Source organism: Heterodontus francisci, chromosome 5 (genome assembly GCF_036365525.1).
Source record: "Heterodontus francisci isolate sHetFra1 chromosome 5, sHetFra1.hap1, whole genome shotgun sequence".
NCBI classification, from domain to species: domain Eukaryota; kingdom Metazoa; phylum Chordata; class Chondrichthyes; order Heterodontiformes; family Heterodontidae; genus Heterodontus; species Heterodontus francisci.
The window spans coordinates 200,282,619-200,570,976 of NC_090375.1; the positions used below are offsets into that span (position 1 = coordinate 200,282,619).

Genomic DNA, 288,358 nt, shown 5'->3' on the forward strand with positions numbered 1-288,358 from the left:
TTAACTGCAGCAGCAGTAAGACCCAGAAAAAAAACTGCTGTTGGTGCAGGAAAATTCAATAGGATCCCTGAAGGTTATCAGGATTTTGTGTCTAAAGGGAGAGTAACCCCATACCCCTTGAGTGGGGCAAACAAGTCCATAGTAATCCTTAGGGATACAGGCCACCAGATCCCTTTTGCTGGCAAAGGGCCTGATCGTTTCCCCAGTGAGTGCAGCAAATGCTAGAATGGTGGTGAATGGTACTGGAGGGCAGTGTACGCCCATAGCTTTACACCGGGTGCACTTGAAATGCGACCTAGCTTCAGGACCGGTGACCATAGGGATTGTCCTTAGTTTGCCTCTTTGTGGACATGGAGATGAGGAGAACTGTTTTTTCTCGAAAGGTCATTAGTCTGTGGAATTCTCTTCCCCAGAAAGCAGTGGAGGCTGGGTCATTAAATTTATTCAAGGCTGAGTTCGATAGATTTTTCATAGACAAGAGAGTCAAGGGTTATGGGGGGCAGACAGGAAAGTGGAGTTAAGTCCACAATCAGATCAGCCATGATCTTATCGAATGGCGGAGCAGGATCGATGGGCCGAATAGCCTACTCCTGCTCCTATGTTCCTATGTATAAATACATAGCAGAGAGGTCAATAATCAGAGGGCATAGATTTAAAATAATAGTAGAAGGATTATAGGGGAGTTGAGTAATCTTTTTATCCAGAGGATGATGGGTGTCTGGACTCTGCCTGAATGACTGGTAGAGGCAGAAACCGTCATTGCATTTAAAATGTACCTTGATATGCACTTGAAGTGCCGTAAACTAAAGGCCTGCCACCCAACCCGAACCCAATGGGACCTGACGACATGTGTCGGGTTTGGGTTGGGTCGGGCCGCCCTTCCGGGTCTGGCCTTCGGGGTCGGGCCGGGTCCAGGTCAGGCTGGACACACACAGCAAGTTGCACAATTGTAGGTAAGTGTTAAAAACTTACCTGAGCTGCGATTCCGGGACAGCAAAGAAGGAAACTCTGAGTCTGCGCTGTGAGCGTGTGAGCGTGTCTATGACGTCATCACGCTCATACTGCAGCTTCCTTCAGATTGGGAGTCGGAAGGTAAGCAAAAGGAACATTCCGGTGGTCGCGTTGGGCTCGGGTCGGGTCAGGCACGGGGGGAAAATGGAGAGACTTGGGCCGGGTTGGGCTCGGGTCCAATGTGGTTCCATTGGGTTTGGGTCGGGTTTTTTTGTGTGACTTGAGTAAGCCTTTACCGTAAACTACAAGTTTACAGACCAAGAACTGGAAAGTGGGATTTAGCTGGATAACTCTTTTTCAGCTGGCATAGACACAATGGGTCAAATGGCCTCCTGTTCCATAGTTTCTGTAGCTCAGTTTGAGTTCTGCTAGGACCACTTGGCTCCAAACGTGGACATAGGAACATAACAAATAGGAGCAGCAGTAGGTCATTTGGCCCCTCGGGCCCGCTCCGCCATTCAACTGGATCATGGTTGATCTCCCTCAATGCCATTCTCCCACACTATCCCCATATCCCTTGATATCTTTAATGTCTAGAAATCTATCGATCTCTGTCCTGAACATACTCAATGACTGAGCCTCCACAGCCCTCTGGGGTGGAGCATTACAAAGATTCACCAGCCTCTGAGTGAAGAAATTCCTCCTCATCTCAGTCCTAAATGGGCTACCCCTTATTCTGAGACTGTATCCTCTGGTTCTAGACACCCCAGACAGGGGAAACATCCTTTCTGTATCTACCCTGTCGAGCCCTGTAAGAATTTTGTATGCTTCAATGAGATCAACTCTCATTCCTCTCAACTCGAGAGAATACAGGCCCAGACTCCTCAATCTCTCCTCATAGGACAATCCTGCCATCCCAGGAATCCATCTGGTGAACCTTTGTTGCACTCCCTCTGTAGTAAGTATATCCTTCCTTTGTTAAGTAGACAACTGTACACAATACTCCAAGTGCAGTCTCACCAAGGTTCTATACATTGCAGCGAGATTTCTTTACTCGTGTATTCAAATCCTCTTGCACTAAAGGCCAATTGCCTTCCTAATTGTTTGCTGTATCTGCATGTTAGCTTTCAGTGACTTATGAACAAGGACACCCAGTTCCCTTTGGACATCAACACTTCCCAATCTCTCACCATTTAAGAAATACACTGCATTTCTGTTTTTATTGCCAAGGTGGATAACTTCACATTTTTCCTCATTATATTCCATCTGCCAGGTTCTTGCCCACTCACCTAGCCTTTCTAAATCCAATTGAAGCCTCTTTGCATCCTCCTCACAACTCACATTCCTACCTAGTTTTGTGTCATAGCAAATTTGGAAATATTACAGTCGGTCTCCACATCAAAATCATTGATATAGATTGTGAATAGCTGGGACCCAAGCACATATCCTTGTGGTATCCCATTAGTCACAGCCTGCCAACATGAGAATGACCTGTTTATTCCTACTCTCTGTTTTCTGTCCGCTAATGAATTCTCAACCATACCAGGACATTATCACCAATTCCATGTGCTCTAATTTTGTTTACTAACCTCCTGTGTGGGACCGTATCAAAGCGTCTGAAAATCCAAATACACCACATCCACTGGTTCTCCTTTATCTATGCTGCAAGTAACATCCTCAAAAAACTCCCAACGGGTTTGTCAAACATGATTTCCATTTCATAAATCCATGTTGACTCTGCTCAATCATATCATTATTTTCTTAGCGCCTAGTTATCATATGCTTTAGAATAGTGTCATGCAGACCCCGACCTGCCAAGAATGAGGCATATTAATTTTGTCATATGAACACTGATTTTAAACTGTAGCTGGAGTGAAGCTGGGGCGGCACAGTGGCGCAGTGGTTAGCACCGCAGCCTCACAGCTCCAGGGACCCGGGTTCGATTCTGGGTACTGCCTGTGCGGAGTTTGCAAGTTCTCCCTGTGTCTGTGTGGGTTTCATCCGGGTGCTCCGGTTTCCTCCCATGCCAAAGACTTGCAGGTTGATAGGTTAATTGGCCATTATAAATTGCCCCTAATATAGGTAGGTGGTAGGGAAATATATAGGGACAGGTGGGGATGTGATAGGAATATGGGATTAGTGTAAGATTAGTATAAATGGGTGGTTGATGGTCGGCACAGACTCGGTGGGCCGAAGGGCCTGTTTCAGTGCTGTATCTCTAAACTAAATCTAAACTAAACTAAATGACTTGTTTGAAGATCACCAGACACTGGGCTGGAAGGACATTGCATACTAAGAGATGCTGCTCAATTAACCCAAATGGATTTTGATCACTAGATATTGAAGGTGTAAGGAAGCGCATTCCAGAGACTGCTAAGGTAATACAATTCACAGACCTCACAGGAGAGACTGTTCCAAATAAGGAGCTAGTCACATGACTAACCTGCTGGGCACCCTGGGGGTTTTTGAATTGTGCCACACAGAAAGGAACAGAAGGCAGTTTTGCAAATGAAGCTGGAACAAGGAAGCCGTGCTCTCTCTCTTACTTTCTCCCAAGCTACCGGACCCACGGAAGATATGTCAACCTCAAGAGAGAAAAGACTCCAACATCAAAACAAGTTGAAGCGTGAACTGAACCCCAATGAATTGCAAGATGTATCGGCAACCAAAGACTCCACATTGAACTTAAAGGACAGTATATACCTGACAGATATTGGCTCGAACTGTTCTCCTTCGTTGTTTCTACTTTTTCTGTCTCTATCTGCGCGTGTGTTTATCCCGTATGCATGCTAGCATGGTCGTGCCGCATATCCGTAGTCGTTAACCGGATTAGAGTTTAAGATTAATAAACTTCTACATTTCTTGTTTAAATCTAAGGAAACCTGCCCAATTTCTTTGCCTTACAATTGGAGAAGTGAACAAGGATTCACTGAGGGGAGCTAAAAACATGGTGTTTTAAAATTAAACCCTGTTATGGTTAAACCAGACAAAGGCTGAGAGGGAACCCCTGGACCCCTTCTCACCTGGTCGTAACAATAGGTTCTAACATTTTCCCTATTACTGATGTCAAACTAACAGATCTGTAGTTCCCTGCTTTCTCTCTCCCTCCTTTCTTAAATAGTAAGGTTGCATTTACTACTTTCCAGTCTGCAGGAACCTTTCCAGAATCTATAGAATTTTGAAAGATAGCCACCAATGCAGCCACTTTCTCTATAGCTACCTCCTTCAACACTCTGGCCCAAGGGATTTATCAATCTTCAATCCAGCTAATTTTTCAAGTACTAATTCTTTAATACTAATTTCTTTCACAAGTCCCTTGGTTCCCTAGTATTTACAGTCTTCTTCTTTGGCCTCCTTGTCTCGAGAGACAATGGGTAAGCGCCTGGAGGTGGTCAGTGGTGTGTGGAGCAGTGCCTGGAGTGGCTATAAAGGCCAATTCTAGAATGACAGATTCTTCCACAGATGCTGCAGATAAAATTGGTTGTCGGGGCTGTTACACAGTTGGCTCTCTCCTTGCACTTCTGTCTTTTTTCCTGCCAACTGCTAAGTCTCTTTGACTCGCCACTCTTTAGCCCCGCCTTTATGGCTGTCCGCCAGATCTGGTGATCACCGGCAACTGACTTGCACGACTTGTGGTCAATGTCACAGGACCTCATGTTGCGTTTGCAGACGTCTTTAAAGCGCAGACATGGACAACCGGTGGGTCTGATACCAGTGACGAGCTCGCTGTACAATGCGTCCTTGGGGATCCTGCCATCTTCCATGCGGCTCACATGGCCAAGGCATCTTAAGTGCCGCTGGCTCAGTAGGGTGTATATGCTGGGGATGTTGGCCGCCTCGAGGACTTCTGCGTTGGAGACATGGTCCTGCCACCTGATGCCAAAGAATCTCCAGAGGCGGCGAAGGTGGAATGAGTTGAGACGTCGCTCTTGGCTGACATATGTTGTCCAGGCCTCGCTGGGGACACAGGCTTGAAACACTCAGACTTTTGTGTTCTGTGTCAGTGCGCCATTTCCCCACACTCTCTCGGCCAGTCTGGACATAGCAGCGGACGCCTTTCCCCTGCGCTTGTGGATTTCTGCATCGAGAAACAGGTTACTGGTGATAGTTAAGCTTAGGCAGGTGAACTCTTGAACCACTTCCAGAGCGTGGTCGCTGATATTGATGGATGGAGCATTTCTGACGTCCTGTCCCATGACGTTCGTTTTCTTGAGGCCGATGGTTAGGCCAAATTTGTTGCAGGCAGCCGCAATCCTGTCAATGAGTCTCTGCAGACACTCTTCTGTGTGGGATGTTAATGCAGCATCGTCAGCAAAGAGGAGTTCCCTGATGAGGACCTTCTGTACTTTGGTCTTCGCTGTTAGACGGGCAGTTGAACAACCTGCCATCTGATCTTATGTGGAGGAAAATTCCTTCTTCTGAAGACTTGAATGCATGTGAGAGCAGCAGGGAGAAGAAGATCCCAAACAGTGTAGACAGAGTCATTTATGACATAGAAGGAGGCCATTTGGCCTATTGAGTCCATGCTGGCTCTCCACGGAGCAATCCAATCAGCCCCATTCCCCCACTTGATACCTGTAGCCCTGCAAGTTTATTTCCTTCAAGTTTCTAGTTTCCTTTAGAAATCATTGATTGTCTCCGCTTCCACCCCCCTCATGGGCAGCGACTTCCAGGTATTTACCACTCATGTAAAAATGTTTTTCCTCACATCCTCCCTGCATCTCTTGCCCAAAACCTTCAATCTGTGCCCCTAGTCCTTGTACCATCAGTTAATGGGAACAGTGTTTCCTTGTCTAACTTATCTAAGCTTGTCATTATCTTGTACACCTCTATTAAATCTTCCCTCGATCTTCTTTGCTCCAGGGAGAACAACCCCAGCTTTTCCAACCTAACCTTGTAACTAAAATCCCCCATCCCTGGAACCATTCTTGGAAATCTCCTTTCCACCCTCTCAAGGACCCTCACATCCTTCCTAAAGTGTGGTGACCGGAACTAGACACAATACTCCAATTGGGGCCTAACCAGAGCTTTATAAAGGTTCAGCATAACTTCCCTGCTTTTGTACTCAATACCTCTATTTATGAAGCCCAAGATCCCATATGCTTTGCTAACCATTCTCTCAAATATGTCCTGCCACCTTCAAAGATCGATGCACCAGGTCCCTCTGTTCCTGCACACTCTTTAGAACCGTGCCAGTAAGTCTACATTGCCTCACCCTATCCCTGCTGCCAAAATGCATCACCTCACACTTGTCTGTATTAAATTTCATCTGCCACTTGTCTGCCCATTCTACTAATCTATCTATGTCCTGTTGCAGGCAATTTGTATCATCCTCACTGTTTGCCACTCCTCCAAGTTTGGTGTCATCGGAAAATTTTGAAATTCTATCTGTATTCCAAGATCCAAGTCATTTTTGTATAGCAAAAAAGCAGTGGTCCCAGCACTGACTCTTGGGGAACATCACTGTCTACCATCCTCCAGTTCAAAAGACAACCATTTAACAGGACTCGCATTTTCTGTCCTTAAGTCAATTTTTTAATCCAATTGGATACTGACCATCCTATTCCATAAGCCTCAATTTTGTTATCCAGCCTTTTATGCGGTACTTTATCAAACACTTTCTTAAAATCCATACTGACAACATGCACTGCATTCCCTTCATCAACCTTCTCTGTTACTTCACAAAATATTCAATTGGATGATCCGCCTTTTCAAATCTGTGCTGGCTATTCTTATTTAACTCAAACCTCTCCAAGTGCCTGTTGATCTTTTCCCTAATTATTGTTTCTAAAATCTTACCCACCACTGATGTTACACTAACTGGCCTGGCAACTAAGTTGCTAGGATTGTCTTTACACTGTTTCTTGCCACTCTCCATTGAGTCCTGCATCGAGCTCAACAAAATAATTCTCAGGCTGCACTGACCCTGTGACTATAACATTGATAAAAAGTGGTTTTACTGCATACCAGTACTAAAGCTGTAGTATAAAACTGGACTCTTGCCCTGGCCTGACCCTAGTATGACACTCCTTTAAGGAGATAGTTTACAACACTGTACTAACACTAAGAAGCTAAATATCTTTGTGCAGATGTTACAGGTCTACTGTAAGTGCAACCTCAGAAATACATGAGTTTCATGCATTAAACTTAATTAGAATATTTCTGGGATATTTTCTATATCTTCCTTCATGAAGACAGATACAAGGGAATTGTTTTGTTTCTCTGCTATTTCCCTATTCTCCATTATAAATTCTCCTGTCTCCGCCTGTAATGGACCCACATTTGTCCTTGCTAATCTTTTCCTTTTCACATGGGGCGGCGCAGTAGTTAGCACCGCAGCCTAACAGCTCCAGCGACCCGGGTTCAATTCTGGGTACTGCCTGTGTGGAGTTTGCAAGTTCTCCCTGTGTCTGCGTGGGTTTCCTCCGGGTGCTCCGGTTTCCAGGTTGATAGGTAAATTGGCCATTATAAATTGCCTCTAGTATAGGTAGGTGGTAGGGAAATATAGGGACAGGTGGGGATGTGGTAGGAATATGGAATTAGTGTAGGATTTGTTTTAATGGGTGGTTGATGGTCAGCACAGACTCGGTGGGCCGAAGGGCCTGTTTCAGTGCTGTATCTCTAAACAAAAAATAAATAAATAAAAATAAATAGATACATACCTAAAGAAGGTTTTACAGTCCGCCTTTATGTTTCTCACTAGCTTGCATTCATATTCTCTTTTCCCTTTCTTTATCAGTTTCTTGGTCATCCTTTGCTGGATTCTAAATTGCTCCCAGTCCTCAGGTTTACCACTTATTCTGGCAACTTTATAAGCCACTTTCTTTGATCTAATGCAATCTTTAATTTCTTTTGTTAGCCACGGTTGATTCATCTTTTCTGTTGGGTTTTTGAGTCTTTGAGGAATGTATATTTGTTGTAGACCATGTAATACTTCTTTAAATACTAGCTATTGCCTGTCTACTGTCAAATCTTTTAGTGTATTTTCCCAATCCACCATAGCCAACTTGTCCCTCATATCTTCATAGCTTTCTTTGTTCAGATTAAGTTTCAGAATGAACTATATCACTTTAAAACTTAATGTAAAATTCTATCATATTATGGCCACTATTTCCTAAAGGATCCTTTGTAGCAAAGTTATTAATTAGCCCATTCTCATTACATAATACTTAATCTAAAATAGCCCGATCCTTAGTTGTTCTTCAACGTACTACTCCAGAAACTCATCTCATACACGCTCCAGGAATTCATCTTCCATAATATTAGTGCTGATTAGGTTTACCCAGTCTATATGTAAATTGAAGTCACCCATTATTACTGTATTACCCATGTTACATGCACCTCTAATTTCCTGATTTATACCGTGCCCAACATTTTCACTATTGTTTGGTGGCCGAAAACAACTGCCACCAATGTTTGCTGCCCCTTGCTGTTTCTTAGCTCCACCCAAATTGATTCTATATCTTGATCCTTCGATCTAAGATACTCTCTCATGAATGTACTGATCTCGCCCCTTATTAAGAGGGATACCCTAACTCCTTTTCCTTTTTGCCTACCTTTCCCAAATGACAAATATTCTTGAATATTCAGTCCCAGTATTGGTCACCCTGTAACCACATCTCTGCAATGGCAATTAAATTATACCCATTTACCTCTATTTGTGCCTTATAGAATCATAGAGTCATAGAAAGTTTAAGGCACAGGAAGAGGCCACTTGGCCCATCGTGTCTGTGCCGGCCAAAAAATGATCCACTTATTCTAATTCCACCTTCTAGCAGATTACAGCACTCGAGGTACATATCCTTTTGAATGGGCAGAGAGTTTCTGCCTCAACTATCCTTTAGGTCAGTGAGTTCCAGACCCCCCCACCCTCTGGGTGAAAAGGTTTTTCCTCACCTCCCCTCTAATTTTTCAACAATCACTTTAAATCTATGCCCCAAGTCACTGACCTCTCTGCTAAAATGAATAGGCCCTTCACCTTCACTCTATCCAGGCCCCTCAAAACTTTGTACATTTCAATCAGATCTCCCCTCAGCCTTCTCTGTTCCAAGGAGAACAACCCCAGCCTATCCAATCTTTCCTCATAGCTGCATTTTTCCAGTCCTGGCAACATCCTCGTAAATCTCCTCTGTAATCTCTCTAGTGCAATTACATCCTTTCTGTAATGAGGTGACCAGAACTGCACGCAGTACTCAAGTTGTGGCCTAACCAATGAGTTATACAGTTCCAGCATAACCTCCCTGCTCTCATATTCTATACTTTGGCTAATAAAGGAAAGGATTCCATATGCCTTCTTCACCATCTTATCAACCTGTCCTGCTACCTTCAGGGATCTGTGGACATTCACTCCAAGGTATTTTCCCATTAATCGTGTATTCCTTTGCCTTGTTTGACCTCCCCAAATGCATCATCTCATACTTCTCCAGGTTGAATTCCATTTGCCACTTTTCTGCCCATTTGATCGGACCATCAATATCTTCCTGCAGCCTACAGCTATCCTCCTCCCTATCTACCACACAGCCAATCTTTGTGTTATCTGCAAACTTCTTGATCATGCCCCCAACATTTACATCCAAATCGTTAATATACACCACAAAAAGCAGGGGACCCAGTACTGAGCCCTGCAGAATGCCACTGTAAACAACCTTCCAGTCGCAAAAACACCCGTCAACAATTACTCTTTGTTTCCTGCTACTGAACCAATTTTGTATACACCTTGCTGCAATCCCATGGGATTCTATTTTTTAACCAGACTGCCATGTGGGACCTTGTCAAAAGCCTTGCTAAAATCCATGTAGACCACATCAACTGCACTACTTTCATCTATCTTCCTTGTTACTTCTTCAAAACATTCGATCAAGTTGGTCAAACAAGATCTTCCCTTAACAAATTCATGCTGACTATCATTGATTAATCCGTGCCTTTCTAAGTGACAGTTTATCCTATCTCTCAGAATAGATTCCAATAATTTGCCCACTATTGAGGTTAGACTGTCTAGCCTGTAATTATTTGGTCTATTCCTCGCTCCCTTTTTAAACAGAGGTACAAAGTTAGCAGTTCTCCAATCCTCTGATACCACACCTGTATCCAGTGAGGACTGGAAAATGATGGTCAGACTTTTTGCTATTTCCTCTCTTGCTTCTTTTAACAGCCTAGGGTACTTTTCATCTGGCCATAGTGATTTATCAACTTTCAAGGATGCTAATCCCATTAATACTTTCTCTCTCCCTCTGTTTATCACATCCAATACCTAACACTCCTCCCCTTTAACTACAATATCTGCATCGTCCCCTTCTTTTGTGAAGACATATGCAAAGTATTCATTAAGAACCATACCAACAGCTTCCGCCCCTACACATAGGTTACCTTTTTGGTCTTTTATGGGTGCTACTCTCTCCTTAGTTATCCCCTTACTCTTAATGTATTGATAAAACATCTTTGGGTTCACCTTGATTTTGCGTGCCAATATTCTTTCATGCCCTCTCTTTGCTTTCCTAATTTCCTTTTTGATTTCAGCCCTCCACTTTCTATACTCCTTTCGGCTTTCTGTAGTATTGAGTTCTCGGTGTTGGACATAAGATTTCCTTTTCTGCCTTATCTTATCCTGTAAGTTCCTTGGCATCCATGGGGCACTAGATTTGGCCATCTCATCCTTTTTCTTTGTGGGAACATGTTTATTCTGACCCCCTTGAATCTCCCCTTTGAATGCCTCCCACTTTTCTGACACTGATTTACCTTCAAATAGCTGTTTCCAGTCCACTTTCACTAAATCTCTCCTCAGTTTAGTAAAATTGGCCTTGCTCCAATTGAGAACTCGAACTCCTGTTCTTTCTCTGTCCTTTTCCGTAATTATATTAAAACTGACTGAATTATGATCACTACCACCAAAATGTTCTCCCATTGCCACTCCTTTCACCTGCCCATCTTCAATTCCTAAAACTAAGTCTGAAACTGCCCCCTCTCATGGTGGACTTGCAACATACTGGCCATATAAGCTCTCCTGAATGCACCTCAAGAATTCTGCTCCCTCAATTCCTTTCACACTAAAACTATCCCAGTTAATATTGGGTAATTAAAATCCCCTACTATTACTGGCCTATTGTTCTTGTACTTCTTAGAGATTTGCCTACATATCTGCTCTTCTATCTCCCTCTGACTATTTGGGTGTCTATAGTACACTCCCAGAACTGTGATTTCCCCTTTTCTGTTCCTTAGTTTAATCCATATGGCCTCATTTGATGAACCTTCCAACATATCATCCCGCCTCACAGCTGTAATAATTTCCTTGACCAAAATTGCCACTCCCTCTCCTTTCTTATCTCCCTCCCTATCGTGTCTGAAAATCCTGTAACCAGGAACATTGAGCTGCCATTCCAGTCCCTCCTTAAGCCATGTTTCTGTAATAGCTATGATATAATACTGCCATGTGTCTATCTGTGCCCTCAGCTCATCTGCTTTATTTGCTCTACTCCTGGCATTGAAATAGATACCCTTGAGCACTGCCAAACTCTTTAAAAAAATTTTCTCACCTCTGTTTCCTCTGTCTTCCAGACTCATCCATTAATTTTCTGCCTTCCATTTTCATTTCTGATTGTCCCAACTGAGTCTACTCTCAGGTCCCCATCCCCCTGCCAAACAAGTTTAATCCCTCGCCAACAGCACTAGCAAAATGTCCTCCAAGGAGATCAGTCCCGGCTCTGTTCAGGTGCAACCCGTCCAGTCTGTACAGCTCCTATCTACCCCAGAGCTGGTCCCAATGTCCCAGCAATCTAAAACCCTCCCTCCTGCACCATCTTTCCAGCCATGCAATCATCTGCCTTATCCTTCTATTTCTAAACTCATTTGCGCATGGCACAGGGAGTAATCCTGAGATTACTACTTTTGAGGTCTTGTTTGCTAATTTCTTACCTAGCTCCCTAAATTATGACTGCAAGACCACATCCCTCTTTCTACCTATGTCGTCGGTTCCGATATGGACCACGACTGCTGGCTGTTCACCCTACCTCTTTAGGATGCTCTGCAGCCACTCAGTGACATCCTTGATTCTGGCGCCAGGGAGGCAACACACCATCCTTGATTCGCGTTTGCAGCCACAGAAACATCTGCCTGTTCCCCTGACTATTGAATCAGCTATCACCATGGCTCTTCCGGTCTTCCCTGTACCCCACTGTGCAGCTGAGCCATCCATGGTGCTATGGACTTGGTCTGGCTGCACCCCTTAGCATCATTTTCCTCAGTATTCAGAACTGAATACCTGTTGGAGAGTGAGATGCACTCAGGGGTCTTCTGCACTACCTGCCTGATTCTTTTTGACTGCCTGATTCCCTCTCTCCCTGTATACTCTTAAGCTGTGGGGTGACCACATCTATAAACATAGCTATCATCCTCATGAATGCATTGCGATGTCGCCAGCTGCCGCTCAAGTTCCAAAATCTGGAGATCAAGCTTCCGCAATTGACAACGCTTCCTGCAAAAATGGTTCTCCAGGAAACGGGAAGCATCCTGGAGCTCCCACATAGCACAGGAGGTGTACTTTTGAGGTTGAAGCACCCCTGCCATTCCTTTATTTATTAGTTGACCCTTTCAACTGCTAAAAAAAACCTTACCAATACTACAACAGCTTAGAATTATTAATAAAACTTTACTAGTACTGATAAATCCTACTAAACATCAACACAGTTCACTCGTTAAAACAAACTTTACTCAAAAAAATACTTACCAGCTACTCACTTGTTCCTTATTATTAATACTTAATTTTTTACTCTTTATTAGTCTGCCAATTGTTGAGACGCTATAACCCAGCTATTTACACGCGCACTCTAACAGTAGAGTACTAAGCCAGTTATTTACTGATACTTCCTAGTAGCAGTTACTCACCAACCAATCATCTTGCAGCTTTCCTGTCATGTGACCGTTCACTTTGTTTTCAAACTCTGGCACGCCTGCACTCCTCTCCACTGCTCTCCCGGAAGGTAAATGCTGTAAGCCGCGATCCTCAGGCTGTATTTAACTGCTCCCCGCTCTGTGTTCTTCCTGCAGGTCTGCTCTTCTCCGTTGCTATCCTGCGACAGGTTTTCTTGTAGGTTTTATAAAACAGAAAATCAATTGTTTATTGATCAATATGCCTTATACTGAAATTGTCACAACCACATCCACTCACGTATTTGCTCACACACACGCACACACACACGAGGAAACAGATAGAGAAGGGAAAAAGGAAGGTGACTTTTAGTGGGGGAAATTTGACAATAAACCTGTCGAATTCTCTTGGAAATCAAGATCTCGATGGATGCAGGCCTGAGCTGAGTGTCGATTTCTCTCTTGATTGAAAACAGTGGGTTACTTGCAGCTGTCACTGCTGTATCATGTAGATGGTGGATTCGGCAGCAGAGGCATATGTTTTATGGCTTGGTTGAAACACATGCTGTTAGGATGTTGCTTCTCTCTCTCTGGCTGTCTTTTTTTTTAAAGGTAAAACTGTTATCTCTCACCTCCTGTTAGGAGATGCTCTGGTCTCTTCCCCATGATAATTGCACAATGGCCCAGGATGTGGTTACATCACACCTTCTTTGTTTCAGAAGAAGACATTCAATTCTGGAATGTTTTAGGATAGGTGTAGGATGGGTTCAATTGACACCTCTTAGCTTTGAAGATATGTCCTTTGTCTTTGTCAGACAGTTGGATACACAAAAGGCTAATTCCCTTTTCTTCGGTGGCTATTTAGGACCATTGTTCACTTTTTAAAATGAAGGTTCATTTTTTAAAGACAATGTCCATTTTACATGACTCTTCAAAGTTAGTCCATGATGGTTGTGTCATTGCAGTTCCGGTGTGTGTGACACAAGTCAGGATGGTGTGTGACTTGGAGGGGAACTAGCAGGTGCTGGTGTTCCCACACATCTGCTCTCCTTGTCCTTCTTGGTGGTTGAAGTCACGGGTTTCAAATGTGCTGTCCAAGAAGCCTTGGTGAGTTGCTACAGTGCATCTTGTAGATGGTACACACTGCGATTAAGCGAGCCGCTTTGTCCTTGAGGGTGTTGAGCTTCTTGAGCGTTGTTGTAGCTGCAGTCATCCAGGCAAATTGGGAGTATTCCATCACACTCCTGAATTGCGCCTTGTAGTTGGTGAACAGGCTTTGTGGAGTCAGGAGGTGAGTTACTTGCCCCAGAATCCCCAGCCTCTGCCCTGCTCTTTCAGCCACTGTATTCATTTGGCTGATTCAGTTAAGTTTCTGGTTAGTGGTAAGCCTCAGGTTGTTGGTGGTGGATTCAGTGATGGTAATGCCATTGAACATCGTAGGGAAATGGTTAGATTCTCTCTTGCTGGAGTTAGTCATTGCCTGGCACTTGTGTAGTGAGAAAGGTACTTGCTGCTTATCAGCCCAATATTGACCCCTCTACAGACTAAGTGGTGGACCTTAAACTCAGCAAATGAGGAGGCTATCGCTTGGCTCCGGGGATTTACATTCGCTCAATAATAAAAAAAAAAGCCCAAGCCTGGATGTAGGCTGTGTGATATCACTTTAACTGCTTGAGTATAGTATGTATCATCACAGGAAGTGATGTCAACCAACATGTTGGAGTACTGTTAGTCTACAGCCAACATGTGCATTATAGAGCTCTCTTCCAAATCTGTTACTTTGCAATAAAGAAACCTTCATTCAACTTACCATTCAGTCTTCGATTCTTTGGTACTTTTGTGTTGAGAAAACCACAATACCAGAGGTCAAATTTCATGTGAGTTGTATTTCAGGAGGTAATGTGTACTTTAGGAGTGAAGCAGCTCAAGTCGTCTGCGTATCACCCACGGTCACAAGGGGCGGCACAGTGGCACAGTGGTTAGCACCGCAGCCTCACAGCTCCAGAGACCCGGGTTCGATTCTGGGTACTGCCTGTGCGGAGTTTGCAAGTTCTCCCTGTGTCTGCGTGGGTTTCCTCCGGGTGCTCCGGTTTCCTCCCACATGCCAAAGACTTGCAGGTTGATAGGTTAATTGGCCATTATAAATTGCCCCTAGTATAGGTAGGTGGTAGGGAAATATATAGGGAAGGTGGGGATGTGATAGGAATATGGGATTAGTGTAGGATTAGTATAAATGGGTGGTTGATGGTCGGCACAGACTCGGTGGGCCGAAGGGCCTGTTTCAGTGCTGTATCTCTAAACTAAACTCTGAAGTGCATGATTAGGGCCTATTGCTTTGAGTATCTCCATGATTGGAATAAAGGGATATAATTTTTGTTGTTTGCAACGAGGGACATACCAAATGAGTCTACTAGTTTCGATGCCTTCAAATTGACCTATGGGCATGAAGTTAAGGGGTCCTCGTAAAGTTACTAAGGAAATTTTTGGCACAGAAGGAGGAACCCACTCTCCTAGATTATGTGTCAGAGTTTTGAGACTCTCAAAAGCTTGTACGACGGCTAGGGAATGTCTCAGGATTTCTCAGTTGGTGACGAGAATCACGAAGGCATGTAGTTTTCAACCCAGAGATAAGGTGCTAGTTTTGCTTGTCTTTGCCTGATTAATCTTGAAAGCTAGGTTTGGTGGACCTTACTGTATCAAAAGAAACTCAGTGAGGTGAACTATTTGGTTAGTACCCCAGAAAGGTGGAAAAGTCAAAGGGTGTGTCGTGTGAACATACTGAAGAGATACTATGACTGTGAGCATAGTCAGCCAGTAGGTGTAGCATAGTTGGTAGAGAATGTAGATGGTGATACTGGTGTCCATGATAAACCAGAGGATAAGCCTGAGATTGAGAGTTCTCAGATTGAGCCTCCTGTGGTGAAGCTGGCGAATACAGAGGTGTTAGAGAATCTGGATGAGGCGCTACAACACCTACCTGAGCACCAGAGGAAAAACATAACTCACTTATTGAGGGAATATAAGCCAGTATGTGCAGATAATCCAGGTTGTATTTCTCTCGAGATTCATGAGGTTGAGGTAGGAGAAGCTAAACCAATGAAACAAAACCCCTACAGGCTCAATCCCAGTAAATTGGCCAAAGTCAGGGAGGCGGTTCAATACATGTTACGTAATGATATAATGGAACCCAGTCAAAGTAGTTTGAGTTCTTCCCTTACTTTAGTACCAAAACCAGACAGTTCACAAAGATTCTGTATAGATTACGGAAGGGTTAATGCCATAACTAAGGCAAACTTCTATCCGATCCCAAGGCTCGAAGATTGCATTGATAGGGTGGGGAACTCGGCCTTTGTTAGGAAGATTGATTTGCTTAAAGGATATTGGCAAGTCTATTTGTCTGACCAAGCTAAAGAAATATCTGCTTTTGTGACACTGGATGGTTTGTTCCAGCGTAAAGTCATGCCATTTAGTATGAAAAATGCACCAGCCGCACTTCAAAGATTAATCAATCAAGTGATTGCCAAATTGAATTGTATTGTGTAAATCAATGACCTTTTTGTGTACTGCGACACTTGCAGTGATCATGTCAGATATTTGAGAGCTCTATCTGACAGGCTGGCCAAAGGCATCCGTGTCATAAACCTGGCAAAGAGCGAGTTTGCCAAAGCCAAAGTCACTTATTTAGGACATATCGTGGGTTAAGGTCATGTGCTACCATGAGAGGTGAAGGTTCAGGCGATAATAGATTTTCTTGTACCCAAGCCAAGGAAAGAAGTGTTACGGTTTCTGGGTATGTGTGGGTTCTACAGGAAATTTATCCCTAATTTCAGCACAGTAGTCACCCCATTGACTAATTAAAGAATAATGTGAAGTTCGAATGGTCAGAGTCATGCCAAACAGCATTTGAGAAGTTAAAGGCCACTTTAGTAGAAGAACCAGTTCTTGCAGTCCCAGAATTTAATAAACCATTCAAAGTGGCTATTTATGCTGGTGACGTAGGGGCAAGAGCGGTGCTGCTCCAACATGATGATGCTGGCATGGAACGGTCCGATAGCTACTTCTCTAAGGAGCTCAACAAACATCAAACAAAGTACTCGACCCTTGAGAAAGAGGCTTTAAGTCTTGTTCTGGCTTTACAACGGTTTGAGGTATATGTAAACAACAGTCAGGGAGAAATATTGGTTTACACAGATCACAATCCACTTGTGTTTCTAGAAAAATTCTGAACAAAGCAACTCTGGCTGTTTTGTTGGAGTTTGATGTTACATCTATTTATATTGAAATTTGTGCATGTTGCAAAGAAAAACAATGTAATTGCTGATGCTTTATCCGAAGTTTAAAGAAAGGGTGTAAAGTGAAGGAAAGCTCTGAGTTATGATTATTCTATGAAGCTTGTATCCTAATTGTCACATTTACTTGGGTTTTGTTATCAGTTAACCCCATCATGATTTTGTAAATGTGAAATGTATAATTGTGAAATATGAAAATGTTACCTGTACAGTATACAATAAGCTATTTGTTAAAATATGTTTGATGTTAAGAACTTGCAGTATTTCTAAACTATTATAAAGAAAACTTTACATTGGGAATGCTTTTTTTCCCCAAGGAGGGGGGCGGGGGGCAAGTGTGATGAAATCAGTGGTTGCAAAGCTTTTTTTTTTGAGACAGACCCTAACTTAAAGGGAAACTAAAACTGAAACAGAAACCAAAACTGAAAAAAAGTCAAGTTTCCGAGACAGAGTCCTCCCCAGATTAGGCAGCTCAGGCAGGAGTGGAGTGCCAGAAAGCTAAAGAAAGTGAAGACTGAAGCCAGGAGCTGTTTCTGTTACTTAAAGTAGCCAACTAACCAGACCATACAACGCACGGGTTGTCACTGAAAAACATGGATAAAAGGAAGGCTGGTAAATCCATGTTATCAAGACTGTTGTGAGCAGAGGGCGGCACAGTGGCGCAGTGGTTAGCACTGCAGCCTCATAGCTGCAGGGACCCGGGTTCAATTCTGGGTACTGCCTGTGTGGAGTTTGCAAGTTCTCCCTGTGTCTGTGTGGGTTTTCTCCCGGTGCTCCGGTTTCCTCCCACAAGCCAAAAGACTTGCAGGTTGGTAGGTAAATTGGCCATTATAAATTGTCACTAGTATAGGTAGGTGGTAGGGAAATATAGGGACAGGTGGGGATGTTTGGTAGGAATATAGGATTAGTATAAATGGGTGGTTGATGGTCGGCACAGACTCGGTGGGCTGAAGGGCCTGTTTCAGTGCTGTATATCTAATCTAATCAGAGCTGAGGAGGTTCGGGGGAAGTGTGGAGTTCGGATTGAGAGGGAACTGCTGTTGGAAGAAGAACAGCAGCTAAATCCTTGAAGGAGCTGAAAATCTACCTGAGGAACTGAGAGTTGTGAAGAATTGTGCAACGATAGTTTTTTTTATTCATTCATGGGATGTGGGCATCGCTGGCCAGGCCAGCATTTATTGCCAATCCCAGTTGTTGCCATATATGCTGGATGGACTGCCTAGTGAAACCATGAGACCCATGTCTGTTATATCTGATAGTTAAGGTGTAATTTGTAATATATATATTGACTATGATCGATCGGTTGCTCCAGGACTTCAGATGTTCAAGAAGGCAGCTCACCACCACCTTCACAAGGGCAATTAGGATAATAAATGCTGGCCGAGCCAGCGACACCCACATCCCATGAAGGAGTAAAAGAAATGTTTAATTTATGTTGGTTTTGGTTTGAGTACTGAAGTAAAATTTATAAAAGTGAAATCTTGTCCGTTTGCTTTGGTTTCCTAAATTGGGGTCAATCGGTGGATTTGATTCTTTTTGTTTGTTGGTGGTCTCCACAGGGATGAGTTACACCGACTACCTAAAGAACAGTTGTAATTGGGCAGGATGATTCTCAAGTGTTCTTCCATAAATTGCTGCTCGAATACTGGAATGTATTTAATCTCACTTACACTTGAATCGTAACTGTGACTAAATTGGAGTCAGCTCCCAAGCTTTTAAAGGACCTTTCTAAGGGATTTCTAATTTTTTCCTACAGCTTCAAATATGGACTCTTCCTTAAAAATGCCTCCACCTTCATCACTGAAGTAGTTTACTGAGGATATCACCTGAAGCAATGTGATAAATACAGGAACATCAACAGCACCATCCCCCACCTCAGAGTCACCACTGGCGCCGCTTACCGCCAGTTCCCGGGCTGGCGCCTCCTGCGGGCACGCGTCCGCCCGGCGTCAGTGTGCGCGCTGCGCGCTCCGGGCGGCCATTGAGGCGGAGCGATGGGGACCTCCCCACGCGCATCGGCGTCATGACGTTACCGCGTTCCGGCGGCGTGACGCGGCCAACGGCTGTCGGGCCTGTGATGGCGGTGAGCCCGGGGCTTTAGTGCCGGTTGTCTGTCGCACGGACTGAGCGTTAATGCGGGGGACACGTTTCACGGGTAGCGGAATCTTTATGGAGGTCGGGGGAAAGTTTGTGATTTGTCTCGTACTAAGGTAGGCCCGTCGGCGGACTGGGTTAGCGCGACCGCCGGGAGATAGACAACTCCGCCCGGTTGGGAGCGGCCGGTCAGCCCCGGGGCCAGAGCCCCAGTTGCAGCCCCCACATGGCGCCTCCGGAGCTGCTTGGTGTCCAGTTGCTGGAGAGGTGGTGACTGGCCTGCGCTGTGAAGCCTGAGCGGGCAGGCAGTGGGTGGGTAAGCGGGGCCCGGGGAGTTGCTCCACTTCACTCCCTGCGCGGCAGGAAGTTGTGTTGCGGCCATTTCCCGCTTTTCTGAAGCGGGGTCTCTGAGCGGCCTGAGGATGGAATCTGGGCCTCGGGACATCGGGCTTGGAGGGGGTGAGCCTGCCTGTTGGGTCGTCTCCCGATTCAGAGGATGGAAATAGTTCACCTGTGTTCTCATACACGAGAAAATCAGGAAAACTGCAGGGTCCATCAGGGAAATATAGGGACAGGTGGGGATGTGATAGGAATACGGGATTAGTGTAGGATTAGTATAAATGGGTGGTTGATGGTCGGCACAGACTCGGTGGGCCGAAGGGCCTGTTAAAGTGCTGTATCTCTAAACTAAACTAAACATTTAAGTCAAAGTGAATCTGATTTTTCCCCTGTGCCTATCAGTGAGAAGAAACGTCCCAACTTTATTTGTGATGGTTATGGTTAAAAAGCAGTAAGTGTGATTATAGTGTGAGAGTACCAGGAACATTGCTGTGAAATGTAAATTTGTTAATTTAACTTCAGCCAGAAACTTGGAAGTATTGTGAACTGTGAGGAGGATAGTGATAAACGTCAAGAGGACAGAGGCTGGTGGAATTTAATGCAGAGAAGTGTGAAGTTGGTACCTTCTGGTAGAAATAATGAGATGAGGCAATATAAATTCAAGAGTACAATTTTAAAAGGAGATGCAGGAGCAAAGGGACCGTGTATCGTATATCATTGAAGGTGGCATGGCAGTTTGAGGAATTGGTTAAGGCATTGGAGATCCAGGGCTATATAAATAGAGGCATAATGTACAAAGGCAAGAAAGTTATGTTGAACCTTTATAAAACACTGGTTTGGCCTCAACTGGAGTTTTGTGTTCAATTCTTGGTGAGATAAGATAATAAATATGTGCAGGAGTAGGCCATTCGTTCCCTCAAGCCTGCTGTGCCATTCAACGTCTGATTTGAATGTGGCTATAACTATACTTTCCTGCCTGCCCGCATAACCGTTGACTCTCTTGTAGGTTGAGCACGTTGGAGTTTTGAAGAATGAGAGGTGATATTATTGAAACATATAAGATTCTGACGGGGCTTGATAGGGTAGATGCTGAGAGGATGTTTCCCTTCATGGGGGAATCTAGAAATAAGGGGCACAGTTTCAAAATACTTGTCTTTGAATATATAAAATGACCCAGCCTCCAGTGCTGTCTGGAGAAGAGAATTCCAAAGATTAATGACCCTCCGAGAAAAAAATCCTCCTCATTGTCATCTTAAATGAAAGACCCCTTATTTTGAAACTGTCCCCTAGTTCTGGATTTCCCCATGAGGAGGAGCATCCTCTCAGCATCAACTCTGTCAAGCCTACTCAGAATCTTACATGTTTCAATAAGATAACCTCTCATTCTTCTAAACTCCAACTTGCTCGACCTTTCCTAATAAGACAGCCCCTTCATCCCAGCCTAATGCACCTTCTCTGAACTGCATCCAATGCAAGTATATCCCTCCTTTGGTAAGGAGACCAAATCTACATGCAGTACTCTAGATGTGGGCTTACCAATACCCTGTACAGTTGTAGCAAGACTTCCCTACATTTATACTCCATCCCCCTTGCAATAAATGCCAACATTCCATTTACCTTCCAGATTACTAGCAGTATCTGAATGCTAACTTTTTGTGATTCATGTACAAGGAGACTCCGATCCTTCTGTACCACAGCATTCTGCAGTCTCTCTCCAGTTACATCATTTTCTATTCTTCCTGCCAAAGTGTACAACCTCACATTTTCCCACATTATACTCCATCTGCCAATTTTATGCCCATTCACTTCACCTATCTATATCTCTTTGTGTCCTCATCACAACTTGCTTTCCTATCTATCTTTGTATCCTCTGCAAATTTGGCTATGATACACTTGGTCCCTTCATCCAAGTTATTAATATAGATCTATAGGTCGTAAATAGTTGAGGCTCCAGCACTGATCCCTATGGCACTCCACTAGTTAGTTTGCCAACCTAAAAATGCCCCATTTATCCTGACTCTTCGTTTCCTGTTAGTTAACCAAACCCCTACCCATACTAATATATTACCCCCAACACCATGAGCTCTTACGTAGTAGCCTTTTGTGTGGCACCTTATTGAATGCCTTTTGGAAATCCAAATACGCTACATCTACAGTTTCCCCTTTATCTGCCCTGCTTGTTACATCCTCAAACAACTCCAATGAGTTTGTCAAACATGATTTACCTTTCACAAAATCATGTTCACTTTGCCTGATTGATTTTCTTAATGTCCTGCTACTACTTCCTTAATGGATTCTAGCATTTTCCCAATGACAAATGTTAGACTAACTGCCTATCGTTTCCTGCTTTCTCTCTCCTACACCCCCCCCCCCCCCCCCCGCCACTCTCTTGAATAGAGGTGTTACATTTGCAGTTTTCCAATCCGCTTGTACATTTCCAGAATCTAGGGAATTTTGGACGATAGCATCCATTATCTCAGCAGCCACTTCTTTTAAGTCCTGAGGATGCAAGCCATCAGGTCCAGAGGACTTGTTAGCCTTTAGTCCCTTTAGTTTTCCTGGTACTTTTTTTTCTCATGATAGTGATTGTTTTAAGTTCCCCCTTTTGCCTCCAGACAGATACAGAATACTTGTTCAAAGTCTCTACCATTTCCTTGTTTCCCATTATTAATTCCCCAGTCTCATCCTCTCAAGGACCAGTGCTTACTTTAGCTACTCTCATATATTTATAGATGCTTTTACTGGTTTTAAAAAATATTTCTTGCCAATTTATTCACACTCATTTTTTTTTTTTAGTCATCCTCTGCTGGTTTCTAAAATTTTCCCGATCTTCTGGCCTGCCACTAATCTTTGCAGCAATGTATGCCTTTTCATTCAATTTGATACCATCCTTAAGTTAGTTAGCCATGGATGGTGCATGTCTTTTTTTCCTCAATGGAATATATCTTTGTTGAGAATTATGAACTATCTCCTTAAATTTCTGCCATTGCTTCTCTACTGTCTTACGTTTTAACTTATTTTCCCAGTCCATTTTAGCCAACTCTGTCTCCATACCCTTGTAATTGCCTTTATTTAAGTTTAAGCCACTAGTTTTGGACCCAAACTTCTTGCCCTCAAACTGAATGTGCAATTCATGTTATGATCACTCTTGCCTAGAGGATCCTTTATTATGAGGTAATGTATGAATCCTGTCTCATTATACATTACCGGGTCTAAAATAGCCTGCTCTCTGGTTGGTTCCAGAATGTATTGTTCTAAGAAACTCTCCCTAATGCACTCTATGAACTCATCCTCCAGGCTCCCTTTGCCAATTTGATTGGTCCGATTTATACGAAGATTAAAATCGCCCACGATTATTGCAGTACCTTTCCTGCAGGCCCCCCATTAATTGGCAAAAGAAGCATAAACGACATGAGGGAAAAAGTTTTCACATAATGGGTGGTTAAGGTCTGGAACACACTGCCTGAGAGAGTGGTGCAGGCAGGTTCAATTGAGGCATTCAGTAGTGAATTAGACTGTTCTCTAAAAAGGAAGGATGTGCAGGGTTATGGGGCGAAGGCAGAGGAATGGCACTAGGTGAATTGCTCATTCGGAGAGCTGGTGCGGACATGGTGGGCCGAATGGCCGCCTCCAGTGCTGTAATGATTTTGTGATTATTTCTTGATTTATATTCTGTCCTACAGTGTAATTGCTCCCACCAGTGACTTCCTTCCTTTGCTATTTGTCTCCACCCAAATTGATTCTACATCTTGATCTTCTGAGCCATCATTTCTTGCTACAGTACTGATGTCATCCTTTATTAACAGAGCTACCCCACCTCCTTTTCCTTTCTTCCTAAATGTCAAATGTACTTAAATATTCAGTTCTCAGCCTTAATAATCTTGCAACCAGGTCTCTGTAATGGCTATTGTATCATACCCATTTATTTCTATTCTATAAATTCATCTTTCTTGTTCTGTATACTGCATGCATTCAGATAAAGAGGCTTTAATTCTGTCTTTTTACCATTTTTCCCTACTCTGACCCTATTTGTGGGTGCACTCGTATTTTTGTATGTTCTGTCCCTTCCTATCACACTCTAGTTGCCATTACCCATACCCTGTGCTATTAATTGTCCTTTTTCGTTAACTTTCTAAATTTACCTTCATCTGAACTCTTTTTTTTTTCCCCCTCACTATTTAGTTTAAAGCCTTTTCTACAACCCTTGTTATAAGACTTGCCAGGACACTGGTCCCAGCGCGGTTCAGGTGAAGACTGTCCCAACGCTACAGCTCCCTCTTTCCCCAGTACTGGTGCCGTGCCCCATGAATCGAAACCCATTTCTCTCACACCAATCTTTGAGTCATGCATACAACTCTCTGGTCTTCTTTACCCAATGCCAATTTGCTCGTGGTTTAGGGAGTAATCCAGAGATTACTACTTTTGTGGTTCTGCTTTTTAATTTAGCCCCTAGCTGCTCATACTCAGCAGAACCTCTTAATCCCACCTATGTCGTTGGCATCCACATGGACCATGACAACTGAGTCCTTCCCCTCCCACTCGAGATTCCTCTCCAGTCCCGAGATGATGTCCTTAATCCTGGCATCAGGCAGGCAACACAGCCTTTTGGGACTCTTGCTCTCAGCTGCAGAGAACCTTATCCTCCTAACTATGCTGTCCCCTACTACTACATTCCTATTTACTCTCCCCACTTGATTGGCCCCCTCCACCACAGTGTTGTGGTCAGTTTGCTCATCCTCTGCACTCCCTGCTCTTGCCTACACAAGCTGCAAGAACCTGAAACCTGTTGGACAAGTGCAGTGGCTGAGGCTGTTCCATTGCTACCTGCTGGATCCCTGTGCCTGTCTCACTCGTACTCACACCCTTCTTTCCCTGATCATGGATCAAATCTGAAGTACCTAGCTTAAGGGGTGTGACTACCTCCTGGAACAAAATGTCCAGGTAACTTCCCCCTCCACGATGCATTGCAGTATCAGAATCTCGGACTCCAGCTCATCAGCTCTGAGCTGAAGTTCTTTGAGCTGCAGACACTCACTGCAGTTGTGGTTGCAGTGGATCAGACTGGTATCCACCAGCTCCGACATGTTACAGCTGCAACACATCGCATGCCCTGCCATCTTTGTTGTGTTTTATTTAACTAATTAGGTTTCAAGTATAGAAATATCACTGATATCTTGTAGTTATATTTATTTTAAGTAGTTAAGCTACATATTTAATACAATATTTACATCTGCCCGATACTGGTTTAAACTACTCCAGTTTAGAAAGAAAAAAACCTTAAAACTCACCAACCAGTTATCTTCTTGCTCCCTAATTAATGCCGCTGGGCTTCAGCTCTCGGGGTCTCCGTCTCCATTCCCTCTCTTGGATCACTGCTTGTTCTGTGAAAGAACAGTACCTCGACTCTCACTACACCGAATTCCCGCACTTAGCCAACTTCCCGAGTTAAGCACTCTGTCTCGCAGTCACTCAGTCAAGCAGAACTTAGTGCTACTCCAATACATTTTAGGAAGAATGTGAAGGCGTTAGAGATGGTGCAGAAATGATTTATGAGAATTGTTGCAGGGATGAGGAACTTCAGTTACATGGATAGATTGGAGTTGCTGGGGCTATTCTCAAGAGAAGGTTAAGAGGAGATTTGATAGAGGTGTTCAAAATCGTGAGTGGTCTGGACAGAGTAGATTTGGAGAAACTATTCCTGTTTGCAGAAGGTTCGAGAACCAGAGGGTACCAATTTCAGGTGAATGACAAACAACCAAAGGTGATGTGATGATTTTTTTTTTACATAGTGAATGGTTAGGATCTGGAATGCAGTGCCTGAGAGTGTGGTGAAGGCAGTTTCAATCGTGGATTTTAAAAGGGAATTGGATAATTATCAGAAGTGAAAAAATTTGCAGAGTTACTGGGAAAAGGCAAGGGAGTGGGACTAGCAGAGTTGCTCTTGCTCAGAGCTGGCCAGGCCCAATGGGCCAAATGGCCTCATGCGCTTTAACCATTCTATTATTCTGTGAAATGTGCTTTTCAGGAAATGGGGCTTGGCTTATGTGAAATAATATCCACCCTCCTCCACCTTAGAAACTTAGGCCACTCAGCCCCTCGAGCCTGCTCCACCATTCAGTTTGATTATGCCAGATCTGCAGCTCAACTTTTTTTATCTGCCTTGGTTCTGAAACCCTTAATATCCTTACCCAACAAATCCAGCAATCTGTTTTGAAATGTTCAATTAACCCGCAGTCTCGACACTTTTTTGGAGAGCAAGTTTGAGTTTTTCACTACCCTTTGACATCACCCCTGAACGGCCTAGATCTAATTTTGTTCTGTACTCCCCTGCTAGAGGGAAAAGTTTCTCTTTATTATCTCCTATAAATTCTTTTAATCATAAACATGTCTACTAGATTAGCCATTAATCTTCTATATTTAATTAGATATAAACCTAGTCTATGCAACCTGTTCTCAAATGTAACTCTTTTAGTCCTGATATGATTCTGGTGAATCTTTGCTGCACCCCCTCCAAGGCCAGTATTTCCTTCCTGAAATGCTGCCCAAAACTGAATGGGGTAGGCGGTGGCGTAGTGGTATTATCACTGGACTAGTAACCTAGAGACCCAGGGTATTACTCTGGGGACATGGGTTCGAGTCCCACCACAGCAGAAGGTGGAATTTGAATTTAATTAATCGGGGCAGCACAGTGGTGCAGTGGTTAGCTCCGCAGCCTCATAGCTCCAGCGGTTCGATTCTGGGTACTGCCTATGTGGAGTTTGCAAGTTTTCCCTGTGACTGCGTGGGTTTTCGCCGGGTGCTCCGGTTTCCTCCCACAGCCAAAGACTTGCAGGAGATAGGTAAATTGGCCATTATAAATTGCCCTAGTATAGCTAGGTGGTAGGGGAATTGAGGGAATGTGGGGATGTGGTAGGGAATATGTGATTAATGTAGGATTAGTATAAATTGGTGGTTGATGGTCGGCACAGACTCGGTGGGCCGAAGGGCCTGTTTCAGGCTGTATCTCTTAAAAAAAAAATGACGTCTAACCAGAGCTCTCTGCAGCTTTAACATAACTTCCACACTTTGTATTCCTGTAGAGATCCCTGGGGAACAGCACTAGTCGTGGTAATTTGATACATACCCTGGTATCCCTATTCTCTATCAACTGCCCCTAACCAATTCCCTATCCAAACCAATAGGTCGCCTCTAATTCCATGTGTGCTTATCTTTGTTAAGTCTCTTGTGTGGAATCTTGTCACATGCCTTCTGGAAGTCCACATAAGTACCATCCATAGAAACTCCCTTATCTACTACATTTGTTAGCTCAAAAAAAAATTCAGTTAGTTTTATTAGACATCACTTACCGTTTACAAATTCTTGGCGTTCTCTGATGGTTCATTTGTTCAGGGGCTCAGTCACTTTTCCCCTAATAACAGATTTTAGTAACTTCCCACAGCTGATGTTAGACAATTTAAATTTCTCTCTCAACAATAACTTTTTATATAGCACCTTTAATGTAATAAAATGTCCCAAGGTGCTTCACAGTAGCATTACAAAACAAAGTTTGACACTGAGCCACGTAAGACAACATCAGGGTGGATGGTCAAAAGCTTGGTCAGAGGTAGATTTTAAGGAGCGTCTTAAAGGAGAGAGAGTGAGTCAGAGAGGTTTCGGGAGGGAGTTCCAGAGCTTGGGGCCTAGGTAGCTGAAGGCACAGCCACCCATAGTGGAGCAATTAAAATTGTGGATGTTCTAAAGGCCTGAATTAATTGATTGCAAATATCTCAGAAGGTTGTGGGGCTGGAGGACATTAGAGTTGGGGAGCAGCAAGGCCATGGTGGGATTTGAAAACAAGGGTGAGAATTTTAAAATCAAGTCATTGCTTGGTTGGGAGCCAGTGTGGCATAGGTCAGCGAGTACAGGGGTGATAGGTGAATGGGATTTAGTCCTAGTTAAGATCCGGGCAACAGTGTTCTGGATGACTGCAAGTTTATGGAGGGTAGAACATGGGTGACCAGCCAGTAGTAGTGCATTGGACTAGTGAAAAGCAGCAATGAGGGTTTCAGCAGCAGATGAGCTGAGGCAAAGGCAACGGAAGTGGAAATAGGCAGCCTTAATGATGGCACAGATATGCGGTTGGAAGCTTATCTGAGTCAAATATGATACCAGGTTGTGAACAGTTTAGTTTATTCTCCGACAGTTACCAGGGAGAGAGATGGAGTCGGTAACTAGGGAACGGAGTTTGGAGCAGGCACCGAAGATGATGGCTTCAGTCTCCCCAATTTAGAGGAAATATCTGCTCATCCATATTAGATGTCAGACAAGAAGTCTTGATAGTTTAGCAACAGTTGAAGATTCCATGATCGTGGAATGACATTGGCAATTTTCCAAAGGGGACAGTTCCCGAGACGAGTGTTTTGGAAGACCATAACTAATAACATCAGCAATTTCCTCACGTACTTTTAATACCCCGAGGTGGAAACCATTGAGTTCTGGAAATTTGTCAATCCTTAATATTATTAGTTTGTCCATCACCAATTATTTTATTTATATTGAATCTAGTTAGTTCCACCCTTTGATTTATTTATAGTTTTCCTTCTGTCCCTGGTTCTTTATCCTCATCTACTGTAATGACAATACAAAGTAGCTAGTGAAGTCTGTCATTTTCTGATTTCCAATTGCAGTAGCACCTGTGTTTCTCATTAAGGGGCCCATATTACTTTTAGCCACGCTCTTTCTCATACATTTGTAAAAACCTTTAGTGGTTTCCTTGATATCCCTCTCAATCTTTGTCTCGTATTCCATTTTTGCAGCTCTAAATATTTACTTTGTATTCCTTTGCTGTTCTTTTCTATGGGATCTCCACTGTTCTTTGCCTTCGTATAAGCCCTTTCTTTCAGTTTTATATTATCTCTCTCTTTCCTTGTTGACCAAGGTTGTTTAATTACACAAATAGAGCTCTTGCTGAGGGGTATATACAAGTCCTATATTCCTCCAGATACATTTTTTGAACACTTCCACTGTTCACCCATAGTTTTATTTGTGAAGGCTGGTTCTGCCCAGTCTATTGTGGTCAATTCATGCCTCATCTCTTCAAGGTTAGTTTTACCTAAATTTAAAGTCTTGGTTTATGATTCATCCTTCTCCTCCTCTAATCCTCTATTGAATTCAGTCATGTTGTGGTCACTGTTAGCTCAGTCTTTCCTTACTGTTAGATTACTGACTCATTCTGGCTCATTACTCATCACTATCTCTGAGATGGCTTGTTCTCTTGTTGGTCACACTTTCCCTGAAAACTCTCTTGACTATGTTCAAGAAACCTCTTGCCTTTGTGTCTTAAGCTGTTCTGTTTCCACCAATTTATGAAAATTGAAGTCTCATTATAACTACTCTTTTTGCAACAAGTGTCTCTAATGTACATGTTTGTGTTGCACTACTTCACTGTTATCTGAAAGTCTATAAACAACTCCCACCAAAGGTTTGCATCCTTTTACATTCTCCAATTCTACCCAGAGTTTGTATAGCCTGCTCAACTTTACTAATGCCTTCTGTTACTTTGTTATATGGTGAGCACTAAAGTTTTGATCAGCTCTCAATGGTAGTTTTGCTGGAATCGATAATTCCTTCTTATCACTAGTCTTAAAAAACATTTTTCTTTTAATACTTTGCTTCAAAGCAAGGTGCTAATTAAGATGGGGCACGCTTAGCTATATGTTTGCAGCATTTTCTAAACTTATCCTTACTGTTAACTTTACTTTGGAATAGAAAGAAAGCATAGAAGTATTTAAGTAAAGAATGTAACACGCAAGCAAACCCCTTTATTTCATTATAAATACTGTTCTGGCCATCTAATTATGGGTGTATTATTGGGCCATTGTAATCAAGCTTGAGCTCTGAGCAGAGCCATATTTTCAGCAGTGGAGTGTGTGGGATAATGAATGGATCAGTGAATGCAAGTATCAACATTCTTCTATCCTCAGCATTCTTGGGGATTTTTATAATCAATTTCCAGCATATTAACATCTGTATATAAGGTATAAGTATGTACTGCTTGTTTTCCATAGCTTTTTTGTGGAACAGTAACTTTTGGTTCTCCAGCTTTGATATTTGAATCTTATTCCATACAGCTGAAGTTGAATGTTTGTTTCACACTGGAATATTTAATTAACTACTTTGGACAATATCTCCAACCCTACATGATTGCAAGGTGTACAGTTGATCACAGCTATAGGTGCAAGAATATTCAAACTTTCTGTTGTCCCCTTGAGTTTGTCAGAATTGCCATTAATTTTCAGTTTCTAAGATTTGAATATCTATCCACTAATAAAGCTACAGTATTAAAGATATGCCCATTCCAAGTCTCCAGACTCTCAAAATTCTAACAGTAAAGAATATAAGGTAAATTCACTGATCTCAAGATTCCAACTGGGAACTGTGCTCAGTGGATGTGGGTCAGAAAATTAGGGCTACAACATTAATTTAAATTTCTCTAGGTGCTGCCCTCTCATGTTTCTCCTTCATAACAATGGTCTTCACTTATCATTCAACTTATCTACTATTTTGGCTGATGATCCCACTCAAAATTCATTTCAATATACAAATGACTACAGTCATGCCTTTTATTGAGGAAATGAAAATATTTCTTTAACTTTTCTGTTTCTTGCAAGTCAAATTGCCATTTCTTCCGTTGACTCCATGCTTCCTACTTCATTGATCAAAATTCTCGCCTTGTCATTTTCCTATGGCCTCAACTGGAAGCCCTAAATTTCCTCTTAACTATAAGCTGCTAACAAGAAGCTGAGCTTTTATGCCAAGCATTTTTATCTACAACTCTCTTGAATACTACTGATACAAGAAACATTTTTATTGCCCGCTTGCACAGAATATGAGAAAAGGCTAAGATTGAACACTGTTTGGAGTAGTAGGTGTGTTATGTGACTTTGAGGGGTGCAGAACTCATTGCATGACCATCAGTGTTGGTTTTATGAGCTATGAATATTTGTCACCAGTGATTGATCTCTTTCTATGTTAATGCTTAGTTTAATTCTGATTATGATCCTTGTTATTTTAGCTCATGCCTCAACCACGTCAACCTAGAATGTCTATATTACCACTACCTCGAATGGCTATACTAAATTCCTGTTTTTCAGCTCAGCAGTGACGATGGGGCCAAATGAATTCATTCCATCATTGTTGGTGTTGAGCTAGCCTGGCCGCTTCAGTAACCTGTATCCCTTTCTATGTCGTCACTCTTGACATTGTCCACCCACGCTTCTCTTAGCTTCTTGCTCCATGTACCTCTGTGCTGGGCCATGAAAGATATTCTAGCTATCTCCATTCTGGAAATGTGCCCAAACTATCAGATGAGAAATGTGATTGACCAATGTGTCGCAATTCTAAGACATTTATCGCTGTTTGGCCACTACATCAACCCAGACTTGACTTATCACTTGATACCCTGAGGCCGCTCTGAGCTTGTTTCTGAAAAATCAGGACCAAGAATCTCCGTCATGTAGAAAACATGCTGGGAGGATCATCAGGTGACCCTGTGGAGGAGCAATGTATCTCTTGACAGCAATTTATGAATTTCTACATTTAGTTGTGCATGTACGTGCTCCAGAAGTAATTATCAGGTTTTCTCTATTAGCTGATAGCCTCATCATTATTCTCAATGCAAATTCTGGGCCATTGTCTTTCAGACATTAGGACTGGGATTGCTGGCTATGCCAGTGTTTGCCTAGGGTTTCCTAGAGAAAAGTTTGAAAATAACAAATACAGAACAGTTGCATTTCAAACATGATCGGTTGGTGTGGAGCAAAGCTGTATAGATAATGCTGTTATTGGGTTGGAGTGATTAGAATACATGTCTTATTTGGGCAGTTTATGGTGTCTGTTGTGAGTATTTTCTTTCAAACAGTGCCACCCAGCTTCAGTTCTCACCTTCAGGGTTATAGCATGTCCTGTGATTGGCATCACTGGGGTGTAATTTCAGCACCTCTTTTACCTCTGCATGGTTTCTACTTTGATAGATTATGAATCCTTTTATGTAAGGTGAAAGCCTTGCATCTGTTGAATGTTGCATTGCACCTTACAATGGTGATGCATCTGAAAGTGTGAGCATTTGCACCTCAAACATGTCATGTCTTCAATACATCATACATCTGTAGAATTTTTTTATTCTTTCATGGGATGTGTGCATCACTGGCAGGCTAGCATTTGTTGTCCATCCCTAATTGCGCTTGAACTGAGTGGCTTGCTAGGCCATTTCAGAGGGCAGTTAAGAGTCAACCACCTTGCTGTGGGTCTGGAATCACATGGAGGCCAGACCAGGTAAAGATGGCAGATTTCTTTCTCTAAAGGACATGACTGAACCGGATATGTTTTTACAACAGTTGATAGTAATGGTGCCATGAAACTGAGACTAGTTTTCAATTCCAGCTTTTTTCATCAATTAGCAAAATTTAAATTCCACAGGATTTAACCCTGTGCCTCCAAGGCATTAGCCTGGGCCTCTGGATTACTCATCCAGTGACATTCCACTATGCCACTGTCCCCCCTCTTTAATAACTAAATAATAAATAGAATAGCTAAATAATTGCTTATCAAGTTGTCAATAACATATCAAATGCCAAAATGTGAGTATTAAAAAGTACCAATGATTGAATAACCAGAAGAAAATGGAGAAATTACATCCCAAAGTCTCAAACCTGCAAGTGCCATGAAACCAGCCAATCAAATTGCTTCAATTTACTTTCCCACATGGTTTTCAGTTGCTTTGCTCTCCTTTGCTCAGACCAATTTACACCTACATTTAGAAAGAACTTGGCATTTAAATTATGCTTTTCACTTCCTCTGATTGTCCTGGCCTTTAAGGGATTTGGATTAAATGGAGTTGAGATACAGATCAGCCAGTTAAATGGTAGAGCGGGCTAGAGGGCTGAATGGCCTACTCCTGTTGTAATTTCCTATGTTAAATGTTTTTTTTTCAGTTTATGTGCACCATTGCTAGTTTTGGCTAGAGGAGAAAGGTCATGAAGTGATAGCATGATGGCAACATGTTTAAGAATGGACTGCAATTTTAGCCCTCCTAATGTATTGGGGTAATTAAAAATCTGATTTCCCCTTTTGCAATATGGAGACATGTTTGGATTACTTATCTGTGTTTTGTCTGCATGTTCAACACTCCTAAAATTGGTTAAGTAATGTCCACTGCCTCTGTTTGTCTAATTAAAGAATAGTAAGGTGTACCTAGGGTAGGTTCAGCTTAGGAAACATTGTTGGGCAAGTCATCCATTTGTGCAGTGACGTATGATGCTTGATGAAATTTTTGGAAGAATGTGTTAATTTTCTGAATAAGAAGGTGATAAAGACTGTGGCATGTAAAATGAAGCCTTCCAAACTACTGGAATCCGCAGCAGTTGTTTCTTGCTCATCTATGTAACAATTTGCTTTAAATTACTACGATAAGGATATAAGGATATAAAATAAATAAAATAAATAATTGCAATAGGAAAAGTTCTGCAACAATTACAATAGTTTGTGAATATGGGAGAACTGTAATCAATTGATCATGTTGTAAAAAAAAAACTTGTCTGTTTAAAATGAGTGCCCCTAATTGAGTTATACTTCAGATGCAACCAGATGTGTACATGTTCCTGCATGTCCTCTACATCGGAGTATCTCTAATGTCACGATGCTTTTGGAAAGAGATGGATTTTATCAGCTAACATCTCATTTTTTTAAGTTCTTACAGTTGCCACCTATAGCTTTAAGGTTAAAGAATAAAAACAAAGTGCTGGAAATACTCAGCAGATCTGGCAGCATCTGTGAAGAGAGAAGAGGAGTTAACGTTTCAGGTCTGTGACCTTTCATCAGAACAGATGAAAGGTCACAGACCTGAAATGTTAACACAGATGCTGTCTGACCTACTGAGTATTTCCAGCACTTTGTTTTTATTTCAGATTTTCAGCATCTGCAGTATTTTGCTTTTTTAAGGTTAAAGAAGGTTTTGCAATATATTTTCCAAGAGTATAAATGATGGGCACGATACAATAAGAAGTCTTCAGTTTCTGTAGAGGCTATTGCATTGCAAGCCCCTCAGCAAACAGGCTTTTCAAGAATAGCAGAACCATTTAGTACCCTGTACAAAATGTTAAAACATTTTATTTATAACATGTTGGAGATTGTACTTCTGTTGAGCAATAATTGTGTGTGGATTTTAAGTGGCAGATCCATTCAGTATTTTTCACTTTTATAGATCTTATGTTCCAGGAAGTTTGTTTATTTAAAATGTGAGTAACGCTTTGTATTTGTAAACAGAGTAGCTGTGATCAAGGAGAACTATAAATATATTTTTGTTGGTAATGCTGCTTGAAAATATTCAATATTTTAAAATATTCCAGTTATGGCTCGGTGGTAGCACTCTTGCTTCTGAGTCAAATATTCCAAATCATCTTTGTATAATTTGCAAAATATATAAACTTTTAATTTTGGTTGAAGATTACTCGACAAATGTTCTACTCCACTGGAGCTGATCTTCATTCAGTCTTACATTTATTTACAAAGTTAAACCATACAAGCGTACACCTCCTAACTCAACTGCAGTTTCCGTAAGTGTCACCTTATATGTGCTCAAGTGAAACACCAATTAATGCCCACCACCCGTACGCAACCTAAGTAATATATAATTAATAACAAATGTGTATACTGAACTAAGCAATTTTATGTAACTCTAATCTTTTGTTTTCTTTTTATTCCAGGCACTGATACTGTCTAGCACCGGGATTCCTTGTGTGCCCACAAAATCTATGCTACCTCAAAGTTAGTCATGTACTGTGACACAATTTGTCTCAACGGAAATGCTGCAACTCGACACAAAAATCATCTGGAGTACAAATTTTGATATTGTATGAAATGATCCTGGGCTGTTTCAAAGTGGAGTATTCTGCTGTCACAAGTTTATTAGGATTGTATTACAACTTTCAACAGTAATATATAAATCAGTGCTCATTACTTATTTTAACAGAAATAACAGTTTTTGACGTGTGTTGCAGAGCTTTCATCAAACTGGGTGAAGGTTCCCATTGATGGAATGCAATCATGTCCAATAAGGAAGAGAAGCAGATCAATACTGAATATGCTGTATCTTTATTGGAGCAGCTAAAATGTTTCTATGACCAGCAGCTGTTGACTGACATAGTTTTAATTGCAGAGAGCACTGAATTCCCTTGCCATAAGATGGTTCTTGCTACATGTAGCTCCTATTTCAGGTAAACTGCAGTATTTGTATTTTCTCACCACCTTTTTAAAATTAAATGAATTGATTAAGGGATAATTTTATCTGATTTCAAGCTAATTTTGAATTGGTATGAGTTTTATTTTTAAATATCTGTTTAACTCCCAACTTTATACAATGTTGAGTTTTCTGAATTTTAGCTTCTGAACACTTTGAGCACTAAACTTTTAAATACTCCTTTTTGGAGAAAATGCCTGTATTAGTTTGAATTACTGTGAACTGTCAATTGGTTTTAAACAGAAATGGCTGCGTGATTTTGTTTTAAAGTTTTAAAACTGCAAATTTGCATCAGACCTATGATGACCATTCCTCTTCGTCCATGTATACAAGTCTTAGATTGCAGAAAGTAGAATTGACATGGGGATAGATCCAACTACGTTTGAAGAAAAACATGGAGGATAGTGTCTGTCCTTTGAAAACAATAAAAATTAAATAGGCATTTTAAAACTCTCTTGTTTGGCACTGATATTCAAGATTGAAGGAACTCCACTCCTTTCGACACTTGCAATCAACGCAATTAAACCACTCATGAATTCAAATTCCTTTTGAAGATGAATGGACCATTTGATATCCCTTCTGTCCCCTCTGCCCAGCAATCTCAGGACATGGCACCAAAATTCTTTTTGAGTTTGCTGCCGCATTGAGTATATAAATTTTTTCCTTGTTATTCTGTACAAGACATTGTTCTAGAAGTTTGAAAAAACTTCTCTTTCACCTTTCTGCAGCAGCTGTTAGCATACCAGGAAAATATTGTCATAAATATTTTATGCACATTTGCAAATTAGTTTTTGCTATGTTATCGTCTTGGACTTCTAACTATATTTGAAAAGCTCTTTGGAATTTTTTCACTGTGAATTTCTGGCCATGAACTGATTTTTGCATTTCATTTGTATCTGCGCTTTAAAATGGAAAATTAATATTACTCCTGTCATTGTTGATAGATTAATTGCAAGTGGATTGTCCTCTGCCTGGGCATTCAATCCCAATGTTTAGTTTCAAGATATGCTTAGTTTGGCAAGACATCCTAATGTTCTGTGACATCGGGCAATTTTTAGTCTGTTCGGGTCAAATGTTGGACTATGTACATTTGATTTGCTGGACGGAGATTTTCAGGGTAAGGTGGATTCAATCAATTAGACCTGTTCCCAGCCACAGTCTGAAATGATCAGCACGCACCATAGTTGCTCGAACACCTTTTTCTAATTTTACTACCACTGTTCATTTGGCTTGAATGGTCAAGGGAAATGTACTGATAGTGCCAGAGACTACAATCACTCGTTTACTGAAACATGTCTACTAGTTAAGAAATAAAAACAGAAAATTCTGGAAATACTCGGCAGGTCTGGCAGCATCTGTGGAGAGAGAAACAGTTAATGTTACAGTTCTGTGACCTTTCCTGAAAGGTTATTGACCTGAAACGTTAACTCTGTTTCTCTCTCCACAGATGCCAGACCTGCCGAACATTTCCAGCGTATTCTGTTTATATTTCAGATTTCCAGCATCTGCAGTTTTGCTTTTCTACCTGTTGAGTTTTGTTTTTGGCATTTTAATTGGTTCAATCTCAAAGCAGTCTGGGTAGCAATGTTTTTCAGAGGATGTCTCCAGTAAGTTTGGTTAGGGTCTGGAAGAAAATGTTGTGTAGTGCGCATAAACAAGGAGGACTTGGTCTGGCATCCTTAGTCTCTGTTGTATGAACCTGGCATTGTTATTACAACCTCTGCCCCGGGTTCAGAATGTCTCAACTGCTATCAGCAGAGATGAAGTTCAACATGGAGACAACACTTTCACGGTAATCCCATACCCTGAGATGTATTTCCTGGCAACCCAACAAAAGTTAGGTTGTTGGGATTTGGTGGCTACAATCAAAAAAGCTGAATTGAATTTGATTGCTTGTCAATTTGCTGGAACAAAAGGTTTTCCTAATTTCCTATTTCCTTTTGTGTTCCTTGGATATCATATCTCTACTAGGCAGAGGGATGTTTTGCTGAGATAAAAAGTTATTTTGACCATTTCACCGTAACCCCTCAGATCTATAATCTGGATCTACCAATTGTACCAGATGTGGCACAGTGCTTACTGGAGACTCCAGTTCTTGGTACAGCATGCAAGAGGGCAAGCTTAATCAGTGTTTTTATATTCTATGGTTGAAGCATTCCTAGTTTCTTGCATTAGCCTTGGCTCAGTGAGTGAACTCTTGCCTTTGAGCCAGATGGCTGTAGACTTGGAGGCCCATTCCAAGAATCAAGTGCATAATTCATGTTGATACTTCAGTACTGCGCTGTCGGTGTCCTTCGGATAAGATGCCAAACTGGCCCTCACAGTTTACCACAAAAGATCCCATGGTACTATGCAATATACATTACATTTTTGATTGCAATTCAAAAATACTTTATTAATTGTGAAGCACTTTAGGATGTCCCGTGATTGTGAAAGGCACTATATGAATAAAAGCCCTTCCTTCCTTTGGAAAACTTAAACCATGGGGAGACTTGTAATACCAAGCTGAAGATCCCAACTGTAAACCACAGCGATGTAGCATTGTAAGTGCACATTTAGGTGACTGGCAGCAATATATGCTTACCAGCACCATTGATGGAAAATCCAGTTGTTGCCCAGATTTTCTCTCTCCTTCACTCAGACCTCCCTGGGATTTGAATTTGCATCAGAGCAAACTGACATTTAGACCATTAAAAAAAATTGTTTGATATTGAGTGCCTTTCAGGTATAACTGTTAACCTGGTGGTTAGCCCTTACTGTTGACAGGTCCAATATATCTTAGTAAGCCATGGATAAAGCATCTTACAGTTTCATCATGGCACAGGGTTACAATGACTTTAGCAATGCAATATGACATGACTGAAACATACAGGTCTTCAAAGGTTTACTGCCAATGTCTGTACTATTTGGTTTCTTTGATTTATGAAGGGACAAGGAAGAATTTGGAATGTTTGCCATTGAGATTGCTTACAAAATTGCAAAACCACTCAATGCTCTCTCACTTTGGAGCAGTTTTTATGTTTATATTGCATTATTAGTATTCCTTAAGAGATATGTTCCTTGGTTATATTATCCTGCAATTAATTGTATGGAAGTTTTGTCTTTCAAAGAATAACCTGATCTATAGTTACTCGCTTGATGGTACAGAACTTGAGTATTGCGAAAGAAGAGACATGCTGTTGAATCTTTTCATCATGCCACTCACAGGACAGGCGCAAGAATGCCAAATTTCAAGGGGAGCAACAATTTATGTTTCCTGAGAAAAGGATGCTGATTGGTTGGAATGTTGAATCTGGTCGAGGCGTTGCCATGGAAAATGCACCAGGGAACTATTGTTTTCCCCTCCCCCCATGCTTTGATTTAATTCAAAAAAGGCGCAAAGCTTGGATGTGTTCCCTTTGCATGCAGCGGGCAGGTCCCTGCGTATGAATATATGTAGCTTCTAGCAAGCGTAAATGAGCCACATTGTGAGCCCAGTTGATCTTAAATTGGTTGTTGGTGTAATTCTTAGCACCTTGGGATTGTTCAAGTGCTGTCCAATTGTGGAATCATATCTAACATGAGACATTATGTTCTGAGTTTTGCAAGCACTGGTTGGTTGAGTACGGTCAGTACTCTTCCTATTGCGAACAGCTGAAGGGATGAGCTATTTGATACGATTCGCCAGTGGTACAAGCTTGATGCTGAAATAGGGCGCCTGAAAGCTACCCTGTGGGATAATGACTACCCCGATCAGATTATTGCTCGCTGTGTATCGCGCACACTTGCGAATGGGCTTAAGGCTACCACTTTTGGACCTGAAAAGTGCACAGTCTACTACTTCAAATTATCTTGGAAGGGTAAGTATCTCAAAAATTTGAGCAACAGGTGAAGCTAGCCATTTCACGCTGCTACTATGTAGTAGCAACACGAGTGGTGTTTTCCACTAACTGGATGCTGCCGTCAAGCCAAAAAGACTTTTTGCCTACCACACAAATGAGTAATGTGGCATATGAATTCCAGTGCCGGTATGATGCCAGGTACACCCCACCGACTGGCAGATCGTATCAAACAGCATGTCCCTTTGGCTGTTCGCAATAGGCAGAGTACTGATTGTACTCAATCATCCAGTGCTTGCAAAACTCAGGAGACATAATGTCTAATGTTAGATGTGATTCCGTGATAGGACAGTGCTTACTGAACAACCTTAGTGTGTTCAGAGTTATGCTACAACCAATTTAAGATTATCAGTCAGGTTCGCAATTTGGCTCACTGTAGCTTGCTCGAAACTGCAGGGTCCTGTCCTCTGCAGGCAAAAGGAACATGTCCAGGCTTTGCACCTTGTTTGAATTAAAAAGCTTGTGGGGGGACAGTAGTTCCCTGGTTCATTCTCCATGGCAACGCCTCGATCAATCGGCATCCTCTTCTCATGCATTATAAATTGTTGCTCCCTTTTGAAATTTGGCCTTCTTGCATCTGTCCTGATGAGTGCAAGATGGAAAGTTTCGACAGCATGGCTCTTTCAGCGATATCTAAAATTGCTAATTTGACATTGCCTTTTGTTGGTGTGGTCTTCCTTTTGCTTATTTAAACTGAAACCAGGCTTCCTTTATTACACGCACTTCAGTTCTTCTGACTTGATCTCATTGGAGCATTCTTTGGAGAAAAAAACACGTAATTGAAGTAACCCGAGAATTCAAAACTTAGAAGTTTGATCTAGTTTGTTGAATTATAAAATCTGAACTGTCTTAATTTTTGCAGCATCTGTCGAGAGAAACTCTTTCTATTTTGATAAGTCTTGTCAGGCTGTACTTTCAATTTTCTGCACAATCTTCTTTTAGTCAAGAAGTTTCTTTCTCTCTTGGACCTGTTGGCAATCGAAGGATTAATTTTATGCTACCCACAGATTCTTGAGCAAAAACGTCTATTTAAATATGAGCATGTAACCCTTAGCCATCTTTAAAAAAAAAACAATTTAAGGACTTTTAGAAAGCATTACATGCAAAATGGATGCACTTAATTGATTTTTTTTTGGAGTTGTAATTTAAAGTGTATAACAAGTTTAAAGTTATCTTGCTTCTAAAGGTGGCCAAAATAAGAGTGCATGAATGCAGGGGGGATGGGTTAACCAAATGATAACTTTTAAGTTTGCTCTTTTTTGCAATCTGTTTATTTTAAAAATCATTAGAACAAGTTTGTTTTTTGAGCTGTACAACAATGCTTGGGTTAATTAAATAAGTATTCTTAATTATCTTGTTTTCTAAGAATATTTTAGTAAACATCTGTAATTTGTCTTAATCATTCTAACCTGGTATATAAATATTTTAATCTAAACCTGTGTCTTAACATAAATTCAAGTGTTTTAAACAGTGAGAGGAACAACTAGATTCTGGGATGCTGGAGTCTATTATTAACAAAGTCTTAACCATGCACTTAGAAAATCACAGTATGATTAGAACAAGTCAGTATGGTTTTGCTAAAGGGAAATCCTGTTTGACAAATTTATTAGGGTTTTTTGAGGGTGTAACTAGTAAGGTAGATAAAGGGGAACCAGTAGATGTAGTACACCTGGATTTCCAAAAGGCATTTGATAAGGTTCCACACAAAAGGTTAATAGGCAAGTTAAGGGCTCATGGTGTTTGGGATAATATATTACCATGGATAGAGAATTGGTTAACGGACAGGAAGCAAAGATTGGGCATAATGGGGTATTTTCAAGTTGGCAGGCAGTAAATAGTAGAGTGCTGCAAGGATTAGAGCTGCGGCCTCAGCTGTTTACAATCTATATTAATGGCTTAGATTGAAGAGATAGAGAGTAATGTATGTAAGTTTGCTGATGATACAAAGGTAGGTGGAAAAGTAAGCTGTGGGGAGGACATAGAGCGTCTGCAAAGAGATATAGACAGGTTAAGTGAGTAGACAACAAGATGGGAGATGGAGTACAATGTATGGAAGTATGAAGTTATTCACTTTGGTCATATAGACCAATAGAATAGAAAAGCAGATTATGTTTAAAAGATGTGAAACTTATAAGTGTTGATGTTCAAAGAGACTTGGGTGTGCTTGTACAAGGAATGTTAGCATGCAGGTATAGCAAACAATTAGGAAGGCAAATGATATGTTGGCATTTGTTGCAAGGGGATTGGAGTACAAGAATAAAAAAAGTCTTGCTACAGTGAGACCACATCTGGGTTGCCAGTTTTGGTCTCCATGCTTTAGAAAGGATGTACTTGCATTGGAGGTGGTACAGCGAAGGTTCACTAGATTGGTCCTAGGGATGAGGGGGTTGTCCTATGATAGGCTAAGTAAATTGGGTCTGTATTCTCTGGAGTTTAGAAGAATGAGAGGTGATCTCATTGAAACATACAAGATTCTGAAGGGATAAAAGTGGAATTAGTCGCGGATAAAATGAAGATTCTGAAGGGGCTGGATAGGGTAGACGCTGAGAAATTGCTTCTGCTGGTTGAGGAATGTAAAACACTGTCTCGGGATAAAGGGCCGATCATTTTGGACTGAGATGAGGAGAAATTACTTCACTCAAAGGGTTGTGAATTGTTGGAATTCCGTACCCCAGAGGGTTGTGGATGCTCCACCATTGAGTACATTTAAGACTGGAATAGACAGATTTTTGGTGTTTCAGGGAATCGAGGGATATGGCGAGCGGGCGGGAAAGTGGAGTTGAGGTCTAAGATCAGCCATGATTGTATTGAATGATGGAGCAAGCCCGATGGGCCATATGGTCTACTCCTGCTCCTATTTCTTGTGTTCTTTATCAGGCTAATCACACCACACACTTTGGAAATAAAAAAATCCTGGGGAAGGGCATTATAAGATCAAAGCTTAAAATTTTCTCTTGGTATTTTAAATTCTAACCAACTCCAGCGTAGAGGTGTGTAAAAGAAATCCGACCCAAGTCTGAATGCTGGACCCGGAAGCCCGACCCGACCCGAACCCGACGACATGGGTCGGGTGGGGTCAGACTTCTGGGTTTGGAATCCGTGCTCGTGTCTGGTTTCCTTTGCACACCTCTACTCCAGGAATGTGTTTACCAGATGTCATGGCATTTTAAATGACTGATTTTCTAAATGCCTAACTAGCTCAGTATGTAACTTGAAATAAAAACAAGAAATGCTGGAACCATTCAGCAGGTCAGATTTCCAGCATCCGCAGTATTTTGCTTTTATTTCAGTATGTAACTTGTTGACCATTTTTTCAATTTGCAGTAAACTGTTCAATATTTGAAGCTACTACACCCTTCTCCTTTCCTGGGTCACTCAGTTGGTAAAGCAGTATGCAGCTGGGCTATACCAACACCCCTTGCTTCTAGTCTTAGTCTGTGCTGAGTTAGATGTTAGCAGTCAGGGTAGCTGCAAATGGTGTCAGTGCTCCAGACTAATGACAGAGAAAAACTGTCAGGATTCCCTCTTTTTATCACTATCAGTTACTGGAAAAGTGCACATTGAGGTTCTGTAATTTCCTTTTGTGACTGAGACCCTGCTGATGTCTACTTGGGTGAAGTATCAGAGGGTACCCATGGTACTATAACCCCACACCCCAACTGTACTCAGTGCCTTCAGGAGAGGAAGGGAGAAAATTTGGAGGGGTGTTTAGATATTTAGCTATATTATAAAACAAAACCAGCTTGGGCATTCGTCAGAAATGCCATAATCGGCAGTATATATTCACATCCAATTATTTAAGTTCTGCCCCAGTGTGCAAAATCCAAACTAATATTCACTTGGGATTTATTTTAATTGAGAAAATGAACTGATGATCTAAAGCCGAAGTGTAAGGTGCCGTCATGATTGAAGAAAGTAAAAGAAAAATTATGGTAAATCAGGAGCAAATCGGGAATTCAGTGACGCCAAGGTTATGTTTTAAACAGATGAAGGGAAAACCAAGGAAGGGAACATTATTGAATTAAAAATGAATACAAGTTATAAGAAGAAATTGTATCTATTGTTGGCTCAATAATTGCCTTTTATCTCATGGTGTTTAAAGCCAGTGACTTATGTTGGATTTTTCTTCAGGGCCATGTTTATGGGTGGACTGAGTGAAAGCAAGCAGACACATGTTCACTTGCAGACTGTGGATGCGCCCACGCTTCAGATAATCATTAGATATGCATACACGGGTAACCTGGCAATAAATGACAGCACTGTGGAACAGCTGTATGAGACATCATCGTTTCTGCAGGTAGGAGTAATAAATTAACTGAAGCTAGTTTGTACTCTAAAGCATATGCTAAAAAGATCCAACTACCTCTTTTTGGGGGCTGAGCTGTTGCTTGCATGAAAGTTTAGTTAACTTGGAAAAAAGTGTTTAAATACTGGAAGGACCATTGCAAGAGCGCGGACCACCATCAGAGTGACCCAAGCATTTAAACAGAAGCGTGGCAGAGCAGTAGCAGAGAGCCGGGAGCAAGCAAAACATCTGAGTAAATATGTGAAAGTGACGTTAGTAATTGGAGTAAAGGGCCCAGTCCAAGCTAAATGACATTGTGGTGAGCATGAAGGAGCAGCTCTGAAGGTGAATAAAGGGCAAGTAATTTCTCTTTTTAACAAAAGCAGTCTACCTAATTTTAATTCAGGTCATCAATAAAAAGACGAGATGGCAGCACAGGCAATGTGTCGGAACTGTAATATGAGAGTCTGTGGACAGCGAGTCTGTTCTGAATTCCCACATCTGCAGGAAAAGTCTCCATCTTTAGTCACTCTGGATTGGAGTGATTGAGCTGGAGTATGCGTGAGAGATACCCTGAAACATAAGGGAGGCAGAGGAATTTCTGGATAGTTTTATCCAGAACAAAATCACACTACAGAGGAAAGCGCAAGTTCAGGATGTGTAGGGTATGATTGTCAGGGAGCTGGGTGGCAACTTAGAGTTTGAGAAGGAGGTTCTGCAGACAATGATCCTGTCCATCCGGTGCAGTGTACCTGCGAGGACGAGGAGAAAGACTTGCAAGGAATACAACCACATTGCAGACCGAGGCACCATGGCTCAGAAGGCTGCTCAAGGAGGGTAATGCTCAGTTTGGGTTCCGCCTGCGCCACTCAGTTCCTGACCATATTACAGCTTTTGTTCAAACATGGACAAAGGAGCTGATATCCAGAAGTGAAGTGAGAGTGACTGCCCTTGACGTCAAGGCAGCATTTGACCGAGTATGGCATCAAGGAGCCCGAGCAAAACTGGAGTCAGTGGGAATTGGGGAAAACTCTCCACTGGTTGGAGTCATAACCTGGCACAATGGAAAATGGTTGTGGTTGTTGGAGGTCAGTCATATCAGTCCCAGGGCATCACTGCAGGAGTTCCTCAGGGTAGTGTCCTAGGCCCAACCATCTTCAGCTGCTTCATCAATGACCTTCCCTCCATCATAAGGTCAGAAATGGGGATTGCACAATGTTCACCATTCGCGACTCCTTAGATAATGAAGCAGCCTGTGTCCAGATGCAGCAAGACCTGGACAACATTCAGACTTGGGCTGATAAGTGGCAAGTAACATTCCTGCCACACAAGTGCCAGGCAATGACCATCTCCAACAAGAGAGAATCTAACCATCTCCCCTTGATGTTCATTGGCATTACAATCGCTGATTCCCCCCACTATCAAAATCCTGGGGGTTACCATTAACCAGACACTGAACTGTACCTGCCACACACATACTGTGGCTACAAGAGCAGGTCAGAAGCTGCGAATTCTGTGGCGAGTAACTCGCCTGACTCCCCAAAGCCTATCCACCATCTACAAGGCACAAGTCAGGAGTGTGATGGAATACTCTCCACTTGCCTGGATGTGTGCTCAACATCTGAAGAAGCTCAACATCATCCAGGACAAAGCAGCCCACTTGATTGGTGCCCCATCCACCACCTTCAACATTCACTTCCTTCACTGGTGCACAGTGACAGCAGTGTGTACTGTCTACAAGATGCACTGCAGCACCTGACCAAGGCTCCTTCGACAGCACCTTCCAAACCTATGACCGCTACCACCTAGCAGGACAAGAGCAGCAGATGCATGGGAACACCACCACTTGCAAGTTCCCCTCCAAGCCACACACCGTTCTAACTTGGAACTATATTGCCCTTCCTTCACTGTCGCTGGGTCAAAATCCTGGAACTCCCTTCCTAACAGCACTGTGGGTGTGCCTATGTCCCAAGGAATGCAGTGGTTCAAGGAGGCAGCTCCCCACCACCTTCTCAAGGACAATTAGGGATGCGCAATAAGTGCTGGCCTAGCCAGCGATGCCCTCATCCCATGAACAAATAAAAAAAGAATCCCCTTTCACTATTGCTTTCCTGTCTTCTCCTCCCTTGCTGCACAGCTGAGCCACCCATGGAGCTCTGGTCATGACTCTCACTGCACTTTCCAGAGAAGCCCTCTCTCCCATCGGTACTCAGAACTGAATACTGGTGAGAAAGTGGGATGCCCTCTGGGGACCTCTGCACTACCTGCCTTGTCCTCCTTGTTTGTCTGGCAGCCACCTGGTCCCTCTCTGCCTGCGTTCTCTTAAGCTGCGGGGTAACCAATCCTGAAACTTGCTATCCACGTATGTCTCATCTTCGCAAATGCACCTCAGAGACACCAACTGCTCCTCGAGTTCTAAGATTCGGCGCTAGAGTTTTTGCATTTGATGGCACTTTCTGCACAAGTTGTCCAGGACATGGGTAGGGTCCTGGACTCCCCATGTAGCACAGGACGTGCATTTGATGGATGTTAGCAGCCCATGCCTCAGATTGCAAGGGCTGAGGCTGCTCCACTCATACCTTTTTGATTCCTTTACCTGACTGACTCGCAGTGACACCCTCCTGTCCCTGACTACTGACAAAAGTAGACAACCCTATCCTAAGGGGTGTGACTGCCTTCTGGAACAAAGTGTCCAGGTAACCTTCCCCCTTCCTGACGCATCGTTATGTCAGCAGCTCGGCTTCCGGCTCATCTGCTCTGAGCCAAAACTCCTCAATGCACAGACACTTGCTACTGACACGGTTGTTATGGATTGCCGTGGTATCCAGGAGCTCCCACATATTGCAGCCGTGACAAATCACCTGTCTTGCTATCTGTTAATTAAATATATTTTTCTTAATTTATAGTTCCCCTCTTCACTGAACTCTCTCTCACCCACCAAACTCCCTTCTTCACACTCTGTGCATTCAAGCAGCACTCGGAGACCCTGAATTTATACTCTCTGAAAAACAATGAGTCAGCTTTGCTGGAGCTCAGAAACCAGTTTAAGCCAGCTACCTAATTAACTAGCTGCAGCTACACCGAGTTTGTATATCCCTGTTTATAACTGTAAGAAACAACTTGCCTCTTAACTTAAACAGTAATTTTAGTTAATTGTTAAATGTAAACAAAAAGCAGACTTTAGAGAGATTGACCCTTAATATCTTGTCACTTACCAAACTCCCTTCTTCACACTCTGCGCAGGTATGTCCTGTCCACAAAAAGCAGGACAAATCCAACCAGGCCAATTACCGCCCTATCAGTCTACCCTCAATCATCAGCAAATTGATGGAAGGGGGCTCAGTTTGGATTCCGTCAGGACCACTCATATTCTGACCTCATTACAGCCTGGACAAAAGAGCTGAACTCCAGAGGTGAGATGTGAGTGACTGCCCTTGACATCAAGGCAGCATTTGACCGAGTATGGCATCAAGTAGCCCAAGCAAAACGTGTCAATGGGAATCGGGGAAAACTCTCCAGTGGCTGGAGTCATATCTAGCAGAAACAAAGATGTTTGTGTTTGTTGGAGGTCAATCTCAGTCCCCGGGCATCACTGCAGGAGTTCCTCAGGGCAGTGTCCTAGGCCCAACCATCTTCCGCTGCTTTATCGATACCTTCTGTCCATCATAAGGTCAGAAGTGGGGATGTTCGCTGATGATTGCACAATGTTCAGCACCATTCACACCTCAGATACTAAAGCAGCCCGTGTCCAGATGCAGCAAGACCTCGACAACTTCAGGTTTGGGGTTGATAAGTGGCAAGCAACATTTGGGCCACAAAAGTACCAGGCACTGACGATCTCCAACGAGAGAGAATCTAACCATCTACTCTTGATTTTCAGTGGCATTCCCATCACTGAATTCCCCTATCATCAACATCCTGGGGATGTTGACCAGAAACTTAACTGGACCAGTCATATAATACTGTGGTTACAAGAGCAGGTCAGAAGCTGGGAATTCTGCAGTAACTCACCAGCTGATTCCCCAAAGCTTGTCTGCCATATACAAGGCACAAAGTCAGGAGTGTGATGGAATACTCTCCACTTGCCTGGATGACTGCAGTTCCAACAACACTCGAGAAGCTCGACACCATGCCGGACAAAGCAGCCTACTTGATAGGCGCTCCATCCACCACCTTAAACGTTCACTCCCTCGCGTCACCGGCGCACAGTGGCTGCAGTGTGTACCATCTACTAGATGCACTGCAGCAACTTGCCAAGGCTCCTTCAACAGCACCTTCCAAACCTGCGCCCTTTACCACCTAGCAGGCCAAGAACAGCAGATGCAGGGGAACACCACTACCTGCAAGTTTCCCTTCAACTCTCACGCCATCCTGATTTGTAAATATATAGGTGCTCCTTCATTGTTGCTGGATCAAAATCCTGGACTTCCCTTCCGAACAGCACTGCGAGTGTACCTACTTCATATGGACTACATGGTTCAAGGCGGCTCACCACCACCTCAAGGACAATTAGGGATGAGCAATAAATGCTGTCCTTGTCAGCTGCGCTCATCACTTGAATGAATTAAAAAAAAAGCGAACAATTGTTCAGACAGGAAGGAAGTGTGCAGTGGTGTTCCCGAGGGGACTGTATTAGTACCACTGTTGTTTTTGATAATGACCTTTGGTATACAGGGCATAATTTCAAAGTTTGCAGATAATATGTAACTCAAAACTACTAAACAGTGAGAAGGATAGTAATAGACTTCAGAAGGACAGAGACTAATGACAGATGAAATTTGTGTGCGTGAAATTATTCATTTTGCTCTGATGAATGACAGGCAATATAAATTAATTGGTACATTTTTAAAGGTGTGTAGGAGCAGACACCTGGAGGTGTATGCAGATACATTTCTGACAGTGGCAGGGCAAGTTGAGAAGGCTGTTTAAAAAAGATGGGATCCTTGGCTTTATATAGGCATAGAATAGAAAAGCAAGAAAGTTATTCCAAATCTTCAGAAAGCACTGGTTAGGCCCCAGCTGGAGTAATATGTTCAAATCTGGGCACCACCCTTCAGGAAGGATGCTGAGTCCTTAGAGTGAAAAGCAAGTTTACTAGAATGGTACCAGGGATGAAAGACTTCAGACACAGACTTGAGAAGTTGGAGTTTTCTCCTTGGAGCAGAGAAGGTTGAGGGGAGATTTGAGAGAGGTGTTCTACGTCATGAAAGGTTTTGATAAGAGTAAATAAGTCAAAACTGTTCGCAGCGGGAGAAGGATCGGTAATCAGATTTAAGAAAACTGGCAAAAGAACCAGAGGATTGTTTTATGCAGCAAGGAATGTACTGTCTGAAAGGTTGATGGATGCAGATTCAATAATAACTTTCAAAACGGAATTGGATAAATACTTGATTTATATGACTGAGAAAAGAACAGGGGAGTGAGAGTAATTGTGTAGCTCTTTTAAGGAGCTATGATAGGCTGAATGATGGCTTCCTGTATTGTATCCTTCAATGATTAAAACTGCAAAAAGGAGGGTCACTTCAGTATTTAATTCTTATAAAACTGAAGAATGAATGTTGAAGCTGTCATCCCAGTCAGTAGGGGTGTATCCTGACAAACTCAGCTTGTGGGATAAGGCTTAGTATGGAGAAAGTCTAAGCAAGCTCTCTGTATTAAGAGGCTTCAGAAGGCTGACCCTTCATTGGGTGGACAACCTGATGTTAAAGGTAAACCACAGGAAAAATATACAGTATCCATAATACCAGGTATTTTGTTTAGCACAATAGTGTCCAAACTGGATCAGTTTGAGTTCCCATTATACATGTCAACTGTGTCTACTTTAATGCTCTTTTGGAAGCACCCCGTTATTTAAATGTTTCTACTGGAAAATTCAATTAACCTTCAAAACCATTGTCAGAATTAGGCCACAGTCCAGTTACAAGCAAACTTGTGTAACCCTGCCTGTGTTTTTTCCATGGGGCATTTTGTGTATTTGACTCTGGTAGCTATCATTTCTCTCCCCTCCCATTAGTAGTGGCAGGTAGTCATACTGAATTTAAAAAAAAAACTTGAAATCATTTCTATGATTACTTTGCTGTGAAACTGTAATTTAGTCATGTTGCCCAACCCTTACATAGTGCAATGGGAAACCGCTTGCTCAGCCCAACCAATCCATCTATATCCTCCAATTGAGCATTATTCCTAATCCCATGTGTGTGCCCTTTACCACAGTAGTGTTGTGAATCTTTAATGCCAGCACAAGAAGTAGATGGAGCCTCTGCCTAGCATTCTATGTGAAGGGCAGAATCTCTGACAATGCAGTATTCTGTCAGCACAAGTCCTGGGGTGGAGCTTGAAAGTGCTAACTTCCAGCTTGGGGTGAAGAGTGCTACCCAACCAGCTAACGATCTTTATGCAGTTGTGATCTGTTTGCTTAAATCTCCTTTTCTTCCCCTTCCCACCCCAGCACTTTGATTTCAACACAAAGCTGAAATGAGACACTGTATGCAACTGCTGGGGTGAATCACTCTGACCCAGTACAGTGAACTTGTGCCATTAATGGAGAGCAGCCACTTTTGCTAATTATAAGATCATACTAGAAAAATACTAGTAAAGTCTGATTTGAAGTCCATAAATACAAATAGGAAGTATATCTTATATCTCAACGTTAATTTATATGTGCTTGTTTACTGGTTCACCTGGTGGACTCAAAGCTTATTCAGTGCACTCATATTCTACAGAGTTTAGGGTGGAGTTAAGATCTGTGCTGATTTAAATGATCTCCCTCCTCTTGCAGGTGGAAAGCGTATCTCAGCGTTGTCGAGAATATTTAATAAAGAAAATTAATGCTGAGAACTGCGTCCGATTACTGAGCTTTGCAGACTTGTACAGCTGTGAAGAGCTGAAAGTAAGTGCAAAGCGAATGGTAGAGCACAAATTCACTGCTGTTTACCATCAAGATGCTTTTTTGCAGCTGTCACATGATCTACTGATAGATATCCTCAGCAGTGACAATTTAAATGTGGAGAAGGAAGAGACAGTCCGTGAAGCTGCTATGGTGTGGCTTGAATATGACACCGAATCACGATCCCAGTATCTATCTTCAGTCCTTGGCCAAATAAGAATTGATGCACTTTCTGAGGTAACACAGAGGGCCTGGTTCCAAGGCTTACCGCCTAATGATAAGTCTGTGGTGGTGCAAGGACTGTACAAATCCATGCCAAAATTTTTCAAACCAAGACTTGGTATGACTAAAGAAGAGATGCTAATATTCACTGAAGCCTCTAGTGAAAGTCCTCGTTCTTCCTTTTGTGCTGTTTGCTACAGCCCTCAGGCAGAGAAAGTGTACAAACTCTGTAACCTACCTGGAGATTTGCAGAGAGTAGGGACACTTGTTACTCCCGATAATGACATTTACATTGCAGGTGGGCAGGTACCGTTAAAAACATCTATCACCAATAATAGTAAGGCGAGTAAACTTCAGGCTGCATATAGACCTGTGAATTGTTTCTACCTGTTTGATGCTCAACAGAACACATGGGTGCCAAAGACTCCAATGTTGTGTGCTCGCAACCGACCTTCATTGGTTTGCTGTGAAGGATATATCTATGCAATTGGAGGGGACAATGTTGGTGGGGAATTGAACAAACGGACCGTGGAAAGGTATGATTGTGAAACAGATGAGTGGACTTTGGTGAATCCCTTGCCTTGTGCTTGGCAGTGGAATGCAGCAGTAGCAGTGGAAGACTACATTTATGTTATGGCACACAATCTAACATTTTGCTACTGCCCACGTACTGATTCATGGGTTGAAATGGCTGCACGCCAAACAAGCAGGTGTTTTGCCTCAGCTGCAGCTTTTGGAGACAAAATCTTCTACATTGGTGGTTTGCATATTGGAAATAACTCAGGCATCCGAATACCTTCAAGCACTGTTGATGGTTCCTCTGTAACTGTTGAAGTATATGATGTGATCAAAAATGAGTGGAAGATCGCAATGAATATCCCTGCAAAGCGTTACTCTGACCCCTGTGTAAGAGCGGTGGTGGTCTTGAATTGTCTGTGTGTGTTCATGAGAGACACGCACATGAATGAAAAACCCAAGTATGCAATCTATCAGTACAACGTGGAGCTGGACCAATGGATCCTGCGCCAGTCTATTTCAGAACGAGTCCTCTGGGACCTTGGCAAAGATTTTCGGTGTACTATGGGGAAACTTTACCCCTCGTGTCTGGAAGAATCTTCGTGGAAGCCTCCATCATCTCTATTCTCACAAGATGGAGAAGATGAGTTTGAGTTGGATGGAGAGATGGTTACTTTGCCCTTAAATAGTTAGCCGATATGGGCACAGATGCTATGGATTCCTAAGACACACATAGCACAGCAAGGTGTATGTCACAAGCTTCCAGATCATGACAGGGTTTATTTTAACAGATTAAGCAGTAACTGTGTTCAGCACAGCATGTCACTAAGTTTGCATAGTATTGTGTAAATAACTGAGAATCCAGTTGTGTTGTATCTTCTACTACTCCTAGATACCATGTGTTCTGCTAAAGAGATTATTGTATTATTGTTACAATGTGACTAATTTACAAAAGAAACATTGTTTTACTTACGCAGTTATCCCTGGATTGTGCATGAAGATATGAAATCATGTAGATCTTCCCAGTTAAAAAAAAATAGGCTGAGCAAGGTGGCTGACTGCAGGTTCAGTCAAAGGTTGTATTTGTTCAATGCACGTACTCCAGTTTCCATAAAATATTCCCATTTATTCCAGGTTGCAGGTCTACCAAGCAGCTGGTAGTTTACCAGGTGTATTAGTGGGGCTGTGCAATAACTGCCAGCCTCTTGTAGTGCGGGTCTATGTGGAGCTACAATCACTTAATGTCTCTCCACGTTGCAAGTAACATAGGCTCATTCATTTTACAAGTTTTAGTGAGTAACAACCAGGTCTTTATTTTGTATTTCATTAATTTAAGGCAACCGTTACTGTAGTGTGATTGTGTATAGGTATCCTAGCTGTTAGGTTTTTCATCCAGTTGTTTTGAATGAAATGTTTCAAGAATGAACTGTATCCTGCGTGCAGGAGAGCAGAATATACCCAGCACTGCTCTGGCATAACTCCTAGGAACCACTAGCAGTTGCTGGACTCTCCATTCTAACATGAGCACAGGTGCTTCATGAAATCCCTACTCGCATGTTCGGCTGCATTGTGTTCCTTTGGCACTGTATTTTGAATTAAATTAATTTATTAAAAGCCTTCACAAGTAAATGTTTGTTTTCCTTTTGTGATGTATAACTTGGAGAAGTTAGCATTGTAGAGGCAGACATTTTGGAAAAGTCTATCGATGGATAAACCACAAATTGGTATTACAACTGGACTTGGTCTGATTGGTGCAATACACCAGTTCATATTATAGAATTTATTACTTATTCTTTATGTTGATGTTCACTAGCTACTGCAGCATACTTAGCTGGTAGTGGCTTTTCAGGGATAACCTCCCAGCTCGAATTGAAATCAGTTGGTAGCCCTAGGCTGAGTATCTTCTGTCTTGGCAGGCTATGTCTCTACGCGTTACCAATGCAGCTGTAAAATAGTATATTTCTTTAAGCCTACAATTGAACTGCAGAATCAATAGCATTTCCTGGACCGAGATGGCAAGAATTCTTTAAACCGAACCAACTTTACTCTCCTTGTCTTGAAGCTTTTAAGTGTGTTTTAAAAGCTGGAGTGGGAAGAGAACATTTTCACTTCAGCATTGTAAACTCTACACTTAAATCTACTGGAGGTTGGTCAAATACCTGAACTGATTTTATGTAGGGGTTTTAAACAGCCCAACTACCCATGGAATTCAGCATAAATGTAAACAATTTGGGGATACCATATTTATGCTGTATAGTGTTCACTTAAAAAAAAAAACTTAGTAATTTTTTCTGTCTCACACTGTTGCAGTGCTGAGGCATGAACAGGTTAATGAATGTGTACTGAACCTCAGCCTGTCCTTGCCAACCATGATATGCCTGTAGGTTCAAAACACAACAGCAAAGAGCTCAAATGTTGGCCAGTGGGTGGGTTAAAAACTCTTTCCATTAAACAGACTGGCCACTGGAGTTGGAAGCATTAAACATGTCCAGTAGGACCTGGACAGCAACTGCTTACATGGAAAGGTTGATATTAATTGGCTGTGAAGTGCTACATGAAGGCCCTTTTGTTCTAAATGGAATAAATGATTTTTTTTAAATGTCAAAAGCTTTAATCATTGCTTTGCCTGATGCATCTATAAAAACTTATTCTGAACTCGCACCTTCAGTTGGAGAAATCAGTTTTATACTAAATGTAACTTTACAGCTGTGCAAAAATCCCAGAAACAGCAAAAACATTTTCAATGACATAATTACAAGACTGATTTTCAGTACATAACATGTTTATATATCAAAGTTCAGTGTTTGAGTAAATGGAAATGTAATGATAAAACATTTGCAAAGCTATAATTTCTATTGAATGATGCATCAAAACTATAGTATACATCTCAGCAGTTTCACATTTAAAATATTTTGAATAAAATATATAATTAATTGGGATAAAACCATTACAAAGATCTTTTGTGAAACAATATTTTTCGCATTTTATCAATATTACCCAGTCACAACTTGATTCTGCATTCAGAAAAAAGCTTATTTCAATGACAGATCAAATGTAGTTAGAAAATGAAAGGAGCTTGCACAGGAAAAGGACTCTCTGGACCCAGTTGAAACTAGTTATAATCTCCAGTCACTTAATCTAAAGATATTATACCCCAGTATGAAAAATTCAAGTTGTGTACTTTAAACACTACCTTAAGACAGACCAGTGTTTTTAATTCTCTTCACCCCCACCAAAAAAAAACTAACAGAACAGGAATAACCACTATACTTTTATTTATTAAAGGTGGCAAGTTGGGCAACCAGCTGTGGAACTTGGCATTTCATTAGTTCTTCTAAGTATCTTTTAATAAAGGACCTTCTGGACACTTTCTGAATGACATAGTGTCAGCCAAATTTGCTATTCTGGTATCAGAACACAGAGCACACTGGTCTGGTACTTACTGTACTTCAAGACTCCCTTTCACAATTGCCAACCAACTTCACATTAGAAACAGGAAAATAACATGTTCAGAATAGTTATTGACAAGAGTCAATGAACATTACAAGCACAAAGATGGATTAAAAATCTTGGTGTTCAGTTTTCATGATTGAATATGTTGCTTTTTAAGTATATGAAGGTAACTATTCTTGGGCTGCAGGGGGTGGTGTGGTTGAACCAGAATAATTGCTGTTTTTACTTTGTCGTCTTTTAATGCAACCTTTTCATATTGAGATGCATGAAGCGTAGTGTTCCTTGCACAAACATTGCAATATTTTATTAGTTGCTTAAAAATATATAAATCTATCTAGGCAATGTTCTCCTTTATGACAAAGTGAGCTAAGTCCAGAAATGGGTTCTAATTAAAAAGAGCTACTTATTTTAGTAATTATGGTTATTACACCATAACTGGCAGAGTCTGCCACTAGTTTGTTCCAAAGTTGAATGAAAACATTTAAACATAAATAGGTTAAACAGTTTACATTTAACAAGCCCAATCAAAAATTGTTAGGAAAACTATGAATACCATGACAATTAGGCAATGACTGCAGTGGAGCAACTTGAATTTTCCAAAACACGCTTTCTACATTTAATCAGTAAGTATTCAATAGTGAAAACTCAATTGGTCTTAGTTTGGGACTAATTACATGAAATAAACAAACACTGATCCATCTCATCTTCCTTACAAGGTACTGGAAATAGGACACAGAGTTTGATTAATAGAAGGAATGGTTATTGATGAGTCCCAGCTCACTACACAGAATAACAGAGTACCCAGTGCATGCAATAAATGTTACACCTCTGATGTGATCAGTGTTTCCCAGTTTGTCTCTCAGAGCAGGATGCTGTGGGCTGTTGATTGAAGGTCGAAAACCAAGATGTCATGGCCGACTTGGCGCTTGTGAGTGCCCCTCCTACTGACTGACCTGAATCAAGAAACATCAAAAGAAAATATGATCATTGAGTCAGTCACACTCCCCCACTCGGTCCCCATTCAATTTTCTTTTGCAATCACTGTCTCCGCTTCCAACACCCACATGGGCAGCAAGTTCCACATCATTACCACTCCCTACATAAAGTTCTTTCTCCCATTCTCCCTGCATCCCTTAGTCCTTGTACCATCAGTTAATGGGAACAATTTTTCCTGGTCTAAGCCTGTCATAATCTTGTACACCTCTATCAAATCACCCTTCAATCTTCTTGGCTCCAGAGAGAACAACCCCAGCTTTTCCAATCTATCATGATAAGTAAAATCCCCAAACCTTGGAACCATTCTGCTAAGTCTCCTATGCACCCTCACATCCTTCCTAAATTATGGTGACCAGAATGGGACGCAATACTCCAGTTGGGGCCTAACCAGAGCTTTAGAAAGGTTCAGCATAACTCTTATGCCTCTATTTATGAAGCCCAAGATTTCATACGCTTTGCTAATCACACACTCAATTTGTCCTACCACCTTCAAAGATCAAACGTATATACACCCCCAGGACCATCTGTTCCTGCACACTCTTTAGAACTGTGCCATTAAGTCTATATTGCCTCTCCCTATCCTGCCAAAATGCATCACCTCACATTTGTCAGCATTAAATTCCATCTGCCACTTCTCTGCCCATTCTGCTAGGCTATCCATGTCCTGTTGCAGGCGGTTCATATCGTCCTCACTGTTTGCCACTCCTCCAACTGTGGCATTATCGGCAAATTTTGAAATTCTACTTTCTATTCCAATATCCATGTCATTTATATATAAGCAAAAAAAAAGGTCCTAGCACTGACCGTTGGGGAACATCACTATCTACCTTTCTCCAGTCTGAAAAGCTATTTACTACGACTTGCTATTTTTTGTCCTTAAGCCAAGTTTTTTTTTTCCAATTGGTTACTGACCCTCCTATTCAGTGAATCTCAATTTTGCTAACCAGCCTTTTATGTGGTACCTTATCAAATGCTTTCTTAAAATCCACATAGACAACATCCACTGCTATCCTTTATTACGAGAGGAATTGAAAATAAAAGTAAGGATGTTATGCTTCAGTTATACAGGGCATTGGCGAGACCACATCTCAAATACTGTGTGCAGTTTTGGTCTCATTTAAGGAAGGATGTAAATGCATTGGAGGCGGTTCAGAGGAGGTTTACTAGATTGATACCTGGTATGAGCGGGTTGTCTTGGACAGACTGGGCTTGTTTACAGTGGAGTGTAGAAGAGTGAGGGGAGACTTGATTGAAGTTTATAAGAGCCTGAACGGCCTTGACAAGGTGGATGTAGAAAGGATGTTTCCTCTTGTGGGTAGGTGAAGGTGGTGGAGGCGGAGGTAGATAGATTCTTGTTAGGCAAGGGAATCAAAGGTTATTGAGGGATAGATGGGAGTGTGAAATTCGAGACACAATGACATCAGCCATGATCTTATTGAATAGTGGAGCAGGCTCAAGGGGCTGAATGGCCTACTTTTGCTCCTAATTCGTATGCTCTGTTACTTCAAATAATTCAATTAGATTAGTCAAGCATGATCTACCTTCTATAAATCTGTGCTGGCTATCCTTAATTAACTCAAACCTCTCCAAGTGCCTGTTGATTTTTTTTTCCTGATTATTGTTTCTAAATAAAACCTTACCCAGCACTGATGTTAAACTAACTGGCCTGTAGTTGCTGGGATTGTCCTTACACCCTTTCTTGAATAAGGGTGTCACATTTGCCACTCTCCAATACTCTGGCATCCCCCACAAAATCTAGGAAAGATTATGGCAAGCCCTTCCATTATCTCCACCCCCACTTCCTTTAGCATAATCAGCCTTTCTAGTACCTCCTCTCAATTTTTATCCTGTCCATTACCTCTACTCTTTCCACTTCTATCGATATTTTGTCAGATTCCTCTTCTTTAGTAAACACTGATACAAAGTATTCAATCGGTATTCTGGCCTTGCCTGTGCCTTTAAGCATATGTTACCCTCTTCGTCCCAAATAGGCTCCATTCCATCTCTTGTATTTATATGCCGGTAGCAGATTTTTAGGTTCTCTTTTCTGTTGACTGGCAAAGAGAGAATGAGAATAGAATGGCAGTCTTATTTTCCTCTTTACCTCCCCTCTCACCTTATTGTATATGGCCTGGTTCTCATTTGAAGAATTCACCTAACATGCAACATATACCCTCTTTTTTTGTTTCATCATAATCTCTCCGTCATCATCCAAGGAGCGTTGCTTTTTGTTCCCCTACCTTCTGCCCTTGATGGAATGTACCCAGCCTGTACACGAAGCATCTCTTCCTTAAAGATCAACCATTGTTCTGTTACCGTTTTTCCTGTCAGTCTTTGGTTTCATTTTATCCTGGCTAGAATCCTTCTCCCAATCTAGCCTTTCTACCTTATACTGTTCCTTGCTTTTCTGCATTACGAGTCTAAACCTTATGATACAATGATCACTCTTAATCAAGTGCTCTCCCACAGACACTTGGATCAGAAAATATAATTTTTTTACAGGTCTGATCTTTATCCAGTTCAAATACTCGGGACACGCTTGACTTGTTTATGCCTTTTATGCCAATTACAGAAATTTAAACAAATTATTTCTCAATTAAAGGTACAAGAAATAAAACCAGAAATTAGAACATAGAACAGTACAGGCCCTTCGGCCCACGATGTTGTGCCGACCCTTTAACCTACTCTAAGATGGTTTCACAGGTCGGCGCAACATGGAGGGCCGAAGGGCCTGTACTGTGCTGCAATGTTCTATGTTCTAAGATCAAACTACCTACATACCCTTCATTCTACCATCATCCATGTATCATCCAAGAGTCGCTTAAATGTCCCTAATGTATCTGCTTCTACTACCACCGCTGGCAGTGCATTCCAAGCACCCACCACTCTCTGTGTAAAGAACCTACCTCTGACATCTCCCCGAAACCTTCCTCCAATCACCTTAAAATTATGCCCCCTGGTGATAGCCCTTTCCACCCTGGGAAAAAGTCTCTGGCTATCCACTCTATGCCTCTCATCATCTTGTACACCTCTATCAAGTCACCTCTCATCCTTCTTCGCTCCAATGAGAAAAGCCCTAGCTCCCTCAACCTTTCTTCGTAGGACATGCCCTCCAGTCCAGGCAGCATCCTGGTAAATCTCCTCTGCACCCTCTCTAAAGCTTCCACATCCTTCCTATAATGAGGCGACCAGAACTGAACACAATATTCCAAGTGTGGTCTAACCAGGGCTTTATTGAGCTGCAGCATAACCTCGCGGCTCTTAAACTCAATCCCCCTGTTAATGAAAGCCAACACACCATACGCCTTCTTAACAACCCTATCAACTTTGAGGGATCTATGGACGTGGACCCCAAGATCCCTCTGTTCCTCCACACTGCCAAGAATCCTGTCTTTAAGCCTGTATTCTGCATTCAAATTCGACCTTCCAAAATGAATCACCACACTTTTCCAGGTTGAACTCCATCTGCCATTTCTCAGCCCAGCTCTGCATCCTGTCAATGTCCCGTTGCAACCTACAACAGCCTTCCACACTATCCACAACTCCAGCAACCTTAGTGTCATCGGCAAACTTGCTAACTCAGCCTTCCACTTCCTCATCCAAGTCATTTATAAAAATCACAAAGAGCAAAGGTCCCAGAACAGATCCCTGCGGAACACCACTGGTCACCGAGCTCCAGGCTCAATACTTTCCATCTACTACCACCCTCTGTCTTCTATGGGCCAGCCAATTCTGTATCCAGACAGCCAAATTTCCCTGTATCCCATGCCTCCTTACTTTCTGAATGAGCCTACCATGAGGAACCTCATCAAACGCCTTGCTAAAATCCATATACACCACATCCACTGCTCTTCTTTCATCAATGTGTTTTGCCACATCCTCAAAGAATTCAATAAGGCTTGTGAGGCATGACCTGCCCCTCACAAAGCTATGCTGACTATCTCTAATCAAACTATGCTTTTCCAAATAATCATAAATCCTGTCTCTCAGAATCCTCTCCAATAATTTGCCCACCACCGACGCAAGACTGACTGGTCTGTAATTCCCAGGGTTATCCCTATTCCCTTTCTTGAACAAGGGAATAACATTTGCCGCCCTCCAATCATCCGGTACTACTCCAGTGGACAGTGAGGACGCAAAGATCATCGCCAAAGGCGCGGCAATCTCTTCCCTCGCTTCCCGTAATAACCTTGGGTAGATCCCGTCTGGCCCCGGGGACTTATCTGTCCTCGTGTCTTTCAAAATATCCAGCACATCCTCCTCCTTATCAACCTGTTTGAGCATATCAGCCTGTTTCACGCTATCCTCACAAACGTCCAGGTCCCTCTCACTAGTGAATACTGAAGCAAAGTATTCATTAAGGACCTCCCCTACCTCCTCCGACTCCAGGCACAAGTTCCCTCCACTATCCCTGATCGGCCCTACCCTCACTCTGGCCATCCTCTTGTTCCTCACATAAGTGTAGAACGCCTTGGGATTTTCCTTAATCCTACCCGCCAAGACTTTTTCATATCCCCTTCTAGCTCTCCTAAGTCCATTCTTCAGTTCCTTCCTGGCTACCTTGTAACCCTCTAGAGCCCTGTCTGATCCTTGCTTCCTCAACCTTAAGTAAGCTTCCTTCTTCCTCTTGACTAGCTGCTCCACATCTCTTGTCATCCAAGGTTCCTTCACCCTACCATCCCTTCCTTGCCTCATTGGGACAAACCTATCCAGCAGTCGCAGCAAGTGCTCCCTAAACAACCTCCACATTTCTGTTGTGCATTTCCCTGAGAACATCTGTTCCCAATTTAAGCTCCCCAGTTCCTGCCTAATAGCATTGTAATTCACCCTCCCCCAATTAAATATTTTCCCATCCCGTCTGCTCCTGTCCCTCTCCATGACTATAGTAAAGGTCAGAGAGTTGTGATCATTATCACCAAAATGCTCTCCCACCGAGAGATCTGTTTAAATGCACAGCAAAGTAAGGCAGCATCTTTAAAAAAAAAAGCAAATTATGTCTACTCTTGGTACTAATGAAAGGTGCACACCCAAAACATTGTAACCCTTTCTTGCCCCTTTACCTGCTACATGTTGCAAGCATCTGTAGTTTTTTCCCTTTTTATTCAAGATATGCAAGACCTGAAAGACAGCTGATCTTACAGTCAACCCTCTAATCCAGAGCTAGGAAGAGCTAAGGGATATTATTCAGTTATGTGATTTTTCTTTTCTTGCGCTGACAATATGCTCAACTGTTTGTTAGACAAGCCACATTCATACTTGGGAAGTTGGAGAACACACTTGACAACTTGCGTCTACTTACACAAACTAAAACTCAAACCTCATGTCTACTGAAAGGGATTAAATACTCCTATTGCATCAATTATTCTATGGTTAAATAGTCTTTTAGCATGAGTGGTGGCAATTTCTTGGGCACAGATCACGTACCAAAATGGCAGTATAAAATAGTTACATGTACAAATGTCACCTTTGATAACGTAGGATCTACTGTAAAAGCACTTCCTGTGAAGCTGCTTGAAAAAAAATGTAAAAGTTAAAGACAAACTTGATGTGCATACCACCATCCCAATTCAATGACTGCAAGAATCTATTAAAAATTGCACGTGCTTGGGAGGCCAATGATCACTCACTAAATCTGAATAAGCAATGCACTTCTTAACGTTATAAGAACGGAAATGTTGCTCCCTTCTTTCACATCTTTCCTTTCATGGATGCATTTAAGGGGAAGCTGGATAAGTACATGAAAGAGAAAGGAAAAGGTTATGTTGCCAAGGTTAGATAAAAATGTGGGAGGAGCTTGTGTGGAGCATCAACACTGGCAATAAACTAGTTGCTGTTTCTGTGCTGGAAAATCTATGTAATATCCCTCTTTACAGCTTACCTGGTTGTAGGATTCACTGGTACCATTCATCATCTCTCAACCACAGATCTCTGTTCCCACATTGCACTATACGTGAAAGCATTGTTTCAGTTTTAACAATTAACAATTGATCTAGCATCAATTGACATTCTGCCACCCTTCGCAATGAAGAAGTGTTTCCTAATTTCACTACTGAAAGGTCTGGCTCTAATTTTTTTTTGAAGATGCTCCCTAGTCTAAGACTCCCCAGCCAGGGAAAATACTTTCTCCCAATCCATCCTATCTGCTCCCCTCAATACCTTGAAAACTTCAATCAAAAATCACCCCTTAACCTTCTAAATTCCATGGAATACAACCCTAGTATATTTAATTTCCCCTCGTAGCTTAACCCTGGCGAGTCCAGGTATCATTCTAGTAGATCAACGACGGACTTCCTCCAAGGCCAACATAGCCTTATGAAGCTGTGGTGACCAGAATTGTTCACAGTATTCTAGGTGTGGTCTAACTAGATGTGGTTTGTATGGCTGGAACATGACTTCTACCCCCTTGTATTCTATTCCTCTAGATGTAAAGGTCAGCATTTCCATTAGCTTTTCTGATTATTTGCAACACCTCTTCATGACATTTTAATGATCTGTGTATCTGGATCCCCACGTTTGTACACATCCACTATTTCTAGCTTTTCACCATTTAAAAAGTATCCTGTTATACCCTTTTTAGGTTCAAAGTGGATGACTTCATATTTGCCTACATAGAAATCCATTTTACCGTTTTGCCAATTCACAATCTATCAATATCTCCTTGTAATTTTACTGTTCCATCTGCTTAGAATATCACCTATCTTTATGTGGCTTTCTATTCCATCATCTAAATCATGAATGAAACAGTGAATAGCTGAGGCCACAATACAGATTCTGTGGGACACAAGTCATATCCTGCCAATTAGAGTACCTGACCATTATCCCTTCCTTCTCTGTCTCCTTCCACTCACACAATTTCCTAACTGTTCACATAATTTCCCTTCAATGGTCCCTTATGAGGGACTTTATCAAATACCTACTGGAAGTCCATATAAATAACATCCGGAGACATTCCCCTGTCCACTACTTTAGTTAAGTCTTCAAAGGTTCAATCAGATTTGTCAGGCATGACCTACTCTTTATAAATTCATGCTAGCTCTCTGATCAGCTGAAAACTTTTAAGATGTTCAGTCACCCTACCCTGAATTATAGTCTCTAGCAATTTTCCAACAGATGTAGGCTAACTAGTCTATAATTCTCTGGTTTTCCTCTCTCACCTTTAAATAGTGAGCGACATGAGCAATTTTCCAATTTAAAGAAACGATTCCTGAATCGAGAGAACTGCAATGTTCTCACCTACCTCCTTTGAAACTCGGATGGAAACCATTTGATCCTGGGAATCTGTCACTCTTTAGTGCCATTAATTTCTCCATTACTGTTATTTTGTTGGGTCCCTGTCCCAGATTCAATACTTTTCCTTGGGATGTCTGGCATGCTCACCTCTTCCTCTACTGAAAACACTAATGCAAAGTAATTATTCAGCCTTTCCATCATTCCCTTAATTTCATTGCCTATCACATCAGTTTTCAAGTGGCCCACATTACTTCTGACCACCGTCTTTTTAGTGTTGATTTTGATATCCCTTGCAAGTTTCTTTTCATACTCCTTTTTGTAGCTCTTACTATCTGCTTTGTCACCCTTTGCAGCTCATATCTTTCCCATTCCCCCAGATTTGTGCTATTTTTTGCATGCTTTTTCTTTTAATTTTTTGTTGTCTCTTACCTCTTTAGTTGTCCATGACTGTCTTTTTTGGCAAGTAGAACTCTTGCCCTCTAGAAGTATAAACTGGTTGTGTCTCACATTAAATTATTTTTGAACACCTCCTCTGATCTTTTGTCATTTTACCCATCAACAGATTTGCCCAGTGGACTGTCTGCCTCATTCCAGTGAAGTCAGCCTTACCCAAATTTAGAATCTTAGTAGCAGTTTCACGTTTCTCCTCAGCAAACGCTATGATGAATTTGATCATATCATTGAAGAAACTACATCCAAAACTGGACGTCAACGAAGCAGTCTCACACCACAGAGGCTGAGAGAGATGGTAAAGAGTAGAGCTGGACGACCTCATGTCAATGAATGATCTCACCAAGTGGCAGCAGATGGGATGGGGGAAGGGCAGGGCGAGGGGGGCTGGTCCATAGATAGATCTTTGGTCCAGCAATAACTTCTCTTCAGGATAACAGAGCATAGGCTTCAAGAGAATCCATTGCTGGAGATAGTTCTGATGAAAGGCAGACTTGCATTTCTATAGGACCTCTCATTACCTCAGGATATTCCAAATTGCTTTACAGCCAATGAAGTACTTTTGAAGTGTAGTCACCGTTGTAGGAAGTTCTTGCTATGATTGGATAGATAAGAGTGGAATCAAGAGAGGGCAATCTCGCTGAGCTGTAAAATAGAGGAGCGACATTGGAAGAGGATGCTGTGCTCAACCAGATTGAAGGCTGCAGTGAGATTGAGAAGAACGAGGAAAGAGGTCATTTCTGAGTTTGATTGGGACCCATTTTGGTGTAGTAGGGCAGAAACCTGATTGGAGAGACACACAAATGGCAAGTTGCAACAAAGCTGGGCATAGACATGGGAGGGATGATACATTCAAAAGGAGAGAGGTGTTTAGAGATAGAGCAGTAATCTGTAAGGACAGAGGGGAATCAAGGATTGGTTTTTAAGAGGGGGCTGATGATGGTTGTTTTGAAAAGGAGGACTGCTGCATTTGAGGGGAACAATCAGCCATATCATTAGGCATGAGGACCAGAAAGTTGGGTGGTCAGTGGTTATTAAACCAATTTCTGCCTCCAATCATTCTGAAAATAAGACTCACTTATCAAACTCTTCCAAGCAGTGCTATATCTTACCGACTGCCTTTCCTGTCTGCACCATACTGCGGCTCGTGGAGATCACTGCATTGCCAAGTTTCTTCCCACGTTCACTATTCTGTACAGAACTGAAGCAAAGAAACATCCAGTAAAGAACCCTCATTGTCAACATCCCACTTTTATCCATTACAAAACAGTTGCAACATTTGGCTTAATGGAAGGTCGTCAGGGTTTGTGTGGCATACAGAAACCATGGCCTGAATTTTACCTGCCTCTTGGCGACATGCTGGGAGGCAGGAAAGCATCTGGGGGGGGGGGGGGTGCCCATGTCTTCCCGCCACTGGGCCACTTTGCCTGCAGTGGGAAAGCTGGCAGACATGCCGCCCACCAGAAGCCCAATTGAGCCACTTAAGTTGGCAATTAAGGTCCTTATCGTGCCTCCGCAGGTATTTTGCCAGAGGTGGGGGGGGGGGGGGGGGGGTGGAAGGTGCCCGCTGCCACATGGGGAGACTGTCCAGTGAAACCAGGTGGCCTCCCAGCAGGCTTTCGCGTGGGTTGTGGGAAGGGGAGGTGGTGAGCCTGCTTTTTGGGCACTCAATGGCCCAAAGAGAGGCCCCCCCCGGTCACAGTGGCTGTCCCCATTGGTGCTGCATGTCCTCAGTGACAGTCTCCCCTGCAACCCCCCCCCACCCCTACCTATGTCTGGGGCCTGCCTGCCTGGCCCCAGTGTCCCCAGACTGAATTTACCCGTCTTCGAGGGCGCACAGCCATTGATGCGCAATCATCCTGCACGTGCAGCTCCAGCAATGGCCACTGCTAGCAGTGGTGCTGCTGAGCTCCCGACCCTCTGATTGGGCTGGCCGCTCTTGGGGGCGGGCAATCGTTCTCAATAGGGACGGCAGCCCCAACAGTGGGCCACCACCGGGAATATGCCTCCCAATCAGCTGAAGCGAGGTCACCTCCTGCTTTTGGTCCCAGCGGTGAGACTTCAGCTCCTTCACAAAATTCAGTCCTATGGCTGTTGGCCAGGCTTCTCCACTTAGAGAATGACTGCATTAATATTGTTTCCCTGTGTGAAGCAATTTTAGATGGAATGATGTTTCAAGGATTCCAGAAAAAGATGCTCACTGCGGTATATCAACCTGGAGTACAAAGGGCTTCAATCTTCTTCAAATCAGATTGCTCTTATAAACCACTCTTTAAACCTGAACCTCCCACAATAACAAGATTCCCCCTTTTCCCCTACTAAACTAAATATACTATAAAATGTTAAAAATATTCATGCAACTCATAAAATAGAAAATGATTTTGTTGAAGCTGTAAAAAGAAAGCAGAGAAACCTCCCTTTCAGACACTGTCCCTTTAAGAAATGTACACCATTACAATGCTTATGGTCAGATCTTTTTCCTATCCCACTAAAAAACAGGGCTGCACTCTGAACTACATCCTTAGTTCTTCAATCCAAAAAGAAGCACTGAGAGGGTCAGAACAATTAAATGCATGAGAGAAGCAATTCTAGACAGCAAGACCGTGGTTTTTGGAAGCTGAATTCTGCTTCCCACCCCAAAAAATGAAAAAGATACAGTGGAATTCCCTAATCTCTTATGTTTTCACATACAATTGGGAGTATACCAATGGCGTGCAAAATATAACATTGAAATCGCTCTGAAGACCATGCAAGCAGAGGATGACATTGAGTGTTATTGTGTGTAAATACGATCATGGAATCACAAAATGGTTACAGCACAGAAGGAGGCCATTCAGCCTGTTGGGTCTGTGCTGGCTCGCCAAAGCATCTCAGCTCGTTCCACTGCCCTGCCCTTTCCCTGTAGCCCTGAAATTTTTTTTCTCTTCCCTTTTGAAAGCCCCAATTGAATCTGCCTCCACCACACTCTCAGGCAGTGCATTCCAGATCCTAAACACTCGCTGTGTAAAAGATGTTTTCCTTACATTGCCGTTTTTTTTTGCCAATCACCTTAAATCAATGTCCTCTGGTTCTCGACCCATCCACCAATGGGAAGTTTCTTCAAATCTACTGTCTAGGCCCCTCATGATTTTGAATACCTCTATCAAATCTCCCCTCAACCTTCTCTTGGCAAAGCAGAACCCCAGCTTCTCCAATCTATCCATGCAAGTCCCTCATCCATAGTGCCATTCTTGTGAATCTTTTCTGCACCCTCTCTAAAGCCTTCACATCCTTCCTAAAGTGTGGTACCCAGAATAGAATGCAATAATACAGCTGAGGCCGAACAGTGCTTTCTAAAGTTTCATCACATCTTCCTTGCTTTTGTACACTCTGCCTCTGTATAAAGCCCAGGATCCAGTATGCATTTTTAACCAACTTCTCAACCTGCCCTGTCACCTTCAATGATTTGTGCACATATATATCACCAGGTATCTCTGTTCCTGCATCCCTTTTAGAATTGTTCCTTTTATTTAATATTACCTGTCTCTCGTGCTTCTTAGCAAAATGCACCATTTCACACTTCTCCACATTAAATTTCATCTGCCACGTATCTGTCCATTCCACCAGCCTGTCTATGTCCTCTTGAAGTCGATCACTAGCCTCCTCACAGTTCATAATACTTCCAAGTTTTGTGTCATCTGCAGATTTTGAAATTGTATCCTGCACACCCAAGTCTAGGTCATTAATACAGATCAAGAAAAACAGTGGTCCTAGTACCCACCCCCAGGGAACCCCACTACAGACCTTCTTCGAGTCCAAAAAACCATTCACCACTGCTGTCTCCTGTCACTCAGCCAACTTTGTATCCATGCTGTCGCCGTCCCTTTTATTCCATGAGATTCATTTTGCTGATCTGCAAAGGTCTAGTATGCGGCACTTAATCAAACACCTTTAAGAAGTCCATATACACATCAACCATCTCTGTTACCTCATCAAAAAACTCAACCAAGTTAGTTAACCATGATTTGCCTTTAACAAATCCATGCTGGCTTTCCCTAACTAATCCACACTTGTCCAAGTGACTGTTAATTTTGTCCCAGATTATCGTCCCTTTAAAGTTTTCCCACCACCGAGATTAACTTTACACCCTTTTTGAACAAGGGTGTAACATTTTCAGTTCTCCAGTCCTCTGGCACCACCCCCATATCTAAGGAAGACTGGAAGATTATGGCTACTACCTCTGCAATTTCACCCTTACTTCCCCAAGCATCCTCAGGTGCATCCCATCTGGTCTTGGTCACTTATCACTTTAAGTACAGCTAGCCTAGTGAGCTGTCAGATTAAAACAACGATGTTTGGTGAAAACATGTAATTTGTTTTAGCTGCCTTACAGCAGCTTTAAGGACTCCTTTGCATGCTGGCCCAAGAGGTGGGTACAGTAGTCTAGGCTCCGGCTTCCAGATTATAATCTTTGCTAGAACAGGATTAAATGAGATGCTGCTACACAATTCATTAATTTGTGTTTAGTGGTCCCTAACCTACCTAATATTTTGTTTCCATAGGATATGAACAAGTTGCTGAATGTTGGTTAATGTTGCCTAACCATTAATTTTTATCCACAGAGCAAGTTCTGAATCTGTGATGATCATCAAGCAAGGTTTATTTTTGATAGATGAAACCTGAGACTAGGAATTCTGGAAACAAGTGAAATTCAAAAATTAACAAAAGACAGCTGGGGATTAAGAACGGCACAACCAACATGCCAAACACATGATAGGTCTACCTTCAAAATGTGCACTTTGTTACACCATGCTGAAATATAAGTCAGGAAAGTCACTACTTAAGAAAGAAAATTTAGTATCACATAAGTGGTTCTCAAGGCAACTTGCTGAAATTCAAACCCAAGGCAAGAGTTAAATGCTGAATGAAACAAATCAAAAATCTAGACACCATTAGATACTCCCCCAAAATGCTCATCTTTGGCAAGAATAATGAACAGAGATGTTGTCACATGGTCTCGCGTTGCAGTACTCTTGATGTAGTGTCTTGCTCAGTTTATTTTTTTTAAGTTTGGTATTAATAGGATGGCTTTGTGGCAAAAGATAACTCTCCCAGCATCAGCTGGTGTTGAGTGCTGAAGACTTAAAACACTTGACTAGACTGGCATTCAATTGCCCCAGATTATTTGCAGAACCATAAGGATGGGCAAATTAGTAACTAATGGTGGAAGAGGTTACATGTATCCCTAATACTATATCTAGCTATACATACAAGACACTGCTGGTTCAATTTTCTCAAAATGCATCTGCCAGCATTACCTAATTACACTTGATTCCCTGCCTGAGTATCCTCTGGATGTGTGCTGGTTGACGGAAGCAGCATCCGAGATCTCTGCATCTGAAGAGATCAAACTTGGGCATCCTTGGGTCATATATCATTTTTTACTTTGGAACACAGTTATACAATAGTGAAGGAAGTGAAAATGGGTTTCAGTGGGACAATCATTGAGAAGGATCCAGGACAATTGAGTTATTAAAGGTTGGAGATGAGAAAACTGGAATCAAACCAACTACTGGGTAGTTACAATAATGTGGTGAACTGCTGCTGGAGACAAGGTTATTGATAACTTAAAATTGAAATATCCCAAACCTTTTATAGTATCAGAATATTACAACAGAGACTTAATGCACCAAGACCATACTGGTGTTTTTCACCACAAGCCACCTAACTTAATCCCACTTTCCTGTTTTCCAACACCCATTACTGGCCCGGATTTTGCAGTCAGTGGCAAAGGTGCAGCGCTGGCCACTGCCCTTAAAAGAAAGCTGCCCATAAAGATCTAGCAATCTCTGTGGCGTGGATTTCCCCTTTCCCAATATTAATCTGAATCTGTCCCAAGTCAAGACATCTGCAAACTTCCAGTGAGTGATTGTCATCAAGCAGGATAAGTAGCCAATCACATCGAAGAATTCTTTCAGACAGCAAACTAGGAAGTAAAATGCACTGATTATGCTTCACTCTTTATAAATTTTACAGAGAGAGAGAAAAATATCGGGACATACACATTGGAAGTGGAAATATCAAAATTTAAATAATTAAATTTAAAAATCTTGGAATTATAATGGAAAAAACTGACATTACACAAATATAAAATTGGTTTTTCTGGGCCAGAGAGGTTATTCAGCAGTAGTTATGATTTAGTACATCTTTAAAAACTCATTAAAATCATTAACAAGTAATGCTTTCAGGGTTAACAGCGATATTACAGTCTAAAAAAGGATGTTCTCCTCAGTTCAGTAATGTCAAAAGATTGCCAAGTGCAAAGACTTCAACAGCGCATCCTGTGGAGGATCAGGGAATTACTGACAGCACCTTCTGGATCTCCACACTTACCTGCAGACGCATGGACGGCTAAAGTTGCTGCAAGGTTCACAGGACGATAACGTCAAACACTGACAGTTTCATTGTCATTACAACTGCAAAATTTGGGCCATTATTCCTCTTTTTCAAGCAACTGTCTAATTGCCTCTTCTAGCAAACATTTGGGTCTTCCACAACAGGGAATTCCACATTTTAACCAACCTGTAAAAACTAACTTTTTAAAACCCATTTTATTTTTTCTGACCATCTTAAATTTGCATGCTCTCGTTACTATGTCACTGAAAACAATCCATCACAAGTTACCTCATCATAGAACTCTTCAACATGAAGAAGGGTTATCAGGTCACACCCAACCTTCAGCACTAGTAAAAAAAAAAGTCTGAAATCTCTCTCCATATCTGTAAATGCACAGAAAAAAAAAAAACAGAAAATGCTGGAAACACTCAGCCAGCATCTGTGGAGAGAAAAACAGAGCTAACGTTTCAGGTCGATACCTTTCATCAGAACTGGCAAAGCTTAGAAATGTAATAGATCTTGAGCAAGTAAAAGGGGGGGCAGAGGAGGACAAAAGGGAAGGTCTGTAGGTCTGTGATAGGGTGGAAGGGCAGGAGAGGTTCAATGACAAAAGGTTTCATGGTACAAAGCCAAGTAAAGAAACAAAAGATGTGTCTGCATGAAGTGTAAACGGCAGGAGAGGAGCCGTCAAACACAAAGGGATTAAGGAAGAAATTGTGGAGGGGGGGGGGGGGGGGGAGAGAGAGAGGGAGTGGGGAGAAAGGTGTGGGACAAAAAGAAAAACAAACCAGCAAGAAAAAAAAACACATGAAGAAAAGAACAAAATGGGGCCAGAGGTTATGATCTAAAATTACTGAACTCAATGTTGAGTCTGGGAGGCTGTAAAGCGTCCATTCTAAAGATGAGGTACTGTTTCTTGAGCTTACACTGAGCTTCACTGGAACACTGCAGGCCGAGGGCAGAAAGGTCAGAGTGGGAGAAAGGTGGAGAATTAAAATCACAAATGACAGGAGCTCAGGTCCCCCTTGAGCAGTGAATGGAGGTGTTTTGCAAAGCAGTCACCCAGTCTGTGTTTAGTCTTCCCAATGTAGAGGGGACCACGTGAGCAGCGAATACAGTATACTAAATTGAAAGTAGTACAATTAAATCACTGTTTCACTTGGAAGGAGTGCTTAGGGCCTGGAACAGTGGGAAGGGAGGAAGTATAACGGCAGCTGTTGCATCACCTGTGTTTGCACGGGAAGGTGCCGTGGGAAAGGTGGGAGGTGTCAGGGGTCACTGAGGAATGGAGCAGGGTGTTGTGGAAGGAATGGTCCCTTTGGAATGTTGAAAGGGGAGGGAAAGACAAGACGTGTTTGGTGGTGGCATCACACTGGAGATGGCGGAGGATGATCTGTTGAATACAGAGGTTGGTAGGGTGGAAGGTAAGGATAAAGGGAACCCTATCATGGTTCTGGGAAGGAGGGGAAGGGGTGAGAGTAGAAGTGCGTGAAATAGATCGGACATCTTTGGGAGCCCTGTCAACCATGGTGGGGGGGGGAATCCTCAGTTGGAAACGTCAGTATGGAAGGCTTCATCTTCTAAACAGATACGACAGAGACAGAGAAACTAAGGGAATGGAATTAAGTCCTTAAAGGAAGTGGGGTGTAAGGAAGTGTAGTCCAGGTAGCTTATAGTGAATAGTGTTTAATAGCCTATTCTTGGAAATAGAGACAGAGAAATTGAGTCGGAAATGGGCCATGTGAAGGTGAGAGAAGAGTGGAAATTGGAAACAAAGTCAATGAAATTTTCCAGTTCAGGGAAAGAGCAGGAAGTGGCACTGATACCGCCATCAATACACCTGAAGAGGTGAGGGAGGGGGCCTGAGTAGGACTGGAACAAGGAATGTTCCATATATCCCACAGCTACCTGGACGCTTGTCATTTCAATTCCCCACTTGCTCCCACTCTTACCTTTCTGCCCTCGGCCTGCAGCAGTGCTCCAGTGAAGCTCAATGAACAGCATCTCATCTTTAGACCGGGCACTTTACAGCCTTCTGGACTCAACATTGAGTTCAATAACTTTAGATCATAACCTCTGCCCCCATTTTGTTCTTTTTTCATGTGTTTTTTTGCTGGTTTGTTTTTCTTTTTGTTTCCCCGCTCCCCCAATTTCTTTCTTAATCCCTTCGGATGGCTGTTATTCTCCCATTTACATCTCATCCAGACACATCTTTTGTTTCTTTACTTGGCTTTATACCACGAAACCTTGTTATTTAACCTCTCTCGCCTCCAGCCCATCACAGACTTTCCCTTTGGTTCTTCTCTCCCCACCCCCTCCCCCCTTTTACTTGCTCAAAACCTATTAAGTTTCTAAGCTTTGCCAGTTCTGATGAAAGATCATTCACCTGAAACGTTAGTTCCATTTTTCTCTCCAAAAATGCTGCCCAACCTGCTGAGTATTTCCAGCATTTTCTGTTTCTATTTCAGATTTCCAGCATCTGCAGTATATTGCTTTTGTATTGAAGTTTAATTTACTGCCACTTCTCTTCCAGGAACCTTGAAGTTCTCTCCGACAAAATTTCCGTTTGTCTCTTCTACCTTGTTTACCTTCATTGCTTTCTATCTCCCTTCTTGTGTTTGATCAGCTAATGACAAAAACTAGCTTTAACAGCCACATGTCCTTCCTCAACAACTGTCTCTGGCTCCAACTTGCTCCACATGGATTCCAACTGAAATTCTACACTTCATGTTTTGCGTCCATCTATGATTACAGATAACTCCTAGACATTCAGCCTTTCTCAAACCATTGTCCTCACCACATCTGAAGATCCACTCTCAATGCCATGTACTGCCACATGCACACCCTCGACCTCTCTCTCCAGCGGCACTGACTCACTATCTCAAAGCTGTCCTGCTTCACAGCTTCATTTCATCCTTAACCTCACCTGGCACTTCAACAAAAAACTTCTTACCTTCCGTGAAGGATCACAAGCTTCAACAACTCATGGGTACCAACACCCCTCTGGATCCTTCTTCCCCTTCCCTTCCCCGAACCTCACCCCTTGCCATGTTTTCACAATACCCTCTGACCTTCCCCTTTCTGACTCTGAATGATCTGTCCTCAGCTTCATCCCCTTACACCCCCACCTCAATGAATTTCGAGCTTGGCATGACACTGAGCTTTTCTTCCATCGCATCTGTGCCACTTTTTTGGCCAGGAGTCAACCCCCACCCAACTGAGTAGACCCTTTTACTCATTTCTAAAGAATCCTCCTCCACCTAGACCCCTCCCTCTGGTCTCTTACCCTTTCTCGACATTTTCACTGAGAACTGCCGGCGTGACATAGTCTGTCTCCATTTCTGTGCTCTCCTCACTGGCTCTAACCTATCGCCCTCTGAACTTACAGCACTCCGTTCTCTCAGGCCCAACCCTGCCGACAAGGTAGTGCTGTTATTGTCTGGCATACCAAACTCTTCCTAGCAGAGGCCAAATGCCTCTGACACTTCATACTACCTGCCCCGGACCATGACCCCATTACCTAATATCAAGCCACTGTATCCAGGACTGTCAGTGAGCTCATCTCATGCCTCCAACCTCATAGTAACCCAACCCCAAATAGCCCACTTCTGCCTCCTTCCCAAAATCCACAAAGACGACTGTCCTGGTAGACATTTTTTTGGGTGTTTTTTTGCTGTTTTTTTTTTTAATCCCACCCCCCCCCTTTTTTAATCCCTTCATTGTACGTTCGGACGGCTACTCTCCTACCATTTACACCTCATCTAGACACATCTTTCGTTTCTTTACTTGGCTTTGCACCATGAAACCTTTTGTCATTTAACCTCTTCTGCCCTCCACCCCATCACAGACCTTCCCTTTTGTTCTTCCCTCCTTCCCCCTTTCACTTGCTCAAAACTGATTACATTGCTAACCTTTGCCAGCTCTGATGAAAGGTCATCAGCCTGAAACATTAACTCTGTTTCTCTCTCCTCAGACGCTGCCTGACCTGCTGAGTATTTCCAGCATTTTCTGTTTTTATTTCAGATTTCCAGCATCTGCAGTATTTAGCTTCTGTAAATGCTCAGCCCTGGTAACAACCTGGTGAATCTACATTGTAATTTCTCCACAAGGCAATGAAAGTTGGTCAATAAATGTGCCATTCCCAGCATAACCCACATAACAAGCACAAGTATTGCAAACATTTCCATTTTATATCCTTCTTATAATAGTGCCCAAAAGATACCCCAACTATAAAGTCTTTCTGCATTTCCCTTTCTCTCCTTTATGAGGTTGCTTCCATCTCCTAGTATCCTATTAATGTACCTAATAGAAAACATTATGTTTCGTTAATTTCCTCTCATTAATTTCATGAGAAAGGGCACGAATCAAAGTTGAAATAACATTTTACTGGATTGCTTGAATTTCTAACTACAAAATTACTAGAATTTATGGTGAATGATAAAAGACAAAGATTTTCTCAAAACCAATCAAGACTACTGCCAACTGATTAATAAAATCCAAACAGTTTAAATACACAACAGGGTGGAGGAAGCTGACCAGGTGAAAATGGCAGCAGTTACCACTGGTGTTTTAAGAGGTTGCCCCTTACTGAGACACATCAAACCTATAAACGTGTCTGAAGGTTCGACGAATGAGGAAAACATCATGTTCTATTCACAATAAGACTGACAAATCAGGCAACTGAGACAAGAATGCTCAACCTCGGGCAAGTTAAATATGGTCCAAAAATGGTACGAACAGAATTCTAACATTGTAGTGTCTAATATATATTTTATAAATTCAGTGATGGTGACAACCAGATACAAAGCACTTGACTGAGAAGATCAAGTAGAAAGCATATGAGATCAATTCAAGAAAGTAGACACAGGCACAGCATTAGTACTTCAATGTTTAACACAAGGATTCTCAGTGCAGCAGATTTCCAGATGCACAAAGAAAGTATAAAATTTTCAGCTGTGCCCTTTGCCTACCTTTTTGACCAGTTTGTGAAGTAAGGGGGAAAAAAAAATAAAAATGGGGGGGGAAAGACTTTTTGCAACTGAAAAGAATATTCCGGATGTGGAACAAGTGGCTTCCTGTCAGCTGGTCTTTGCAGTCTCTTCTTAGAAACATACATTAACATTTAAAAAAAAAACATGAGCATTTAATAAAGCATATTCATGTTTAAAATATTATTGTGGTGATAGCTATTAGCCCCAGCCAGACAAGTGGTATCCTGTCTAGCCACAACCTCATGGAGGGAAGTCACTATACACCTGTCATTCTTGCTGAATATTTATGAGGCAAGTCAAGCAATATACAAAAGTATCATAATTGCTTTAATGCTTTTCCAATGTGTTGTCAAATTAAAAAAATATTGTTTGCATTTTTTAAATCCCAAGTTGCATGGTAAAAGCAGGGTGAATGTAATAATATGTCCCATCCTCATTAAATTATTCAATGTTAAGTCCATTTGCAATGTCAGATGAACCTTCTAAAGATTGATTTCACTCAGACATGCAACATTTATTTATTCTGATCAGCATTGCATGCTCTCCATCTGCTTGCACAAGTAGAGTCGGTCTCTAAACGCTACGAGTGGGCACAATTGAGTACAGTAAAGATTTCACTTTCTTACATTAAGGACGTACACTTTTCAATGAAGAATTTCAGCACGGCCTTCATACTTTACTCAAAAGTTGGACATGGGCTGAAAATATGGCCGCCAAAGGTCAGCTGACTTTCAGACTGTGTACTCAAGAACTGACTCATTGTCTGAAAGGACAGAATAATACCTTCCAGACTAAGAGATGTCATCAACACCCATCCTGAAATCATACATTCCTGAATTGAATGGTTTTCCCCTGAAAAAAAGGAGGTGATTGTCTTATCCCTCCTTCGGATGAATATCTCACAACAATAAACAGATGAGGCGAACTTAGACCACCACCATATTTGGAAAAGAAACTGTGAAGTCACATGGTGGGGCAGCCATGTTGGTCACCTTTTAAAAATCTTTAAAATACAAACTGTAGAAAAAGCCACAAGCAGACGAGGCAGTAGCATCATGCCTTAGAAAAACTGAACACTGTAACATCTTAAGGTCTCTGAACCGGTTCCTTTTCACGAGGACAGAAAACCAACCACATACTAATTACTTGTGGAGAGAATCCAGCACTGACTTTGATATATGACCTTTGAATTGGAGGGGTGGGGAGAAAGAGAGAGAGAGGGGGGTGGAGAAGAGGCGGAGGGCGCGGGGGGGAGCAGCGAGGGCGGAGGGGGCGCGGGGGGGAGCAGCGAGGGCGGAGGGGGCGGGGGGGGGGGGAGCGAGGGCGGAGGGGGGCGGGGGGGGGGGGGAGCGAGGGCGGAGGGGGCGGGGGGGGGGGGGAGCGAGGGCGGAGGGGGCGGGGGGGGGGAAGCGAGGGCGGAGGGGGCGGGGGGGGGGGGAGCGAGGGCGGAGGGGGGGAGCGAGGGCGGAGGGGGGGAGCGAGGGCGGAGGGGGGGAGCGAGGGCGGAGGGGGGGAGCGAGGGCGGAGGGGGGGAGCGAGGGCGGAGGGGGGGAGCGAGGGCGGAGGGGGGGGAGCGAGGGCGGAGGGGGGGGAGCGAGGGCGGAGGGGGGGAGCGAGGGCGGAGGGGGGGAGCGAGGGCGGAGGGGGGGAGCGAGGGCGGAGGGGGGGAGCGAGGGCGGAGGGGGGGGAGCGAGGGCGGAGGGGGGGAGCGAGGGCGGAGGGGGGGAGCGAGGGCGGAGGGGGGGAGCGAGGGCGGAGGGGGGGGAGCGAGGGCGGAGGGGGGGAGCGAGGGCGGAGGGGGGGAGCGAGGGCGGAGGGGGGGAGCGAGGGCGGAGGGGGGGAGCGAGGGCGCGAGGGCGGAGGGCGGAGGGGGGGAGCGAGGGCGGAGGGCGGGGGGCGAGGCGGAGGGCGGGGGGAGCGAGGGCGGAGGGCGGGGGGGGGAGCGAGGGCGGAGGGCGCGGGGGGGGAGCGAGGGCGGAGGGCGCGGGGGGGGAGCGAGGGCGGAGGGCGCGGGGGGGGAGCGAGGGCGGAGGGCGCGGGGGGGGAGCGAGGGCGGAGGGCGCGGGGGGGGAGCGAGGGCGGAGGGCGCGGGGGGGGAGCGAGGGCGGAGGGCGCGGGGGGGGAGCGAGGGCGGAGGGCGCGGGGGGGGGAGCGAGGGCGGAGGGCGCGGGGGGGGAGCGAGGGCGGAGGGCGCGGGGGGGGAGCGAGGGCGGAGGGCGCGGGGGGGGAGCGAGGGCGGAGGGCGCGGGGGGGGAGCGAGGGCGGAGGGCGCGGGGGGGGAGCGAGGGCGGAGGGCGCGGGGGGGGGAGCGAGGGCGGAGGGCGCGGGGGGGGAGCGAGGGCGGAGGGCGCGGGGGGGGAGCGAGGGCGGAGGGCGCGGGGGGGGAGCGAGGGCGGAGGGCGCGGGGGGGGAGCGAGGGCGGAGGGCGCGGGGGGGGAGCGAGGGCGGAGGGCGCGGGGGGGGAGCGAGGGCGGAGGGCGCGGGGGGGGAGCGAGGGCGGAGGGCGCGGGGGGGGAGCGAGGGCGGAGGGCGCGGGGGGGAGCGAGGGCGGAGGGCGCGGGGGGGGGAGCGAGGGCGGAGGGCGCGGGGGGGGAGCGAGGGCGGAGGGCGCGGGGGGGGGAGCGAGGGCGGAGGGCGCGGGGGGGGAGCGAGGGCGGAGGGCGCGGGGGGGGAGCGAGGGCGGAGGGCGCGGGGGGGGAGCGAGGGCGGAGGGCGCGGGGGGGGAGCGAGGGCGGAGGGCGCGGGGGGGGAGCGAGGGCGGAGGGCGCGGGGGGGGAGCGAGGGCGGAGGGCGCGGGGGGGGAGCGAGGGCGGAGGGCGCGGGGGGGGAGCGAGGGCGGAGGGCGCGGGGGGGGAGCGAGGGCGGAGGGCGCGGGGGGGGAGCGAGGGCGGAGGGCGCGGGGGGGGAGCGAGGGCGGAGGGCGCGGGGGGGGAGCGAGGGCGGAGGGCGCGGGGGGGGAGCGAGGGCGGAGGGCGCGGGGGGGGAGCGAGGGCGGAGGGCGCGGGGGGGGAGCGAGGGCGGAGGGCGCGGGGGGGGGAGCGAGGGCGGAGGGCGCGGGGGGGAGCGAGGGCGGAGGGCGCGGGGGGGGAGCGAGGGCGGAGGGCGCGGGGGGGGAGCGAGGGCGGAGGGCGCGGGGGGGGAGCGAGGGCGGAGGGCGCGGGGGGGGAGCGAGGGCGGAGGGCGCGGGGGGGGAGCGAGGGCGGAGGGCGCGGGGGGGGAGCGAGGGCGGAGGGCGCGGGGGGGGGAGCGAGGGCGGAGGGCGCGGGGGGGGAGCGAGGGCGGAGGGCGCGGGGGGGGAGCGAGGGCGGAGGGCGCGGGGGGGGGAGCGAGGGCGGAGGGCGCGGGGGGGGAGCGAGGGCGGAGGGCGCGGGGGGGGAGCGAGGGCGGAGGGCGCGGGGGGGGGAGCGAGGGCGGAGGGCGCGGGGGGGGAGCGAGGGCGGAGGGCGCGGGGGGGGAGCGAGGGCGGAGGGCGCGGGGGGGGAGCGAGGGCGGAGGGCGCGGGGGGGGAGCGAGGGCGGAGGGCGCGGGGGGGGAGCGAGGGCGGAGGGCGCGGGGGGGGAGCGAGGGCGGAGGGCGCGGGGGGGGAGCGAGGGCGGAGGGCGCGGGGGGGGAGCGAGGGCGGAGGGCGCGGGGGGGGAGCGAGGGCGGAGGGCGCGGGGGGGAGCGAGGGCGGAGGGCGCGGGGGGGGAGCGAGGGCGGAGGGCGCGGGGGGGGAGCGAGGGCGGAGGGCGCGGGGGGGGAGCGAGGGCGGAGGGCGCGGGGGGGAGCGAGGGCGGAGGGCGCGGGGGGGGAGCGAGGGCGGAGGGCGCGGGGGGGGAGCGAGGGCGGAGGCGCGGGGGGGGAGCGAGGGCGGAGGGCGCGGGGGGGGAGCGAGGGCGGAGGGCGCGGGGGGGGAGCGAGGGCGGAGGGCGCGGGGGGGGAGCGAGGGCGGAGGGCGCGGGGGGGGAGCGAGGGCGGAGGGCGCGGGGGGGGAGCGAGGGCGGAGGGCGCGGGGGGGGAGCGAGGGCGGAGGGCGCGGGGGGGAGCGAGGGCGGAGGGCGCGGGGGGGGAGCGAGGGCGGAGGGCGCGGGGGGGGAGCGAGGGCGGAGGGCGCGGGGGGGGAGCGAGGGCGGAGGCGCGGAGGGCGGGGGGGGGAGCGAGGGCGGAGGGCGCGGGGGGGAGCGAGGGCGGAGGGCGCGGGGGGGGAGCGAGGGCGGAGGGCGCGGGGGGGAGCGAGGGCGGAGGGCGCGGGGGGGGAGCGAGGGCGGAGGGCGCGGGGGGGGAGCGAGGGCGGAGGGCGCGGGGGGGGAGCGAGGGCGGAGGGCGCGGGGGGGGAGCGAGGGCGGAGGGCGCGGGGGGGGAGCGAGGGCGGAGGGCGCGGGGGGGGAGCGAGGGCGGAGGGCGCGGGGGGGGAGCGAGGGCGGAGGGCGCGGGGGGGGAGCGAGGGCGGAGGGCGCGGGGGGGGAGCGAGGGCGGAGGGCGCGGGGGGGGAGCGAGGGCGGAGGGGCGCGGGGGGGGAGCGAGGGCGGAGGGCGCGGGGGGGAGCGAGGGCGGAGGGCGCGGGGGGGGAGCGAGGGCGGAGGGCGCGGGGGGGGAGCGAGGGCGGAGGGCGCGGGGGGGGAGCGAGGGCGGAGGGCGCGGGGGGGGGAGCGAGGGCGGAGGGCGCGGGGGGGGAGCGAGGGCGGAGGGCGCGGGGGGGGAGCGAGGGCGGAGGGCGCGGGGGGGGAGCGAGGGCGGAGGGCGCGGGGGGGGAGCGAGGGCGGAGGGCGCGGGGGGGGAGCGAGGGCGGAGGGCGCGGGGGGGGAGCGAGGGCGGAGGCGCGGGGGGGGAGCGAGGGCGGAGGGCGCGGGGGGGGAGCGAGGGCGGAGGGCGCGGGGGGGGAGCGAGGGCGGAGGGCGCGGGGGGGGAGCGAGGGCGGAGGGCGCGGGGGGGGAGCGAGGGCGGAGGGCGCGGGGGGGGGAGCGAGGGCGGAGGGCGCGGGGGGGGAGCGAGGGCGGAGGGCGCGGGGGGGGAGCGAGGGCGGAGGGCGCGGGGGGGGAGCGAGGGCGGAGGGCGCGGGGGGGGAGCGAGGGCGGAGGGCGCGGGGGGGGAGCGAGGGCGGAGGGCGCGGGGGGGGAGCGAGGGCGGAGGGCGCGGGGGGGGAGCGAGGGCGGAGGGCGCGGGGGGGGAGCGAGGGCGGAGGGCGCGGGGGGGGAGCGAGGGCGGAGGGCGCGGGGGGGGAGCGAGGGCGGAGGGCGCGGGGGGGGAGCGAGGGCGGAGGGCGCGGGGGGGGAGCGAGGGCGGAGGGCGCGGGGGGGGAGCGAGGGCGGAGGGCGCGGGGGGGAGCGAGGGCGGAGGGCGCGGGGGGGGAGCGAGGGCGGAGGGCGCGGGGGGGGAGCGAGGGCGGAGGGCGCGGGGGGGGAGCGAGGGCGGAGGGCGCGGGGGGGGAGCGAGGGCGGAGGGCGCGGGGGGGGAGCGAGGGCGGAGGGCGCGGGGGGGGAGCGAGGGCGGAGGGCGCGGGGGGGAGCGAGGGCGGAGGGCGCGGGGGGGGGAGCGAGGGCGGAGGGCGCGGGGGGGGAGCGAGGGCGGAGGGCGCGGGGGGGGAGCGAGGGCGGAGGGCGCGGGGGGGGAGCGAGGGCGGAGGGCGCGGGGGGGGAGCGAGGGCGGAGGGCGCGGGGGGGGAGCGAGGGCGGAGGGCGCGGGGGGGGAGCGAGGGCGGAGGGCGCGGGGGGGGAGCGAGGGCGGAGGGCGCGGGGGGGGAGCGAGGGCGGAGGGCGCGGGGGGGGAGCGAGGGCGGAGGGCGCGGGGGGGGAGCGAGGGCGGAGGGCGGGAGCGAGGGCGGAGGGCGGGGGGGGGAGCGAGGGCGGAGGGCGGGGGGGGGGAGCGAGGGCGGAGGGCGGGGGGGGGGAGCGAGGGCGGAGGGCGCGGGGGGGGAGCGAGGGCGGAGGGCGCGGGGGGGGAGCGAGGGCGGAGGGCGGGGGGGGGAGCGAGGGCGGAGGGCGCGGGGGGGGGAGCGAGGGCGGAGGGCGCGGGGGGGGAGCGAGGGCGGAGGGCGCGGGGGGGAGCGAGGGCGGAGGGCGCGGGGGGGGAGCGAGGGCGGAGGGCGCGGGGGGGGAGCGAGGGCGGAGGGCGCGGGGGGGGAGCGAGGGCGGAGGGCGCGGGGGGGGAGCGAGGGCGGAGGGCGCGGGGGGGGAGCGAGGGCGGAGGGCGCGGGGGGGGAGCGAGGGCGGAGGGCGCGGGGGGGGAGCGAGGGCGGAGGGCGCGGGGGGGGAGCGAGGGCGGAGGGCGCGGGGGGGGAGCGAGGGCGGAGGGCGCGGGGGGGGAGCGAGGGCGGAGGGCGCGGGGGGGGAGCGAGGGCGGAGGGCGCGGGGGGGGAGCGAGGGCGGAGGGCGCGGGGGGGGAGCGAGGGCGGAGGGCGCGGGGGGGGAGCGAGGGCGGAGGGCGCGGGGGGGGAGCGAGGGCGGAGGGCGCGGGGGGGGAGCGAGGGCGGAGGGCGCGGGGGGGGAGCGAGGGCGGAGGGCGCGGGGGGGGAGCGAGGGCGGAGGGCGCGGGGGGGGAGCGAGGGCGGAGGGCGCGGGGGGGGAGCGAGGGCGGAGGGCGCGGGGGGGGAGCGAGGGCGGAGGGCGCGGGGGGGGAGCGAGGGCGGAGGGCGCGGGGGGGGAGCGAGGGCGGAGGGCGCGGGGGGGGAGCGAGGGCGGAGGGCGCGGGGGGGGAGCGAGGGCGGAGGGCGCGGGGGGGGAGCGAGGGCGGAGGGCGCGGGGGGGGGAGCGAGGGCGGAGGGCGCGGGGGGGGAGCGAGGGCGGAGGGCGCGGGGGGGGGAGCGAGGGCGGAGGGCGCGGGGGGGGAGCGAGGGCGGAGGGCGCGGGGGGGGAGCGAGGGCGGAGGGCGCGGGGGGGGAGCGAGGGCGGAGGGCGCGGGGGGGGAGCGAGGGCGGAGGGCGCGGGGGGGGAGCGAGGGCGGAGGGCGCGGGGGGGGAGCGAGGGCGGAGGGCGCGGGGGGGGAGCGAGGGCGGAGGGCGCGGGGGGGGAGCGAGGGCGGAGGGCGCGGGGGGGGAGCGAGGGCGGAGGGCGCGGGGGGGGAGCGAGGGCGGAGGGCGCGGGGGGGGAGCGAGGGCGGAGGGCGCGGGGGGGGAGCGAGGGCGGAGGGCGCGGGGGGGGAGCGAGGGCGGAGGGCGCGGGGGGGGAGCGAGGGCGGAGGGCGCGGGGGGGGAGCGAGGGCGGAGGGCGCGGGGGGGGAGCGAGGGCGGAGGGCGCGGGGGGGGAGCGAGGGCGGAGGGCGCGGGGGGGGAGCGAGGGCGGAGGGCGCGGGGGGGGAGCGAGGGCGGAGGGCGCGGGGGGGGAGCGAGGGCGGAGGGCGCGGGGGGGGAGCGAGGGCGGAGGGCGCGGGGGGGGAGCGAGGGCGGAGGGCGCGGGGGGGGAGCGAGGGCGGAGGGCGCGGGGGGGGAGCGAGGGCGGAGGGCGCGGGGGGGGAGCGAGGGCGGAGGGCGCGGGGGGGGAGCGAGGGCGGAGGGCGCGGGGGGGAGCGAGGGCGGAGGGCGCGGGGGGGAGCGAGGGCGGAGGGCGCGGGGGGGGAGCGAGGGCGGAGGGCGCGGGGGGGGAGCGAGGGCGGAGGGCGCGGGGGGGAGCGAGGGCGGAGGGCGCGGGGGGGGAGCGAGGGCGGAGGGCGCGGGGGGGAGCGAGGGCGGAGGGCGCGGGGGGGGAGCGAGGGCGGAGGGCGCGGGGGGGGAGCGAGGGCGGAGGGCGCGGGGGGGGAGCGAGGGCGGAGGGCGCGGGGGGGGAGCGAGGGCGGAGGGCGCGGGGGGGGAGCGAGGGCGGAGGGCGCGGGGGGGGAGCGAGGGCGGAGGGCGCGGGGGGGAGCGAGGGCGGAGGGCGCGGGGGGGGGGAGCGAGGGCGGAGGGCGCGGGGGGGGGGGAGCGAGGGCGGAGGTCGCGGGGGAGTGCGGGGGGAGTGCGAGGGCGACAGCCCGCAGAAACATCACAAAAGCCTGTTCAACTGAGAGCTGGGAGAAATCTGGCAAGAGCCGAAGAAGGTGCCCTGCTGTGAGTTCTACACTTCAACTCGTGCAGCAGAACACTGGAAGTGATCTTCCATCTGTCTCTTGCAGTCTCAGCTACCAGAGAAATCCACAAAACCCAGGCCTGCAACTCTAAAAGAGAGATTAACTCCCGAGAAGATTCAACAGGTTTACCTTGAACCCCAAAAACCTCTCTCACTTCAAACCACTAACTCCTTTTTCCTCTCACCTGTCTCTTCTCGTGCTTGTGCACGTGTGTGTGTGTGTGTGTGTGTGTGTGTGAGAGAGAGAATGTGTGTGGGGATACAGTTGCAATTTCAGGAATGAATATTACTCAATAAATAGTTAATTTTCTGTTTTAAACTTACAAGTAAGCCTGTCACTGTCTGTTTATTTGAAAAATAAAACACAAAGGGGTTAAAACCGTAGTAACAAAAACACTTGCTGTAGTCAGTTGGGAGGTGAACAGTGGGAACCACACCCTTTACCACTTGGCCCTAACAACATTGTGATACACAAGGTCTCACAATTGTGTGGGACAGGCTGAATGGAGCAGAGGGTCTTTACCTGTCCATATGTGCCTTTAGCCACTCATGGGCCATGCTACGTAATTTGCCCTATAAACCCCTCTGGCACTCCACCCCTCTCTTCCTCTCCTCCTTTAAGACTTTCCTTAAAACTCTCCTCTTTCAGAAAGCTACTGGTCACCCCTCCATCTTTTTCTTTGGTTCAGTGTCTACTTTCCCCACCCCCCCCCCCCCCCACCCCCCGATTCCTCTCGGGATTTTTTTTAGTTACAGGTCTTCAATGTTGTAGCCCAGATGAACTATGATAGGAGGTTCCACAATGTATTTCCTTATTAACATCCTATAAGTCAAGCATACGTTGTCCAGGCCTCGCTGCCATAGAGCAAGGTACTGAGGACACAGGCTTGATACACTCGGACTTTTGTGTTCCGTGTCAGTGCGCCATTTTCCCACACTCTCTTGGCCAGTCTGGACATAGCAGTGGAAGCCTTTCCCATGCGCTTGTTGATTTCTGCATCTAGAGACAGGTTACTGGTGATAGTTGAGCCTAGGTAGGTGAACTCTTGAACCACTTCCAGAGCGTGATCGCCAATATTGATGGAGGGAGCATTTCTGACGTCCTGCCCCATGATGTTCGTTTTCTTGAGGCTGATGGTTAGGCCAAATTCATTGCAGGCAGCCGCAAACCTGTCGATGAGACTCTGCAGGCACTCTTCAGCGTGAGATGTTAAAGCAGCATCGGCAGCAAAGAGGAGTTCGGACAGCCATAAAGGCGGGGCTAAAGTGTGGCGAGTCGAAGAGACTTAGCAGTTGGCAGGAAAAAAGACAGAGGCGCAAGGGGAGAGCCAACTGTGTAACAGCCCGACAAACAAATTTCTCTGCAGCACCTGTGGAAGAGCCTGTCACTCTAGAATTGGCCTTTATAGCCACTCCAGGCGCTGCTCCACACACCACTGACCACCTCCAGGCGCTTACCCATTGTCTCTCGCGATAAGGAGGCCAAAGAAGTCAAGCAGACTTGCCCAGCAGAATCTCCTCCTAAATGCATCCTGGGTGTCTTATTCCAATGGTACCATGCAGGCATTCTTTCAGCCTCATCTGTACAATCGTTTTCAGAAATTTACCTCTATTGGTGTTGGAAGCAAGTGTAGGATATTTGAATTAAATGATGAAACTTTTCTTGTGTACAGGCATCTGCTGACTATAGGAGAAAAGACACTGGAAGAACAAATGTGCATTCATATTACAACTGTTAGCTTCAGGGTGTCCCAAAGTGTTTCATGGCTAGTTAAAGTAATTTTGGAGTGTAGTCACTATTGTAACATAGAGAAAACTCGACCACTGGTTTGTGTAAGGTGAGGTCCCATGAATAGCAATCAGATAAACAACAAGATAATCTTTTTAGCAATGTTTGTTGAGGAATAAACATTGCCCAGGTAGGTATATGTATTTCCCGGTTTTGCTTCATGTAGCGCTACAAAATCTTTTATGTAAGGTGCATATCCAGGCTAACCTCCTATAATGGTGAAAGGTTCAGGTATGTCAAAACATTTAGAGCAAAATTCTTTGAATGGCATCTTCTGCCCACCCTCCCTGGTGTGGATGGTACCCGACTGATTTATGTGAGCATTCTGAATAAATGAAGAATTCCCTTTCTTGAGAACTGCTAACACACAACACAACGTCTTCTTGAAGGTCCAAATAAATCCAACATTTTGAAGATAAGCGACACAGAGTATAGCATTCCAAACTTTCACATACTCACTGTGACAATCTTAGTTTGACATCTGACACATTGTACTGCCCCTGGAATAGATGGCTGGAAAAGAGAAAAACATGCTAAAAATTCTGTTTTGATTCAATCAAGATTCATCTCCTAATTGACAATAAACATCATTCAGCTTCAAATTAAAACCAGTTTAATGATCTTTTTATAATTAGAGCGATAGAGTTATCGATGGCACGGAAGGAGGCCATTTGGCCCATCGAGTCTATGCCAGCTCTCCGCAAGGCAATCCAGTCAGTCCCACTGCCCCGCTCAGTCCCCGCAGCCCTGAAGATTATTTCCTTTCAGTGCCCAGTTTCCTTTTGAAATCACTGATTGTTTCGGCTTCCAACACCCTCATGGGCAGCGAGTTCCAGGTCATTACCATTTCTGTGTAAAAAAGTTTTTCCTCATATTCCCCCTGCATCTCTTGCCTAAAGCCTTCAATCCGCGTCCCCTAGTCCTAGTACCATCAGTTAGTGGAACAGTTTTTCCTTGGCTACCTTATCATAATCTTGTACACCTCTAACAAATCTCCCTTCAATCTCCTTTGCTCCAGGGAGAACAGCCCCAGCTTTTCCAACTTAACATTGTAACTAAAATCCCCCATCCCTAGAACCAGTACCCACCACTGATGTTAAACTAACTGCCCTGTAGTTGCTAGGACTGTCCTTACACCCTTTCTTGAATAAGGGTGTCACATTTGCCACTCTCCAATCCTCTGGCACCTCCCCCACAGCTAGGGAAGATTATGGCAAGCCATTCTACTATCTCCACCCCCACTTCCTTTAGCAACCTGGGATGCAAGCCAGCCGGACCAGGTGACTTATCTACCCTTTCCAGTACCTCCTCCCTCTCCATTGCCTCCACCATCTCTGCTTCTACTGATATTTATCAGATTCCTTTTCCTTTTTAAACACTGATACAAAGTACTGTTTAAGTATTCTTGACTTACCCTGCGCCTCAAAGGATATATTACCCTGTTTGTCTCTAATAGGCCCCACTCCACGTCTTATTACCTGCTTACTATTTACATGCCGGTAGAAGATCTTTGGGTTCCCTTTTATGTTGACTGCAATTCCATTCTCATTCTCTCTTTGCCAGTCTGATTTTCCTCTGTGCTTCCCCTCTTAACCTATTATATTTGGCTAGATTCTCACTTGAAGAATCCACCCGACATGCATCATACACCCTCTTTTGTTTCATCATAATCTCTATCTGCCTCGTCATCCAAGCAGCCCTGTTTTTGGTTCCCCTACATTTCGCCCTTGTTGGAATGTACCTAGCCTATACCTGAAGCATCTCTTCCTTAAAGATCATCCAATGTTCCGTTACAATTTTTCCTGTCAGTCTTTGGTTCCATTTTACGCGAGCTAGATCCCTACTCTTAACATTGAAAGTAGTCCTCTTCCAATCTAGACGTTATACCTTATATCGTTCCTTGCTTTTCTGCATTACTAGTCCAAATCTTATGGTACGATGATCACCTTATGATGATCATCATAGCCATGTGCTCCCCACAGACACTTGGTCCCTCTCTTTTCCGAGGACCAGACCCAGCAATGCCTCTTTTCTAGTTGGGCTGAGAACATACTGATCACGGAAGTTCTCCGGCAAACATTCCAGAAATTCCTCCCCCTCCATACCCTTTTCTATAACATTAATTCACCAAATATCGATTGGGACAAAGTCCCCCAATATCACCACTCTACAGTTCTTGCACATCTCTGTGGTTGCCCTGCAGAAGTCTAACCCATTCTATTACAGGTTTGGAATAAGCAAAAACTGAGATTTCCAGATGAAAAAAATTTATTTACCCAAAAAGTTTCCTGGGTGTGCGAAGTACAAACATGCTGATGCACGCACATGCACTTTCAAATCAAAATTCAGTTTGGCTGCAGAAATGATCCAATGTCAAAGGGCATTTCGAAAATACACGTTAACATTTAAAATATTAATAGTAAACAAGAGATTATATACTGATAATTCAGTAAGTGCAATATTGATGAATTTTCAGAGATGCCGTGTTTCGAATGAGACGCATGTCAGCTGAAGTGGATGTAGAACATCACTTGGCATTATTTGAAGACCAGGAGATTTCTCCCAGTTCCCTGTTCAATTTATCCCTCAAAACAACACTACCAAAAGCCAGATTATCTGTTCATTTATCACATTGCTGTTCGTCAGAACCTGGCTGCTGCATTTGTTACATAAATGAATACATTAACAAACTTGCAGAATGGTCACATAATTGGCAATGAATTTTTCAACACAGATAAATGTGAGGTATTACATTTTGGTTTGAAAAGGTAGGGCACATTACTTGGAAAACATGACTCTCAATGGGACGGAGGAGCATAGGGATATGGGAATACAAATGGACGAATCTCAGAGTAGTGATACAGATTAATAAAGGCCATAATAAAGGAAACCAAGCACAAGGGTATATTCCCAGAGGGATAGAAATGAAAAGTACAGAAGTTACGCTAAACTTGGACTGAACCTTTGTCAGATTTGGAGCATTCTGTACAGTTCTGGCCGCCATATTATTTAAAGGAAATACAGATACTGGAGGGGGTACAAAAATGATTTACAAGAATGATACCCGAAATGTGAGGTTATATCCATCAGGAAAGGATGAACAGGCTGTGCCTTCTTTATTTCAAGAGGAGAAGGCTGAGAGAAGACTTAATAGAGGTCTTTAAAATTATCAAAGGCTTTGATAGACACAGTGTTTGTTCCCATTTGTCGGGAAGAGCAAATCTAGAGGTCTTCAATGGGGATTTTATTTTTTCTAAACTGTAACTAAGGTTATCAAAGAACAAAGAACAGTACAGCACAGGAACAGGCCATTCGGCCCTCCAAGCCTGCGCCGATCTTGATGCCTGCCTAAACTAAAACCTTGTGCACTTCCGGGGACCGTATCCCTCTATTCCCATCCTGTTCATGTATTTGTCAAGATGTCTCTTAAACGTTGCTATTGTATCTGCTTCCACCACCTCCCCTGGCAGCAGGTTCCAAGCACTCACCACCCTCTTGTGTAAAGAACTTGCCTCGCACATCCCCTCTAAACTTTGCCCCTCGCACCTTAAACCAATGTCCCCTAGTAACTGACTCTTCCACCCTGGGAAAAAGCTTCTGACTATACACTCTGTCCATGCTGCTCAGAACTTTGTAAACCTCTATCATGTCACCCCTCCACCTCCGTCGTTCCAGTGAAAACAATCAGAGTTTTTCCAACCTCTCCTCATAGCTAATGCCCTCCAGACCAGGCGACATCCTGGTAAATAAACCTCCTCTGTACCCTCCCCAAAACCTCCATCTCCTTCTGGTAGTGTGGCGACCAGAATTGCATGCAATATTCTAAGTGTGGCCTGACTAAGGTTCTGTACAGCTGCAACATGACTTGCCTATTTTTATACTCTATGCCCGACCGATGAAGGCAAGCATGCCATATGCCTTCTTGGCTACCTTATCCACCTGCATTGCCACTTTCAGTGACCTGTGGACCTGTACGCCCAGATCTCTCTGCCTGTCAATACTCCTAAGGGTTCTGCCATTTACTGTATACTTCCCACCTGCATTAGACCTTCCAAAATGCATTACCTCACATTTGTCCGGATTAAACTCCATCTGCCATTTCTCCGCCCAAGTCTCCAACCGATCTATATCCTGCTGTATCCTCTGACAATCCTCATCACTATCCGCAACTCCACCAACCTTTGTGTCGTCCGCAAACTTACTAATCAGACCAGCTACATTTTCCTCCAAATCATTTATATATACTACAAACAGCAAAGGTCCCAGCACAGATCCCTGCGGAACACCACTAGTCACATCCCTCCATTCAGAAAAACACCCATCCACTGATACCCTCTGTCTTTTATGACAGAGCCAGTTTTGCATCCATCTTGCCAGCTCACCTCTGATCCCGTGTGACTTCACCTTTTGTACCAGTCTGCCATGAGGTACCTTGACAAAGGCTTTACTGAAGTCCATATAGATAACATCCACTGCCCTTCCCTCATCAATCATCTTCGTCACTTCCTCAAAAAACTCAATCAAGTTAGTAAGACACGACCTCCCCTCCACAAAACCATGCTGCCTCTCGCTAATAAGTTCGTTTGTTTCCAAATGGGAGTAAATCAGAAGTTGATCTAAATGGGGTGGGGTAGGTGAAGACTGTTAATTGTATGCAGGTGGTGGGCATTAACTGGGATTCACTTGTATTACTATAAATAGGAACAGCCTGAAACTGTGGTGGTTGAGTTAAGAGGTACATGCTTGTAATGTGTATCTCTGTAAATAAATGCTTATAAAACGGTGTAAATATTGGCTCCAGTTCTATCCCTGGCTTTCTGGAATAGGACATGGTAGCAAAGAATGGTTGCCTAAAGGTGAAGTTTGGAAGCTAAGAAAAAGTATTCTCTGACAGAAAACTAAAATCCTAGTAGCCATTATAGAAAATGGCAGAAAGCAAATGTAAATTGTCAGGGTACGATTACCTTCTGAAGTTCTGAGTTTGAACAATATGACCAGTGGAAGAATGAAGCAGATATGTGGGCACAGGTTACATTCCTACCAAACAGAAAACAAGATATGGCCGGAGCATTGTCGCTTCCTGCAAGAAATAAAATCAGAAGTATTTTGTGCGATGCTGCCAGCCAATTGGATAATGAAGGAAGTTTGGACCTTCTATTAGAGTACTTGAGTTGAAGTCTACAAGAAAAATGAACTGTTAAATGTCTACGAGGCACAGTCAGAATTTGATAGATTTTGGAAAACAGTCATTCCATGGAACTATACATCATGGGCTTTAACCGATTGCACAAAAGGTTGACAAAATTCAATTTGGGGATCCCTAGATCACTACTAGTACTTAAATTATTGGAGTGTGCTAAAGGTGTCTCATATGGATGAGCAACTGGTTCTAACTGGTGTTCAATTTCTGGAGATGGCGATCTTGTTGGATCAGATGTCTGCTGTCTTGAAAAAAATTTGCTGGGCAAACAGTCGTTTCCTTCAGCCTCCACGATACAATTCAGAAATTCCACGATGACACTAAGAATAGAAGACACAATGACTGCCAGATTTTGACGCCAATACAACGGAAGGATTAAAGACAGGCAGAATGAGGATAAAAGCACCTTTAGCAGATCTGGCCATTACAGCAGAAATCAAATTTGAAACAAAAATAATGGGGAAATGAATCCCAGAAATGTCTAAGGGACATTGGTGCTTCAGGTGTGATTCAAAGTACCATTACCGGAGTCAATGGAATCCCACCTGAAGCCTTGAAGCATGGTGGCCCTGCCCTATACACCAAGCTCCATGAGTTTTTCCTGGCCTGCTGGGAACAGGGCAGGATTCCACAGGATCTTCGTAATGCCGTTATCATCACCTTGTACAAAAACAAAAGGAGAAAAGTCAGACTGCTCCAACTACCGTGAAATCACCCTCCTTTCTATTGCTGGGAAGATCCTGGCTAGAATACTTCTGAATGGTTTGTGCTACCATTGCAGAAGAAAACCTCCCAGAGAGTCAGTGTGGTTTCAAAGCAAACAGAGACACCACAGACATGGTATTTACACTCAGACAATTACAAGGAAAGTGTTGTGAGCAAAACAAAAGCCTATACGTCACTTTCGTAGACCTCACCAAGGCATTCGACACTGTGAGCGGAGATGGACTTGGGAAATCCTTGAAATACTTGGATGCCCACCAGGTTCCTGGCCATGGTGAAGCAGTTTCACGAAAATCAGTACAGACAAGTCAAGCAAAACAGCGACCTCTTGAATCCCTTCCGAATCTCCAATGTGTGTTTGTCCCAACCTTATTCACCATCACCATCTTTTTCAGCATGATGCTGCAGCAGGCAACAGCAGACCTTAAGGATGGAGTTTACGTACACTTATGGACTAAGGGACGCCTTTTGAACCTCAGGCGTCTTCAGGCTCACACAAAGACAAAAGAAAAACTCATCTGTGGACTTCTTTTTGCTGATGACCGCACTCTCCTGGCCCACAGTCAGTCCTGCAACATATAACAACATGTTTCTCCAAGGCAGCACAACTCTTCGGACTAAAAATCTGTTTAAAGAAAACTGCAGTCCTGCATCAGACTGCTCCCCAAGAAGAATATAGACCACCGAGCATTGTCACCGAGGGAACCGAGCTGAATGCCATTAAGCAATTTACCTATTTGGGGAGAGTCATCTGATTTGATGCCACCATAGCCAAGGAAATGGAAAATAGGCTTTCCAAAGCAAACAGCGCACTTGGCAGACTCTACAAACGAGTGTGGAGCAACCACAGCCACAGAGCACAGACCAAACTCAAGTGCACAAAGTCATAATCCTCACCACCCTTGTATATGGTACCGAGTGATGAGTCCTATACCGCCGTCATGTACGCCTGCCTTCTAGAGCACGTCCATCAGTGATGCCTTCGCAACATCCTCAGGATCTACTGGCTGAACCACATCACAAATGTTGAAGTCCTGGAAACAGCCAACAGCACCAACATCGAGGCCATCCTCCTGCAAATCCAACTGCGTTGGGCAGGTCATGTTGCCTGGACGGACGACAGTCGCCTGCTCAAGATCATTGTTGTATGGAGAGCTGACCACTGGTAAACGGAACAGAGGGGCCCCACGCAAACGTTTCAAGGACTCCCTGAAGAAGTCCTTTTCTGTGTGCCACATCGACCATCGCCAGTGGAAAGTGCAGGCCATAGATTCTGATGCCTGGAGATGCTACATCGAGTGCTACAGACACTTTTGAGAGGGAGGTGTCATGCAGGCCCCCACCTAACAAGAATGAGGCATATTAATTTTGTCACAACATTGATTTTAAACTGCTGCTGGAGTGAGGAAATGACTTGTTAAACAGATCAACCGTGGCTGGAAAAAAACATTTGCATACTGACAGTGTTTGGAGGGACAAAGGGGCTATTCCCTGCTCCAATTTAACCCACAACGGACTTTGAGCACCAGGTATTATGTGTAAGAAGAAACATTCCAGGGTCGGCTAAGACAAGAGAATCCACAAACACATATGGTCAGACCAGCTAGTCACATGACTATTATTCAGTATATTAACACCTAATCTGTACTAATGCTTTGTCTTTCAACACACCATTAACATATTGTTTGCATTTGCTCTGTGACCTTTTGGTCAGCTATGTGGCCTGGTCCAATCTAGACCTCCTTTGTTATCTCTTGCCCCACCCCCATCTCACTTGCTTATAACCTGTGACTTTTCTAATATTCGTCAGTTCCGAAGAAGGGTCACTGACCCAAAACGTTAACTCTGCTTCTCTTTTCACAGATGCTGCCAGACCTGCTGAGTGGTTCCAGCATTTCTTGTTTTTATTTTAGTCACATGACTAACCTGCTTGGCAAACTGGGTTTTTCTGAATTGTACAAAGAGTTTGAACAAAAAAAGACTGTCTGCTCCTGGAGCAAGAAGACCTCTCTTGTCTGCTCCCATCTCTTTCTCACAAGCCTCTGGACCCACTGAGGATACATGAATCACAAGACAGAAAAGTCTCCTACATCGAACAAAGTTTACGAAGAATACTGAGCCCCAACGAAAAGCAAGACCTACCCACAATCAAGTATCTACAGCGAGCTTGAAGAACAGTAACCAAAACCAACTTCAGATATTGCCTCAAACTTTTCCACTTTATTTCTTCTGCTGTTTTCTGAGTCTATCTGCATGTGTGCATCATGCAGGTATGCTAGCGTGGGTGCATCGCGTAGGCGTTAACCGAATTAGAGTTTAAGTTTAATAAAGTTCAACCTTTTTTCTTTAAACCTAAGAAAACCTGTCTGGCTAGTTTCTTTGCCTTATAATTGGAAAGCGGTGAAGGAGGATTCACCAAGGGGGAACTAAAAACAGTGTGTAAAAAAAATTAAACCCGGTTACTGCAAGACCAGGTGAAGGCTGAGAGGGACCCCTAGACCCCTTTCTTACCTGGTCGCAACAGAGCAAGTAACCAGCATGAAAGAGAAAAGGATAGATCCAACTGACCCCAGCAGCAACTAAACCTTCACTTGCACCAGCTGTGGTAGAATCTGCCCGTCACTGATAGGCCTGACTAGCACCAACGGGTCTGCAAACTCGGAGAACAACCTTCCTAAAACCCTGGTCCGCGAAGAAATGCCAATAGAGATGTGGTGAACTGTCCAAAGCAAAGAGGTAGGGTCCTTGAAATGACATATGACAAAGAGAATTCTGAGGAAGAGGATGAAGATAATGATGAATCCAAACAAATACTAGTCATAAGGAATTTGTTCTGTTTGTTGTGGACTCATTTAACTGTGCAATACTAGATAGTGCTGGGACTTCAATAATATGTGGGAAAGATTGGTTAAAATGTTATCTTGATTCACTAAGTAGTTAGTGAGGATTCACTCAAGGTTAAGGAATATAGAAGTACTAATTGCTTTAGGTTTGGTGATGACAACACACTGAGGTCATTAAAGACAGTCGTAATTCCACGTAAAATAGTTTGAGTAAGTCATTTTATACGAACTGATATAGTGTCTAGTGAGATAACGATGCTGTTAAGCCAAACTTCTTTCAAAAAGGCACAAATGAACCTTGATATGGAGCATGATAAGGTAATTACTTTTGGAGAGCTAGCAGATTTTCAGTTTACCCAGTCAGGACATTATTGCATCCCCTTAATAAAACCTGAGTGTTAGACAAGTATTAATGGCATCAGGTGATAAGAATCAGAGAGAAACAAAATGTCTTAAAGTTATGTAGACAATTTGCTCACTCTGCTTGTCAAAGGTTAAAAGATGCAGGTGTAGTTGATGAAGAGTACACAAGGCTAATAGAAGAGATTAGTGACAAGTGTGAAATTTGTAAAACATATTGGAATACACTGCAATATCTTATTGCAAGCCATTAGCAAGTGACTTTAATGAGGTAGTTGCCATATATGTAAAAGTATGACAAAGACATAAAAATGCTCATCCTACATCTTATAGACCTGACGACCAGATTTAGTCTTTCTACAATAATACATAATAAGAACTAAAGGGTACTACAGACAATATCATGGAGAAATGGACTTGGAACACCAGCAAAGATCCTGATTGATAATTGAGGGGAATTTGCCAATGACAAGCTCAGAGACATGCGTGAAAATATGATCATGGCCATGAATACTGCAGCTGAAAGCCTTTTCAACAATGGACTCTGTGAAAGGAATCATGCAGGGATCAGTGAAATGGTGCATTATATTTTAGTTGATCAACCAGACTGCAAGTTGACAACTGCCTTGGCATACGGTTGGTATGTTGCCTCCCAGGTGCCAGGGTTCGTGATGTTTCGGATCGTGTTTTTGGGATCCTTAAGGGGGGAGGGGGAGCAGCCCCAAGTCGTGGTCCACATAGGCACCAACGACATACGTAGGAAGAGAGATGGGGATTTAAGACAGAAATTCAGGGAGCTAGGGTGGAAGCTTAGAGCGAGAACAAACAGAGTTGTTATCTCTGGGTTGTTGCCCGTGCCACGTGATAGCGAAGCGAGGAATAGGGAGAGAGAGGAGTTGAACACGTGGCTGCAGGGATGGTGCAGGAGGGAGGGTTTTGGTTTCCTGGATAATTGGGGCTCTTTCTGGGGTAGGTGGGACCTCTACAAACAGGATGGTCTTCACCTGAACCAGAGGGGTACCAATATCCTGGGGGGGGGAAGATTTGCTAGTGCTCTTCGGTGGGGGGGGGGGGGGGGTTTAAACTAATTCAGTTGGGGAATGGGAACCTAAATTGTAGTGCCAGTGTACAGGATGTTGAGAGTAGTGAGGTCAGGGATAAGGTTACAAGAGGGCACTGGCAAGCAAGAACCTGGTTTAAAGTGTGTCTACTTCAACGCCAGGAGCATCCGGAATAAGGTGGGTGAGCTTGCAGCATGGGTTGGTACCTGGGATCTCGATGTAGTGGCCATTTCGGAGACATGGGTAGAGCAGGGGTAGGAATGGATGTTGCAGGTTCCGGGATTTAGATGTTTCAGTAAGAACAGAGAAGATGGTAAAAGAGGGGGGGGTGTGGCATTGTTAATCAAGGAGAGTATTAAAGCGACAGAAAGGACGTTTGAGGACTCGTCTACTGAGGTAGTCTGGGCCGAGGTTAGAAACAGGAGAGGTGAGGTCACCCTGTTGGGAGTCTTTTATAGACCTCCAAATAGTTCCAGAGATGTAGAGGAAAGGATAGCGAAGATGATTCTCGACAGGGGCGAGAGTAACAGGGTAGTTGTTATGGGGGACTTTAACTTTCCAAATATCGACTGGAAATACTATAGTTCGAGTACTTTAGATGGGTCAGTTTTTGTCCAGTGTGTGCAGGAGGTTTTTCTGACACAGTATGTAGACAGGCCAACCAGGGGCGATGCCACATTGGATTTGGTACTGGGTAATGAACCCGGCCAGGTGTTAGATTTAGATGTAGGTGAGCACTTTGGTGATAGTGATCACAATTCGGTTAGGTTTACCTTAGCGATGGGCAGGGACAGGTATATACCGCAGGGCAAAAATTATAGCTGGGGGAAAGGAAATTATGATGCGATTAAGCAAGATTTAGGATGCGTAGGATGGGGAAGGAAACTGCAGGGGATGGGAACAATCGAAATGTGGAGCTTTTGGGCGGCACAGTGGCGCAGTGGTTAGCACTGCAGCCTCACAGCTCCAGGGACCCGGGTTCGATTCTGGGTACTGCCTGTGTGGAGTTTGCAAGTTCTCCCTGTGTCTGCGTGGGTTTTCTCCGGGTGCTCCGGTTTCCTCCCACAAGCCAAAAGACTTGCAGGTTGATAGGTAAATTGGCCATTATAAATTGTCACTAGTATAGGTAGGTGGTAGGGAAATATAGGGACAGGTGGGGATGTTTGGTAGGAATATGGGATTAGTGTAGGATTAGTATAAATGGGTGGTTGATGGTCGGCACAGACTCGGTGGGCTGAAGGGCCTGTTTCAGTGCTGTATCTCTAATCTAATCTAATCTTATTCAAGGAGCAGTTACTGCGTGTCCTTGATAAGTATGTACCTGTGAGGCAGGTAGGAAGTTGTCGAGCGAGGGAGCCGTGGTTTACTAAAGAAGTTGAAGCGCTCGTCAAGAGGAAGAAGGCGGCTTATGTTAGGATGAGACGTGAAGGCTCAGTTAGGGCGCTTGAGAGCTACAAGCTAGCCAGGAAGGATCTAAAGGGAGAGCTAAGAAGAGCAAGGAGAGGACACGAGAAGTCATTGGCGGATAGGATCAGGGAAAAACCTAAGGCTTTCTATAGGTATATCAGGAATAAAAGAATGACTAGAGTTAGATTAGGGCCAATCAAGGATAGTAGTGGGAAGTTGTGTGTGGAATCAGAGGAGATAGGGGAAGTGTTAAATGAATATTTTGCGTCAGTATTTACAGTAGCGAAAGAAAATGTTGTCGAGGAGAATACTGAGATTCAGGCTACTAGGCTAGATGGGATTGAGGTTCACAAAGAGGAGGTGTTATCAATTTTGGAAAGTGTGAAAATAGATAAGTGCCCTGGGCCAGATGGGATTTACCCTAGGATTCTCTGGGAAGCTAGGGAGGAGATTGCAGAGCCTTTGTCCTTGATCTTTATGTCGTCATTGTCGACAGGAATAGTGCCGGAAGACTGGAGGATAGCAAATGTTGTCCCCTTGTTCAAGAAGGGGAGTAGAGACAGCCCTGGTAATTATAGACCTGTGAGCCTTACTTTGGTTGTGGGTAAAATGTTGGAAAAGGTTATAAGAGACAGGATTTATAATCATCTTGAAAAGAATAAGTTCATTAGCGATAGTCAGCACGGTTTTGTGACGGGTAGGTCGTGCCTCACAAACCTTATTGAGTTTTTCGAGAAGGTGACCAAACAGGTGGATGAGGGTAAAGCAGTGGATGTGGTGTATATGGATTTCAGTAAGGCGTTTGATAAGGTTCCCCACGGTAGGCTATTGCAGAAAATACGGAAGAATGGGGTTGAAGGTGATTTAGAGCTTTGGATCAGAAATTGGCTAGCTGAAAGAAGACAGAGGGTGGTGGTTGATGGCAAATATTCATCCTGGAGTTTAGTTACTAGTGGTGTACCGCAAGGATCTGTTTTGGGGCCACTGCTGTTTGTCATTTTTATAAATGACCTGGAAGAGGGTGTAGAAGGGTGGGTTAGTAAATTTGCGGATGACACTAAGGTCGGTGGACTTGTGGATAGTGTCGAAGGATGTTGTAGGGTACAGAGGGACATAGATAGGCTGCAGAGCTGGGCTGAGAGATGGCAAATGGAGTTTAATGCAGAAAAGTGCGAGGTGATTCACTTTGGAAGGAGCAACAGGAATGCAGAGTACTGGGCTAATGGGAAGATTCTTGGTGGTGTAGATGAACAGAGAGATCTTGGTGTCCAGGTGTATAAATCCCTGAAGGTTGCTACCCAGGTTAATAGGGCTGTTAAGAAGGCATATGGTGTGTTAGCTTTTATTAGTAGGGGGATCGAGTTTCGGAGTCACGAGGTCATGCTGCAGCTGTACAAAACTCTGGTGAGACCGCACCTGGAGTATTGCGTGCAGTTCTGGTCACCGCATTATAGGAAGGATGTGGAAGCTATGGAAAGGGTGCAGAGGAGATTTACTAGGATGTTGCCTGGTATGGAGGGAAGGTCTTACGAGGAAAGGCTGAGGGACTTGAGGTTGTTTTCGTTGGAGAGAAGGAGGAGGAGAGGTGACTTAATAGAGACATATAAGATAATCAGAGGGTTAGATAGGGTGGATAGTGAGAGTCTTTTTCCTCGGATGGTGATGGCAAACACGAGGGGACATAGCTTTAAGTTGAGGGGTGATAGATATAGGACAGATGTCAGAGGTAGTTTCTTTAATCAGAGAGTAGTAGGGGCGTGGAACGCCCTGCCTGCACCAGTAGTAGACTCGCCAACTTTAAGGGCATTTAAGTGGTCATTGGATAAACATATGGATGAAAATGGAATAGTGTAGGTCAGATGGTTTCACAGGTCGGCGCAACATCGAGGGCCGAAGGGCCTGTACTGCGCTGTAATGTTCTAATTCTAATGAGTGGTTCATGCAAAGAATTCACTCCAGATGCTTGGACAATATAGTCCCCAATTAGTCATGATATTTGCAATAGTCCACCTGCTCTTGAAGGTACTGCAATAGGTTCTTTTTTTTTTGCATATTTGAATGTTTTATATGTAGGGAAGACAGGCTTTCATCAAGGCTGAGGTTTTGCAGAAAGTTTGGAGAGCACTGAGGCAACGTATAGGACCACCTGAGACAGAGTTTACTTCAGGAGATTTAGTATACTACAGAAGAGAGGGTCACAGGGAATGGAAAGGCCCTGGTCAGGTTAGGGTTGTGATGGTAAGACAGTACTTCTCAAACATGGCAAGCAGTTATGGTTCATTCCTCACAATTAATCAGAATTAATTACAAAATCTCTGACGCTGAGCAGCTGATAGAGGTAAGCAAGGCGCTTTGTACCTCAAATGCTTGTGCTTTGTGATAAGGTCCTGAGGAACAGAATGTGGTAGATCAAGGGCTAGGCACACATGATAGAACTACCATATTCGCAGACCAATTGCCCAGAGTGGGTACACAGGTGACATATATTCCAGTGAGGACCAGTGAATGGAGGGCTGTGACAATTGTGGACTTGCTGGAAAAGCTACTGGCAAGTTGAAGGAAATAAACTTGCAGGGCTACAGGATTGAGTGGGGAGTGGGAGTGACTAGATTGCTCCACGAGAGCCTGCATGGCCTTGATAGGCCGAATAGTCTCCTTCTGTGCCATAAATGACTCTAACTTTAAATACTGGTTGAATTGGACGTCCATGAAGTGAGGTCCATGGACTGGGAGAGTGGAGATTAAGAAAGTGCAGTGCAAGTACTGATGGAGAGTCCAGACGTGACTCTTGTGTCAGAAAGTGATCATGTATGGAGAAAGAACATCCGATAATACAAGACGGGGTCTCTCAGTAGCAGTTCTGACAGACAAAAAAGTAGAAGTAGTGCCCGTAGCTTGAATAGATTAGACAATGAAATATAGACCACAGAACAATCACGTAACAAAACTAGAAGTCCTCATAATCATGAACTTTTGGTGGCTGCCAATAAACCTGAGAATAAACTAATAAGAGAAGCAAAACAAAGGGAGTTAGATAGTTTGAAATTTATACTGAGGTACCAGGTAAGGCTTTGTCACATCGGTAAATATGTACTAAAAAAGTCCTTGCAGATGGGACTTATCAGGCTAAAGAAAGGCTAGTTGCTAGGGATTTTGAAGAGCAACTGGGTAATACTGATATTACAGTGGATTCTCCCACAGCTGGAAAAGTAATATTAAAAAATCTTTTTTATTCTTTTGGCTACAAATTCTGAAATCACCCAAAGAGAAAGGAAAACTATGGAAACTGAACAAATGTGTCCATGGCCTGAATGATGCTTCCAGGGTATGGTATATTTTGGCGAGATCTGTTTTGGTGAAAATAGGTTGTGTTCAACTAAAAGCAGATCCCGCAATGTTTTATTAATATCAAAAAGGAAAATTTTCAGACATCTTCATGAGGCATTTGATGAGTTCTTATGGGGTAGTACTGTGGAATTTGAGGAACGTGTTAATAACAGTAGAATTTAAAATTAAGTGCCAGGCTTATGGGGCTTTTAAATATCTTGGGTTTAGATATTAAGCGAAGTAGATCTGGAATAACTTTAACTCAACAATTCCTGGCGTCAGAGAAAGATGATGTTATATCTAAAGAAGAGACAGAACAATTGCGAAGCTTGATTGGTCAGTTGAATGGGTTGGGCACTCAGACCAGATGCTAGTTTTGATATGTTTAGTTTAGTTTAGTTTAGAGATACAGCACTGAAACAGGCCCTTCGGCCCACCGAGTCTGTGCCGACCATCAACCACCCATTTATACTAATCCTACACTAATCCCATATTCCTACCACATCCCCACCTGTCCCTATATTTCCCTACCACCTACCTATACTAGGGGCAATTTATAATGGCCAATTAACCTATCAACATGCAAGTCTTTTGGCATGTGGGAGGAAACCGGAGCACCCGGAGGAAACCCACGCAGACACAGGGAGAACTTGCAAACTCCACACAGGCAGTACCCAGAATTGAACCCGGGTCGCTGGAGCTGTGAGGCTGCGGTGCTAACCACTACGATGAAACACCCAAAAGTAGAGAAGGGTTTAAGGGCAAATAAAACATTTTTAAAAATCCATGCATATAATAAATGCATATTCAGGTTCCCATCCATAGCTGATTAAAGAACATGAAGCTAGTCATTTTTAGCGATGAATAGGATGGGAATAGAGGGATACGGTCCCCGGAAGTGCAGAAGGTTTTAGTTTAGGCAAGCATCAAGATCGGCGCAGGCTTGGAGGGCCGAATGGCCTGTTCCTGTGCTGTACTGTTCTTTGATCTTTGTTTGTTCTTCACATGCTAATCTTCGTGATGGGTATTCTAGTGCAGTTGGTTTCATAACATTCCTGATGGGCGAGAATAGGAAATGTTGTCCTTTAGCTCGGGAAACGAAAAGAAAAAGAGCTATTTAAAAATACTGTGGCTGCCGCCACACTGGCTCTTGTGGAGGCAATGGATATGGATTCTATTTGTCAAATATTTTAACTGAGATCTGTACAATGGGCATACTGAAGAGTTATGTAAATAATCATTCCTGTGGGATAATGTACAATCCACAAGAAACATGAGTGAGAAAAGGTTACGGATTGACCCTGCTAGCTTGAAACAAATGCTGGAAAGGAAATGGGTGGATGCAAGTCATCAACTGTTGCATTGTTTTACAAAAAAATGCATGTATGAAGGAATTGTTGGAGGTCTAATATAATTTGTTTTGAAATTTTGGTTGAAACTCTAATATTTAGAGAGAGAAGAGAATCTGCTTTTGTATATTAATTGTATGCAGATGGTGGGCATAACTGGGGATTCACTTGTACTCCTATAAATAGGAACAAACTATGGTGGCTAGAATAGAAGGTGTAAATTTGTAATGAGCATCTCTGTACATAAAAGCTTATAAAAATGTGTAAATGTTGGCTCCAGTTCGATCCTTTACCACCTGACTTGCTGGAATAGAACAGACAGGATAAGTTCAGTAGGGTAGTATTTTAAGGAACCTTAAAAATCCAGGTTATATAAAATATATTGAAATTTTACATGCGTGCACACTTCCTGTCTACAGCACACAACTTCCTGTTGTGATGTTTTTGCCACTCTTGTCAATATAGGTTCCTACGTCCCCCTTTATAATACCTATTGCATTTAGTAACCTTGTAACTACCTATTGAACTTAGGGTCAAGACCAAGTGTAGTCTTCAGGGGAAGTGGAGTCAGAAGACAGAATAATCAATCCAAGGCTTGCAAGTATAATTCGGTCACCATTTTAAAGTCATGCATCTGTCCTTATATTTATATATTTAAAATTTACATTATTTATAGTTAAATAGTAAAACTTATGCAATTTGCGAAGTAGAGTTGTTTGGAGTATAGGAGTATCTGCAGTCCATGCTGGGGAGCTGGGAGATACAAACCTGAGGTGCTTCAGTGCCCACCACTGGTAAGAGAGTGCCATTACAATGTTACTAGTTTACATAGATATTTTCCAGTATAAATGCAGACATCGGAAATTATAGCAAACCAAAAGTTGACACAAGAGCGAGACATAAAAGTAACGGGAAGTAGTATTTGTATATTGACAGTGAATGCAGATGCAAGCGTTTAATACATTACAAATATGTACAGCATACAGTGTTTTTGGATTTTTAACTTATTAAAAAAAGCCTGTGAACAAAGTCTAAGAGTCATCTCCCACTCCTCATAAAACCCAACAGTAACTCAATAGAGAAAAACATGAAATAAGCATCATCATCCTACCCAGGATTGACTTCAGTGACAGCAGGGTGTTTGTTGCTATGCCACACTCTGAAGTTGTGTGTATTCTTCCATGCAGTGACAAACAAAATGCCATAGTCTGCTAACATTTTGTCATTATCTGAAGCAGAGTAAAAGACATACTGATATATTGTCTGATCAGAATAGTAAATAGCATTCAGACAACTCCTCAAAGCATCAGTATCAACATAAATATTCAATATTACTTGAATATTAATCCAATTTTTGAAATAATGGAGCTCATACATCACTTCAAATAGCAGTGGATTTCAGAACTAGATGCCATGGACATTCTGCAATTCTGTCTCTGCGAGACACTACACACTGGATTTCCAATTTAGCTCATATATTGGAAGCTGCACAATTATGAAATATAACAGTTCTGCATCGCACCCATGATATATTGTGGAAAATATATGCAGCTTCACTTCACAAGTACATCAGTGAATTATTTGAATGCACAAGAATCAAATTAAGTTTTTTTTTTATAGAACAAGGAAAATTAAGCATAGAATTTGACAGCACAGGAGGCCATCCAGTGTCTGTGCCAGTTCTATGTTGCCACAATCTAAAACGAATCCCAGCTCCCTATGCTCACCCCACAGCCCTATATGTTCCTCTGCTTCAAATATTTTATACAACTTTCCGCAACAAGAACCAATGGTACTTCCATGATGAAGCTTTCAATGTTCCTGCAACCAGAGAAATGAAATTTCTCATCTCTCTTTCTCATACTTGGTGAACACCCACAGCACTGACTCTCAGACCAGATGAAATAGCTTTTCCCCATTCATTCCATCAAAACCCTTACTAATTAAAAAAAAGATAAATCTCCTCATCGCCTTTTCCCAATGGAAATAGTCACAGGTCACTCAGCATCCTTGGTGTTATCAGGTGAATCTTCGCTGCAACACAATTTCCAAAACCCAAATGCTGTCGGCAATTTTGTGGCTTTACCTACCCGCACTGGCTCTTCAGGGAATTATATATCTGAACACTTGGGTGTCATGTTCATCTACACCCTTGAATGTCCTTCCTCCCCCTCTCTCGAAATATATAACTTCACACTTCTCCATATTTAATGGTACTTGTCACCTGTTTGCTGATTTCACCAATGTGAAGTCTTTTACAATCCTGCGTACCATTTGTCAAAATCCCTACTTCTGTGTCATCAGCAAATTGTGATTTTTATTTCCTATGCCCAAATCCAAATGATCTAGGTACAGAGAAAAAAATTGGGACTCAGCACTGTCCGCTGGGCTAAACTTTCTCCGATCCGGGCAACACCCATCAACCCTTACTCTAGTTCCTGTATTGCGGAAGATGTATTCAGATCCCGAGTTCTCCAGAACAGTCACAAGCAACAATCGGGCACACTTCACACACCAAAATTAGGATGCAAATCTTGAATTATGAAATGCATTCATTAACTAAAAGGATACAGCACTAAGAATGTAAATAAATTGTTAAAAGCTCAAGTAGAAGAAAGTGAACAGCTTCTGAAGGGAAGACCAAAAACTTCAAAAAAAACTTAAGCCTATATTACCACACAATGATTTAAAAATGTAATAAGCTACGCCGTAGACCAGGGATGTTGGTCTCATGGGCTGCAGAGGTGGGAAATGTTGCCTGTGTGTGTGGGGAGGGGGGGCTAGGGCCACATAAAAGGGTTTCCTCAGTGTTCCTATTTATAGATATTTTAAGTAGCTGATAATAACAGATGATGTAATGCTGAATTAGGATTTATGCACCAATGAAACAACAGCACTAAACATACAGGCCTACAAAATTCAAATAAATAAGAAATCTAAGTGCAAATAGGATAGGTTGTCTGGTCTTCGAGGGCCAGACTGGCAGGGCTCAGGCCGATTTCAACATCCATGACTTAAACCCAATCAAATGTACTTTGTAGATAAATGAAATGCAATCTTTTACAATACTACTGTGCTGTGTAAATAAAATTGTGTTTTTACTGTATACAATCAATACTTCTCACCTGGTTGCAAAGTAGTGGCAAGAAGGGAATGGATATAGAGTGCAAACTGGGCCCTGATCCATTCATCTCCTCCTTCCCAACCTGTCCCATCGAGAAAGATATCATCCCTATTTTCAGTTACGTGCTTCACCAAAAAATCTGCAAAACGTAAGTCTGCTGTGGTGAGGTGCAACAGTTTGCGTAGCTCTGGATCATGTGTCTGTATCACAGCTTCCTCAATCTGTAAAAAACATATGGTTTCAAAGAAATGCCACATTCTGGTTCCTCTCCCCTTGTGGAAATCTATGAATTTGCTTTTAAAAATGATCGCAAGGAATAACTTGTTTGCCTTCAAGTTTGATAAAAGAACGATGTGAGTGAAGGGACGTTGCTCTTTGCCAAGTTCTGTTACCCAAGACAATATTTCAAACTTCGTCTTTCACCAGGTTTCTTTCTCAAACGTACAAATAGTTGTGAGCTTAACACATTGTGAGTGACATTCTAAAAACCAAGACGTTTCCCCAGCTAATTTTTGTGTATTCAAAATATATAGAACCGCCCCGTTTGTACTCCCATCACGTAGATGTTGATTCAGAATGCTAGCATCTGCATATGATCCTGGTTGCCCTACACAGCATGTGTCAAAATTCAGTTCCACACAAATCAAATGTCAATTTACAATTAAAATGGGAGTGAAAGGTGGGGATGAAAGTTAAAAGTGGGGAAAAAATGTTGAAAGTAGTAAAGTTTAAAAAGGCCTCATTCATCAAAAAAAAAAATGACCGACTTTCCTGTTAAGGTCAATAACGATAACGGTCAAAGGAACAATAAGACAGCTGGAGGCATAATGGGGGGGAAATAAAACAAAGAAATGCAAGACATGTAGACACTGGGTATGCGACTAGCCAAAGGGGACATGGAGAGGCTGCTGGAGAGGCAAGGATGATAAATTGGCATAGGCTTCAGTGGCGCACAAAGCACTTCTCAGATGCATCCAGTGGCACAGCAGAGAAATGCACAGGGGAGTTTCATCCGGGAGTCCCGGCACAAGTTTTATCCAACAACTAACATCACTGTTTCAACTGGTTGTTCATCTGAGTGCTGATTGTGGGATCTTGCTGTGCATAAACTGGCTGCTGTATTTGCCTACATAACAGTTACTACATTTCAGAAGTAATTCATTTTCTGTAAGGTACTTTGAGACAACCTGAGGGTGTGAAAGGTTCTTTGTACAGTTAAGTTTTTTCCTCCTAAATGAAAAGCTCAGAACAAGGCCTTACATAAAAAAGAATGACAGAATACCACCTTGCCACACAGTAGGAACTAAAGGTTAACCTCTGCCATGTTTTAACTGTTGGATGAGTCTATGTAAGTTATGGTCATAAAAAAATCACGAGATGCTAGGTTTTAAATTAAAATGATCTTAAGTGATGTTGTAGTTATGCTCGGGAATAGTTATACTTTGTATATGTATCAATGTATTAGATTAGAACTAAGTTATGAACTTTGTGTTTAGAATCACGTTGTTAAATGTGAAATGTATATTTGTATACTACCCACCTACCAGTAACCTGTCTCTCGATGCAGAAATCAACAAGCGCATGGGAAAGGCTTCCACTGCTATGTCCCGACTGGCCAAGAGAGTGTGGGAAAATGGCGCACTGACACGGAACACAAAAGTCCGAGTGTATCAAACCTGTGTCCTCAGTACCTTGCTCTACGGCAGCGAGGCCTGGACAACGTATGTCAACCAAGAGCGACGTCTCAATTCATTCCATCTTCGCTGCCTCCGGAGAATCCTTGGCATCAGGTGGCAGGACTGTATCTCCAACACAGAAGTCCTCGAGGCGGCAACATCCCCAGCTTATACACACTACTGAGTCAGCGGCGCTTGAGATGGCTTGGCCATGTGAGCTGCATGGAAGATGGTAGGATCCCCAAGGACACACTGTACAGCGAGCTCGTCACTGGTATCAGACCCACCGGCCGTCCATGTCTCCGCTTTAAAGTCTGCAAAAGCTACATGAAATCCTGTGACATTTATCACAAGTCGTGGGAGTCAGTTGCCAGCGATCGCCAGAGCTGGCAGGCAGCCAAAAAGGCGGGGCTAAAGTGTGGCGAGTCAAAGAGACTTAGTAGTTGGCAGGAAAAAAGACAGAAGCGCAAGGGGAGAGCCAACTGCGTAACAGCCCCGACAACCAATTTTATCTGCAGCACCTGTGGAAGAGTCTGTCACTCTAGAATTGGCCTTTATAGCCACTCCAGGCACTGCTCCACAAACCACTGACCACCTCCAGGCGCTTACCCATTGTCTCCCGAGACAAGGAGGCCAAAGAAGAAGAAGTGGGGAGATGGTGGGAGACAGTGTTTGCTGCAACAACAATAGCAGAAGTAGCGTTGCTATGAGACCGGATGTCTTGATAATTGCCCCTTCTGCATTTCAACTAAGACAGACTCAGTCACAATAAGGGATAGATTTGTAGGCCTCACGAAGGATGATAATGCAAATAAAGATATTCAAGACTGGAATGTTAATGGGAACAGCAAACATTCCCCATTGTGTGAAATAACTCGGGCCATCTAGCCGTCTGCAGAGACAATGTACAGAGGGTAGGGTCATATCTGCCGTAATCTGATTGTTATAAACTAATCAAGAAAGAACAATGTACAGAAGGTGAGGTCACACCTGACCAAAGAGTTAACGTGGACTATAACCCAATATGGAAGGAACCCTTGGAGGGAACCATAAATGGCAGGTGCTGAGGCAAGTCGGGGTGTACCAATTCAAGAAGAAACCAATTACAGTCAACAGAACATCTCAAGAAAGAAGACGGCGCCACAGCAGCTCGGAAGGCAAGGACCGAGGGCACCCTATATCCTGCTGTATAACTACTGCCATTGGTTAGGTATTGCTTGTATATTCTTGTTGTACTTAATAAACTCTCCATGTTGATTAAGAAACCAGAGTTTGTACCTTGTGGGTCAAAAGCTAGTCAACAACCCACCTAAACACAAAACTATTACAGCACATTTCTCAAAGGAACAATGTTTCCACATGTTTTTCTCCTGGGTTAATAGCAAAACATATATATGGATGTGAAGGGTGAATGAAGGAGGAAGAATGTTTATTTTAAGATTACCGCCTAGAGGAGTATAGAAAGTGCAGGGGTGAAGTAAAAAACGGAATTAGAAAAGCCAAGAGAGGACATGAAAAATTATTGGCAGGTAAAATCAAGGAAAACCCGAAGATGTTTTATCAGTATATTAAGAGCAAGAGGATAACTAAGGAAAGGGTAGGGCCTATCAAGGATGTACAAGGGAACTTATGCGTGGATGCAGAAGATGTGGGCAGGGTTCTTAATGAGTTTTTTGTCTCAGTCTTCATGAAGGAGAGGGATGATGCAGACATTGTAGTTAAACAGGAGGAGTGTGAAATATTAGATACGATAAGTATAATGAGAGAGGAACTACTAGAGGGTCTGACATCCTTAAAAGTGGATAAATTGCCAGGGCTGGATGGATTGCATCCCAGGTTGGTAAAGGAAGCCAGGGAGGAAATAGCAGATGCTCTGAGGATCATCTTTAAATCCTCATTAGATATAGGCGAGGTACCAGATGATTGGAGGTCTGTGAATGTTGTACCATTATTTAAAAAGAGTGCGAGGGATAGGTCAAATAATTATAGGCTGGTCTGTCTGACCTCAGTGGTGGGGAAATTATCAGAATCAATTCTGAGGGACAGGATAAACTGCCACTTAGAAAGGCACGGATTAATCAGAGATAGTCAGCAAGGATTTGTTAAGGGAAGGTTATGTCTTACTAACTTAATTGAGTTTATTGAGGAAGTAACAAGGAGGATTGCTGAGGGTAGTGCAGTGGATGTGGTCTAGATGGATTTTAGTAAGGCATTTGACAAGGTCCCACATGGCAGACTGGTCAGTAAAATGAAAGCCCATGGGATACAGGGGAATGTGGCAGGTTGGATCCAGAATTGGCTCAGTGACAGGAAATAAAAGGTAGTATTCGACGGATGTTTTTGCGAATGGAAAGCGGCTTCTAGTGGCGTTCCACAGGGCTCAGTGTTGGGTCACTTGCTGTTTCTGGTATATATTAACGATTTGGACTTAAATGTGGGAGACATGATTGAGATATTTGCTGATGACACAAAAACTGGCCGTGTAGTTGATTGTGACGAGTTTAGCTGCAGACTCCAGAATGATATCAATGGTTTGGTTGAGTGGGCGAAAAGTGGCAAATGGAATTCAATCCAGAAAAGTGTGAGGTAATATATTAGGGGAGGGCAAACAAAGTGAGGCAATACACAATAAATGGAAGGAATTGAGAGGGGTAGAAGAAGGTGAGAGACCTTGGCGTGCATGTCCACAGGTCCCTGAGGGTGACAGGACAGGTAGATAGAGTGAAGAAGGCATATGGAATGCTTTCCTTTAATGGCTGAAGCATAGAATACAAAAGCAGGGATGCAATGCTGGAACTGTATAAAATGCTGGTTAGGCCACAGCTGGAGCATTGCGTACAGTTCTGGTCACCGCATTACAGGAAGGACATAATTGCTCTGGAGAGATTAGAGAGAAGATTTACAAAAATGTTGCTAGGGCTTGAAAGTTGTAGCTATGAAGACAGATTGGATAAACTAGGGTTGTTTTCCTTCAAACAGAGGAGGCTGAGGGGTGACTTAATTGAGGTGTACAAAATTATGGGGGGGCCTAGAGAGAGTAGACAGGAAGGACCTGTTTCCGAGTGGAGGGGTCAATTACCAGGGGGCACAGATTTAAGGTGATTGGTAGAAGGATTAGAGTGGACATGAGGAAAACCTTTTCACCCAGAGGGTGGTGGGTGGCTGGAATTCACTGCCAGAAACGGTGGTGGAGGCAGAAACCCGCAATTCTTTTAAAAGGTACCTGGACATGCACCTGAAGTGCTGTAACCTGCAAGGCTATGGACCAAGTGCAGGAAGACAGGATTAGATTGGGTGGCTAGTTTTTGCGGCCGACATGGAGATGATGGGCTGAATGGCCTCTTTCTGTGCCGTAGTTTTTCTATGGTTCTATGGCTTGGTACAACCTGACTAAGGTTTTCCAATCTCTATATTTTATATAAACAGAAAAGTTAAAACTTAAATCACCGCACCTGGTTGAAGTTAACCATTTGTTGCACCAGCAACAGGAATCAATTTTCTGAACTTGTAGAGCAATTCTTTAATTTTATACATTTACAAGTTAGAACGTCACTACCATTTTATCAAAATCAGAAAGTAGTACTCGTCATGTATTGAATGCTGTGTACATGGAATAATAGAACAATGTGGGGAATATAACAGATTGATTTCATCTAGAATTTAGAAGTATACAATTTGCAGAATGCTACTGGTGTGTCAAAGTTTATTAGTGGCTGTTTTATCTTCCTTTATAACCAACTCTACACTTAAGCAGATGGTAGACTGTTTACGAAAATTATTATTGTGCTGTTAGCCAGAATATTGGGTTCAGAGTAGGTTAATTCTCTGCACTGAAAGCCATGAACTAAATTCCATTGCAGAGTTCGGCACTTACGTCAATAACTGCATCACTCAAGTGCTTCTGCTGGCGAAAAAGGATATTTGTTGCCCCAGCAACAAAACCACGCACAGTGACATCAGAGAGAAGATGATGCTGCTGCAAAGCCATATATGGTAAACAAAGATAACCCTGCAAGAAAAAAAAACAATTTGAATAAGTCATAGTATACATCTGAAAATTAATTTCGAGAGAAGACGACAAATAATGGCAATGAAAAATATATAAAAGGACTATAGTTATGACGCTATATACAATGTCTTTCATGTACACCATGACCACGATCACAAAAAGGAAAGAAAACTACAGAAAAAGGAATATGCAACTGGTAAAGGTCCCCATTATCACATGACTAAAGCCTGTAACTAGTTGCAGATTACAGGATTTCTTCCTGTGCTCTGGGGTATATGTACAGCACAGCCCTGCATCAACAGGCTACGTTTGAAACTTAGCTTCCAATTGGAAAAATGCTAAAAAGCTCAATAGTGTCTGTGGTTTTGAGTTTCTAAAAAGGAGTGAGAATGAACCTGTGCTACCTCTTTACTGGCTGTAGAGGGAATGAACAGAACACCAGGTAAAAGTCAAGATCTTCCGATGATGGGCAATAGATGCTGGCCTAGCCAGTGACGCACACATCCCACGAATGAATAAAAAAAAATTGACAAGAGAATTTTAAAATCTGAAACTACGATAACTACCATTATTGGCCTGAAAATACAAAGGCAGTGTTACTTGCATATCCTCTTGTTGGAGAAGATCGGACATGGTTACATAATGAAGAACCAGAATCTGGCTTGTTGGCAGAGGAACAGTTTTCAATGCTTTTTTAAACAGATCCCCATCAATGCTGGGCCCTGCATGGACTCCAATTGAGATTTATTTTGTTTCATAACAAATCAGACACCTGAAACAAGGCAAAAACTTCCTGGGCACTTGCTTGAGCATGCTGGACAGGGTGCGATTGCCCAATTGCTTACTTTTTTTTATTCTTCCATGGGATGCAGGCATCGCTGACAAGACCCACATTTGCTGTCTATCCCTAATTGCCCTTAACAACTGAGTGGTTTGCTCGGCCATTTCAGAGGGCAGTTAAGAGTCAACCACATTGCTGTGGGTCTAGAGTCACATGTAGGCCAGGCCAGGTAATGACAGAGGATTTCCTCCCTAAAGGACATTAGTGAACCAACTGGGTTTTTTGACACCATTACTGAGCTTTCAATTCCTGATTTTTATTAATTTAAATTCCACTGGCTGCCGTGGTGGTATTTGAACCAGTGTCCCCAGGCATTAGCCTGGGCCTCTGGATTACTGGTACAGTTATATTACCATGACACTACCATCTCTCCTTCCAGTTAGACATACAAAAACAACTTCTTGTATTTATATCACTCAAAATAAAAATGCATGCTCTTGAGGCCAAACCCAGCCCGGCCATCTCCTCGGCATATCCCTTGGATAATACAAGGAAGAATGACCATTTTAAGCTTTTCACTTGTCGGAATAGTGTTTAGTTTTGAAACATCTCGGATGGGGTGAAATTCCTAACAATTTTTGGATAAAGAACTTGCATTTCTATCGAGCCTTTAATAACCTCAGGACATCCCAAAGTACTTTACAGAGTCATGAAGTACATTTGAAAGTAGTTACTGTTGTAACGTAGGAGATGGAGCAGTCAATTTGCGCACAGTAAGCTCTCTCAAACAGCAACGAGATAATGACCAAGTAATACAAAAGCAAAATACTGTGGATGCTGGAAAGCTGAAATTAAAACAGAAAATGCTGGAAATACTCAGCAGTTCAGCCAGCAGCTGTGGAGAGAGAAAGAGTGTTGGCGGGCTGAACTTTATGGGCCCCCTCTGGACGGGAACAGAGGCGGAGGGCCCTCATAAAATTACGTTAGAAGGCGGAGGCGGAGTGCCTGCTGCCTTCCCCATGTCTTCCAATTTAGTCTGGGATGGGGAAGACCAAGGATGTCCTTACTGCCCCAGGCCAATTGGGCCCTTAAGTGGTCAATTAATGGCTACTTAAGGGCCTTTTCCTACCTCTGCCTCAATTTAACAGAAGGCAGAGGGGCCCGCTGCTGTGAGGAGACACCACCAGGTAAATAAAAGAAAAATACTGCAGATGCTGGAAATCTGAAGTAAAACCAAATAAAGTGCTGAAAATACTCAGCAGGTCTGGCAGCATCTGTGGAGAGAGAAGCAAAGTTAACAGTGTTCTGATGAAAGGTCACTAACCTGAAACGTTAACTCTGCTTCTCTCTCCACAGATGCTGCCAGACCGGTGGAGTATTTTCAGCACTTTTTTGGTTTTACACCACCAGGTAAAGCTTGGTGGCTTCCTTTAGCGACAGTCGGGTCCCCAGAGGGGTCCCCCTGGCAGCGATCACCAACACCCCCAGGAAATCCTCCCTCCCCTCCCCACCCCACACTCACTAATCCCAATCCTCATCCTATCGCCGGGGCCTGCCTAAATAGTCCTGGCAACCGCGACCCAACTCACCTGCCCCGGGGTCTTCTCTCTCCTCGATGCTGCAGGGCCGCCTAGTGGCACTGTCAGTACCGCAAAGCTGCCAGCCTTCGTCTTGGTCGTTAGCTCTGGAGGTGGGAGCCTGTCCCTTAAAGGGACCGAGTCCCTGAGGTGGGCAGCTGATTGGATGCCTACTGTTAAATAGGTACAGGGGTCTGACAGAGGACCGAAGCGGGGTCTCACCCCATCCTCCGACCCACTACCGGGACCCCTGTCTTCAAAACAAAATTCAGTCCAACATTTCAGGTCGATAATCTTTCATCAGTACGAACTAATCCGTTTTAATGGTGTTGCTCAAAATTTAAAGGTTGGCCAGTACACCAGGGAGAACTCACCTACTGTTTAGATTAGATTAGAGATACAGCACTGAAACAGGCCCTTCGGCCCACCGAGTCTGTGCCGAACATCAACCACCCATTTATACTAATCCTACACTAATCCCATATTCATATTCCTACCAAACATCCCCACCTGTCCCTATATTTCCCTACCACCTACCTATACTAGTGACAATTTATAATGGCCAATTTACCTATCAACCTGCAAGTCTTTTGGCTTGTGGGAGGAAACCGGAGCACCCGGAGAAAACCCACGCAGACACAGGGAGAACTTGCAAACTCCACACAGGCAGTACCCGGAATCGAACCTGGGTCCCTGGAGCTGTGAGACTGCGGTGCTGACCACTGCGCCGCTGTGCCGCCCTAAAATTCTTCAAATACTGTCTTGGGATTTTTCACATCTCCGAGAGGGCAGACCAGAGAGTATATCCTCCATCACGAACATCCACTTCCTCCACAATCGGTGCACTGTTGTTGCAATATGTACTATCTACGGAATGCACTGCAGCAACCAGTGAAGGCATCTTCGACAGCGCTTCTCAAACCCATGACTTCCATCACCTAGGAAGAGGAGGGCAGCAGGCACATGGGAACACCATGACCTCCAAGTCCCCATCAAGAAACACACCATCCTGACTTGGACATATATTGTCATTTCATCATCGCTGTATCAAAATCCTGGAACTGCCTACCCAACAGCACTGTTGAAGTACCTTCACGACACAGACTGCAGCGGTTCAAGAGGCAGTCCATCACCAACCTCTCAAGGGCAACTAGAGATGAGCAATAAATGTCAGCCTTGCCAGTGACACTCATAGCCCAAAAATTAATTAAAAATCGTCATCACCTAAAAGGAAGGCTGTATACATGAAAGACAAAATAATGACATTCTTAACGTTGTATAATGAAGTACAATTTTTTTTTTAAGCAACAAGCTGGTTTGCAATTTGACAGTATTTTGGCACAGACCTGTTAGACGGCTACATTTACTAAAAGCACAAGAGCCATCTTATCGAGCATTTAAATAGTACTTGGAATAGTCTCTAGGTTTACAAAAACAACCTACCTTACTGCTCAGGCAGTGACCATTTTGGTCTTTAAGCGTTTACTATACTTTTGCGTAATATAAAGATGACAGCAGACAAGTCAATTCAAAATCAAATCAAAGTTAAAATGAGATAATTATAGCAGTTACCTTAGTAAAAATAGCTAAGGGCATTCCATACTGGTCTTCCTCTAGACCAGAAATTAGTCCTGGGACTACCACTGTCTGGCCTGTATTAGCCTGTGGTTGCACTGTGATTGGCAAGGACTGGGAAAGCAAGGAATCTGATGTAAACACTTCCTTTTGGTCAGAATTATCCTTTTCATTCAACACATCTTCCTTTATCCCATTATCAACATCAAGAATACTCGTATCCAAAGTTTCCCAATCACTCTCTGATGAGTTAGGTGAAGTGCGTTGTGGAGGTCGCAGTTGCTGCTGCAGTCTATTATCTGCCTGCTCAGACCTCTGTATGTCTGAAAAGGTTACCACCTTTGCCATAACCTTCACCTGCTGATCTTCTCCTGGATATTTTGTCTCTACACAGAATTCTGAAGCAGGGTTTGAAATATCTGACACAGAAATGGAAACATATTCTTCAGTATTCAAACCATGTTCCTGGAAAGCAACGTCTTCGGAGGTGCTCTTTCGTGGCTTGTATTGCGATGAGTCAGCTAAACCATGTTCGACCATTCCTACAGCAATCATAAAAAAGATCACAGATTATTAGTTGAACATAGTCCAACTTCCCAATGCAAAAGAATAAACCAAAAAAGGTGGGGAACAACTTGATCCACTGTGCCCTTCAAGAGTTTGACTCTGTATTAGATTCATATGGACAAACAGACCATCTCCACCCTATTTAAGGGGGCTTGTTGTGAAAGCATAACTCAACTCTTTTAAAGGAAATACCAGTTTAAAAAAAAAAATCAAACTCGCACCAAAATCAGAAGCTCCAAATCCGAGAGAACCAGAAGTAGGTTTTGTATGTGGAAGTTGAACTACTTTAGAAGAATGATGACTATCCATCATGAATCATTTAACTTTTTTCTCATTCATTTAGCTTCTGCATAAAGATTAACCTTGGCTCAGTGATAGTGCTCTCATCACAAAATCATAAGTTCCACGCCAGAGACTTTAGAGCACTTTATTCAGGTTGACACTTAATGTAGTACTGAGGGGGCGCTGCACTGTTGGAGGTGCCATCTTTCAGATGAGATGTCAAACCAAGGTCCCATCTGCCCTCTCAGGTGGATGTATAAGATCCCATGGCCCTATTTGAAGAGCAGCAGGTGAGTTCTCCTGGTTCCTCAATTATCACAAAACACTTATAATCTGCTCATATATTGCATTGCTGTTTGTGGGATCTTGCTGTGTGCAAACTGGCTGCCGCGTTTCCCTACATTGCAACAGTGCCTTCATTTCAAAAGTACTTCATTTCTGAGTTTGTAAAAATATATAATTTGCCGATGATACAAACATGTTCGAAAAGATTCACGAGAATTGTTCCAGGGATGAGGAACTTCAGTGATGAAGATAGATTGGAGAAGTTGGGACGGTTTTCCTTGGAGAAGAGAAGGCTGAGAGGAGATTTGATAGAGGTATTCAAAATCATGAGGGGTCAGGACAGAGTAGATAGGGAGAAACAGTTCCCACTCCTGAAAGGATTGAAAATGAGAGGGCACAGATTACGATTGGTAAAAGAAGCAAAAGCAACACGAGGAAAATCTTTTTCACGCAGTGAGTGGTTAAGATCTGGAATGCTCTGCCTGAGTGTGGCGCAGGCAGGTTCATTCGAGGCATTCAAAAGGGAATTAGACTGTTACCTGAAAAAGAAGAATGTGTAGGTTTGCGGGGAGAAGGTGGGGGAATGGCATTAGGTGAATTGCTCATTCGGAGAGCCGGTGCAGACAGGATGGGCTGAATGGTCTGCTTCTGCACTGTAACAATTCTGTGATTCTGTTGGTGCCTACCTGGAAAAAGTGACAGAACAGTCATCAGGGTTCCAACCAGACGATTCACTGGAGATAAATAAAACAGAACCTGCAAAGACAATTGCCATTTTACTATCATACGCGTAACACAAATAATACATTTAAAAACCATCAACAATCTTTTTAAAACTTAGGAATTATTTAAGCTTTCTAGCTGATACTACACATTGAAAACCGGTGTCTCCCTCCTCCACACAAAACAAAATCTGCAATAATGCTAGGTGGAGGAACTATATCAGATATAATGGACTACTCCAATCATAAAATAAAATGATTCATGGCTGTAATTCCTCATGCGATACCAACTTCATTCAAACCTCAAACACTTTTTATCCAGTGCGAAAAACTCTGAATATTTGTACTTTGGATTCACAAATTGCCGCACAGCTAGTAATAAAAAAAAGCACAGCAGGACTAGCAGAAATATATTGAGAATAGTTTGTTCAAACATAAATACAGTTTACATGTTTTGCAATTTTTTTATCACATTCTTCCCCAGATACTGTGACTCATGCCCATATCTTGTTTGACTGTTCTTTTGCAGTCTAGCAACCGTTTTATAGTATTTATGCATTGTGTGTCTGTTTTAATAACGTTGGTTTAATCTGATTTAGTTAATCCTTTGTGAGTAGCACAGACAAAGCTGAATTTAAAACAGAGTGGCTTGCCAGGCCACTGAAGAGGGCATTAAGAGTCAATCACATTCTGTGGGGCTGCAGATACATGTAGAGCGGTAGGTTCCTTTTCCTGAAGGTAATTAGTTGGGTTTTTATGACAAACTGGCTGCTGTAATTTTTTTTGGTGATAGCCTACAGATTTATTGAATTTAGCTTCATGGTGGGATTTAACTCCGAGCCTCTGGGTTGTTAGACCAGTACCATAACTACTCATCTATCCGACACATCTATATGGCTACCAGAATTTGTGGTAAATCTGCATCACTTTCTGTAAGTGTGATTCCTACTTTAGGTACAGAAACAGCATAGCATCATGCTTGAGGGGCAGACAAGATTCATGCCACTACCTAGGATTAAGTATTACTCTATTTTCTGATATCCATTCCACATTGTCTTCAGGGTACTGATGAAGTGACAGACATAATCATTTTTTTCCCACACTAGGATATGCATAGGAGCTTTCCATTTCATGTTTAAACTGGTAAAATTATAAAGGGCTGGTCGACCACTTTTTTTTTAGAAAAAGGAAACTTTGTTGTAATTCTACACCAGTCTGGAATTCTGCAGTTGACATTTACACACTATTTTCACAAATTACAAATAGACGATTCATCAAATATCCAGCAACAGTGATCTAGCAATTTGTGTTGCACATCACTTCTCAATGTTACATGAAAGTTTCTTTGTAGAAATAAAGCTCAACCTACTGTCCACTTCAGAACTCTTAACTATCCCACAGACTTTGAAACAAGGTGCCCTTTGGAGGCATGAACAATAAGCAAATATTATAAAATAATGCAAGTTTGACTGGCAGGAAAATCATTTACAATATTCCCTTTTTAAAAAAAAACTCAATTTCCAATTTACTTTGATTTTACGTTGAAGTCTTATTTGTATAGTCCAGAGGACACAATTAGGAATCAGGAAAGTCATGTTTACTCATACTTATCATGTATCAGTTTGCAAAACCAACCCAAAACTACAGGCTACAGCAAAAAAATAGCCTTCCGGAAAACTGAATCATTTCCTACTGCTCAACATTTAACTACAACTCTCACTTCATATTACTAAATGTACAAAGATGTTATCTTTTGAACTATGGTCACTGCTCATTAATTCTCAAAAGTATTTAAAATATTTACATTCTGATTACACTTTTAATGCTTCAGAGAGCTGGGTCATTCCTAGATTGATACAAAATGCCAATAATTTTTTTTTTTTAATTAATTTGTGAAATGTGGATGTCACTGGCAAGGCCAGCATTTATTGTCCATCCTTAGCTGCCCTGAGAAAGTGATGGTGGGGTTTCTTAACTGCTGCAGTGCATGTGGTGAAGGCACATTCACAGTGCTGTTAGGTAGGGAGCTCCAGGGTTTTAACCCAGTGATGAAGAATGGTGACACATGTCCAAGTCAGAATGGTGTGTGACTTAGAGTGGAACTTGGAGACAATAGTGTTCCGATGCACTTGCTGCCCTTCTTCTAGGTGGTGGAGATCACAAGGTTGGGAGCGTTACTGAAGAAGCCTTGGTGAGCTGTAGCAGTGCATCCTGTAGGTAGTACATACTATAGTCACTATTCGCTAGTGGTGGAGGGAGTGGATGTATAGGGTGGTGGATTGGGTATCAATCAAGCAGACTACTTCATCCTCAATGGTGTTGAGCTTTGGGAGTGCTTTGGCACCCATCCAGGCAAGTGGAAAGTATTCCATAATTCTCCTGACTTCTACCTTGTAGGTGCTGGAGAGGTTTTGGGAAGTCAAAAAGTGAGCTACTGACCACAGAACACCCAGCCTCTGACCTGCCCTATTAGCCATGGCATATACACTGCTGGTCCAGTTCAGTTTCTGGTCAATTGTGACCCCAGGATGTTAATGTTGGGGATTCGGTGATGACAATACAACTGAATGTTAAGGGGAAGTGGTTACTCCCTCTTTTTGGAGATGGTCATTGCTTGACTGTAGTGACAAATACAACTGCATGCCACAATAAGGCCAAATCTGGATATTGGCACATGTGGGCATTGCTTGCTCTATTATCGGCATGTGTTAATTGCTGTGTACCTTTCCAGGAGAAAACAAATATATTAACACTGTTATTTACACAAATATGCTGAATGGAGTAGCAAAATTTCTGACCGCCAGCTACTTAGAAATCACCAGGATTACTGACCTTCTTCTCTAAAAGAATCAACTTGAAGAGAATTATCGTCTGCAAAAAAAGAGCACTTTTCATGACTGATTATAGGACAACTACTGAAATATTTAAATGCAAATTTTGCAAGAAAAATGGCCATTGAGTACAACAACTTGTATTTATATAGCTGCTTTAGCGTAGTAAACTATTCTGACACGCTTCACAGGAGCATCATTAGATAAAAATTAAGACCAAGCCAAAGGAGGAGACATTAGGACAGGTGGCCAAAAGTTTGGTCAACAAGATAGGTTTTATGAAACATCTTGAAAGGAGGATGCACCTTGGGAACACAGCAGAACATCTTTTGAACAGGGTGCAGTGAAATTTAGAGAGCAGCTTTAACAAAAACAAAGATGTGAAGAAAAAAAAAAGACAGACAGTACAGAGGGATGAGCGGTGGAGATGGGATCAGAATCTAAGTGTCTGAGTTATTTATAGAGTCAGAGAGATACAGCACTGAAACAGGCCCTTCGGCCCATCGAGTCTGCGCCGACCGTCAACCACCCATTCAAACTAATCCTACATTAATCCCATTTTCCCTCTCACATCCCCACCTTTCCTCAATTCTCCTACCACCTACCTACACTAGGGGCAAATTTTTTTTTTTTATTACAATGGCCAATTTGCCTATCAACCTGCAAGTCTTTGGCTGTGGGATGAAACCGGAGCACCCGGAGGAAGCCCACGCGGTCACAGGGAGAATTTGCAAACTCCGCACAGGCAGTACCCAGAACCGAACCCGGGTCACTGGAGCAGTGAGGCTGTGGTGCTAACCACTGCGCCACTCATATCTTCATATTTAACTATATAGGAGTTAAGGGGCTACTAAACTAGAAAATATATGCAACAAATATACAAATCTAAATAAATACACATACACACATTGAGATATATATAGGCATACACATGTGCTTTTTTAAATTTACACACACACGTACATATGCAGAGATAAAAATAAATTACTTGAACATTTGCACACGATGTGTCCAGCATTTCCCACATGGCACAGGAATTATACATAAATCCTGCTGCCTGTAGGTATCTTGGATAACCAAGTGTACAGGAAGTGTTTCCAGTTGCTCAAACTCAAGCTCAAGGTTTCTGAACTTGGAATGGCTGCAGTCACTGCAGGGCATGTGGGCGGCTGAAAATTTCCTGGATCGCACAGTCCAGGAAATGGTCACTCCACAGCTACAGAGTTTTCAGGATACTAAGTGGTTGGCCATCCCACGGTAAGAAAAGGCAGGCACTGCAGCAATCCTCCAGGAGCGTGGCACTCCCAAACCAGTATTCTGTACTGAATATCTGTTCAGGAGACTGCAGTCCAGAGTACATACACAGCACCATAGGGGAACCAATTATCAGGGATAGACCGGCATTGCTGCAAATGTCAACATGAGCCTCTCATAACGGGTTGCCTCCCTAGTGCCAAGGTAAAGGATATCCTGGAAGAGATACAGAATGTTCTTGGGAAGAAAGGGAAACAATCAGAAGTCATGGTCCATGTTGGATCAAATGACCTAGAAAACAAAAGGGTCAGGGTCTTGCAAGCTGGGTTTCAGGAGCTAGGGAAGAAGTTAACCAATAGGACCTCAAATGATTACTCCCAGTGTCACTTGGTAGTGAGTACAGGACTAGTAGGATAAGACAGGTTAATGAGTGGTTGGACAAACTGTACAGGAGGGAGGGTTTCAGATTCTGGGGCACTGGGACCAATTCTGGGACAGGAATAACTGGTGCAAGACGGACTGGGACCAACGTCCTCACAGGGAGGTTAATTAGTGCTGTAGAGGAGGGTTTAAACTAATTTGGCAGAGGGAGATGCACCAGGATGAAGCATTAAAAAGAGAAACAAGATGCACAGAGGACTGGGAGAGACAAACAGCATTGGAATAGGAGGAAACAGCCTCCGGAGGGGGAATGCAAGGCCGGACTAGGTTGGGTTTGTATTGCATGTGCGTAAATACATGGAGCGTGCTAAATAAAGCTGACGAGCTGCAGGCACAAATCAGGAGATGGGATTATGATATAGTGGCAATAATGGAGTCCTGGCTTAAAGAAGGGGAGGATTGTGATTAATATTCCTGGCTGCAGAATATTAAGGAAATATAGGAAAGGAAAAATGGAGTGGGGAAGGTGACAACATTGATCAAAGAAACTATTACAGCACTGGAAAGTGATGATGTAGTTGAGTGTTCGAAGGCAGAATCTATTTGGTTAGAATTAAGGAACAAGAAGATGCTATTGGATGTCTTGTATCGGGTACCAAATTGTGGGAGGGACATAGCGGAACAGATTTGCATGCAAATTTTAGAAAGAGGCAAGAACTATAGGGTAATATTAACGGGGAACATCAATTATCCTAATGTAGACTTGGATAGTAACAGTATTAAGGCCAAAGAACAGGAGGAATTCCTGAAATGGATGAAAGAACTTCCTTGATCAGCAAGATTCCAGCCCACTGAGGAAGGAAGCAGTGCTGGATCTGCTTCTTGGTAATGAAGGGGGCTTGTGGAGTATGTTTCAGTGGGGGAGCATTTTGAAATAGTGATCACTAGATGAAGAGTAGTCTTGGAAAAGGACAAAGAATAATCAAACATTAAAATACTCAACTGGAGGAGGACTAATTTCATTGAGCTGAAAAGGGATTCGGCCCAGCTAGACTGGAACTAAAGATCAGCAGGTAAAACAGTAAGAGTAATGAGTGGCCTTCGCAGAGGACAGAACAGACACATTCCAATGGGGGGAAAGAAAGGAATCCAAGCTAGAGCTCCCGGGGTGACTAAAGATAGAGATTTTAAAATGAAATAGAAAAAGGAGGCTTATAAATGTCAGGCTCACAAATGCAATAGAGAACAAAGCTATATAAAGAAAGTACAGAGAAGAACTGAGAAAGGAAATATGAGGAGCAAAGAGTGTGAGAGAACAGATTAGCAGGTTTACATGAAAGGGAACCCAACAGTCTTTTATAAACATATCATTAAAAAGGTAGCCAAAGGAAAGTGGGGTTAATTAGGGATATTAAGAAATATCTTTTTACAGAGGCAGAGGGCACGGCTGAGGTACTAAATGAATACTTTATTTAGAACATAAATTCACAGGATGTGTGCGCCCAGGCAAGGTCAGCATTTGTTGCCCATCTAGACTGCAGTGGTTCAAGGTGGTGGCTCACCACCACCTTCTCAAGGGCAATTAGGGATGGGCAACAAATGATGTCTTAGCCAGCGATGCCCACATCCCATGAAACAAATTAAAAAATTGTCCTAGAGAAGGTGGTGGTGAGCTGCCTTCTTGAAAACAACCGAGTGGCTTCCTGGGCCAGTTCAAAGGACAGCTAAGAGTCAACAACATTGCTGTGCATCTGGAGTAACTTATAGGCCAGACTGGGTAAGGATGGCAGATTTCCTTTCCTAAAGTGAACCAGATGGTCACCATTACTCATACAATACTATCTTATTTCTTAAATTTAAATTTCACAGCTGCTGTGGTGAGCTTTGAATTCATGACTGGGATTTAACCACAGGCGGATGGGAGCCGGCCTCCGACTGAAAAGTCGGTGGTGGACCCGCTTCCGCCTTGCCTGGGGATCTTTGCAGATTGCCGGGCTTCAACCTGCTTGAGGCAGGCCAATCCACAGGTCGGTAGCTCTTAGTCCCAGCATCACCACCGGGAGAGATGGTCACTGCTGGGACTACAGCCCAGCGTGAATAAAAGATGTTGGGGAGCCTGGAGCAAAGGTAAGTTTTGGTTGCCTTGCTGGGGGTAATCAGCCGGGCCCTGGCGAGGCAAGGGTGGTCGATTTGGGGCGAGCGGGGGGGGGGAAAAAGGGGGGCGTATTGGGTGTTGGGGGTGGTTGGGGACCTGATCATGAGGGCACACCCAGGATGTTCGAGAGTCAGGCGGCTTCTCTCGCGTCTAGGACGTCCGCTTACCATGCATAAAATCCGTGTGGAGGCGGGTGAAGGCCCTTAACTGGCTACTAAAGGGCCTTGATTGGCCTGGGGTGGTGGGCTGTTTTTTGTCAACACTGCCCTACGTAAAGTGGCGGCAGAGGCGGGACTGAGTCAGGAAGGACTCCTGGAGCCTCCCACTCCATTTTACGCCACGCCCCCCCACCGCAACACATCCCACTCTTTGGGGTGGCGTAAAATTCAGCCCCATGTCTCTATCATTAGTCTAGGCCTCTCGATTACTAGCTCATTAACATAACCAGTATGCTATACCATACCATTCACTAATGAAGAGGATGCTGCCAATTCCACAAGAGGTGGTGGTACTTGAAAAATTGGATAGAATAAATATAGATAAAGAGGATGTATTTAAAAGGTTGGCAGCACTCCAAGTAGAAAAGTGACCTGGTCTGGATGGGACACATCCTGGGTTACGGAGGCAAGGAAGGATGGAGATTAGAGTCATAGAGTCGTAAAATTGCAGAGGCTCTGGCCACAATCTTCAGATACGAGAGTGTTGCTAGGGAACTGGAGGGTTGGAAATATTACACACTTGTTCAAAAAAGAGGAAGAGATACACCTGACAATGACAGGCCACTCAGCCTACGGTTGGTGGTAGAGATTCTTTGAGACAACAATCCGAGAAAAAAATTGTCATTTGGAAAAGTAAAGGCTAATTTATGAAAGCCAGCTTGGATTTGTTAAAGGTAAATAATGTTCCACTAATTTGAGCTCTTTGATGAAGCAGCTAACATTCTGTATGTAGACTTTCAGAAGGTGTTGATAAAGTAGCACATCATAGACTTGTTTGGAAAATTGAAGCCCATGGGATTAAAGGGTCATTGGGAGCATGGATACAAAATTAGATGGGACAGAAAGCTGAGAGTAGTGATGAGTGGGTGTTTTCCAGACTGGAGGGAGGTACAGACTGGTTTCCCCATGGGTGGGTATTAGGAACACTGCTCTTTTTGACATATATCAACGACCAGGACTTGGGGATACAGGGCTTTATTTCACAGTTTGCAGATAAAAGGAAACCTCGGAAATGGAGTAAAAAGTGAGGATTGTAATAGACTTCAGGAGGACAGACTGGTGAAACGGGCAGACACATGGCAGATGAAATTCAACCCAGAAAAGTATGAAGTGATGCATTTTGGTAGGAAGAATGAGGAAAGGCAAAATAAACTAAATTGCACAATTTTAAAAAGGGACAGACTTAGGGTTGTATGTACACAAATCTTTGAAGCTGAAAAGATTGTTAAAGAAGTATACAGGATGCTTGGCTTCATAAACAGGCACAGAATACAAAAGCAAGGAAGTTATGCTAAACTGATTAGGTCGAAGCTAGACGGTGTCAAATGTTGACATCCTTCCTAAAGTATGATGCAAAAGCCTTAGAAAGGGTGCAGGGGAGATTTACAAACGGTACCAGGGACAAGGGTCATCAGACAGGAGGAAACAGAGAAGCTGGGGTTGTATCCTTACAGCAGAGAAGGTGAAGGGGCATTTATTAGACGTGTTCAAAATTATGAAGGGTTTTGATAGAGTAAACAAGAAACTGTTTCCAGTGGCAGGAGGATTGGTAACCAGAGAACAGACTTGCGATATTGGCAAAAGAACCAGAGTGGAGATGAGGAGTTATAAAAAAATATAAAAACAGCAAGTTATGGTGATCTGGAATGCATTACTTGAACTGCTGGTGAAAGAAAATTCAATATAACTTTCAAAAAAGGGACTGGATAAATGCTTCAAGGAGATAAATCTACAGGATTATGGGCAAAGGGCAGGGAAGTGAGACTAATTGGATAGCTCTTTCAAAGAGCCAACACAGGCATGATGGGCTGAAAGGCCTCCTTCTCTGCTGTATCATTCTCTGATTCTATGAGAGGCAGACAAATTTAGGGAGGGAATTTCAGAGCTTAGGTCAAAGCAGCTATCAATGGCGGAGCAAAAGAAGTATGGATGTACTGAGCCACAGTTGGAGGAACACAGAGTTCTTGGAAGGCTGGAGGAAGTTAGAGAGATGGAGAGCAGCAAGGCCATGGAGGAATTTAAATACAAGGATGAGAACTTTAAAATCCAGGGGCTGTGAACCAGCGGCTAACGTAGGTCAGTGAGGATAGGAATGATGGGTCAGTGGAATTTGGTGCAAGTTTGGATATTGGCAACTGAGCTTTACGTGCTCAAATTCATGGAGGGCGGAAGACAGGAGGCCAGTGAGGAGAGCATTGGAATAGTCAAGACTGGTGATAACTAAAGCATAGATAAGGGTTTCAGCATCAGTGATCTGTGTATTTCCAAAAAAGCAAGGAGTGAAGATAGGTGATTAGTTGGTGAATTTTAAGGTTTTTTTTCACTGAACTAGGACAGTGGTTTAAATTAGGACTGGGAAACTATCAAGTACTGAATATAATTTGCAGCTTAGCTAGTTAAACTAATTACTAAAATTTCAGTGTACGTCTAACAGTAAGTGAATTAGTGTTAAGACTATTACCATGGACTAAGTCAAGAGGCATTAATTAAAATCAATAGTTTATACAATGTATTAACTAGATTCTAAAAGAGGGTTCTAAAAATAGTGATTTTTTTTTAGGTTATGGTTGGGCAGCTGAAACCTGTTGCTTGCAATTCCTGCGTCATATGTGAACTTCAGGGCACTTCATGTGTCTTGGGGGAACGATGGGTGTAGGAATTGTCTCCAGCTGCTTGAGCTCAGGATTTCCAAGCTTGAGAGGCAGCTGCAGTCACTGTGGAGCATCAGGAAGGATGAGAGTTTCCTAGATCACACATTCTTGGAGATGATCACAAAGATAGATAGGAAAGTATGTTGTGAAGAGGACATAAGGAAGTTGCAGACTGATATAGATAGATTGAGCGAATGGGTAAAAATCTGGCAGATGGAGTATAATGTGGGAGGAAGAATAAAAAAGCAGAGTATTACTTAAACAGAGAACGACTGCAGAATTCTGAGGTGCAGAGAGATCTGGGTGTTCTAGTGCAGGAGCCACAAAAAATTAGTATGCAGGTACAGCAAGTAATAAAGGTTAATGGAATGCTGTCCTTTATTATGAGAGGAATTGAAAATAAAAGTAAGGATGTCATGTTTCAGTTATACAGGGCATTGGTGAGATTGCATCTTGAATACTGTGTGCAGTTTTGGTCTCCTTATTTAAGGAAGGATGTGAATGCCTTGGAGGCGGTTTAGAGGAGGGTTACTAGATTGATACCTGGAATGAGTGGGTTGTCTTATGAGGGAAGGTTGGACAGACTGGGTTTGTTTTCACTGGAGTTTAGAAGAGTGAGGGGAGACTTGATTGAAGTAGATAAGATCCTGAATGGTCTTGACAAAGAAGATGTGGAGACAATGTTTTCTCTTGTGGGTGAGTCCAGAACTAGGGGGCACTGTTTTAAAATTAGGGGTCGGCCTTTTTGGACAGAGATGAGAAACTCAGAGTTGTGCGACTTTGGAAATCTCTGCTTCAGAAAGTGGTGGGGGCGAGGTCATTGAATATTTTTAAGGCGGAAGTAGATTCCCTTGCCTAACAAGAACTTATCAAGGGTTATTGGGGGTAGATGTGAGTGTGGAATTTGAAACAAACAGATCAGCCACGATCTTACTGAATGGCGGAGCAGGCTCAAGGGGCTGAACGGCTTACTTCTGCTCCCAATTTGTATGTTCGTATGGTCACCCCACAAGCAATGAGAGTTCAGGACAGTAGATGGGGGCTATCCGGAAGAGTAGGAAGAGGCAGGAAGTACAGGAGACTTTGGGTTGTGTGCTACTTTCAAACTGGGAGTCAGCTTTAGAGACAGCTGAGCGTGACAACACCTTGGAGTGCAATCCAGTCCATGGAATCAATGGGCAAAGGAATGCACAGAAAAGAACTGCAAAGAGTAGAAATGCAGGAGATTCCACAGTTAGGGGGTCAGACGGGCATTTCACAGGATACACTGTGAACCCTGCATGGTGCATTGCCTCCCTGGTGCCAGAGTAAAGGACATTACAGAGGATGCAGGATATTCTGCAGGGGGAAGGGAGTGAGCTGTGGTACACGTTGGCACCAACAACAGAGGAGACAGATATTGAAGTCCTACAGTCAGATTTGCAGGAGCTAGGGAGGAAGCTAAAGAGTAGGCCCTCAAAGGTAGTAATCTCTGGATTACTCCCAGTGCTACATGCTAGCGAGTAGAAATAGGAAGATAGGGAGGATCAATGCGTGGCTTGAAGTACGGTACAGCAGTGAGGGCTTCAGATTCCTGAGGCATTGGGACCAACTCTGGGGCAGGAGACACCTATTCAAAAATCACAAGTTACACCTCAATAAGACTTGGGTGATGAGGGAGATGAAGAAAATGAAACGAAAAAAAAAAGAGGGTGTATGATGCAGGTCAGGTGAATTCTTCAAGTGAGAAGTAAGCCAACTACAGTAAGTTGAGAGGGGAAGAGAAGAGAAAAATAAGATTGGCAAAGAGAAAATGCGTGAATAGAATGGCAGTTAACTTAAAAGGGAACCCAAAATCGTCTACCAGAATGTGAACAGGGAATGGGTAGTAAGAGGTGGAGTCGGTCCTATTAGGGACCAAGAGGGTGATGTATGCTTAGAGGTTCAGGGCAAGGCTATAGTGTTTAATGAATGCTTTGTATCAGTGTTTACTAAGGAAAAGGATGTTGACAAAATATCAGTAGGTGAGATGGTGGAGCTAATGGATGGGTTGAAAGTTGATAGGAAGGACGTACTGGAAAGGCTGGCTATGCTTAGAGTGGTTAAGTTCTGGATGGCTTGCATCCAGATTGCTTAAGGAAGTGGGGGTGGAGATAATGGAAGGGCTTGCCATAATCATCCAATCTTCTCTAGACACAGAGGAGATGCCAGAGGATTGGAGAGTGGCAAATGTGTTACCCTTATTTAAGAAAAGGTGTAAGGACAGTCCAAGCAACTACAGGCCAGTTAGTTTAACATCAATGGTGGGTAGGGTTTGAGAAACAATAATCAGGGAAAAAAAAAATAAACAGGCACTTGGAGAAGTTTGAAATAATTAAGGATAGCCAGCACGGATTTGTGAAAGGCAGATCTTGCTTTACTAATCTAATTGAATTTTTTGATGAAGTAACAGAAGGCTGATGAAGGGAATGCGGTGGATGCTGTTTATATGGATTACAAAGAAGCATTTGACAAAGTATCACATAAAAGGCTGGTTAACAAAACTGAGGTTCTTGGAATAGGAGGGCCAGTGTAAGCTTGGATAAAAAATTGGCTTAAGGACAGAAAACAGTTGTGGTAAATGGTTGTTTTTCAGACTGGAAGATGATAGATAGTGGTGTTCTCCAAGGGTCAGTGCTGGAACCACTTCTTTTTTGATACATTTAAATGATTTGGATATTGGAATACAGAGTAAAATTTCAAAACTTGCCAATGATACCAAACTTGGAGGAGTGGCAGACAGTGAAGATGATACCATTCGATACAGGACATAGATAGGCTAGCAGAATGAGTAGACAAGTGGCAGATAGAATTTAGTACTGAGAAGTGTGAAGTGATGCATTTTGGCAGAAGGAATAGGGAGAAGCAATATAGATTTTATACAACAGTTCTAAAGAGTGTGCAGGAACAGAGGGACCTGGGGGAATCATGCACATAAATCTTCGAAGGTGGCAGGACATCTTGAGAATAATTAGCAAAGCATATGGGATCTTAGGCTTCATAAATAGAGGTATTGAGTGCAAAAGGAGGGAAGTTATGCTGAACCTTTATAAAGCTCTGGTTAGGCCCCAACTAGAGTATTGCGTCCAGTTCTGGTCACCACACTTCAGGAAAGATGTGAGAGTCCTCAAGAGTGTGCAAAGGAGATTTACTAGAATGGCTCCAGGGATGACGGACTGTAGCTACAAGGTTTGGTTGGAGAAGCTGGGCTGTTATCCTTGGAGCAAAGGAGATCGAGAGGAGATTTAACAGAAGTGTACAAAATTATGACAGGTTTAAATAAGGTAGACAAAGAAAAGCTGTTCCCCTTAGCTGATGGTACAATGATTAGGGGATACAGATTTCAGGTTTTGGGCAAGAGATGTAGGGTGAGTGGGGGGTGGGTTGGGAATGGTGTGAGGAAGAACTTTTTTTAATGCAGCGAGTGGTTACGACCTGGAACTTGCTGCCTACGAGAGTGGTGGAAGTGGAGACAATGATTTCAAAGGAAACTGGATAGACACTCGAGGGGAATAAATTTGCAGGGCTATGAGGATCGAGTGGGGAGTGGGACAGACTAGATTGCTCTACAGAGAGCCACCATGGACTCGATGGGCCAAATGGCCTCTTTCTGTGCTGTAATGACTCTAGGTGCTGAGGCAAGGATAGAAATAGGTGATGCCATGGAGGTGGAAGGCGGCGTTGCTGGTGATGGTGAGGATATGGGGTCAAAAGCTCAGTTCAGGGCATAATAGGAAGCCAAAGTTGCAAACAGTCTGGTTCAGCCTCAGACTGTTGTCAGGGAGGGGAAGGAGTCGGTAGCTAGGGAACAGAGGTTGTGTGAAGACTAAAGGCAATGGCTTTGCTCTTCTTACTGTCTAATTGGAGAAAATTTAAGCTCATTCAGGATTGGGTGTTGGACAAGCAGTCTGACAATATAGAGGCAGTGGAGGGGTCAAGATAGGTGGTCGTGAGGCAGAATGGAGTGTTGTCAACATACATGTGGAACCTGATGTGTTTTTGAAAGATGTTACCTCAGGACATCTTGGAGGTGAGAAACAGGAGGAAGCCAAGGATAGATCCTTGTGGGGCTCCAGAGGTAACAGTGTAGGCATGGGAAGAGAATCTATTGCAGGATATTCTCTGGCTACAGCCGAGTAGGTGAGATTGGAACCAGGGATGGGTAGCCTCACTCAACTGAATGAGAAATATAGGAGATCTGTGCTTTCTGAACAGTAAATATTTTAAAGATATGAACGCATTTTTACTAAATTGACTACTTCTTCCTAAACTTGCTGCCATAAGTACAAGGCTACAAATACTGTCCAGATCCTGTTCTGCAGACTAATTCTGATCAAATAAAATTTTGAATTCTGAAATGTGTATTTGGCTTTCATTAGCCAGACAGCTGATGCAGAATATTTTGCCTGACAGAAGGACCAAGAATGGGTCACATCTCATCATCTTCAGCAAAATCAGGTACTTTTATGTCACCTGCCACGCAACAAAAAAAATTGAGTGATTTGAGGAATCTAAGCAGGGAGAGAGAGAGAATGAATTTGGGAAGGTGGCCAACACCATGATAGAAATGGTAGGTTGCGAGGAGGTTTCGGAGGACAGTGGAAAGTAGCAAGGCGGAAGGATTTAGAGAAAGATTTCCAGAGCATAGGGCTTTGATGGCTGAAGCTGGTGCCAATCATAGAGAAGTAGGGGACTACACATAAGCCCAGGACAGGGAAGTGGAGGGTGGGTGCAGGGACATAGGACTGAGGAAGATTGCACTGATGGAAGGAGTGTGACATTGTGGAATTTCAGCATTAGGATTAGTATTCCCAAACTGATGATCTGAGGCCAGGATTGCAAGGTAAGAAAATGCAAAATTCTGGGTGATTTGGAGATGGTGTACAGAAAAATTTGAGAGGTTGGGCAATGTTTAATGTTTAAGACATTCTGATGCAACATCCTGAAGTAAAGTCATCTCTTGAAATCTTTCCCCAACAGAAGAGGCCATCGCTTGGTGCGCTCATGCAGTTCATGGAGAATAAAGAAAGATACATACATTTTGGAACACAATAGAAATGCAGAATTAATGTCATTTTACAATTCAGGAATCAACAAAACCAAACTAAATCAGTGGAGAAATTGTTTCTATTGGCTACTGTACCTTGTGTCTGAAATGGAGAACCAGATCCCGTGGAGACAGACCTAAAAACAGAGCCCCAATTTATATTAAATTACAGAACAAAGCTATTAATTCTCCCTAAAGAGCAACATAATTGCAATAGAAGATTGGCAGGTACTAGGCTTGCTATCCCTCTTCCTTTGATAGGTAGGAGATTGTCATCCATCTTCCTTCAACAGATACTAGACTTGTTTATAGAATCATAGAATGATATTGCACATTTCAGTCATTGTCCCAGCGCAGGCTCTCTGAAAAAGCTATGCAATTAGTTCTGCTCCCATACCCTTTCCCCGCAGTGCTGAAAATTTTTCCCCTTTAAGTATTTATTCAATTCCCTTTTGAAAGTTAATATTTAATCTGCTTCCACCATCCTTTCAGGCAATGCATTCCAGATTATAACAATACACTGTGTTAAAAAAAAATGCTCATCACCCCTCCGGTTCTTTTGCCTATTACCTTAAATCTGTGTCTGCTGGTTTCTGACCCTTCTACCACTGGAGCAGGTTATCTTTATTTACTCCATCAAAACCATTCATGATTTTGAATACATCTATTCAACCTTCCTTTAACCTTCACTGCTTTAAAGGAGAACCACTCCAGCTTCTCTAGTCTCTTCATGTAACTGCAACTTTGATTCCATTCTGGTAAATTTCATCTGCACCCTCTCTAAGGCTTTACATAGAATAAACAGCCCAGAAACAGGTCATTCAGCTCATCTAATCTGTGCTGGTGTTTATAGACCACACAAATCTCCTCCCTTTCCATCTACCTCATCTCAGCCTTTCAGTATATCTTTTGACTTTGCTTTTCTCTCAGGTGCTCATCTAGTTTCCTTTTGAAAACATCTAAACTATTTATCTCAACCACCTTCTTTCACAGTGAGTTCAACATTCTAATCACTGAGTAAAGGCATTTCTCCTTATCTTCCGATTGGGTCTATTAGTAACCATCTTGTATCTATGGCCCCTAGTTTTGGATTTTTCCAAAGTGGAAATATTTCCTCCATATCTACCCTGTCCAACCCATTCCGAATTTTAAGTACCTCTATCAGATTTCCTCCAAGTCCTTTTAAAGAAAAAAGCCCAACCTGCCCAATCTTCCCCAATAGAATTACATAGAATATACAGCCCATAATCTCTTAATTTCAGTACTAGACTTGCATCCTTCCTGAAGTCTGGTGCCCAGAATTGAACACAATACTCCAGCTAGGCCTAAAGTGATTTATAAAGTTTGACCATAGCATCCTTGCTTTTGCATTCTATACTTCTGTATATCCTGCCACCGTCAAAGATTTGAGTATATGCATCCCCAGGTCTCTGTTCCTGCACCTCTTTGAAAATTTAAATTGTAATAATTAAAGGTATATAACCTCTCCCTATTTTGCCTATGAAAATGCATGACTTCACAATACTGTAGGTTACATTTCATTTGTCATGTGGTCTGTTCATTTCACCAGTCTGTCTACCACATTGCCATTGTTTTTTTTATCCCACGGGCTTCAATTTTGTTAAAATGCATCCCTCTTCCTATTTTGGAAAGTTAAAGTTTAAGCCAAGAGACTGTAGGATAATGTATAATATAATGTTAAAAACAGCTCAACAATACAAGTCAATATTAATATCCTTGTGTTATGAGAATGAATTCCATGTGATAGAGGCTAACACATGGCTTAGATTAGATCATTTGGATTTGCAGAGGAATGCCCAATAAACAGGTTTCAGGTTAATGCAATTTAAAAAACATGAAAGAGTTTGTGTAAGAAATACAGCAATGCTGGAGTCAACATGTCTATGTTTCAGCTACAACGATGTAAAGTTTATAACCATGAAAATTGTCTTATCCTCTACATGACACTTACATTGTAATGAAAATGGGGTGCAGGTGGTGCAGCATCACTATCTATTGGTATAATAGCACATGACACAAAGATCACATGACAATAATCTTAGAATTGGTAGGTTTAGAGCAGTTTGTCTGACATTGTCCATCTGGATGTGTAAATTGGCTCATTGTCAGCAATTCTTTGGTATTCCGTGCTGAGAACTCACCTGGACTGAAATTAAAGGCAGAGCCGAGAGGAATATTCTACAAGTATATAGATGTGTAAGTTTCCTGTACTTTGTTGCCTCCATTCCACACGAGATGCGTGATGCAAAACTCATCACATTATACAAAAGCAAAGGTGAGAGAGGAGACTGCAACAACTCTGGGGATATCGCACTCCTCAGCATCACAGGGAAGGCCTTTGCTAGGGTCATACTTAAAAGACTCCACTTACTGACAGACCGAGCGTACCCAGAAGCACACTGCAGTTTCCGTGCCGACAGATATACTGCGGACATGATCTTCTCCGTACGCCAACTACAAGAGAGGGAACAGAGTATACCCCTTTACCTTACTTTTGTAGATCTCACTAAGGCATTCAACACTGTCAGCAAAGCAGGGCTCGACAAGATTTCGGAGAAAATTGGCTGTCCACTGAAACTCCTCAGTCTCATTTGATCCTTTCATGACAACATGCATTGCACTGTACAGTTTGATGGCTCCACCTCTGGCAATTTCGGAGTTAAGAATGGACTGAAACAGGTTCTGTCCTAGCCCCAACTCTGTTTGGTACCTTCTTCTCCGTGCTCCTGACCTTCGCCTTCCCTGCAGATATGGAAGGAGTCTACTTGCACACTAAGTCAGACGACAAGCTCTACAATCTATCAAGGCTGAAAGCGAAGACAAAAACACATCAAGTCCTGATCAGAGAACGCCTCCACACTGATGATGCTGTGTGAGTCGCCCACACACGGAAACTCAGCTAAAGACTCATGGACTGTCTCTCCTGTGCCTGTAACTTATTCGCGCTGACTATAAGAGTCAAGAAACTGTGGTCATGGGACAAGGTGTTGCATCTCTGCCCCCGATCACACTAAACACCCCCACACTGGAAGTGGTCAGCAAATTCTGCTACCCTGGGTCCACGGTGACAATCTGTCCCTTGATGCAGAGCTCGATACATGCATAGGGAAAGCAGCTCCCACCTTTGACCAACTTGCGAAACCCGCATGGGCTAACAGCAAGCTGACCCTTAGACCAAGCTGATAGTTTATAAGGCCTGTGTTCTCAGCACCTTGCTGTATGGCTGTGAAACATGGGAGACTTACAGCTACCAGGAAAAGAAGCTGAGCAATTTCTATCTTCGTTGTCTGCGGCATATTATGGGTATATCTGGGCAGGACAAAAATCACAAACGTGGCAGTCCTCTCAAAGACAGAGCTCCCGAGCGTGTTGCACTAATCAAATAGATGAGGCTTCAGTGGATCAGACATGTCCACAGGATGGAAGACAGTTGTATACCTAAAGACCTTCTGTATGGTAAGGTAGCCGGGGCCAGACGACCAGTGGGGCACCCAAAGCTCCGCTTCAATGATGCTTGCAAGTGTGACATGAGGGCCCTAAATGTCGATTATTGCACCTGGGAATCACTAGCTGACAAAAGAGGGAATTGGCGACACTTTGAGTGGGCTGGCGTGCATCACCACCATGACCAGTGGCTAAAGCAGTTTGGCAACAGATGCTAACGTTGAAAGCAACAACCCAAAACATCAGCTGGTGGCTTCATGAGCAGCACTTGTGGCCTGCCTCTCAAGGATTGGCCTCCACAGCCATATGAAAACACCTTCTGGGGGAGGTGAACAACCAGAGGTTGTGGTCCACATTGGTACCAATATAGGTAAGAGGAGGGATGAGGTCCTGAAAGCAGAGTTTAGGGAGTGAGGAAAGAAATTAATAAGCAGGATTTCAAAAGCAGTAATCTCAGGATTACTCCCAGTGCCACGTTTAGTGAGTTGAGGAATAGGAGGATCAAGTGATTGAGCAAGTGGCTGGAGAATTGTGCAGGAGGGAGGGCATCAGATTTCTGAGGCACTGGGACCTGTACAAGATGGATGGGTTGTACCTTAGCAGGACCGGGACAAACATCCTTGCAGGGAGATTTGCTAGTGCTGTTGCGGAGGGTTTAAACTAAATTGTCATGGGCTTGGGAAACAAAGAGGGAGCTCAGATTGGAGGAAAGCAAAACTGGTAACAGGAAGTGAAATTAGAAGGCAGACGAGACGAAGGCAAACATCAAGTAGGATCAGAATGAGGAATAATGTTAAAACAGAGTTAAGTGCACTCTATCTGAATGCATGTAGCATCCACAACAAGGTAGATGATTTGAAGGCACAGATAGACGTAAATGGTACGATTTAATTACCATTACGGAGACTTGGTTACAGGGTGACCAGGACTGGGAACTGAATATTCAGGGATATTCGTCATTTAGGAAGGTAGACAGAGGGGAAACGGAGGTGGGGTAGTGCTGTTAATGAGAGAGGGGATCAGTACATTAGTGAGAGAGGATCTTAGATCGAAGGAGCAAGATGTAGTTTCAGTTTGTGTGGAGCTAAGGAACAGCAAGGGCCACGGCATAAATCAGGAAATTAGAGCTGCGTGTAGCATGGGTAATACAGTAATAATGGGTGAATTCATATTCCATATTAGACTGGGTAAACCTAATCAGCACTACTGCTGTGGAGGATGAATTCCTGGAGCGTGTACGAGATGGGTTTCTGTAGCAGTATGTTGAAGAACCATCTAGGGATTGGGCTATTTTAGATTTAGTATTATGTAATGAGAAAGGGCTAATTAATAAACGTGGTTGTAAAAGGAGCTGTTAGAAAATAGTGACCACAATGTGTTAGAATTTTACATTTAGTTTGAAAGAAATAATAGTTCATTCTGAAACTTGGGACTTAAATCTTAAAGGAAACTAAGAAGGTCTGAGGGGTAAGTTGGCTCTGGGAAAATACATTCAAGGATTTGATAGTAGGCAAGGCAATGGCTAGTATTTAAAGTATTTTTACACAGTTTGCAACAAATTACATTCCTCTAAGACACAAGAGCCCAACAGGAAAGGTGAATCAACCGTGTTAAAGATTACACTTGGTCAAAGGAAATGGCTTAAGGTCACCAGAAAAAGTGGTAAGCCCGAGGATTGGGCACAATTTAGAATCCAACAAAGGACGACCAAGAAACCGATAAAGAAAGGGAAAAGAGATTATGAATCTAAGCTATCTAGAAACATAAAGGTAGACTGTAAAAGCTTCTTTAGGTATGTGAAAAGGAAAAGATTAGCAAGGACAAATGTGGGTCCATTGCAGGCAGAGACAGGAGAATTTGTGGTGGAGAATGGGGAAATGGCAAAAGAACTAAACAAATACTTTGTGTCTGTCTTCATGGAGGAGACACAGAAAATCTCCCAGAAATACCAGGGAACCAAGGAACTTGTAAAGATGAGGAACTGAAAGAAACCAGTATCAATAAAGAGGCAGTACTCGAAAAATTAACTGGATTGAAAGTTGATAAATCCCCTGGACCAGATGAGCTACATCCCAGAGTATTGAAGGAGGTGGTTATAGAGATAGTGGATGCATTGGTGGTTATCTTTCAAAATTAGAGAGCTTCTGGAAGCGTTCCTGCAGACTGGAAAGCAGCAAATGTAACCCCACTATTTAAGAAGGGAGCGAGAGAGAAAACGTAGAACTACAGACCTGCTAGTTTGGCGTCAGTAGTAGGGAAAATGTTATAATCGATGAGATGAGGGATGAGATAACTGGACACTTGGAAAATAATGATATGATTGGGTAGGGTCAACATGGATTTATGAAAGGGAAATCATGTTTGACAAACCTGTTGGACTTTTTTGAGCATGTTACTTGTAGCATAGATAATGGAGAACCAGGGGCTGTGATGATGTATTTGGATTTTCAGAAGGCCTTTGATAAAGATTCCACACAGGAGGTTAATAAACAAAATTAGAACACATGGGATTGGGGGCAATATACTGCAAACGATTGAGAATTGGTTAACAGACAGAAAGCAGAGAGTAGGAATAAATGGGTCATTCTCAGGATGGCAGGCTGTTACTAGTGGGGTACTGCAAGGATCAGTGCTTGGGCTACAGCTGTTCACAGTCTATATAAATGATTTGGATGTGGGGACCAAATATAATATTTCCAAATTTGCTGATGAGACAAAACTAGGGGGAATGTAAGTTGTGAGGAGGATGCAAGGAGGCTTCAAGGGGATTTCGACAGGCTAAGTGAATGGGCAAGAACATGGCAGATGGAATATAATGTAAATAAGTGTGAAGTTATCCACTTTGGAAGAAAAACAGAAAAGCAAGAGTATTGCTTAAATGGTGAGATGTTGGGAAGTGTTGATGTCCAAAGGGACCTGGGTGTCCTTGTTCACGAGTCATTAAAAGCTGGTTTGCTGGTGCAGCAAGCAATTAGGAAGGCAAATGTTATGTTGGCCTTCATTGCAAGGGGATTTGAGTACAGGAGTACAAAAATGAAATGCTGCAATTGTATAAAGCCTTGGTGAGACTGCAGCTGGAGTATTGTGTGCAGTTTTGGTCTCCTTATCTAAAGGAGGATATAGTTGCCATTGAGGGAGTGCAACGGAGGTTCACCAAACTGATCCCTCGGATGGCGGGATTGTCTTATGAGGAGAGATTGCAGAAACTGGGCCTGTATTCTCTAGCGTTTTGAAGAATGAGAGGTGATCTCATTGAAACTTACAAAATTCTTACATGGTGTGACAGGTGTCATGGTCCTGTAGTTTTTTTATTGGAATATGCGGTGTGCCTTTAAGGCTTGCAAGGGAGCAGTATTGCTTTATGAACCAGCAAGCCTCAGAAGTAATAGGAAGGTGCATTTTCATTGCCTTAGAAACAGTCATTTAGAGACTGTGATTCAAAGGGTGCATTCTCTTTACCATAGAAACAGCCACTGGGAGTGAGTCTAATGCGATACATTTGTTACAATTCAATTTTGAACTGGCTTTTTAGTTGAAGACAGTTTGTTCTAACAGAATACACAGACAGACAACACAGCTGTGATGACAGCACCTGGAAAAAGAGCTCTCAACCATTTAAACTGAAGGAAGAGGATTTTAGTCTGTTTATTATCTCTCAAAATTCTAAAAAGAAAAGTCAAGCCAAAACCGAGATCTCTGGTCATTTAAATTGAAGAAAGGGAAGTTAGACTGCGACAATCTTTTATCCCTCAAAAAATTCTAAAGTCAGATTGATTCTATTGAAAGTGTTCGCAAGTCGTTAATTGTTGAAATTCGCTGGAGAAGGAAAGCATCACCATAAGCTACAGACTGTTCTACTGTGGAAAAACCTTTTTTCTGCATCGAACATTCCGTGAGGACTTCAAGCAACATTGGACCGTAAATTTGCAAAGACTCTAATTTTTTCTATTTTAAATGTTGTTTATATCTTCGTAGTGTTTAAGAATTTAGTTTTTCTAATTAAAGAGTTAATTTGTTGATTTAAAGACACCTGGTTTGGTTAGCCTCATTTGGGGGTTAATAGATGGTACAATTTGGCTGGGTCTTTCTTTAATTTGGAAAGTTTTAAATGATATGTTAGCCAATCTGTGGAGCGACGGGATTGAATTAACAGTGCGCTGGTCACACCACAATTAGAATCGTATATTTTGATTGGGAGCTTTGACAGGAGTGGTCTGTCGTGACACAGGGTAGATACAGACAGATTGTTTCCTCTGGTTGGTGAGTCTAGAACCAGGGGACAGAGTCTCAGAATAAAGGGTAGGCTATTTAAGACTGAGATGAGGAGGAATTTCTTTACTCAGAGGGTGGTGAATATGTGGAATTCTCTACCCCAGAGGGCTGTGGCAGCTCAATCATTGATCATGTTCAAGACATAAATTGATAGATTTCTGAATACTAATGACATCAAGGGATATGGGGATAGTGGAGAAAAACGGTGTAGAGGTAGATGATCAGCCATGAGCTGTTTGAATAGTGGAGCAGGCTCGATGGGCCGAATGGCCTACTCCTGCTCCTATTACCTATGATGATCCTATGATCTTTTGATGCCATCTAAATGTATTGTTTTCTGCGTGTTCATCATCTCTCATAGATGGAAGGATGCCAAGAAAATGGTGCTTGAACTTTGTCGCTAGTGCCCAAACCTGTGTAATTTGGATTAATCTACTTGATTGATCCAACAGTGAACTGAAAAACCTAAACCACCAAGGCAATAAATCTACTGAGGAAATTTGACTGTAATGTCACTCACAAAGGTGGCAGTGCAAGTAGTTCCTTTTTGGATTGGTATCACCTCTGAACAATATCCCTAGATGAGAAAGCAGTAAAGAATTCTATAAAATGTATGTGCATTCAGTGAAAGGCTACTGTACCCTCCAAGAAAATACATATCTTACTCCTGGACTCCAAAACCATACAAACTAGTGGGTGAGAGAGATATGGCCAAGGTTTTGCCGTTTACAAGGATACCACCAGAATAGCATAAGAATTTATGAGCATTTAAACCATGCCTCGATGTTTACACACAGAACAAAAACTATTGCAACATTCTGCATTAGCCCACAAAGTCCATGCAGAATATCAGCAACAAAGCTTAACTTATTTCTTCTCCAGTCTGTAAAATATCACCCCCACCCCCGCCACCACTCAAAAGATTAAGTGGTGTAGCCTGAACCTCTTGTGTTTGATAGTTTAACTAGAGTTAACCACTTACTGGATCATGATTAATAGAGTAATCCGGCTATCAAAAATCTGCATACACCCGTCGTAATTTATCTAATTATTTCAGTGCTCCCAGTAAACAATCAGGATTATTTCACAAGATTGGGTCATTGTTGACTCCAGCTACACTTGATTAGGTTATCTAACAGGTTATCTAACAGAACAGAAGGTGGGAGGAAGAGTCAAAACCCAGGTAATGCACTACTGACTCATGGCAACTGACAAGAGCATGATGTGCATTATTCACAACTCTGCAAACCTGGCTTAACTGTAGTGGTTGCAGTAGATGCAAATGAACATATACATATGTTACAAACATATTTTAAGTTTACACATTTACAGACATTGTTACAAGAGAAATATACAATTTATAGTTTCAGGTCAGACAAGGCCAAGGAAGCTCTAATTACAATCCATTGCTCCTGCTCAACTGATAAATTACTCTACGCTGAACACCACTTGAGGGAACACTGAGAGAAACGATGACAGAAAATGTACGCTGGGAGGGGACTTCAATATCTGCCAGCAAGAGCAGCTCAGCAGTACCATTACTGACCCAGTTGGTCATACCCTGAAGGACATAGCTGCCAGACTAGGCCTGCATCTGGTGAAGAAATCAATTACAATGGAGGATCCTGCTTGATATTGTCTTCAGCAATCTACCAGTAACAGACACCTCTGCCCATGATTGTATTGGAATGAGCAACCACCGCAAAGTCCTTGGAAAGTCTCATCTTCAGTGCAAAGTCAATGTCCATTGTGCGGTGTCCCCAGCAGCTATAATTCCTTGGTCCTTTTTCTACCTTGTCATATAGTGCGGGATGTTTTAGTACATTCTGGGCAACTTAGTTCTACTGGAGCAGGAAGAAACCTATAATCCACACACACACATATTGAAGAGGAGATTTGGTCTTCATAAAGACTGTGTTAGTCACTCCTGCCAATACTACCATAGATGGAGTGCCCATGTGAAGAAACAACATAGCCGCTCGTAGGATTTGAAAATTGAACAACGTGTTTGATTTGTGCTAATAGCCGACCTATGAATGGTAGCTTTGAAATAAATTGATTGGCTGAATGAGATCATTGCTGGTTATTGATTGGTAGCTTTTCGTAACTGTCTAGTTACATGAACCTGGTTTTCAATTGGTTTAAATATCTCTCACTAAATGCCACACAAAATCATCCTGGTTATCAACACTGTGGCTATTTGAGGCCAACCCTATTTGTTTGCCCTTTGAGAGTTGTAAAACGACAGATATGTATTAGAGGCAAAATATATAGATACATCATGCTTACAAGCTTGTTTCTTCAAATGCAGATAATGTGATTTTAACTCACTTACCCAAGCAAGCCTGGGATCCTTCTAATGCATTCCCTCCTAAAGAGCTGTTCATGTGTTCATAAAGTTCCTAGTTTAATCATTTAAAAAAGTGAACAATTTACATGCTGAAAACACTTAGCTACCAAACAAGACCTACATTAAGTGTTCTAATAAGACAAATAACAAATAGATTTAATACTTAACACTGTAAATACTGCACACACATACGAAATGTACCACATTGCCATGCAAGTTTAACGCAAGAAAATTCATCACTAGAGTCGCTAAATCAGAATTAAGTATCTGTGCAATCTTGCATATTTTACTGTACTTTTAAAGGTTATTTGTACTTAAATTTAACACATTAAGAAATTTAGTGTAGTAATAAACTTTGTGTATTTAAAGAAGCAAAAACCAAAGAAAAAAATTACCAAATGTTTTCCTGAAAAGGCATTCCCATTCCTAGTAGGATCATGGTTAAGAGAAAAGCATTCTCATGGCTTTTGAAAGCAAAGAATCCCATGGAGGGGGGAAAAAAAAAAAATCACAGCAGCAACAAAGATATTTCCAGCACTGATACAATATTAGAAAATATTATATTAGAAAAATATGGTCATAGATTTCCAGGACTCCTCTCCTGGAAATTTTCCTGTATTTTATCGGACAGTGAACCTGGTAAGACTATTTTAGTATAATTAATTGTCTACAAGGTGGAAATGGAAAACAGGGGCCGTTTGGGCTGACGGAGTATTCTTTTCATTCAAAGACTGAAGACGACACTATGCGATAGATAAATGTATGCTCATTATTTTCGGTCTCCATGCGTCCGTTAGAATCCATTAGGCAGTATCTGCTGTCGCAGAAACCGGACATTTCACATGATTTTTAATTAAGAACAGGCCTTCCAAAGATGCCACAGATCAAAGATGGGGCAATAACCTGATAAGGATGGTGTATGACAAGTTATCAAGAGTAGAAGTTCCTTCTCTCTTGGTCTGGAGGTACCTCCTCGATCAAGTGTACATGTAACCACGAGTCAGAGGTGTTTGCTAACGCTGCTCTTACCTCAGGGCATTGTGGCAAACAACCCTTGGAATTTGAAAAGCCTTATAATGACATACAAAACGTACCAGATTCGCCATCTTGATGACCAGGCATTGGATGCATCACTCTCCAATGGTTTAGAGTTGCTGGCAGCCAAGCACAAGGTACCTCACTTAGTGAGGACAAAATTGGACGTGGCATGATGCCAATGCTGGGACACAGAAGTGGAGTGAGGATTAAGAACATAAGGACTTAATAAGAGAAGTAGGCCATATGGTCCATCGAGCCTGCTCCGCTATTCAATAAGATCGTTGCTGATCATCTACATCAACACTACTTTCCTGGCTTATTCCCATATCCTCGATTCCCTTATTGACCAAAAATCTATAGTTCTTGCACTTGAATATATCTAACAACTGAGCAATCCCTCTGGGCTGGAGAATTAATGAGCTGACTGTGTTTCTTTATGATCCCCCATTTCCAAGATGTCAGCTTGGTTCAGCTGGGTAGTACTCCCCAATTCTGTGCAAAATTATTGATAATCTCCTGTGCAGAACCTTGCTGAATTTCATCCATAGAGACAAAATCCATAGACACGCTCCTATCCACCATGTTACTGCCTTCCTCAAAGAAATTAAACGACATTACTCAGACCCTTCACAACTCTGTCATCAAGGATCACAAGTAAATGAGGAAGAGGAAAAAGCCACGGATAGATTTCTGGAGAACTCCAGAAGTAACGCTGTGGGAGAAAGAGAAGCCATATTCAGAGATGCTCTGGCTATAACTGAATAGACAAGAATGATATCAAGTGAGCACTGGAGAACAGCAAAAAGGCATGGAGGAGGATGCTGTGGTCAGCAAGTCAAAGGCTGCAGAGAGGTCAAAAAGGGTAATGTAGGATACTGCACCATGGTCAGTCACAAAGGAAGCCATTTGTGACTTTGATGAGGGACATCTCTGTGCTGTGGCAGAAGCAGAAACATTGAGTTGCAAGAAAGATGAGCAGAGATTTGGGAGGTGACGACACGTTCAAGACAGTGAAGGGAGATTTGGAGATGGTGCCATAGTTTGCAAGTACTGATTTTTTTTTTTGAGGAGGAGAGAAATTTGCAGTTTTGAAATGACGAGGGTTCGTACTTGAGGAAAGGGAAGCATTTACAATATCAATCAGCCAGGAAGGGAAATCGAGTGGTCAGCAGCTTAGTGGGAATGGAGGAAATGGGATTATGGGAACCGGAGTTGTCTCTTATGATCAAGATAGATTCGGAAAGGATATACTGGGGGAGGGGGGGGGTGGCAGAGTGGAGAAATAGGGAGAGAGCAGGTGGGAGCTGGGAGGGGAAGGGAGGAATTCTGCAGAAGCAGCTGGACGAATGATCTCACTATCAGTGACAGAGAAATCCATGAGCTCCTCGCACCTGTTCATGGAGATGAGGGTGGAAGAGGCAAGGGAGACGGCTTAAAAGAGACAGCTAGTTGTGAAAAGAAGCCAAAGGTTATTTTAGCTGTCCGAGATGTTCCAGGAGTAGTTAGTGGTTTTGGCAGAGGAAAGCAAAATCTGATATTGCTTAATGTGGTACTGCCAGATCTGGTGATGGACAGCTAAACAGGCTTGTATGCTAGATACGCTCAGGTCTACGTCTCTTGAGAAAGCAAAGGTGGCAGCCACAACAATTTAGTGACCAGAACTGGGGGAGATTAAGGTTTTTACTTAGAACCAGGGCATCAAGGATGGAGGAAAGGGAATGGCTGCAGAGATTGATGGCTGCAAAAATATTGCGACGAATGGAGAACAAAAGGCTGGATGGTTTGCGAGTTTGAAAGTGTCGTAGCAAGTGACTTGGAGGAGAACTTACTGCAGGGCAGACGCAAAGCTAGTGCAGTTGCACTGGATTGGGCAATGTGGGTGGTGAAAAATACAAAATAGTAGTCAGAGATTCTCTGACATTGTCTGTGATTGAGACCATGCTGATAGAGAGACAAGGTGAGCTGGCATGGTCAAGGAGGACAGAAAAACACTAAAATCAGACGAGAGAGGGCAAGATGAGTTGGGTTGGAGATTGAAATTACAGAGAGTGAAGAGTTACTTAGGCTGAGGGAGGTAACGAGTGAGGAAACTTCTGAGATATTCAGAGTGGGATTCAGAGCGGTGGAGAATGGATATTTTAAAGGAAAGCCGGGAGGGGTGGAACAAGGTGCAATCCTTGGAGAAGGCGAAGGTATGGGAACAGGGGCCAAGACAAAGGCGTGATTTGATAAGGGCCACTCCACCATTGCGGGAGTTTGGTTGGTGTAGAGGTGTTCCCACAGCATGGCAGGGAAGCGTCAGAACAGGGCAAGGTGAACCAGGTATCCGCCAAAGCCAAGCAATCATTCACAATAAAGGTTGTAAACAACATGGGCTGTGTTCAACAATAAACAGATATTTTGGAGGGGAATATGGAGGGGGCACTTGTGCCTTGTAGATAGTGGACAGGCTTTGGGGAGTCAGGAAGTGACTTACTTGCCACAGAATTCACAGCCTCTAACCCACTCTTGTAACCATAGTATTTATATGGCTGGTCCAGTTCAGTTTCTGGTCAATGGTAACCCCAGCATGTTGGGGGAATTCAGCGATGGTAATGCCATTGAATGTCAAGGGGAGATGGTTAGGTTCTCTCTTATTGGAGATGGTCAATGCCTGGCACTTGTGTGACACAGATGTTACTTGCCACTTATCAGCCCAAGCCTGAATGCTGTCCAAGTCTTGCTGCATTTCTACATGGACTGCATCAGTATCTGAGGAGTCGCGACTGGTGCTGAACACTGTGCAATCATCAGCGAACATCCCCATTTCTGACCTTATGATGGAGAAAAGGTCATTGATGAAGCAACTGAAGATGGTTGGGCCTAGGACATTACCCTGAGGAACTCATACAGTGATGTCCTGGGACTGAGATGATTGACCTCCAACAACCACAACCATCTTCCTTTGCGCTAGGTATGACTCCAACCAGCGCAGAGTTTTTCTGATTCCCACTGACTTCAATTTTACTTGGGCTCCTTGATGCCACATTCGGTCAAATGCTGTCCTAATGCTAAGGGTAATCAGTCTCACTTCACCTCTGCAATTCAGCTCTTTTGTCCACGTTTACAAAGTTATGAGTGGCATGGACAGAGTGGAGAGTCAGAAGCTTTTTCCCAGGAAGGAAGAGTCAGTTACTAGGGGACATAGGTTTAAGGTGGGAGGGGCAAAGTTTAGAGGGGATATGCGAGACAAGTTCTTTACACAGAGGGTGGTGAGTGCCTGGAACTTGCTGCCAGGGGAGGTGGTGGAAGCAGGTACGATAGCGTCGTTTAAGAGGCATCTTGACAAATACATGAATAGGAGGGGAATAGAGGGATATGGTCGCCGGAAGTGTAGAAGGTTTTAGTTCAGACAGGCATCAAGATTGGTGCAGGCTTGGAGAGCCAAATGGCCTGTTCCTGTGCTGTACTGTTCTTTGTTTGGACCAAGGCCGTAATGAGCTCTGGACCCGAGTGGTCCTGGCGGAACCTAAACTGAGCATTCGAGAGCAGGTTGTTGCTGAATATGCACGGTCAATGACACCTTCCATCACTTTGCTGATGATCGAGAACAGATTGAAGGGTGGTAATTGGCTGGGTTGGGTTTGTCCTGCTTTTTGCGTACAGGATATACTTGGGAAATTTTCCACATTGCCGGGTAGATGCCTGGGTTGTAGCTGTACTAGAAGTGCTTGGCTAAGGGTGTGGCCAGTTCTGGAGCACAAGTCTTCAGTACTACAGCTGAATGTTGTCAGGACCCATAGCCTTTGCTGTATCCAGTGCCTTCAGCTGTTTCTTGATGACATGTGGAGCGAATCAGATTGGCTGAAGATTGGCAACTGTGATGGCGGGGGCCTCAGGAGGAGCCAAGATGGATCATCCACTCAGCACTTCTGGCTGAAGATGGCTGCAAATCCTTCAGCCTTATCTCTTGCACTGACGTGCTGGGCTCCCCTATCATTGAGGATGGGGATGTTTGTGGAGTTTCCTCTTCCAGTTAATTATTTAGTTGTCCACCACCATTCACGACTGGATGTGGCAGGATTGCAGAGCTTTGATCTAATCCGTAGGTTGTGAGATCTCTTAGCTCTGCCTGTTGCATGCTGCTTCTGCGGTTTAGCACGCAAGCAGGCTTGTGTTATACCTTCAGCAGGTTGGCATCTCATTTTTAGGAATGCCTGGTGCTGCTCCTGGTGTGCTATCCTCCTTGTGGAGATGCAAATGAAGAGTACTGTAATTTATTTTAACATTTTCAATAATAAGATCTGTGCAAACAAAAACACAACAATCCTCACCTTTAGGATAGAAATCTGTGAAAAATCTTTCTCCTCAAAGTAAGCATGTGTGATGAGCTGCAATTTTGCTTGAAGTAACCCATAAAGTGGCTATTAAGAGAAAAAATGCATCAAAGAATATCATTGCAGTTTAAGCAGTTCAGTGAGGTTTTAAAGCCATCATCTAGTTACGCATAAAAATGGCAACAGCAATTACATTTGTGCAATTTCTACCAGGTGCCTGTACTTAAAAAAAAAAATGCTCAGTGATGGTCAGGGCGGCACAGTGGCGCACTGGTTAGCACTGCAGCTTCACAGCTCCAGGGATGTGGGTTTGATTCTGGGTACTGCCTGTGTGGAGTTTGCAAGTTCTCCCTGTGACTGCGTGGGTTTTCGCCGGGTGCTCCGGTTTCCTCCCACAGCCAAAGACTTGCAGGTTGATAGGTAAATTGGCCGTTGTAAATTGTCCCTAGTGGTGGTAGGGAATATAGGATTACTGTAGGGTTAGTATAAATGGGTGGTTGTTGGTCGGCACAGACCCGGTGGGCCGAAGGGCCTGTTTCAGTGCTGTATCTCTAAATAAATAAAATAAATATATTGAAGATTTATGATGGCCTTTGGTGTCGGGTCACCACATTCTATATACTGCAAATTCAGCACAAAGTTAACTTTATAATAAAAACCTTCAACATAAACTCCAATCTAAATCTAAATGGTACTTTGAGCCTCAGGAAGGGAAGTTAAAGTACAGCCATACCAAGAAGTGGTGGGCCACAGATTTACTATCACACTTACATATAAGGAACCCCTGTTCTCAGTTATATCAGAAAGAGGCATAAAAAGGAGGTTTAAACCATTTTTAATTTGGAGCGAAAGGGGGAACAAACAAAAAGAGTAAATTTAGCAGTTGTGTGATCCCAGACTGCCTTTCTCCTAATAAAAAATTCAAAAGCACATCGATACAGATCTACTTATATGCCCTGTTTGGTACAATGAAAGTTAAAAGTTCTGGCCTCTTTATCCAAGTAGTTTCTAAATTTCTTGTCTGTGGGACTGTAAACCCCTGACTATCTGTGATCCATGGTGATGAAATTCTGAATACCAGCATGTACAGACTTGTATAATTAAAATGAAAATATACTGAGGAATAACATGAATAGCAAAAATAATCCAGCAAAAAGGTACAGTGCGTTACAGAACTAAAATATTACATGCTTCTCTCAAGCACAGTACCCACCAGACAATTTAGCACAGTCTCCGAACTTAACTGTGTCAGTCTTAGTTCAGTGGTAGCACACTGGCTTCTGAGCCACTCCAGAGGCTTCAGCAAAGAATCTAGGCTGTCACTGCAGTATAGGACGGAAGGAGTGCTTCACTGTCGGCGGTACCATCTTCCATGAGACCTTAATCCGTCTGCCCTCTCAGATGGACTTAAAATATTCTAATCCTGGGCTCGAGCATCCCGATTTTAATCACTCTACCACTGGTGGCTGTGCCTTCAGCTGCCTGGACCATAGCTCTAGAATTTCCTCCCTCAACTGCTCCATCTCTCTTTCCTCCTTTAAGGCGCACCTTAAAGCCTACCTCTTTGACCAAACGTTTGGTCACGTGCCCCTAATATCTCCTTATTCTTTCCCGTAACTCCATGTTTGAATCCCTCCAATCAGGTGTCCGCCCCTGCCATAGTAACTGAAATGGCTCTCAAAGTCACAAATGACATCCTATGTGACTAGGAGGAAAGTAAACTGTCTCTCCTCATCCTTCTCAACCTCTCTGGTGTCTTTGACCTGAACAGCAGTACCATCCTCCTCCTCCAACACATGTCCACTGTCTTCCAGTTGGGTGGACCTCCTCTCATCGAGTTCTATTCTTATCTATCTAATTGTAGCCAAAGTATCACTTGCAATGGTTTCTCTTCCTGCTCCCACACGGTTACCTCTGGAGTCCCTGAAAGTTCTACCCTTGGCCCCTCCCATTTCTCACCTAGATGCTGCTACTCAGCGGCATCATCTGAAAGCTCAGTATTAGTTTTCATATGTACGTATGCTCTACCGCCACACCATCTCTCTCGATTCCTCCACTGTTAAGTCATCAGACATCCCATAGAAATTTCCTCCAATTAAATATTGGGAAGACTAAAGCCATTGTTCCCCGCCCCAAACTCTGTTTCCTAGCTACCGACTCCATCTCTCTCCCTGGCAACTGAGAGACTAAACCAGACTGCTCGCAAACTTGGTATCATGTTTGACTCAGAGATGAGCTTCTAACCAAATGTCCGTGGCATCACTAGACCACCTATTTCCACCTCCATAGCATTGCCCGACTTTGCTTCTACTTCATTTCATCTAGTGCTGAAACCCTCATTCATGCCTTTGTTACCACTAGACTTGCAATATTCTAATGCATTCCTGACTGCTCTCCCATATTCTACCCTCCATAGACTTAAGGTGTTCAAAAACTCTGCTGTGTGGCCTTACTCGCACCAGGCCAGCATTTGTTGCCCATCCCCAATTGCCCTTGTGGTGGTGGTGAGCCCCTTTCTTGAACCACTGCAGACCATCCAGTGCTGGTACACCCACAGTGCCGTTAGGAAGGGAGTTTCAGGTTTCTGACCCAGCAACAGTGAAGGAACAGCGATTTAGTTCCAAGACAGGATGGTGTGTGACTTGGAGGGGAACTTGCAGGTGGTGTTGTCCCCATGCGTTTGCTACCTTTGTCCTTCAAGGTGGTAGAGATTGTGGGTTTGGAAGCTGCTGTCGAAGGAAGTTTGATGAGTTGCTGCAGCACTACTGCCACTGTGCACTGTGTGGAGGTAGTGAATCTTTAAGATGGTGGATGGGGTGCTGATCAAGCGAGCTGCTTTGTCCTGGATGGTGTTGAGCTTCTTGAGTTGTTGGAGCTGCACCCATCCAGGCAAGTGGAGAGTATTCCATCACACTCTTCTCTTTTGCCTTGTAGATGGTGGACAGGCATTGGGGAGTCACTTGCCGCAGAATTCACAGCCTCTGACCTTCTCTTGTAGCCACAGTATTTATATGGCTAGTCCAATTACGTTTCTGGTCGACTGTAAGCCCCAGGATGTTGATGGTGGGGGATTCAGTGATAGTAATACCACTAAATGTCAAAGGGAGATGGTTAGATTCTCTTTTGTTGGAGACAGTAATTGCCTGGCACTTGTGTGCATGAATGTTACTTATTATTTAACAGCCTGAGCCTGAATGTTGTCCAGGTTTTGCTGCATGTGGATATGGACTGCTTCAGCATCTGAGTCGTCGCGGATGGTGCTAACACTGTGCAATCAGCGAACATCCCCACTTCTGACCTTATGGTGGAGGGAAAATCATTGATGAAACAGCTGAAGATGGTTGGGTCTAAGAGATGACCCCAAGCAGCTCTGGCAGTGATGTCCTGAGACTGAGATGTTTGGCCTCCAATAACCACAGCCATCTTCCTTTATACGAGATATGACTCCAACTAGTGGAGAGTTTTCCCATTGATTTCAATTTTACTGGGGCTCCCTGATGCCACACTCGGTCAAATGTTGCCTTGACATCAAGAGCAATCACTATCCTCACAGAGACACTTCAGCTCTTTTATCCTCTATTGAACCAAGGTTGTAATGAGGTCTGGATCAGAGTGGCTCGGATGGAACACAAACTAAACAGTGTGCACGCTATTGTTGTGTAAGTGCCATTTGATAGCACTGTTGACGACACCTTCCATCACTTTGCTGATGATTGAGAGTAGACTGATGGAGTGGTAATTGGCTGGATTGGATTTGTCCTGCTTTTTGTGGACATACTTGTGGTTCGAGGTCATATTTTGTTTTATACTGCCTCTGTGAAGTGCCTTGGGGCGTTTTATTATATTACAGATACTATATAAATATAAGTTTCTGCTGTTGTTGTATAGCATTATTCAAAGAGAAGCAGGGGCGGTCTTCCAGTGGCTTGGCCAATATTTATCCTTTAAGCAACACCGATAAAAAAAAAAATCAGACTACATGATCATTTATCAGATCTTGCTGTATACAAATTGACTGCCACTTTCTCTACCTTACAGAAGTGATTGGCTGTAAAGTGCTTTCAGACAACTAGAGTTTACAAAAGCACTATATAAATATTAATTCCTTCATTTGCTCTCTTTCAAGGTTGGGGAAGCCACATTGCACTCTACTGGGTAAAACTAGAACTCTTTTAAAAAAAAAAAACCCTCAGTGACTTCGGCTGCACGTGGCTGACAAAATGCGATATCTGCACATGAAGCAAGAAGTGCACAAAATTTGTTAAAAATACTTTTTTTTGTAAACTGCTCAATATAGTTTAAAACAATTACATTTATTTTCGAACACTAATATTTAGTGGCAAAGCAACAAATCACAGGAGTTAAGACATCATACAATTTGCTTGAAAGCAAATACGAGGAGGTGTTAATAACTTTACATCAATGTACAGCTCAGAAACCAGCCATTCGGAGTAACTGATCCATGCCAGCATTTATGCTCCACATGAACCTCCTCCCATGCTTTGTCATCTTATCCCATCATACCCTTCTATCATTTTTTCCCCCTAGTGTGTTTACCTAGATTCCCTTGAAATGCATCTATGCTATCCACCTCACCCACACCTTGTGGTAGCTTGTTCCACATTCTAACCTCTCACTGAATAAATTTATTAGTGACATCACAAAATGGCCCCTGGATCTGGTCTCCCCCACAAGTGGAAACATCTTCTATTTCTACCCTGTCAAAACCTTTAGTAAGCTCTATCAGGTCAACTCTTTTCTAGGACAAAGATAGAGTCTGAACCTATTCAATCTTTCCAGATAGGTATAACCATTCAGTTTGGTATCGTTCTAGTAAATCTTTTTAGCACTTTCTTCAATGTCTCTATTTTCTTTTTATAGCATGGAGATCAAAACAGTTCACAGTACTAAAGTGCAGTCCAAACAAGGTTTTGTACAAGCTTCTCTGCTCTTTAATTCTGTCCCTCTATAAATGAAACCTAATTCTTTGTTTGGTTTTGTTTTAAATGGCCTTATTAACCTACATTGCTACTTTAATTAAACCAGCAATTTTGAGCTAGGAGTTTAGGTGTGGTCCTTCTATGTAAAATTAATGAAATTTGTTACCTTGCGGTCACAACTTGAGAAAAAAAAATGGTGTTCTCTAATTTAATGGTTAATTTTGACATTTCTTCAAAATTTAACTGCTCAAAGGCTCATTTGTAACCTCACCCCCTAATCATTTCCAAACATGGCCAGAAGCTAAGACTGGTATCACGATCAAAGTTGAAACCGCTAAACAGTTGGCTTAAAACGTTGGTCAGGAAATATCTATTTGCACCCACATTTTGCCTAAGCAGTGTATTTCCAATCTCAACTCTGTAGAAGGCAGTCTGCTCCATGTGAACTGGTCAAAGGGAAGAGGAGATATGGAACAGGCCACTCTTTACATATGGGAAAGGCGTTTTATATGCAAAAAAAAAAAATCAGAAAAATGCTCAAAATCTAGGGGTTTTTTTCAACTTTCATAATTCAAATGAGAAGTACGTCCAAAGTCGTTAAATGCAACAGTACTTACTCTGGAGTACTTTCCAGAAATTACTATTTATTTTACATAAAGATGCTGCTTTTGAAATATATTTGAGAATTCAGTCCACTTACCAACCTACTGAGTACACAAACACTCTTCTGAACAGTTTCTCTTGTGACATCTGCCTGCCGAACCTTTAGGGCCTGAAATTAAGCACAAATTTGTTAAAACTAGAGCCTTTATAGAAACATGCACTCAGCGGCATAACGGTCCGAGCATAATGAATTCCATAAAACAAAAGATTAGCGTGATAGTGGAAAAAAAATATAAACACAATGGAACAATAAATTTGTAAACAGCAACAACTTATATTTATATACAACAGATTTAAAGACTATTTCTCCACACGGTAAGTTCCCAACATTGCGCAGAATGAGGCACAGAAAGGCAAGGTGGGAACAGTGAGGGGTTGGGGCAAAATAGGCCAAATTTAAAAAACTGCCTATCTTGTAGAGTCTTCATTCTTTGAGGCAATGGTCCATTAGGTGTTTAGATGACTATGGTTTTGAACTCTTTTGAATTTTTGTTTAAATGATTGGTGTTGGGTTTTTATAGGATATTGTGACAGATACCTACTGCCCTTATGTGGAGCTATTAATTGGATAGCTCGACCAAAAAGCTGGCACAGGCACAATGGCAATATGGCCTCCTGCTGCATTGTAACATTCTATGATTCTCGGATATTGTCATACATGCCTTATGCATTATGGGATACATTTTTTTATCTGACACAAGTTAGAAAATTAGGAAACACAGACATATGCTTAATCTTTATTTATCAAAGCAATGCTAAAACACAACCCTTTACATAAAGTGCCCATGATACTAGTACCGATAGTAACTCGTGCAGAGGACTCCTCAGGAAAATTGCAAACTCATCATCCGAACTGCTTGCACAAGCCTCAGCAAGACTATAATGAAGTCCCCACGGAGCTCCAGCACCTTGTACCTTTTCTAATGTGATGCATTAGGTCAACACATCCTCATTACATTTGCATGACTGACTTACTAGTCATCTATTACATTTCTGCTCTCTTCCCATTAAGACTGTTTTTTAAAAACACAGCGAGTGGTAATTATCTGGAACTCGCTGCTCACGGGGGTGGTGGAAGTGGAGATAATCAATGATTTCAAAAGGAAATTGGATGGGCACTTGAAGGAAATAAATTTGCAGGGCCGAGGAGATCGAGCAGGGGACTGCAACCGACTCCAATACTTCGCGGAGAGCTGGCATGAACCCGATGGGCCGAATGACCTTCTATGCCGTAAATGGTAATGAACAGTGAATGAGGTAATGTCTACTACATGGTATTATACTTACTGTGGCTATTCTACCTGGTACACTTATTCTTGCAGTTGGCATTAAGGATGTGACAAAGCCATCAAGAGCCCACGCTCCTAATCCATTGTTTTGCAGTGTAGTATGACTAATATTTAGTATGTTCTTGCTGGTTGGGAGTTAAAATACTGAGCTCCATTACCAGAATTGGTCTGAATTCAAGGTTTTCCAGACAGACAGTCAGACCACAACATGCTGCATAAATGTGGGGCAACTGAATTAACATTCATTGAGTAACCTTTGCTGGTGATTTTCCTGGCCCACATATCTGGCATGACACACTTCAATTTCCCTATGTAGAGAATACAACAGCCCTCCACTTGGGCCTGAATTTCCTTTAAACACAACACCTTCAGGTCCTCCTCAGAGCAGAAGCTGTCAACTTTACCTGACATTGAACAATAACCACAATCAATATATTTGGATCGGAGTACTGACTTTCACATCACATGTGCTTCGGCAAACCAACTTCCAGACGTTAAAAAAACTCCTTTCAGGTGCAGGCAACAACTCCAGAAAATGTCACATATTACGGTTAAGTGACTGATTAAGCACCAAAAAACACCATGAGTTTAGGGCATTATTACATATCCTATTGCCTTTATGTGGCGGTATTATAGGATATTTTCAGATGCCCTATTGCTCTTATATGGAAGTATACGTGAAATGATATCAGTAAACAGTGTTAGTCTTCCCTCCCTTCAAACACAATTTGTTGTGTTGTACTTTATTCAGTTTTGAGAGCAAATCATTAAAGTTACATTTTCACTAAAGAAAACGAACCTTGGCTTCAATCTGTCGGTAGCAGGAAACACCATAAACCGTCTTTCGATTACCACTCCTTGGAGGCAAATGAAAATAAACCGTATCTAAGGAGAAAGAAAAACGATTATAAAATCATAGAAAAGAATGAACATCGGAGCAGGAGGAGGTCATTCAGCCCATCGAACCTGCCGCGCCATTCAATACGATCATGGCCGATCATCCACTTCAATGCCTTTTACCCACACTATTCTCATATCCTTTTATGTCATTGGTATTTAGAAATCTGTCAATCTCTGCTTTAAACCTACTCAATGACTGAGCTTCCACAGCCCTTTGGGGTAGAGAACTCCAAAGATGCACAATCCTCTGAAGAAAGAAATTTCTCCTCATCTTGGTCCTAAGTGGCTTCCCCCTTATTTTGAAATTGTGTCCCCTGGTTCTAGACTCCCCAACCAGGGGAAATATCTTAGATACATCTACCCTGTCTATCCCGTTAAGTATTTTGTAGGTTTCAATGAGATCACCTCTCATTCTCGAAACTCTAAGAGACTCCCTCTATGGTGGCACTTACCTTCCGGGAGAGCAGCGGACCTGTGGGAGGAACACTGAGCGGGGAGCAGTTAAATTCAGCCCAAAGATTGCGGCCTACAGCATTTACCTTCCAGGAGAGCAGCGGAGAGTCCAGGCGCGCCAGAGTTTGAAAAAACAAGTGCACAGTGACATTACAGGAAAGTTGCAAGTTGATTGGTTGGTGAGTAACTATCAGTAAATAGCTGGGTTCGTATGCTACTGTTCGAGTGCATGTGTGAATAGCTGGGTTATAGGGTCTCAACAACTGGAAGACTAAACAGGAGTAAAAAAATTAAGTATTAATAATAAGGAACAAGTGAGCAGCTGGTGAGCAATTTTTTGGAGTAAAGGTTTATTTTAACGCGTGAACTGCATTGATTTTTAGTAGGATTTATCAGTACAAGTAAGGTTTTATTAATAATTCTAAGGTGTTTTATATTGTTAAGGCTTCTTTTTTTAGCAGTAGCAAAGGATCAACTAATAAATAAAGGAATGGCGGGGTGCTTAAACCTTCCCATATCCCAGAGGACCATTTGTGCAGGAAGTGCTGTCAATTGCAGCAGTTTGAGCTCTGGGTTTTGGAACTTGAGTGGCAGCTGGCGACATTGTGGTGCATTCGTGAGGATGAAAGCTTTGTGGACAGCACGTTTATAGATGTGGTCACCCCATAGCTTAAGAGTACGCAGGGAGAGAGGGAATGGGTGACCGCCAGGCAGTCAAAAAGAATCAGGCAGGTAGTACAGGAGACCTCCAAGTGCATCCCACTCTCCAACAGGTATTCAGTTCTGAATACTGAGGAAAGTGAAGCTTCATTTGGGGAGTGCAGCCAGAGCCAATTCCATGGCACCATGGGTGGCTCAGCTGCACAGGGGAGTCCAGGGAAGACTGGAAGAGCCATAGTGATAGGTGATTCAATAGTCAGGGGAACAGACAGGTGTTCCTGTGGCCACAGACATGAACCCAGGATGGTGTGTTGCCTCCTTGGTGCCAAGGTCAAGGATGTAATTGAGCGGCTGCAGAGCATCCTGAAGGGGGAGGGTGAACAGCCAGCAGTCGTGGTCCACATCGGAACCAACAACATAGGCAGAAAGAGGGATGTGGTCCTGCAGTCAGAATTTAGGGAGCTAGGGAAGAAATTAGCAAGCAGGACCTAGAAAGTAGTAATCTCCAGATTACTCCCAGTGCCATGCGCAAGTGAGTATAGAAATAGAAAGATAAGACAGTTGAATGCGTGGCTGGAAAGACAGTGCAGGAGGGAGGGCTTTAAATTCCTGAGACATTGGGACTGGCTCTGGGGGAAGATGGGACCTGTACAGGTCAGTCGGATTGGACCTGAACAGAGCCGGGACTGAGCTCCTTGCAGGACGTTTTGCGAGTGCTGTTCAGAAGGTTTAAACTAGTTCGGCAGGGGGATGGGGACCTGAGGGTAGACTCAGTTGGGACAAAAACAGAAATGAAAATGGAAGGCAGAAAGTTAATGGATGAGTCTGGAAGACAGAGGAAACAAAGGTTGGAAAATAAGAGAGAGAGAGAGTTTGGCAGTGCTCAAAGGTATCTATTTCAATATAAGGAGTATAGCAAATAAAGCAGATGAGCTGAGGGCACAGATAGACACGTGGCAGTATGATATCATAGCTATAACAGAAACATGGCTTAAAGAAGGACAGGAATGGCAGTTCAACGTTCCTGGTTACATGGTTTTCAGATGCGATCGGGAGGGGAACCAGAAAGGAGGGGGAGTGGTAATTTTGGTCAAGGAAACTATAACAGTTGTGAGGAGGAATGATATGTTGGAAGGTTCATCAGATGAGGTCATTTGGATTAAGCTAAGAAACAAAAAAAACATTGCTGGCAGTGTACTACAGACCTCCAAACAGTCAGAGGGAGATAGAAGAGCAGATAAGTAGGCAAATCTCTGAGAGGTGCAAGAACATTAGGGCAGTAATAGTAGGGGATTTTAACTACCCCCATATTAACTGGGATAGTTTTAGTTTGAAAGGAATTGAGTGGGCAGAATTCTTGATGTGCATTCAGGAGAACTTTTTTGGCCAGTATGTGGCAAATCCAACAAGAGAGGGGGCAGTTTTAGGAAATGAAGATGGGCAGGTGGAAGGAGTTGCAGCGGGAGAGCATTTTGATGGTAGTGATCATAATTCAGTCAGTTTTAATATAATTAAGGAAAAGGACAGAGATAGAACAGGAGTTAGAGTTCTCAATTGGGGCAAGGCCAATTTTACAAAACTGTCGAGTGATTTAGCGAAAGTGAACTAGAAACAGCTACTTGAAGGTAAATCAGAGTGTCACAGCAGTGGGAGGCATTCAAAGGGGAGATTCAAGGGGTTCAGAGCAAACATGTTCCCACAAAGAAAAAGGGTGAGACGGCCAAATCTGGAGCCCAATGAACGTCAAGGAGCATACTGGGCAAGATAAAGCAGAAAAAGGAAAGCTTATGTCTGACACCGAGAACGCAATACTACAGAAAGACGAGAGGAGTATAGAAAGTGGAGGGGTGAAATCAAAAAGGAAATTAGGAAAGCAAAGAGAGGTGATGCATTTGGGGAGGTCAAACAAGGCAAAGGAATACACAATTAATGGGAAAATACTGAGAAGTGTAGAGGAAGTACGGGATCTTGAAGTGAATGTCCACAGATCCTGAAGGTAGCAGGACAGCTCGAAAAGGTGGTTAAGAAGGTATATGGAATCCTTTCCTTTATTAGCCGAGGTATAGAATATAAGAGCAGGGAGGTTATGTTGGAACTGTATAACTCACTGGTTAGGCCACAATTTGAGTACTGTGTGCAGTTCTGGTCATCTCATTACAGAAAGAATGTAATTGCACTAGAGAGGGTACAGAGGAGATTTACGAGAATGTTACCAGGACTGGAAAAATACAGCTGTGAGGAAAGATTGGATAGGTTGGGGTTGTTCTCCTTGGAACAGAGAAGGCCGAGGGGAGATCTGATGGAAATGTACAAAATTTTGAGGGGCCTGGAAAGAGTGGAGGTGAAGGGTCTATTCACCTTAGCAGAGAGGTTAGTGATGAGGGGCACAGATTTAAAATGATTGGCAGAAAAATTAGAGGGGAGATGAGGAAAAGCTTTTTCACCCAGAGGGTGGTGGGGGTCTGGAACTCACTGCCTGAAAGGGTAGTTGAGGCAGAAACCCACAACTCATTCAAAAGTAGTCTGGATATGCAGCTCAAGTGCTGTAATCTGCAGGGCTATGGACCAAATGCCGGAACGTGGGATTGGAATGGGTGGATTGTTTTTCTGACGGCACAGACACAATGGGCCAAGTGGCCTCTTTCGATGCCTTAAACGTTCTATGATTCTAAGGGGACCAAAGCTGCACACAGTACTCCAGGTCCGGTCTAACCAAGGTTCTATACAATTGAAGCAAGACTTCGCTTTTTGGGGATGGCACTAGAATTCCTAATAAAATATTTCTGATAAAGTGACTGGTAACCTTAAGTTGAAATGATAAGTAAATCCTTTGAAGCCACAAATATTCAATTTTGTGACACCAGGGTAATAGGATATGACTTTAATCAACAATAATCACAATATCTATTCACCATAGTGATATCAACACAGCTTCACAAGCTCCAACATAGGATAATATGGCACACAAGATGATCAGTTGACTTATTGTGCCTATGCTGGTTCTTTGAAAGAGCTGCCCTATTAGTACCACTCTTCTGCTCTTTCCCCAAAGACCTGCAAATTTTTCAAATTCAATTCCCTTTTTAATGTTCCTATTGAATATGCTTTTACCACCCTTTCACAGAGCATGTTCCAGATCATCATAACTCACTGCGTTAAAAAAACTCTCATTTCCCCTCTGGTTCTTTTTTTAAAAAAAAAATATGTCACGTCAATACCTAATTGTGCAATAATTGTTTACCACCTCAAAATGCCCCCATCACAATTTCGCACCCTAGTGGTTCATAATGTTCGGTCCATCATGATCCAAGCTTTGTATTTAGCATACGGCTTTGTGTTCTCATCACTGTTTAAGCGACTATGAAACTTTCACACGCACCATTGTATTTTCTGAAATCCTTGTAGCAGCACTCGAAAGAAAATGGAAAATATTTCGTACTACCTCCCTCATGCACTTTTGAGCAAGATAAAGGCTGTGACGTGCTGAGGTATGGAAGACAATTGGTAGTGTCAGCTCTTTGAGACATGCATTTCCAGTGCAGATGTATGCAAGTCACCCAAAGATATGTGACTGGATCCCAGAATAAAGAAAGTACTCAACCTCCTTATGGCTTTCTCCTCCTCCAAGAAAATATAGAGTACTCATTCGGCAATTCTGTAAAATCCACTCACTTCCATCAATTTGCTTGGTTTTGCAAGTTCAGTAGTCTCCAGCAGTATCATAGAGTTTCATTAGCATTATGGAATTGTGGGTCAGTCATCAAAATGGAAGCGACACTAATGGGGATATCTGCATAAAGCAAATGGTGCAAAAGATCACTACAGACGTGGTGTAGAAAAATTAGAATTGTTTGTTTCATTTGCTTGAAGGTGAAACTTTTCCCTTGATCAAGAGATCAAACTGGATTCCTTTATTTACTTATCCGCATTACTCCTTAGAAACGAAAAGACTGGTTTCTTCGACAGTGGGGGAGAAGCTACTTTTAGGGGGAAAAAAAACTGCAAGCTTTTAAAGTGTTCGCGTGGTCCCAGATAGTCGCAATTTATTTATGACATGCATTCACCTTTGTTTACAGTGGAGTACTGGGGAATTCTATATCAAGGAGTTAACAGAAGTTTGGTCTTTATGTACATAATTGACAAAAACAATTTATCATTCATAAGCATTTTGGGATGTCCCGAGAATGTGAAAGGTAAGATCTTTAAGGGGTTTAAAGCCAAGTGAGAGTACTTCAAAAATCCCCAGTTAATTTAAATGAAAGGCTAACTGCATAGTTTGTTTAGAAGGAATCATAAAACACATGAGGCCATTTGGCCCATCATTCCTGCATGATTCTTTGAAAGAGCTGTCTAATTTAGACCCCCCCCCCCAACGCTCTTTTGCCTCAAGCTTGCAAATTAGTACTTTAAGAATGTTTTAAAAATTCATTCTGGGGATGAGAGTGTCACTGGCAAGGCCAGCATTTACTCCCCATCCTTAACTGGCCTTGGGAAGGTGGTGGTGAGCTGCCTTCTTGAACCACTTTAGTCCACCTGGTGTAGGTACACCCACAGTGCTGTTATGAAGGGAGTTCCAGAATTTTGACCCAATGACGGTGAAGGAACAGCAATACAGTTCCAAGTCAGGATGGTGTGTGACATGGTGTTCCCATGCTTCTGCTGCCTTTGTCCTTCAGGTACAGGTCATGGGTTTGGAAGGTGCTGTTGAAGCAGAGCTGCTGCAGTGCATCTTGTAGATGGTACACACTGCTGCAACTATGCACCGGTGGCGGAAAGAGTGAATGTTGAAGGTGGTGGATGGGGTGCCGATCAAGCAGGCTGCTTTTCCCTGGATGGTGTCGAGCTTCTTGAGTATTGTTGGAGTTGCACCCATCCAGGCAAGTGCAGAGCATTCCATCACACGCCTGAACGGTGCCTTGTAGATGGCGGACAGGCTTTGGGGAGTCAGGTGGTGAGTTACTCGCTACAGAATTCCCAGTCTCTGACCTGCTCTTGTAGTCACAGTATTTATATGGCTGGTCCAGTTAAGTTTCTGGTCAATGGTGATCCCCACAATGTTTATGGTGGGGGATTCAGTGATTGTAATGGCATTGAATGTCAAGGAGAGATGGTTAGATTCTGTTTTGAAAACCTTCTGAAAGTTCCGACAGTATCGGATTCCACTGTATAATCAGGTAGTGTTCCGATGGTCTGAACTATGCTCTGAAAGAAGAAATTGCGCCTCATTTCCCCTCTGGATCTTTTGCCAATTATTTTAAATCTATCACTTCTGGTTAACGAACCACTTGCATATTCTGGCCAGCTTTGCATTTGCAAAGGGACAGCAATGAGAAAGTCTGCTGCCTGAAGGCAGGCCTCCAGCTATACACCCATATCAATAGGAAATTTCAAGTCAGCTGAGCTCGAAGTGAGTGCATCTGGTGGTGCCTAAACGAGTGATAATGTGATCTATACATTGCTTTCAATACTTTCACCTTTCTACTGAAAAGGTTTCAGGTGCAACAAAGCAGCTGCAGATTGTATGGTTAAGTATATTTTTTGGCTGTGCAGCAGGACCCTGAATCTCTTGCCATCAATAAGATGAGACAGTGCTGAGCATTACTTGGCCAGCAGTTTTCTGAGGATGAAGAGCACACACTACTGAAACTGATTCCCTTTTCTGGCACACAGGACAAAAAACAGTTTCATTTTCTGGCAAGAGTAATGCTTCTCAGAAGCATTGCAACAAGGGATCCAAAGCATTCAAAGCACTGCTCTCTCCACTGAAGCTGCTGTGAGTTTCCACCATTCAACTCTTTTGTTCAATAACATTGTGCTTGGACAAATCAGGCCTCAGTAGAACAGTGTATCAGCAAGCAAGTTGGCTGCCATAAACCTTTTTGCTGAGTTTGACAGTCTTCACTCTTTTGACATTAACTGGCAACTGATATCCTGGATACTTAGCACAGCTCTCGAAACTGAAAGCTAGCATTAAGCAAAGGCCAAAGGACTGAACTGCAATCCATCTGCAAGAGGTCTCATTCTATAGGCCACAGTAAGGTTAAAATATTGTGCACACCATCCTATAAAATAACTGCATCTTTGAAAAAAAAAAATAATTTAAACTTCCAAAAAACAGAGATGCATATTACAAACTACACTATTTTATAGTATAGAAAAATATTTTTAAAAGCTTTACCAGCAGCCTGGGCCATTCCTGTTGAAAAAGAACTGGGAGTGTAATTCACAACAATGGCCCTTTAAACTTTACTCTCTTGTTCTGTAAAATATTCAAATCAACTGTCCTAGAAGACATACTTTGTCCTTAATCCTTTGAAATCAAGACTTGCACAGTTTCTATCTCTAACACAGGACTGCCAAACTACGCAGTTCAGTGCATCCTTTTTTCCTGCAATTTTCAAACTTTTAAAACCCAAGCCTGACACCAATCATTACTTCCCAATTTACTGAGCCTCTGTTACGCTTCCCAATGTTGGCGACGTGTGCAATTTTGCCCTGGGCATTTCATCCTGCCTTTTCTTTAGATTGAGCCTCCAAATGGCAGGACACCTAACCAAAAGAAGCAGCATCCCCAGGTGATCTTTCACCTCCCCCTCTTCTGAGTGTGCTGCCAATGTCCATTTGTATATGGAAGGTAAACAAATGAGGAAGAACAAATATTTGATAATGAATCAATAATTACACCAGATTTTGGAAGCAACCAATAGACATCAATGGTGGTGGCATTGCTGGGGCGAGGGGTTGGTAGGTGGGGAGGGGAACGAAAGTAGGGAAAGAAAGATTGACTTGCATTTACATAGAACCTTATTACATCCCTCAAAAAGACCTCCAAGTACTTCAAATACAATTGATTATTTAAAATATACTGGCTGTAATGCACACAAGCATGGTAACTATTTCACATACAGCAAAATCCACACCAGCAATAGTACTGAGAGAAGACTGCTGCCAGGACACTGGGAGAACTCAAATTCTTCTCCAAAAATCATTCACCTGAAGCACCTGAACAAGGAGAAAGCCTCAGTTTGACATTAGATTGTCAGTGGGATTATGATCTCGGGTCCTGGTGTATGGTTTGTACCCATGACCATGGACTCAGGTGAGAGGGCTACCTATCGATACTAACTATTAGTGTAGTATAAATAAGCACAGCTTTCTTCACTTATCTTACCCTCTTGGTAGTTATGTGCTCCATCAGGCAAGGCCAGAAACGGGAGGTATTTCCACTCCTCCGGCAAGCTGTGACCATCATGTCCTTCTTCTGGAACCAATGGTGGATATGAAAATTCAACCTGTATTGTTCCAGAATGGAGATTATAATGAGTAGCACATAGTGCTCCACAACAAAAAATTAGATGCAATACTCTATACCAATCTTACTCGTAAGGCAGATGAATTGAGGGCGATGATTAGCACATGGGATTATATTATTGCTATCACGGAGACATGGTTGAGGGAGGGGCAGGTCTGGCAGCTCAATATTCCAAGGTATAGAATCTACAGGTGTGACAGGGGAGGGAATAAAAGAGGAGATGGTTTTGCAATGTTGATCAAGGAGTCAATTACTGCAGTATGGTGGGATGATATCTTAGAAGGTTCCTCAAATGAGGCCATATGGACAGAACGTAAAAACAAAAAGGGGGCAATCACTTGGCTGGGAGTGTACTGCAGGCCTCCAAACAGTAAGGGAGAGATAGAGGAGCAGACATGTAGGCAAATCTCAGAGAGGTGTAAAAATAATAGGGTAATAATAGTAGGGGATTTCAACTTCCCCAATATCAACAGAGATAGTCTTAGTGCAAAAGGCTTAAAGGGGGCGGAATTCTTAAAATGCATACAGGAGAGCTTTTTCAGCCAGTACATAGAAAATCCTACAAGAGAAGGGGCAGTACTGGACTTAATCCTAGGGAATGAAGCTGGACAAGTAGTAGAAGTGTCAGTGGGGTAGCATTTCGGGGATAGTGACCATAACTCTAAGATTTAAGGTAGTTATGGAAAACATAAGAACTAGGAGCAGAAGTAGGCAATTCAGCCCCTCGAGCCTGCTCCGCCATTCAATACGATCATGGCTGATCTCATCTCGGCCTCAACTCCACTTTCCTGCCCGTTCTTCATAACCTTTCAACCCATTACTAATTAAAAATCTGTCTATCTCCTCCTTAAATTTACTCAATGTCCCAGCATCCACAGCACTCTGGGGTAGTGAATTCCACAGAATCATGACCCTTTGAGAGACGTAATTTCTCCTCATCTCTGTTTTAAATATGCTAACCCTTATCCTAAAACTATGACCTCTCGTTCTAGATTGTCCCACAAGAGGAAACATCCTCTCTACGTCTACTTTGTCAATCCCCTTAAATCATCTTATGTACTTCAATTAGATCTCCTCTCATTCTTCTAAACTCCAGAGAGTAAAGGCCTAAACTGCTCAATCTCTCTTCATAAGACAAACCCCTCATCTCTGGAATCAATCTACTGAACCTCCTCTGAACTGCCTCCAATGCAACTACATCCCTCTTCAACTACAGGGACCAAAACTGTACGCAATATTGCAGATGCGGTCTCACTAATGCCTTGTACAGTCGCAGCAACACTTCCTTACTTTTATATTCTATTCCTTTAGCAATAAATGCCAAAATTCCATTTGCCTTCCTTATTACCTGCTGCACCTGCAAACTAGTTTTCTGCGATTCATGCACGAGGACACCAAGAGCCCTCTGCACCGAAGCAGTGAAGTTTCTCTCCATTTAGATAATAATTTGCCTTTCTATTCTTCCGAACAAAATGGATAACCTCACACTTATCCACGTTGAACTCCATCTGCCAAATTTTGGTCCATTCACCTAACTTATCCATTTGTAAACTTATTTATTTATTTAGAGATACAGCACTGAAACAGGCCCTTCGGCCCACCGAGTCTGTGCTGACCATCAACCACCCATTTATACTAATCCCACACTAATCCCATATTCCTACCACATCCTCACCTGTCCCTCTATTCCCCTACCACCTACCTATACTAGGGGCAATTTATAATGGCCAATTTAGCTATCAACCTGCAAGTCATTTTGGTGGTGGGAGGAAACCGGAGTACCCGGCGAAAACCCACGCAGACACAAGGAGAACTTGCAAACTCCACACAGGCAGTACCCAGAATTGAACCCGGGTCGCTGGAGCTGTGAGGCTGCGGTGCTAACCACTGCGCTACTGTGCCGCCCTATTGCAACTTACTATCCCACATATTTCAGTGCCATCTGCAAATTTGTCCATAGTACCTTCTATCCCTGCATCCAAGTCATTAATATAGATTGTAAATAGTTGGGGCCCGAGGACCAAACCCTGTGGCACCCCCACTAGTTACATATTGCCAACCAGAAAAAGAACCATTTATCCTGACTCTCTGTTTTCTGTTGGTTAGCCAATCCTCTATCCAAGCTAATAAATTGCTCCTAACCCGAAAGGACAGAGATGGACTGGAAATAAAGGTACTGAATTGGGGGAAGGCAGATTTCAATATGATAAAACAGGATCTGGCCAAAGTGGACTGGGAGCAGGTACTTGTAGGAAAGTCGACATCAGATCAGTGGGAGTCATTCAAAGAGGAAATAGTGAGAGTTCAGAGCCAACATGTACCTGTTAAGATGAAGGGTAGGACCAACAAGTCCAGGGAACCCTGGAGGTCAAGGGATATAGAGGATTGGATCAGAAAAAAAAGAGAGGCTTATGGCAGATTCAGAGCACTGAAAACAGCGAAGGCCCTAGATGAGTATAGAAAGCGTAGGGGGGTACTTAAAAAAGTAATTAGGAGAGGGAAGAGGGGGACATGAAAAAACACTAGTGGGCAAGATAAAGGAAAATCATAAGGCATTTTTAAGTATATTAAGGGCAAGAGGATAAGCAGGGAAAGAGTAGGGCCCATTAGGGACCAAAGTGGCAATCTGTGTGTGTGAAGCCGGAGGACATAGCTGAGGTTTTAAATGATTTCTTTTCACCTATGTTCACTAAGGAGAAGGTCAATGTAGGTGTACAGATCAGGGAGGGGGATTGTGATATACATGAACATATTAGCATTGAAAGGGAGGAAGTATTAGCTGTTTTAGTGGGCTTAAAAGTGGATAAATCCCCAGGCCCAGATGAGATGTATCCCAGGCTGTTATGTGAGGCAAGGGAGGAGATAGCAGGGGCTCTGACACAAATTTTTAAATCACCTCTCTGGCCACAGGAGAGGTACCAGAGGATTGGAGGACAGTGAACGTGGTGCCATTATTCAAGAAGGGTACCAGGGATAAACCAGGTAATTACAGGCCGGTGAGTCTAACATCAGCGGTAGGGAAACTATTGGAAAAAATTCTGAGAGACAGGATTAATCTCAGCGATAGTATGGCTTTGTCAGGGGGAGATTGTGTCTAACTAACTTGATTAAATTTTTCGAGGCAGTAACTACATGTGTAGATGAGGGTAAAGCAGTTGATGTAGTCGACATGGACTTCAGTAAGGCTTTTGATAAGGTCCCGCATGGGAGATTGGTTAAGAAGGTAAGAACCCATGGGATCCAGGGCAATTTGGCAAATTGGATCCAAAATTGGCTTAGTGGCAGGAGGCAGAGGATGATGGTCGAGGGTTGTTTTGCAATTGGATGCCTGTGACCAGTGGTGTACCGCAGGGTTCGGTGCTGGGACCCTTGCTGTTTGTAGTGTACATTAATGATTTAGACATGAATATAGGAGGTATGATCAGTAAGTTCGCAGATGACACGAAAATTGGTGGTGATGTAAATAGTGAGGAGGAAAGCATTAGATTACAGGATGATATAGGTGGGCTGGTAAGATGGGCGGAGCAGTGGCAAATGGAATTGAATCCTGAGAAGTGTGAGGTGATGCATTTTGGGAGGACTAACATGGCAAGGGAATATACAAAGGATGGTAGGAGCCTAGGAAGTACAGAGGGTCAGAGGGACCTTGGTGTACTTGTCCAAAGATCACTGAAGGCAGCAGCACAGGTAGATAAGGTGGTTGGGAAGACATATGGGATACTTGCCTTTATTAGCTGAAGCATAGAATAGAAGAGCAGGGAGGTTATGAAGGAGCTGTATAAAATGTTAGTTAGGTCACAGCCGGAGTACTGTGTACAGTTCTGGGCACCACACTATAGGAAGGATGTGATTGCTCTGGAGAAGGTGCAGAGGAGGTTCACCAGGATGTTGCCTGGGCTGGAGCATTTCAGCTATGAAGAGAGATTGAAAGACTAGGGTTGTTTTCCTTAGAGCAGAGAAGGCTGAGGGGAGACATGATTGAGGTATACAAAATTATGAGGGGCATTGACAAGTTAGATAGAAAGAAACGTTTTCCCTTAGTGGAGGGGTCAATAACCAGGGGGCACAGATTTAAGGTAAGTGGCAGGAGGTTTAGAGGGGATTTGAGGACATTCTTTTTCACTCAGAGGGTGGTTGGAATCTGGAACGCACTGCCTGAAGAGGTGATGAAGGCAGGAACCCTCACAATATTTAAGAGGTATTTAGATGAGCACTTGAAACGCCATAGCATACACAGTTACGGGCCAAGTGCTGGAAAATGGGACTAGAATAGTTCGGTGCTTGATGGCCGGCACAGACACGATGGTCTTCTTCGGGACCTGTTTATGTGCTGTATAACTCTATGACTCTATACAATGCCAGCTAGTGAAGAAACCACAATAACTGGGAAAATGCATACAATCAGAAAAGAATTTTATGAAGTTCATTCAAAATTAGCTTCGTGTTTACTCAGAATATGCAATCTATTGAGCATCCATATAGAACACCAAACAGCCAGTTACATTTGAGCTGTAATGGAGATTTCATTATTGGTTATAAACCAGCAAATTCGAGAGTACATGCATGACCACAAGGGACAATAATCATTAAGGAATTTTATCTGCCTCTAATTCTTCAGCTGGCCACCTGCTGCTTCGTAACAGTGTAAGTTACTTTTTTTCTGCTCGCTGTCGCTCACGAAACAATGATATGACTGAGTTAACCACATAGATGAGACTATTAATAATTAAAACAGGTATGGAACATCACAGGTGCATAATTAGAAACCTATGTTTTCATAGAAAAATGCATTTTTCAGTAATATATTTGCTCAAAAACAGAAATACTGAAAATACACTACAGGTTAATCAGCATCTGTGGAGAGGTCAGAGAATTAACAGGCGGGAATTTACTGTGATCATAACGGTGAACCCACGACCTCGACCAACTGGAAGGACAAAGGCAGCAAATGCATGGGAATACCACCATCTGCGAGTTCCGCTCCAAGTCACACACCATCCTGACTTGGAACTATATCGCTGTTCCTTCACTGTCGCTGGGTCAAAATCCTGGAACTCCCTTCCGAACAGCACTGTGGGTGTACCTATCCCACATGGACTGCAGTAGTTCAAGAAGGCAGCTCACCACCACCTTCTCGAGGGCAATTAGAGATGGGCATCAAATGCTGGCCTGGCCGGCAATGCCCACATCCCATGAATGAATTTAAACAAAATTTACTCCACTGAAACTGACAGTACCTTCGCGAGTCCGGACATGCGCATTTAAATGCAGAAATCCAGAAGTTGCTGTCAGAGTGTCTCTGATCCTCCATTAGGTGTGCTGCAGAGGTTACCACAGACTGCAATCTCTACCAACATTAACTGACCATAACGTCCATTCAAACAATTAGTCTCACTGTAACGGTCAGAGTGGAGTACCCTTGCTTACTGCAAAATCCAGGCCAACGTTTCAGATGCAACAATTCTACAAGAGATTTTGAAGGTTGCTCGCCCAAAGCATTGACAACCCTCTCAAAGATAATACCAAACTGCTGTTTCCAGTTTTTAGTACTTTTGGTTCAGGTTTCCAGCATCTACATTATTTTGCTTTTTATTTGCTCAATTATTTGAATATAATTTAATTAAATGATGAAACTCTGAGCACTGAGGCTGTAAAATGCAGCAACATGCAAATATACAGAATCTGCAAGAAACATTTCACTAAAAAAATTCAATAAACGATGCACATTACAAACAGGTTGTCATCAGGAAATCTGCACTATTTCTCTGACAAAATTTTCTTCAGTTTGAATGCTAAAGGCAAATGCACTGTGACAGGGTGAACAACTTATTGCCAAATGTTTTGATGAGCAGAATGTAAGGTGATCAAAGAATCAAGCTCAATATAAAACCTGCATAAATGAAGTTTTCAGATAACTCACAAGCTGGCTATAATCAGAATTAAAATTATTGGTGACAGCTCATTCATAGTAGGTTTCTTCCAAATAAACCCCTTGGTTTTTAGATTTTTTAGGTCCCTGAAAACCCTGAAGGAATTTGCTTATTGAATAATGCAACGTAAAAGATAAAGTGGGAATTTAGTGCTAAAAAAGAGAACCAGATCATTTGAACTGAGTGATTTCAAAATAAATGCAGACTGTCCCAAAGTGCAACTGAAGCACAAGTTGTCAGACTGAAAGTCAAACATTTTATATCATTTGGTTAAACAAGAAACCTGTAGCAAAACTCTCAGTAAACAACAATTCGTAGAAAACAGGGGATAACTACTGTTACTGACAGATCCTCAAGTAACACCATAACAGTCAAGATGGAGATAACGTGAACCCCAAAGTTAGGATATTGCCTTGCAAAGAATATTTTTTAAATTTACTATAATTTTTTTTTCATTCTTTCATGGGATGTGGGCATCGCTGGCTAGGCCAGCATTTATTCCCTATTCCTAACTGCCTAACTGTGGTGGTGAGCTGCCTTCTTCAATCGCTGCAAGCCATCTGGTGCAAATACACCTGCAGTGCTGTTAGGATGGGAGTTCCAGGATTTTGACCCAGCAACAGTGAAGGAACGGCAATATAGTTCCAAGTCAGGGTGGTGTGTGACTTGGATGGGAACTTGCAGGTGGTGATGCTCCCATGCATCTGCTGCTCTTGTCCTTCGAGGTGGCAGAGGTCGTCGGTTTGGAAGGAGCTGTCGAAACCTTGCTGCAGTGTATCTTGTAGATGGTACACACAGCTGCCACGGTGTGTCGGTGGTGCAGGGAGTGAATGTTTGTAGATGGGGTGCCAATCAAGCGGGCTGCTTTGTCCTGGATGGTGTCGAGCTTCTTGACTGTTGTTGGAGCTACACCCATCCAAGCAAGTGGAGAGTATTCCATCACACTCCTGACTTGTACCTTGTAGATGGTGGACAGGCTTTCGGGAGTCAGGAGGTGAGTTACTCACCGCAGAATCCCCAACATCTGACCTGCTCTTGTAGCCACGGTATTTATATGGCTGGTCCAGTTCAGTTTCTGGTCAATGGTAGCCCCAAGGATGTTGATAGTGGGGGATTCAGCGATGGTAATGCCATTGAATGTTAGATGGTTAGATTCTGTCTTGTTGGAGATGGTCATTGCCTGACACTTGTGTGGCACGAATGTTACTTGCCACTTATCAGCCCAATAAATATTAGTTTATATTGGATTTTAAATATGGGCACAGTTCAGTTTCTATGCTCTCAGTAGCTATCCAAGAACGGCTACCACCCTATTGCCATAATCCACAGCCTGAACCTCCCCCCTCACTCCCGATCCCACCGCCTGAAACCCAACTCCACCCCAATGCCTGAACCCACCCCGTCTCCCCCACCCCATCGGCCAGGCCTGTCTCTTACTGCTGACCCTTCAGTCCAGCCCGGCCGGGCCCCGCTCACCTGGCAGCCCTTCTTATGGTGGAACCCGACCACCACGATGTGCAGCACGACCCCGGCCTCGGCGCCCGACTCCATCGCGACCCTGACGGTGACCCAGACCCGGGGGCTCGAGCAGCCGCTCACCCGGCACGCACTTCCGCCTCGATCGAAACCACCGTCAGCACGTTATAGACGTCATCACGCACAAAGCATATACACAACACATGACGTCACCGTTACCCACCACGGGTGGGATTGTGAATGAGCGGTCGGCGCATGCGCTCTGAGCTGAGGCTGGCTCCTCCCTATTGGCTGTTTCGGCTCATGGTGTGATTCAAGCAGATTCCCGCTCAAAACACGGCGTGCAACTCGCCCCCTTCCATTCTGCAACCGAGAAAATGTCCGTCTCTTACACTTGTAGCATGAGGGTTAGTATGTTCGGAAGACAAGGCCGCTAATTGTGCAATGAAGAGAGTGCGGGATAGTGAAATAAACAATTGTAATGTGCGTTTTTGTAGCGCCCTTAACATAGTAAAATCTACCAGGCCGTTTCACAGAGCTCGCACAAAGGAAGATTGTGGTTGTTGGAGGACAATCATCTCAGCCTGTTTTGGAGAAAATTCATTTTTCCTTCCTTATTGAATCAATAAAGAGCATAATAGAATCAGTTATTCACTGATGGGAATTCATTCTTTAATTACTGTACTGTAAAATCTCTGTGACTGCTGAATTAGATAAAAAGCAAGGCTGATTTCATGAACACATTGGATGGCCATTTGAGGGAACTAGACTTGCAGGAATCAAGTGGGGGACTGGGACTGACTGAAAAGCTCTGTGGAGAGCCAGCATGGACTTGATAGGCTGAATGGCCTCCTGTGCTGTAAATGATTCTATGACTCCATTTGCACCATAGGAACAACTGGAGCACAGAGCTTGGTGAATCAACATTGCAGTGGATCACAAGAGTCTAATTTGAGAATTTGGTGATTACAGGAGTTCGATGCAAAGGAGAAAGGCAGTTTCTCACGTTGAGTTCAAAATGAGCAGAGCTGCAGATACCGAGGAATCCAAGACAAGTATCTGTGTAACGACTTCTGATCCTCAATGATTTTAATCCCCATCTCAACTCATCATGTTCCCTCTCCTGAGTTTTTTGCTCTCTTAGCCTTCCTAAATCTCTCCATCCACGAAAACTACCCAACCCATATTTGCAGCCACCCTCTTGACGTTGCTATCTCACATGGTCTTGCTCATCCCAGCATACCAATTACAGATAAGGCCATCTCTGATCACTTCCTTATATTACTTACTACCCACATCCCCCTTCTACACCCCAACCCTATTGTCTTTATCTGTCCCTGGAAAAAACCATCACCCAATTCATTTACAACTGCACTTTCAAAATCGCAACTATCAAGCCTCTGGCCCTCTGTTTGCCACAATGTTTCTGCAGCTACTGATACGCTCAACCTCACCTCGACCTTTGATGCCCTAGTCCCTAATAAAACGATTACTCTCTCTCTGAGTTCTGAAGAGGGGTCACTGACCTGAAACATTAACTCTGCTTCTCTCTCCACTGATGCTGTCAGACCTGCTGAGTATTTCCAGCATTTCTTGTTTTTATTTCAGATTTCCAGCATCTGCAGTATTTTGCCTTTATTACTCTCTCTCACCCTGGCCATTCCCCTTGTAATGGCCCACATCTCCTTAAGACCAAGGGATGCAGACTTGAAAGGATATGGCGGACAACGGGTTTTGCCATTCACCACCAGATCTGGCTGGACCACTTAAAACACTGTCGAGTCCTGCTCTCATGTGCTAAAACTGCTCACTATTCCAGGATCATCCTGGAATGCAAAGATAACTCCTGGCTTCTTTTCTCTAATGCAAAACCATCTCATACCCTTCTCCCTGTCCTCTCCACCCTCACTTCCAACAATAAGTGCGATAAGCTCATGAAGTTATTTGCCACTAAGATTGAGACCATCTGATTTCTTTTTATTTGTTTCATGGGATGTGGGCATCGCTGGTAAGGCCAGCATTTATTGCCCATCCCGAATTGCCCTTGACCTGAGTAGCTTGCTAGGCCATTTCAGAGGGCAGTTAAGAGTCAACCACATTGATGTAGGTCTGGAGACACATGTAGGCCAGACCAGGTAAGGATGGCAGATTTCCTTTCCTAAAGGACATTAATGAACCAGATGGGCTTTTATGAGCTGCCTCTGCTGTGTACCACCCTTCCACTAGCCCACCTGACCAAACTTCTTATAATGCCCCCGAATGACTGTAGGATTGAGTTTATTTTATTGTAGGACTGTTAGAACTTAGTTGTAAGTATATCAGTTAAAATTGTATTTTGTATGTAACATAACCACAAAACATGATGTCAGCTAAAGTTCTGTACATGTCATGACATGTCAAGAAGCATTGGAAAGGGTTAATTCAGACTATGTTGTTAGACTGTGGATTACCCCAGGGAGACTTTTAGCTTTTTAGCTGGTAAAAAAACTGTCAACAAATCCCTAAAATAAAAGCAAAATACTGCAGATGCTGGAAATCCCAAAATCCGCAAACAGGACTGTCCTGGCAGACCCATTGTTTCAGCCTGTTCCTGCCCCACTGGGCTTAGTTCTTCCTATCTTGACTCTATCTTTTCTCCCCGGTCCAGTCTCTTCCCCCTACATCCGTGACTCTTCTGACACTACGTCATTTTGACAATTTCCAGTTTCCTGGCCCTAACCGCCGCCTCTTCTCTATGGACGTCCAATCTCTCTACACCTCCATCCCCCACCAGGATGGTTTGAGGGCTCTCTGCTTCTTCCTTGAACAGAGGCCCAATCACTCTCCATCCACCACCACCTTCCTCTGCCTGGCTGAACTTATTCTCACATTGAACAACTTCTCCTTCAACTCCACTCACTTCCTTCAAGTACAAGATGTTGTTTTGGGTACCCGCATGGGTCCTAGTTATGCCTGTCTTTTTGTGGGATATGTCGAACTTGTTCCAGTCTCACTCAGGCCTCGTCCCCCAATTCTTTTTCCGGTACATTGATGACAGTATCGGTGCCATTTCCTGCTCCCACCCGGAACTAGAAAACTTTATCAACTTTGCTTCTAATTTCCACCTTTCTCTCACCTTCACATGGTCCATCTCCAACACTTCCCTTCCCTTCCTCGCCTTCTCTGTCTCCATGTCTGGGGATAGGCTGTCTACTAATATTCATTATAAGCCCACCGACTCCCACAGCTACCTCGACTACACTTCCTCACACCCTACCTCCAGTAAGGACTCCATTCCATTCTCCCAGTTTCTCCGTCTCCGACGCATCTGCTCTGATGATGCTACCTTCCACGACAGTGCTTCTGATATGTCTTCCTTTTTTCCTCAACTGCGGATTCCCCCTCCACTGTGGTTGGCAGGGCCCTCAACCGTGTCCAGCCCATTTCCCGCACCTCTACCCTCACTCCTTCCCCTCCCTCCCAGAACCGCGACAGGGTTCCCCTTGTCCTCACTTTCCACCCCACCAGCCTCCAGATCCAAAGGATCATCTTCCGCCATTTCTGCCACAACCAGAGTGATTCCACTACCACAGGCATCTTTCCCTGTCAGCATTCCGAAGGGATCGTTCCCTCCACGACACTCTTGTCCACTGCTCCCTTAACCCCACCACCTCACCCCCTTCCCATGGCACCTTCCCCTGCGATTGCAGGAGGTGTAATACCTGCCCATTTACCTCCTCTCTCCTCAGTATTCAAGGCCCCAAACACTCCTTTCAAGTGAAGCAGCAATTTACTTGTACTTCTTTCAATGTAGTATACTGTACTCGCTGCTCTCAATGTGGTCTCCTCTACATTAGAGAGAGCAAACACAGACTGGGTGACCGCTTTGCGGAACACCTCCACTCAGTCCGAAAGCATAACTCCGAGCTTCCGGTTGCTTGCCATTTCAACACTCCCCCCTGCTCTCATGCTCACTTCTCTGTCCTTTGATTGCTGCAGTGTTCCAGTGAACATCAACGCAAGCTCGAGGAACAGCATCTCATTTACCGATTAGGCACACTACAGCCTGCCGGACTGAACATTGAGTTCAATAATTTCAGAGCATGATGGGCCCCCCACCCCCTTTTTATGTTTAGTTATTTTTTCTTTTTTATTTGGTTATTTTATTTTAGGTTTTTTGGTGTGTTTAGTTTGTTTCTACTGTGCCTGCATTGAGAGACAGGTTACTGGTGATCGTTGAGCCTAGGTAGGTGAACTCTTGAACCACTTCCAGAACGTGGTCGCCGATATTGATGGATGGAGGATTTCTGATGCCCTGTCCCATGATGTTTGTTTTCTTGAGGCTGATGGTTAGGCCAAATTCGTTGCAGGCAGCCGCAATCCTGTCGGTGAGTCTCTGCAGACACTCTTCTGTGTGGGATGTTAATGCAGCATCGTCAGCAATGTTTCAAGCCTGTGTCCTCAGTACCTTGCTCTACGGCAACGAGGTGTGGGCAACGTATGTCAGCCAAGAGCGATGTCGCAGCCTTGCAATTGGACACGGCAATATTCTGCAGGTGGAGGGACAGGAGGAACACCTGTCCTCCTCAGATGAGGATAACTATGAAGAGAGTGAGGAGGAGGACAACAATGACAATGCTGCTGTCATCGATATGAGGGCCATGGAGAGACATGCAAAGGATTTCAGGGACAACCTCATTTATGCACGTTTCAGCCAACAATAAGCCAGATCATCAAGGAATGTTGGGAGAAGAAACATAACAATTTCCCACAGAAATTCCCTTTTTCATGAGGTCTTATTCATCGCTGGAATCTTAACAAAGCGGTGCTGCACTTTCATATGATTTGAAATCATCCATGGGCTACGATGAATGTGACTACACACCACTGCAAGCAGTGTTAAATAATGTCCGTAGAAAGCAAAAGTAAGGCATGACAGTATTGGGAAATGTTAATAATCATCAACAGGAAAACAACCATCATTGAAAATTGAAGGCAAACATTTCAATGAGATATGGACACTGGACATTTCCTGAGATGCTTTGCAAACATCATTGCATTCTTGCCACAGACCTCCGAAAAACATCCTTGTATCCATTCTGTAACCAAGCAAAACATTACCAAGAGTGAATCATTTTGAATTAAATAACTATGTATTAATAAATCTTTTCTATTGTCACAATATGTACATCACCCGCACCACCTTCATGCTAAAAACTCTTTCAATTTCCTTATTCTGCCATTATGTCGAGGTGCTACCCCGACATTAGCAGTTGAGGTGGAGGCAGTCTGCTCAGTGCACTGCCCCGTTGCCGTGGATGACCGTGGTGGGCGTCCTCTGGAAGAACGGGGCCTTGATGGCTCCATCCTACTGGGGGTCTGCAGCAATGGTGCTTGAGTATCCCCCGTGTGCCCACCAGATGGAGGTAAGGGGGTCATTGTCGGGGGAGAGGGCTAGACGCCGCTTACTCTGGGGGTGTCCTGAGAGGAAGGTCCCGGGGCAGCTGGCACGCGCTCCTCCTCCATCTGTGTGCATGGTGGCACCTGTCTGTCTCCCTGAGGGGCAGAAGCACCTGGTGGGAGGTCCAAGTTCCTCATCCCCCTGTCACTTAGACTCTCCTGCATGGAGCCCATGGCTACTGTGATGGAGTGCAGGTCGGAACGCATATGGCTTGAGTGCTCAACCAGACTCACCACAGAGCTCGCCAAACTCTCCATTGAGGAAGTGATATGCTCAAATGCCTGATTAATGGCAGATGTCATAGCTTGCATGACCTCAGGCATCTCCGACATATTTTCCACATGGCTTTGCTGCACAGTGCAGATTTAATAACATGGCAAATGATGCATCACAGCCATTGCATACATGCATCAACATCACTCATTCTGCATTGGCTTTCACACGACACATCCAAGCACATAAACAATGCCAATCTTCATCATTTACTGAACGGCACCAAGGTTGCTCATGCATTCCACTGCATTCCTTGTGTACTCTCTGCCTTAAAGAAATGGAGCAAGGAAGGAAAACAATAGGGGACCTTCCCCAGGACCCATTACCCTCGCTGATCTGAGCAAGTCATTGATATGCTTGCAGCATTGCACCCACGAGTGACCCCATGGTTCGAGACCTCCTCTGCTACCTCCATCCAGACCGCGTTGGTGAGGTGGGAGGGGCTTCTGTCTCCATCGACAGGGAAAAGGACCTCCCGCCTTTCCCTGACGGCCTGGAGGAGAACCTTTGGGACACTGCCTGCTGGCTGCCATTTGATTCACTTTGGCTGTAGGGAATATAAATGATATGACGTTGGTGGTGAGTTTCACAAAATAAGGGAGGCAAAAACATTTTGATTTAAGTGAAAGCTTCAACTAAGTTATTCTGAAGATACTTACATGAAAGGAAGGCTGCTACTCCTTGAGGCTGAAAGAACAGAATGTTTTGTATCTGTGTGATCATGGTGCTTGGGGCAGTGATGACCGGTTCCACCAATGAAAGGCTCACCCGCCGCTTGATCTCACCTGTACCCCATGCCTGTCACCACATGGCTAATTTAAATACAAAATCATGTGGGAAATGGGAATTGCAAGTTACAACAACTTCTGGTCCTGCCGTCAGAAACATCACGGCAATCATAAAATTCCACCCAGGGAGAGAGAAACAGAGAGAGAGAGAGTGAGAGAGACGGGGAGAGAGCAAGACAGAGAGAGAGAAAGTGACAGGGAGAGAGAAAGAGCTGGGTTAGAGAAAGAGAGAGAGACAGGGAGAGAAAGAAAGAGAGAGCGAGATGGAGGGTGAGAAGCAGGCAGAGAGGGAAAGGGAGAGAGACAGACAAGGAGGGAGAGAGAGAGACAGAGACAGAGGGAGAGAAAAACTCATAGGTGGAGAGAGACAGTCAGTTAGAGATGGGGGAGAGGGAGAGAGTTAGACTGAGGGATGAAAGAGAGAGACAGGGAGAGAGAGAGACATACAGGTAGAGAGAGAGAGAGGTAAAGAGAGAGAGAGATGGGAGAAAGAGAGAGAGAGCCAGGGAGAGACTGAGACAGAGAGAGAGAGAAAAAGGGAGAGTCAGGGAGAGAGAGAGATTTGGAGGGGGAGAGACGGAGAGAGAGAGCGACAGGGAGACAGGGAAAGTGACAGGGTGAGAGAGAGAGACAGGGAGGGTGAGAGACAGGGATCTAGCGGGAGAGAGAGAGAGAAAAAGGGAGAAAGAGGGGGAACAGGAAGAGAGGGAGGGGGACAGAGAGACAGGAGAGAGTGTGACAGGGAGAGAAAGGGAGACGGATAGAGAGAGCAACAGGTAGAGTGACAGTGACGGAGAGAGAGAGCAACAGAGATAGAGGGAGAGTGAGAGGGAGATTAAGAGACAGGGAGAGAGAGAGTCAGGGAGAGGGAGAGACAGGGAAAGAGAGAGAGAGGGAGACAGGGAAAGAGAAAGTGACGGAGAGAGACAGAGAGACAGGGAGTGAGACAGACAGGAAGAGACACACAGACAGGGAGAGAGAATATGACAGGGTAAGAAAGAGAGAGTGACAGGGAGTTTGTGACGGTGAGAAAGAGAGAGGGTGACAGGGAGAGAGAGAGTGAAAGGAAACAGAGTAGGCATAAATGGGTCATTTTCAGGTTGGCAAGCTGGCAATCAGTGCTGGGACATCAACTATTTACAATCTATATTAATGGCTTGGATGAAGGGACAAAATGTATGATTGCTAAATTTGCTGATGACACAATGATAGGTAGGAGGGTAAGGTGTGAAGAGGACATAAGGAGTCTACAAAGGGAATAGATAGGTTAAATGAATGGGCAAAGACTTGGCAGATGGAGTATAATGTGAGAAAGTGTGAACTTATCCACTTTGGCTGGAAGAATAGAAAAGCAGTATATTATTTAAATGCAGAGAGATTACAGAACTCTGAGATGCAGAGGGATCTGGGTGCCCTAGTACACAAAACACAAAAAGTTAGTGTGCAGGGAGAGCAAGTCAGGAAGAAGGGAAATGCAATGATGTTGTTTATTGTAAGGGGAACGGAATATAAAAGTAGAGATGTTTTGCGACATGTTTCCCCTTGTGTGAGTGTCTAAAACTAGGGGGCAGTTTAAAAATAAGGGGACTCCCATTTAAGACAGAGATGAGGAGAAATCTTTTCTCTCAGAGGGTCATGAGTCTGTGGAATTCTCTTTCCCAGAAAGGGAGATGGGGTGGTGGGGGATGTGGAGGCTGGGTCATTAAATGTTTTTAAGGCAGAGGTAGACAGATTCCTGACAAACAAGTGAGTCAAAGGGTATTGGGTGTAGGCAGGAAAGTGGAGTTGTGTCCACAGATAAATCAGCCATGCCCTTAGAGAATGACAGAGCAAACTTGAGGGGCCTACTGGCCTACTCCTGCTCCTAGTTTGTATGTTTGTATATTTGTATGTTTCCCTCTCACCCTGTCCTGTTTCTCTCTTCCTCTCCATCTTGCTCTCCCTTTCTCTCTCTCCCGTTCTCTCTCTCTCTGTTTCTCTTTGTCTCCCTGTCTCGCTCTCCCTTTATCGGTCTCCCTCGCTCTCTCTGTCTTTCTCACTTTCTCCGTCTCTCACTCCCTGTCTCTCTCCCTGTCTTTCTCTTTCTTTGTCTCTCACTCTATATCTATCTCTCTCATTGTCTGTCTCTCCCCGTCTCTCTCTCTCTCTCTCCCTCTCCGTCTCCCTCTATCTCCCTCTCTCCATCACTTTCTCTGTCCCTGGCTGTCTCTCTCTCTTTCCCCGTCTCTCTCCCTCTCTCTTCTTTCTTGGTCTTCCTATTCCACCCTCCCTAACTCTCTTTCCCTGTCTCTTTCTCTCTCCCTCTCACTCTCTCCACCTCCCTGTGACTTCTTTTCTCCATCACTCTCACTCTCCCTGTCGGTTTCTCTCCATCTCTCTTTCTCTGCCTGTCACACTCTCTCTCCATGTCTCTCCCTCTCTCACTCCCTGTCCCCTGCCCCCCTTGTTTCTCTCTTTCTCTCTCTCCCTCAATACCTGTCTTTCAGTCTTTCTCCCTGTTGACTCTCCCTCTCCCCGTCTCCTTCGCTCCCGGCCTCTTCCTCTCCTTGCCTGCCTGTTTCTCTCTCTGCCCGTTTCTCTCTCTCTTGCCCTGTCATTTTCACTCTCTCCCTGTCTCTCTTCATCCTCCCTGTCTCTCTTCCCCTCTCCCTGTCTCTCTTCCCCTCTCCCTCTCTCAGTCTCTCCCTGGCTCTCTCTTTGTTCCCCATCTCTCTCTCTCTACCTGCCTCTTTCTCTCCATATGTGTGTGTGTCTCTCTCTCTCTCTGTTTCTCTCCCTCTCTCCACGTGACTGTCTCTCTCCACCTGTGTTTCTCTCTCTCCCTGTCTATTTCCCTCTCTCCCTGTCTCTCACCCTCTCCATGTCACTCTCTCTCTGCCTGTCTCTCTCTCTCTCCTTGTCTCTTTCTTTCTCTCCCTGTGTCTCTATCTCTCCCCATCTCTCTCTCTCTCCCCCATCTCTCTCCCTTTCTCTCTCTCACACTCTCCCTGTCTCTCTGCCTGTCTTTCGCTCCCTATCTCTCTCTCTCTCTCTCTGCCTGTCTTTCTCTCTACAAGTCTGTCTCTCACTTCCTGTCTCTCTCTCACCTCCTTCTCTCTGGAGAAAGAAAGAGAATGATGGAAACAGAGAGGGAGAGAAGGACAGGGAGTGAGAGAGAGAGAAGGGGGGGGGGGGGTGGTGTGGGGGAAGAGACAGAGAAACATGAGACGGAGAAATGGAGGGAAAGAGAGACGGGGAGTGAGGGGGCTGTTATTTTGCCATTCACACCTCATCCAGGCACATATTTTGTTTCTTTACTTGTCCCATTACTAGTCCACTTGGCTTTGTACCAGGAAACCTTTTGTCATTTAATCTCTACCCTCCACCCTATCACAGACTTTTTCTTTTGTCCTTCGTCATCCTGCCCCTTTTCAAATGCTCAAAACCTGTTACATTTCTAACTTTTCCCAGTTCTGATGAAAGGTCACAGACCTGAAACATTTGCTCTGTTTTTCTCTCCACAGATGCTGCCTGACTTGTTGAGTATTTCCAGCACGTTTGGATCTTGTTTCAGATTTCTAGCATCCACAGTGCTTTTGTATTGAAATACTAATTGAGTATTTTGCATTTGAAGAATATGCTGTCAAAGTCATAGTGAAAAGGAGGTAGTTGAGAGACTGCATGGGCTAAGAATTGATAAAGAGAAGGTATTAGAAAGGCTGACTGTATGTAAAGTTGTTAAATCACCAGGACCAGGTCCCAGGAATGTTTCCTTCATGTGTAGTGACCCGAGCAATGGCTAAACAAGTTCCATTGTCAGAGGTAAAATTGGCACCACCGTCGGATCGTCGAATATCTGAAACTTTCTTTGGGGATTTGGATAATCCAAAGGAGATGTTTAATAAGTCTTCTCTGATCACAGCTCAGCAGGCTAATCCAGAGTTAAATAAAGTGGCACAATCAGCTCTAACAGAAGCTGAGGCAAAAGGAGTTCCAGAAGGCTACTATATGATAAATGGGATTCTGATGAGGAAGTGGAGACCTCCTCACAGACCTGCAGATGAAGAATGGACTGCAGTTCATCAGATAGTGGTACCGCCAAAGTATCGCTGGGAACTATTAAGGATAGCCCATAAAATTCCTATAGCAGGACATGTGAAGATCCGGAAGACCCAAGCACATATAGGTCAACATTTTTAACTGGCCAGGTCTTTCCAAGGGTATGGTGCAGATTTATATCACGAGCCATACATGCCAGATTGTGGGAAAACCACAACCTGCCATAAAACCGGCAACTCTAATTTCCATACCAGTTATGGGGAAACCATTCAGTAGGGTGTTGGTGGACTGTGCAGGAACTTTACCGAAAACAAAAGCAGGACACCAATATATCCGAGAAAACTGATGGAAGTAAGAGGGGAAATTGTGGAGGAGCAATTGGCTGGAGCAGACGGTGCCGGCTGTGACTGGAGCATGTGCTGTACCGGCTATGACTGGAGCATGTGCTGTACCGGCTGTGACTGGAGCATGTGCTGTGCCGGCTATGACTGGAGCATGTGCAGTGCTGGCTGTGACTGGAACATGTGCAGTACCGGCTATGACTGGAGCATGTGCAGTACCGGCTGTGACTGGAGCATGTGCGGTACCGGCTGTGACTGGAGCATGTGCTGTCCCGGTTTTCACTGGAGCGTGTGCGATGCCAGCTGTGACTGGAGCATGTGCGGTGCTGGCTGTGACTGGAGCATGTGCAGTACCGGCTGTGACTGGAGCATGTGCGGTGCCGGCTGTGACTGGAGCATGTGCTGTACCGGCTGTGACTGGAGCATGTGCGGTGCTGGCTGTGACTGGAGCATGTGCGGTCCTGGCTATGACTGGAACAACTGCATTGCCAGTTGTGATTGCCACATGTGCAGGGCCGGCTGTGATTGGAGACTGAGCAGTGCCGGCAGTGACTGGAGCATGTGCAGTACTGGCTGTGACTGGAGCATGTGCAGTACCGGCTATGACTGGAGCATGTGCTGTGCTGGCTGTGACTGGAGCATGTGCAGTACCGGCTATGACTGGAGCATGTGCTGTGCCGGCTGTGACTGGAGCATGTGTTGTGCTGGCTGTGACTGGAGCATGTGCAATGCTGGCTGTGACTGGAACATGTGCAGTGCTGGCTGTGACTGGAGCATGTGCAGTGTCGGCTGTGACTGGAGCATGTGCAGTGCCGGCTGTGACTGGAGCATGTGCAGTACCGGTTGTGACTGGAGCATGTGCAGTACCGGTTGTGACTGGAGCATGTGCTGTGCTGGCTGTGACTGGAGCATGTGTTGTGCTGGCTGTGACTGGAGCATGCGCAGTACCGGTTGTGACTGGAGCATGTGCAGTACCGGTTGTGACTGGAGCATGTGCTGTGCTGGCTGTGACTGGAGCATGTGTTGTGCCGGCTGTGACTGGAGCATGTGCAGTACCGGTTGTGACTGGAGCATGTGCTATGCTGGCTGTGACTGGAGCATGTGTTGTGCTGGCTGTGACTGGAGCATGTGCGGTACCGGCTGTGACTGGAGCATGTGCAGTGTCGGCTGTGACTGGAGCATGTGCAGTGTCGGCTGTGACTGGAGCATGTGCAGTACCGGCTGTGACTGGAGCATGTGCAGTACCGGTTGTGACTGCAGCATGTGCAGTGCCAGCTGTGACTGGAGCATGTGCAGTGTCGGCTGCTGACTGGAGCATGTGCAGTACCGGCTGTGACTGGAGCATGTGCGGTGCCGGCTGTGACGGAACATGTGCGGTGCCGGCTGTGAATGGAGCATGTGCAGTATTGGCTGTGACTGGAGCATGTGCTGTGCTGGCTGTGAATGGAGCATGTGCAGTACTGGCTGTGACTGGAGCATGTGCTGTGCCGGCAGTGACTGGAGCATGTGCAGTGTCGGCTGTGACTGGAGCATGTGCTGTGCTGGCTGTGAATGGAGCATGTGCAGTACCGGTTGTGACTGGAGCATGTGCTGTGCCGGCTGTGACTGGAACATGTGCAGTGACGGCTGTGACTGGAGCATGTGCAGTACCGGCTGTGACTGGAACATGTGCGGTACCGGCTGTGACTGGAGCATGTGCTGTGCCGGCTGTGACTGGAACATGTGCTGTGCCGGCTGTGTCTGCAGCATGTGCAATGCCGGCTGTGACTGGAGCATGTGCAGTGACGGCTGTGACTGGAGCATGTGCAGTACCGGCTGTGACTGGAACATGTGCGGTACCGGCTGTGACTGGAGCATGTGCTGTGCCGGCTGTGACTGGAACATGTGCTGTGCCGGCTGTGACTGGAGCATGTGCAGTACCGGCTGTGACTGGAACATGTGCAGTACCGGCTGTGACTGGAGCATGTGCAGTACTGGCTGTGACTGGAACATGTGCGGTACCGGCTGTTACTGGAACATGTGCTGTGCCGGCTGTGACTGGAGCATGTGCAGTACCGGCTGTGACTGGAACATGTGCTGTGCCGGCTGTGACTGGAACATGTGCAGTACCGGCTGTGACTGGAACATGTGCGGTGCCGGCTGTGACTGGAGCATGTGCGGTGCTGGCTGTGACTGGAACATGTGCGGTGCCGGCTGTGAATGGAACATGTGCAGTGCCGGCTGTGACTGGAGCATGTGCAGTACCGGCTGTGACTGGAACATGTGCGGTGCGGGCTCTGACTGGAGCGTGTGCGGTACTGGCTGTGACTGGAACATGTGCGGTACCGGCTGTGACTGGAACATGTGCAGTGCGGGCTCTGACTGGAGCGTGTGCGGTACTGGCTGTGACTGGAACATGTGCGGTACCGGCTGTGACTGGAACATGTGCAGTGCGGCTCTGACTGGAGCGTGTGCGGTACTGGCTGTGACTGGAACATGTGCGGTACCGGCTGTGACTGGAACATGTGCAGTGCGGGCTCTGACTGGAGCGTGTGCAGTACCGGCTGTGACTGTAGCCTGTGAGTCTCACACCAGGGAGGCACCATCCTATCCTGGAGTCTTGCTTGCGGCCACAGAAACGCCTCTCCGCACCTCTTACGATAGAATCCCCTATCACTATAGCTCTTCCACCCCGTTTACTGCCGTGCTGTGCAGCAGAGCCCTCAATGGTGCCAAGGAACTGGCTGCTGCTGCTTTCCCCTGGGAGGTCATTCCCCCCCCCCCAACAGTATCCAAAGCGGTATATCTGTTTGAGAGGGGAACGGCCACACGGGACTCCTGAACTACCTGCCTGCACCTACTACTCCGTCTGGTGGTCACCCATCCCTTGTCTGTGCAGCCATTACCTTCTTCCTCTCCTCCTCCTCTCCCTCCTCCTCCCCCTCCTCCTCCTCTCCCTCCTCCTCCCCCTCCTCCTCCTCCTCCTCTCCTCCTTGTCCTCTCCTCCTCCTCTCCCTCCTACTCCCTCTCCTCCTCCTCTCCTCCTCCTCCTGTCTCTCCTCCTCCTCCTCTCCCTCCTCATCTGCCTCCTCCTCCTCTCCCTCCTCCTCCTCCTCCTCCTCCTCCCCTCCTCTTACTCATGTTCTTCCCCCTGAGGTGCTCTCTGGATTCCAGGAGGCGGTGTCTGGGCCCTCAGAAAGTCTAGGTTATGTTGGATGCAGCACACCACTACAAACGTGGACACCCTCTCGGGTGTGTACTGAAGAGATTCCGCCCCGAGCAATCTCGGCAGTGAAACCTTTCCTTGAGGAGGCCGATGGCTTGTTCCATGGATGCTCCATGTCTCTCAGTGAAGGCCCTCTGACCTCGTGTGGTGTGAAGGTGGAAGGGGGGGGGGGTCATCAGCCACATGTGGAGGGGGGTGGAGGGCTCTTGTCACTGAGCTGCCATCCACCAGTACATCTGGGAGGGCTGTCCTTGCCCGGCTTTGAGGCTCCAGGTCGATATGAAGGAGATGACACAACTCGGTGACGATCTTCTTTGTGAATCATAGCCTCCTCAGGCACTGCTCCTGACTCCTAGATCTGTAGGAGTGGTGGTACCAGAACACCCTTTGTGGGAAGGCCATTCTATGGAGAGCCCTCCTTCTCCTCCCTCCTCACAAAGCTTCCCCTCTCTGCTTCCTCCTCTCCATGTCCTGCACATCTTGCAGACCATGTGGTACAGCAACAACTGCCCCCATACCTATACAAGACACTGGTCTTTCCTCCCTTACTGTGTACAGCAAATCTCTCCAAATTGCTGCAGTAACTCACCACAGTGCTTCCACAAACTTTACCTCAGCACAAGTCAGTGTAAAACACCTCAGCTGGAACTTGTTGAATGTCCCTTTAAATAGCCCCAGAACAGGGTCCATCTTGCTTCATAACACTTGTTGTTTCAGGAGTGATTAATGAAGACACTGCCAGCACATGTGTTGACCATATTTGGGATCCTGGTGATGTATCAGTCCATTCAGGTCACTGACGTCAGGATAGCCTCCATTCAAGGTCTTCAGGCTCACACAGGGGACGTTCCTGTGTTCACCATTCAATTCATTAACACCGCATGGGCCGTGCTGGAAGTGACCAGCAGAGCATCACACACAAGGAAACATGAGGTCGGTTCTGGAACGCCGCTAGAGGAACTGAATTTCACCCCATTATGTTCTCAGAGTGTTCAATAAGAGGTGATCTGATTGAAACATTTAAAATTGTGAAGGGACTTGGCAGGGTAGATGCTGAGAGGATGTTTCCCCAGGCTGCAGAATATAGAACGAGAAGTCAGAGAAACATAGAAAGATTGTTGGCCTGAAAGGAGGCCATTTGGCCCTTCATGTCGGTGCCAACTGAAAACAAGCTATCCAGTTGAATCCTACTTCCCAGCTCTTGGTCCGTAGCCCTGTGAGTTACAGCACTTCAAGTGTTTCCCCAAGTTTGTTTTAAATGTTATCAGGGTTTCTGCCTCTACCACCCTTTCAGGCAGTGAGTTTGTTACGACCAAGGTGGGAGTAATGCCCTTTGAATTCAGTCCCGCTACTCCACAGGCCATAGCATATGTAAGGTACGTAGTAAAGTTTCCTACCTCCTGGAAAATAGCCAAATAAAACACTCCATTTGTCCCCCAGAATAAAGTACACCAAACCAGGTTTCTTTGAATAATGCCAAAATTAACTATTTATTAATAAATTAAGTCTTAAACAATAATGAGATAAATCTATATATGAAAAGATGTTATAACTCCTTTTTCCTAACCCTCATGCACACACACATACATTCAAAAATGAGTTAACCGGGGAAAAAGGCTTTTCTCCTTGCAACTGTTTCAAAGGAATAATAAAATAACTAGGTTCTTGTAAGATACATAGGTCGGTGAGGTGTCCCAGAGTCGGATAGTTGGATGCCACTCAAAGTCTCTCCAGGCGAGGTTGATGAACAGTCTGTGATGGGTAGGCGTTCATGGCACTTCATCTGCAGCAGGTGTCACACAGATCTTTCAGCAAAGGGTGGAGCAACAGGTCTACTTGGGTTTTGAAATAGTAATCTAGCAATAGAAACTTTCTTGAGCTTTCAAGATTTCCCAAAACACAAGAGGCAACAGGAATAATTCCTGAGGCAGAGTTTTTTTTGAGACTGGGGGCAATAGGAATTGGCTACCTTTACAATGCAGGTCTTCCTCTCTGCAAAGCAGTCTTCCTCCACAGAGAGCAGCAATTCTTCTTTTCCTGGGACTTTTCCTCTCCAGGCAGACCATAACCACACTTCAAATGCAGGAATTCTTTTTCCAAGAGAGGCAAATCTTTTTAGAGGTCTTTTTCCCTCTGGTCTGCAAACACAGGTCTTAGCCAGCTCACTGCTAGCTGCTTTCAGCTCCCTGGTCTTTTTCACACTGTGAAACTGAAACTGAGACCCACAATAAAATCATGTGACAGTCATAAATCTTCCTGTAATTTCCCTGTTGAGCTGCTTGAAACAGGTGTCTTGCTGTTTGTCCCACTCAGTTCACAATTCCAAATTTCAGCATTGAATGTTCACAGAAAATCCTATTTCTCAGTCTTTAAAAGCACACAGAATTCTTAGCTTTCAATAAAAAAAACTCTTGTGACAAGTTCCAGAAACCTACCACCCTTGGGTGAAAAAAACTGCTCAACTCCGCTCTAATCCTTCCACCAATTACGTTAAATCAATTCCCCTGTTTATTGACCTGTATGCGAATGGAAATAAATTCTTCCTATTGACTCTCTCTAGGTCCCTCATTCAAGAGTGAACTATACAGTAAATGGAAAAGTCCTGGGGAAAATTGATGTCCAGAGAGATTTGGGTGTTCAGGTCCACTGTTCCCTGAAGGTGGCAACGCAGGTAAATAGAGTGGTCAAGAAGGCATACGGCATGCTTTCCTTCATCGGACGGGGCATTGAGTACAAGAGTTGGCAGGTCATGTTACAGTTGTATAGGACTTTGGTTCGGCCACATTTGGAATACTGCGTACAGTTCTGGTCGCCACATTATCAAAAGGATGTGGATGCTTTGGAGAGGGTGCAGAGGAGGTTCACCAGGATGTTGCCTGGTATGGAGGGCGCTAGCTATGAAGAGAGGTTGAGTAGATTAGGATTATTTTCATTAGAAAGACGGAGGTTGAGGGGGGACCTGATTGAGGTGTACAAAATCATGAGAGGTATAGACAGGGTGGATAGCAAGAGGCTTTTTCCCAGAGTGGGGGTTTCAATTACTAGAGGACACAAGTTCAAAGTGAAAGGGGAAAAGTTTAGGGGGGATATGCGTGGAAAGTTCTTTACGCAGAGGGTGGTGGGCACCTGGAACGCATTGCCAGCGGAGGTGGTAGATGCGGGCACGATGGAGTCTTTTAAGATGTATCTAGACAGATACATGAATGGGCAGGAAGAAAAGAGATACAGAACCTTAGAAAATAGGCGACATGTTTAGAGAGAGGATCTGGATCGGCGCAGGCTTGGAGGGCCGAAGGGCCTGTTCCTGTGCTGTAATTATCTTTGTTCTTTGTTCTATGTTATACACCTCAATTAAATGTCCCCTCAGCCTCCTCTCTTCCAAAGAAAACAAACCCAGCCTATCCGATCATTCCCCAAAGCTAAAATTCTCCATTCCTGGCACCATCCTCATAAATCTCCTCTGTACCCTCTCTAGTGTGATCACATCCTTCCTGTAATGTGGTGACTAGTACTGTCTGCATTACTCTAGCTGTTGTCTACCTCATGTTTTACACAGTTCCAGCATAACCTCCCTGTTCTAGGCCTCGGCCAATAAAGGAAAGTATTCCATGTGCCTTCTTGACCACCTTATCTACCTGTCCTGTTACCTTCAGTGTAGATCTGTCGATGTACACTCCAAGGTCCCTCTGTTCCTCTACACTTTTCAGAATCCTCCATTTATTGTGTATCCCTTGTCTTGTTTGTCCTCCCCAAATGCATCACCTCACACTTCTCCAGGTCACAATCTCAGAATGAGGGGTCAGCCATTGTGGATTGAGATGAGGAGAAATGTCTTCACTCAGAGAGTTGTGAATCTTTGTAATTCTCTCTCCCAGAGAGCTGTGGATGGTCAGTTATTGAGTGTATTCAAGGCTGAGATCGATAGATTTTTGCACTCTCCGGGAATCAAGGGATTTGGGGATTGGGAATGAAAGTGGAATTAATGTAGGAGATCAGCCATGAGTAAACAGGAGTTTCCTCATCTTGTTCCCTGAGTCTGCTACATAGGAACATGGGTCAGCCCAGTCAGCTGCTCAAACCATTTACACAGGAACAGGAGGAGGCCATTCAGCTCCTCGAACCTGTTACATAGGAACAGGAGGAGACGATTCAGCCCCTCGAACCTGTTATATAGGAACAGGAGGAGGCCATTCAGCCCCTCGAACCTGTTACACAGGAACAGGAGAAGATCATTCAGCCCCTCAAACCTCTTACATAGGAACAGGAGGAGACGATTCAGCCCCTCCAACCTGTTATATAGGAACAGGAGGAGGCCATTCAGCCCCTCGAACCTGATACACAGGAACAGGAGGAGACCATTCAGCCCCTCGAAACTGTTACACAGGAACAGGAGGAGGCCATTCAGCCCCTCGAACCTGTTACACAGGAATAGGAGGAGGCCACTCAGCCCCTCAAAACTGTTACATAGGAACAGGAGGAGGCCATTCAGCCCCTCGAACCTGTGACACAGGAACAGGAGGAGGCTATTCAGCCCCTCAAAACTGTTACACAGGAACAGGAGGAGGCCATTCAGCCCCTGGAACCTGTTACACAGGAACAGGAGGAGGCTGTTCAGCCCCTCGAGCCTGTTACATAGGAACAGAAGGAGGTTATTGAGACTCCTCGAGTCTGTTACACCGGAACAGGAACAAGAGACGACCATTCAGATCATCGAGTCTGTTACAAATGAACAGATGGAAGCCATTCCAGACATAACAATTCTGTTACTCAGGAACAACTGGAGGCCATTCAGCCCCTCTAGCCGGCTACACAGGAACCAATAAAATCCATTCCGCCCCTCGAGCCTGTTACACAGGAACCAATAGAATCCATTCAGCCCCTCGAGCCGATTACACAGGAACCAATAGAATCCATTCAGCCGCTCGAGCTGATTACACAGGAACCAATAGAATCCATTCAGCCCCTCGAGCCTATTATACAGGAAACAACAGAATCCATTCAGCCACACGAGCCTATTACACAGGAACCAATAGAATCCATTCAGCCCCTCGAGCCGGATACACAGGAACCAATAGAATCCATTCAGCCCCTCGAGCCTGTTGCACAGGAACCAATTGAATCCATTCAGCCCCTCGAGCTTATTACACAGGAACCAACAGAATCCATTCAGCCGCTCGAGCCGATTACACAGGAACCAATAGAATCCATTCAGCCGCTCGAGCCGATTACACAGGAACCAATAGAATCCATTCAGCCCCTCGAATCTGTTACACAGGAATAGGAGGAGGCCATTCAGCCCCTCGAACCTGTTACACACGAATAGGAGGAGGCCATTCAGCCCCTCGAAACTGTAACATAGGAACAGGAGGAGGCCATTCAGCCCCTCGAACCTGTTACATAGGAACAGGAGGAGGCCATTCAGCCCCTCGAACCTGTTACACAGGAACAGGAGGAGGCCATTCAGCCCCTCGAACCTGTTACACAGGAACAGGAGGAGGCCATTCAGCCCCTCGAAACTGTTACACAGGAATAGGAGGAGGCCATTCAGCCTTTGGAACCTGTTACACAGGAACAGGAGGAGGCTGTTCAGCCCCTCGAGCCTGTTACACAGGAACAGGAGGAGGTTATTGAGACTCCTCGAGCCTGTTACACCGGAACAGGAACAAGAGACGACCATTCAGATCATCGAGTCTGTTACAAATGAACAGATGGAAGCCATTCCAGACATAACAAGCCTGTTACTCAGGAACAACTGGAGGCCATTCAGCCCCTCTAGCCGGCTACACAGGAACCAATAAAATCCATTCCGCCGCTCGAGCCGATTACACAGGAACCAATAGAATCCATTCAGCCCCTCGAGCCGGTTACACAGGAACCAATAGAATCCATTCAGCCCCTCGAGCCTATCATACAGGAACCAATAGAATCCATTCAGCCCCTCGAGCCTATTATACAGGAACCAATAGAATCCATTCAGCCCCTCGAGCCGGATACACAGGAACCAATAGAATCCATTCAGCCCCTGGAGCCTATTATACAGAAACCAATAGAATCCATTCAGCCCCTCGAGCCTATTACACAGGAACCAATAGAATCCATTCAGCCCCTCGAGCCTATTACACAGGAACCAACAGAATCCATTCAGCCCCTCGAGCCGGTTACACAGGAACCAATAGAATCAATTCAGCCCCTCGAGCCGGTTACACAGGAACCAATAGAATCCATTCAGCCCCTCGAGCCTAATACACAGGAACCAATAGAATCCATTCAGCCCCTCGAATCTGTTACACAGGAATAGGTGGAGGCCATTCAGCCCCTCGAACCTGTTGCACACGAATAGGAGGAGGCCATTCAGCCCCTCGAAACTGTAACATAGGAACAGGAGGAGGCCATTCAGCCCCTCGAACCTGTTACACAGGAACAGGAGGAGGCCATTCAGCCCCTCGAAACTGTTACACAGGAATAGGAGGAGGCCATTCAGCCTTTGGAACCTGTTACACAGGAACAGGAGGAGGCTGTTCAGCCCCTCGAGCCTGTTACACAGGAACAGGAGGAGGTTATTGAGACTCCTCGAGCCTGTTACACCGGATCAGGAACAAGAGACGACCATTCAGATCATCGAGTCTGTTACAAATGAACAGATGGAAGCCATTCCAGACATAACAAGCCTGTTACTCAGGAACAACTGGAGGCCATTCAGCCCCTCTAACCGGCTACACAGGAACCAATAAAATCCATTCCGACGCTCGAGCCGATTACACAGGAACCAATAGAATCCATTCAGCCCCTCGAGCCGGTTACACAGGAACCAATAGAATCCATTCAGCCCCTCGAGCCTATTATACAGGAACCAACAGAATTCATTCAGCCCCTCGAGCCTATCATACAGGAACCAATAGAATCCATTCAGCCCCTCGAGCCTATTATACAGGAACCAATAGAATCCATTTAGCCCCTCGAGCCGGATACACAGGAACCAATAGAATCCATTCAGCCCCTCGAGCCTATTATACAGGAACCAATAGAATCCATTTAGCCCCTCGAGCCGGATACACAGGAACCAATAGAATCCATTCAGCCCCTCGATCCTATTATACAGGAACCAATAGAATCCATTCAGCCCCTCGAGCCTATTATACAGGAACCAATAGAATCCATTCAGCCCCTCGAGCCTGTTACACAGGAACCAATAGAATCCATTCAGCCCCTTGAGCCTATTACACAGGAACCAATAGAATCCATTCAGCCCCTCGAGCCTATTACACAGGAACCAATAGAAATCATTCAGCCCCTCGAGCCTATTACACAGGAACCAATAGAATCCATTCAGCCCCTCGAGCCTGTTACACAGGAACCAATAGAATCCATTCAGCCCCTCGATCCTATTATACAGGAACCAATAGAATCCATTCAGCCCCTCGATCCTATTATACAGGAACCAATAGAATCCATTCAGCCCCTCGAGCCTATTATACAGGAACCAATAGAATCCATTCAGCCCCTCGAGCCTGTTACACAGGAACCAATAGAATCCATTCAGCCCCTTGAGCCTATTACACAGGAACCAATAGAATCCATTCAGCCCCTCGAGCCTATTACACAGGAACCAATAGAAATCATTCAGCCCCTCGAGCCTATTACACAGGAACCAATAGAATCCATTCAGCCCCTCGAGCCTGTTACACAGGAACCAATAGAATCCATTCTGCCCCTCGAGCCTGTTACACAGGAACCAATAGAATCCATTCAGCCCCTCGAGCCTATTATACAGGAACCAACAGAATCCATTCAGCCCCTCGAGCCGGATACACAGGAACCAATAGAATCCATTCAGCCGCTCGAGCCGATTACACAGGAACCAATAGAATCCATTCAGCCCCTCGAGCCTGTTACACAGGAACCAATAGAATCCATTCAGCCCCTCGAGCCTATTATACAGGAACCAACAGAATCCATTCAGCCCCTCGAGCTGGATACAGAGGAAACAATAGAATCCATTCAGCCGCTCGAGCCGATTACACAGGAACCAATAGAATCCATTCAGCCCCTCGAGCCTGTTACACAGGAACCAATAGAATCCATTCAGCCCCTCGAGCCTGTTACACAGGAACCAATAGAATCCATTCAGCCATCGAGCCTGTTATACAGGAACCAATAGAATCCATTCAGCCCCTCGAGCCTCTTATACAGGAACCAATAGAATCCATTCAGCCCCTCGAGCCTATTATACAGGAACCAATAGAATCCATTCAGCCCCTCGAGCCTATTATACAGGAACCAATAGAATCCATTCAGCCCCTCGAGCCTATTATACAGGAACCAATAGAATCCATTCAGCCCCTCGAGCCGGTTACACAGGAACCAATAGAATCCATTCAGCCCCTCGAGCCTATTATACAGGAACCAACAGAATTCATTCAGCCCCTCGAGCCTATCATACAGGAACCAATAGAATCCATTCAGCCCCTCGAGCCGGATACACAGGAACCAATAGAATCCATTCAGCCCCTGGAGCCTATTATACAGGAACCAATAGAATCCATTCAGCCACTCGAGCCTATTATCCAGGAACCAATAGAATCCATTCAGCCCCTCGAGCCTGTTACACAGGAACCAATAGAATCCATTCAGCCCCTCGAGCCTATTACACAGGAACCAATAGAATCCATTCAGCCCCTCGAGCCTATTACACAGGAACCAATAGAATCCATTCAGCCCCTCGAGCCTATTACACAGGAACCAATAGAATCCATTCAGCCCCTCGAGCCTATTACACAGGAACCAATAGAATCCATTCAGAACCCTCGAGCCTGTTACACAGGAACCAATAGAATCCATTCAGCCCCTGGAGCCTGTTACACAGGAACCAATAGAATCCATTCAGCCCCTGGAGCCTGTTACACAGGAACCAATGGAATCCATTCAGCCCCTGGAGCCTGTTACACAGGAACCAGTAGAATCCATTCAGCCCCTCGAGCCGGATACACAGGAACCAATAGAATCCATTCAGCCGCTCGAGCCGATTACACAGGAACCAATAGAATCCATTCAGCCCCTCGAGCCTGTTACACAGGAACCAATAGAATCCATTCAGCCCCTTGAGCCTATTATACAGGAACCAACAGAATCCATTCAGCCCCTCGAGCTGGATACAGAGGAACCAATAGAATCCATTCAGCCGCTCGAGCCGATTCCACAGGAACCAATAGAATCCATCTAGCTCCTCGAGCCTGTTACACAGGAACCAATAGAATCCATTCAGCCCCTCGAGCCTGTTACACAGGAACCAATAGAATCCATTCAGCCCCTCGAGCCTATTATACAGGAACCAATAGAATCCATTCAGCCCCTCGAGCCTATTATACAGGAACCAATAGAATCCATTCAGCCCCTCGAGCCTATTATACAGGAACCAATAGAATCCATTCAGCCCCTCGAGCCTATTATGCAGGAACCAATAGAATCCATTCAGCCATCGAGCCTGTTATACAGGAACCAATAGAATCCATTCAGCCCCTCGAGCCTATTATACAGGAACCAATAGAATCCATTCAGCCATCGAGCCTGTTATACAGGAACCAATAGAATCCATTCAGCCCCTCGAGCCTATTATACAGGAACTAATAGAATCCATTCAGCCATCGAGCCTGTTATACAGGAACCAATAGAATCCATTCAGCCCCTCGAGCCTATTATACAGGAACCAATAGAATCCATTCAGCCCCTCGAGCCTATTATACAGGAACCAATAGAATCCATTCAGCCCCTCGAGCCTATTATGCAGGAACCAATAGAATCCATTCAGCCCCTCGAGCCGGTTACACAGGAACCAATAGAATCCATTCAGCCCCTCGAGCCTATTATACAGGAACCAATAGAATCCATTCAGCCCCTCGAGCCTATTATACAGGAACCAATAGAATCCATTCAGCCCCTCGAGCCTATTATACAGGAACCAATAGAATCCATTCAGCCCCTCGAGCCGGTTACACAGGAACTAATAGAATCCATTCAGCCCCTCGAGCCTATTATACAGGAACTAATAGAATCCATTCAGCCCCTCGAGCCTATTATACAGGAACTAATAGAATCCATTCAGCCCCTCGAGCCTATTATACAGGAACCAATAGAATCCATTCAGCCCCTCGAGCCTATTATACAGGAACCAATAGAATCCATTCAGCCCCTCGAGCCTATTATACAGGAACTAATAGAATCCATTCAGCCCCTCGAGCCTATTATACAGGAACTAATAGAATCCATTCAGCCCCTCGAGCCTATTATACAGGAACCAATAGAATCCATTCAGCCCCTCGAGCCTATTATACAGGAACCAATAGAATCCATTCAGCCGCTCGAGCCGATTACACAGGAACCAATAGAATCCATTCAGTCCCTCGAGCCTATTACACAGGAACTAATAGAATCCATTCAGCCCCTCGAGCCTATTATACAGGAACTAATAGAATCCATTCAGCCCCTCGAGCCTATTATACAGGAACCAATAGAATCCATTCAGCCCCTCGAGCCTATTATACAGGAACCAATAGAATCCATTCAGCCCCTCTCGCCGGTTACACAGGAACCAATAGAATCCATTCAGCCCCTCGAGCCTGTTACACAGGAACCAATAGAATCCATTCAGCCCCTCGAGCCGCAGGAACCAATAGAATTCATTCAGCCCCTCGAGCCGGTTACACTGGAACCAATAGAATCCATTCAGCCCCTCAAGCCTATTACACAGGAACCAATAGAATCCATTCAGCCCCTCGAGCCGATTACACAGGAACCAATAGAATCCATTCAGCCCCTCGAGCCTGTTACACAGGAACCAATAGAATCCATTCAGCCCCTCGAGCCGATTACACAGGAACCAATAGAATCCATTCAGCCCCTCCAGCCTGTTGCACAGGAACCAATAGAATCCATTCAGCCCCTCGAGCCTATTATACAGGAACCAACAGAATCCATTCAGACCCTCGAGCCGGATACACAGGAACCAACAGAATCCATTCAGCCCCTCGAGCCTATTATACAGGAACCAACAGAATCCATTCAGCCCCTCGAGCCGGATACACACGAACAAATAGAATCCATTCAGCCTCTCGAGCCGGATACACAGGAACCAATAGAATCCATTCAGCCCCTCGAACCTGTTACATAGGAATAGGAGGAGGGCATTCAGCCCCTCGAACCTGTTACACACGAATAGGAGGAGGCCATTCAGCCCCTTGAAACTGTTACATAGGAACTGGAGGAGGCCATTCAGCCCCTCGAACCTGTTACACAGGAACAGGAGGAGGCCATTCAGCCCCTCGAACCTGTTACACAGGAACAGGAGGAGGCCATTCAACCCCTCGAACCTGTTACACAGGAACAGGAGGAGGCTGTTCAGCCCCTCGAGCCTGTTACACAGGAACAGGAGGAGGTTATTGAGACTCCTTGAGCCTGTTACACCGGATCAGGAACAAGAGACGACCATTCAGATCATCGAGTCTGTTACAAATGAACAGATGGAAGCCATTCCAGACATAACAAGCCTGTTACTCAGGACCAACTGGAGGCCATTCAGCCCCTCTAGCCGGCTACACAGGAACCAATAGAATCCATTCCGCCGCTCGAGCCGATTACACAGGAACCAATAGAATCCATTCAGCCCCTCGAGCCTGTTACACAGGAACCAATCGAATCCATTCAGCCCCTCGAGCCGATTACACAGGAACCAATAGAATCCATTCAGCCCCTCGGGCCTGTTACACAGGAACCAATAGAATCCATTCAGCCCCTCGAGCCGATTACACAGGAACCAATAGAATCCATTCAGCCCCTCGGGCCTGTTACACAGGAACCAATAGAATCCATTCAGCCCCTCGAGCTGATTACACAGGAACCAATAGAATCCATTCAGCCCCTCGGGCCTGTTACACAGGAACCAATAGAATCCATTCAGCCCCTCGAGCCGATTACACAGGAACCAATAGAATCCATTCAGCCCCTCGAGCCTATTATACAGGAACCAACAGAATCCATTCAGCCCCTCGAGCCGGATACACAGGAATAGGAGGAGGCCATTCAGCCCCTCGAACCTGTTACACATGAATAGGAGGAGGTCATTCAGCCCCTCGAAACTGTTACATAGGAACAGGAGGAGGCCATTCAGCCCTTCGAACCTGTTACACAGGAACAGGAGGAGGCCATTAAGCCCCTCGAACCTGTTACACAGGAACAGGAGGAGGCCATTCAGCCCCTCGAAACTGTTACACAGGAACAGGAGGAGGCCATTCAGCCCCTGGAACCTGTTACACAGGAACAGGAGGAGGCTGTTCAGCCCCTCGAGCCTGTTAAATAGGAACAGGAGGAGGTTATTGAGACTCCTCGAGCCTGTTACACCGGAACAGGAACAAGAGACGACCATTCAGATCATCGAGTCTGTTACAAATGAACAGATGGAAGCCATTCCAGACATAACAAGCCTGTTACTCAGGAACAACTGGAGGCCATTCAGCCCCTCCAGCCGGCTACACAGAACCAATAGAATCCATTCCGCCGCTCGAGCCGATTACACAGGAACCAATAGAATCCATTCAGCCCCTCGAGCCTGTTACACAGGAACCAATAGAATCCATTCAGCCCCTCGAGCCTGTTACACAGGAACCAATAGAATCCAGTCAGCCCCTCGAGCCGATTACACAGGAACCAATAGAATCCATCCAGCCCCTTGAGCCTGTTACACAGGAACCAATAGAATCCATTCAGCCCCTCGAGCCTATTACACCGGAACCAATAGAATCCATTCAGCCCCTCGAGTCTGTTACACAGGAACCAATAGAATCCATTCAGCCCCTTGAACCGATTACACAGGAACCAATAGAATCCATTCAGCCCCTCGAGCCTATTACACAGGAACCAATAGAATCCATTCAGCCCCTCGAGCCTATTACACAGGAACCAATAGAATCCATTTACCCCCTCGAGTCAGTAACACAGAAGATGACCATTCATCTCCTTGAGCCTGTTACACAGGAGTAATCGGAGACAATTCAGTCCCTGAAACCTGTTATAAAAACAGAAAGTGCTGGAAATACTCAGCAGGTCTGTCAGCATCTGTGCAGAGAGAAACAGAGTTAATGTTTCAGATCAGTGACCTTTCATCAGAACTGGAAAAGGTTAGAGATGTAATAGATTTTCAGTCAGTGAACGGGGAGAGGGGAAGAACAAAAAAGGGAAGGTCTGTGATAGGGTGGAGGGCAGGAGAGGTTAAATGACAAAGATGTCATGGAACTGACAAAGGGAGTGGTAATCACTGTGGTAAAATACAAAGCATTTGTCCAGAGAGAGTGTTAATGGCAGAATCATCAAAAGTAAAAACATGAAAAAGAAGTTTAAGACAGGAACATGATAAAGAAAACAATCACAATGGTGGTCATGCTGTGAAATTGTTGAACTCAGTGTTGAGTCCAGGAGGCTGTAGAGTGCCGAATCGGAAGATGAGGTGCTGTTCCTTAATCTTTCACTGAACTTCACTGGAAACTACAGCAGATCGAGGACAGAAATGTGGGTGTGAGAGCAGTGTGCTGAATTAAAATGGTAACTGGAAGCTCGGGGTCATGTTTGCAGACTGAGCAGAGGTGTTCTGCAAACTGATTATCCAATCTGTGTTTGGTCTCTCCAGTGTAGAGGTGACTGCATTGTTAGCAGTGAATACAGTTTACTAAATTGAAAGAAGTACAAGTAAATCTTCACCTGGAGGGAGTGTTTGGGGCCTTGGATAGTGAGGAGAGACGAGGTAAAAGGGCAGGTATTACTCCTCCTGCAATCGCATGGAAAGGTGCCGTGATCAGGGGATGAGGTGTTGGGGGGTTGGAGGAGAGGATCAGGGTGTCACGGAGGGAATGATTACTTTGCAATAGGGGAAGGGAAGATGTTTTTGGTGACGGCATCACACTGGAGGTGGTGGAAATGGCGGAGGATGATCCTTTGGATGTGGAGTCTGATGGGGTGGAAAGTGAGGACAAGGGGAACCCTGTCGCGGCTCTGGGAGGACGGGAAGGGGTGAGGGTAGAGGAGCGGGGAATGGGTCGGGACGTTTGAGGGCCCTGTCAACCACAATGGGGGGAAATCCTCAGTTGAGGGAAAAGGAAGACATTTCAAGCACTTTTTTAAATTATTTCACAGGATGTGGATGTCTCTGACTAGGCCAATATTTATTGCCCATCCCTAATTACCCATGAGAATGTGGTGATGTTGTTGAAAGTTGCATCATCAGAACAGATGTGACGGAGATGGAGAAACTGGGAGAATAGAATGGAGTCTTTACAGGAGGCAGGATGTGAGGAAGTGTAGTTGAACCTGTCACTCAGGAACAGGAGCAGGCCACTCAGCCCATCTAGCTTGCTATGTTGGAACAGCTACTGATTTGCTCAACTCCATCCTCACCTCCATCTGTGATGCCCTAGTCGTCAGTAAAACCAGGACTCTCTCTCACCCTGACCATTTCCCCTGGCACGGCCCTCATCTCCACTCCTCATCCTCCACACCCTTATGTCCAGGGTACACAGATTTGAAAAGATATGGCAAACAACTAACTTAACCGTTCACTGTCAGATCGGCTGGAACACATAAAGTAATATCGGGTCCTGCTCTCGTCTGTGACAAAATGATCACTATTCCGGGATCATCCTGGAATGGAATGATAACACCCGGATTCTTTTCTGTACTGTAAACCATATGCTCAAATCCCTCTCTCCCATCCCCACCATCCCTCTTCCCCATCCCCTCCACCCCTCTCCTCTCTCACCCGTCCCCTCCATCCCTCTCCCCCGTCCCCTCCATCCCTCTTACCCCGTCCCCTCCATCCCTCTCCCCCGTCCCCTCCATCCCTCTCCCCTGTCCCCTCCATCCCTCATCCCCGTCCCCTCCATCCCTCTCCCCCGTCCCTTCCACCCTCACCTCCAACAAACATGCGAGAAGCTTATTGACTCTTTGTTACTAAGGTCGAGACTATCCAATCAGCTGTCTCTGCCACATCCCTCCCTTCCACTAGCCCCCCCACCTCCAGGACAAACTTCCTCTAATGTTCCCCCCCCCGTCCTCGCCCTGAACTCACATCTCTCTCTAGTTTCTCTCCTATCTCCCCTCATGCCTTCTCTGAGCTCATCTTGTCCGTGAGACCCACCTGCTGTTCCCTCGATTCTATTTCAATAAACTGCTGACCAGTAACTTCCCCTCCTCATCCCCATCTTATCTGATATTATAAACAGTTCTCTCTCTTCCCGTGCTGTTCCTGTCTCCTTTAAATCAGCCGTATTCACACTGTCCTCAAAAAAACAACCCTGGACTCCTCCATCCTTACAAACTACCATCCCATCTCCAATCTCCATTTCCTCTCCAAAATCCTGAAAGTGTTGTGATCTCCCAAATCCATGCCCAGCTTTCCCGGAACACCGTGTTTGAATCCCTCCAATCAGGTTTCATTCCCTGCTACAATACTGAAACAGCTCTTATCAAAGTCACAAATGACATTCTATGTGACTGTGACAAAGATAAACTTTCCCTCCTTGTCCTTCTCCACCTGTCTGCACCCTTAGATACAGTTAACCACACCATCCTCCTCCAATACCTCTCCACTGTCCTCCAGCCGGGTGGGACTGCCCTTATCTGGTTCCAGTCTTATCAATCTAATCATAGCCAGAGAATCACTGGCAATGGCTTCTCTTCCCACTCCCACCACTCACCTCTGGTCTCCCCCAAGGATCCATCCTTGGCCTCCTCCTATTTCTCACCTACATGCTGCCTCTCAGTGACATCATAGAGTCATTGAGAGATACAGCACCGAAACAGGCCCTTCAGCCCACTGAGTCCATGCTGACCATCAGCCACCCATTTATATTAATCCTACATTAATCCCATTTTCCCCTCAATTCTCTGACAACCTACCTACACTCGGGGCAATTTTTTCAATGGCCAATTTACCTATCAAGTAACAAGTCTTTGGCATGTGGGAGGAAACCCATGCAATCACAGGGAGAACTTACAAACTCTACACAGGCAGTACCCAGAACTGAACCCAGGTCAGTGGAGCTGTGAGGTTGTAGTGCTAACCACTGCACCACATTAAGTATCTGAAAGCACAGCGTTAGTTTTCATGTTTATGCTGACGACACCCAGCTCTACCTCACTACCACCTCTCTCGACTCCTCCACTGTTGTTATACTATCAGACTGCTTATCCAATATCCAGTACTGATGAGCAGAAATTTCTTCCAATTAAATATTGAGTAGACTGAAACCATTGTTTTTGATCCTGCTCCAAACTCCATTCCCTAGCTACAGACTCCATCCCTCTCCATGACAACAGTCTGTGATTAAGCCAGTCTGTTTGCAATCTTGGTGTCACATTTGACCCCGAGATGAGCTTCCAACCTCATATTCATGCCATTACTAAGACCGTCTATTTCACCTCTGAAACATCGCCCAACTTCTCCCCTGTCTCAGCTCATCTACTGCTGAAATCCTCATTCCTGCTTTTGTTACCTCTAGACTTGATTATTCTAATGCATTCCTGCCTGGTCTCCCACATTCTACTCTCTGTAAACTTGAGGTTATCTAAAACTCTGCTGCTTGTATTTTAACTCACACCAAGTCCCTTTCACCTATCACCCCAGTGCTTGCTGACCTCCATTGGCTCCTAGTCAAACAGTTTTGATTTTAAAATCCTCATCCTTGTTTTCATTTCCTCCATGCCCTCTCCCCTCCCTATCTCTGTAATCTCCTTCACAATGCTCTGGGATATCTGCACTCCTCTAATTCTGGTCTCCTGAGCATCCTCGATTTTAATCTGTCTACCATTGGTAGCTGTGTCTTCAGTTGCCCAAGCCCCAAGCTCTGGAATTCCCTCCCTACACCTCTCTGCCTCTTTACCTCACTTTCCTCCTTTAAGACACTCCCTAAAATCTACCTCTTTGACCAAGTTTTTGATCATCTGACCTAACATCTCCTTATGTGTCTCAGTATCATCGTGTTGTTTTATAATGCTCTTGTGAAGCACCTTGGGGCATTTTAATTACATTCACAATGCTATACAAATATAAGGTGTTGTTGTTGAAAGCTTTGAGCTGTATTTTGGACAGAAGTCAGCTCTGCCTTTTGCCCTGATTTGTCAGTAATCATTTAGTTTAGTTTAGTTTAGAGATACAGCACTGAAACAGGCCCTTCGGCCCACCGAGTCTGTGCCGACCACCCATTTATACTAATCCTACACTAATTCCATATTCCTACCACATCCCCACCTGTCCCTATATTTTCCCTACCACCTACCTATACTAGGGGCAATTTCTAATGGCCAATTTACCTTTCAACCATTTATAACCATCCTGGTTCGATCCTTTCCTTTAATCCTACACAGCAGCAGTGACAATAACATTGTGGAATTGATGGTTGTGGCACATCCGAGTCAGTTTCCTGGTCCACAGGAGAAATTCCTGAATTTCCGGGCAATTTGTAACAAGCAGTAGTTAGAAACAAAAAGTCTGATTAATCGGCGCAGTGGGTCTGGGAAATACTGGAACAGCCGACACCCTGTAAAACAGAACTCCGAGTATCAGTTTAAATAAATTACTGAACTGACAGAGTGGAGATCAGATGAAGATTGAATTAAATTTCAATTCACTGAATCTAAATAAGGTTTAAAGAAGTGAATCTGTCAGGAGTGGGTTTTGCTGAGTCTGTGTGAGAGCTGGTGGTGAAATGGTATTGCATCTGATTCCAGATCAGAAGGTTCTGTGTTTAAATCACGTCAGGTTCACAGAGTTCTTACTGAGATTCAAATTCCTGGATTTGATATCAGAACTGATTTCAATGTATGGGGATGATCACACAATGTTCAATTTAAAGATCAATTTTAATGGGTTAAAGTCCTCTTTTCCAGTTCCTTTCTATTTCCATATTCAGTTTTTATTTCACAGTTTTATATTGAACAATGTTTCGGGGATGTGCTGTGTCCAAAGTTTATGTAATAGCTCTGTTACCCAGTGTGAGAAGTAAAGCACAAACCGCCCAGCCTGGGGCTCAAACCCACACCCGACTCTGTCTGTACAGAAAACTGGAAGTTACAGTTTGTGTGAATGTGTTCCCGAGGAGCCTCTGCTGATGGTCCCTCTGAACCTGCTTTGTAAAGTGGTAGAGACTCACAGTTCATCAGTTTGAGCTATTGTCCACATCAAATGCTGATTGTCTTGTGGGTTTGTTTAGAGATGCTATTTGTCACATCTTTGCTGACAAAATATCACTTTGATGTAAAATATGGAGGTGGAAAACAGGGCAGCACAGTGGTTAGCACTGCAGCCTCACAGCTCCAGCGACTTGGGTTCGGTTCTGGGTACTGCCTGTGCGGAGTTTGCAAGTTCTCCCTGTGACCACGTGGGTTTCCACCCACAGCCAAAGACTTGCAGGTTGACAGGTAAATTGGCCATTGTAAATTGCCCCGAGTGTAGGTAGGTGGTAGGAGAATTGAGGGATGGTGGGGAGTATGGGATTAATGTAGGATTAGTATAAATGGGTGGTTGATGGTTGGCACAGACTCGGTGGGCTGAAGGGCCTATTTCAGTGCTGTATCTCTATGGCAAAAGAGCAAGTGGTGTAAAAACATGGAGGTGGAAAAGAGACTGGTTTAATACACATTGATGGCCACAAGATGGTACTAGTACACTCCTCCCTCCTTCATGCAAAAGTTACAATACAACTGGTCTCGATGTGAAATATGACAATAATTGTGTCTTATGACAATAATTTCAGTGTATAACTGTTTCATTTGACTCTGTTTTTATCAATACACATACCACATCAACAATATGTTCGATTTCCACACAATCTTAATCCATTTCTTGTTTTCCTTTATTCACAAATCAAACTTAACCATTGGTTTTCTATTCCCAAGAGGATTCCCCCTTTCCTGAGCTAAACTTTCAGAACTTGTGGAAAATCCTTGATCCATGTTGGACTGAGTCTGAGGAGACGTTTTCTCCAACAAATGATGTTGATCTTGAGCTACAATTGAAATTTCCACTTCTCAGACATGTCTGTCTGATTGTGACTTGGATCTGAACTCGGGACTTTCTCTTGCAGTAGTTTCAGGTTATTTGTGTTGGAGTAACTATTGGTTCTCAACTTGTATCCAAACGATCTGAATCATCAGACACATTGGATTCTTTCCAACTTCCTTCTTTTTGGTGAACCTCTGAATCTAAAACATGATCAATATGTACAAACCTAAACAAACATCTTCAGTAAATATGTGTGAGGACCACGTTTTTCACAACTCTTCCTGGGAGTCACTTTAACCACTTGTGATGATGATTCTTCATTCTAACCTTCTGGTTTATCTTCAGACTTCTTTCTCTCACTCTACCCCTATCATCACTCTCTTTCTGTCTTGATTGTTCCTCTTCTACTGACTGTGTTAAATTTGATTTCAGCAATCAAAACCTCATTTTGGGCTGCCTTCTAAGAAACATTTCAGCTAGTGTTTTGCTGGTAGTAATGTGATAGGTCACAGAAAGTTTGCCAGTGTTATATATGTATATATTGTTATACTATCTGAAAAGTGTTCGGAACTAATTAGCTAGGAACTAGTTGTTATGTTTAAGTGTTCCAGTGGGGGGGCCTCATTCACGACTACACTGGGGAATCATGTTACATGTAACACAACAATCAGGTTCTACAGCACAAGCATGGCGGTGAATTAAACTAGACTGACTTCAGTCTTTTCCAAGTTTTAAAGTGTGATTCTTTCCAACATCTTGGAACCAGAAACAACATAAAGATGAAACATGGTGGCAGTGAGTGTCTGTGAGTAAACCTACAACATTTTTAAAAGCATCATATTGAGAAAAGTGACCCAAATTAGTGTCAGAGAGAGAAACAGAAAAACTGAGTGTCTTGTGCGAAAACTGTAAGAAAAAGTGAAATGTCAGCTGGGACAGGAATGAATGCACTGTTACAGCCCATCATGAATTCGGAAGCTGATGATGTCATAGAGGCATTTGAGAAGTTTAAACAAAAGTGCAATTTGGCATTCAGTAGTTTCCTAAAAGGCACCAGTGCAAAGGAGAGGGTCAGCTATATCCTTCTGTGGGATGGAGAGAAAGGATTAAATTTATTTAACAGCTGGGACCTAAGTGAAGAGAACAGCAGAAACCCAGACAAAATTTTTGAAAGATTCAGCACCCATCTCCAGCCAAAATCAAATCATCGGATATACCGATATGAATTTCGAGGCTTCAGATAGGAACTAGGTGAGCCTATTGCCAATTTTGTAGCAAGATTGAAAATTGCAGCAAGAAAATGTAAATTTAAGGACACAGATGAATGGCTGATAGATCAGCTCATTTGGGGTTATGCACATCCTGAAGTACAGAAAGCTCTATTCGAACAGGACAAGCTCACAATATCGCATGCTATTGACACTGCCAGAGCACATGAAGCCACAAGCAGATAGATAAAGACTCTGACTACCCAAATGGCTAGCCTTCAGTTAAGCCAAAAGACAGGCAGCAGGGTTGATGCAGTGAAACAACAACTAAAGAATGTACATCAGACAAAGAGAAACATGCAGGAGCTGTGGACGACCACATGAATTGACAGACAGAAGGAAATGTCCCACATATGGATCAATCTGCAGAGTTTGCGGAAAGACCAATCACTGGGAAAAGATGTGCAGAACAAGACAAGAAGGTGGTAGACAGAGTCATCAGAGCCAGAGGAACAGGGCGAAGGAATAGTGAAAGAAATCAAAGCATCCATATCCTGGAAGATGGCGATGGGTTTGAGAACATGATAGACATAGGAACCATAGAATTGCATGAAATGTCTGGATGTGACAGTTCCCAGAGAAAAGAAATTCACACAACCATTCAGATCAGGAAGAGGCTGAGAAATACGTCCATAACGATAAATAAGAAGGTGAAGATTGAGACTGGAGCGCAGAGTAACATCATCCCGCTCAGACTATACCAGCAGAGCTTTCCTGAAAATTTGGAGAAAAATGGTTATCCAAGGAAAGGTGCTTTGAAACCAAACAACGTCATGCCAACAGCATACGGAGGAACTGAGATTCGACAGCTAGGAACAACCCAAATCAGTGGGACACACAAAGGGAAAGATGTTAACTGTATGTTCTATGCCACAGAAACAGATGGTCCAGCTATGAGCAGTTGTGAAGAGTTGCAGATTATCTCAGTAAACTATGAGGTGAAGGAGACGACACTGAGGATTGAAGACAGTGCACCCATTGAGAAGCGCCCTCCGATTAGAAGCAAATAATGTACCCAGAGTGTTTTAATGAGACAGTTGGATGCTTCGAAGATTTTGAGTATCACATCACTGTTGACCCAGCGATGAAACCAATGATTCATCCCCCACATAAAGTACCAGTAGAACTAAAAGGAAAGCTTGAAAGAGAGCTCCAAGAAATAGAAGAAAAGAAGGTGATCGCCAGAGTCACAGAGCCTACAGATTGGGTAAATTCCATCATAGTGAGAGAGAAGCCAAATGGACGGCTCAGAATCTGCCTAGATCCCAAAGATCTTAACCAAGCAATAAAGAGGGATCACTACTCTATTCCGACATTGGAAGAAATCACACCGGGGCAAAAGTTTTCAGCAAGCTTGATGCCAGAAATGGCTACTGGAATGTGAAGCTAGACGCAGAATCATCACTGTTGACAACATTCAGCACACCCTTTGGACGGTACAAATTCCTGCGTCTACCCTTTGGCCTCAAAGTGAGCCAGGATGTGTTCCAACAGAAAATAGACAAGACATACAGGGGATGCAAAGGAGGAGTCGGCATAGCTGATGATATCCGGATATATGATGTGGATGGAAAAGAAAATGACAACCATCCATATGCAGCCATGGAGAGAACCAGGAAAGCTGGGATTAAGCTAACCACAGACAAATGCATTGTGAAAGTGACAGAATGCTAGTTCTTCGGAATGGTGGCACACACCAGACGGAGTCAAGCCGAGTCCTGAATGAATCTCAGCCATTTCGGGGATGGAAGCCCCAAGAAATAAGAGAGAGTTGAGAAGTTTGCTTGGTTTGATACAATACATACTCCTTTATTCCGCACATGTCGGAACACACAGCAAACTTGCAGGAGCTGCTGAAAGAAGATGTTGAGTACCAGTGGTCAGAGTCACATGACAAGAGTTTCAACAAACTCAAAAAGGTAGTATGCAAGGAGACAAGTCTGTCGTACCAAGATAGAAAGAAATCTGTCACTCTGCAAGTAGATACTTCCACAAAAGGACTGGGAGCAGCCCTGGTACAAGAGGGAAAGCCAACAGCATTTGCGTCCAAAGATCTAATATCAGCTGAGGCAAGATATGCCAACATAGAGAGAGAAAACTTTTGGCAGTCGTGTATGAATGTGTGAAGTTCCACACATATCTCTATGGGAGAAAATTCACAGTGGAGAGCGATCATTGTTCACTGGAGCAGATCTACAAGAAAAATCTATGTAAAGCACCAGCAAGACTACAGAGTTACTCCTGAAGCTTCAGAGTTATGACTTCACTCTGAAATATAAGCCAGGAAGAGAAATGGTGCTGGCAGACACCCTATCTGGGTTGTCACCGCAGGAGAAACATGAGATAAAAAATCTAGGTATAAAGATTCATCACCTAATGAATGTAACACCACCGAAACTTCGTCAAATTAGAGATGAGACCAGCAAAGACGAGGAGTTACAGATACTATTTCAGCAAGTGATCCAGGGATGGCCTGATAGGATACAGCACACACACAGCCAGCAATACGGCAGGACCGGTCCATCAGAGATGACATCTCACTAGAAGATGGTGTTCTGCTGGCCGGATCCAGAATAATCATATCCAAAACAATGCAGGAAAACCTTCTCCAAAAGATACACGAAGGCCATATGGGAATGCAGAAGTGTAAGCTCAGAGCCAAATCAGCTGTGTACTGGATAGGCATATACAAAGATATTGAAAATATGGTGTCTACATGCAATGTATGCCAGAAGTACAGAAACTCACAACAGAAAGAGATGATAGCTACTGGCCAGACCATGGCATACTGTAGGAGTCGATTTATTCACACATAATCAAGAATGGTATCTCATAGTCGCATACTACTACTCAAAATTCCCTTTTATCCAGAAGATGAATGACTTGAGAGCCGCAACAGTCATCTCAGCAGTAAGAGTTCTGTTTGCTGAGCAAGGGATTCCTGAAAGGTTAATATGTGACAATGGCACCCAATTTACATCCAGAGAATTTAAGGAATTCACTCTCCAGTATGGGTTCAACACCATCACCTCATCACAACACTACCCACAGGGACACGGATTTATAGAAAGACATGTCCTGATGGTCAAAAGAACACTTGTGAAATGCCAAAAGACGAAGGAAGACCCAAACCTGGCCTTATTGTCACTCTTATCCACACCTCTCAAAGCTGACATGAAATCACCTGCAGAGCTGTTAAATGGAAGAAAATATAAGACAACTCTGCCAAGCAAAATACATCCTTCAAATGACCAGTAGGAAGTGAGACAACAACTCACTGAAGCACAGGTAAGAGGAGAGCAACACTTCAACAAGTATGCTAAATCCCTACCCAAGCTGTTGAAAGGATGTACATGTGCAGGATCCAATGATGAAAACCTGGAGCCCAGCAAAAATTGTTAGTGAAGCTGAGACTCCAAGGTCATATATCATTGAGACCGAAACTGGTAACCAAATGAGAAGGAACAGAATCCATATTCGACCTACACCTGAGCTGGAAGAACAGAAAAGACCATCAACAACACCGGAAACATCACTATCCAGTGAGACAACATTAACAACATCATCAGCAAGTGACACAACAATCGCCTGTACAACGTGCCAACTCACCACTGAGAGCAACAACTGTCAAATCTACAAGGCGGAGGCACAACATCTTACCATCCAAGTGATACTGTGAATAATATTTAAAAAGAATACACGCTATTAAAGACTCTAAAAAGGGGTTCAGATTATTTCCACAAGTCGGATGATGATCTTCTTTATTTATATTGACAGTGATATTGATATAGGGGCATTATGTTTTAAAGAATGAGGGATGTTAGTAATGTTATATATTGTCATACTATCTGAAAAGTGTTAGGAACTAAATAGCTAGGAACTAGTTGTTATATTTGTGTTCCAGTGGGGGGCCTCATTCATGGCTGCACTGGCGAGTCAAGTTATATGTAACAAAAGAATCAGGCTCTACAGCAGACAGCATGGTGCTGAATTAAACAAGACTGATTCCAGCCTTTTCCAAGATTTAAAGTGTGATTCTTTCCAACATCTGGGAACCAGATACAATGTAAAGACCAAACAACCAGCCTGTGCCCCAATGAAATCTGACGTTTCTTCAGATTTGTATCTAGTATTTTTTTGACAAAAGCTGCTTAATAATTTACACATGTACACTCCGCTGCTCCATTGCAAGCAGGACGATACAGTGGAACTCAAGTGTGTTTTACACCATTCATTCTCATGAATTTTGCAAACTCTTCTGAACAAAACTGAGGTCCGTTGTCAGACACAATTTCCTCTGGGAATCTATAAGCAGAAAACAAACTATGTAAAATATCTAGAGTTTTGCTGGTTGTTGTTTGATCCATCAGAAACCCCTCAATCCACTTCAATTGTCTGTCTATCATAATGAATAGCTGTTTCCCTTCTAATTGGGTGAAATCTATGTGCAGCCTCTGCCACACTCGAGCTGTCCATTTCCATGGCTGCAAAGGTACCGATGGCAGCTTCTTTTCTACTGCTTGACCTGCACTGCACTGTTTCACTGTGTTTTCAATCTTCTTATCTAATCCTGGTCACCAAAGCTAGCTCCTCACCAGACACTTTGTCAAACACATTCCTAAGTGTTATAGAGTCATAGAGTTTTACAGCACAGAAACAGGCCCTTCGGCCCAACACGCCTGCGCCAACCATCAAGCACCCGTCCTAACTAATCCCATTTCCCCGCACTTGGCCCGTAGCCTTGTATGTTATGGTGTTTCAAGTGTACATCTAAATACTTCTTGAATGTAGTGAGTGTTCCTGTCTCTACCACCTCTTCAGGCAGTGTGTTCCAGATTCCAACCATCCTTTGGGTGAAAGAATTTCTCCTCAACTCCCCTCTAAACCTTCTGCCCCTTGCGTTAAATCTCTGCCCCCTAGTTATTGTCCTATCTGCTAAGGGAAAAATTTTCTTCCTATCTATCCTATCAATGCCCCTAATAATTTTGTATACCTCAGTCAGGTCCCCCCTCAGCCTTCTCCGCTCCAAGGAAAACAACACCAACCTATCCAATATGTCTTCATAATTGAAATGCTCCAGCCCAGGCAACATCCTGGTGAATCTCCTCTGCACCCTCTCCATTGCAATCACATCCTTCCTATAGTGTGGTGACCAGAACTGTACACAGTACTCCAGCTGTGACCTAACTAGCATTTTATACAACTCCATCATAACCTCCCTGCTCTTAAATTCTATGCCTCGGCTAATAAAGGAAAGTATCCCATATGCCTTCCTAACCACCTGATCTACCTGTGCTGCTGCCTTCAGTGATCTATGGACAAGTACACCAAGGTCCCTCTGACCCTCTATACTCTCTAGGATCCTACCATCCATTGTATTTTCCAGTGCCTAGTTAGACCTCCCAAATTGCATCAGCTCACTTCTCAGGATTAAACTCCATTTGCCACTGCAATCATAGAGAAACTATGATCTGTACTGTAAGTGGTTTTCTCTGGTGTACCGAAAACACACCTCTTACTACAAATTCTGGACGACAGTGATAATATGGACAGATCAGACTCGGACCCACGTTTTTCGGGCTCAACCGTATTGTGTTTAATAAGATTAGCAATAACACTCATAAACAGTACAACCCTGGCTTGTCCAACAAACCCTACTGTGCTAAATTACCACAGCCTAATAAAAGAACCCTCCTGTGAAATAAACTAACACAGGGCCCCCAGCACTAAACCCCTCTAAGGTTTGGTTGGGACTTACAATCACCCCCTCACACAGCTAAGTGGTCTTGTGGATATGTAGGCGCAGGCAATATGCTCACCCCGATTGCCCATTGTCTTGCTTGCAGCTTCTTCCTGTACGTCCCACTCCTGGTTACGTTCCACCAAGTTCCAGTTTGAGTTGAGGTCTGTTGATGAGGGATGAAGAGTAGCGTTCGGTTTCTGGTAGTGTTCTGTTGAATCGAGCCAAACCCCACTCGGGAGACTCGTTGTGGATTGATGCCGAGGAGAAGAGAGAAGATCCATATATATCCAAAACCCATCACCTTTTCTCCCTCCAATACTGATCAATGTATTGACTCAGATGATTTGTCTGGACCCTCTCGTGGCCTGGAGTGACTCATAACCTTTGAAATCTTTGTGAAAAATGACATTTGGTTTACCCGCTCCCAGACCTGACACCTGGAGGGACAAGGAGTGCTGATTACTGCATGTCTGTCGTTTCCTGAATTCACCGACCCCATTAGCTTATTTCCTGGAAGACAATGGCCCAGCCATCTCCTGCCTTCCACCAGTTTCGGTTGGGACTGAGTCGTGACTGTGTTTTATTGAGTTACCTCTTGGGGTATTGTTCCCAGTAATCATGTTAGCTGGTGATGACGTCAATTGGCCTGGGTTCCCTTCCACCCAGCCTGTTAGTGTGAAATGTCCATTTACATCTGAATGCACCTTATTCAGGTTAGCCTGGCTCAAAACTCCTTCCAGTCAATCCTATTCCCTAAGCCACCCCCACAAGCTTGGCTAACAGTACAGATCTTTATTGGGATTTTGGATTTAAAATGTGATTCATAAAAATGGCCAGAAAGCTGGTGCTACAGTACTTTCCAAAGATTGCAACTCAGACTCCCCACATGACACAATCTTTATCAACTAACAACTCATTTTTATGCATAAAAAATGGCCTGATTTCTAAATCTAGTATCTGTGATGACCACTCGTTTGTGATATTGTCGTACACCCTCGTCAATACAGGGTCCCTATGAGTTGTTCTACCAACATCATCTGCTGTGACTAGCAACTCATCTATGTCCAGAAAGAAAAATACATCTTCCCTGTTGGGCTCTACCTCTGATGCGGACAGTAATCTAGACATCACATCAGCATTACAATGATCTCCCGATCATCTGTATTTAATGTTGTACTTATAAGCAGACAAAATCAAAGCCCATCTCTGCATTCAGATTGCAGCTAAAGTGGATCCTGGAGACTTTGATTCAGAATAGCCGTCAGTAACCACCACTCCTGGTGGCGCTGCTGAGACTAAGAGCTGCCGGTCCGCTGATTGGCCGGCAGCTCACTGAGGCGGGACCTCCTCCCTCAAGTAGGTGAAAGTCCCGCCTCGGGCCAATTAAAGCCTGGGGATCCGTAAACTACAGGAAGGATCCCCAGGCTGGACGGAAGCGGGTTTGGCACCGACGTTTACGTCGGAGTCCGGCTCCCATCCGCGCACTGTAAAATTCCGGCCTCTGTCTCACCAGGAGACTGAGAGAGTCATTATCATGGACAATGGCACAGGGCAGCTGCCATTACAGAGACAATTAATTCCTGTCAGGGATGAAAGGAGCATTCACACTCCAGTCAATCTTGGAACCAGGTATCCCTCACCATGGGGAGGGGATCACAGTGTTTTCTGTTGTGTAAACAGCAGAAGAATTGACTCTGTCCGTACAGTCCTGTCTAGACCAGGACAGGGAATAAACCAAGGTGAAGATGTGCTGAGCACCGGGCGACTCAGTGGAATGGGAACAGGATCTGTGTCTGTGATATGAATCATCATAAAAGAGGATAACATCGGAACATGGGCACTGCAGTCTGGTGAAGAAGGACAGAGACCGGTCATCTCCAGATCCAGGCCTATGATCAACACTGGTAATGTCCAGCGGTGTGGGTGATTGTAAGTTTCAGACAAATCACAGAGGAGTTTGTACGGGGGTGGTGGGGGGGTGGGGGGGGGGGGGTGGGGGGGGTGGTGGGGGCGTGAATTTTGTGACTTCAATAAACAAACAAATCTGAGGTTGAGCCAAACCCTGGCGTGCATTTTGTTCTCGTAATTCCTGGAGACCAAGAACTATTGTAAGGGGGAAAGGGAATGGAATCTCTTACACTTGGTTCCCTGTTACTTCTGGGAGATTTTCTGTATCTTCCTCCGTGAAGACAGACACAAAGTAATTGTTTATTTTGTCCGCTACTTCCCTATTCTCTATTATAAATTCTCCTGTCTCCGCCTGTAATGGACCCACATTTGTCCTTGCTAATCTTTTCCTTTCCACATACCCAAAGAAGCTTTTTGAGTCCGCCATGATGTTTCTCACTAGCTTGCTTTCTTTTCCCTTTCTTTATCAGTTTCTTGGTCATCCTTTGCTGGATTCTAAATTGCTCCCAATCCTCGGGTTTACCATTTATTCTGGCAACTTTATAAGCCACTTCCTTTGATCTAATGCAATCTTTAACGTCTTTTATTAGCCACAGTTGGGTTTTTGTGTCTCAGAGGAATGTATATTTGTTGTAGACCATGTAATATTTCCTTAAATACCAGCCATTACCGTCTACTGTCAAATCTTTAAATGTATTTTCCCAATCCCATAGCCACCTTGCCCCTGATCCCTTCCTAGTTTCCTTTGTTTAGATTTAAGACTCTAGTTTCAGAATGAACAATATCACTTTCAAACTTAATGGTCACCCTTTCCCAAAAGCTCCTTAACAGCAAGGTTATTAATTAGACCTTTCTCATTACATAATACTAAATCTAAAATAGCCCAATCCCTAGTTGGTTCTTCAACGTACTGCTCCAGAAACCCATCTCGTACACACTCGGGAATTCATCCTCCACAGTGTTAGTGCTGATCAGGTTTACCCAGTCTATATGTAAATTGAATTCACCCATTATTCCTGTATTACCCATGTTACATACACCTCTAATTTCCTGATTTAAACCATTCCCAACATTACCACTACAGTTTGGTGGCCTATAAACAACTCCTACCAATGTTTGTTGCACCTTGCTGTTTCTTAGTTTCACCCAAATTGATTCTACATCTTGTTCCTTCAATCTAAGATCCTCTCGTACTAATGTTCTGATCTCATCCCTTGTCAAGAGTGCCAGCCCACCTCCTTTTGCTTTTTGCCTATCCTTCCGAAATGATGTATATCCTTGAATATTCAGTTCCCAGTCAGACAGTTCCCTGAGAACAGTGGGAAACAGTGAGAGCAGAGCAGGGCATAAAGAGCCCAGGACAGAGAGAGAGAGAGTCGCCTGAGAGTGGCAGGAAACAGTGGGAACAGAGCGGAGCATAAGGAGCCCAGGTGAGAGAAAGAGAGAGTTCACTGAGAGCGGTGGGAAGCAGCAGGAGCAGAGTGGGGCATAAAGAACCCAGGAGAGAGAGAGAGAGAGAAAGAGTTCACTGAAAGAGCAGCAGGAAACAACGGGAGAAGAGCTGGGCTTGCTGCTGCTGCTGCTACTTCTGCCATCACCAGTCTGTAGGTTCAGAGCCCGCATTCAGCAAGAAAAAAATTGAGGTGTGACATCATAGGAATGTAAGTAGGTGATTGGCTGGTGAGTATTTCTTAGTGATCTTACCTAAACTTGGGAATAAACTGCTGTGTCTTATATTTCTTTTTTTAAAGTAAGGTTTATTGCTACTAGTAAGGTGTATTAAGTATCAATAGGGTTTATCAGTATAAATAATGTTTATTAATAGTAGTAAGGTTTATTAGTATTGGTAAAGATTTATTAGCAGTAGTCAGATTTATCAGCATTAATAAGTTTTATTAATAGTAGTAAGCTTTATTAGCAGTAGCAAGGTTATTAATTAACAGATAAAGGGCTGTTTCAACCTCTAGAGTGCGCATCCTGTGTGGGAACTCCAGGACACTTTTCGTATCCTGGATAACCATATATGCAGGAAGTGTCATCAGTTCCAGCAGTTTGAGCTCTGGAACTTGAGCAGCAGCTTGTGTCACTGCGGCGTATCCGAAAGATTGAGCGCTTTGTGGATAACAGGTTTATAGATGTGGTCACCCCACAGCTTAAGAGTATGCAGGAAGAAAGGGAATGGGTGACCATAGAAGAGAGAATGTTTAAGGCACAGGAAGAGGGCACTTGGCCCATCGTGTCTGTGCTGACCGAAAAACGATCCCCCGTTCTAATTCCACCTTCTAGCATTTGGTCCATAGCCCTGCAGATTATGGAGGGGCATATCCAGACTCCTTTTGAATGAGTTGAGGGTTTCTGCCTCAACTACCCTTTCAGGCAGTGAGTTCCAGACCAACACCACCCTCTGGGTGAAAACGGTTTCCTCATCTCCCCTCTAATTTTCTACCAATCACTTTAAATCTATGCCACCTCATCACTGACCTCTCTGCTAAGGTGAATAGACCCTTCACTTCCACTCTATCCAGGCCCCTCAAAATTTTGTGCATTTCAATTAGATCTCTCCTTAGCCTTTTCTGTTCCAAGGAGAACAACCCCAGCCTATCCAATCTTTCCTCATAGCTGCATTTTTCAGTCCTGCCAGCATCCTCGTAAATCTCCTTTCTACCCTCTCTAGTGCAATTACATCCTTACTGTAATGAGGTGACCAGAACTTCACACAGACTCAAGTTGTGGCCTAACCAATGATTTATACAGTTCCAGCATAATCTCCCTGCTCTTATATTCTGTACCTCAGCTAATAAAGGAAAGGATTCCATATGCCTTCTTAATCACCTTATTGACATATCATGCTACCTTCAAGGATTTGTGGACATTCCCTCCAAGGTCCCCCCAATGTACTTCCTGTACATTTCTCAGTATTTTCCCATTAATCATGTATTCCTTTGCCTTGTTTGACCTCCCCAAATGCATCACCTCACACTTCTAAAAGCTGAATTCCATTTGTCACTTTTCTGCCCCTCTGACCAGACCATCAACATCTTCTTGCAGCCTGCAGCTATCCTCCTCGTTAGCTACCACATGGCCAATCTTTGTGTCGTCTGCAAACTTCTTGATCATGCCTCCTACATTTACATCCAAATTGTTAATATATACCACAAACAGCAGGGGGCCCACTACTGAGCCCTGTGGAACGCCACTGGAAAGAGCCTTCCAGTTGCTAAAACAGCCGTCAACAATTACCCTTTGTTTCCTGCCACTGAGCCAATTTTGTGTCCACCTTGCTGCATTTCCCTGGATCCCATGGGATTTTATTTTTTTAACCAGTCTGCAATGTGGGACCTTGTCAAAAGCCTTGCTAAAATCCATGTAGACCACAGCAACTGCACTACCCTCATCTATCTTCCTTGTTACTTCTTCAAAAAAATTCAATCAAGTTGGTCAAACAAGATCTTCCCTTAACAAATCCCTGCTGACTATCCTTGATTAATCTGTGCCTTTTTAAGTGACAGTTTATCCTGTCTCTCAGAATAGATTCCAATAATTTTCCCACTACTTTGGTGAGATTGACTGGCCTGTAATTATTCAGTCTATCCTTCACTCCCTTTTTAAACTGAGTTTTAAACAGCGTTAGCAGTTTTCCAATCCTCCGGCACCACACCTGTATCCAGTGAGGACTGGAAAATGATGGTCAGACCCTCTGCTATTTCTTATCTTGCTTCTTTTAACAGCCTTAGGTACATTTCATCTGGCCCTGGTGTCTTATCAACTTTCAAGGATGCTAATCCCATTAATACTTCCTCTCACCCTATGTTTATCACATCTAAAACTTGACACCCTTTCTCCTTAACTACAATATCTGCATCGCCGCCCTCTTTTGTGAAGACAGATGCAAAGTATTCATTAAGAACCATACCAACATCTTCCACCCCTACACATAGGTTACCTTTTTGGTCTTTTATAGGCCCTACTCTCTCCTTAGTTATAGGAACATAGGAAGACAGGAACAGGAGTAGGCCATTCAGCCCCTCGAGCCTGTCCCGCCATTCAATGAGATCATGGCTGATCCACGGCCTAGCTCCATATACCTGCTTTTGGCCCATATCCCTTAATATCTTTGCTTAACAAAAGTCTATCTATCTCAGATTTAAAATTAACAACTGTTCTAGCTTCAGCTGCTGTTTGTGGGAGAGAGTTCCAAACCTCTACCACCCTTTGCGTGAAGAAGTGCTTCCTAACATATCGCTGAATGGTCTGGTCCTAATTTTTAGACTATGCCCCCTAGTTTTAGAATCTCCAACCAGTGGAAATAGTTTATCTTTATCTAGCCTGTCTTTTCCTGTTAATATCTTGAAGACGTCAATCAGATCACCCCTTAACCTTCTAAATTCTAGTGAAAAAAGGCCTAATTTGTGTAATCTCTCCTCGTAACTTAACTCCTGTAGTCCAGGTATCATTCTTGTAAACCTACATTGCACTCCCTCCAAGGCCAATATACCCTTCCTAAGGTGTGGTGCCCAGAACTGCTCACAGTACTCCAAGTGGGTTCTAACCAGGGTTTTGTACAGCTGCAGCATAAACTCTGTGTCTTTATACTCCAATCCTCTAAATATAAAGGCTAGCATTCCATTAGCCTTTTTGATTATTTTCTGCACTTGCTCGTGGCATTTTAAAGATCTCTGCACCTGAACTCCCAAGTCTCTTTGGACATCCACTGTACTTAACCTCTTCCCATTTAAAAAGTACCCTGCTCTATCCTTATTTGGTCCAAAATGGATAATCTCACACTTGCCCGCATTGAAATCCATCTGCCACAGTCTTGCCCACTCACCTAGTCTGTCAATATCTCTTTGCAATTTTATGCTATCATCTAGACTGTCTACAATGCCGCCTAACTTTCTATCATCAGCAAATTTGGATATGTGACTTACTATGCCATCATCCAAGTCATTAATGGATAATGTGAATAATTGAGGCCCAAATACAGATCCCTGCGGGACACCACTAGTCACATCCTGCCAATCGGAGTACTTACCCATTATCCCCACTCTCTGTCACCTACCACTCAACCAACTTCCTAACCATGTCAATAATTTGCCCTCGGCTCCATGGGCTTCTACCTTAGTGAACAGTCTCTTATGTGGGACTTTATCAAATGCCTTCTGGAAGTCCATATAAATAACATCCATAGACATTCCCCTGTCCACTACCTTAGTCACCTCTTCAAAAAATTCAATGAGATTTGTCAGCCATGACCTTCCCGTCATGAATCCATGCTGGCTGTACCTGATTAACTGAAATTTTTCTAGGTGTTCAGTCACCCTATCCTTGATTATAGACTCCAGCAACTTGCCCACTACAGATGTCAGGCTAACTGATCTGTAATTTCCTTGGTTCCCCCTTTCACCCTTCTCAAAAAGTGGAGTGACGTGCAACTTTCCAATCCAGAGGGACCACTCCTGAATCTAGGGAACTCTGAAAGACTATAGTTAGGGCATCTACAATGTGCTCCCCTACTTCCTTTAACAACCTCGGATGGAAACCGTCAGGTCCTGGGGATTTCTCACTCTTTAGTTCCATTAATTTCCTTGTTACTGATGTTTTACTTACGTTAATTGTATTAAGTCCCTGTCCCCTATCGGCTATTAATTTTTTTGGGACTTCCGGCAAGTTATCCTCCTTTTCAACTGTAAATACTGAAGCAAAGTAATTGTTCAACATGTCTGCTATTTCCCCATTATCAATGACAATAATCTCCGTTTTCAGCTTTTAGTGGGCCTACATTGGCCATGTGAGCCGTATGGAAGATGGCAGGATCCCCAAAGACACATTGTACAGCGAGCTCATCACTGGTATCAGACCCACCGGCCGTCCATGTCTCCGCTTTAAAGACGTCTGTAAACGTGACATGAAGTCCTGTGACATTGATCACAAGTCATGGGAGTCAGTTGCCAGCGATCGCTAGAGCTGGCGGACAGCCATAAAGGCGGGGCGAAAGCGTGGCGAGTCGAAGAGACTTAGCAGTTGGCAAGAAAAAAGACAGAAGCGCAAGGGGAGAGCCAACTGTGTAACAGCCCGGACAAACAAATTTCTCTGCAGCACCTGTGGAAGAGCCTGTCACTCTAGAATTGGCCTTTATAGCCACTCCAGGCGCTGCTTCACAAACCACTGACCACCTCCAGGCGCTTATCCATTGTCTCTCGAGATAAGGAGGCCAAAGAAGACATTGCTCTAGACCACCCGCTTTCCCTTTATGTAACTATAAAATTTCTTCTTCTTGATTTTGATGTCCGTTGCAAGTTTCCTTTCATAATCTCTTTTAGCGGCTCTTATAAGCTGCTTTGTGACCCTTTGCTGGTCTTTGTATCGATCCCATTTGGCCGGATCTGTGCTGCGGTTTGCATTTTTGTTAGCACTTTTTGTTTTATGCTATCTCTAATCTCTTTAGTTGTCCATGGCTGTTTTTTCTGTGAAGTGGAGCTTTTTCCTCTCAGGAGTAGATACCTGCTCTGTATTTCGTTAAATGTTTCTTTAAATATTGTCCACTGTTCTTCAGTCGTTTGACTCATTAACAGATCTACCCAGTTTACCATGGACAGTCTCTGTCTTATCCCGGTAAAGTCAGCCTTACCCAAGTCTAAAATTCCGGTAGCTGATTTGTGCTTTTCACTTTCAAACGCTACCTTGAATTCGATCATGTTGTGATCACTATTGGATAAATGTTCACGCACAGTTAGGCTACTAATTAAATTTGGCTCATTACTCATAACTAAATCTAATATTGCCTGTCCCCTTGTTACATCTAGGACATATTGCTGTAGGAAACTATCCCGGACACATTCCAGAAATTCACTACCTTTCTGACAAGTGCTAGTCTGCCTCTTCCAACCTATGTGTAAGTTAAAATCCCCCATTAATACTACTCTGCCTTTGTTACACACTTGCCTAATTTATGCATTAATACAATCTAACACCTCAGAACTGCTAACTGCTAACATCCATTACAGTTTTAGATCCTTTTCTGTTCCTCAATTCCACTCATAAGGTCTCCACTGGATGCTTTCCCCTCATTATATCCTCCCTCATCAATGAGGTGATATTTCTAATCAGTAAGGCTACTCCACCCCCTCTGCCATTTTCCCTGTCCCTCCTGTAAACTTTATAACCGGGTATATTTAGTTCCCAGGCCCGACCATCGTGCAATGGCCACCACATCATAATCTTCCAATTTGAATTTGTGCTTGCAGTTCACCTAGTTTATTTCTTACACTCTGTGCATTTGTATATAGAACTCTTATTTGGGCTATACCCCCTAACCTGTCCCTCAGCACGGATGTTTTATTCACTTGTTTATTATTTCTCTCTTATGGTTTAACCAGTACACTTCTTGCAGTTTGGTAACGATCAGCCTCACCACTAACCTGCACTCCTACCTTCTCCTTTAACTTCCTGTTTTTCCATGCAACTAACCTGGCCTGTCGGAAGACCTTACACAAATCAACGATTCTCGGAAGACCGCCATCATTAACAACGAGCTCAGTAGACTCAATGTAGACATTGCAGCACTTCAGGAGACACGCCTCCCCGCGAGTGGATCTCTAGCAGAGCAAGACTACACCTTCTTCTGGCAGGGCAGGGTTCCTGAAGAACCAAGACAGCATGGAGTGGGCTTCGCCATCAGAAACTCCTTGCTCAGCATGATAGAGCCTCCCTCAAATGGCTCGGAACGCATACTGTCCATCCGACTGCTCACCACCTCTGGTCCAGTACACCTACTCAGCATCTATGCTCCAACACTCTACTCCCCGTCTGAAGCTAAAGACCAGTTCTACGAGCAACTCCATAACATCATTAGCAGCATCCCCAACACCGAACACCTATTCCTGCTGGGGGACTTTAATGCCAGGGTTGGGGCCGACCATGACTCATGGCCCTCCTGCCTTGGGCGCTATGGCGTTGGAAGGGTGAATGAGAACGGGCAGAGACTGCTTGAGTTGTGTACCTATCATAACCTCTGCATCACCAGCTCGTTCTTTCACACTAAACCCTGTCACCAGGTTTCATGGAGGCACCCAAGATCGCGTTGTTGGCACCAGCTAGACCTCATTGTCACAAGGCGAGCCACCTTAAACAGTGTTCAAATCACATGCAACTTCCACAGTGCAGACTGCGACACCGACCACTCCCTGGTGTGCAGCAAGGTTAGACTCAGACCAAAGAAGTTGCATCATTCCAAGCAGAAGGGCCACCCGCGCATCAACACGAGCAGAATTTCTCACCCACAGCTGTTACAAAAATTTCTAAATTCACTTGTAACAGCCCTTCAAAACACTCCCACAGGGGATGCTGAGACCAAGTGGGCCCACATCAGAGACGCCATCTATGAGTCAGCTTTGACCACCTACGGCAAAAGTGCGAAGAGAAATGCAGACTGGTTTCAATCTCATAATGAAGAGCTGGAACCTGTCATAGCCGCTAAGCGCATTGCACTGTTGAACTACAAGAAAGCCCCCAGCGATTTAACATCTGCAGCACTTAAAGCAGCCAGAAGCACTGCACAAAGAACAGCCAGGCGCTGCGCAAACGACTACTGACAACACCTATGCAGTCATATTCAGCTGGCCTCAGACACCGGAAACATCAGAGGAATGTATGATGGCATGAAGAGAGCTCTTGGGCCAACCATCAAGAAGATCGCCCCCCTCAAATCTAAATCAGGGGACATAATCACTGACCAACACAAACAAATGGACCGCTGGGTTGAGCACTACCTAGAACTGTACTCCAGGGAGAATGCTGTCACTGAGACTGCCCTCAATGCAGCCCAGCCTCTACCAGTCATGGATGAGCTGGTCATACAGCCAACTAAATCAGAACTCAGTGATGCCATTGATTCTCTAGCCAGTGGAAAAGCCCCTGGGAAGGACAGCATTACCCCTGAAATAATCAAGAGTGCCAAGCCTGCTATACTCTCAGCACTACATGAACTGCTATGCCTGTGCTGGGACGAGGGAGCAGTACCCCAGGACATGCGCGATGCCAATATCATCACCCTTTATAAAATCAAAGGTGACCGCGGTGACTGCAACAACTACCATGGAATCTCCCTGCTCAGCATAGTGGGTAAAGTCTTTGCTCGAGTCGCTCTGAACAGGCTCCAGAAGCTGGCCGAGCGCGTCTACCCTGAGGCACAGTGTGGCTTTCGTGCAGAGAGATCCACCGTTGACATGCTGTTCTCCCTTCGTCAGATACAGGAGAAATGCCGTGAACAACAGATGCCCCTCTACATTGCTTTCATTGATCTCACCAAAGCCTTTGACCTCGTCAGCAGACGTGGTCTCTTCAGACTACTAGAAAAGATTGGATGCCCACCAAAGCTACTAAGTATCATCACCTCATTCCATGACAATATGAAAGGCACAATTCAACATGGTGGCTCCTCCTCAGAGCCCTTTCCTATCCTGAGTGGCGTGAAACAGGGCTGTGTTCTCGCACCCACACTTTTTGGGATTTTCTTCTCCCTGCTGCTTTCACATGCATTCAAGTCCTCTGAAGAAGGAATTTTCCTCCACACAAGATCAGGGGGCAGGTTGTTCAACCTTGCCCATCTAAGAGCGAAGTCCAAAGTACGGAAAGTCCTCATCAGGGAACTCCTCTTTGCTGACGATGCTGCTTTAACATCTCACACTGAAGAGTGCCTGCAGAGTCTCATCGACAGGTTTGCGGCTGCCTGCAATGAATTTGGCCTAACCATCAGCCTCAAGAAAACAAACATCATGGGGCAGGATGTCAGAAATGCTCCATCCATCAATATTGGCGACCACGCTCTGGAAGTGGTTCAAGAGTTCACCTACCTAGGCTCAACTATCACCTGTCTCTAGATGCAGAAATCAACAAGCACATGGGAAAGGCTTCCACTGCTATGTCCAGACTGACCAAGAGAGTGTGGGAAAATGGCGCACTGACATGGAACACAAAAGTCCGAGTGTATCAGGCCTGTGTCCTCAGTACCTTGCTCTATGGCAGCGAGGCCTGGACAACGTATGTCAGCCAAGAGTGACGTCTCAATTCATTCCATCTTCGCTGCCTCCGGAGAATACTTGGCATCAGGTGGCAAGACCGTATCTCCAACACAGAAGTCCTCGAGGCGGCCAACATCCCCAGCTTGTACACACTACTGAGTCAGCGGCGCTTGAGATGGCTTGGCCATGTGAGCCGCATGGAAGATGGCAGGATCCCCAAAGACACATTGTACAGCGAGCTCGCCACTGGTATCAGACCCACCGGCCGTCCATGTCTCCGCTATAAAGACGTCTGCAAACGCGACATGAAATCCTGTGACATTGATCACAAGTCGTGGGAGTCAGTTGCCAGCGTTCGCCAGAGCTGGCGGGCAGCCATAAAGACGGGGCTAAAATGTGGCGAGTCGAAGAGACTTAGTAGTTGGCAGGAAAAAAGACAGAGGCGCAAGGGGAGAGCCAACTGTGCAACAGCCCCGACAAACAAATTTCTCTGCAGCACCTGTGGAAGAGCCTGTCACTCTAGAATTGGCCTTTATAGACACTCCAGGCGCTGCTTCACAAACCACTGACCACCTCCAGGCGCGTATCCATTGTCTCTCGAGATAAGGAGGCCCAAAAGAAAGAAACCCTCCTCTCCACTATTTAGTTTAAAGCCCTATCTACAGACCTAGTTATACGATTCGCCAGGACTCTTGTCCCAGCATGATTCAGGTGGAGCCTGTCCCATCGGAACAGCTCTCTCCTTCCCCAGTACTGGTGCCAATGCCCCACGAATTCGAACCCATTTCTCCCACACCAATCTTTGAGCCATGCATTTACCTCTTTAATCTTATTGACCCTTTGCCAACTTGCTCATGGCTCTGGTAGTAATCCGGAGATTATTACCTTTTTGGTTCTGCTTTTTAATTTAGGCCCTAGCTGCTCATATTCCCTCAGCAGAACCTCTAACCTCATTCTACCTATGTCGTTGGTACCAATGTGGTCCACAACAACTGGATCTTTCCCCTCCCACTCCAAGTTCCTCTGCAGCCCTGATGCAATATCCCGAACCCTGGCACTAGGCAGGCAACAGAGACTTCGAGATTCTCGATTCTGGCCACAAAGAACAGTGTCTATACCCCTAACTATACTATCCCCAATTAGGAATATATTACTCTTTTCTCCCCCCACTTGAATGTCTCCCTGTACCACGGTGCTGTGGTCAGTTTGCTCATCCTCCCTACAGTCCCTGTTCTCGTCCACACAGGGAGTAAGAATCTTGAACCTGTTGGACAAGGACAAGGGCTGAGGCTCCTGCAGCACTACCTCCTGGATCCCTCTACCTGCCTCATTCATAGTCACACCCTGCTGTCCCTGACCACTGGCCGAATTCAAGGTAGTTAATCTAAGGGGCGTGACTGTCTCCTGAAACAAAGCATCCAGGTTACTCTCCCCCTCCCTGATGTGTCGCAGTGTCCGAAGCTCAGACTCCAGCTCATCAACTCTGAGCCGGAGTTCCTCGAGCAGCCAAAACTTGCTACAGATGTGTTCACCAGGAAACACAATGGGGTCCACCAGCTCCCATATCATGCAGGTTCAACACGTCACCTGGCCCTGCACCTCGATTTCATTTAATTAGATTTTAATTTGTTATTTAAATTTACGAATGGTGTTTAGTTTATTTTAAACCGATTTAGTCTTTAGTTTATATATTTATTAATTAATCAAGTCTTATTCTATGTTGATTCAATTAAATTAAAAACTTACCTGAATACTGACCCCAGCCACTCTGTGTTTCCCTGCTCTCACTGTTTAATGTGAGGTCACTCTGATGTCACTTTTCGATTTTTTTTCCCGGCTCCTAGGGCTCCGCACCTCTCTGTCTCTCACCGACACAAACCTCCAGTCCTGCTGCTCCTCGGGCTACGCTCCTCTCTGTCTCCCTCCCACACAAACCTCCGGTCCTGCTGTTCCTCGGGATCTGCTCCTCTCTGTCTCTCTCACACACAAACCTCCAGTACTGCTGCTCCTCGGGCTCCGCTCCACTCTGTCTCTCCCACACAAACCTCCAGTCCTGCTGCTCCTCGGGCTCCGCTCCTCTCTGTCTCTCTCCCACACAAACCTCCGGTCCTGCTGTTCCTCGGGCTCCGCTCCTCTCTGTCTCTCTCCCACACAAACCTCCAGTCCTGCTGCTCCTCGGGCTCCGATCCTCTCTGTCTCTCTCACACACAAACCTCTGGTTCTGCTGCCCTCGGGCTCCGCTCCTCTCTGTCTCTCTCCCACACAAACCTCCGGTTCTGCTGCTCCTTCGGCTCCGCTCCTCTCTGTCTCTCTCCCACACAAACCTCCGGTCCTGCTGCTCCTCGGGCTCTGCTCCTCGCTTTCTCTCTCCCTCACAAACCTCCGGTCCTACTGCTCCTCGGGCTCCGCTCCTCTCTGTCTCTATCCCACACAAACCTCCGGTCCTGATGCTCCTCGGACTCCTCTCTGTCTCTCTCCCACACAAACCTCTGGTCCTGCTGCTCCTCGGGCTCCTATCTGTGTCTCTCCCTCACCAACCTCCGGTCCTGCTGTTTCTCGGGCTCCTCTCTGTCTCTCTCCCACACAAACCACTGGTCCTGCTGCTCTTCGGACTCCTCTCTGTCTCTCTCCCTCACCAACCTCTGGTCCTGCTGCTCCTCGGACTCCTCTCTGTCTCTCTCCCACACAAACCTCCTGTCCTGCTGCTCCTTGGGCTCCGCTCCTCTCTGTCTCTCTCCCACATAAACCTCCGGTCCTGCTGTTCCTCGGGCTCCTCCCTGTCACACAAACCTCCGGTCCTGCTGCTCCTCGGGCTCCGTTCCTCTCTGTCTCTCCCACACAAACCACCGGTCCTGCTGCTCCTCGGGCTCCGCTCCTCTCTGTCTCTCTCCCACACAAACCTCCGGTCCAGCTGCTCCTCGGGCTCCGCTCCTCTCTGTCTCTTTCCCACACAAACCTCCGGTCCTGCTGCTCCTCGGACTCCGCTCCTCTCTGTCTCTCTCCCACACAAACCTCCGGTCCAGCTGCTCCTCGGGCTCCGCTCCTCTCTGTCTCTTTCCCACACAAACCTCCGGTCCTGCTGCTCCTCGGACTCCGCTCCTCTCTGTCTCTCTCCCACACAAACCTCCAGTCCTGCTGCTCCTCGGGCTCCGATCCTCTCTGTCTCTCTCCCACACAAACCTCTGGTTCTGCTGCCCTCGGGCTCCGCTCCTGTCTGTCTCTCTCCCACACAAACCTCCGGTTCTGCTGCTCCTTCGGCTCCGCTCCTCTCTGTCTCTCTCCCACACAAACCTCCGGTCCTGCTGCTCCTCGGGCTCTGCTCCTCGCTTTCTCTCTCCCTCACAAACCTCCGGTCCTACTGCTCCTCGGGCTCCGCTCCTCTCTGTCTCTATCCCACACAAACCTCCGGTCCTGCTGCTCCTCGGACTCCTCTCTGTCTCTCTCCCACACAAACCTCTGGTCCTGCTGCTCCTCGGGCTCCTATCTGTGTCTCTCCCTCACCAACCTCCGGTCCTGCTGTTTCTCGGGCTCCTCTCTGTCTCTCTCCCACACAAACCACTGGTCCTGCTGCTCTTCGGACTCCTCTCTGTCTCTCTCCCTCACCAACCTCTGGTCCTGCTGCTCCTCGGACTCCTCTCTGTCTCTCTCCCACACAAACCTCCTGTCCTGCTGCTCCTTGGGCTCCGCTCCTCTCTGTCTCTCTCCCACATAAACCTCCGGTCCTGCTGTTCCTCGGGCTCCTCCCTGTCACACAAACCTCCGGTCCTGCTGCTCCTCGGGCTCCGCTCCTCTCTGTCTCTCCCACACAAACCACCGGTCCTGCTGCTCCTCGGGCTCCGCTCCTCTCTGTCTCTCTCCCACACAAACCTCCGGTCCAGCTGCTCCTCGGGCTCCGCTCCTCTCTGTCTCTTTCCCACACAAACCTCCGGTCCTGCTGCTCCTCGGACTCCGCTCCTCTCTGTCTCTCTCCCACACAAACCTCCGGTCCAGCTGCTCCTCGGGCTCCGCTCCTCTCTGTTACTTTCCCACACAAACCTCCGGTCCTGCTGCTCCTCGGACTCCGCTCCTCTCTGTCTCTCTCCCACACAAACCTCCGGTCCTGCTGCTCCTCAGGCTCCGCTCCTCTCTGTCTCTTTCCCACACAAACCTCCGGTCCTGCTGCTCCTCGGACTCCGCTCCTCTCTGTCTCTCTCCCACACAAACCTCCGGTCCTGCTGCTCCTTGGGCTCCACTCCTCTCTGTCTCTCTCCCACACAAACCTCTGGTCCTGCTGCTCCTCGGACTCCGCTCCTCTCTGTCTCTATCCCACACAAACCTCCGGTCCTGCTGCTCCTCGGGCTCCGCTCCTCTGTCTCTATCCCACACAAACCTCCGGTCCTGCTGCTCCTCGGGCTCCGCTCCTCTCTGTCTCTTTCCCACACAAACCTCCGGTCCTGCTGCTCCTCGGACTCCGCTGCTCTCTGTCTCTCTCCCACACAAACCTCCGGTCCTGCTGCTCCTCGGACTCCGCTCCTCTCTGTCTCTCTCCCACACAAACCTCCGGTCCTGCTGCTCCTCAGGCTCTGCTCCTCTCTGTCTCTCTCCCACACAAACCTCCGGCCCTGCTGCTCCTTGGGCTCCGCTCCTCTCTTTCTCTCTCCCACACAAACCTCCGGTCCTGCTGCTCCTCGGGCTCCGATCCTCTCTGTCTCTATCCCACACAAACCTCCGGTTCTGCTGCTCCTTCGGCTCCGCTTCTCTCTGTCTCTCTCCCACACAAACCTCCGGTCCTGCTGCTCCTCGGGCTCCGCTCCTCTCTGTCTCTCTCCCACACAAACCTCTGGTCCTGCTGCTCCTCGGGCTCCGCTCCTCTCTGTCTCTCTCCCACACAAACCTCCGGTCCTGCTGCTCCTCGGGCACCGCTCCTCTCTGTCTCTCCCACACAAACCTCCGGTCCTGCTGCTCCTCGGGCTCAGCTCCTCTCTGTCTCTCTCACACACAAACCTCCGGTCCTGCTGCTCCTCGGACTCCTCTCTGTCTCTCTCCCACACAAACCTCCGGTCCTGCTGCTCCTCGGGCTCCGCTCCTCTCTGTCTCTCTCCCACACAAACCTCCGGTCCTGCTGCTCCTCGGACTCCTCTCTGTCTCTCTCCCACACAAACCTCCGGTCCTGCTGCTCCTCGGACTCCGCTCCTCTCTGTCTCTCTCCCACACAAACCTCCGGTCCTGCTGCTCCTCGGACTCCTCTCTGTCTCTTTCCCACACAAACCTCCGGTCCTGCTGCTCCTCGGGCTCCTCTCTGTCTCTCTCCCACACAAACCTCCGGTCCTGCTGTACCTCGGGCTCCGCTCCTCTCTGTCTCTCTCCCACACAAACCTCCGGTCCTGCTGCTCCTCGGACTCCTCTCTGTCTCTTTCCCACACAAACCTCCGGTCCTGCTGCTCCTCGGGCTCCTCTCTGTCTCTTTCCCACACAAACCTCCGGTCCTGCTGCTCCTTGGACTCCGCTCCTCTCTGTCTCTCTCCCACACAAACCTCCGGTCCTGCTGTACCTCGGGCTCCGCTCCTCTCTGTCTCTCTCCCACACAAACCTCTGGTTCTGCTGCCCTCGGACTGCGCTCCTCTCTGTCTCTATCCCACATAAACCTCTGGTCCTGCTGCTCCTCGGACTCCTCTCTGTCTCTCTCCCACACAAACCTCCGGTCCTGCAGCTCCTCGGACTCCTCTCTGTCTCTCCCCCACACAAACCTCCAGTCCTGCTGCTCCTCGGGCTCCGCTCCTCTCTGTCTCTCCCCCACACAAACCTGCGGTCCTGCTGCTCCTCGGACTCCTCTCTGTCTCTCTCCCACACAAACCTCCAGTCCTGCTGCTCCTTGGACTCCGCTCCTCTCTGTCTCTCCCCCACACAAACCTCCGGTCCTGCTGCTCCTCGGACTCCTCTCTGTCTCTCCCCCACACAAACCTCCGGTCCTGCTGCTCCTCGGACTCCTCTCTGTCCCTCTCCCACACAAACCTCCGGTCCTGCTGCTCCTCAGGCTCTGCTCCTCTCTGTCTCTCTCCCACACAAACCTCCGGTCCTGCTGCTCCTTGGGCTCCGCTCCTCTCTGTCTCTCTCCCACACAAACCTCCGGTCCTGCTGCTCCTCAGGCTCTGCTCCTCTCTGTCTCTCTCCCACACAAACCTCCGGCCCTGCTGCTCCTTGGGCTCCGCTCCTCTCTTTCTCTCTCCCACACAAACATCCGGTCCTGCTGCTCCTCGGGCTCCGATCCTCTCTGTCTCTATCCCACACAAACCTCCGGTTCTGCTGCTCCTTCGGCTCCGCTTCTCTCTGTCTCTCTCCCACACAAACCTCCGGTCCTGCTGCTCCTCGGGCTCCGCTCCTCTCTGTCTCTCTCCCACACAAACCTCTGGTCCTGCTGCTCCTCGGGCTCCGCTCCTCTCTGTCTCTCTCCCACACAAACCTCCGGTCCTGCTGTTCCTCGGGCACCGCTCCTCTCTGTCTCTCCCACACAAACCTCCGGTCCTGCTGCTCCTCGGGCTCAGCTCCTCTCTGTCTCTCTCACACACAAACCTCCGATCCTGCTGCTCCTCGGACTCCTCTCTGTCTCTCTCCCACACAAACCTCCGGTCCTGCTGCTCCTCGGGCTCCGCTCCTCTCTGTCTCTCTCCCACACAAACCTCCAGTCCTGCTGCTCCTCGGGCTCCGATCCTCTCTGTCTCTCTCACACACAAACCTCTGGTTCTGCTGCCCTCGGGCTCCGCTCCTCTCTGTCTCTCTCCCACACAAACCTCCGGTTCTGCTGCTCCTTCGGCTCCGCTCCTCTCTGTCTCTCTCCCACACAAACCTCCGGTCCTGCTGCTCCTCGGGCTCTGCTCCTCGCTTTCTCTCTCCCTCACAAACCTCCGGTCCTACTGCTCCTCGGGCTCCGCTCCTCTCTGTCTCTATCCCACACAAACCTCCGGTCCTGCTGCTCCTCGGACTCCTCTCTGTCTCTCTCCCACACAAACCTCTGGTCCTGCTGCTCCTCGGGCTCCTATCTGTGTCTCTCCCTCACCAACCTCCGGTCCTGCTGTTTCTCGGGCTCCTCTCTGTCTCTCTCCCACACAAACCACTGGTCCTGCTGCTCTTCGGACTCCTCTCTGTCTCTCTCCCTCACCAACCTCTGGTCCTGCTGCTCCTCGGACTCCTCTCTGTCTCTCTCCCACACAAACCTCCTGTCCTGCTGCTCCTTGGGCTCCGCTCCTCTCTGTCTCTCTCCCACATAAACCTCCGGTCCTGCTGTTCCTCGGGCTCCTCCCTGTCACACAAACCTCCGGTCCTGCTGCTCCTCGGGCTCCGTTCCTCTCTGTCTCTCCCACACAAACCACCGGTCCTGCTGCTCCTCGGGCTCCGCTCCTCTCTGTCTCTCTCCCACACAAACCTCCGGTCCAGCTGCTCCTCGGGCTCCGCTCCTCTCTGTCTCTTTCCCACACAAACCTCCGGTCCTGCTGCTCCTCGGACTCCGCTCCTCTCTGTCTCTCTCCCACACAAACCTCCGGTCCAGCTGCTCCTCGGGCTCCGCTCCTCTCTGTCTCTTTCCCACACAAACCTCCGGTCCTGCTGCTCCTCGGACTCCGCTCCTCTCTGTCTCTCTCCCACACAAACCTCCAGTCCTGCTGCTCCTCGGGCTCCGATCCTCTCTGTCTCTCTCCCACACAAACCTCTGGTTCTGCTGCCCTCGGGCTCCGCTCCTGTCTGTCTCTCTCCCACACAAACCTCCGGTTCTGCTGCTCCTTCGGCTCCGCTCCTCTCTGTCTCTCTCCCACACAAACCTCCGGTCCTGCTGCTCCTCGGGCTCTGCTCCTCGCTTTCTCTCTCCCTCACAAACCTCCGGTCCTACTGCTCCTCGGGCTCCGCTCCTCTCTGTCTCTATCCCACACAAACCTCCGGTCCTGCTGCTCCTCGGACTCCTCTCTGTCTCTCTCCCACACAAACCTCTGGTCCTGCTGCTCCTCGGGCTCCTATCTGTGTCTCTCCCTCACCAACCTCCGGTCCTGCTGTTTCTCGGGCTCCTCTCTGTCTCTCTCCCACACAAACCACTGGTCCTGCTGCTCTTCGGACTCCTCTCTGTCTCTCTCCCTCACCAACCTCTGGTCCTGCTGCTCCTCGGACTCCTCTCTGTCTCTCTCCCACACAAACCTCCTGTCCTGCTGCTCCTTGGGCTCCGCTCCTCTCTGTCTCTCTCCCACATAAACCTCCGGTCCTGCTGTTCCTCGGGCTCCTCCCTGTCACACAAACCTCCGGTCCTGCTGCTCCTCGGGCTCCGCTCCTCTCTGTCTCTCCCACACAAACCACCGGTCCTGCTGCTCCTCGGGCTCCGCTCCTCTCTGTCTCTCTCCCACACAAACCTCCGGTCCAGCTGCTCCTCGGGCTCCGCTCCTCTCTGTCTCTTTCCCACACAAACCTCCGGTCCTGCTGCTCCTCGGACTCCGCTCCTCTCTGTCTCTCTCCCACACAAACCTCCGGTCCAGCTGCTCCTCGGGCTCCGCTCCTCTCTGTCTCTTTCCCACACAAACCTCCGGTCCTGCTGCTCCTCGGACTCCGCTCCTCTCTGTCTCTCTCCCACACAAACCTCCGGTCCTGCTGCTCCTCAGGCTCCGCTCCTCTCTGTCTCTTTCCCACACAAACCTCCGGTCCTGCTGCTCCTCGGACTCCGCTCCTCTCTGTCTCTCTCCCACACAAACCTCCGGTCCTGCTGCTCCTTGGGCTCCACTCCTCTCTGTCTCTCTCCCACACAAACCTCTGGTCCTGCTGCTCCTCGGACTCCGCTCCTCTCTGTCTCTATCCCACACAAACCTCCGGTCCTGCTGCTCCTCGGGCTCCGCTCCTCTGTCTCTATCCCACACAAACCTCCGGTCCTGCTGCTCCTCGGGCTCCGCTCCTCTCTGTCTCTTTCCCACACAAACCTCCGGTCCTGCTGCTCCTCGGACTCCGCTGCTCTCTGTCTCTCTCCCACACAAACCTCCGGTCCTGCTGCTCCTCGGACTCCGCTCCTCTCTGTCTCTCTCCCACACAAACCTCCGGTCCTGCTGCTCCTCAGGCTCTGCTCCTCTCTGTCTCTCTCCCACACAAACCTCCGGCCCTGCTGCTCCTTGGGCTCCGCTCCTCTCTTTCTCTCTCCCACACAAACCTCCGGTCCTGCTGCTCCTCGGGCTCCGATCCTCTCTGTCTCTATCCCACACAAACCTCCGGTTCTGCTGCTCCTTCGGCTCCGCTTCTCTCTGTCTCTCTCCCACACAAACCTCCGGTCCTGCTGCTCCTCGGGCTCCGCTCCTCTCTGTCTCTCTCCCACACAAACCTCTGGTCCTGCTGCTCCTCGGGCTCCGCTCCTCTCTGTCTCTCTCCCACACAAACCTCCGGTCCTGCTGCTCCTCGGGCACCGCTCCTCTCTGTCTCTCCCACACAAACCTCCGGTCCTGCTGCTCCTCGGGCTCAGCTCCTCTCTGTCTCTCTCACACACAAACCTCCGGTCCTGCTGCTCCTCGGACTCCTCTCTGTCTCTCTCCCACACAAACCTCCGGTCCTGCTGCTCCTCGGGCTCCGCTCCTCTCTGTCTCTCTCCCACACAAACCTCCGGTCCTGCTGCTCCTCGGACTCCTCTCTGTCTCTCTCCCACACAAACCTCCGGTCCTGCTGCTCCTCGGACTCCGCTCCTCTCTGTCTCTCTCCCACACAAACCTCCGGTCCTGCTGCTCCTCGGACTCCTCTCTGTCTCTTTCCCACACAAACCTCCGGTCCTGCTGCTCCTCGGGCTCCTCTCTGTCTCTCTCCCACACAAACCTCCGGTCCTGCTGTACCTCGGGCTCCGCTCCTCTCTGTCTCTCTCCCACACAAACCTCCGGTCCTGCTGCTCCTCGGACTCCTCTCTGTCTCTTTCCCACACAAACCTCCGGTCCTGCTGCTCCTCGGGCTCCTCTCTGTCTCTTTCCCACACAAACCTCCGGTCCTGCTGCTCCTTGGACTCCGCTCCTCTCTGTCTCTCTCCCACACAAACCTCCGGTCCTGCTGTACCTCGGGCTCCGCTCCTCTCTGTCTCTCTCCCACACAAACCTCTGGTTCTGCTGCCCTCGGACTGCGCTCCTCTCTGTCTCTATCCCACATAAACCTCTGGTCCTGCTGCTCCTCGGACTCCTCTCTGTCTCTCTCCCACACAAACCTCCGGTCCTGCTGCTCCTCGGACTCCTCTCTGTCTCTCCCCCACACAAACCTCCAGTCCTGCTGCTCCTCGGGCTCCGCTCCTCTCTGTCTCTCCCCCACACAAACCTGCGGTCCTGCTGCTCCTCGGACTCCTCTCTGTCTCTCTCCCACACAAACCTCCAGTCCTGCTGCTCCTTGGACTCCGCTCCTCTCTGTCTCTCCCCCACACAAACCTCCGGTCCTGCTGCTCCTCGGACTCCTCTCTGTCTCTCCCCCACACAAACCTCCGGTCCTGCTGCTCCTCGGACTCCTCTCTGTCCCTCTCCCACACAAACCTCCGGTCCTGCTGCTCCTCAGGCTCTGCTCCTCTCTGTCTCTCTCCCACACAAACCTCCGGTCCTGCTGCTCCTTGGGCTCCGCTCCTCTCTGTCTCTCTCCCACACAAACCTCCGGTCCTGCTGCTCCTCAGGCTCTGCTCCTCTCTGTCTCTCTCCCACACAAACCTCCGGCCCTGCTGCTCCTTGGGCTCCGCTCCTCTCTTTCTCTCTCCCACACAAACATCCGGTCCTGCTGCTCCTCGGGCTCCGATCCTCTCTGTCTCTATCCCACACAAACCTCCGGTTCTGCTGCTCCTTCGGCTCCGCTTCTCTCTGTCTCTCTCCCACACAAACCTCCGGTCCTGCTGCTCCTCGGGCTCCGCTCCTCTCTGTCTCTCTCCCACACAAACCTCTGGTCCTGCTGCTCCTCGGGCTCCGCTCCTCTCTGTCTCTCTCCCACACAAACCTCCGGTCCTGCTGTTCCTCGGGCACCGCTCCTCTCTGTCTCTCCCACACAAACCTCCGGTCCTGCTGCTCCTCGGGCTCAGCTCCTCTCTGTCTCTCTCACACACAAACCTCCGATCCTGCTGCTCCTCGGACTCCTCTCTGTCTCTCTCCCACACAAACCTCCGGTCCTGCTGCTCCTCGGGCTCCGCTCCTCTCTGTCTCTCTCCCACACAAACCTCCGGTCCTGCTGCTCCTCGGACTCCGCTCCTCTCTGTCTCTCTCCCACACAAACCTCCGGTCCTGCTGCTCCTCGGACTCCTCTCTGTCTCTTTCCCACACAAACCTCCGGTCCTGCTGCTCCTCGGGCTCCTCTCTGTCTCTCTCCCACACAAACCTCCGGTCCTGCTGTACCTCGGGCTCCGCTCCTCTCTGTCTCTCTCCCACACAAACCTCCGGTCCTGCTGCTCCTCGGACTCCTCTCTGTCTCTTTCCCACACAAACCTCCGGTCCTGCTGCTCCTCGGGCTCCTCTCTGTCTCTCTCCCACACAAACCTCCAGTCCTGCTGCTCCTCGGACTCCTCTCTGTCTCTTTCCCACACAAACCTCCGGTCCTGCTGCTCCTCGGGCTCCTCTCTGTCTCTTTCCCACACAAACCTCCGGTCCTGCTGCTCCTTGGACTCCGCTCCTCTCTGTCTCTCTCCCACACAAACCTCCGGTCCTGCTGTACCTCGGGCTCCGCTCCTCTCTGTCTCTCTCCCACACAAACCTCTGGTTCTGCTGCCCTCGGACTGCGCTCCTCTCTGTCTCTATCCCACATAAACCTCTGGTCCTGCTGCTCCTCGGACTCCTCTCTGTCTCTCTCCCACACAAACCTCCGGTCCTGCTGCTCCTCGGACTCCTCTCTGTCTCTCCCCCACACAAACCTCCAGTCCTGCTGCTCCTCGGGCTCCGCTCCTCTCTGTCTCTCCCCCACACAAACCTGCGGTCCTGCTGCTCCTCGGACTCCTCTCTGTCTCTCTCCCACACAATCCTCCAGTCCTGCTGCTCCTTGGACTCCGCTCCTCTCTGTCTCTCCCCCACACAAACCTCCGGTCCTGCTGCTCCTCGGACTCCTCTCTGTCTCTCTCCCACACAAACCTCCGGTCCTGCTGCTCCTCAGGCTCTGCTCCTCTCTGTCTCTCTCCCACACAAACCTCCGGTCCTGCTGCTCCTTGGGCTCTGCTCCTCTCTGTCTCTCTCCCACACAAACCTCCGGTCCTGCTGCTCCTCAGGCTCTGCTCCTCTCTGTCTCTCTCCCACACAAACCTTCGGCCCTGCTGCTCCTTGGGCTCCGCTCCTCTCTTTCTCTCTCCCACACAAACATCCGGTCCTGCTGCTCCTCGGGCTCCGATCCTCTCTGTCTCTATCCCACACAAACCTCCGGTTCTGCTGCTCCTTCGGCTCCGCTTCTCTCTGTCTCTCTCCCACACAAACCTCCGGTCCTGCTGCTCCTCGGGCTCCGCTCCTCTCTGTCTCTCTCCCACACAAACCTCTGGTCCTGCTGCTCCTCGGGCTCCGCTCCTCTCTGTCTCTCTCCCACACAAACCTCCGGTCCTGCTGCTCCTCGGGCTCAGCTCCTCTCTGTCTCTCTCACACACAAACCTCCGGTCCTGCTGCTGCTCGGACTCCTCTCTGTCTCTCTCCCACACAAACCTCCGGTCCTGCTGCTCCTCGGGCTCCGCTCCTCTCTGTCTCTCTCCCACACAAACCTCCGGTCCTGCTGCTCCTCGGACTCCGCTCCTCTCTGTCTCTCTCCCACACAAACCTCCGGTCCTGCTGCTCCTCGGACTCCTCTCTGTCTCTTTCCCACACAAACCTCCGGTCCTGCTGCTCCTCGGGCTCCTCTCTGTCTCTCTCCCACACAAACCTCCGGTCCTGCTGTACCTCGGGCTCCGCTCCTCTCTGTCTCTCTCCCACACAAACCTCCGGTCCTGCTGCTCCTCGGACTCCTCTCTGTCTCTTTCCCACACAAACCTCCGGTCCTGCTGCTCCTCGGGCTCCTCTCTGTCTCTCTCCCACACAAACCTCCAGTCCTGCTGCTCCTCGGACTCCTCTCTGTCTCTTTCCCACGCAAACCTCCGGTCCTGCTGCTCCTCGGGCTCCTCTCTGTCTCTTTCCCACACAAACCTCCGGTCCTGCTGCTCCTTTGTCTCCGCTCCTCTCTGTCTCTCTCCCACACAAACCTCCGGTCCTGCTGTACCTCGGGCTCCGCTCCTCTCTGTCTCTCTCCCACACAAACCTCCGGTCCTGCTGTACCTCGGGCTCCGCTCCTCTCTGTCTCTCTCCCACACAAACCTCCGGTCCTGCTGCTTCTCGGACTCCTCTCTGTCTCTTTCCCACACAAACCTCCGGTCCTGCTGCTCCTCGGGCTCCTCTCTGTCTCTCTCCCACACAAACCTCCAGTCCTGCTGCTCCTCGGACTCCTCTCTGCTCTTTCCCACGCAAACCTCCGGTCCTGCTGCTCCTCGGGCTCCTCTCTGTCTCTTTCCCACACAAACCTCCGGTCCTGCTGCTCCTTGGACTCCGCTCCTCTCTGTCTCTCTCCCACACAAACCTCCGGTCCTGCTGTACCTCGGGCTCCGCTCCTCTCTGTCTCTCTCCCACACAAACCTCCGGTCCTGCTGTACCTCGGGCTCCGCTCCTCTCTGTCTCTCTCCCACACAAACCTCTGGTTCTGCTGCCCTCGGGCTCCGCTCCTCTCTGTCTCACTCCCACACAAACCTCCGGTTCTGCTGCTCCTTCGGCTCCGCTCCTCTCTGTCTCTCTCCCTCACAAACCTCTGGTCCTGCTGCTCCTCGGACTCCTCTCGGTCTGTCTCCCACACAAACCTCTCGTCCTGCTGCTCCTCGGAATCCTCTCTGTCTCTCTCCCTCACCAACCTCCGGTCCTGCTGCTCCTCGGACTCCGCTCCTCTCTGTCTCTCTCCCACACAAACCTCCGGTCCTGCTGCTCCTCGGACTCCGCTCCTCTCTGTCTCTATCCCACATAAACCTCCGGTCCTGCTGCTCCTCGGACTCCTCTCTGTCTCCCACACAAACCTCCGGTCCTGCTGCTCCTCGGACTCCACTCCTCTCTGTCTCTCTCCCACACAAACCTCCGGTCCTGCTGCTCCTCTGACTCCGCTCCTCACTGTCACTATCCCACACAAACCTCTGGTCCTGCTGCTCCTCGGACTCCGCTCCTCTCTGTCTCTATCCCACACAAACCTCCGGTCCTGCTGCTCCTCGGACTCCGCTCCTCTCTGTCTCTATCCCACACAAACCTCCGGTCCTGCTGCTCCTCGGGCTCCGCTCCTCTGTCTCTATCCCACACAAACCTCCGGTCCTGCTGCTCCTCGGACTCCGCTCCTCTCTGTCTCTATCCCACACAAACCTCCGGTCCTGCTGCTCCTCGGACTCCGCTCCTCTCTGTCTCTATCCCACACAAACCTCCGGTCCTGCTGCTCCTCGGGCTCCGCTCCTCTCTGTCTCTATCCCACACAAACCTCCGGTCCTGCTGCTCATCGGACTCCACTCCTCTCTGTCTCCCACACAAACCTCCGGTCCTGCTGCTCCTCGGACTCCTCTCTGTCTCTCTCCCACACAAACCTCCGGTCCTGCTGCTCCTCGGGCTCCGCTCCTCTCTGTCTCTCTCCCACACAAACCTCCAGTCCTGCTGCTCCTCGGGCTCCTCTCTGTCTCTCTCCCAAACAAACCTCCGTTCCTGCTGCTCCTCGGGCTCCGCTCCTCTCTGTCTCTCTCCCTCACCAACCTCTGGCCCTGCTGCTCCTCGGACTCCTCTCTGTCTCTCTCCCTCACCAACCTCCGGTCCTGCTGCTACTCGGACTCCTCTCTGTCTCTCTCCCTCACCAACCTCCAGTCCTGCTGCTCCTCGGGCTCCGCTCCTCTCTGTCTCTCTCCCACACAAACCTCTGGTTCTGCTGCCCTCGGGCTCCGCTCCTCTCTGTCTCACTCCCACACAAACCTCCGGTTCTGCTGCTCCTTCGGCTCCGCTCCTCTCTGTCTCTCTCCCTCACAAACCTCTGGTCCTACTGCTCCTCGGGCTCCGCTCCTCTCTGTCTCTATCCCACACAAACCTCTGGTCCTGCTGCTCCTCGGACTCCTCTCGGTCTGTCTCCCACACAAACCTCTCGTCCTGCTGCTCCTCGGAATCCTCTCTGTCTCTCTCCCTCACCAACCTCCGGTCCTGCTGCTCCTCGGACTCCGCTCCTCTCTGTCTCTCTCCCACACAAACCTCCGGTCCTGCTGCTCCTCGGACTCCTCTCTGTCTCCCACACAAACCTCCGGTCCTGCTGCTCCTCGGACTCCTCTCTGTCTCTCTCCCACACAAACCTCCGGTCCTGCTGCTCCTCTGACTCCGTTCCTCTCTGTCACTATCCCACACAAACCTCTGGTCCTGCTGCTCCTCGGACTCCGCTCCTCTCTGTCTCTATCCCACACAAACCTCCGGTCCTGCTGCTCCTCGGACTCCGCTCCTCTCTGTCTCTATCCCACACAAACCTCCGGTCCTGCTGCTCCTCGGGCTCCGCTCCTCTGTCTCTATCCCACACAAACCTCCGGTCCTGCTGCTCCTCGGACTCCGCTCCTCTCTGTCTCTATCCCACACAAACCTCCGGTCCTGCTGCTCCTCGGACTCCGCTCCTCTCTGTCTCTATCCCACACAAACCTCCGGTCCTGCTGCTCCTCGGGCTCCGCTCCTCTCTGTCTCTATCCCACACAAACCTCCGGTCCTGCTGCTCATCGGACTCCACTCCTCTCTGTCTCCCACACAAACCTCCGGTCCTGCTGCTCCTCGGACTCCTCTCTGTCTCTCTCCCACACAAACCTCCGGTCCTGCTGCTCCTCGGGCTCCGCTCCTCTCTGTCTCTCTCCCACACAAACCTCCAGTCCTGCTGCTCCTCGGGCTCCTCTCTGTCTCTCTCCCAAACAAACCTCCGTTCCTGCTGCTCCTCGGGCTCCGCTCCTCTCTGTCTCTCTCCCTCACCAACCTCTGGCCCTGCTGCTCCTCGGACTCCTCTCTGTCTCTCTCCCTCACCAACCTCCGGTCCTGCTGCTACTCGGACTCCTCTCTGTCTCTCTCCCTCACCAACCTCCAGTCCTGCTGCTCCTCGGGCTCCGCTCCTCTCTGTCTCTCTCCCACACAAACCTCCGGTCCTGCTGCTCCTCGGGCTCCGCTCCTCTCTGTCTCTCTCCCACACAAACCTCCGGTCCTGCTGCTCCTCGGACTCCTCTCTGTCTCTCCCCCACACAAACCTCCAGTCCTGCTGCTCCTCAGGCTCCGCTCCTCTCTGTCTCTCCCCCACACAAACCTGCGGTCCTGCTGCTCCTCGGACTCCTCTCTGTCTCTCTCCCACACAAACCTCCAGTCCTGCTGCTCCTTGGACTCCGCTCCTCTCTGTCTCTCCCCCACACAAACCTCCGGTCCTGCTGCTCCTCGGACTCCTCTCTGTCTCTCCCCCACACAAACCTCCGGTCCTGCTGCTCCTCGGACTCCTCTCTGTCTCTATCCCACACAAACCTCCGGTTCTGCTGCTCCTTCGGCTCCGCTTCTCTCTGTCTCTCTCCCACACAAACCTCCGGTCCTGCTGCTCCTCGGGCTCCGCTCCTCTCTGTCTCTCTCCCACACAAACCTCTGGTCCTGCTGCTCCTCGGGCTCCGCTCCTCTCTGTCTCTCTCCCACACAAACCTCCGGTCCTGCTGCTCCTCGGGCACCGCTCCTCTCTGTCTCTCCCACACAAACCTCCGGTCCTGCTGCTCCTCGGGCTCAGCTCCTCTCTGTCTCTCTCACACACAAACCTCCGGTCCTGCTGCTCCTCGGACTCCTCTCTGTATCTCTCCCACACAAACCTCCGGTCCTGCTGCTCCTCGGGCTCCGCTCCTCTCTGTCTCTCTCCCACACAAAACTCCGGTCCTGCTGCTCCTCGGACTCCGCTCCTCTCTGTCTCACTCCCACACAAACCTCCGGACCTGCTGCTCCTCGGACTCCTCTCTGTCTCTTTCCCACACAAACCTCCGGTCCTGCTGCTCCTCGGGCTCCTCTCTGTCTCTCTCCCACACAAACCTCCGGTCCTGCTGTACCTCGGGCTCCGCTCCTCTCTGTCTCTCTCACACACAAACCTCCGGTCCGGCTGCTCCTCGGACTCCTCTCTGTCTCTTTCCCACACAAACCTCCGGTCCTGCTGCTCCTCGGGCTCCTCTCTGTCTCTCTCCCACACAAACCTCCAGTCCTGCTGCTCCTCGGACTCCTCTCTGTCTCTTTCCCACACAAACCTCCGGTCCTGCTGCTCCTCGGGCTCCTCTCTGTCTCTTTCCCACACAAACCTCCGGTCCTGCTGCTCCTTGGACTCCGCTCCTCTCTGTCTCTCTCCCACACAAACCTCCGGTCCTGCTGTACCTCGGGCTCCGCTCCTCTCTGTCTCTCTCCCACACAAACCTCTGGTTCTGCTGCCCTCGGGCTCCGCTCCTCTCTGTCTCACTCCCACACAAACCTCCGGTTCTGCTGCTCCTTCGGCTCCGCTCCTCTCTGTCTCTCTCCCTCACAAACCTCCGGTCCTACTGCTCCTCGGGCTCCGCTCCTCTCTGTCTCACTCCCACACAAACCTCCGGTTCTGCTGCTCCTTCGGCTCCGCTCCTCTCTGTCTCTCTCCCACACAAACCTCTGGTCCTGCTGCTCCTCGGACTCCTCTCTGTCTCTCTCCCACACAAACCTCTGGTCCTGCTGCTCCTCGGAATCCTCTCTGTCTCTCTCCCACACAAACCTCCGGTCCTGCTGTTTCTCGGGCTCCTCTCTGTCTCTCTCCCACACAAACCTCCGGTCCTGCTGCTCCTTGGGCTCCGCTCCTCTCTGTCTCTCTCCCACATAAACCTCCGGTCCTGCTGTTCCTCGGGCTCCTCTCTGTCTCTCTCCCACACAAACCTCTGGTCCTGATGCTCCTCGGACTCCTCTCTGTCTCTCTGCCACACAAACCTCCGGTCCTGCTGCTCCTTGGGCTCCGCTCCTCCCTGTCTCTCCCACACAAACCACCGGTCCTGCTGCTCCTCGGGCTCCGCTCCTCTCTGTCTCTCTCCCACACAAACCTCCGGTCCAGCTGCTCCTCGGGCTCCGCTCCTCCCTGTCTCTCCCACACAAACCTCCGGTCCAGCTGCTCCTCGGGCTCAGCTCCTCTCTGTCTCTCTCCCACACAATCCTCTGGTCCTGCTGCTCCTCGGGCTCCGCTCCTCTCTGTCTCTCTCCCACACAAACCTCCGGTCCAGCTGCTCCTCGGGCTCAGCTCCTCTCTGTCTCTCTCCCACACAAACCTCTGGTCCTGCTGCTCCTCGGGCTCCGCTCCTCTCTGTCTCTATCCCACATAAACCTCTGGTCCTGCTGCTCCTCGGACTCCTCTCTGTCTCTCTCCCACACAAACCTCCGGTCCTGCTGCTCCTCGGACTCCTCTCTGTCTCTCCCCCACACAAACCTCCAGTCCTGCTGCTCCTCGGACTCCTCTCTGTCTCTCCCCCACACAAACCTCCGGTCCTGCTGCTCCTCGGGCTCCGCTCCTCTCTGTCTCTCCCCCACACAAACCTGCGGTCCTGCTGCTCCTTGGGCTCCACTCCTCTCTGTCTCTCTCCCACACAAACCTCTGGTCCTGCTGCTCCTCAGGCTCCGCTCCTCTCTGTCTCTCTCCCACACAAACCTCCGGTCCTGCTGCGACTCGAACTCCTCTCTGTCTCTCTCCCTCACAAACCTCCGGTCCTGCTGCTCCTCGGGCTCCGCTCCTCTCTGTCTCTCTCCCACACAAACCTCCGGTCCTGCTGCTCCTCGGACTCCTCTCTGTCTCTCGCCCTCAACAACCTCCGGTCCTGCTGCTCCTCGGACTCGTCTCTGTCTCTCTCCCACACAAACCTCCAGTCCTGCTGCTCCTCGGGCTCCGCTCCTCTCTGTCTCTCTCCCACACAAACCTCCAGTCCTGCTGCTCCTTGGACTCCGCTCCTCTCTGTCTCTCTCCCTCATAAACCTCCAGTCCTGCTGCTCCTCAGGCTCCGCTCTTCTGTGTCTCTCTCCCACACAAACCTCTGGTCCTGCTGCTCCTCGGACTCCGCTCCTCTCTGTCTCTATCCCACATAAACCTCCGGTCCTGCTGCTCCTCGGACTCCTCTCTGTCTCTCTCCCACACAAACCTCCGGTCCTGCTGCTCCTCGGACTCCTCTCTGTCTCTCCCCCACACAAACCTCCAGTCCTGCTGCTCCTCGGGCTCCGCTCCTCTCTGTCTCTCCCCCACACAAACCTGCGGTCCTGCTGCTCCTCGGACTCCTCTCTGTCTCTCTCCCACACAAACCTCCAGTCCTGCTGCTCCTTCGACTCCGCTCCTCTCTGTCTCTCCCCCACACAAACCTCCGGTCCTGCTGCTCCTCGGACTCCTCTCTGTCTCTCCCCCACACAAACCTCCGGTCCTGCTGCTCCTCGGACTCCTCTCTGTCTCTCTCCCACACAAACCTCCGGTCCTGCTGCTCCTCAGGCTCTGCTCCTCTCTGTCTCTCTCCCACACAAACCTCCGGTCCTGCTGCTCCTTGGGCTCCGCTCCTCTCTTTCTCTCTCCCACACAAACCTCCAGTCCTGCTGCTCCTCGGGCTCCGATCCTCTCTGTCTCTATCCCACACAAACCTCCGGTTCTGCTGTTCCTTCGGCTCCGCTCCTCTCTGTCTCTCTCCCACACAAACCTCCGGTCCTGCTGCTCCTCGGGCTCCGCTCCTCTCTGTCTCTCTCCCACACAAACCTCTGGTCCTGCTGCTCCTCGGGCTCCGCTCCTCTCTGTCTCTCTCCCACACAAACCTCCGGTCCTGCTGCTCCTCGGGCTCCGCTCCTCTCTGTCTCTCCCACACAAACCTCCGATCCTGCTGCTCCTCGGGCTCAGCACCTCTCTGTCTCTCTCCCACACAAACCTCCGGTCCTGCTGCTCCTCGGACTCCTCTCTGTCTCTCTCCCACACAAACCTCCGGTCCTGCTGCTCCTCGGGCTCCGCTCCTCTCTGTCTCTCTCCCACACAAACCTCCGGTCCTGCTGCTCCTCGGACTCCGCTCCTCTCTGTCTCTCTCCCACACAAACCTCCGGTCCTGCTGCTCCTCGGACTCCTCTCTGTCTCTTTCCCACACAAACCTCCGGTCCTGCTGCTCCTCGGGCTCCTCTCTGTCTCTCTCCCACACAAACCTCCGGTCCTGCTGTACCTCGGGCTCCGCTCCTCTCTGTCTCTCTCCCACACAAACCTCCGGTCCTGCTGCTCCTCGGACTCCTCTCTGTCTCTCTCCCACACAAACCTCCGGTCCTGCTGCTCCTCGGGCTCCTCTCTGTCTCTCTCCCACACAAACCTCCGGTCCTGCTGCTCCTCGGGCTCCTTTCTGTCTCTCTCCCACACAAACCTCCGGTCCTGCTGTACCTCGGGCTCCGCTCCTCTCTGTCTCTTTCCCACACAAACCTCCGGTCCTGCTGCTCCTCGGGCTCCTCTCTGTCTCTCTCCCACACAAACCTCCGTTCCTGCTGCTCCTCGGACTCCTCTCTGTCTCTTTCCCACACAAACCTCCGGTCCTGCTGCTCCTCGGGCTCCTCTCTGTCTCTCTCCCACACAAACCTCCGGTCCTGCTGCTCCTCGGACTCCGCTCCTCTCTGTCTCTCTCCCACACAAACCTCCGGTCCTGCTGCTCCTCGGGCTCCGCTCCTTTCTGTCTCTCTCCCACACAAACCTCCGGTCCTGCTGTACCTCGGGCTCCGCTCCTCTCTGTCTCCCTCCCGCACAAACCTCCGGTCCTGCTGATCCTCGGGCTCCGCTCCTCTCTGTCTCTCTCCCACACAAACCTCCGGTCCTGCTGCTCCTCAGGCTCTGCTCCTCTCTGTCTCTCTCCCACACAAACCTCCGGTCCTGCTGCTCCTCGGGCTCCGCTCCTCTCTGTCTCTCTCCCGCACAAACCTCCGGTCCTGCTGATCCTCGGGCTCCACTCCTCTCTGTCTCTTTCCCACACAAACCTCCGGTCCTGCTGCTCCTCGGGCTCCGCTCCTCTCTGTCTCTCTCCCACACAAACCTCCGGTCCTGCTGCTCTTTGGGCTCCACTCCTCTCTGTCTCTCTCCCACACAAACCTCTGGTCCTGCTGCTCCTCAGGCTCCGCTCCTCTCTGTCTCTCTCCCACACAAACCTCCAGTCCTGCTGCTACTCGAACTGCTCTCTGTCTCTCTTCCTCACAAACCTCCGGTCCTGCTGCTCCTCGGACTCCTCTCTGTCTCTCGCCCTCACCATCCCCCGGTCCTGCTGCTCCTCGGACTCCTCTCTGTCTCTCTCCCACACAAACCTCCAGTCCTGCTGCTCCTCGGGCTCCGCTCCTCTCTGTCTCTCTCCCACACAAACCTCCAGTCCTGCTGCTCCTTGGACTCCGCTCCTCTCTGTCTCTCTCCCACATAAACCTCCAGTCTTGCTGCGCCTCAGACTCCGCTCCTCTGTGTCTCTCTCCCACACAAACCTCCGGTCCTGCTGCTCCTTGGGCTCCGCTCCTCTCTGTCTCTCTCCCGCACAAACCTCTGGTCCTGCTGCTCCTCGGGCTCCGCTCCTCTCCGTCTCCCACACAATCCTCCGGTCCTGCTGCTCCTCGGAATCCTCTCTGTCTCTCTCCCACACAAACCTCCGGTCCTGCTGTTCCTCGGGCTCTGCTCCTCTCTGTCTCTCTCCCACACAAACCTCCGGTCCTGCTGCTCCTCGGGCTCCTCTCTGTCTCTCTCCCACACAAACCTCCGGTCCTGCTGCTCCTCGGACCCCGCTCCTCTCTGCCTCTATCCCACACAAACCTCTGGTCCTGCTGCTCCTCGGGCTCCGCTCCTCTCTGTCTCTCTCAAACACAAACGTCTGGTCCTGCTGCTCCTCGGACTCCGCTCCTCTCTGTAACTATCCCACACAAACCTCCGGTCCTGCTGCTCCTCGGACTCCGCTCCTCTCTGTCTCTCTCCCACACAAACCTCCGGTCCTGCTGCTCCTCGGACTCCTCTCTGTCTCTCTCCCTCACCAACCTCCGGTCCTGCTGTTCCTCGGACTTCACTCCTCTCTGTCTCTCTACCACACAAACCTCCGGTCCTGCTGCTCCTCGGGCTCCGCTCCTCTCTGTCTCTCTCCCACACAAACCTCCAGTCCTGCTGCTCCTCGGGCTCCGCTCCTCTCTGTCTCTCTCCCACACAAACCTCCAGTCCTGCTGCTCCTTGGGCTCCGCTCCTCTCTGTCTCTCTCCCACACAAACCTCTGGTCCTGCTGCTCCTCGGACTCCTCTCTGTCTCTCTCCCTCACCAACCTCCGGTCCTGCTGCTCCTCGGACTCCTCTCTGTCTCTCTCCCTCACCAACCTCCGGTCCTGCTGCTCCTCGGACTCCTCTCTGTCTCTCTCCCTCACCAACCTCCGGTCCTGCTGCTCCTCGGGCTCCGCTCCTCTCTGTCTCTATCCCACACCATCCTCCGGTCCTGCTGCTCCTCGGACTCCACTCCTCTCTGTCTCTATCCCACATAAACCTCCGCTCCTGCTGCTCCTCGGACTCCTCTCTGTCTCTCTCCCACACAAACCTCCGGTCCTGCTGCTCCTCGGGCTCTGCTCCTCTCTGTCTCTCCCCCACCCAAACCTCCGGTCCTGGTGCTCCTCGGGCTCCGCTCCTCTCTGTCTCTCCCCCACACAAACCTCCAGTCCTGCTGCTCCTCGGGCTCTGCTCCTCTCTGTCTCTCCCCCACCCAAACCTCCGGTCCTGCTGCTCCTCGGACTCCTCTCTGTCTCTCTCCCACACAAACCTCCAGTCCTGCTGCTCCTTGGACTCCGCTCCTCTCTGTCACTCCCCCACACAAACCTCCGGTCCTGCTGCTCCTCGGACTCCTCTCTGTCTCTCTCCCACACAAACCTCCGGTCCTGCTGCTCCTCAGGCTCTGCTCCTCTCTGTCTCTCTCCCACACAAACCTCCGGTCCTGCTGCTCCTTGGGCTCCGCTCCTCTCTGTCTCTCTCCCACACAAACCTCCGGTCCTGCTGCTCCTCAGGCTCTGCTCCTCTCTGTCTCTCTCCCACACAAACCTCCGGTCCTGCTGCTCCTTGGGCTCAGCTCCTCTCTTTCTCTCTCCCACACATACCTCCTGTCCTGCTGGTCCTTGGGCTCCGATCCTCTCTGTCTCTCTCCCACACAAACCTCCGGTTCTGCTGCTCCTCGGGCTCCGATCCTCTCTGTCTCTATCCCACACAAACCTCCGGTTCTGCTGCTCCTTCGGCTCCGCTCCTCTCTGTCTCTCTCCCACACAAACCTCCGGTCCTGCTGCTCCTCGGGCTCCGCTCCTCTCTGTCTCTCTCCCACACAAACCTCTGGTCCTGCTGCTCCTCGGGCTCCGCTCCTCTCTGTCTCTCTCCCACACAAACCTCCGGTCCTGCTGCTCCTCGGGCTCCGCTCCTGTCTGTCTCTCCCACACAAACCTCCGGTCCTGCTGCTCCTCGGGCTCAGCTCCTCTCTGTCTCTCTCCCACACAAACCTCCGGTCCTGCTGCTCCTCGGACTCCTCTCTGTCTCTCTCCCACACAAACCTCCGGTCCTGCTGCTCCTCGGGCTCCGCTCCTCTCTGTCTCTCTCCCACACAAACCTCCGGTCCTGCTGCTCCTCGGACTCCGCTCCTCTCTGTCTCTCTCCCACACAAACCTCCGGTCCTGCTGCTCCTCGGACTCCTCTCTGTCTCTTTCCCACACAAACCTCCGGTCCTGCTGCTCCTCGGGCTCCACTCCTCTCTGTCTCTCTCCCACACAAACCTCTGGTCCTGCTGCTCCTCGGACTCCGCTCCTCTCTGTCTCTATCCCACATAAACCTCCGGTCCTGCTGCTCCTCGGACTCCTCTCTGTCTCTCTCCCACACAAACCTCCGGTCCTGCTGCTCCTCGGACTCCTCTCTGTCTCTCCCCCACACAAACCTCCGGTCCTGCTGCTCCTCGGACTCCGCTCCTCTCTGTCTCTCCCCCACACAAACCTCCGGTCCTGCTGCTCCTCGGACTCCTCTCTGTCTCTCTCCCACACAAACCTCCGGTCCTGCTGCTCCTCGGACTCCTCTCTGTCTCTCTCCCACACAAACCTCCGGTCCTGCTGCTCCTCGGACTCCTCTCTGTCTCTCCCCCACACAAACCTCCAGTCCTGCTGCTCCTCGGGCTCCGCTCCTCTCTGTCTCTATCCCACACAAACCTCCGGTCCTGCTGCTCCTCGGACACCTCTCTGTCTCTTTCCCACACAAACCTCCGGTCCTGCTGCTCCTCGGGCTCCTCTCTGTCTCTCTCCCACACAAACCTCCGGTCCTGCTGCTCCTCGGACTCCTCTCTGTCTCTTTCCCACACAAACCTCCGGTCCTGCTGCTCCTCGGGCTCCTCTCTGTCTCTCTCCCACACAAACCTCCGGTCCTGCTGTACCTCGGGCTCCGCTCCTCTCTGTCTCTCTCCCACACAAAACTCCGGTCCTGCTGCTCCTCGGACTCCTCTCTGTCTCTTTCCCACACAAACCTCCGGTCCTGCTGCTCCTCGGGCTCCTCTCTGTCTCTCTCCCACACAAACCTCCGGTCCTGCTGTTCCTCGGGCTCCGCTCCTCTCTGTCTCTCTCACACACAAACCTCCGGTCCTGCTGCTCCTTGGCCTCCGCTCCTCTCTGTCTCTCTCCCACACAAACCTCCGGTCCTGCTGTACCTCGGGCTCCGCTCCTCTCTGTCTCTCTCCCACACAAACCTCCGGTCCTGCTGTACCTTGGGCTCCGCTCCTCTCTGTCTCTCTCCCACACAAACCTCCGGTCCTGCTGTACCTCGGGCTCCGCTGCTCTTTGTTTCTCTCCCACACAAACCTCCGGTCCTGCTGCTCCTCGGGCTCCGCTCCTCTCTGTCTCTCTCCCACACAAACCTCCGGTCCTGCTGCTCCTCGGGCTCCGCTCCTCTCTGTCTCTCCCACACAAACCTCCGATCCTGCTGCTCCTCGGGCTCAGCTCCTCTCTGTCTCTCTCCCACACAAACCTCCGGTCCTGCTGCTCCTCGGACTCCTCTCTGTCTCTCTCCCACACAAACCTCCGGTCCTGCTGCTCCTCGGGCTCCGCTCCTCTCTGTCTCTCTCCCACACAAACCTCCGGTCCTGCTGCTCCTCGGACTCCGCTCCTCTCTGTCTCTCTCCCACACAAACCTCCGGTCCTGCTGCTCCTCGGACTCCTCTCTGTCTCTTTCCCACACAAACCTCCGGTCCTGCTGCTCCTCGGGCTCCTCTCTGTCTCTCTCCCACACAAACCTCCGGTCCTGCTGTACCTCGGGCTCCGCTCCTCTCTGTCTCTCTCCCAAACAAACCTCCGGTCCTGCTGCTCCTCGGACTCCTCTCTGTCTCTCTCCCACACAAACCTCCGGTCCTGCTGCTCCTCGGGCTCCTCTCTGTCTCTCTCCCACACAAACCTCCGGTCCTGCTGTACCTCGGGCTCCGCTCCTCTCTGTCTCTTTCCCACACAAACCTCCGGTCCTGCTGCTCCTCGGGCTCCTCTCTGTCTCTCTCCCACACAAACCTCCGTTCCTGCTGCTCCTCGGACTCCTCTCTGTCTCTTTCCCACACAAACCTCCGGTCCTGCTGCTCCCCGGGCTCCTCTCTGTCTCTCTCCCACACAAACCTCCGGTCCTGCTGCTCCTCGGACTCCGCTCCTCTCTGTCTCTCTCCCACACAAACCTCCGGTCCTGCTGCTCCTCGGGCTCCGCTCCTTTCTGTCTCTCTCCCACACAAACCTCCGGTCCTGCTGCTCCTCGGGCTCCGCTCCTCTCTGTCTCCCTCCCGCACAAACCTCCGGTCCTGCTGATCCTCGGGCTCCGCTCCTCTCTGTCTCTCTCCCACACAAACCTCCGGTCCTGCTGCTCCTCAGGCTCCGCTCCTCTGTGTCTCTCTCCCACACAAACCTCCGGTCCTGCTGCTCCTCGGGCTCCGCTCCTCTCTGTCTCTCTCCCGCACAAACCTCCGGTCCTGCTGATCCTCGGGCTCCACTCCTCTCTGTCTCTTTCCCACACAAACCTCCGGTCCTGCTGCTCCTCGGGCTCCGCTCCTCTCTGTCTCTCTCCCACACAAACCTCCGGTCCTGCTGCTCTTTGGGCTCCACTCCTCTCTGTCTCTCTCCCACACAAACCTCTGGTCCTGCTGCTCCTCAGGCTCCGCTCCTCTCTGTCTCTCTCCCACACAAACCTCCAGTCCTGCTGCTACTCGAACTCCTCTCTGTCTCTCTCCCTCACAAACCTCCGGTCCTGCTGCTCCTCGGACTCCTCTCTGTCTCTCGCCCTCACCATCCCCCGGTCCTGCTGCTCCTCGGACTCCTCTCTGTCTCTCTCCCACACAAACCTCCAGTCCTGCTGCTCCTCGGGCTCCGCTCCTCTCTGTCTCTCTCCCACACAAACCTCCAGTCCTGCTGCTCCTCGGGCTCCGCTCCTCTCTGTCTCTCTCCCACACAAACCTCCGGTCCTGCTGCTCCTCGGGCTCCGCTCCTCTCTGTCTCTCCCACACAAACCTCCGGTCCTGCTGCTCCTCGGGCTCAGCTCCTCTCTGTCTCTCTCCCACACAAACCTCCGGTCCTGCTGCTCCTCGGACTCCTCTCTGTCTCTCTCCCACACAAACCTCCGGTCCTGCTGCTCCTCGGGCTCCGCTCCTCTCTGTCTCTCTCCCACACAAACCTCCGGTCCTGCTGCTCCTCGGACTCCGCTCCTCTCTGTCTCTCTCCCACACAAACCTCCGGTCCTGCTGCTCCTCGGACTCCTCTCTGTCTCTTTCCCACACAAACCTCCGGTCCTGCTGCTCCTCGGGCTCCACTCCTCTCTGTCTCTCTCCCACACAAACCTCTGGTCCTGCTGCTCCTCGGACTCCGCTCCTCTCTGTCTCTATCCCACATAAACCTCCGGTCCTGCTGCTCCTCTGACTCCTCTCTGTCTCTCTCCCACACAAACCTCCGGTCCTGCTGCTCCTTGGACTCCTCTCTGTCTCTCCCCCACACAAACCTCCAGTCCTGCTGCTCCTCGGACTCCGCTCCTCTCTGTCTCTATCCCACACAAACCTCCGGTCCTGCTGCTCCTCGGACACCTCTCTGTCTCTTTCCCACACAAACCTCCGGTCCTGCTGCTCCTCGGGCTCCTCTCTGTCTCTCTCCCACACAAACCTCCGGTCCTGCTGCTCCTCGGACTCCTCTCTGTCTCTTTCCCACACAAACCTCCGGTCCTGCTGCTCCTCGGGCTCCTCTCTGTCTCTCTCCCACACAAACCTCCGGTCCTGCTGTACCTCGGGCTCCGCTCCTCTCTGTCTCTCTCCCACACAAAACTCCGGTCCTGCTGCTCCTCGGACTCCTCTCTGTCTCTTTCCCACACAAACCTCCGGTCCTGCTGCTCCTCGGGCTCCTCTCTGTCTCTCTCCCACACAAACCTCCGGTCCTGCTGCTCCTTGGCCTCCGCTCCTCTCTGTCTCTCTCCCACACAAACCTCCGGTCCTGCTGTACCTCGGGCTCCGCTCCTCTCTGTCTCTCTCCCACACAAACCTCCGGTCCTGCTGTACCTTGGGCTCCGCTCCTCTCTGTCTCTCTCCCACACAAACCTCCGGTCCTGCTGTACCTCGGGCTCCGCTGCTCTTTGTTTCTCTCCCACACAAACCTCCGGTCCTGCTGCTCCTCGGGCTCCGCTCCTCTCTGTCTCTCTCCCACACAAACCTCCGGTCCTGCTGTACCTCGGGCTCCGCTCCTCTCTGTCTCTCTCCCACACAAACCTCCGGTCCTGCTGTACCTTGGGCTCCGCTGCTCTTTGTTTCTCTCCCACACAAACCTCCGGTCCTGCTGCTCCTCGGGCTCCGCTCCTCTCTGTCTCTCTCCCACACAAACCTCCGGTCCTGCTGCTCCTCGGCCTCCGCTCCTCTCTGTCTCTCCCACACAAACCTCCGATCCTGCTGCTCCCCGGGCTCAGCTCCTCTCTGTCTCTCTCCCACACAAACCTCCGGTCCTGCTGCTCCTCGGACTCCTCTCTGTCTCTCTCCCACACAAACCTCCGGTCCTGCTGCTCCTCGGGCTCCGCTCCTCTCTGTCTCTCTCCCACACAAACCTCCGGTCCTGCTGCTCCTCGGACTCCGCTCCTCTCTGTCTCTCTCCCACACAAACCTCCGGTCCTGCTGCTCCTCGGACTCCTCTCTGTCTCTTTCCCACACAAACCTCCGGTCCTGCTGCTCCTCGGACTCCTCTCTGTCTCTCTCCCACACAAACCTCCGGTCCTGCTGCTCCTCGGGCTCCTCTCTGTCTCTCTCCCACACAAACCTCCGGTCCTGCTGCTCCTCGGGCTCCTTTCTGTCTCTCTCCCACACAAACCTCCGGTCCTGCTGTACCTCGGGCTCCGCTCCTGTCTGTCTCTTTCCCACACAAACCTCCGGTCCTGCTGCTCCTCGGGCTCCTCTCTGTCTCTCTCCCACACAAACCTCCGTTCCTGCTGCTCCTCGGACTCCTCTCTGTCTCTTTCCCACACAAACCTCCGGTCCTGCTGCTCCCCGGGCTCCTCTCTGTCTCTCTCCCACACAAACCTCCGGTCCTGCTGCTCCTCGGACTCCGCTCCTCTCTGTCTCTCTCCCACACAAACCTCCGGTCCTGCTGCTCCTCGGGCTCCGCTCCTTTCTGTCTCTCTCCCACACAAACCTCCGGTCCTGCTGCTCCTCGGGCTCCGCTCCTCTCTGTCTCCCTCCCGCACAAACCTCCGGTCCTGCTGATCCTCGGGCTCCGCTCCTCTCTGTCTCTCTCCCACACAAACCTCCGGTCCTGCTGCTCCTCAGGCTCCGCTCCTCTGTGTCTCTCTCCCACACAAACCTCCGGTCCTGCTGCTCCTCGGGCTCCGCTCCTCTCTGTCTCTCTCCCGCACAAACCTCCGGTCCTGCTGATCCTCGGGCTCCACTCCTCTCTGTCTCTTTCCCACACAAACCTCCGGTCCTGCTGCTCCTCGGGCTCCGCTCCTCTCTGTCTCTCTCCCACACAAACCTCCGGTCCTGCTGCTCTTTGGGCTCCACTCCTCTCTGTCTCTCTCCCACACAAACCTCTGGTCCTGCTGCTCCTCAGGCTCCGCTCCTCTCTGTCTCTCTCCCACACAAACCTCCAGTCCTGCTGCTACTCGAACTCCTCTCTGTCTCTCTCCCTCACAAACCTCCGGTCCTGCTGCTCCTCGGACTCCTCTCTGTCTCTCGCCCTCACCATCCCCCGGTCCTGCTGCCCCTCGGACTTCCCTCTGTCTCTCTCCCACACAAACCTCCAGTCCTGCTGCTCCTCGGGCTCCGCTCCTCTCTGTCTCTCTCCCACACAAGCCTCCAGTCCTGCTGCTCCTTGGACTCCGCTCCTCTCTGTCTCTCTCCCACATAAACCTCCAGTCTTGCTGCTCCTCAGGCTCCGCTCCTCTGTGTCTCTCTCCCACACAAACCTCCGGTCCTGCTGCTCCTTGGGCTCCGCTCCTCTCTGTCTCTCTCCCGCACAAACCTCTGGTCCTGCTGCTCCTCGGGCTCCGCTCCTCTCCGTCTCCCACACAATCCTCCGGTCCTGCTGCTCCTCGGAATCCTCTCTGTCTCTCTCCCACACAAACCTCCGGTCCTGCTGTTCCTCGGGCTCTGCTCCTCTCTGTCTCTCTCCCACACAAACCTCCGGTCCTGCTGCTCCTCGGACCCCGCTCCTCTCTGCCTCTATCCCACACAAACCTCTGGTCCTGCTGCTGCTCGGGCTCCGCTCCTCTCTGCCTCTATCCCACACAAACCTCTGGTCCTGCTGCTGCTCGGGCTCCGCTCCTCTCTGTCTCTCTCAAACACAAACCTCTGGTCCTGCTGCTCCTCGGGCTCCGCTCCTCTCCGTCTCCCACACAATCCTCCGGTCCTGCTGCTCCTCGGAATCCTCTCTGCCTCTATCCCACACAAACCTCCGGTCCTGCTGCTCCTCGGACTCCGCTCCTCTCTGTCTCTCTCCCACACAAACCTCCGGTCCTGCTGCTCCTCGGACTCCTCTCTGTCTCTCTCCCTCACCAACCTCCGGTCCTGCTGGTCCTCGGACTTCACTCCTCTCTGTCTCTCTACCACACAAACATCCGGTCCTGCTGCTCCTCGGGCTCCGCTCCTCTCTGTCTCTCTCCCACACAAACCTCCAGTCCTGCTGCTCCTCGGGCTCCGCTCCTCTCTGTCTCTCTCCCACACAAACCTCCGGTCCTGCTGCTCCTCGGGCTCCGCTCCTCTCTGTCTCTCCCACACAAACCTCCGGTCCTGCTGCTCCTCGGGCTCAGCTCCTCTCTGTCTCTCTCCCACACAAACCTCCGGTCCTGCTGCTCTTCGGACTCCTCTCTGTCTCTCTCCCACACAAACCTCCGGTCCTGCTGCTCCTCGGGCTCCGCTCCTCTCTGTCTCTCTCCCACACAAACCTCCGGTCCTGCTGCTCCTCGGACTCCGCTCCTCTCTGTCTCTCTCCCACACAAACCTCCGGTCCTGCTGCTCCTCGGACTCCTCTCTGTCTCTTTCCCACACAAACCTCCGGTCCTGCTGCTCCTCGGGCTCCACTCCTCTCTGTCTCTCTCCCACACAAACCTCTGGTCCTGCTGCTCCTCGGACTCCGCTCCTCTCTGTCTCTATCCCACATAAACCTCCGGTCCTGCTGCTCCTCGGACTCCTCTCTGTCTCTCTCCCACACAAACCTCCGGTCCTGCTGCTCCTCGGACTCCTCTCTGTCTCTCCCCCACACAAACCTCCAGTCCTGCTGCTCCTCGGACTCCGCTCCTCTCTGTCTCTATCCCACATAAACCTCCGGTCCTGCTGCTCCTCGGACTCCTCTCTGTCTCTCTCCCACACAAACCTCCGGTCCTGCTGCTCCTCGGGCTCCTCTCTGTCTCTCTCCCACACAAACCTCCGGTCCTGCTGTACCTCGGGCTCCGCTCCTCTCTGTCTCTCTCCCACACAAAACTCCGGTCCTGCTGCTCCTCGGACTCCTCTCTGTCTCTTTCCCACACAAACCTCCGGTCCTGCTGCTCCTCGGGCTCCTCTCTGTCTCTCTCCCACACAAACCTCCGGTCCTGCTGTTCCTCGGGCTCCGCTCCTCTCTGTCTCTCTCACACACAAACCTCCGGTCCTGCTGCTCCTTGGCCTCCGCTCCTCTCTGTCTCTCTCCCACACAAACCTCCGGTCCTGCTGTACCTCGGGCTCCGCTCCTCTCTGTCTCTCTCCCACACAAACCTCCGGTCCTGCTGTACCTTGGGCTCCGCTCCTCTCTGTCTCTCTCCCACACAAACCTCCGGTCCTGCTGTACCTCGGGCTCCGCTGCTCTTTGTTTCTCTCCCACACAAACCTCCGGTCCTGCTGCTCCTCGGGCTCCGCTCCTCTCTGTCTCTCTCCCACACAAACCTCCGGTCCTGCTGCTCCTCGGGCTCCGCTCCTCTCTGTCTCTCCCACACAAACCTCCGATCCTGCTGCTCCTCGGGCTCAGCTCCTCTCTGTCTCTCTCCCACACAAACCTCCGGTCCTGCTGCTCCTCGGACTCCTCTCTGTCTCTCTCCCACACAAACCTCCGGTCCTGCTGCTCCTCGGGCTCCGCTCCTCTCTGTCTCTCTCCCACACAAACCTCCGGTCCTGCTGCTCCTCGGACTCCGCTCCTCTCTGTCTCTCTCCCACACAAACCTCCGGTCCTGCTGCTCCTCGGACTCCTCTCTGTCTCTTTCCCACACAAACCTCCGGTCCTGCTGCTCCTCGGGCTCCTCTCTGTCTCTCTCCCACACAAACCTCCGGTCCTGCTGTACCTCGGGCTCCGCTCCTCTCTGTCTCTCTCCCAAACAAACCTCCGGTCCTGCTGCTCCTCGGACTCCTCTCTGTCTCTCTCCCACACAAACCTCCGGTCCTGCTGCTCCTCGGGCTCCTCTCTGTCTCTCTCCCACACAAACCTCCGGTCCTGCTGCTCCTCGGGCTCCTTTCTGTCTCTCTCCCACACAAACCTCCGGTCCTGCTGTACCTCGGGCTCCGCTCCTCTCTGTCTCTTTCCCACACAAACCTCCGGTCCTGCTGCTCCTCGGGCTCCTCTCTGTCTCTCTCCCACACAAACCTCCGTTCCTGCTGCTCCTCGGACTCCTCTCTGTCTCTTTCCCACACAAACCTCCGGTCCTGCTGCTCCCCGGGCTCCTCTCTGTCTCTCTCCCACACAAACCTCCGGTCCTGCTGCTCCTCGGACTCCGCTCCTCTCTGTCTCTCTCCCACACAAACCTCCGGTCCTGCTGCTCCTCGGGCTCCGCTCCTTTCTGTCTCTCTCCCACACAAACCTCCGGTCCTGCTGCTCCTCGGGCTCCGCTCCTCTCTGTCTCCCTCCCGCACAAACCTCCGGTCCTGCTGATCCTCGGGCTCCGCTCCTCTCTGTCTCTCTCCCACACAAACCTCCGGTCCTGCTGCTCCTCAGGCTCCGCTCCTCTGTGTCTCTCTCCCACACAAACCTCCGGTCCTGCTGCTCCTCGGGCTCCGCTCCTCTCTGTCTCTCTCCCGCACAAACCTCCGGTCCTGCTGATCCTCGGGCTCCACTCCTCTCTGTCTCTTTCCCACACAAACCTCCGGTCCTGCTGCTCCTCGGGCTCCGCTCCTCTCTGTCTCTCTCCCACACAAACCTCCGGTCCTGCTGCTCTTTGGGCTCCACTCCTCTCTGTCTCTCTCCCACACAAACCTCTGGTCCTGCTGCTCCTCAGGCTCCGCTCCTCTCTGTCTCTCTCCCACACAAACCTCCAGTCCTGCTGCTACTCGAACTCCTCTCTGTCTCTCTCCCTCACAAACCTCCGGTCCTGCTGCTCCTCGGACTCCTCTCTGTCTCTCGCCCTCACCATCCCCCGGTCCTGCTGCTCCTCGGACTCCTCTCTGTCTCTCTCCCACACAAACCTCCAGTCCTGCTGCTCCTCGGGCTCCGCTACTCTCTGTCTCTCTCCCACACAAACCTCCAGTCCTGCTGCTCCTTGGACTCCGCTCCTCTCTGTCTCTCTCCCACATAAACCTCCAGTCTTGCTGCTCCTCAGGCTCCGCTCCTCTGTGTCTCTCTCCCACACAAACCTCCGGTCCTGCTGCTCCTTGGGCTCCGCTCCTCTCTGTCTCTCTCCCGCACAAACCTCTGGTCCTGCTGCTCCTCGGGCTCCGCTCCTCTCCGTCTCCCACACAATCCTCCGGTCCTGCTGCTCCTCGGAATCCTCTCTGTCTCTCTCCCACACAAACCTCCGGTCCTGCTGTTCCTCGGACTCCGCTCCTCTCTGTCTCTCTCCCACACAAACCTCCGGTCCTGCTGCTCCTCGGACCCCGCTCCTCTCTGCCTCTATCCCACACAAACCTCTGGTCCTGCTGCTGCTCGGGCTCCGCTCCTCTCTGTCTCTCTCAAACACAAACGTCTGGTCCTGCTGCTCCTCGGACTCCGCTCCTCTCTGTAACTATCCCACACAAACCTCCGGTCCTGCTGCTCCTCGGACTCCGCTCCTCTCTGTCTCTCTCCCACACAAACCTCCGGTCCTGCTGCTCCTCGGACTCCTCTCTGTCTCTCTCCCTCACCAACCTCCGGTCCTGCTGGTCCTCGGACTTCACTCCTCTCTGTCTCTCTACCACACAAACCTCCGGTCCTGCTGCTCCTCGGGCTCCGCTCCTCTCTGTCTCTCTCCCACACAAACCTCCAGTCCTGCTGCTCCTCGGGCTCCGCTCCTCTCTGTCTCTCTCCCACACAAACCTCCAGTCCTGCTGCTCCTTGGGCTCCGCTCCTCTCTGTCTCTCTCCCACACAAACCTCTGGTCCTGCTGCTCCTCGGACTCCTCTCTGTCTCTCTCCCTCACCAACCTCCGGTCCTGCTGCTCCTCGGACTCCATTCTGTCTCTCTCCCTCACCAACCTCCGGTCCTGCTGCTCCTCGGACTCCTCTCTGTCTCTCTCCCTCACCAACCTCCGGTCCTGCTGCTCCTCGGGCTCCGCTCCTCTCTGTCTCTATCCCACACCATCCTCCGGTCCTGCTGCTCCTCGGACTCCACTCCTCTCTGTCTCTATCCCACATAAACCTCCGGTCCTGCTGCTCCTCGGACTCCTCTCTGTCTCTCTCCCACACAAACCTCCGGTCCTGCTGCTCCTCGGACTCCTCTCTGTCTCTCCCCCACACAAACCTCCAGTCCTGCTGCTCCTCGGGCTCTGCTCCTCTCTGTCTCTCCCCCACCCAAACCTCCGGTCCTGCTGCTCCTCGGACTCCTCTCTGTCTCTCTCCCACACAAACCTCCATTCCTGCTGCTCCTTGGACTCCGCTCCTCTCTGTCTCTCCCCCACACAAACCTCCGGTCCTGCTGCTCCTCGGACTCCTCCCTGTCTCTCTCCCACACAAACCTCCGGTCCTGCTGCTCCTCAGGCTCTGCTCCTCTCTGTCTCTCTCCCACACAAACCTCCGGTCCTGCTGCTCCTTGGGCTCCGCTCCTCTCTGTCTCTCTCCCACACGAACCTCCGGTCCTGCTGCTCCTCAGGCTCTGCTCCTCTCTGTCTCTCTCCCACACAAACCTCCGGTCCTGCTGCTCCTTGGGCTCCGCTCCTCTCTTTCTCTCTCCCACACATACCTCCGGTCCTGCTGCTCCTCGGGCTCCGATCCTCTCTGTCTCTATCCCACACAAACCTCCGGTTCTGCTGCTCCTTCGGCTCCGCTCCTCTGTGTCTCTCTCCCACACAAACCTCCGGTCCTGCTGCTCCTCGGGCTCCGCTCCTCTCTGTCTCTCTCCCACACAAACCTCTGGTCCTGCTGCTCCTCGGGCACCGCTCCTCTCTGTCTCTCTCCCACACAAACCTCCGGTCCTGCTGCTCCTCGGGCTCCGCTCCTCTCTGTCTCTCCCACACAAACCTCCGGTCCTGCTGCTCCTCGGGCTCAGCTCCTCTCTGTCTCTCTCCCACACAAACCTCCGGTCCTGCTGCTCCTCGGACTCCGCTCCTCTCTGTCTCTCTCCCACACAAACCTCCGGTCCTGCTGCTCCTCGGACTCCTCTCTGTCTCTTTCCCACACAAAACTCCGGTCCTGCTGCTCCTCGGGCTCCACTCCTCTCTGTCTCTCTCCCACACAAACCTCTGGTCCTGCTGCTCCTCGGACTGCGCTCCTCTCTGTCTCTATCCCACATAAACCTCCGGTCCTGCTGCTCCTCGGACTCCTCTCTGTCTCTCTCCCACACAAACCTCCGGTCCTGCTGCTCCTCGGACTCCTCTCTGTCTCTCCCCCACACAAACCTCCAGTCCTGCTGCTCCTCGGACTCCGCTCCTCTCTGTCTCTATCCCACACAAACCTCCGGTCCTGCTGCTCCTCGGACACCTCTCTGTCTCTCTCCCACACAAACCTCCGGTCCTGCTGCTCCTCGGACTCCTCTCTGTCTCTTTCCCACACAAACCTCCGGTCCTGCTGCTCCTCGGGCTCCTCTCTGTCTCTCTCCCACACAAACCTCCGGTCCTGCTGCTCCTCGGACTCCGCTCCTCTCTGTCTCTCTCCCACACAAACCTCCGGTCCTGCTGCTCCTCGGACTCCTCTCTGTCTCTTTCCCACACAAACCTCCGGTCCTGCTGCTCCTCGGACTCCGCTCCTCTCTGTCTCTCTCCCACACAAACCTCCGGTCCTGCTGCTCCTCGGACTCCTCTCTGTCTCTCTCCCACACAAACCTCCGGTCCTGCTGCTCCTCGGACTCCTCTCTGTCTCTCTCCCTCACCAACCTCCGGTCCTGCTGTTCCTCGGACTTCACTCCTCTCTGTCTCTCTACCACACAAACCTCCGGTCCTGCTGCTCCTCGGGCTCCGCTCCTCTCTGTCTCTCTCCCACACAAACCTCCAGTCCTGCTGCTCCTCGGGCTCCGCTCCTCTCTGTCTCTCTCCCACACAAACCTCCAGTCCTGCTGCTCCTCGGGCTCCGCTCCTCTCTGTCTCTCTCCCACACAAACCTCTGGTCCTGCTGCTCCTCGGACTCCTCTCTGTCTCTCTCCCTCACCAACCTCCGGTCCTGCTGCTCCTCGGACTCCTCTCTGTCTCTCTCCCTCACCAACCTCCGGTCCTGCTGCTCCTCGGACTCCTCTCTGTCTCTCTCCCTCACCAACCTCCGGTCCTGCTGCTCCTCGGGCTCCGCTCCTCTCTGTCTCTATCCCACACCATCCTCCGGTCCTGCTGCTCCTCGGACTCCACTCCTCTCTGTCTCTATCCCACATAAACCTCCGGTCCTGCTGCTCCTCGGACTCCTCTCTGTCTCTCTCCCACACAAACCTCCGGTCCTGCTGCTCCTCGGGCTCCGCTCCTCTCTGTCTCTCCCCCACACAAACCTCCAGTCCTGCTGCTCCTCGGGCTCTGCTCCTCTCTGTCTCTCCCCCACCCAAACCTCCGGTCCTGGTGCTCCTCGGGCTCCGCTCCTCTCTGTCTCTCCCCCACACAAACCTCCAGTCCTGCTGCTCCTCGGGCTCTGCTCCTCTCTGTCTCTCCCCCACCCAAACCTCCGGTCCTGCTGCTCCTCGGACTCCTATCTGTCTCTCTCCCACACAAACCTCCGGTCCTGCTGCTCCTCAGGCTCTGCTCCTCTCTGTCTCTCTCCCACACAAACCTCCGGTCCTGCTGCTCCTTGGGCTCCGCTCCTCTCTGTCTCTCTCCCACACAAACCTCCGGTCCTGCTGCTCCTCAGGCTCTGCTCCTCTCTGTCTCTCTCCCACACAAACCTCCGGTCCTGCTGCTCCTCAGGCTCTGCTCCTCTCTGTCTCTCTCCCACACAAACCTCCGGTCCTGCTGCTCCTCGGACTCCTCTCTGTCTCTCTCCCACACAAACCTCCGGTCCTGCTGCTCCTCGGACTCCTCTCTGTCTCTCTCCCACACAAACCTCCGGTCCTGCTGCTCCTCAGGCTCTGCTCCTCTCTGTCTCTCTCCCACACAAACCTCCGGTCCTGCTGCTCCTTGGACTCCGCTCCTCTCTGTCTCTCCCCCACACAAACCTCCGGTCCTGCTGCTCCTCGGACTCCTCTCTGTCTCTCTCCCACACAAACCTCCGGTCCTGCTGCTCCTCAGGCTCTGCTCCTCTCTGTCTCTCTCCCACACAAACCTCCGGTCCTGCTGCTCCTTGGGCTCAGCTCCTCTCTTTCTCTCTCCCACACATACCTCCGGTCCTGCTGCTCCTTGGGCTCCGATCCTCTCTGTCTCTCTCCCACACAAACCTCCGGTTCTGCTGCTCCTCGGGCTCCGATCCTCTCTGTCTCTATCCCACACAAACCTCCGGTTCTGCTGCTCCTTCGGCTCCGCTCCTCTCTGTCTCTCTCCCACACAAACCTCCGGTCCTGCTGCTCCTCGGGCTCCGCTCCTCTCTGTCTCTCTCCCACACAAACCTCCGGTCCTGCTGCTCCTCGGACTCCGCTCCTCTCTGTCTCTCTCCCACACAAACCTCCGGTCCTGCTGCTCCTCGGACTCCTCTCTGTCTCTTTCCCACACAAACCTCCGGTCCTGCTGCTCCTCGGGCTCCACTCCTCTCTGTCTCTCTCCCACACAAACCTCTGGTCCTGCTGCTCCTCGGACTCCGCTCCTCTCTGTCTCTATCCCACATAAACCTCCGGTCCTGCTGCTCCTCGGACTCCTCTCTGTCTCTCTCCCACACAAACCTCCGGTCCTGCTGCTCCTCGGACTCCTCTCTGTCTCTCCCCCACACAAACCTCCAGTCCTGCTGCTCCTCGGACTCCGCTCCTCTCTGTCTCTATCCCACACAAACCTCCGGTCCTGCTGCTCCTCGGACACCTCTCTGTCTCTTTCCCACACAAACCTCCGGTCCTGCTGCTCCTCGGGCTCCTCTCTGTCTCTCTCCCACACAAACCTCCGGTCCTGCTGCTCCTCGGACCCCTCTCTGTCTCTTTCCCACACAAACCTCCGGTCCTGCTGCTCCTCGGGCTCCTCTCTGTCTCTCTCCCACACAAACCTCCGGTCCTGCTGTACCTCGGGCTCCGCACCTCTCTGTCTCTCTCCCACACAAAACTCCGGTCCTGCTGCTCCTTGGCCTCCGCTCCTCTCTGTCTCTCTCCCACACAAACCTCCGGTCCTGCTGTACCTCGGGCTCCGCTCCTCTCTGTCTCTCTCCCACACAAACCTCCGGTCCTGCTGTACCTTGGGCTCCGCTCCTCTCTGTCTCTCTCCCACACAAACCTCCGGTCCTGCTGTACCTCGGGCTCCGCTGCTCTTTGTTTCTCTCCCACACAAACCTCCGGTCCTGCTGCTCCTCGGGCTCCGCTCCTCTCTGTCTCTCTCCCACACAAACCTCCGGTCCTGCTGCTCCTCGGGCTCCGCTCCTCTCTGTCTCTCCCACACAAACCTCCGATCCTGCTGCTCCTCGGGCTCAGCTCCTCTCTGTCTCTCTCCCACACAAACCTCCGGTCCTGCTGCTCCTCGGACTCCTCTCTGTCTCTCTCCCACACAAACCTCCGGTCCTGCTGCTCCTCGGGCTCCGCTCCTCTCTGTCTCTCTCCCACACAAACCTCCGGTCCTGCTGCTCCTCGGACTCCTCTCTGTCTCTTTCCCACACAAACCTCCGGTCCTGCTGCTCCTCGGGCTCCTCTCTGTCTCTCTCCCACACAAACCTCCGGTCCTGCTGTACCTCGGGCTCCGCTCCTCTCTGTCTCTCTCCCAAACAAACCTCCGGTCCTGCTGCTCCTCGGGCTCCTCTCTGTCTCTTTCCCACACAAACCTCCGGTCCTGCTGCTTCCCGGGCTCCTCTCTGTCTCTCTCCCACACAAACCTCCGGTCCTGCTGCTCCTCGGACTCCGCTCCTCTCTGTCTCTCTCCCACACAAACCTCCGGTCCTGCTGCTCCTCGGGCTCCGCTCCTTTCTGTCTCTCTCCCACACAAACCTCCGGTCCTGCTGCTCCTCGGGCTCCGCTCCTCTCTGTCTCCCTCCCGCACAAACCTCCGGTCCTGCTGATCCTCGGGCTCCGCTCCTCTCTGTCTCTCTCCCACACAAACCTCCGGTCCTGCTGCTCCTCAGGCTCCGCTCCTCTGTGTCTCTCTCCCACACAAACCTCCGGTCCTGCTGCTCCTCGGGCTCCGCTCCTCTCTGTCTCTCTCCCGCACAAACCTCCGGTCCTGCTGATCCTCGGGCTCCACTCCTCTCTGTCTCTTTCCCACACAAACCTCCGGTCCTGCTGCTCCTCGGGCTCCGCTCCTCTCTGTCTCTCTCCCACACAAACCTCCGGTCCTGCTGCTCTTTGGGCTCCACTCCTCTCTGTCTCTCTCCCACACAAACCTCTGGTCCTGCTGCTCCTCAGGCTCCGCTCCTCTCTGTCTCTCTCCCACACAAACCTCCAGTCCTGCTGCTACTCGAACTCCTCTCTGTCTCTCTCCCTCACAAACCTCCGGTCCTGCTGCTCCTCGGACTCCTCTCTGTCTCTCGCCCTCACCATCCCCCGGTCCTGCTGCTCCTCGGACTCCTCTCTGTCTCTCTCCCACACAAACCTCCAGTCCTGCTGCTCCTCGGGCTCCGCTCCTCTCTGTCTCTCTCCCACACAAACCTCCAGTCCTGCTGCTCCTCGGGCTCTGCTCCTCTCTGTCTCTCCCCCACCCAAACCTCCGGTCCTGGTGCTCCTCGGGCTCCGCTCCTCTCTGTCTCTCCCCCACACAAACCTCCAGTCCTGCTGCTCCTCGGGCTCTGCTCCTCTCTGTCTCTCCCCCACCCAAACCTCCGGTCCTGCTGCTCCTCGGACTCCTATCTGTCTCTCTCCCACACAAACCTCCGGTCCTGCTGCTCCTCAGGCTCTGCTCCTCTCTGTCTCTCTCCCACACAAACCTCCGGTCCTGCTGCTCCTTGGGCTCCGCTCCTCTCTGTCTCTCTCCCACACAAACCTCCGGTCCTGCTGCTCCTCAGGCTCTGCTCCTCTCTGTCTCTCTCCCACACAAACCTCCGGTCCTGCTGCTCCTCAGGCTCTGCTCCTCTCTGTCTCTCTCCCACACAAACCTCCGGTCCTGCTGCTCCTCGGACTCCTCTCTGTCTCTCTCCCACACAAACCTCCGGTCCTGCTGCTCCTCGGACTCCTCTCTGTCTCTCTCCCACACAAACCTCCGGTCCTGCTGCTCCTCAGGCTCTGCTCCTCCCTGTCTCTCTCCCACACAAACCTCCGGTCCTGCTGCTCCTTGGACTCCGCTCCTCTCTGTCTCTCCCCCACACAAACCTCCGGTCCTGCTGCTCCTCGGACTCCTCTCTGTCTCTCTCCCACACAAACCTCCGGTCCTGCTGCTCCTCAGGCTCTGCTCCTCTCTGTCTCTCTCCCACACAAACCTCCGGTCCTGCTGCTCCTTGGGCTCAGCTCCTCTCTTTCTCTCTCCCACACATACCTCCGGTCCTGCTGCTCCTTGGGCTCCGATCCTCTCTGTCTCTCTCCCACACAAACCTCCGGTTCTGCTGCTCCTCGGGCTCCGATCCTCTCTGTCTCTATCCCACACAAACCTCCGGTTCTGCTGCTCCTTCGGCTCCGCTCCTCTCTGTCTCTCTCCCACACAAACCTCCGGTCCTGCTGCTCCTCGGGCTCCGCTCCTCTCTGTCTCTCTCCCACACAAACCTCCGGTCCTGCTGCTCCTCGGACTCCGCTCCTCTCTGTCTCTCTCCCACACAAACCTCCGGTCCTGCTGCTCCTCGGACTCCTCTCTGTCTCTTTCCCACACAAACCTCCGGTCCTGCTGCTCCTCGGGCTCCACTCCTCTCTGTCTCTCTCCCACACAAACCTCTGGTCCTGCTGCTCCTCGGACTCCGCTCCTCTCTGTCTCTATCCCACATAAACCTCCGGTCCTGCTGCTCCTCGGACTCCTCTCTGTCTCTCTCCCACACAAACCTCCGGTCCTGCTGCTCCTCGGACTCCTCTCTGTCTCTCCCCCACACAAACCTCCAGTCCTGCTGCTCCTCGGACTCCGCTCCTCTCTGTCTCTATCCCACACAAACCTCCGGTCCTGCTGCTCCTCGGACACCTCTCTGTCTCTTTCCCACACAAACCTCCGGTCCTGCTGCTCCTCGGGCTCCTCTCTGTCTCTCTCCCACACAAACCTCCGGTCCTGCTGCTCCTCGGACCCCTCTCTGTCTCTTTCCCACACAAACCTCCGGTCCTGCTGCTCCTCGGGCTCCTCTCTGTCTCTCTCCCACACAAACCTCCGGTCCTGCTGTACCTCGGGCTCCGCACCTCTCTGTCTCTCTCCCACACAAAACTCCGGTCCTGCTGCTCCTTGGCCTCCGCTCCTCTCTGTCTCTCTCCCACACAAACCTCCGGTCCTGCTGTACCTCGGGCTCCGCTCCTCTCTGTCTCTCTCCCACACAAACCTCCGGTCCTGCTGTACCTTGGGCTCCGCTCCTCTCTGTCTCTCTCCCACACAAACCTCCGGTCCTGCTGTACCTCGGGCTCCGCTGCTCTTTGTTTCTCTCCCACACAAACCTCCGGTCCTGCTGCTCCTCGGGCTCCGCTCCTCTCTGTCTCTCTCCCACACAAACCTCCGGTCCTGCTGCTCCTCGGGCTCCGCTCCTCTCTGTCTCTCCCACACAAACCTCCGATCCTGCTGCTCCTCGGGCTCAGCTCCTCTCTGTCTCTCTCCCACACAAACCTCCGGTCCTGCTGCTCCTCGGACTCCTCTCTGTCTCTCTCCCACACAAACCTCCGGTCCTGCTGCTCCTCGGGCTCCGCTCCTCTCTGTCTCTCTCCCACACAAACCTCCGGTCCTGCTGCTCCTCGGACTCCTCTCTGTCTCTTTCCCACACAAACCTCCGGTCCTGCTGCTCCTCGGGCTCCTCTCTGTCTCTCTCCCACACAAACCTCCGGTCCTGCTGTACCTCGGGCTCCGCTCCTCTCTGTCTCTCTCCCAAACAAACCTCCGGTCCTGCTGCTCCTCGGGCTCCTCTCTGTCTCTTTCCCACACAAACCTCCGGTCCTGCTGCTTCCCGGGCTCCTCTCTGTCTCTCTCCCACACAAACCTCCGGTCCTGCTGCTCCTCGGACTCCGCTCCTCTCTGTCTCTCTCCCACACAAACCTCCGGTCCTGCTGCTCCTCGGGCTCCGCTCCTTTCTGTCTCTCTCCCACACAAACCTCCGGTCCTGCTGCTCCTCGGGCTCCGCTCCTCTCTGTCTCCCTCCCGCACAAACCTCCGGTCCTGCTGATCCTCGGGCTCCGCTCCTCTCTGTCTCTCTCCCACACAAACCTCCGGTCCTGCTGCTCCTCAGGCTCCGCTCCTCTGTGTCTCTCTCCCACACAAACCTCCGGTCCTGCTGCTCCTCGGGCTCCGCTCCTCTCTGTCTCTCTCCCGCACAAACCTCCGGTCCTGCTGATCCTCGGGCTCCACTCCTCTCTGTCTCTTTCCCACACAAACCTCCGGTCCTGCTGCTCCTCGGGCTCCGCTCCTCTCTGTCTCTCTCCCACACAAACCTCCGGTCCTGCTGCTCTTTGGGCTCCACTCCTCTCTGTCTCTCTCCCACACAAACCTCTGGTCCTGCTGCTCCTCAGGCTCCGCTCCTCTCTGTCTCTCTCCCACACAAACCTCCAGTCCTGCTGCTACTCGAACTCCTCTCTGTCTCTCTCCCTCACAAACCTCCGGTCCTGCTGCTCCTCGGACTCCTCTCTGTCTCTCGCCCTCACCATCCCCCGGTCCTGCTGCTCCTCGGACTCCTCTCTGTCTCTCTCCCACACAAACCTCCAGTCCTGCTGCTCCTCGGGCTCCGCTCCTCTCTGTCTCTCTCCCACACAAACCTCCAGTCCTGCTGCTCCTTGGACTCCGCTCCTCTCTGTCTCTCTCCCACATAAACCTCCAGTCTTGCTGCGCCTCAGACTCCGCTCCTCTGTGTCTCTCTCCCACACAAACCTCCGGTCCTGCTGCTCCTTGGGCTCCGCTCCTCTCTGTCTCTCTCCCGCACAAAACTCTGGTCCTGCTGCTCCTCGGGCTCCGCTCCTCTCCGTCTCCCACACAATCCTCCGGTCCTGCTGCTCCTCGGAATCCTCTCTGTCTCTCTCCCACACAAACCTCCGGTCCTGCTGCTCCTCGGACTGCGCTCCTCTCTGTGTCTATCCCACATAAACCTCCGGTCCTGCTGCTCCTCGGGCTCCTCTCTGTCTCTCTCCCACACAAACCTCCGGTCCTGCTGTACCTCGGGCTCCGCTCCTCTCTGTCTCTCTCCCAAACAAACCTCCGGTCCTGCTGCTCCTCGGGCTCCTCTCTGTCTCTTTCCCACACAAACCTCCGGTCCTGCTGCTTCCCGGGCTCCTCTCTGTCTCTCTCCCACACAAACCTCCGGTCCTGCTGCTCCTCGGACTCCGCTCCTCTCTGTCTCTCTCCCACACAAACTTCCGGTCCTGCTGCTCCTCGGGCTCCGCTCCTTTCTGTCTCTCTCCCACACAAACCTCCGGTCCTGCTGCTCCTCGGGCTCCGCTCCTCTCTGTCTCCCTCCCGCACAAACCTCCGGTCCTGCTGATCCTCGGGCTCCGCTCCTCTCTGTCTCTCTCCCACACAAACCTCCGGTCCTGCTGCTCCTCAGGCTCCGCTCCTCTGTGTCTCTCTCCCACACAAACCTCCGGTCCTGCTGCTCCTCGGGCTCCGCTCCTCTCTGTCTCTCTCCCGCACAAACCTCCGGTCCTGCTGATCCTCGGGCTCCACTCCTCTCTGTCTCTTTCCCACACAAACCTCCGGTCCTGCTGCTCCTCGGGCTCCGCTCCTCTCTGTCTCTCTCCCACACAAACCTCCGGTCCTGCTGCTCTTTGGGCTCCACTCCTCTCTGTCTCTCTCCCACACAAACCTCTGGTCCTGCTGCTCCTCAGGCTCCGCTCCTCTCTGTCTCTCTCCCACACAAACCTCCAGTCCTGCTGCTACTCGAACTCCTCTCTGTCTCTCTCCCTCACAAACCTCCGGTCCTGCTGCTCCTCGGACTCCTCTCTGTCTCTCGCCCTCACCATCCCCCGGTCCTGCTGCTCCTCGGACTCCTCTCTGTCTCTCTCCCACACAAACCTCCAGTCCTGCTGCTCCTCGGGCTCCGCTCCTCTCTGTCTCACTCCCACACAAACCTCCAGTCCTGCTGCTCCTTGGACTCCGCTCCTCTCTGTCTCTCTCCCACATAAACCTCCAGTCTTGCTGCGCCTCAGACTCCGCTCCTCTGTGTCTCTCTCCCACACAAACCTCCGGTCCTGCTGCTCCTTGGGCTCCGCTCCTCTCTGTCTCTCTCCCGCACAAAACTCTGGTCCTGCTGCTCCTCGGGCTCCGCTCCTCTCCGTCTCCCACACAATCCTCCGGTCCTGCTGCTCCTCGGAATCCTCTCTGTCTCTCTCCCACACAAACCTCCGGTCCTGCTGCTCCTCGGACTGCGCTCCTCTCTGTCTCTATCCCACATAAACCTTCGGTCCTGCTGCTCCTCGGACTCCTCTCTGTCTCTCTCCCACACAAACCTCCGGTCCTGCTGCTCCTCGGACTCCTCTCTGTCTCTCCCCCACACAAACCTCCAGTCCTGCTGCTCCTCGGACTCCGCTCCTCTCTGTCTCTTTCCCACACAAACCTCCGGTCCTGCTGCTCCTCGGACTCCTCTCTGTCTCTTTCCCACACAAACCTCCGGTCCTGCTGCTCCTCGGGCTCCTCTCTGTCTCTCTCCCACACAAACCTCCGGTCCTGCTGCTCCTCGGACTCCTCTCTGTCTCTTTCCCACACAAACCTCCGGTCCTGCTGCTCCTCGGACTCCTCTCTGTCTCTCCCCCACACAAACCTCCAGTCCTGCTGCTCCTCGGACTCCGCTCCTCTCTGTCTCTATCCCACACAAACCTCCGGTCCTGCTGTACCTCGGGCTCCGCTCCTCTTTGTCTCTCTCCCACACAAACCTCCGGTCCTGCTGCTCCTCAGGCTCCGCTCCTCTCCGACTCCCACACAATCCTCCGGTCCTGCTGCTCCTCGGACTCCTCTCTGTCTGTCTCCCACACAAACCTCCGGTCCTGCTGCTCCTCGGACTCCTCTCTGTCTGTCTCCCACACAAACCTCCGGTCCTGCTGCTCCACGGGCTCCGCTCCTCTCTGTCTCTCTCCCACACAAACCTCCAGTCCTGCTGCTCCTCGGGCTCCGCTCCTCTCTGTCTCTCTCCCACACAAACCTCCAGTCCTGCTGCTCCTCGGGCTCCGCTCCTCTCCGACTCCCACACAATCCTCCGGTCCTGCTGCTCCTCGGGCTCCGCTCCTCTCTGTCTCTCTCCCACACAAACCTCCAGTCCTGCTGCTCCTCGGGCTCCGCTCCTCTCCGACTCCCACACAATCCTCTAGTCCTGCTGCTCCTCGGGCTCCGCTCCTCTCCGACTCCCACACAAACCTCCAGTCCTGCTGCTCCTCGGGCTCCGCTCCTCTCTTTCTCTCTCCCACACAAACCTCTGGTCCTGCTGCTCCTCGGACTCCTCTCTGTCTCTCTCCCTCACCAACCTCCGGTCCTGCTGCTCCTCGGACTCCTCTCTGTCTCTCTCCCTCACCAACCTCCGGTCCTGCTGCTCCTCGGGCTCCGCTCCTCTCTGTCTCTCTCCCACACAAACCTCCAGTCCTGCTGCTCCTCACTCTCCTCCTCTCTGTCTCTCTCCCAACACAAACCTCCGGTCCTGCTGTACCTTGGGCTCCGCTCCTCTCTGTCTCTCTCCCACACAAACCTCCGGTCCTGCTGCTCCTTGGGCTCTGCTCCTCTCCATCTCCCACAGATTCCTCAGGTTCTGCTGCTCTTCGGAATCCTCTCTGTCTCTCTCCCACACAAACCTCCGGTCCTGCTGCTCCTCGGGCTCCGCTCCTCTCTGTCTCTCTCCCACACAAACCTCCGGTCCTGCTGCTCCTCGGACTCCACACCTCTCTGTCTCTCTCCCACACAACCCTCCGGCCCTGCTGCTCCTTCGGCTCCGCTCCTCTCTGTCTCTCTCCCACATAAACCTCCAGTCCTGCTGCTCCTCGGGCTCCGATCCTCTCTGTCTCTATCCCACATAAACCTCCAGTCCTGCTGCTCCTCGGGCTCCGATCCTCTCTGTCTCTCTCCCACACAAACCTCCGGTCCTGCTGCTCCTTGGGCTCCGCTCCTCTCTGTCTCTCTCCCACATAAACCTCCGGTCCTGCTGTTCCTCGGGCTCCTCTCTGTCTCTCTCCCACACAAACCTCTGGTCCTGCTGCTCCTGGGACTCCTCTCTGTCTCTCTGCCACAGAAACCTCCGGTCCTGCTGCTCCTCGGGCTCCGCTCCTCCCTGTCTCTCCCACACAATCCTCTGGTCCTGCTGCTCCTCGGGCTCCGCTCCTCTCTGTCTCTCTCCCACACAAACCTCCGGTCCAGCTGCTCCTCAGGCTCAGCTCCTCTCTGTCTCTCTCCCACACAAACCTCCAGTCCTGCTGCTCCTCGGGCTCCGCTCCTCTCTGTCTCTCTCCCACACAAACCTCTGGTCCTGCTGCTCCTCGGGCTCCGCTCCTCTCTGTCTCTCTCCCACACAAACCTCCGGTCCTGCTGCTCCTCGGGCTCCGCTCCTCTCTGTCTCTCCCACACAAACCTCCGGTCCTGCTGCTCCTCGGGCTCAGCTCCTCTCTGTCTCTCTCCCACACAAACCTCCGGTCCTGCTGCTCCTCGGACTCCGCTCCTCTCTGTCTCTCTCCCACACAAACCTCCGGTCCTGCTGCTCCTCGGACTCCTCTCTGTCTCTTTCCCACACAAAACTCCGGTCCTGCTGCTCCTCGGGCTCCACTCCTCTCTGTCTCTCTCCCACACAAACCTCTGGTCCTGCTGCTCCTCGGACTCCGCTCCTCTCTGTCTCTATCCCACATAAACCTCCGGTCCTACTGCTCCTCGGACTCCTCTCTGTCTCTCTCCCACACAAACCTCCGGTCCTGCTGCTCCTCGGACTCCTCTCTGTCTCTCCCCCACACAAACCTCCAGTCCTGCTGCTCCTCGGACTCCGCTCCTCTCTGTCTCTATCCCACACAAACCTCCGGTCCTGCTGCTCCTCGGACACCTCTCTGTCTCTTTCCCACACAAACCTCCGGTCCTGCTGCTCCTCGGGCTCCTCTCTGTCTCTCTCCCACACAAACCTCCGGTCCTGCTGCTCCTCGGACTCCTCTCTGTCTCTTTCCCACACAAACCTCCGGTCCTGCTGCTCCTCGGACTCCGCTCCTCTCTGTCTCTCTCCCACACAAACCTCCGGTCCTGCTGCTCCTCGGACTCCTCTCTGTCTCTTTCCCACACAAACCTCCGGTCCTGCTGCTCCTCGGGCTCCTCTCTGTCTCTCTCCCACACAAACCTCCGGTCCTGCTGTTCCTCGGGCTCCGCTCCTCTCTGTCTCTCTCCCACACAAACCTCCGGTCCTGCTGTACCTCGGGCTCCGCTCCTCTCTGTCTCTCTCCCACACAAACCTCCGGTCCTGCTGTACCTCGGGCTCCGCTCCTCTCTGTCTCTCTCCCACACAAACCTCCGGTCCTGCTGTACCTCGGGCTCCGCTCCTCTCTGTCTCTCTCCCACACAAACCTCCGGTCCTGCTGTACCTCGGGCTCCGCTCCTCTCTGTCTCTCTCCCACACAAACCTCCGGTCCTGCTGTTCCTCGGGCTCCGCTCCTCTCTGTCTCTCTCCCACACAAACCTCCGGTCCTGCTGTACCTCGGGCTCCGCTCCTCTCTGTCTCTCTCCCACACAAACCTCCGGTCCTGCTGTACCTCGGGCTCCGCTCCTCTTTGTCTCTCTCCCACACAAACCTCCGGTCCTGCTGCTCCTCGGGCTCCGCTCCTCTCCGACTCCCACACAATCCTCCGGTCCTGCTGCTCCTCGGACTCCTCTCTGTCTGTCTCCCACACAAACCTCCGGTCCTGCTGCTCCTCAGACTCCTCTCTGTCTGTCTCCCACACAAACCTCCGGTCCTGCTGCTCCACGGGCTCCGCTCCTCTCTGTCTCTCTCCCACACAAACCTCCAGTCCTGCTGCTCCTCGGGCTCCGCTCCTCTCTGTCTCTCTCCCACACAAACCTCCAGTCCTGCTGCTCCTCGGGCTCCGCTCCTCTCCGACTCCCACACAATCCTCCGGTCCTGCTGCTCCTCGGGCTCCGCTCCTCTCTGTCTCTCTCCCACACAAACCTCCAGTCCTGCTGCTCCTCGGGCTCCGCTCCTCTCCGACTCCCACACAATCCTCTAGTCCTGCTGCTCCTCGGGCTCCGCTCCTCTCCGACTCCCACACAAACCTCCAGTCCTGCTGCTCCTCGGGCTCCGCTCCTCTCTGTCTCTCTCCCACACAAACCTCTGGTCCTGCTGCTCCTCGGGCTCCGCTCCTCTCTGTCTCTCTCCCTCACCAACCTCCGGTCCTGCTGCTCCTCGGACTCCTCTCTGTCTCTCTCCCTCACCAACCTCCGGTCCTGCTGCTCCTCGGGCTCCGCTCCTCTCTGTCTCTCTCCCACACAAACCTCCAGTCCTGCTGCTCCTCACTCTCCTCCTCTCTGTCTCTCTCCCAACACAAACCTCCGGTCCTGCTGTACCTCGGGCTCCGCTCCTCTCTGTCTCTCTCCCACACAAACCTCCGGTCCTGCTGCTCCTTGGGCTCTGCTCCTCTCCATCTCCCACAGATTCCTCAGGTTCTGCTGCTCTTCGGAATCCTCTCTGTCTCTCTCCCACACAAACCTCCGGTCCGGCTGCTCCTCGGGCTCCGCTCCTCTCTGTCTCTCTCCCACACAAACCTCCGGTCCTGCTGCTCCTCGGACTCCGCTCCTCTCTGTCTCTCTCCCACATAAACCTCCAGTCCTGCTGCTCCTTGGGCTCCGATCCTCTCTGTCTCTCTCCCACATAAACCTCCAGTCCTGCTGCTCCTCGGGCTCCGATCCTCTCTGTCTCTCTCCCACACAAACCTCCGGTCCTGCTGCTCCTTGGGCTCCGCTCCTCTCTGTCTCTCTCCCACATAAACCTCCGGTCCTGCTGCTCCTCGGGCTCCGCTCCTCTCTGTCTCTCTCCCACACAAACCTCTGGTCCTGCTGCTCCTTGGACTCCTCTCTGTCTCTCTGCCACACAAACCTCCGGTCCTGCTGCTCCTCGGGCTCCGCTCCTCCCTGTCTCTCCCACACACAAACCTCCGGTCCTGCTGCTCCTCGGGCTCCGCTCCTCCCTGTCTCTCCCACACAATCCTCTGGTCCTGCTGCTCCTCGGGCTCCGCTCCTCTCTGTCTCTCTCCCACACAAACCTCCGGTCCAGCTGCTCCTCGGGCTCCGCTCCTCTCTGTCTCTCTCCCACACAAACCTCCGGTCCTGCTGCTCCACAGGCTCCGCTCCTCTCTGTCTCTCTCCCACACAAACCTCCGGTCCAGCTGCTCCTCGGGCTCCGCTCCTCTCTGTCTCTCTCCCACACAAACCTCCAGTCCTGCTGCTCCTCGGGCTCAGCTCCTCTCTCTCTCCCACACAAACCTCCAGTCCTGCTGCTCCTCGGGCTCCGCTCCTCTCTGTCTCTCTCCCACACAAACCTCCGGTCCTGCTGCTCCACAGGCTCCGCTCCTCTCTGTCTCTCTCCCTCACAAACCTCCGGTCCTGCTGCTCCTCGGACTCCGCTCCTCTCTGTCTCTCTCCCACACAAACCTCCGGTCCTGCTGCTCCTTGGGCTCCACTCCTCTCTGTCTCTCTCCCACACAAACCTCTGGTCCTGCTGCTCCTCAGGCTCCGCTCCTCTCTGTCTCTCTCCCACACAAACCTCCGGTCCTGCTGCTACTCGAACTCCTCTCTGTCTCTCTCCCTCACCAACCTCCGGTCCTGCTGCTCCTCGGACTCGTCTCTGTCTCTCTCCCACACAAACCTCCGGTCCTGCTGCTCCTCGGACTCCTCTCTGTCTCTCCCCCACACAAACCTCCAGTCCTGCTGCTCCTCGGGCTCCGCTCCTCTCTGTCTCTCTCGCACACAAACCTCCAGTCCTGCTGCTCCTCGGGCTCCGCTCCTCTCTGTCTCTCTCCCACACAAACCTCCAGTCCTGCTGCTCCTTGGACTCCGCTCCTCTCTGTCTCTCTCCCTCATAAACCTCCAGTCCTGCTGCTCCTCAGGCTCCGCTCCTCTGTGTCTCTCTCCCACACAAACCTCTGGTCCTGCTGCTCCTCGGACTCCGCTCCTCTCTGTCTCTATCCCACACAAACCTCCAGTCCTGCTGCTCCTTGGACTCCGCTCCTCTCTGCCTCTCTCCCTCATAAACCTCCAGTCCTGCTGCTCCTCAGGCTCCGCTCCTCTGTGTCTCTCTCCCACACAAACCTCCGGTCCTGCTGCTCCTCGGACTCCTCTCTGTCTCTCTCCCACACAAACCTCCGGTCCTGCTGCTCCTCGGACTCCTCTCTATCTCTCCCCCACACAAACCTCCAGTCCTGCTGCTCCTCGGGCTCCGCTCCTCTCTGTCTCTCCCCCACACAAACCTGCGGTCCTGCTGCTCCTCGGACTCCTCTCTGTCTCTCTCCCACACAAACCTACAGTCCTGCTGCTCCTTGGACTCCGCTCCTCTCTGTCTCTCCCCCACACAAACCTCCGGTCCTGCTGCTCCTCGGACTCCTCTCTGTCTCTCCCCCACACAAACCTCCGGTCCTGCTGCTCCTCGGACTCCTCTCTGTCTCTCTCCCACACAAACCTCCGGTCCTGCTGCTCCTCGGACTCCTCTCTGTCTCTCCCCCACACAAACCTCCAGTCCTGCTGCTCCTCGGGCTCCGCTCCTCTCTGTCTCTCCCCCACACAAACCTGCGGTCCTGCTGCTCCTCGGACTCCTCTCTGTCTCTCTCCCACACAAACCTCCAGTCCTGCTGCTCCTTGGACTCCGCTCCTCTCTGTCTCTCCCCCACACAAACCTCCGGTCCTGCTGCTCCTCGGACTCCTCTCTGTCTCTCCCCCACACAAACCTCCAGTCCTGCTGCTCCTCGGACTCCTCTCTGTCTCTCTCCCACACAAACCTCCGGTCCTGCTGCTCCTCAGGCTCTGCTCCTCTCTGTCTCTCTCCCACACAAACCTCCGGTCCTGCTGCTCCTTGGGCTCCGCTCCTCTCTTTCTCTCTCCCACACAAACCTCCGGTCCTGCTGCTCCTCGGGCTCCGATCCTCTCTGTCTCTATCCCACACAAACCTCCGGTTCTGCTGCTCCTTCGGCTCCGCTCCTCTCTGTCTCTCTCCCACACAAACCTCCGGTCCTGCTGCTCCTCGGGCTCCGCTCCTCTCTGTCTCTCTCCCACACAAACCTCTGGTCCTGCTGCTCCTCGGGCTCCGCTCCTCTCTGTCTCTCTCCCACACAAACCTCCGGTCCTGCTGCTCCTCGGGCTCCGCTCCTCTCTGTCTCTCCCAGACAAACCTCCGATCCTGCTGCTCCTCGGGCTCAGCTCCTCTCTGTCTCTCTCCCACACAAACCTCCGGTCCTGCTGCTCCTCGGACTCCTCTCTGTCTCTCTCCCACACAAACCTCCGGTCCTGCTGCTCCTCGGGCTCCGCTCCTCTCTGTCTCTCTCCCACACAAACCTCCGGTCCTGCTGCTCCTCGGACTCCGCTCCTCTCTGTCTCTCTCCCACACAAACCTCCGGTCCTGCTGCTCCTCGGACTCCTCTCTGTCTCTTTCCCACACAAACCTCCAGTCCTGCTGCTCCTCGGTCTCCTCTCTGTCTCTCTCCCACACAAACCTCCGGTCCTGCTGTACCTCGGGCTCCGCTCCTCTCTGTCTCTCTCCCACACAAACCTCCGGTCCTGCTGCTCCTCGGGCTCCTCTCTGTCTCTCTCCCACACAAACCTCCGGTCCTGCTGCTCCTCGGACTCCTCGGACTTTTGCTAACGCTGTTGGGGAGGGTTTAAACTAATGTGGCAGGGGGATGGGAACCAATTGAGGTCAGTTGACAGTAAGGAGGTAGTAACAAAAGCCTGTAAGGAACTAGATAATGAAGTCAGTGTGACTAAGGGGAAGAGCAGGCAGGGAGCAGATGATGAATATAAAGGGACTGGTGGTCTGAGGTGCATTTGTTTTAATGCAAGAAGTGTAGTCGGTAAGGCAGATGAACTTAGGGCTTGGATTAGTACCTGGGAGTATGATGTTATTGCTATTACTGAGACTTGGTTGAGGGAAGGGCATGATTGGCAACTGAATATCCCAGGATATCGATGCTTCAGGCGGGATAGAGAGGGAGGTAAAAGGGGTGGAGGAGTTGCATTACTGGTCAAAGAGGATATCACAGCTGTGCTGAAGGAGGGCACTATGGAGGACTCGAGCAGTGAGGCAATATGGACAGAACTCAGAAATAGGAAGGGTGCGGTAACAATGTTGGGGCTGTACTACAGGCCTCCCAACAGCGAGCGTGAGATAGAGGTACAAATAGGTAAACAGATTATGGAAAGATGTAGGAGCAACAGGGTGGTGGTGATAGGAGATTTTAATTTTCCCAACATTGACTGGGATTCGCTTAGTGTTAGAGGTCCAGATGGAGCAGAATTTGTAAGGAGCATCCAGGAGGGTTTTCTAGAGCAGTATGTAAATAGTCCAACTCGGGAAGGGGCCATACTGGACCTGGTGTTGGGGAATGAGCCCGGCCAGGTTGTTGAAGTTTCAGTAGGGGACTACTTTGGGAATAGTGATCACAATTCCGTAAGCTTTAAAATACTCATGGACAAAGACGAGAGTGGTCCAAAAGGGAGAGTGCTAAATTGGGGGAAGGCCAACTACACCAAAATTCGGCAGGAGCTGGGAAATGTAGATTGGGAGCAGCTGTTTGAAGGTAAATCCACATGTGACATGTGGGAGGCTTTTAAAGAGAGGTTGATTAGCGTGCAGGAGAGACATGTTCCTGTGAAAATGAGGGATAGAAATGGCAAGATTAGGGAACCATGGATGACAGGTGAAATTGTGAGACTAGCTACGAGGAAAAAGGAAGCATACATAAGGTCTAGGCGGCTGATGAAAGACGAAGCTTTGAAAGAATATCGGGAATGTAGGACCAATCTGAAACGAGGAATTAAGAGGGCTAAAAGGGGTCATGAAATATCTTTAGCAAACAGGGTTAAGGAAAATCCCAAAGCCTTTTATTCATATATAAGGAGAAAGAGGGTAACTAGAGAAAGGATTGGCCCACTAAAGGACAAAGGAGGAATGTTATGCTTGGACTCAGAGAAAATGGGTGAGATTCTAAACGAGTACTTTGCATCGATATTCACCGAGGAGAGGGACATGACGGATGTTGAGGTGAGGAACAGATGTTTGATTACTCTAGGTCAAGTCGGCATGAGGAGGGAGGAAGTGTTGGGTATTCTAAAGGGCATTAAGGTGGACAAGTCCCCAGGTCCGGATGGGATCTATCCCAGGTTACTGAGGGAAGTGAGAGAGGAAATAGCTGGGGCCTTAACAGATATCTTTGCAGCATCCTTAAACACAGGTGAGGTCCCGGAGGACTGGAGAATTGCTAATGTTGTCCCCTTGTTTAAGAAGGGTAGCAGGGATAATCCAGGTAATTATAGACCGGTGAGCCTGACGTCAGTGGTAGGGAAGCTGCTGGAGAAGATACTGAGGGATAGGATCTATTCCCATTTGGAAGAAAATGGGCTCATCAGTGATAGGCAACATGGTTTTGTGCAGGGAAGGTCATGTCTTACCAACTTAATAGAATTCTTTGAGGAAGTGACAAAGTTGATTGATGAGGGAAGGGCTGTCGATGTCATATACATGGACTTCAGTAAGGCGTTTGATAAAGTTCCCCATGGCAGGCTGATGGAGAAAGTGAAGGCGCTTGGGGTCCAAGGTGTACTAGCTAGATGGATAAAGAACTGGCTGGGCAACAGGAGACAGAGAGTAGCAGTTGAAGGGAGTTTCTCAAAATGGAGACGTGTGACCAGTGGTGTTCCACAGGGATCCGTGCTGGGACCACTGTTGTTTGTGATATACATAAATGATTTGGAGGAAAGTATAGGTGGACTGATTAGCAAATTTGCAGACGACACTAAGATTGGTGGAGTAGCAGATAGTGAAGGGGACTGTCAGAGAATACAGCAGAATATAGATAGATTGGAGAGTTGGGCAGAGAAATGGCAGATGGAGTTCAATCAGGGCAAATGCGAGGTGATGCATTTTGGAAGATCCAATTCAAGAGTGAACTATACAGTAAATGGAAAAGTCCTGGGGAAAATTGATGTCCAGACAGATTTGGGTGTTCAGGTCCACTGTTCCCTGAAGGTGGCAACGCAGGTAAATAGAGTGGTCAAGAAGGCATACGGCATGCTTTCCTTCATCGGACGGGGCATTGAGTACAAGAGTTGGCAGGTCATGTTACAGTTGTATAGGACTTTGGTTCGGCCACATTTGGAATACTGCGTACAGTTCTGGTCGCCACATTATCAAAAGGATGTGGATGCTTTGGAGAGGGTGCAGAGGAGGTTCACCAGGATGTTGCCTGGTATGGAGGGCGCTAGCTATGAAGAGAGGTTGAGTAGATTAGGATTATTTTCATTAGAAAGACGGAGGTTGAGGGGGGACCTGATTGAGGTGTACAAAATCATGAGAGGTATAGACAGGGTGGATAGCAAGAGGCTTTTTCCCAGAGTGGGGGTTTCAATTACTAGAGGACACGAGTTCAAAGTGAAAGGGGAAAAGTTTAGGGGGGATATGCGTGGAAAGTTCTTTACGCAGAGGGTGGTGGGCACCTGGAACGCATTGCCAGCGGAGGTGGTAGATGCGGGCACGATGGAGTCTTTTAAGATGTATCTAGACAGATACATGAATGGGCAGGAAGAAAAGAGATACAGAACCTTAGAAAATAGGCGACATGTTTAGAGAGAGGATCTGGATCGGCGCAGGCTTGGAGCGCCGAAGGGCCTGTTCCTGTGCTGTAATTTTCTTTGTTCTTTGTTCTTTGTTCCTCTCTGTCTCTTTCCCACACAAACCTCCGGTCCTGCTGCTCCTCGGGCTCCTCTCTGTCTCTCTCCCACACAAACCTCTGGTCCTGCTGCTCCTCGGACTCCTCTCTGTCTCTCCCCCACACAAACCTCCAGTCCTGCTGCTCCTCGGGCTCCGCTCCTCTCTGTCTCTCCCCCACCCAAACCTCCGGTCCTGCTGCTCCTCGGACTCCTCTCTGTCTCTCTCCCACACAAACCTCCAGTCCTGCTGCTCCTTGGACTCCGCTCCTCTCTGTCTCTCCCCCACACAAACCTCCGGTCCTGCTGCTCCTCGGACTCCTCTCTGTCTCTCCCCCACACAAACCTCCGGTCCTGTTGCTCCTCGGACTCCTCTCTGTCTCTCTCCCACACAAACCTCCGGTCCTGCTGCTCCTCAGGCTCTGCTCCTCTCTGTCTCTCTCCCACACAAACCTCCGGTCCTGCTGCTCCTTGGGCTCCGCTCCTCTCTGTCTCTCTCCCACACAAACCTCTGGTCCTGCTGCTCCTCAGGCTCTGCTCCTCTCTGTCTCTCTCCGACACAAACCTCCGGTCCTGCTGCTCCTTGGGCTCCGCTCCTCTCTTTCTCTCTCCCACACAAACCTCCGGACCTGCTGCTCCTCGGGCTCCGATCCTCTCTGTCTCTATCCCACACAAACCTCCGGTTCTGCTGCTCCTTCGGATCCGCTCCTCTCTGTCTCTCTCCCACACAAACCTCTGGTCCTGCTGCTCATCGGGCTCCGCTCCTCTCTGTCTCTGTCCCACACCATCCTCCGGTCCTGCTGCTCCTCGGACTCCTCTCTGTCTCTCTCCCTCACCAAGCTCCGGTCCTGCTGCTACTCGGACTCCTCTCTGTCTCTCTCCCTCACCAACCTCCAGTCCTGCTGCTCCTCGGGCTCCGCTCCTGTCTGTCTCTCTCCCACACAAACCTCCGGTCCTGCTGCTCCTCGGGCTCCGCTCCTCTCTGTCTCTCTCCCACACAAACCTCTGGTCCTGCTGCTCCTCGGAATCCGCTCCTCTCTGTCTCTATCCCACATAAACCTCCGGTCCTGCTGCTGCTCGGACTCCTCTCTGTCTCTCTCCCACATAAACCTCCGGTCCTGCTGCTCCTCGGACTCCGCTCCTCTCTGTCTCTCTCCCACACAAACCTCCGGTCCTGCTGCTCCTCGGACTCCTCTCTGTCTCTTTCCCACACAAACCTCCAGTCCTGCTGCTCCTCGGTCTCCTCTCTGTCTCTCTCCCACACAAACCTCCGGTCCTGCTGTACCTCGGGCTCCGCTCCTCTCTGTCTCTCTCCCACACAAACCTCCGGTCCTGCTGCTCCTCGGACTCCTCTCTGTCTCTTTCCCACACAAACCTCCGGTCCTGCTGCTCCTCGGGCTCCTCTCTGTCTCTCTCCCACACAAACCTCCGGTCCTGCTGCTCCTCGGACTCCTCTCTGTCTCTTTCCCACACAAACCTCCGGTCCTGCTGCTCCTCGGGCTCCTCTCTGTCTCTCTCCCACACAAACCTCTGGTCCTGCTGCTCCTCGGACTCCTCTCTGTCTCTCCCCCACACAAACCTCCAGTCCAGCTGCTCCTCGGGCTCCGCTCCTCCCTGTCTCTCCCCCACCCAAACCTCCGGTCCTGCTGCTCCTCGGACTCCTCTCTGTCTCTCTCCCACACAAACCTCCAGTCCTGCTGCTCCTTGGACTCCGCTCCTCTCTGTCTCTCCCACACACAAACCTCCGGTCCTGCTGCTCCTCGGACTCCTCTCTGTCTCTCCCCCACACAAACCTCCGGTCCTGCTGCTCCTCGGACTCCTCTCTGTCTCTCTCCCACACAAACCTCCGGTCCTGCTGCTCCTCGGACTCCTCTCTGTCTCTCTCCCACACAAACCTCCGGTCCTGCTGCTCCTCAGGCTCTGCTCCTCTCTGTCTCTCTCCCACACAAACCTCCGGTCCTGCTGCTCCTTGGGCTCCGCTCCTCTCTGTCTCTCTCCCACACAAACCTCCGGTCCTGCTGCTCCTCAGGCTCTGCTCCTCTCTGTCTCTCTCCCACACAAACCTCCGGTCCTGCTGCTCCTTGGGCTCCGCTCCTCTCTTTCTCTCTCCCACACAAATCTCCGGTCCTGCTGCTCCTCGGGCTCCGATCCTCTCTGTCTCTATCCCACACAAACCTCCGGTTCTGCTGCTCCTTCGGCTCCGCTCCTCTCTGTCTCTCTCCCACACAAACCTCCGGTCCTGCTGCTCCTCGGGCTCCGCTCCTCTCTGTCTCTCTCCCACACAAACCTCTGGTCCTGCTGCTCCTCGGGCTCCGCTCCTCTCTGTCTCTCTCCCACACAAACCTCCGGTCCTGCTGCTCCTCGGGCTCCGCTCCTCTATGTCTCTCCCACACAAACCTCCGGTCCTGCTGCTCCTCGGGCTCAGCTCCTCTCTGTCTCTCTCCCACACAAACCTCCGGTCCTGCTGCTCCTCGGGCTCCGCTGCTCTCTGTCTTCTCCCACACAAACCTCCGGTCCTGCTGCTCCTCGGGCTCCGCTCCTCTCTGTCTCTCTCCCACACAAACCTCCGGTCCTGCTGCTCCTCGGACTCCGCTCCTCTCTGTCTCTCTCCCACATAAACCTCCGGTCCTGCTGCTCCTCGGACTCCTCTCTGTCTCTTTCCCACACAAACCTCCGGTTCTGCTGCTCCTTCGGCTCCGCTCCTCTCTGTCTCTCTCCCACACAAACCTCCGGTCCTGCTGCTCCTCGGGCTCCGCTCCTCTCTGTCTCTCTCCCACACAAACCTCTGGTCCTGCTGCTCCTCGGGCTCCGCTCCTCTCTGTCTCTCTCCCACACAAACCTCCGGTCCTGCTGCTCCTCGGGCTCCGCTCCTCTATGTCTCTCCCACACAAACCTCCGGTCCTGCTGCTCCTCGGGCTCAGCTCCTCTCTGTCTCTCTCCCACACAAACCTCCGGTCCTGCTGCTCCTCGGGCTCCGCTGCTCTCTGTCTCTCTCCCACACAAACCTCCGGTCCTGCTGCTCCTCGGGCTCCGCTCCTCTCTGTCTCTCTCCCACACAAACCTCCGGTCCTGCTGCTCCTCGGACTCCGCTCCTCTCTGTCTCTCTCCCACACAAACCTCCGGTCCTGCTGCTCATCGGACTCCTCTCTGTCTCTTTCCCACACAAACCTCCGGTCCTGCTGCTCCTCGGGCTCCGCTCCTCTCTGTCTCTCTCCCACACAAACCTCCGGTCCTGCTGCTCCTCGGACACCTCTCTGTCTCTTTCCCACACAAACCTCCGGTCCTGCTGCTCCTCGGGCTCCTCTCTGTCTCTCTCCCACACAAACCTCCGGTCCTGCTGCTCCTCGGACTCCTCTCTGTCTCTCTCCCACATAAACCTCCAGTCCTGCTGCTCCTCGGGCTCCGATCCTCTCTGTCTCTCTCCCACATAAATCTCCGGTCCTGCTGCTCCTCGGACTCCGCTCCTCTCTGTCTCACTCCCACATAAACCTCCAGTCCTGCTGCTCCTCGGGCTCCGATCCTCTCTGTCTCTCTCCCACATAAACCTCCAGTCCTGCTGCTCCTCGGGCTCCGCTCCTCTCTGTCTCTCTCCCACACAAACCTCTGGTCCTGCTGCTCCTCGGGCTCCGCTCCTCTCTGTCTCTCTCCCACACAAACCTCCGGTCCTGCTGCTCCTCGGGCTCCGCTCCTCTATGTCTCTCCCACACAAACCTCCGGTCCTGCTGCTCCTCGGGCTCAGCTCCTCTCTGTCTCTCTCCCACACAAACCTCCGGTCCTGCTGCTCCTCGGGCTCCGCTGCTCTCTGTCTCTCTCCCACACAAACCTCCGGTCCTGCTGCTCCTCGGGCTCCGCTCCTCTCTGTCTCTCTCCCACACAAACCTCCGGTCCTGCTGCTCCTCGGACTCCGCTCCTCTCTGTCTCTCTCCCACACAAACCTCCGGTCCTGCTGCTCATCGGACTCCTCTCTGTCTCTTTCCCACACAAACCTCCGGTCCTGCTGCTCCTCGGGCTCCGCTCCTCTCTGTCTCTCTCCCACACAAACCTCCGGTCCTGCTGCTCCTCGGACACCTCTCTGTCTCTTTCCCACACAAACCTCCGGTCCTGCTGCTCCTCGGGCTCCTCTCTGTCTCTCTCCCACACAAACCTCCGGTCCTGCTGCTCCTCGGACTCCTCTCTGTCTCTCTCCCACATAAACCTCCAGTCCTGCTGCTCCTCGGGCTCCGATCCTCTCTGTCTCTCTCCCACATAAATCTCCGGTCCTGCTGCTCCTCGGACTCCGCTCCTCTCTGTCTCACTCCCACATAAACCTCCAGTCCTGCTGCTCCTCGGGCTCCGATCCTCTCTGTCTCTCTCCCACATAAACCTCCAGTCCTGCTGCTCCTCGGGCTCCGCTCCTCTCTGTCTCTCTCCCACACAAACCTCCGGTCCTGCTGCTCCTCGGACTCCTCTCTGTCTCTCTCCCACACAAACCTCCAGTCCTGCTGCTCCTCTGGCTCCGATCCTCTCTGTCTCTCTCCCACACAACCCTCTGGTTCTGCTGCTCCTCGGGCTCCGATCCTCTCTGTCTCTCTCCCACACAACCCTCCGGCACTGCTGCCCTCGGGCTCCGCTCCTCTCTGTCTCTCTCCCACACAAACCTCTGGTCCTGCTGCTCCTCGGGCTCCGCTCCTCTCTGTCTCTCTCCCACACAAACCTCTAGTCCTGCTGCTCCTCGGGCTCCGATCCTCTCTGTGTCTCTCCCACACAAACCTCTGGTCCTGCTGCCCTCGGGCTCCGCTCCTCTCTGTCTCTCTCCCACACAAACCTCCGGTTCTGCTGCACCTTCGGCTCCGCTCCTCTCTGTCTCTCTCCCTCACAAACCTCCGGTCCTGCTGCTCCTCGGGCTCCGCTCCTCTCTATCTCTATCCCACACAAACCTCTGGTCCTGCTGCTGCTCGGGCTCCGCTCTGTCTGTCTCCCACACAAACCTCTGGTCCTGCTGCTCCTCGGAATCCTCTCTGTCTCTCTCCCTCACCAACCTCCGGTCCTGCTGTTTCTCGGGCTCCTCTCTGTCTCTCTCCCACACAAACCTCCAGTCCTGCTGCTCCTTGAGCTCCGCTCCTCTCTGTCTCTCTCCCACACAAACCTCCGGTCCTGCTGCTCCTCGGACTCCGCTCCTCTCTGTCTCTCTCCCACACAAACCTCCGGTCCTGCTGCTCCTCGGACTCCTGTCTGTCTCTTTCCCGCACAAACCTCCAGTCCTGCTGCTCCTCGGTCTCCTCTCTGTCTCTCTCCCACACAAACCTCCGGTCCTGCCGTACCTCGGGCTCCGCTCCTCTCTGTCTCTCTCCCACACAAACCTCCGGTCCTGCTGCTCCTCGGACTCCTCTCTGTCTCTTTCCCACACAAACCTCCGGTCCTGCTGCTCCTCGGGCTCCTCTCTGTCTCTCTCCCACACAAACCTCCGGTCCTGCTGCTCCTCGGGCTCCTCTCTGTCTCTCACCCACACAAACCTCTGGTCCTGCTGCTCCTCGGACTCCTCTCTGTCTCTTTCCCACACAAACCTCCGGTCCTGCTGCTCCTCGGGCTCCTCTCTGTCTCTCACCCACACAAACCTCTGGTCCTGCTGCTCCTCGGACTCCTCTCTGTCTCTCCCCCACACAAACCTCCAGTCCTGCTGCTCCTCGGGCTCCGCTCCTCTCTGTCTCTCCCCCACCCAAACCTCCGGTCCTGCTGCTCCTCGGACTCCTCTCTGTCTCTCTCCCACACAAACCTCCAGTCCTGCTGCTCCTTGGACTCCGCTCCTCTCTGTCTCTCCCCCACACAAACCTCCGGTCCTGCTGCTCCTCAGACTCCTCTCTGTCTCTCCCCCACACAAACCTCCGGTCCTGCTGCTCCTCGGACTCCTCTCTGTCTCTCTCCCACACAAACCTCCGGTCCTGCTGCTCCTCTGGCTCTGCTCCTCTCTGTCTCTCTCCCACACAAACCTCCGGTCCTGCTGCTCCTTGGGCTCCGCTCCTCTCTGTCTCTCTCCCACACTAACCTCTGGTCCTGCTGCTCCTCAGGCTCTGCTCCTCTCTGTCTCTCTCCGACACAAACCTCCGGTCCTGCTGCTCCTTGGGCTCCGCTCCTCTCTTTCTCTCTCCCACACAAACCTCCGGTCCTGCTGCTCCTCGGGCTCCGATCCTCTCTGTCTCTATCCCACACAAACCTCCGGTTCTGCTGCTCCTTCGGCTCCGCTCCTCTCTGTCTCTCTCCCACACAAACCTCTGGTCCTGCTGCTCATCGGGCTCCGCTCCTCTCTGTCTCTATCCCACACCATCCTCCGGTCCTGCTGCTCCTCGGACTCCTCTCTGTCTCTCTCCCTCACCAAGCTCCGGTCCTGCTGCTACTCGGACTCCTCTCTGTCTCTCTCCCTCACCAACCTCCAGTCCTGCTGCTCCTCGGGCTCCGCTCCTCTCTGTCTCTATCCCACACCATCCTCCGGTCCTGCTGCTCCTCGGACTCCTCTCTGTCTCTCTCCCTCACCAAGCTCCGGTCCTGCTGCTACTCGGACTCCTCTCTGTCTCTCTCCCTCACCAACCTCCAGTCCTGCTGCTCCTCGGGCTCCGCTCCTCTCTGTCTCTCTCCCACACAAACCTCTGGTCCTGCTGCTCCTCGGACTCCGCTCCTTTCTGTCTCTATCCCACATAAACCTCCGGTCCTGCTGCTCCTCGGACTCCTCTCTGTCTCTCTCCCACCCAAACCTCCGGTCCTGCTGCTCCTCGGACTCCTCTCTGTCTCTCTCCCACACAAACCTCCAGTCCTGCTGCTCCTTGGACTCCGCTCCTCTCTGTCTCTCCCCCACACAAACCTCCGGTCCTGCTGCTCCTCGGACTCCTCTCTGTCTCTCCCCCACACAAACCTCCGGTCCTGCGGCTCCTCGGACTCCTCTCTGTCTCTCTCCCACACAAACCTCCGGTCCTGCTGCTCCTCAGGCTCTGCTCCTCTCTGTCTCTCTCCCACACAAACCTCCGGTCCTGCTGCTCCTTGGGCTCCGCTCCTCTCTTTCTCTCTCCCACACAAACCTCCGGTCCTGCTGCTCCTCGGGCTCCGATCCTCTCTGTCTCTATCCCACACAAACCTCCGGTTCTGCTGCTCCTTCGGCTCCGCTCCTCTCTGTCTCTCTCCCACACAAACCTCCGGTCCTGCTGCTCCTCGGGCTCCGCTCCTCTCTGTCTCTCTCCCACACAAACCTCTGGTCCTGCTGCTCCTCGGGCTCCGCTCCTCTCTGTCTCTCTCCCACACAAACCTCCGGTCCTGCTGCTCCTCGGGCTCCGCTCCTCTATGTCTCTCCCACACAAACCTCCGGTCCTGCTGCTCCTCGGGCTCAGCTCCTCTCTGTCTCTCTCCCACACAAACCTCCGGTCCTGCTGCTCCTCGGGCTCCGCTGCTCTCTGTCTCTCTCCCACACAAACCTCCGGTCCTGCTGCTCCTCGGGCTCCGCTCCTCTCTGTCTCTCTCCCACACAAACCTCCGGTCCTGCTGCTCCTCGGACTCCGCTCCTCTCTGTCTCTCTCCCACACAAACCTCCGGTCCTGCTGCTCCTCGGACTCCGCTCCTCTCTGTCTCTCTCCCACACAAACCTCCGGTCCTGCTGCTCCTCGGACTCCTCTCTGTCTCTTTCCCACACAAACCTCCGGTCCTGCTGCTCCTCGGGCTCCGCTCCTCTCTGTCTCTCTCCCACACAAACCTCCGGTCCTGCTGCTCCTCGGACACCTCTCTGTCTCTTTCCCACACAAACCTCCGGTCCTGCTGCTCCTCGGGCTCCTCTCTGTCTCTCTCCCACACAAACCTCCGGTCCTGCTGCTCCTCGGGCTCCGCTCCTCTCTGTCTCTCTCCCACACAAACCTCCGGTCCTGCTGCTCCTCGGACACCTCTCTGTCTCTTTCCCACACAAACCTCCGGTCCTGCTGCTCCTCGGGCTCCTCTCTGTCTCTCTCCCACACAAACCTCCGGTCCTGCTGCTCCTCGGACTCCTCTCTGTCTCTTTCCCACACAAACCTCCGGTCCTGCTGCTCCTCGGGCTCCTCTCTGTCTCTCTCCCACACAAACCTCCGGTCCTGCTGCTCCTCGGACTCCGCTCCTCTCTGTCTCACTCCCACATAAACCTCCAGTCCTGCTGCTCCTCGGGCTCCGATCCTCTCTGTCTCTCTCCCACATAAACCTCCAGTCCTGCTGCTCCTCGGGCTCCGCTCCTCTCTGTCTCTCTCCCACACAATCCTCCGGTCCTGCTGCTCCTCGGACTCCTCTCTGTCTCTCTCCCACACAAACCTCCAGTCCTGCTGCTCCTCGGGCTCCGATCATCTCTGTCTCTCCCCCACACAAACCTCTGGTTCTGCTGCTCCTCGGGCTCCGATCCTCTCTGTCTCTCTCCCACACAACCCTCCGGCACTGCTGCCCTCGGGCTCCGCTCCTCTCTGTCTCTCTCCCACACAAACCTCTGGTTCTGCTGCCCTCGGGCTCCGCTCCTCTCTGTCTCTCTCCCACACAAACCTCCGGTTCTGCTGCACCTTCGGCTCCGCTCCTCTCTGTCTCTCTCCCTCACAAACCTCCGGTCCTGCTGCTCCTCGGGCTCCGCTCCTCTCTGTCTCTATCCCACACAAACCTCTGGTCCTGCTGCTCCTCGGACTCCTCTCTGTCTCTCTCCCTCACCAACCTCCGGTCCTGCTGTTTCTCGGGCTCCTCTCTGTCTCTCTCCCACACAACCCTCTGGTCCTGCTGCTCCTCGGACTCCTCTCTGTCTCTCTCCCACACAAACCTCCAGTCCTGCTGCTCCTTGGGCTCCGCTCCTCTCTGTCTCTCTCCCACACAAACCTCCGGTCCTGCTGCTCCTCGGACTCCGCTCCTCACTGTCTCTCTCCCACACAAACCTCCGGTCCTGCTGCTCCTCGGACTCCTCTCTGTCTCTTTCCCACACAAACCTCCAGTCCTGCTGCTCCTCGGTCTCCTCTCTGTCTCTCTCCCACACAAACCTCCGGTCCTGCTGTACCTCGGGCTCCGCTCCTCTCTGTCTCTCTCCCACACAAACCTCCGGTCCTGCTGCTCCTCGGACTCCTCTCTGTCTCTTTCCCACACAAACCTCCGGTCCTGCTGCTCCTCGGGCTCCTCTCTGTCTCTCTCCCACACAAACCTCCGGTCCTGCTGCTCCTCGGACTCCTCTCTGTCTCTTTCCCACACAAACCTCCGGTCCTGCTGCTCCTCGGTCTCCTCTCTGTCTCTCACCCACACAAACCTCTGGTCCTGCTGCTCCTCGGACTCCTCTCTGTCTCTCCCCCACACAAACCTCCAGTCCTGCTGCTCCTCGGGCTCCGCTCCTCTCTGTCTCTCCCCCACCCAAACCTCCGGTCCTGCTGCTCCTCGGACTCCTCTCTGTCTCTCTCCCACACAAACCTCCAGTCCTGCTGCTCCTCGGGCTCCGCTCCTCTCTGTCTCTCCCCCACACAAACCTCCGGTCCTGCTGCTCCTCGGACTCCTCTCTGTCTCTCCCCCACACAAACCTCCGGTCCTGCTGCTCCTCGGACTCCTCTCTGTCTCTCTCCCACACAAACCTCCGGTCCTGCTGCTCCTCAGGCTCTGCTCCTCTCTGTCTCTCTCCCACACAAACCTCCGGTCCTGCTGCTCCTTGGGCTCCGCTCCTCTCTGTCTCTCTCCCACACAAACCTCTGGTCCTGCTGCTCCTCAGGCTCTGCTCCTCTCTGTCTCTCTCCGACACAAACCTCCGGTCCTGCTGCTCCTTGGGCTCCGCTCCTCTCTTTCTCTCTCCCACACAAACCTCCGGTCCTGCTGCTCCTCGGGCTCCGATCCTCTCTGTCTCTATCCCACACAAACCTCCGGTTCTGCTGCTCCTTCGGCTCCGCTCCTCTCTGTCTCTCTCCCACACAAACCTCCGGTCCTGCTGCTCCTTGGGCTCCGCTCCTCTCTGTCTCTCTCCCACACAAACCTCCGGTTCTGCTGCTCCTTCGTCTCCGCTCCTCTCTGTCTCTATCCCACACAAACCTCCGGTTCTGCTGCTCCTTCGGCTCCGCTCCTCTCTGTCTCTCTCCCACATAAACCTCCGGTCCTGCTGTTCCTCGGGCTCCTCTCTGTCTCTCTCCCACACAAACCTCTGGTCCTGCTGCTCCTTGGACTCCTCTCTGTCTCTCTGCCACACAAACCTCCGGTCCTGCTGCTCCTCGGGCTCCTCTCTGTCTCTCTCCCACACAAACCTCTGGTCCTGCTGCTCATCGGGCTCCGCTCCTCTCCGTCTCTATCCCACACCATCCTCCGGTCCTGCTGCTCCTCGGACTCCTCTCTGTCTCTCTCCCTCACCAAGCTCCGGTCCTGCTGCTACTCGGACTCCTCTCTGTCTCTCTCCCTCACCAACCTCCAGTCCTGCTGCTCCTCGGGCTCCGCTCCTCTCTGTCTCTCTCCCACACAAACCTCCGGTCCTGCTGCTCCTCGGGCTCCGCTCCTCTCTGTCTCTCTCCCACACAAACCTCTGGTCCTGCTGCTCCTCGGACTCCGCTCCTCTCTGTCTCTATCCCACATAAACCTCCGGTCCTGCTGCTCCTCGGACTCCTCTCTGTCTCTCTCCCACACAAACCTCCGGTCCTGCTGCTCCTCGGGCTCCTCTCTGTCTCTCTCCCACACAAACCTCCGGTCCTGCTGCTCCTCGGGCTCCGATCCTCTCTGTCTCTCTCCCACACAATCCTCCGGTCCTGCTGCTCCTCGGACTCCTCTCTGTCTCTCTCCCACACAAACTTCCAGTCCTGCTGCTCCTCGGGCTCCGATCCTCTCTGTCTCTCCCCCACACAAACCTCTGGTTCTGCTGCTCCTCGGGCTCCGATCCTCTCTGTCTCTCTCCCACACAACCCTCCGGCACTGCTGCCCTCGGGCTCCGCTCCTCTCTGTCTCTCTCCCACACAAACCTCTGGTTCTGCTGCTCCTCGGGCTCCGCTCCTCTCTGTCTCTCTCCCACACAAACCTCTAGTCCTGCTGCTCCTCGGGCTCCGATCCTCTCTGTCTCTCTCCCACACAAACCTCTGGTTCTGCTGCCCTCGGGCTCCGCTCCTCTCTGTCTCTCTCCCACACAAACCTCCGGTTCTGCTGCACCTTCGGCTCCGCTCCTCTCTGTCTCTCTCCCTCACAAACCTCCGGTCCTGCTGCTCCTCGGGCTCCGCTCCTCTCTGTCTCTATCCCACACAAACCTCTGGTCCTGCTGCTCCTTGGACTCCTCTCTGTCTGTCTCCCACACAAACCTCTGGTCCTGCTGCTCCTCGGAATCCTCTCTGTCTCTCTCCCTCACCAACCTCCGGTCCTGCTGTTTCTCGGGCTCCTCTCTGTCTCTCTCCCACACAACCCTCTGGTCCTGCTGCTCCTCGGACTCCTCTCTGTCTCTCTCCCACACAAACCTCCAGTCCTGCTGCTCCTCGGGCTCCGCTCCTCTCTGTCTCTCTTCCGCACAAACCTCCGGTCCTGCTGATCCTTGGGCTCCGCTCCTCTCTGTCTCTCTCCCACACAAACCTCCGGTCCAGCTGCTCCTCGGGCTCAGCTCCTCTCTGTCTCTCTCCCACACAAACCTCCGGTCCTGCTGCTCCTCGGGCTCCGCTCCTCTCTGTCTCTCTCCCGCACAAACCTCCGGTCCTGCTGATCCTCGGGCTCCGCTCCTCTCTGTCTCTCTCCCACACAAACCTCCAGTCCTGCTGCTCCTCAGGCTCCGCTCCTCTCTGTCTCTTTCCCACACAAACCTCCGGTCCTGCTGCTCCACGGGCTCCGCTCCTCTCTTTCTCTCTCCCACACAAACCTCCGGTCCTGCTGCTTCTTGGGCTCCACTCCTCTCTGTCTCTCTCCCACACAAACCTCTGGTCCTGCTGCTCCTCAGGCTCCGCTCCTCTCTGTCTCTCTCCCACACAAACCTCCGGTCCTGCTGCTACTCGAACTCCTCTCTGTCTCTCTCCCTCACAAACCTCCGGTCCTGATGCTCCTCGGGCTCCGCTCCTCTCTGTCTCTCTCCCACACAAACCTCCGGTCCTGCTGCTCCTCGGACTCCTCTCTGTCTCTCGCCCTCACCAACCTCCGGTCCTGCTGCTCCTCGGACTCCTCTCTGTCTCTCTCCCACACAAACCTCCAGTCCTGCTGCTCCTCGGGCTCCGCTCCTCTCTGTCTCTCTCCCACACAAACCTCCAGTCCTGCTGCTCCTTGGACTCCGCACCTCTCTGTCTCTCTCCCACATAAACCTCCAGTCCTGCTGCTCCTCAGGCTCCGCTCCTCTGTGTCTCTCTCCCACACAAACCTCCGGTCCTGCTGCTCCTTGGGCTCCGCTCCTCTCTGTCTCTCTCCCACACAAACCGCCGGTCCTGCTGCTGCTCGGGCTCCGCTCCTCTCTGTCTCTCTCCCGCACAAACCTCTGGTCCTGCTGCTCCTCGGGCTCCGCTCCTCTCCGTCTCCCACACAATCCTCCGGTCCTGCTGCTCCTCGGAATCCTCTCTGTCTCTCTCCCACACAAACCTCCGGTCCTGCTGTTCCTCGGGCTCTGCTCCTCTCTGTCTCTCTCGCACTCAAGCCTCCGGTCCTGCTGCTCCTCGGACTCCTCTCTGTCTCTCTCCCACACAAACCTCTGGTCCTGCTGCTCCTCGGAATCCTCTCTGCCTCTCTCCCTCACCAACCTCCGGTCCTGCTGCTCCTCTCTGCCTCTATCCCACACAAACCTCTGGTCCTGCTGCTGCTCGGGCTCCGCTCCTCTCTGTCTCTCTCCCACACAAACCTCTGGTCCTGCTGCTCATCGGGCTCCGCTCCTCTCTGTCTCTATCCCACACCATCCTCCGGTCCTGCTGCTCCTCGGACTCCTCTCTGTCTCTCTCCCTCACCAAGCTCCGGTCCTGCTGCTACTCGGACTCCTCTCTGTCTCTCTCCCTCACCAACCTCCGGTCCTGCTGCTCCTCGGGCTCCGCTCCTCTCTGTCTCTCTCCCACACAAACCTCCGGTCCTGCTGCTCCTCGGGCTCCGCTCCTCTCTGTCTCTCTCCCACACAAACCTCCGGTCCTGCTGCTCATCGGACTCCGCTCCTCTCTGTCTCTATCCCACATAAACCTCCGGTCCTGCTGCTCCTCGGACTCCTCTCTGTCTCTCTCCCACACAAACCTCCGGTCCTGCTGCT

The 288,358-nt window shown here is 48.5% G+C and overlaps 2 protein-coding genes across 7 annotated transcripts; one reads left to right on the forward strand and one right to left on the reverse strand.

Annotated features, from left to right (window-relative positions):
- The first annotated feature begins 19,126 nt into the window (after window positions 1–19,126).
- Window positions 19,127–52,222, forward strand: kbtbd2 (kelch repeat and BTB (POZ) domain containing 2). 3 transcript variants are annotated; one of them, XM_068032624.1, is made up of 4 exons: window positions 19,127–19,309; window positions 34,274–34,783; window positions 42,816–42,981; window positions 49,748–52,222. In XM_068032624.1, the coding sequence occupies exons 2-4, from the start codon at window positions 34,614–34,616 to the stop codon at window positions 51,284–51,286; spliced, it is 1,875 nt and encodes a 624-aa protein (XP_067888725.1). In that variant the 5' UTR covers window positions 19,127–19,309; window positions 34,274–34,613; the 3' UTR covers window positions 51,287–52,222. The 3 variants fall into 3 exon arrangements, with proteins under 3 accessions (XP_067888725.1, XP_067888726.1, XP_067888727.1); XM_068032625.1 differs by having other exon boundaries at window positions 19,127–19,274; XM_068032626.1 differs by having other exon boundaries at window positions 19,162–19,182.
- Window positions 52,223–53,206: 984 nt separating this feature from the next.
- On the reverse strand, window positions 53,207–168,547 carry avl9 (AVL9 homolog (S. cerevisiase)). 4 transcript variants are annotated; one of them, XM_068032620.1, is made up of 16 exons: window positions 168,380–168,547; window positions 160,833–160,953; window positions 152,448–152,533; window positions 150,397–150,468; window positions 144,754–144,843; window positions 139,388–139,454; window positions 129,412–129,452; window positions 117,593–117,631; window positions 114,725–114,794; window positions 112,902–113,446; window positions 108,837–108,971; window positions 103,288–103,507; window positions 101,274–101,391; window positions 84,352–84,405; window positions 63,835–63,923; window positions 53,208–54,999 (listed from the first exon to the last, which is right to left on the reverse strand). In XM_068032620.1, exons 1-16 carry the CDS (start codon window positions 168,452–168,454, stop codon window positions 54,884–54,886), a joined length of 1,938 nt encoding a protein of 645 aa, XP_067888721.1. In that variant the 5' UTR covers window positions 168,455–168,547; the 3' UTR covers window positions 53,208–54,883. The 4 variants fall into 4 exon arrangements, with proteins under 4 accessions (XP_067888722.1, XP_067888721.1, XP_067888724.1 ...); XM_068032621.1 differs by lacking the exon at window positions 63,835–63,923 and having other exon boundaries at window positions 53,207–54,999; XM_068032623.1 differs by lacking the exons at window positions 63,835–63,923; window positions 101,274–101,391 and having other exon boundaries at window positions 54,912–54,999.
- Window positions 168,548–288,358: the final 119,811 nt, after the last annotated feature.

Excerpts from the sequence above, each read along its gene's own strand:
- kbtbd2 (XM_068032624.1), top strand. The coding sequence starts at position 34,614 with ATGTCCAATAAGGAAGAGAAGCAGATCAATACTGAATATGCTGTATCT. Across the intron at positions 34,784-42,815 it reads ACATGTAGCTCCTATTTCAG|GGCCATGTTTATGGGTGGAC; the intron begins GTAAACTGCAGT and ends ATTTTTCTTCAG. Across the intron at positions 42,982-49,747 it reads AGACATCATCGTTTCTGCAG|GTGGAAAGCGTATCTCAGCG; the intron begins GTAGGAGTAATA and ends CTCCTCTTGCAG.
- avl9 (XM_068032620.1), bottom strand. The coding sequence starts at position 168,454 with ATGGAGTCGGGCGCCGAGGCCGGGGTCGTGCTGCACATCGTGGTGGTC. Across the intron at positions 160,954-168,379 it reads ACCATAAGAAGGGCTGCCAG|GTTGAATTTTCATATCCACC; the intron begins GTGAGCGGGGCC and ends GGAACAATACAG. Across the intron at positions 103,508-108,836 it reads TGAGTGATGCAGTTATTGAC|ATTGAGGAAGCTGTGATACA; the intron begins GTAAGTGCCGAA and ends TGTTTTTTACAG.